At 43.2% G+C, this 238,500-nt stretch overlaps 2 protein-coding genes across 6 annotated transcripts; both read right to left on the reverse strand.

Annotated features, from left to right (window-relative positions):
* Positions 1–19,313: 19,313 nt before the first annotated feature.
* gemin4 (gem (nuclear organelle) associated protein 4) lies at positions 19,314–30,341 on the reverse strand. 4 transcript variants are annotated; one of them, XM_043718345.2, is made up of 3 exons: positions 30,280–30,341; positions 27,245–27,336; positions 19,314–23,348 (listed from the first exon to the last, which is right to left on the reverse strand). In XM_043718345.2, exons 2-3 carry the CDS (start codon positions 27,252–27,254, stop codon positions 20,071–20,073), a joined length of 3,288 nt encoding a protein of 1,095 aa, XP_043574280.2. In that variant the 5' UTR covers positions 27,255–27,336; positions 30,280–30,341; the 3' UTR covers positions 19,314–20,070. The 4 variants fall into 4 exon arrangements, with proteins under 4 accessions (XP_043574280.2, XP_043574282.2, XP_043574283.2 ...); XM_043718347.2 differs by having other exon boundaries at positions 30,312–30,330; XM_043718348.2 differs by lacking the exon at positions 30,280–30,341 and adding an exon at positions 28,165–29,311.
* A 9,633-nt stretch (positions 30,342–39,974) lies between these two features.
* Positions 39,975–210,635, reverse strand: cuedc1b (CUE domain containing 1b). 2 transcript variants are annotated; one of them, XM_043718351.2, is made up of 11 exons: positions 210,331–210,635; positions 93,080–93,687; positions 70,732–70,859; positions 67,440–67,566; positions 61,208–61,379; positions 58,872–58,964; positions 57,459–57,548; positions 54,956–55,049; positions 51,878–51,936; positions 50,971–51,043; positions 39,975–48,425 (listed from the first exon to the last, which is right to left on the reverse strand). In XM_043718351.2, coding segments are annotated over exons 2-11 (1,146 nt in total). In that variant the 5' UTR covers positions 93,389–93,687; positions 210,331–210,635; the 3' UTR covers positions 39,975–48,424. The 2 variants fall into 2 exon arrangements, with proteins under 2 accessions (XP_043574286.2, XP_043574287.2); XM_043718352.2 differs by lacking the exon at positions 210,331–210,635 and adding an exon at positions 134,635–134,880.
* Positions 210,636–238,500: the final 27,865 nt, after the last annotated feature.

Below are 238,500 nucleotides of genomic sequence, written 5' to 3' on the forward strand. Positions count from 1 at the left end.
TGTAACCCTCTGCTCTCAATTTATAACTTATTAATTGGCCTTCTCATCATTTTAATTGCAAGTGATTGGACAACTCACAAGCAGAAAACTACATGGGTTTAAAAGGCAGTCCATCAAGAACTCCAGAAATATGCACAGTGTTACGTAGTGCAATTAGAGACCTCAGAACAGAAAATATATACTTGCCAATTTAGCTCCCATGAACTCATACTGGATGGAAATGCCTTCTCATCCCAAATTATTTTGCCTCTAATTTGAGAGAATGACTTGTACATTACAGTGGCTGTGTTAGAACATAGAACATAGAACATAGAAGAATACAGCGCAGTACAGGCCCTTGGGCCCTCGATGTTGCGCCGATCCAAGCCCACCTAAACTACACTAACCCACTATCCTCCATATACCTATCCAATGCCCTCTTAAATGCCCATAAAGAGGGAGAGTCCACCACTGTTACTGGCAGGGCATTCCATGAACTAACGACTCGCTGAGTGAAGAACCTACCCCTAACATCAGTCCTATATCTACCCCCCCTTAATTTAAAGCTATGCCCCCTTGTAATACCCGACTCAATACGCGGGAAAAGGTTCATACTGTCGACCCTATCTAACCCCCTAATCATCTTGTACACCTCAATCAAGTCACCCCTAAACCTTCTTTTCTCTAGTGAAAACAGCCCCAAGTGCCTCAGTCTTTCCTCATACGATTTTCCTTCCATACCAGGCAACATCCTGGTAAACCTCCTCTGCACCCGTTCCAATGCCTCCACATCCTTCCTATAGTATGGCGACCAAAACTGCACACAATATTCCAGATGCGGCCGTACCAGAGTCTTATACAACTGCATCATGACCTCAGGACTCCGGAACTCAATTCCTCTACCAATAAAAGCCAGTACGCCATATGCCTTCCTCACCGCACTATTTACCTGGGTGGCAACTTTCAGAGATCTGTGTACATGGACACCAAGATCCCTCTGCTCATCCACACTACCAAGTATCCGACCATTAGCCCAGTACCCCATCTTTTTGTTATTCTTCCCAAAGTGAATCACCTCGCACTTAGCTACATTGAATTCCATCTGCCACCTTTCTGCCCAGCTCTGCAGCTTCTCTATATCCTGCTGTAACCTGCTACATGCTTCCTCACTGTCAACAACACCTCCGACTTTCGTATCATCCGCAAACTTGCTCACCCAACCTTCTAACCCCTCTTCCAGGTCATTTATAAAAATGACAAACAACAATGGTCCCAAAACAGATCCTTGCGGAACACCGCTAGTGACGGCACTCCATGAAGAAACTTTGCCATCAACTACTACCCTCTGTCTTCTTCCATCCAGCCAATTCCTAATCCAAACCTCCAACTCACCCTCAATGCCATATCTCCGTATTTTCTGCAGTAGCCTACCATGGGGAACCTTATCAAACGCCTTACTAAAATCCATATATACCACATCTACCGCTTTCCCCTCATCAACCTCCTTCGTCACCTTTTCAAAGAATTCAATAAGGTTTGTGAGGCACGACTTGCCCTTCACAAAACCATGCTGACTATCCTTGATCACATTATTCCTATCTAGATGTGCATAAATCCTATCCCTTACAATTCTCTCTAAGACTTTGACCACAACAGAAGTGAGACTCACCGGCCTATAGTTACTAGGGCTATCCCTACTCCCCTTTTTGAACAAGGGAACCACATTTGCTATCCTCCAGTCTTCTGGGACTACTCCTGTAGACAAAGAGGACATAAAAATCAAGGCCAATGGCTCTGCAATCTCCTCCCTTGCTTCCCAGAGAATCCTAGGATAAATGCCATCAGGCCCAGGGGACTTATCTATTTTCACCTTTTCCAGGATTTCCAACACCTCTTCTCTACATACCTCAAAGCCATCCATTCTACTTATTTGTGCCTCAGTATTCTCATCGACAACAATGCCCTGTTCCTGAGTGAATACTGAAGAAAAGTATTCATTCAGTGTCTCCCCAATCTCTTCCGCCTCCACATGCAACTTCCCCCTACTATCCTTGACTGGACCTATTCCTACCCTAGTCATTCTTTTATTCCTAACATACCTATAGAAAGCCTTAGGGTTTTCCCTAATCCTATCTACTAAGGACCTTTCATGTCCCCTCCTTGCTGCTTTTAGCTCTCTCTTCAGGTCCTTCCTGGCTACCCTATAACACTCAATCGCCCCAATTGAACCTTCACGTCTCATCTTGAGATAGGCCGCCCTCTTCCATTTAACAAGGGATTCCAATTCCTTATTAAACCACGGCTCCCTCGCACGACCCTTTCCTTCCTGCCTGACAGGTACATAATTATCAAGGACACTCAATAGTTGCCCCTTGAACAAGTTCCACATATCATTTACACTCTTGCCTTGGAGTCTACTTTTCCAAGCCACACATCCTAAGTCATGCCTCACCGCATCATAATTTCCCTTACCCCAGCTATAATTCTTGCCCTGTAGTGCACACTTATCCCTCTCCATCACGAGTGTAAAAATCACCGAATTATGGTCACTATCCCCAAAGTGCTCACCTACCTCTAATTCTAGAGGTTGGGTGCTGTCAGTTCATTTATCTCTTATAATAATACTGCTCCATTACTGACACGTCTGATTGGTTTACTGCAGGTCAGGTTAACTGTACCGAAAGAGGGAACATCATATTTTTGAAAAGTAAGGGTTTAAAAACGTAAATTTGAAATCCCAGTCACGCAGCTTTACACTTAAGTCCACAATATTTCCAGAAAACCAAAAAAAACTGTGGAAGCTGGAAATCAGAAACAAAACAGAAATACATAACACGTAAGAGGCCAAGATAACACGCACTGGTGTTTTAAAGCCAAAGATTGTCACCATAAGCACAACAGGACCAAAAGTGGAATATAAACAGAAAATGCCGGAAACATTCACCTTGGAGTGATCCAGAATTAATGCTTCAGATCAATGACTTTACACTGGAACCAAAACCAGAGTTGTATTTCCCTCCATTTAAGATAAAGGTTAACAGGCATGGAGATTAAATTCTAAAATGGTGGACTGAGAGTAGAGTGGATTTTGCAGCTGTTCCTGAGTTTGTCTTATTTCTTACAGTTAGTACATTTCAGTGATAGAAGGTTTGATTTTATTCATTTTTGATTATGAGTACATGAATAAGAAATATTTGGAGTAATATGGGCCAAGCGCAAGCAGGTGGGACCAATTTAGTTAGGAATTATGGTCACCATGGACTGGTTGGACCAAAGGGTTTGTTTCTATGCAGTATGGCTAAAACACAGATGTTGTTTGACCTGCTGAGTGTTTCCAGCTTTTTCTACTTGTTTCACATTTCCTACAGTGATTTACATTTTGTCTTTTATGCTTAAAGTAAATTGATAAATTGTTGGTATTCAGTGTTAAAGTGTAACATAGTTGTACAGCTAGCACTCAGACACTTGAGCTGCCCAACTCTGAACAATGTTACTACACGTGCAAAATGCATTATCAATGGGATGGAGGCAATCTTGTACAAAGTAGCGTATTTGAAAATATATTATGGTTTTTGACATGTAGGTCATCTGTAACTTGTTAAAACAGTAAAGGAGCAAAGTTTTGATTAATTGAAAAGCATGAATTGCAGAAAATATTTGCGACATTTGCAGAGACAATGATTAACAATTAGAATCATAGAGATGTATAGCACAGAAACAGACCCTTTGGTCCAACCCGTCCATGCCGACCAGATATCCCATCCCAATATAGTCCTTTCTGCCAGTACCCGGCACATATCCCTCCAAACCCTTCCTATTCAAATACCCATCCAGATGCCTTTTAAATGTTGCAATTGTGCCAGTCTCCACCACTTCCTCTGGCAGCTCATTCCATACACGTATCGCCCGCTGCATGAAAACGTTGCCCCTTAGGTCTCTTTTATATCTTTCTCCTCTCACCCTAAACCAATGCCCTCTAGTTCTGGACTCTCACAACCCAGGGAAGAGACTTTGTCTATTTATCCTATCCATGTCCTTCATGATTTTATAAATCTTTATCAGGTCACCCCTCAGCCTCCGACGCTCCAGGGTAAACAGCCCTAGACTATTTAACCTCTCCCTATAACCCAAATCCTCCAACCCTGTCAACACCCTTGTAAATCTTTTCTGAACCCTTTCAAGTTTCACAACATCTTTCCGACTGGAAGGAAACCAGAATTGCACGCAATATTTCAAAAGTGACCTAACCAATGTCTTGTACAGCCGCAACATGACCTCCCAACTCCAGTACTCAACAGCAATAAAGGAAAGCATACCAAACGCCTTCTTCACTATCCTATCTACCTGTCACTCCACACTCCCTAGGACCTTACCATTAAGTGTATAAGTCCTGCTAAGATTTGCTTTCCCAAAATGCAGCACCTCGCATTTATCTAAATTAAACTCCATCTGCCACTTCTCAGCCCATGGGCCCATCTGATCAAGATTCCGTTGTATTCTGAGGTAACCTTCTTCACTGTCCACTGCACCTCCAATTTTGGTGTCATCTGCAAACTTACTAACTATACCTCTTATGCTCACATCCAAATCATTTATATAAATGACGAAAAGTAGTGAACTCAGCACCGATCCTTGTGGCATTCCACTGGTCACAGGCCTCCAGTCTGAAAAACAACCCTCCACCACCACCCTCTGTCTTCTACCTTTGAGCCAGTTCTGTGTCCAAATGGCTAGTTCTCCCTCTGTTCCGTGAGATCTAATCTTGCTAACCAGTCTCCCATGGGGAACCTTGTCGAACACCTTACTGAAGTCCATATAGATCACATCTACTGCTCTACCCTCATCAATCCTTTTTTTGTTACTTCTTCAAAAAACTCAATCAAGTTTGTGAGATATGATTTCCCATGCATAAAGCCATGTTGACCATCCCTAATCATTCCTTGCCTTTCCAAATACATGCACAGCCTGTCCCTCAGCATTCCCTCCAACAACTTGCCCACCACCGATGTCAGGCTCACTGGTCTATAGTTCCCTGGCTCGTCCTTACCACCCTTCTTAAATAGTGGCACCATGTTAGCCAAACTCCAGTCTTCCGGCACCTCACCTGTGACTATTGATGATACAAATATCTCAGCAAGAGGCCCAACAATCACTTCCCTAGCTTCCCACAGAGTTCTCGGGTACACCTGATCAGGTCCTGGGGATTTATCCCCTTTTATGCACTTCTTCCTCTGTAATATGGACATTTTTCAAGGTGTCATCATCTATTTCCCTACAGTCTATATCTTCCATATCCTTTTCCACAGTAAATACTGATGCAAAATACTCGTTTAGTTTCTCCCCCATCTCTTGCAGTTCCACACAAGGCTGCCTTGCTGATCTTTGAGGGGCCCTATTGTCTCCCTAGTTACCCTTATGTCCATAATATATTTGTAAAAACCCTTAGGATTTTCCTTAATCTATTTGCCAAAGCTATCTCATGTCCCCTTTTGCCCTCCTGATTTCCCTCTTAAGTATACTCCTACTGCCTTTATACTCTTCTAACGATTCACTCGATCTATCCTGTCTATACCTGACATATGCTTCCTTCTTTTTCTTAACCAAACCCTCAATTTCTTTCATCATCCAGCATTCGCTATATTTACCAGCGTTTCCTTTCACCCCAGTAGGAATATACTGTCTCTGGACTCTCATTATCTCATTTCTGAAGGCTTCCCATTTTCCAGCCATCCCTTTACATGCAAACATCTGCCTCCAATCAGCTATTGAAAGTTCTTGCCTAATACCATCAAAATCGGCCTTTCTCCAATATAGAACTTCAACTTTTAGATCTGATTGATTGTTTTCTATCACTATTTTAAATCTAATAGAATTATGGTCACTGGCCCCAAAGTGCTCCCCCACTGACACCTCAGTCACCTGCCCCGACTTATTTCCCAAGAGTAGGTCAAGTTTTGCACCTTCTCTAGTAGGTACATCCACATACTGAATCAGAAAATCTTCTTGGACACACTTAACAAATTTCTCTCCATCTAAACCCTTAACACTATGTTTAGAAAGTTAAAATCCCCTACCATAATCACCCTATTATTCTTAATGATAACTGTGATCTCCTTACAGATTTGTTTCTCAATTTCCCTCTGACTATTAAGGGGTTTATAATACAATCCCAATAAGGTGATCATCCCTTTCTTGTTTCTCAGTTCCCTGGATGTATTTCCGAGAAACTCCTCCCTCAGTACAACTGTAATGCTATCCCTTACCAAAAATGCCATTCTCCCTCCTCTCTTGCCTCCCTTTCTGTCCTTCCTGTAGCATTTGTATCCTGGAACATTAAGCTGCCAGGCCTGTCCATCCATGAGCCATGTTTCTGTAATTGCTATGATATCCCAGTCCCATGTCCCTTACCATGCCCTGAGTTCATTTGCCTTCCCTGTTAAGCCTCTTGCATTGAAATAAATGCAGTTTAATTTATCAGTCCTATCTTGTTCTCTGCTTTGTCCCTGCCTGCCCTGACTGTTTGACTCGCTTCTGTTCTCAGCTGTACCAGTCTCAGATTGATCTCTTTCCTCACTACCTCCCTGGTTGCCCCCCATCCCCTCCCCACTCCCCCATCCCCCTCCCACCTTACTAGTTTACATCCTCCTGAGCAGCTCTAGCAAATCTCCCTGCCAGTATATTAGTCTCCTTCCAATTTAGGTGCAATCCGTCCTTCTTGGACAGGTCACTTCGACCCCAAAAGAGATTCCAATGATCCAAAAATGTGAATTCTTCTCCCATAAACCAGCTCTTCATCCATGCACTCACCGGCTATCCTCCTATTCCTGCCCTCACTAGCTCATAGCACCAGGAGTAATCCAGATATTACTACTCTCAAGGACCTCCTTTTTAAATTCCTGCCTTACTCTCTGTAATCACCCTTCAGAATCTCAACCTTTTCCCTTCCTATGTCGTTGGATCCAATGTGTACAATGACTTCTGCTAGTCCCTCTCCCCCTTGAGAACATTCTGCACTCTGTCTGAGACATCCTTGAGAGCTCCAAATATTTTATTTATTACAAAGATAAAATAAGACTCTTAAATTAGTTTCCTTCATACTGGGTGATAGTTCCAACTTTGCAACACTCGGGTGGCATGGTGGCACAGTGGTTAGCACTGTTGCCTCACAGCTCCAGAGACCTGGGTTCAATTCCCGCCTCAGGCGACTGACTGTGTGGAGTTTGCACGTTCTCCCTGTGTCTGCGTAGGTTTCCTCCGGGTGCTCCGGTTTCCTCCCACAGTCCAAAGATGTGCAGGTCAGGTGAATTGGCCATGCTAAATTGCCTGTAGTGTTAGGTAAAGGGTAAATGTAGGGGGTATGGGTGGGTTGCGCTTCGGCGGGGCGGTGTGGACTTGTTGGGCCGAAGGGCCTGTTTCCACACTGTAAGTAATCTAATCTAATCTAAACATATATCACTTACTTTCAGTCCCTTGACAACCATTTGATTCAATCTGCAATTTATGTTTAAACTCGTACTGGTTTAATTCCCACAGAAGCTGGAATTAACTTGTTTCCTTGCTGGTTGTTACACTCTCGAGGTCTTTAGTTATGCTCAATCTATCAATGTAATTTCTTGCATAAATTCACTGGGAGCTTGAAGAAAATCAGAGTGCCACACTCCCAGTTTGATGTTTACAAGGAACACCTTGGCATTTTGTCTGTCCAGCAATTAGCCATGTTAGTGATTTTTGAGAAGATTTGTAGCTCAGGTTGATGGTAAGTATGTAAGTTAGCTCACTGAGCTAGAAGATTTATTTTCAGATGTTTTGCCAGCATGACTAGGTAACATCATCAGTCAGAGTCTCCAGTGAAGCGCTGCTGGTATGTCCCACCTCTCCATTTATAGGTCTTGGTTTCTTAAGGTGGGTGATGTCATTTACGGTTCTTTTTTATCAAGGGGAGAGAAGATGGGATCTAAGTTGATGTGTTTATTGATGGAGTTCTGGTCATGCCTCTAAGAATTCTCATGAATGTCTTTGTTTCATCTGTCCTAAGATGTGTGTGTTGTCCCAGTCAAAGTGTCTGCATATATGGAAACTAGTGATAGTGGGTCGCGTCTTTTGGTGGCCAGTTGGTGATCATGTATCCTGGTGGCAAGTTTCCTGCTAGTTTGTCCAATTTTAGCATTTTTTTACAGTTCTTGCATGGTATTTTGTAAATGAAGTTAGTTTTACTGGGAGCCCCTAATGGATCCTTTAGGTTCATTAGTCGCTGTTGAAGTGTGTTGGTAGTTTGTGGGCTATCATGATGCCAAGGGGTCTGAGTAGTCTGGAAGTCAAACAAACGTTCTAGCTCAGCGAGCTAACTTACATAATTAACCATGTGTTCACAATGATATATGACTTTCAAAAGGGGAACTTGTGAGCTGTGCTAAGTGACGATTTAACAGTTATGAAAGTTTGAGTCACGGGTAGACAGGGTGGTTAAGGTGCTTAGCATGCTTGATTTCATTGCTCAGATCTTTTGAGTATGGGAGTTGGAACGAAAGTTGAGGTTGTATAGTACATTGGTGAGGCCTTTTCTAGAGTACTGTGTTCAGTTCTGGTCACCCTGCTAGAGGATGAATACTATTAAACTTGGAGAGGGTTTAGAAGAGAATAACCAAGAGGTTGCTGGAAATGGAGGGTTTGAGTTATAAGGAGAGGCTGTTTTTCATGGGAGGTTGAGGGGTGACCTTATAGAGATTTATAAAATCATGAGGGGTATAGATAAGGTGAATGGCAGTTATCTTTTCTCTAGGGTGGGGGGTTTCAAGACCACAGGGCATATTTTAAGATGAGAGGTGAAGGATTTAAAAAGGAAATGAGGGGCAACCTTTTTTTTTGGTTTGAGTGTGGAATGAACTTCCAGAGGAAGTGGTGGATGTAGGTACAGTTATAATATTTAAAATACATCTGAATAAGGACATGAATAAGAAATGTTGGAGGGGTATGGGCCAAGCATAGGCAGAGGAAGGATCACTGGACCTGTAATGTTAACTCTGATTTCTCTTCACAGATGCTACCAGACCTGCTGAGCTTTTCCAGCAATTTCTGTGCTTGATTTTGATTTACAGTATCCACAAGTCTTTCAATTGATATATAGTTCCAAGTTAGGTGGTCTGTGGCTTGGAAGGGAACACAAAGGTGGTGGTTGCTCCTATGCACCTACAGCCTTTGTTCTAGCTGGTAGAAGTCAGGTATCAGGAATGGTCGAACAGAAAGGTAAATGGGGCTATTCTTAACAGAGCAGAGCATTCTCCTCATTGGGCCAATATTTCCAAAAGACCTTAAGACATAGGAGTGGAAGCAAGGCCATTCGGCCCATCCGAGTCCACTCTGCCATTTAATCATGGCTGATGGGCATTTCAATTCCACTTACCTGCACTCTCCCCGTAGCCTTTAATTCCTTGCGAGATCAAGAATTTATCAATCTCTGCCTTGAACACAGCCAACGTCCTGGCCTCCACTGCCCTCTGGGGCAATGAATTCCACAGGCCCACCACTCTCTGGCTGAAGAAATGTCTCCTCATTTCCATTCGAAATTGACCCCCTCTAATTTTAAGGTTGTGCCCACAGGTCCTAGTCTCCCCGCCTAACAGAAACAACTTCCCAGCGTCCACCCTTTCTATGCCATGCATTATCTTGTAAGTTTCCATTAGTACTTCCCTCAACCTTCTAAACTCTAATGAATACAATCCCAGGATCCTCAGCCATTCCTCGTATGTTAGGCCTACCATTCCAGGGATCATCCGTGTGAATCTCCGCTGGACACGCTCCAGTGCCAGTATGTCCCTCCTGAGGTGTGGGGCTCAAAATTGGACACAGTATTCTAAATGCGGCCTAACTAGAGTGTTATAAAGTCTCAGAAGCACATTGCTGCATCTATATTCTAACCCTCTTGAGATAAATGACAACATTACATTTGCTTTCTTAACCATGGACTCGAGCCGCAAATCAACCTTGAGAGAATTCTGGACTTGCACTCCCAGATCCCTTTCTACTTTGGCTTTATGAATTTTCTCACCGTTTAAAAAATAGCACATGTCTGTATTCTTTTTTTCAAAGCGCAAGGCCTTGCACTTGCTCATGCTGAATTTCATCAGCCATTTCTTGAACCAGTCTCCTAAACTGTCTAAATCTTTCTGCAGCCTCCCCACCTCAGTACTACCTGCTTGTCCACCTGAGTTCGTATCATCAGCAAACTTCACCAGATTGCCCCCAGTCCCTTCATCCAGATCATTAATATATAAAGTGAACAGCTGCAGTCCCAACACTGAACCTTGTGGGTCCCCACTTGTCACCAGCTGCCATTCTGAAAATGAACCTTTTATCCCAACTCTCTGCCTTCTGTCAGACAGCCAATCCCCAATCCATGCCAGTGGCTCACCTTGAACACCATGGACCTTCACCTTACTCAGCAGCCTCCCATGAGGCACCTTATCAAAGGCCTTTTGGAAGTCTAGATAGATAACATCCACTGGGTTTCCCTGGTCTAACCAACTTGTTACCACTTCAAAGAATTCTAACAGGTTTGTCAGGCACAACCTCCCCTTACTAAATCCATGCTGACTTGCTCTAATCCAACCCTGCACTACCAAGAATTTAGAAATCTCATCCTTAATGATGGATTCAAGAATTTTACCTACAACTGTATTAGGCTAATCGGCCTATAATTGTCCATCTTTTGTCTTGATCCTTTCTTGAACAAGGGGGTTACAATAGTGATTTTCCAATCATCTGGGACTTTCCCTGACTCCAGTGATTTTTGAAAGATCACAGTCAGCGCCTCTGCTATTTCCTCATCACTAGCCTTACAGCATCAATTTGGGCAAACCTCATGTCTACTTCTGCCTCTCGTTTGTTTCTTATGTATTGAAAGAAACGTTTACTATCATTTCTAATAGTACTGGCTAGCCTACCTTCATATTGGATCCGCTCCTTCCTTATTTCTCTCTTTGTTATCCTCTGTTTATTTTTGTAGTCTTCCCAATCTTCTGATTTCCCATTGCTCTTGGCCACTTTATAGGCTCTCTCTTTTTCTTTGATACATTTCCTGACTTCCTTTGTCAGCCATGGCTGTCTAACCCCTCCCCAGATAATCTTTCTTTTCTTTAGGATGAACCTCTGTACTGTGTCCTCAATTATACCCAGAAACTCCTGCAATTGTTACTCCACTGTCTTCCCCACTCTACTTCCAGTCAATTTTCATCAGTTTCTCTCTCATGCCCCTATAATTACCTTTATTTAATTGTAGCACCATTACATCCGATTTTGCCTTCTCTCTTTCAAACTGCAGACTGAACTCTACCATATTATGATCACTGCCTCCCAAGTGTTCCCTTACTTTGTAAAAGATCTTAAAGTCTGGCTTGTTACATAGAACAAATCCAGAATAGCCTGCTCCCTTGTGGGTTTCATCACAAGCTGTTCCAAATAGCCATCCTGTAAGCATTCCATGAATTCCCTTTCTTTGGATCCACTGGCAACATTATTCACCCAGTCCACCTGAATATTGAAGTCCCCCATGATTATCGTGACCTTGCCTTTCTGACATGCCGTATCTATTTCCTGGTACATCTTGCGCCCCTGGTCCTAACCACTGCTGGGAGGTCTGTACATAACTCCCATCAAGGTTTTTTTACCTTTGTGGTTCCTCAACTCCACACACACAGACTCCACATCATCTGACCCTATATCATTCAGTGCCATAGATTTAATCTCATTCTTGATTAACAAGGCAATCCCACCCCCTCTGGCTATGTTCCTGTCTTTTCAATAAGTTGTAAATCCTTGGCTGTTTAACTGCCAGTCCTGAACCCCCTGCAACCACGTCTCTGTGATGCCTACCACCTCATAATCATTCACGATGATTTGTGCCATTATTTCATCTGCTTTGTTACGAGTACTACGAGCATCTACATAAAGTGCCTTAATGCTAATTTTCTTATCCTCATGATTTCCAACATCTCAAATAATATATCCTAATTTATCCTTCCTTTTTGCTTCATTCCTAGCCTGCCTTGAACTTAACCCTGCACACATGCTATCCTCCTGCTTATCTTTCTACTTGACTCCATACTCCCTGTTGCTTTCCCTTTCCCTTCCGCCTGACTTACAAGTCTAAAGTTCTAGTGACCACCCTATTTATCCTTTTCGTTAGATCAGTTCAGGTGTAGACTGTCCCATCGGTACAAATCCCCCTGGTTCCAACACTGATGCCAATGTCCCATGAAATGGAATCCCTCTTTCCCACATCAATCTCTTAGCCACGTGTTTACTTCCCTAATTTTCTTAACCCTATGCCAATTAGTACATGGCTCGGGCAGTAATCCAGAGATTATGACCCTTGAGGACCTGTTCTTCAATACCTTCCTAGTGCTTGATACTCCCCAAACAGGTCCTCCTTCCTAGCCTTGCCTATGTTGTTAGTGCCAACGAGGACCGCAACAACTGGATCCTCTCCCTCACGCTCCAATATCCTTTCAAACCGGTTGGAGATGTCCTGCACCTTGGCACCAGGCAGGCCATACACCATGCGGGACTCCCGATCCGGCTTGCAAAGGATCCTACCTGTCCCCCTAATTATAGAATCCCCTATAACAACTACTTGTCTTTTTGCTTCCCCCTCTTGAATGGCCTTCTGCACCATGGTGCTGTGGTCAGCTGGCTCATCCTGTCCAGAGCCCTTTTCCTCATCCATACAGGGAGCAAAAATCTCATACCTGTTGGACAAGGTCAAGGGCTGAGGCTCCTTCACTCAGAATCCTGCCTCACTTACAGTCACACCCTGTTGTTGCTGATCATTAACTGAGTTTGAATTACTTAATTTACTGGGTATGACTGCCTCCTGAAACAAAGTGTCCAGGATTCTCATTCCCCCTCCCAGTGTTTGAAGTTCTGATTCCATCTCATCAATTCTGATCCAGAGTTCTTCCAGCCCTCAAATGTTACCAATAGTTCCACTTGTCATTTGAAAACCAGTCACCACGTGCAAACTGGCAGCTGCATTTGCCCACAAACCTTTCGGAGATATTTATTTAGGGACTGTGAAATATAGGCACTTTCCAAGGACGTGAGACGATGCTATATTACTACAAGGTCATTCCTTTCTTTTGCAATCATATGAGATTGTACTGCACAGTGATAGCCTCTTGGAATCACAGAAACCTTACAGTGCTGATAGAGACCATTCAGCCCATCGATTCTGCACCAAACCTCTAAACAGCATCCCTCCCAGACTCACCCTCCCACCCTATCCCCATAATCGCATTTACCATGGCTAATCCATTTAGCCTCCACATCCTTGGACTGTGGGAGGTAACCAGAATATCCACCGGAAACCCACACAGAAACGAGAAGAACCTGCAAATTGCACAGTTACCAGAGGCTGGAATCGAACCTGAGTCCTGACAGTATGTGGCATGGTAACAACTGTGCCATCCCTTATAATGAACAGCTAAATAAGCTCAGCACAGAGAAACAGAACCAGAGGCAGGACAGAGATCAGTTCCATTAGTCTATTCAATATTATGTTTTTTCCTCTTGAAATGTGCCCACATATTCACTTAGGCTATGCTTTGAATTTCAGACTCCAGGTAATCAGTAAGTTTAATTATTAGTTTATTTAATTATCAAATTTCTTTCGGCCTATCAAACTGCAAGGTCATTCCTCTGCCTGTTCAGACCTTTAGGGAAACACAAATTTTAAAAGTACATGTATTGGCTTACATCGAGTAAGGTGGATCAGGTCATTAACATTATTGCTGTAAGGCAGGGTTTTCCAATAAAAAAATACATGTTTCACAGCCAGTTCATCTGAGTAGCCATTTTACCATTTGCAAGCTAAAGTGCATAGTGCTAAATCCAAATAGATGTTATGAATGCACTTTCAGGAAGTGTAATGGAGACATTGGACGATCATTTAAATGAAAACAACATCCAGGATTATGGGCAAAAGACACCCAATTGGCAGTCAGGCAGAATGTTCAGAGATCGATGCATAAAGTGAATAAATATTATGACCCAAATCTTACGACTGCCCAGAACAAGCCCAGCCCTCCCAACCACCACATTCACTTACTGTAGGTCAACTGAACCTGCACATTGCAAACCTATTTCCACACCATTGCTATGGATTTTTAAATTATTTTTAAAATAATTAAAAACTATTATTTTTAATTTTACCCATGTTGAATGGAAGGTTCACCACCTCAATAGCCACCTATTGGAATACCTTTTAAAACTGAAAAAAAAAATTGGCAACTTCCTCCTTCATTGTTCTGATGAAATCCTGAATTCAAACCCTCTCTACAGGCACACAGTTACTTAAGAGAACAGTGGCATAGCAGTAATGTTATTGGACGCATGATCTGGAGTTCGAGGCGAGGGGCATGAGTTCCAATCCAGCAGCTGGGGGAAATTTAAATTCAATTCATTAGCAAATCAGAAATGAAAAAGCTAGTCTCAATAATGATAATTATAAAACTACTGCATTGACTCTAAAATGCATCCAATTAATTAACATCTTTCAGGAAATCGAATTCTGAAGGAACCAATGTAGTTTATTCTTAACTGCCCTCAGAATTGGCCTATCAAGCTAGTTATATCCAATTACTACAGGGAAGTTAGACAAAGATGGACCATGCAGTATTGACTTAGTTGCCTACTGACTCTATTGCCATCCTCGCAATTATCTGGAATCTTATGCCAAAATTGGCAGATGTGTTCTACAGACTAGTCAAGCAAGAGGCATACTCACAGAGGCACTTTCAGCTAATGACAGAATCTCCTTAACTGCCATTCTGGTGTGTGCCCTGCTCCACCACTAGGGGTGGCAGTAGTGGAAAAATAAATGGAGGGGTTGCCCTGGCAATCCTCAATATTGAGGTAAAAACAATGACTGCAGATGCTGGAAACCAGATTCTGGATTAGTGGTGCTGGAAGAGCACAGCAGTTCAGGCAGCATCCAAGGAGCTTAGAAATCGACGTTTCGGGCAAAAGCCCTTCATCAGGCATAATGGCAGTGAGCTGAAGCGTGGAGAGATAAGCTAGAGGGTGGGGATGGGGAGAAAGTAGCATAGAGTACAATGGGTGAGTGGGGGAGGGGATGAAGGTGATAGGTCAGGGAGGAGAGGGTGCAGTGGAATAGGTGGAAAAGGAGATAAGGCAGGTAGGACAAGTCCGGACAAGTCATCGGGACAGTGCTGAGCTGGAAGTTTAGAACTAGGGTGAGGTGGGGGAAGGGGAAATAAGGAAACTGTTGAAGTCCACATTGATGCCCTGGGGTTGAAATGTTCCTAGGCGGAAGATGAGGCATTCTTCCTCCAGGTGTCTGGTGGTGAGGGAGCGGCGGTGAAGGAGGGCCAGGACCTCCATGTCCTCGGCAGAGTGAGAGGGGGAGTTGAAATGTTGGGCCACGGGGCGGTGTGGTTGATTGGTGCGGGTGTCCCGGAGATGTTCCCTAAAGCGCTCTGCTCGGAGGCCCCAGTCTCCCCAATGTAGAGGAGACCACATCGGGAGCAACGGATACAATAAATGATATTAGTGGATATGCAAGTAAAACTTTGATGGATGTGGAAGGCTCCTTTAGGGCCTTGGATAGAGGTGAGGGACGATATGACCAGGGTCTCCAAGCCCTCCGTTTTTTCCTCTCCAGACCTCCCCATCAGTACCCTTCCACCGACACACTCATTCGTTTGGCCGAACTGATCCTCACCCTTAACAATTTCTCTTTTGAATCCTCCCACTTCCTCCAGACCAAAGGGGTAGACATGGGCACACGTATGGGCCCCAGCTATGCCTGTCTCTTTGTTGGCTACGTAGAGCAGTTGATCTTCCATAATTACACCGGCACCACTCCCCTCTTCCTCCGCTACATTGATGACTGCATTGGCGCCAACTTGTGCTCCCGTGAGGAGGTTGAGCAATTCATCAACTTCACTAACACATTCCACCCTGACCTTAAATTTACCTGGACCATCTCTGACACCTCCCTCCCCTTCCTGGACCTCTCCATCTCCATTAATGACGACCGACTTGACACTGACATTTTTTACAAACCCACCGACTCCCACAGCTACCTGGATTACATTTCTTCCCACCCTACCTCTTGCAAAAATGCCATCCCGTATTCCCAATTCCTCCGCCTCCGCCGGATCTGCTCCCAGGAGGACCAGTTCCACCACAGAACACACCAGATGGCCTCCTTTTTTAGAGACCGCAATTTCCCTTCCCACGTGGTTAAAGATGCCCTCCAACGCATCTCGTCTACATCCCGCACCTCCGCCCTCAGACCCCACCCCTCCAACCATAACAAGGGCAGAATGCCCCTGGTGCTCACCTTCCACCCTACCAACCTTCGCATAAACAAAATCATCCGCCGACATTTCCGCCACCTCCAAACAGACCCCACCACCAGGGATATATTTCCCTCCCCACCCCTTTCCGCCTTCCACAAAGACCGTTCCCTCCGTAACTACCTGGTCAGGTCCATGCCCCCCCTACAACCCACCGTCCCATCCTGGCCCTTTCCCCTGCCACCGCAGGAACTGTAAAACCCGCGCCCACACCTCCTCCCTCACCTCTATCCAAGGCCCTAAAGGAGCCTTCCACATCCATTAAAGTTTTACTTGCATATCCACTAATATCATTTATTGTATCTGTTGCTCCCGATGCGGTCTCCTCTACATTGGGGAGACTGGGCGCTTCCTAGCAGAGCGCTTTAGGGAACATCTCCGGGACACCCACACCAATCAACCACACCGCCCCGTGGCCCAACATTTCAACTCCCCCTCCCACTCTGCCGAGGACATGGAGGTCCTGGCCCTCCTTCACCGCTGCTCCCTCACCACCAGACGCCTGGAGGAAGCATGCCTCATCTTCCGCCTCGGAACACTTCAACCCCAGGGCATCAATGTGGACTTCAACAGTTTCCTCATTTCCCCTTCCCCCACCTCACCCTAGTTCTAAACTTCCAGCTCAGCACTGTCCCCATGACTTGTCCGACCTACCTTATCTTCTTTTCCACCTATCCACTCCACCCTCTCCTCCCTGACCTATCACCTTCATCCCCTCCCCCACTCACCCATTGTACTCTATGCTACTTTCTCCCTACCCCCACCCTCCTCTAGCTTATCTCTCCACGCTTCAGGCTCACTGCCTTTATTTCTGATGAAGGGCTTTTGCCCGAAACGTCGATTTCTAAGCTCCTTGGATGCTGCCTGAATTGCTGTGCTCTTCCAGCACCACTAATCCAGAATCCTCAATATTGATTCCAGACTTCATGAAGTTTCATGACATCAGGTCAAGCATGGGCTTGGACATCACCCAGCCCCCCCATCCACCCCAAGCTGTTCACCTACTGCCCTCCCTTCATGGCTGAATCAGTGCTCCTCTATGAATCACAGTCACAGAAGCAACAGGACATGGCTGCCTTCTCTCTTTAAACAAAAAACGTCTGATTACTTTGAAGTTCACAAACAAGGATGAATTAAATATCACAGGGCAGGAGGGAGGAAGAGAATCAAATACGATAAAATTATACAAGAAGGAGATGCTAAAAGTGTTGGTGTTGCTTAAAAGTAAACAAGATATACTTGCTTGCTGAGGCAAGCTTGGGTGGAGATGACAGAATCTTTCAGTCCTCCTTGAATGCTGAAGTTGTACAATTGCACTGTTACACAGATCAGCAGCTGTGAATTCTGTAGTGAGTGCCTCACTTCCTGACTTGACAAGCCTGTCCACCATTTACATCTGAAACACTCCTTTGTGGGAGAGAGACTCTACTTGTTTCTGATGTTAATCAGATCTCCTTCAAACTTCCATAAAAGGGTTTCTAAAATCGAAATTCAATCCTTAATTATTCCAAACTGAAAACAGGCTAATAACCTTCAATAAAAACAAAGAATTGTGGATATTACAAATCTGAAAAACGACAAGGTGAGGGAGAGGCTCAGCATGTCTGGAATGAGAGGAACAGAGTTGGTGTGTTGAATTCAGTGGCTGTTTTTTGGGGAGGAGTCGGAGTGAGTGGAGTAGCTGGTGACAGTGCTCTCTCCCTGGGCACCATCTCCATGTATTCTGTTCACTCTCATTTGTCATCAGGATAAATACCAGCCTTTAATTCAGTTTCAACAACATATCACTGGATTTGAAGCAGTGGTTCTGTTTTTCTCTCTGCAGCTGTGCATCTGTTGAGATTCTCCAGCACTTTCTGTTTTAGTAACGGCCTTCAATGTTTACTCCACCTGGCATAAACTAACCAAGCGTAGACAATTTTCAACGGCTAGTCCAAGTTCATTCTGCAATCTGATGTAACTTGAGACCTGGGAACTGGTTCCAGATCATGTTTGCTGCAGCTCTCGTGTGTGAAATTAAGCTGATGCATTAATCAGTACTCTCTGAATTCATGTACCACTCTGTTTAACAATAATAGAATCAAATCATGAGAGGTGAGGAAAGGAAAAATAAGACAAGGTCTTTTCCCTGGGATGGGAGAATCCAAAACTATAGGTTTAAGGTAAGAGGGGAAAGATTTAACCGGGACCTTGGGGGCAACATTTTGACGCAGAGGATGGTGCATGTGTGGAATGAGCTGCCAGAGAAAGTGATGGAGGCTGGTACAATTATAACATTTAAAAGGCATCTAGAAAGGTATATGAATAGGAAGGTTTAGAGGGTTATGGGCCAATTGTTAGCAAATGGGACTAGATTAATTTCGGATATCTGGTTGGCATGGGCGAGTTGGACTGAAGGGTCTGTTTCTGTGCTGCACTGCACTACAACTCAATGTTCCAGGGTGAAGCAAGTCAATTGATCAGTAGCACATCCATGACTTTAAACACTTGCTACGTACACAACTGACACTCAATGGCAGCAGTGTGTACCAATTCCAAGGTGCACTGCAGCAACTTGCCAAGGCTCCTGAGTCAGCATCCTTAAAATCTGTAATCTCTCTAACTAGATGACCAAGGACAGCAGATACATGGAAACACCACCACCTTCAAGTACTCCCAAAAGTCACACATCCTGATTTGGAATGATATCGCCACTCAATCACTGCCATAAGATTTCCATCATAAGTTACCAGGTCCATTTGGAGCAGGGGAACAGAGTTTTCCATCAAGATTTGTACTTACGTTTTTAGTAGTATTGAGTTGAATTTCTTTCAGATTTCAAAAGAAGCAGCTTGATCTTTTGTTTGTACCACAGTGGATCAACAAAATTAATGCACCAAAATAATTTCCCGTCCTCAATGATAAAAGTGGAATATTTGGTATATAGTAAATAAAATCTCATGACAAGACAAAATTTGAGAAGATTTTTTTAATATTTACAAACCATGGAGGAAAATAAAATCTGGGGGAGAATGATTTTGTTTTAAATCAACTAGGGCAGTACCTTGGCTGCTCAGGGACTCACAAAGCCCTTAAAAAAGGCAAAATAAAGAAATTAACTTTAATAAAAACATTGAGTTGCACTCTCAACATTTACACTGAGACCTTATAATTTCAACTCAGGGTCCGGAGATGGCTATAAACAACTCAGTATTCAGTCTCAATTTAATTGCGCACTGGAACTTTGAGTTTCCTTTGCTTCGCAGGACTTGCACAGGAGTCTTTGAAACAAGATTCAACTTTTCCATACAATAAAACACTCTTGCAAGCCAAATTCCAGCAGCTCATGGACAGCCATAAACTACTCAACAGATTTTAAAAAGGCCATGGATGCTGGAAATCAGAAACAAAAACAGAAATTGCTGGAAAATCTCAGCAGGTCTGGTTGCATTTGTGGAAAGAGATCAGAGTTAACATTTTGGGTCAAGTGATCCTTTCTTCTGAACTGATAGTAGCTAGGAAAAAGGTGGGAAGATAGGGTGGGAAGAATGGTAAGGAGTAAACTTTTACCTCCCTACAGTTCCGCCCCCAACTCTATCTTCTGCATAAAAGCCAATCTTTTCCTAGCTACTATCAGTTCTGGAGAAGGGTCACACAATGCAAAAGAGAAACTGACTCCTCTCCACAGATGCTACCAGTCCTGCTGAAATTTTCCAGCAAATTCTGATTTTGTAACTCAACAGATTTTGCTGATTTTCTGCAGGAGTACAGAACGTTGCTCTTCGCTGGACAGATTCTCGGCAATGGAATAGAGGAAGTGTTTTTCATCGACTTTGCTGAGTAGCCCAGATGTAGTGGAATTGGCCGTCGTCAGGATCTCATACTGGGAAAGCAGCTCCAAGGCTACATAATAGAGGGGCTCAGACGTACCGCTGGGCATCATTACCATAATGTGAATCACGTGGCAAAAGAGCTGCATGACAACAAAAGTGGCTTCCTGACTTCCATCCGGATTCTGAGCTCCGTGCTCTTTGAGTCTGCACCTCAGAGACTCCAAGATGTCTGACATACTACCAGCACACTGTCGTGCTACATACTTCCACCCGGCTGCTGGAAGCCAGTCAGAGCAGCTACAACTGCAGATCAGCTGAAAGGCCCTCAGTAAAAGCTGAGAGAACTGTAGGTGATGGGCAAAAGGTCGGAGGTTGAGCAATGGCATATAGTGAACATATTCCAGGGTATATGGCACATGAAGCAATTCGCGCTGCAGAAGGCTGTTCACAACATGGTTGAGGCGTTTCCATTCACTACAGCTGCACCAAGGCAGCACCTGGATCAGTGCAATTAGAAAACCTTTACTAAACATATTGATCTCCTCAACATTTTTAGCATCAATTGTTAGATGAGACAGCATGCACTCCATCATATTAGTAGAGATACAACAACATTCCACCCATGCCAAAAGTCCAGTGCCTGGACCATACTGTGGAAGGTTGAGTGGTGACCAACCATCATCAGAAAGATCACACACCTCAAACAGTGTGGCAGGTACCTCATATTTGAAATGGTCCCCAAAGATACTTTTTAACCAAAGACGCATAGTCCAGTCCAACTGTTCAGTTTTTCTGTACAACCAACAAACAGATGTAGACCACATATCTGGATTTCCAGAAATGATCTGTCCAACAACATCACAAACTATGTTCAACGTCTCAATCAGGAGACCTTTTGTTTCTATAGAAATGTGATTTGATGTTTTATTGCTGTCCTCCTCCCAGCATAAAATGCATCGGTCCAGAAGTTGAGAAAGAGCAAAAATGAGGGGGAAAGGGCAACAGGCAAGTAGCCAATGTTCTTTGGTCCCGTCATCTGTCAACGGAGTCTTTAGAGCACTGTTAAGGACTTTAAGAGGAAACCCGATACTCGAGTTGCTTTCCATTAGATAAGGAAGGACAAATATCTTTGTAGCATCTGCTGGCTGGAGGAGAGGACTTGGGGATTCTTCATTAATTCCTTCTCCTGGTTCCATAAGAGATGTCAAGAATTCAAGAAATTGATTTTCACCTTTAGTGGTGGCAAAGCTATCCCAAGCAGCTTCCAGGAGACACTTGGCAAAGATATTGAGCCCGTCTGAAGACAGCTTGTCCTTAAAGGTCAGCGCTGGCAAGTTTTTCAGGATCTGGCCAAGTAGCTTATGGGCACCCAGATTCACTGCAGCCAAGTGGCACGCCTTCTGGAGGGTGGCTTCTGGATTTAAAAAAGCAACTCTTGCAATAGCGTTCACTGCTTTATCAAAGTTCTTTGCAGCCTCGCTGTGCGTAATACAGTTAAACACCATGTTCACCTCCTCTTCAAACCAGTCCTTAAAAGCTCCCTCATCTCTACAGAGGCCTTTGCTATCATAAGTTGACAGGATCCCCAACAGAGCTTTATTTTTGTCAGCAACTGACAGTGCAGTCAAGCAATCTAAAATGATATTCATCAGTCGTTTCAGCTTTGACACTTCACTGATCCCACTGGATGAAACTTCTTTAAGCGTTCCAGCTAACCTCAATACTAAATCAGTATCTTGAAAAATGTCCTGGTTTCTTTCAAGACAATCAAGCCAACCATCAGCTGATAAAGCCCAATCAGGACTAGATGCAAATATTTCACATATTTCTGCATATCTTTCCATTCTTCTATCAATTATCGTCAAAACAATGGAAAATTTAACTTTATCTGTAGCAGCAGCATCATCTAAAGGCACGAGCGTGCCAATCTGCTGAACAAAAGTGGCTGAATTCAGCAGGAGATCAGACAGATTTTTTTTGGCATCTTCAGATACCATCTTGGATTTTTGAAGCAGGGGACAGATTTCACGGAAGCGTTTTAAACTTTCTGCTGTTCTATAAATAGCCAAGTGTCTCTTCTGAATTTCAGTGTCATCCTCAGGCTCGCTTTGGAGTTCATTTACCCATGAGTGGAGGAGATCAGCAAGCAACTCAATCCCTACTGTCAGTGCTCCCTCAGGAAGCTGGAATGAAGACTTCTGAGATGTGGCTCTCAGCTCTCTCTCTGTCTCTTTCACATTCCTGATGAATATTTTTGGTACTGGAAACGTTTGGACCTCAGAATTACCTAATGTAATCAGTCTGGCAAATTTCTCTAAATACACCTTAGTAGACACTTCAACAATATTTTCAGAAAGAACTGAATTGCGTATCATGTCTGACAGCTTTGCTAGGGCAGAACACTTATAAATATAAGGATTTATAAGACTTTTCAATCTCTTAAGACCATCTAGTAGCAGAGAAGGAATGGGTAGGTCACTTGAAGTTACAGGCATGCTCACTGAAGGGAACAAAGAAGAAACATCAGGATCTAGTTTGAGTCTCTTAGATGAATGACTAAATTCATCAGCCGCACGTGCCAAGTACTTTTTAGCCTCCTCTCCAAATGTTTGAACAATTCCATCCCTTTGTCCATCATGTTGTTTCATTAATTCCCACCATACATCTAGAAACATGGCCACATCGTCATCACAGGTTCCATCAAGAACATGGTCCACAAAATGAGTCATTTCCAGGCAGCTTGCTTCAGCTGGCAATTCTGAAAGTAACTCAACAAAGACATCGGAGGCCCCCAGTGATTTTACTATCTCAAATAAAACAGTGTGATTTATCTCTGGAATCATGCTTTCCGCTGAAAAGAAGAGGTCTTCCTTCCACCTTCGATCACGTTCAGCATCTGAATCCAATTCCTCCTTAACATTAGACCCAGTTACATTAGAGTTCAGTAGCTTTGCCCAGACAAAAGCAAGTACTTTCCTCTGCCAGTGCTTGGTTTCTGTAGGATCCTCTGCCAAGTCAGTCCTTCCATCACAGATCTCATGTACAGCACAGACAATAGGTTTCCCTAAGGTTGTCCAATCAGATTTTTTCATTTCCAAAAGCATATTGTGCTGGCTTTGCTTCTTGGCTAACAGAAAGCCCCCATGAAGAACTGCCAACTTCTCACAACAAATCCAGGATCCTGCACAGTGCAGAAAAATCAATTAATTCCAAACTCAAAGGTGAAATCCTTAATTTAGAAACTTCCATTACGGCATCAATAAATAAAATACATTTTATTATATAGCACCTTTAATGTTGAGACATAGGATATGTGAGTGAAAACTTGGTCAATGATATAGGTAGAGCAACTTAAAGGAGAAAAGGGATAAGGGCCCTGTCTTCGAAGGCAGAAAGAACATGTACGCAGCCTTTCAATTCAAATAACCGTTCATCTGTTCATTTTTCAAATGCCCTGATTATAGTCAACCATCACAGTTTAAAGTGTAAACATAGCCTGACAGTTAACTGTCAATCATCATTCATGGGTGCATGCTCCATATCTCTACCAAGAAAAGCCAATTATTTTGCACTTTCCTCTCATGCAGTATAAATTTTGATTTTCCGCTTAAAGTGACAGTCCTGATCAGTGCGTGAAGAAAAACTTTGACAAAATATCTTCTCTTTCAGCAATACTCACATGACCTAACTATGCAATGATTAACTTACGTTAGGAACATCTTTTTATTTGACTGTTAGATATTTGTTTTAGGATATTGACTTTAATGAGAAATGCTAATGGAAGGACAGTTGGGAAAGAGTCACTGAACTCAACAGTGCAAGAGAGTAGAATAATTGAAAAATTCTCCAGCACTCAATTCACGCTCTTCCCTCTCCAGCACTCAATTCACGCTCTTCCTTCTCCCAATCAGAATGGGAGCTTCTGATTTCCTTTAGTCAGAAATTTGGAAATCAAAGAAAGAAAAAATCTGATACCAAACACTCAAGTTATTGTTTTGCATGAATCTCGAGGCTTACAGAACAAAATTAAAGGAACCATTAGATCAAATAATAGTTATTTCACAGAACAAAACCATTCAGCATACTGTGTTTTGCTAGTCCTCTGCAAAAGCCAATCAACTGGACCTACTTCCCCATCTTTTCCTCAGAGTACTCTCATTTCTATGTCCTTAGGTAATGATTCAATTGCCTTTTGAAAATCACAACTGAACTCCATCACACTCAGGCAGTGAATTCCAGATCCAAACCAATTGCTGCTTGAAAAATGTCTTTTTTTCCCCTTATTACCACTGCTTTGTTTGCTAATCACCTCAAATTAGTATCCTTTGATTCTTGATTCTTCCATCCGTGGAAATAATTTCTCTACCTACTCAGTCTAAATTCCTCATGTCGTGAACACCTCTGTTAAATCCCCTCACAACCATTTTTCTAAGGAGAACAGCCCAGCTTATCTATGTAACTGAAGCCTCCCATACCTGGAATCATTCCTTTCAGTATTTCCTGAACGTACCTAAAGTCTTCACATCCCTCCTGAAGTATGGTGTCCAGAATCAGACAAAAAGCCTCTAGCTGAGGCTGAACCAATATTTCAGAAACGTTCATCATAACTTTCTTGCTTTGGTGATCTAAGCTACTATTTATAAAGCCTGGGAACCCAAATATCTTTCCCAACTTTCCCTGTTACCTTCAAGGAATTGTGCACATACAACTCCCTGGAGGAGGTCTTGTGGTGACGTGGATAATGTCCCTGTTTCTGAGCCAGAAGCTCCAAACTTGAATTCATTCATTCCTTGATGACCAAGGAGCATGCATTTAAAATGTGTCAAAACAGGTTGACTATCAACCTATAAATCCTTCCAACACACAAGCAAGCAGTAAGAGATTCCTGATAAAATAAGAGATGGAAAAAAGACATGAGGGCACCTACCTTCAGCATCCATTCCTCTGAAGTACAACATGCCTCTCTACCTCTCTTTCCTCCTTTAAGACCCACTTAAAAGGGTACCTCTTTGACTGAGCTATTGGCAGTTTTACACAATATCTGATGTAGTTTTAGACCTAGTTTTACAATGTTTTGGTGTGCTGCTTTGGGGAGCTTCATTAATTTATACATAAAGTTGTTGTTGAGAGCTGTGTTGCCTGGGCAAGAGTTAACATACGCCAGCTAGCACAGAGTGAACAAGGCTGGATGCAAATTAGGTTGTACGAACCCTGAGTTTTGAATATACACAAGTTTGCATAAAGTGGAAAATGGGCAGGTGGCCAAGTTTTGGAGTAGTAAATGCAAGATGTGACAAAGGCACAGATAAGGAGTGGTGACATCAGATAATATTCTGATAGTGGAAGTAGACAGGTTTGGTGATAGAATTGTGGCTGAAGTACGGTTCACAGTTAATACAGTACAGTCATAGAGTCATATTGGGATCTAACAAGCATGTCAATGATATAGGAGAACAGGGTGCTTATAGAGGAGATCATTTGAAAGAAATTTGGAGGTGAAGTCAGTGGATTAGCAATCAAGTATTCTTGGCTCAGAATAATATTCTAGGGACATGGGTATATGAAATAGAATATAAGTCTCAGTAGTACATACATACAACTGGTATTTCTTCGAGGAAATTTTCTAGATCATTAGTGACGTTATTTTCTTAATCCCACTCATCAGTATTCTCATTAATTTCTTTTATGGGCTGCACAGCGACTCAGTGGTTAGCACTACTGCCTCACAGCACCAGGGACCAGGTTCGATTCTAACCTCAGGTGACTGTCTTTGTGAATGCACGTTCTCCCTGCATCTGCAAGAGTTTTTTCTGGGTGCTCCGGTTCCCTCCCACAGTCCAAAGTGATACAGGTTCAGTGGGTTGGCAGTGCTAAGTTGTCCTGTAGTGTCCAGGGATGCACAGGCTAGGTGGGTTGGCCATGGTAAATGGTGAGGGTTTGCTTCGGGGTTGGATGCTCTTGGATTGTCAGTGCAGGCTCAGTGGGCTGAATGACTTCTTTCGTACTGTAGTGATTCTAGTTACCATTAAACCATTGTTGACTGCCATTAAAAAAGCAACCAGTTTCACTAATGGTCTAAAAGGAATGAAATCTGACATTCTTATCTGGTCTGGCCTACACTCAATTTCAAACCCTTAAGTGCCCTCAGAAATGGCCTATCAAACCATTCAGTTCAAGAGCAATTAGAGTTGCAAAGAAAAAAATGCCAGTGATGAACACATCCCCAAGGGAAAAAAAAAAGCAAGGTCACAAAGCAATTTCAAAGTGAGGGTCTGTATAAGATTTTGTTTGATAATACTTGCATGAAAGATCTTATTTTAATTGGAAGGTTCCATATAAATTCAAATTGGTATTGCTGTTACTGCAAGGGTCATCACACTGACAAGGCATCAATACCTCTATACTGTAACTATACCCAGGAAAAGAACAGCTTTGTGAAAGAAGAACTGGAATAGATTTCAATGAAGTAACCCTAACATTTGCAAGAGCAGAGCAACTTCCATTATTGTCCTTAATGTATCGCTCAAAACGTGCAGGTCAGAAAACCATTAAAGCTTTCCACTGAACCTGCAGCAGTAACACGACCACATAATCTCAAAGTCGATCCTTAGTCTGATTCAAGTTGGCTGACGTCCTAACATAATCAGAATTCACATGACGTCAGGTTATAGTCCCACAGGTTTATTTGAAATCCCAAGCTTTCAGAGTGCTGCTCCTTTGTCAGCTGACCTCCTGACATGGTGAGGATCGTGCGACTACATATTTCTGTTCTTTCTCTCGATTTCTTCAAGTACCAGACAAAAATTCATTAACCAACATATTTTTAAGTCAAATTGTCCTTTCAAAATAAAAGCAACAATGTTCAGCAAGCTTCCTGCAGTAATCAGCCAAGGGAAGCATTTGAACAGCAAGTTCACTTGAGAGTGTTGTTGCTTTCTGCACAAGAACATAACTACACTCAAATTTCTTTCTGCAATTTAGCAAATCTTGCACTGCAGAAGCTGCACCTCATGCTCAAGTTATGCTGTACAGAGATATAACACAAAATATGGTCTTTAAAACAAAAAGGGAACTTACCCTGCTCCATTTTGAGAGATTACGTTCCCATACACTGTGCAATCCTTGATGGCTTGATTATACAATCGGAAACTCCTCCAAACCTGTGAATTCTTCGAAAAAAATTGAACTTTTTAAACAAATTCTTTAAAAATCAATTTGTAAAGAATATCACCCCACAAAAAAGACCGTTTTCTTGTTTAAAAAACTCGGCAGCAATTGAAAGATGTAGTTATCCTGCCTCCTATATCAAACTGTTTTCAGTAGGTTATGAATATAATAATGGCAGCATGACTGAAATGTCAATTCTCAATGAAATACTGCTTTGTGACAGATCATTGCTAGACAAAACAACTTATTTTCGCCTCACAGTAAAGGCTTATGCCCGAAACGTCGATTCTCCTGTTCCTTGGATGCTGCCTGACCTGCTGCGCTTTTCCAGCAACACATTTTCAGCTCTGATCTCCAGCATCTGCAGTCCTCACTTTCTCCTCACAGTAACTGCAGCCTAGTCAAAATGCAGACACCTGGACAAAATAAAGTCTCTTTTGTTTTTCAACATCATCAAGTCTCTGCATTCAATTGACCAATGTATGCTATCCCAAATGTGACTCCACAATCAGTGCACCTTACTTTCACTTTCAGTATTCCAAAGGGAATTGTCCAGTCTGCAACCCCAGATTCACTCTTCAAATTATTCCCAACACCTTCAGTTCTTGCACAGGCATTCTCCCAGCTAAGTGCAAAAGACTATATCTACCTTAGAGAATGTTGGAGAAACTCAGCAGGTCATAGAGTCATAGAGATGTACAGCATGGAAACAGATCCTTCGGTCCAACCTGTCCATGCCGACCAGACATTCCAACCCTCTCTAGTCCCATCTGCCAGCACCCGGCCCATATCTCTCCAAACCTTTCTTATTCATATACCCATCCAAATACCTTTTAAATGTTGCAATTGTACCAGCCCCCACCACTTCTTCTGGCAGCTCATTCCATACATGTACCACCCTCTGTATGAAACTGTTGCCCCTTAGGTCTCTTTTATATCTTTCTCTGGCAGCATCTGTGGTTAAAGAAAGAAAATTAGTGTTTTGAGTCCAATATGACTCTTCTTAAGAACCATCTTTTTGCATCCTCACTGACCAAGATGCCAAACTCATTTATGCCAAGTCACGGAATGATTGAATTGTACTTCTTTCAATCTAGATCACTGCATTCACTGCACAGTGTGGTCTGCTCTACACCAGGAAGAGCAAAAGTAAATTGGGTGACTGCCTTACAGAACACCATGCTGTCCATGTGACCCCAAAATTCTGGCTACCTATTCACCAACCCATTTTCAATGATCGTTGGTTTCCTGCAGCTGTTCAATGAAGTTGAAGACCAGTACTTTTCTTCCAAGTAGGTGCTTTACAGTCTTCTGGATTCAACATCGAGTTTAACTTCAGACTATAAATGTTTCCCACTCTGTTTCAGATTGCAGCTATTGACAATGGTCCTACAATTCCCATTTATAACTCTAGATATGTCTTTGGTTTTTTTATTCTAATCCCTGCATCTGTACTCAAATGAAACCCCATTACATCGCTAATATTTTTCACTTCTAGCAAAAGGTCATGAACATAAAACATTACATCTGTTCTTCTCTCTGCAGATGCAGGAGTACATACTGAGTATCTCTAGCATTTTTCCATTGTTTTATCCGAAATATGGAGAGCTTGGTAATAATTGCACCTTGCAGTGAGAGTCAAATAAAATGTGTGCTGGTTTGTCAACATCTGCAGAGATAGAAACACAGTTAACACTGCAAATCCAATGTCTACTCTTCTTTCAGACCTCCAATATCCAGTATTTTGTTTGAGATTCTAAAACTAATGGACAAACGAAGCGTAAGACACTACAGCCAGCAGATAACAACATGACTGCAAGTTTGGCCTCTTGAACACTGAAGTACAGCAACTGCTCCAAAAGATTTTATAAACACACCCATTTCCTATTATATTGATTAGATTTTAAAAAAAACCTGCAGTTGCAGGAGTAATTGGACAAACAGGAGGCTGGAAGAACACAGCAAGCCTGGCAGCATCAGGAGGTGAAGAAGTGAACATTTCATGTATTTTAGAATCCCTACAATGTTGAAACAGGCCATTTGGCCCAAAGAGTCCACACCGACCCTCTGAAGAGTAACCCACCCAGATACATTCCCCTACCCTATTATTCTACATTTACCCCTAACTAATGAACCTAACCTACACACGTTTGGACTGTGGGAGGAAACCGGAGCACCTGGAGGAAACCCACACAGACACTGGGAGAACATGCAAACTTCACACAGTCACCCAAGACTGGAATCAAACCCAGGTTCCTGTGAGGCAGCACGGCTAACCACCAAGCCGCTCCATCTTCAGTACTATCCCCACAACCATTGCTGGAGTGTTCTTCCAGTCTCTTATTATACTGAAGACGTGATGAGGAGGTGCCAGTGTTGGACCAGGGTGTACAAAGTTAAAAATCACCGAACACAGGTTATAGTCCAACAGGTTTACTTGGAAGCAGTAGCTTTCAGAGCGCACCGAAAGCTGGTGCTATTATATTGAACATGATTTGGAGACCTGATGAAGGTCCAGCGCTCCAAAAGTTCGTGTGCTTCCAATTAAACCTGTTGAACTATAACCTGGTGTGATTTTTAACTATTATATTGAAGACATTGTGTGCATGTTTCATGCTGAAATGTGGTTTCTCCATACCATAATCAATACAACTAAACTAAAATCATATATTTTAACTGCATTCAAACCACAGCAGGCAAACTTAACGTTCTGAAGAAATCAAACGCCCTCCTGAAGATGATTTAACCCAAAGATAAAAGAACAGGGAGCGGTGTACACTTGGGATAAAGTTGTAGGTAGGCCCGAGGCCCTTGAGGGGGATGCGTAGCCTCCGGGACTACCTCAGGCTTCCCCGCCCCCACCTTAATCCCAATCCCCATCCCCAAAACCCAGGCCGCCCCCCCGCATACAGAACCAAAACCTCCTCCCTCCAACTCTCACTCACTCATTCATTCATTCTCTGCCTCCATCACTCACTCACTCCCTCCGCCGAGCTGGACGTCCGCCCAGCAACACGAGAGGAAAGCCGAGCGCCAGCGCTGCTGCCCCCTACGCTGGATGAGTCGCTCCACTGCATTGCAGCTGCCCCCTGCCCAGAGGCATCAGCATTTCTGAGCCAGGATTCCCAGGCTCATGTTTCTAAGGGCGTGTCATGACACCTCTGAACAGTTTGGTCCAGAACCCTATGTGATGAAAGTTGCTAACATATTATTTTTAAAAGGAACCTTTGTGTCGCTGAGCCAGGAGGCTGCCCCAGAGGTGTGTTATAACATCTCTGAACAGGTTGGTTAGAAAATATCTACTTTATTCATTTGGCGATGCAAGTTGCAAACAGTTTTTTTTAAAGAGTTCTGTGGCACAGTCATAGTGTCTGTACCTCTGAGCCGGGAGACTCAGGGGTTGATGTCCTGTATGTTCCAGAAGTGTGTTAGGGATGTTGGAATCCAAGGTAGACAAGCAGGAGGGTGGAAGAACACAGCAAGCCAGGCAGCATCAGGAGATGGAGAAGTCAATGTTTCAGATGTAACGCTTGAAATGTGTGGTTGAACAGGTTGATGAGAAAAAAATATCTATTTGACTCTCTTGGAGATGGAAATTGCAAAGGTTTTTTTTTTAATAGGTTCGGTGGCACAGTGGTAATATCCTGACCTCCGAGCTAAGAGAACCTGGTTCAAGTTGCATCTGTTCCAGCGATGTATTGTTGTAACATCTTTGAACATGCTGATTGAATAGATCTATTCTCACAACAGAAGAAACATACCCAGAGAAAGTTCTAGAGAAACTCAACAAGTCTGGCAGCGTCTGTGGAGAGAGAATAGACTTAACATTTTAAATCCACTCTGACACTTATTTTTCAGACTGTATTCATTTTAGATTTTCAATATTTGCAGCATTTTTGCTTTTATTACAAGAAATACGCCACAAAAGTTTTAAAAAAATGAAAGCCCAAAAACCCCGCAAGATATTTCCACTCCTCTAATTTAAAAAAATGAAAGCCCAAAAACCCCGCAAGATATTTCCACTCCTCTAATTCTGGCCTCAGATTTTAATTGCTCCCATGATTGGTGCCCACTCGCATCATCAGCTTTAGACTCTAAAACCCGTGCCTACATGTTTGCACATTACACCATTGAGATACTTAGAAAAGCTTACTTTGACTAAGTTTGTCATCATATGATCTAATACTTGGTTTTTGTAATTTTAAATGCATATATGGGATGTGAGCATCACTGGCTGGGCCAGCATTTGATTTAGATTTAGATTTGATTACAGTGTGGAAACAGGTCCTTCAGCCCAACAAGTCCACACCAACCTGCCGAAGTGCAACCCACCCAGACCCATTCCCCTACACCTAACACTATGGGCAATTTAGCATGGCCAATTCACCTAACCTGCACATTTTTGGATTGTGGGAGGAAACCAGAGCACCCGGAGGAAACCCACGCAGACACGGGAAAATGTGCAAACTCCACACAGAGAGTCGCCTGAGGCGGGAATTGAACTGGGTCTCTGGCGCTGAGAGGCTGCAGTGCTAACCACTGTGCCACCGTGCCGCCCATTTATTGCCCATCCTTAATTGCTTTGGATACGAGTAGGTTGATAAACCATTTTTAGAGGGCAGTTAAGAATAAACCCCATAGCCATGGGTCTGGAATCACCTCTAGGCCAGACCAGACAAAGGTAGCAGATTTCCTTCCCTAACCTAAAGGACATTAGTAAGATGTTGCCATGGATCACACTTTTTACTGTACTTTAAAGGCACTATGTAAATGTAGGTTTTGTGTTAAAAAAATGACTATATGCTTTTATTCCACAGGTTTTGGTATGTCAAATTCAAGATGGCTGACAAAATAGAAGCAGAGAGAAGAGATTTTGACCTCAAGAGCCTCCCCCTTCTCCAGTTGACCCCCCCATGACCCTACTCAATGAGCCACTCTTGACAACACCCACCTTTCTAAGGGCAGTGCTTGTCACTGGCCACTCGGGTGTTTTCTTATCTTCCTGGTGGTGGAAATTGAATAAAGATTCGTGCACCTTGTGTCTCACACCTGCACACACACCATGGGTGCTGGGGAAAAAATAAGCACTACCGCGGTTAGGCGGTAGTGTGGGGGGAAAAAAAACACCCACCTTTCTTGCAGAATCACTGCTTGATCCTGAGACTCAGATCTGCCAGCAGATGGCACAACCTCCTTTTCTGTGGTGCAACTGAGTGATGGAACTCCTGGCTAGGTGACTGCAGACAGGTTGCCATTCTCCTGGGTTCTCAGTCAGGAGGAAGACCTGTTGGTGTCCACTTAAATGCCTGACGGGCTGAAGATCCTTCTAAGAGTCAGTGACTCTCCACCCAATGTGAGACAATGAGAGAGAGAATTAAGAGGGGGAGACAAAATGGAAACTTAAAATTTACAAAAAAAATGCTGAGACTCTATGGCTTAAATTTTCAGACCAGCAAGGTTGAGTTTCATATTAGACCTATAATCACATCACCAACAGTATCCTTATGACATTAACTACAAGAACTCAATGAGATCCATTCATATTCACAGCACAAGTCCAGCAATTTCTTGATGCTCACAGAGAGTTTCATCTCAAGCTTTAGTTTTATGAGGATAAATAGCAATCAGCAATTTATGACAATTCACATTTTGTGGCGTAGCCCTTCTGATATCATGAATTGCCAGATTATGTATACATCAATATTGGCAACCACAGTAATCTTATCTTTATTAATAATGGCAGGTGCCATAAACTCACGGTTGCTTTGGTTAGGGTACAATTAGAACAGTGTATACAGTTCTGATCACCAGATTCTAAGAAGGCTAGGGTCCTGGTTTGGCTGCAGATCCAGTGAAACTTTGGCACAGTGGTTCTAGGGATGATGGATTTTGGCTGCAGGGTTGGTTCAAAGGCGCTGGGGTTGTTTCCTTGATGCCGGAGAGATTTGATATATGTATGGAATGAGCTGCCAGAGGAAGTGGTGGAGGCTGGTACAATTACAACTTTTAAAAGGCATTTGGATGGGTATATGGATGGGAAGGGTCTGAAGGGGTTTGGGCTGGGTGCTGGCAGGTGGGACTAGATTGGGTGAAGCCTGAGAACTCATTGCCAGTATGGGACTGGGAGGTCAGATGGGGAGGGATCTCAAAAAGGAAATTAAGTGAATGTTTGTGGAAAGTAAAGTTGCAGGATGATGGGGATAGAGTTGGTGGGGGGAATTGGACTGACTGGATTGCTCTACTCAGAGTCAACATGGACATGATGGGCTGGATGGCCTCCTGCTGTAATGTCTTTGCAGAACACTGTGAACTCACCATTACGCTGCCAGTAATTTCTGGCCCCTATATTCCTTTTATTAGAGCCCCACATAGTGATGGAAACTGGTCAGTACAACTCTTAAAAGATGTGATTGCATCCTCCAGTTCAGTGAGTCTGGAACAGCCAGGCTAATTTGGGAGAGTGTGGAGTGTGGTCTGTGTGGAGTTTGCATGTTTTATGAACTGACTTGGGGACAGGGAATGGAAAGATTTGCAAAATTGCAGTAGCTCCTAAAACGTGTGATGATGAAAAGTGGCCACACCACATTCAAACACTTATTAACATAGGTTAGTCATTGTTTGAAAATGGGATGGAATTCTGATGAGCTACCTGACTGAGACTGAGGAATTGGTGGTGAGCAGGTTAGTTGATAAACAGCAGAATCTAGATAGGATATGAAATTGGAACAGCAAAGTGTGATGAAGGCTAGCTAGGTTAGCCATGGTAAGTATGGGTTTATGGGAATGAGGATTTCTCTTATTAGACATGCAAGAATTTGCAGAGATAAGCTCCTGTGAGAATTTTGATACTATTTCTCGTGGGTATCTGATTTAATTTCGCCAAATACTTGTTTCAGACCGGAAACCAAGTACCACGGCTTGGACAATACAGTAGGTAGAAACCCCAAGCCTGAACTGATTCTCCTGCTCTATGCTTGTAGAAGCGAGGTCAGTAATTGAACTTAATCCTGGAAGTTTTATCACAGGATAGCTAGGACTGAGGCACATTATTTGCATCTGGAATCACCCGTCTTCCCTCTGCTCCTAATCTTCTCCTAAAGTTGGTAATCTGAAATCAAGTTATGTGGCCATTCTTTAAGTGAAAGCCTAGTTCATTAGTTGCTGTCAAGACAGGGGTATCATGGGCAACCCAATATTGTTCTCACTGATATTCTCTGGGGTGGAGTTTTTGGATAGCAATCAGGGGACTTAACTTGCTCCATCTAATAGACATTATTGGTACTTTAAAAAATAAAATTGTTATTTGATATCAAATCCCAGGCTTTCAAACTTATGACTCAAAGTAAATTATTTTGACATGTTAATACTCAGAATTGAGAAAATTTATTTCCCCTTGCTCTGTTAATTGATCATTAAATAGTAATTACTGCATAAATTTACTCCATCCCACAGATTCATTAATGCTCCTGTCAAAGCCATGAAAACAGTCCAGTTGTTGTGATGAGTGGAGCAGGGAAAACACTAAGCCACATAAGAAACCTTTCAGTAAATTCTGCAGAGAGGCTAACACATCATACAGCACAGAAACAGACTCTTCACTCCAACTGGTTCTTGCTGAATAGTGGATAGTTTGAAACAGAACAAGAAGCTATTTCCCTTGACTGCAGATGGAATATTCTACATTCCCCCATTGCTAAAACCATCTTCAGGATGCTTATTTTTGTTTCTTTCCCATGGGGTAAACCATCCTTCTCTCAGTTGTGCTCGACTGGCTAGATTTCTCAACACTGAGACAGAAATTTCCAAATACACAGCAGAACTTGAGCACAATAACCTTGGCTGACACTCCAGTGTCCATTGAACACTACACTCAATGTCTTGACCAATATTTATCCCTCAATCAACATCACAGTAACAGATCACTTGGTCACTGTGACAGTATTGCTTGTTGGAGGTTGCAGCGCACAATTTGGCTGACATTTTCTACAGCAATGACTACACCTCTAAAACACTTTATATCGGCAGTGAAGCATTTTGGTCATGCAGTGGTTGTGAAAGGTGCTATGTAAATGTACATTTTATTTTCCTTCACAAATTCCTAATCTTTACTGCATCTTGACTGTGCTGAACTGCATTTTGTTGACATTTCCTTCATCGGATTCAATTCTTTCCTAGTATTTTAAAAGATGTGCCATTCTTCAAACTCTCCTTCATGGGGTCACACAAAACAGGAGGCCACCCTACCCATCATGGTGGTTCTTTGATTGAGTATTCAATTATTTCAACTCCACGAGTCTTTAGTCTTACAAATGGAACAAAGCTGGGGTGGGGATGGGGAAAGTGATCCACTGCAAGATTGGAGTGATTGAAATTCAAGTCACAGATCCAGCCGATGAGAGCACGTGAAAAGACAATTTCTGTGTTCATAAAACAGCAATACTTGTACATGTAACCACATGAGGTTTTAAGTACTCTCACATGCATGATAAATATTTTTGTTAAACATTTTTCAAACAATATATGGTATTTTCTTAAAGTTAGAATTTGTAGTCCATTTTAAAACCAGGGGAATGTGAGATGAATACTAATTCCAATGATTTCCCATAATAGTTGCTTACACAGCATCTAAACAAATTAATCTGCCTCATTTGGATTCATGCAACAAGACCATAATGAGGCTGAACTAGCTATGCATTTTATTGTTAAAAGATGTAAAGAAGAAGTTGTTTGATTCGAACAGCAGTGAGAAAAGAATTAACTGTACTGTGCCAATAATACACATTACCAAGACCATTCCAATCAAAGAAAGCTTTATTCACAAAGTAATTTTACTATTTTGTTATTAAGAGAAAATGTGGGACATGCACAGCATGGCACTCATTATTTGAATAATCAGCTCTGGTTGGTGTATTATAGTATTACACTATAAATAAACCATACATAGTTGCTAGTGTATGCTGAAGAGAACCTCACTGTAACAATACAATGTGGTACCATGCTAGCTCAATATCTGGTGCTAACAAGAGGAAGCTTTATTGTAATCATTTGGTTCTTTTCGAATCTCCAAAAGCTGTATCATTGCTACTTTGCAGAAACACTGATGACCGACAAGAATTTTGCCAGGAAACGTTTCCAGTATTAATTTCTAAAAAAAATTATGATTCAGAGATGCCGGTGTTGGACTGGGGTGTACAAAGTTAAAAATCACACAACACCAGGTTATAGTCCAACAGGTTTAATTGGAAGCACACTAGCTTTCGGAGCGACGCTCCTTCATCAGGTGACAATCACCTGATGAAGGAGCGTCGCTCCGAAAGCTAGTGTGCTTCCAATTAAACCTGTTGGACTATAACCTGGTGTTGTGTGATTTTTAAAAAAAATTAACCTCTTTTTCTAATCAACCTGTCCAGATATGTTATTACACACTTCAGGAGCAGGTAGGACTGAGAAGCCAGGCCTCCTGTTCCAAGGGTAGGGACACTACCACTGCGCTACAAGAGGGTCCTTCTGTTTCCTCATCCGGTTATTTGTGCACTCATCTTTTACTTTCCCTGGTGTTTGGAATAAAATGAAGAACCACTGATGTTGGAGATCTGAAACAAGGAAGAGTCTGATGAAGTGTCACTGGACTCAATGTTAACTCTGCTTTCTTCCCACAGATGCTGCTAGGCGTGGTGAGTTTCACCAACAATTTCTGAATGTGTTTCAACCCTGGTGTTGCCCTATGGGTTGGGTCCTTCACCTCAATTATTAAATGCTGTTATTGAAACTTGAATGCCGACTCCATGGGTGTAGTGTGTAACATGAACTAGAAGATCCAGTCTACACCGAACTAATCTTAAATATGGGTGGCAGATTAGTGAAGCTGAGTAGGGATAGGAAATATTTTAAAGGGTTACTGTCCTTGAAATTCAGTTATGCTTGTTAGAAAGAAAAGTGGAGTAAATGTACCTGATTGAATACTGTGAAGGGCCTGGAAACAATGATTCCTACAGTCAAGTAACCTAGAAGCTCATAGATTTGAGTCATACAGGTCAAGATGGTACAATTGTTTACACAAGCATGGGAAGGCAATGGCCTCATGGTATTAATCCAGAAACTCTGATGATGTTCTGGGGACCTGGGTTTGACTCCCAACACAGCAGATGGTGGAATGTGAACTCAAATTAAAAACAAAAATTGGAATTAAGAATCTACTGATGACTATGTAACCATTGCCAATTGTCGGAAAAACCCATCTGGCCTTCAAGGAAGCAAATCTGCCATCCTGACCTGGTCTGGCTGTGTGATTCCAGACCCACAGCAATGTGGTTGACATTCAACTGCTCTCTCAAATAGCCTAGCAAGCCGCTCAGTTGCATCAATTGCTATGAAGCTGCAATCAAGAAATGAAACTGGATGGACCACCTGGTGTTGATCTAGGCATTGGAAAAGATATTGGTAAAAACAGGCCTATCAACTGTGTAAAGACCTCCTCCCTATCATTTGGGGAGTTAGTGCCAAATTTGGGAGAGTTGTCTCATAGACTAGTCAAGCAACAGTCGATATAGTCATCCTCGTGGATTCAACCCTTAAGGACAATTTCCCATCCCTTCCCTCACCATCCCTGGATATGTGCTATCCCATTGGCAGGAGAGACCCAGCCCACGTGGCAGCACAGTGGTATCATGTTGGAGGGAAATTGCTCTGGGAGTTCTCAACATTGACTCCAGACCCCATGAGATCTCATGCCTTCAGGTTAAACATGGGCAAGGAAACCTCCTGCTGGTTACCATATACCATCCTCTCTTGGTTGATGGATCAATATTCCTCCATGGAGAACAACACTTGGTGGAAGCACTAAGGGTGAAAAGGGTACAAAGTGCACTCTGGATGTGGGATTTCAAAGTCCACCATCAAGAGTAGCACGTTAGCACCACTACTGATCGAGTGGGTCGGGTCCTAAAGGACAGTGCTGCTGGACTGGGTCTGCACAGTTGGTGAGGTAACTAAGAGGGAAATCATACTTAACCTCATTCTTAATAAACTGCCTGCTGCAGATGCATCTGTCCATGACAGTACTGGTAAGAGTGCTCATCGCATCGTCCTTGGGGAGTCAAAGCCCCACCTTCATATTGAGGATATCCTCTGTCATGTTGTGTGATACTATCACCATGCTAAATGAGACAGACTTCAAACAGATCTAGCAACTCAAGACTAGACATCCACGAGGCACAGTGGGCCATCAACAGCCCTTGACATCCAGGCTGCATTTGACAAAGTGTGGCATCAAAGAGCCCTAGCAAAGCTGGAATCAATGGGAATCAAAGAACAAACTCTTCGCTGGTTAGAGTCATACCTGGCACATAGGAAGATGGTTGTGGTCATTGGAGGTTAGTCATCTCGGCTCTAGTACATCTCTGGAGTTCCTCAGATTAGAGCCCTCGGCCTAACCATCTTCTGCTGCTTCATGAACGACCTTCCCTCCATCATAAGGTCAGAAGTAGAGATGTTCACCAATGAGTGCATCATGTTCAGCACCATTTGCGACTCCTCAGACAACGAAGCAGTCTGTGTCGAAGAGTTTATGCCCGAAACGTTGACTCTTCTGCTCCTCAGATGCTGCCTGACTGGCCATGCTTTTCCAGCAACACACTCTTCGACTATGTTCCAATGCAACAAGATCTGGACAATATCCAGTCTTGGGCTGACCAAGTAACAAGAAAGATTCATACCACACAAATGCCAACTCCAATTAGATATGATTAACCACTGCCCCTTGTGTTGTTACCGTTGCTGAAACCCCCACTAGCAACATCTGGGGGAGTTACCATTAACCCAAAATCCCAACTGGACTCACCATATAAATACTGTGGCTACAAGAGCAGGTCAGAGGATAGGAATGTCGTAGCAAGTAACTCACCACCTGACTCCCCAAAGCTTGTCCACCCCTTCTGAAGAAGGGTCACTGGTGCCAATATGTTAACTCTGCTTTCTTTCCACAGATGCTGCCAGATCTGCTGAGTTTTTCCAGCAATTTCTGGTTTTGTTTCTGTCCACCATTTACAACACACCGGTCATGATGGAATACTCTCCACTTTTCTGGATGGGTGCAGCTGTGGCAACACTCAAAAAGCTTGACATCATCCAGGATAGAGCAGCCTGCTTGATTGGGCCCACATCCAAAAGTGGTGCATCTATAATATGCACTGCAGAAATTCAAAGATCCTGAGACAGCACCTTCCAAATCCATGATTACTTTTATCTAGAAGGACAAAGCAGCAGGTACATGGGACTACCAAAACCTGCAGGTTCCCATTCAAGTCACTCTCCTGCCTAGGGAAAATATTGCTGTTCCTTCAACGTTCTGGGTCCAATCCTGGAATTCCCTCCCTAACAGCATTATGTGTCTACCTCCAGCACATGGATTGCAGTGGTTCAAGAAGGCAGCTCACCACCACCTTCTCAAGGGCAACTACAATGGGCAATAAATGCTGGACAGCCAGTCTTGAATGAATAAAAATAAGCAAGCATCCAGAGTATTGAATCACAGCAATGATCTTCAGAAAACGAGATTAAAGCTGCATCTAGAATGGAATCATTTCACTTTAGTGGGACCCTGAATATTGAAAAACAAAAAACTGTTGTTGAACAAAAGGCGTGGATAATACAACACAAGTTTATTATAATTGAAGGTCACTATTAACAAACAAAACAGCATTAAGTTTATTAAGAAAAAAAATCAGATATGGAAATATACTCAGTTACCAAAATCACAAACTCAATCATTTTAAAAGCTCTTTGTACTTCACATAATTTTTTGTACATTAACGTAGGAGCAACAGGCATATATATGGTCATAGGTTCACATTTTCCATCTACATTCGAACATTCAAATACAATCTTAAGATATTTTTTGTTATCTCACTGTTAAAACATTTTCCTTTACTCTTACGACTCTTAACAGAAGCTAATTACAACTCCGGCTGCATACTTAGGATATCATTTATTATAAAAAAATTAATCCAAGAAATACTCATGACTAGGAGAATAAAATTTGATCAACATTGGACTATTTAACCCAATTTGAATTCTGTTTCTCTGAAGGACATCTGTACGCAAATCATAAATCATTGTAACTTCAAATGCAAAACACTGCCAGAAAATATAATTAATAAAAGAATCAGAGTTGCAATGGTAACTAAGTCAGAGCATTATGGCATTCACAACAAACCTCAAATGATGAGCATCTGAAGAGTTATTTATTGGATGAGAAAGAGAATGCTATCAAACATAATCCAGGAAAGCAGGGAATGACACAGTTGAAGTGAGGTTTTTACAAGGCTTCAGGAAGACTCTCTCTCTCTCTCTCTCTCACATGGGCTGCAGAGTGGTTTCGAACACTGGGGGCTAGCCTATGATGAGGTGGAAGGAATAGGCAAAAAGCAGTAAAATATAGATACTGAACATGCCATTGCAACAAAGCGAAGTCACCCCTTCAATCCACAGGCAAGAACCTTTATCGCAAGATTTAAGTTCTTTATCTATGCCTGTATGGAAAGCTCATGTTCTTCCAACGTGAAACGTGGGGTGCACATGTTAAGATTAGGAAGGTGGGGGAGGGGGGGGGGGGGGGGGGGGCAGGTGGTGTGTCATGTGAATGCACATGTGTGTATGTCTGGTTGAGAGAAAGAAAGAGATACTGGGTAGCCCATGTGGAAAACGGTGCCTGAATGGAGACTGGAGCAATATTTAAAGAAGAAACATATAAGCCATTAGTCATGTTCCACAGAGCTCTCAGAGATGTGAATGCTCAGGGGATTTGTATTGTTAGACATGGGGCCCAATACACGATTATTAGTTTACTTTTACAATAATTTATGCTTCAATAAATTATTGGTTTTATCCATTAGTCAAGTTTCAGGTTTAGCTTTCTCTTAAATGTTCATTCAGCACAGCTTTCAATAGCTCAATTTAAAAACACCATTACCAGAAAATAACCTCCACAAAATCAGACATTTTTTTCCACAAAATTCCTGAATAATACAGCTTCACAAAACAAACATGTTTGAAGAGAGTCACCAGGATATCCCTGAGTGAGGTATAGCTCTGAATACATTAGCCTCAAATTAGAACCCACACTTAGGTTTTAACATTGTGCTGCCAAGGCTCAGAGAACCTATGCCAAGCTATGAATACAACGCCTCCAGGATGATATGGAGCTGTGCACAAAATTAAATGCAATTAATATTTAATTCTACATCAGATAGAGTGCTTCCAAATTGTCACAGTGCTTTTTACTGGATATGAATACAATCATTCCATAAAGGAATAACCCTGTATCTAGAATCACACCTGGAAGTTATGATATGAATCGGTTATGTAGCTTGAAGATATTATTGTGTTAGTAAAAATTCCTGAATTAATGGCCATCCCAGTCACAGAATCTGACTGATCGAGAGTTTTCTGCAACTGGAGTTATATCCGTTGAGTACATGACACAACTGAAACAATATCCCACACTAAGGCAACAATGGAGCCAACTGGCTCTGCACACTCACCAAATCCAATAATTAATCAACGTCAGATTCCTTTATAGAAACACAATAGATTTTCCTGCACCCAAGGTGCAAAAAACAGCAATGGGACAGAAGAGATCAGTTTTTGTGTAACAAATCATTGTTATTGTAATATGTTGCAATTGGTGCTCCCAATGGGGAACACAACCATCCCAGAGCATGCATCTAAATCTTGCGCTATGTGCAGTCATCGACGAATATTGTGAATGATTAGACAACAGGGAAAACATACAGATGGATCTCTGAGCTGAAAACTTGGCAAGTAAGACTCCCAATTGTAAGGGCCAGGTTGGAAAATTGCCTCTTAATTGTCTGTATACCTGGAATTCCCTCCCTGAAACTCTCCAGCCCACTTTTACAGGATCCTTTTAAAAACCTCGGTCTTTAATCAAGATTTTAACTGGCATTTCTGATATCTCCTGCTATGGCTTGGTATCAAAATAATTTTGCTGCAAACAAAAGAGATTCATTTGAGTCTTGCGCATTTTTTTCAATTATCCAGAAGTTAGGGACTCAAAGTTACTTGTTACACTCTCAATTGCAATACCTCGGCCAATCAGAGTCAATTTGACAACCTTTTTCCCTGCTGTATTTGGCATTCCGGATGAGTGCAAGTCAAAAAGCTTCACCAACATGTCTCTCCTTTGCACAATGAAGAAGTTCTGTACAACCAAATAACTAGACACATACTTCACCCAGCATGTCCTAATGGCACAAGCCATTATCAAGCACCTCCAGACAAGTTTAATTCCATAGTAAAACCTAAAAAAAAGTTTGATATCTGAACATAAGGTACTACATCTATATTCCGTCTTGTTGGGAAATCAATAAAAGCCTTCTCTTCGTGACTAATAAATACATAGTCCAAAGATTGTGAAGCCACTCTCTTTAAAGATACAATTGCACAGTAAAGTGGAGAGAGGCCTGTTCAGTCCCTCCCTTGACAAAATTAGAATTGACAGGAAGGGACAATTGCTCATTAATCAATTTGCCAGTGAACAAGTTGCACTTGATTAGTTTGGCAAATGACTGATATTTTTAATGTCCTAGAATATATAGATTTTTAAACAAGCAATGAATGTGCCTGTGTTGATTAAGAATTAAGTCAGGTCATAACGGGGTGTCAAACAAGAGATTACAGAGTCCACCATGTTTGTGCGGGTTTAAAGGTTGTTGTCAGACTTGGGAAGAATATGAAATGTCTTTTAAAAAAAATCCTGCCAGTGTTTTTATAATTTATTTCTAGCAGGGGCACTTGTGTAAAATCACCTTCTCCCTATGGTTTGTGCTTTTAGCCTTTTACCTTTGTCTCTTGCTGGACAGCAAGCTTCCTTGCCTGCACCAGTCCTTTGCCAATTCTGCCACTATTTAGCTCCCAGTTATGATCAATGCTCCACCTTAAGACTGCACGTACTTAGAAATTACAAGATTAGAGTTTTAAATCTTCATTCATTCATTCTCAAAGAATGCAGCAAACAGCGAGCTCACAGGATGTCACCACAGCCCAAATGGCTTCCATTTGACAGCTTTTCAAAATATAGCACACAGGAACCAGCCAAAGATACCTTTCTTCATTACCAACCCTGCAGTTCCAGGTGTCTCCTGGAATTCAAGATTTAATGTCCAGGGGACATCTGTCAGTAAACATTGGAAAAATCAATCAAAGGAGATCTTAAACATAATGTGTATTTTCTTCATTTTCTTTCAACAGCTTAGTGGAGGTTCTGTGAATTCTTACCCTAACAATAACACTTTATCCATTCTTCTACTAATTAATTCACCTGTTCCAAACGACCTACTACAGCAATGCTCCAGTGTAGTTAAAAATGATTCATTTATAAATTTATTCCAATGATAACTTAGCATCACAGTTAAAACAGAACATTCTTTTACCAATCCCTATACAAATAATGGCTCTGGATGAATAGTCTAATATTTATGAAAGGTAATCTTATCTAGAAACACCTGAACTCAGACCTACAGAAACATGCATAGTCACTGGAGACCATCCCACTATTATAAATTACAGGAAAATGTTACAGTAACCTTAATTCTCAGAATTTTCAGACAAACATTTGATTATTCATTGATGGCTCTGTTGGCACAGATGCACACTACATCAGGCTGGGCACTATCTCCCATGGGACAGAAAGGAATCTGGAATGTGAGTCAATGAATGGCACAATGGGTCAGGTGAGCAGTCAGAAACAGAGCTCGCAGGTTGATGTGAAAAAAAAGAAAATGCCTTTCTAAAGCAGGATAAGTCAGTTACCAAACTATTCAACAGGCACCTCCCTAGAAAAAAAAGCTTCAAATATACCTTCTCAGAACCCAACACTGTACCAAAAACACCTCAACAAGTGGAGTGATGGAGTTGGACAACATTCAATAACACACAGTTTGTAACAGGGCTGCTACAAATAATTAGTTCAGGGAACATGAGGTGCATCATGGTCAATTTGAATCAAACATTCTTCAAAGACTAACAGATTCAAACATTCTTCTGAGCGTCTTCAAGTGATGCAGCAGCATACTCTTTTACGGATCTGTCAAGCCTGCAACATTTCTACTCCGAGCTTTCCATATTCTCCATATTCTTTTCTCCGGTGCTCTCTGTCCTGCAGCATGTGACTCTCGCTAGCCTTGCCTAATAACGAGAAATTCAAAACACTGCGCACAATTTTATCTTGTTCATTCTAATCACTTCACTCCAACATTAAGACCTCAGTTGGACTTCCTTTTCCCCAATTCCATTGATTCTCACAGGCAGGGCCTCTGAAGATTCCAAAAATGGGAAGAGAGAGTGAGAGAGTTATCTTGGCCACCCTTTAAAATGGTAATAGGGCAAAAAAAAAAGCAATAGTCATCCCGTTTCCAATCACCAGCTTTTTTTTTATCATTCTTCCTGGTTTGATTGAAAAGTATGTGCCCAGTTTCTGGGACAGACACCCCGGGAGTTAGCCACACTCTCTATACACATAATTGCATATGATAATTAAAAAGAAAACCTTGTTGCACTGAAGTTGGGTCCATCATCGAGTGACATGCATTTCCATTTACTACTTCTCATTACATTTGAAGTTTTTGATCCTCATGCCCCCACTTCATATTCTTGTGAGGTACTTGGTGACCAAAGGTATTGCCATGGCCTCCAGCCATACTGTCCTTTGGTCAGTCACTAAGTTCTAGTGCAGCATAAAAACCCAAGGTGGAATTCTCTTTGACCAATTTGGCAGTCATCTTGGTGGCTAACACTAACAACTCAGAACCTTCCTAATCTGAGAGGAGCTTGTCTCGACACAAGAGTTAAATCTAGCAGCAAAACCTCAGATTCCAAATCTGTGGTGCTACATTATAATACGTTACATCATTAGGCACCAGAATCCTTACATTTAAGTGAATGAACAGCTCTTCCAATACCGGCACAGGGAATCCTACAATTTAAAAAATTAACTCACAGTCAACTACAATATGTTTTATCTCACAAAAGTCAGCAAAGTTTGTGGACTGTAATCCATCTATAAGTTTACTAGTTGTAAAGACATTTTTGACAGTGGTGCTGATTGATTTTATACCTCACCATATATCCTGAATGAGCTGTAACAGATTCCATGCTGTGACTTTACACCAGGTACAACTTCTGTCGATTACATATCTATTAAAGAACACCTTTTGACTGCAAAACATTTCCCCTCAATTTCTACTTGTTGCACTTGAGTAGCAATGATGATACATTAGATCCAGGCCCTATTGGGCCTGGTAAGTATACAGTACTGTCAAATTCAGCATTTGATGCGATGGAAAAATACAGTAGGGTGTAACTTAGAGGTAGAAGATGGGTCATGTCCTAAGAAGGAAACTCCAGGCTTTGCCCGATTTCTTTCAGGTTCTTGCACGTGCGTTTTATTTGGCAAAACAAGCGGCTCTTTATTCTTTTCCTCCAATTATCACTACTAATTCTGGATGCTTCAGAAATAAGCCTGGCAGAAGCCAGTTCAGTGTCATGTTGGCACTAGATTGTGTGGTTGGTCTACAACTGTGGCTCCCTTACATCCACCCCAAGGTCAGACATTGGAAGCTATCCTACATTCAGTTATCTGAAGGGCCTTCAGGAACATCCGTCACTGTCCAGGCTTTCCCTGTAGTGCAGGTGACCCCAGCTTTGGAAGAAAGTTGCGACATCAGCAAATGGTCTGCATTCATAATCACAAGTGAATGCTCCCTTCCAACAGTGGAGTTATTTTCTTTCCTAGCGTTGCTCACTGTTCACATCAGAACAAATCATTTACAATGATTCGCTCACTCGCACTGGCCCATCCTAAATGAGTGGCTATTTTAATATTAAGGTCGCTCTGAATGGGTTCAACTCCTGAAGAGGTCAGAGACAGAAACTTGACACATTGTCCAGGTCAGGCACTGTGTTTAACTGGTACACATCCCATTTACACATGCTTCATTGCATTTGACCTAAGTTGTCCGTCCTCGTTTTAATGTTCTACAGCAGTCTTATTCATTTTCTTTCCCAATTTTACATGTACAACAGCTGCAACCTGTTGTAGCAGCCATTCCCACCCCTTCCAGCCACCTTCTTTCTGATCTACATGGGAATCAGCAGAATTGACAGGTATTAGATATGAAGATAGAAAAAAATGATTCCTGTGAATTTTCTCGAGAGATTGTAAATGATTTAAAATAAAATATTAAATTTGCCTCCAGTCTTCCAAATTAATGTATCAATCTCTGAATAGTTTCTTTCCTCAGAGTATGTTAGATGAGAGGTTGGCCGAGGATTTCAAACTGTTCCACTTGAGAGATGCCCACCAGATTATTTAATTCACTCTCTCACCAGATGTTTAACCAGATAGTCAGTATAGCACAAGTGATACGTTGGTTAAAAAAAGGTGACTTACAATGAATTCTATCCAAAGCAGGGTCTTGGGGTCTAGATATGTAGATATCTTTCATGTGCTTTCTATAATTTTCTCAAAGTGTGCTGTAATATTCATGCATACAATCTTACAAAACAGCAACCTTGGGGAAAAAAAGGTTTATTTCTCACAAGTGTAACCCTTTTGCCACCACTGAATTCCAATTTTAAAAAAAATTAAAGCTGGGCAGGTCACCCTGTAAATTTCTTTGCAACGTTTTTGCTAGCAATCTCAAGCAAGTGAACTTTACACAGCAACCAGACAATTTCATACCTCAGCATTTTAATTTCTTTTCCTCCTGTTCTTTTTTAAAATGGTGAAAAGGCAGATAAATGATCCATTGTCAAATTATTACTTAAACTGTAAGCAGCTGCAAGGAGATATCTAAAAGTTCTTTTTTTATAGTGGCTGTTTGAGGCTCAAGTCCCCCTCAAAGGCCGACCTGTGTGCAAGCCTGGCCAGAATGCTTTTGGTTCAATTGCCATGGTTACACATCTGTCTCCCCGCTATACGACTGAAGGAAGTGAAGAAATGGGTGACATTCAACTGGAATATAAACAAAGGTGAACAACCTGACAAAGCCAATACTTAAGGGAGGAACAGAACCAATTGGATTTTCTGCCATATTTTTTGATTTTCCATAGCTCAGGCTAGCTGAGGTGAAAGGGTTGAACAGAATTTTGAAAGCATTAGAAAATTCCTCATCAGTTTGAATTGTGTGTTCCTCACATCACACATGTCCACGCAGTAATAGGGCACTTTAAACTGTGGTTCATATGCTGTATAGTCTCTTTCACTTTGAGCTGCAGTGATCTGTTTTAATACTTGTATCAGACAAGACATCCTGCTGACAAATGATCATTCTGGCTGAGTGTCCAACTGATGTTTTTGTGGTGGGGTGGGATTGCGATTCGATGTTACAAAGGCCCCAGAAACTCCATATCCATCGATGTTTACCATAACAATCAAATGGCTATTCATATCAGTCCATCCTGTTGCACTACAATCTAGAATTTCTTTAAAAAAAAGGAAAATAACAAACTGGCCCAGTAATTACAACAGAAACATTTACATAATCGTTCTGGCTTAATGAATGGGCTTGTTAATTAATACAATATATCATTAGGCACACAACAACCAATAAGGACATCATTTGACAGTGAGCTAAGGAATTATGCTGCCTAGTTGAATCAAACAGCAGCTCAAATGGAATACACTTCAATGCCTGCAGTCGGCCTGTTCTATCAAAAAATATTGTAATACATATAGTTTAAAAACTAGGCTCGGCCCTCTACCAGTTGCTCTTAACCATTGTGAGTCAGGGTTAGGACTATGGCAAGGTCTAGATAGAAAAATCTGGACATCTATAATTTGATGAGTTAAACAGATAATTAAAGATAAAAATGTGAATATACCCAAACCCTGCACTTCCAACGGTGGCGGATGGGTATCTCTTGATTTTTTTTTCCATTTAATTATGCCTTATTCATTACAGAAATTATTAAAAAGCAGATGAAGAGATGTCATGAACTTCATCTGTGAAGAATAATAGTCCTTTTGCCTAATCACTGAAAACAGCTCCTTCAGCAGAAAAGGTGTCAGGATCTGTAGGAAAAGAGCATCCGAAAATATGGTTAAATGTTAAGCCAAGTTATGATAATAATTCACTTCATATATTGACTTTTAAACAAGAGATAGCAGCAGACTGAGCAAAGAAATTAATTTTTGAGAACTTAATAATGCTGGTTAAAACTCAGATTTCACAAATTACTAGTTTTCTCCTGTTGTGCAAAAACAATTGCGTAACACTGAACTGCAGCTCCTCACCTGACCTGGATTAATTACCTGGAAAACAGGATAGGGCTCCAACAGGAGCTGAGGGAGAGACAAAGAATGGCAACTGAATATTATTATTTGAGTAGTTAAATTTAATATTTTTTTCAGAAACTCAGGCTTCCAGCTCAGCATAGCAGACATCGCCAGTATGACTGGAAAAACAGATAATCAATAACCAATCTATAGTTGGCCCACATCAAACATTAGTTATAAATGTCTTTGGAATTGTGAAAGAATAATAAGACTGACCCAGAAAATGCCCGGTTTTGAGATATCAATAAACAATGATTGTCTGAAGCATCCAACACTTGATGATGGTACAATAAGCATTCGGGAAAGCCAGCGAAAAGAAATCGTATCATCTCCGAATGAAAATAAAATCACAAGGTGCTCCTACAGGTCATGAGCTGGAGAGGTGCTCGCATACCCAACCCTTTCAGCCTCTGCCAGAATTAGGTTCTGGGCACCCCAGGGCTGTCACCATACCACTGAGGGCATCAGCCGCCAATTAAAAATCATGTAATAGCTTTAGGTTGTCACTACTATTGCGTGCTATTCTGGTCTCCTTCCTATCGGAAAGATGTTGTGAAACTTGAAAGGGTTCAGAAAAAATTTACAAGAGTGTTACCAGGATTGGAGGATTTGAGCTATAAAAAGGTGCTGAACAGGCTGGGGCTGTTTTCCCTGGAGCGTCGGAGGCTGAGGGGTGACCTTATAGAGGTTTACAAAATTTTGAGGGGCATGGATAGGGTAAATAAGCAAAGTCTTTTCCCTGGGGTCAGGGAGTCCAGAACTAGAGGGGATAGGTTTAGGGTGAGAAGGGAAAGATATAAAAAAGAGATCTAAGGGGCAACTTTTTCACACAGAGGGTGGTACGTGTGTGGAATGAGCTGCCAGAGGAAATGGTGGAGGCTGGTACAATTGCAACATTTAAGAGGCATTTGGATGGGTATTTGAATAGGAAGGGTTTGGAGGGATATGGGCCGGGTGCTGGCAGGTGGGACTAGATTGGGTTGGGATAGCTGATCGGCATGGACGGGTTGGACCGAAAGGTCTGATTCCATACTGTACATCTCTATGACTCTACTGGGATTAACCCTGGACCATTCACAACAGCTGCCAACCTGTGGGCAGCTTGTCATCCTCATGGGTTGGGGAGGCATGTGGGGCTCCACCAAAGTGCCTGGTGAACGACTATATTTGGTAGTTAGCAAAGCGAGTTGTGAAGTGGAATTAAGGAGCCTGCAAAGGAATACAGAAGGTTAAGCGAGTGGATGAAGATTAGGCAATTGGAGTACAATGTAGGAAAATGGGTAATTGTCCATTTTAGCAGAAAGAATAAAAAAAGCAGCATATTATCCAAATGGTGAGAGGATGCAGAGAGCCCTGGGTGTCCTAATGCATGAATCACAGAAAATTGGCATGCAAGTACAGCAATTAATCAGGAAAGCTAATTGAATGTTATGGTTTATTGCGAGGAAAATTCACTGCAAGTGTAGGGAGGTTTTCCTTCAGTTACACAAGACATTGGTGAGACCACATCTGGACTGCCGTGTACAATGCTGGTCACTATACTTAGGGAAGGATGTTAATACGTTGGAAGCAGTTCAGAAGTTTACTAGACTAATATCTGGAATGAGTAGATTGACTTATGACAAAAGGCTAGACAGGCTAGGAGTTTAGAAGAGTCAGAGATAACTCAACTGAAACATATAACATCCTGAGGGGATCTGACTGGAACAATAGCAAAAGGGTATTTTCTCATGAGGAAGAAATGAGATCTTGAGGTCTTTGTTTAAAAATAAGGGGTTGCCCATTTAAGACAGAGATGAGGAAACACTATTTTCTCCAAGAGAGTTCAGACTTTTTGCAGTTTCCTTCTTCAAAGGGCAGTGGAGGCAGAATTTTAAGGCAGAGGGAGATAAATTCTTGACTACCCAAGGGAATGAAATATTGTCGTGGATGGGCAGTAATACAGAGTTGAGGTTAAAATCAGATCGGCCGTGATTTTTTTTTGAATAGCAGAGGAGGAACAAAAGGCCAAGTGGCCTGTTCTTCTTCATATGTCTGTAACCACAACAGCCACAATAAATACCTACCATATGCATTCAGCTAAATATAAATAACATACCATTCGCAACTCCCTCACCCAGATATGTGAATGATTTGCTGAAATTGTGACAGCTAATGGTTTTTGCATATTATCTCAAGAGGTTTTGATGTCCAGAGATCTACATAGTGATTGGTCCTTTATCCCACTCCACACTCCTGTCAGGAAGTTGATATTGAAACAGATCCACTTCTTTAAACTCACCATGACTGTCCATCCTTATCTTCTTCATCTTCCTCCTGTAAGGGCTGCTGCTTCCTGAATTGGATATCTTCATCTGAAAGAGAAACACCAATACATAGCATAGTAGGGCAGCCTTGAGGGGACAAATGTGTTAATCTTGCTCCTATTTCTTATGTTCCTACAAACTAGTGTAATTATTAATGGCTAAACTGTTAGCCAAGCCCTATAGGAACCATTCAAATAAAAGCAAAATACTGCAGATGCTGTAAGTCTGAAACAAACAGAACAATGCTGGAGAAACTCAACAAGTCTGGCAGCAGCATATCTGGAGATAGAAAGAGAATTAACGTTTCAACAGAGTTAATGTTTCAAGTCCAGTTGGAGTCTTCTTCACAAGTTTGAAAGAATCATCTTACTGGACTTGAAACTTTAACCCTCTTTCTCTCTCCACACATACTGCCAGCCTTACTGAGTTTCTCCAGCATTTCCTGTGTTTGCTCCTCACTAAATACCTCGTCTGCCTGGGCTCTTGTTCGAACTTTAAATGTGAAAATTTTGCTAAAATTAGCATTTTTATCTACTTAATCCACAGTTAAGCTGAACTGTTCCTCCTGCCTCTGCTTCTAATTTTAACACTCATCAACTGCCTTTTGACGGCAATATGGTTCCCAGATGGTCCCAACCTCGCTCGCGCTTTGGTTTCCTGCCTGCTTAAAGTCTGTGCCATAACACATCCCCTTGCTGCAGGCCAAAGATCACAGCAGATCTCCATCCTGCTGTTAGCTGAAAAGGTAAAAACAGCTTCCACGTGCATCATTCCCAACAGCAGAGCGCTACTCTAGAGAATTGGAAAGACCCCCTATGGCTCTCCTTGACAATTCCATGCCCTGCTGACACATGAAAAGATTATAACATGCAAATGAATTACCACAAGAATTCCCTTCTACATCGTCGAGGAGGTTTGCTGTGGAGGCTGCTGTTCCGAGACTGTATAGCCGGACGAGTGAAGGAAAATTGTTAAAATAGAGTACTTCACTGACTTCTACATAATGGCAATTTCAGTTACTCCTGTACAACACCAGCCTGTCTCTATCCAGCTCACTGCACTGTAAAGTATCATTATTTATAAAGTTTATTGCATTGTGTTGTTTACGTCTCCTGCAAATGATCAGGCTCTGACACAGAATGCTTCTAACCAGCTTACTATTGCAAGTAGGGGCCTCAATACAGATATTTTTAAGCAACCCATTCAGACATGTTACAACACACCTCCAGAGCAGATAGGACTTGAACCTCGGCATCCTGGCTCAGAGGTAGAGCACTACCACTGCAATGCAGGAGTCCTACGTGTGCATGAATATATATTGCTTCCTCTTGGTCTAGCTATGTTGGAATTGATGGCTCATTGTGGATGTAGGATGTCGGTTCTCAAAACTCGTTGATGGCTCATTCTCATGACTTCTTTCCCCCTTGTAACAGGGCTCTCTTTCCCCCGTCACGTAAATTGCAGAAGATTAGAGGCAGGGCAGGGGCTAGAAGCCAAAAATACTTTGGGGGGAGGTGTAGATGATACTTTTACTGGGGAGGGGATGGGATCAGAGTTTTATTTGACACAGTCCAAGTGGGCGGCAAGGTGGCACAGTGGTTAGCACTGCTGCCTCACAGCGTCAGAGAGCCGGGTTCAATTCCCGCCTCAGGTGACTCTGTGTGTGGAGTTTGCACATTCTGCCCATCTGCGTGGGTTTCCTCCAGGTGCTCCGGTTTCCTGCCACAATCCAAAAATGTGCAGGTTAGCTGAAGTGGCCATGCTAAATTGCCCATAGTGTTAGGTGAAGGGGTAAATGTAGGGGAATGTGTCTGGGTGGGTTGCGCTTTGGTGGGTCGGTGTGGACTTGCTGGGCCAAAGGGCCTGTTTCCACACTAAGTAATCTAATCTAGTGAAGGATGCCTAAATCATTAGGATGCCAGGTCTGCTTAAGTAGGTGTGGCACTTTGTCTCTTGAGAGAACAAAGGTGGAGATCATAACTAGGGGACTAGGCGGGGAGGGGGAGGGTGAGTGAGAGAGAGAGAGAGAGAGAGAGAGAGAGAGAGAGAGAGAGAGAGAGAGAGAGAGAGAGAGAGAGAGAGAGAGAGAGAGATTGCGCAAACTGACAACTGCTGGAGCATCATGGGAGATGGAAGGCCCGAGTCTAGACAAGTTGATACTTCAGGCCCAGAAATCAACGGATGCCGAAGTGAACCTCATGAGCTTGAGAGTAGGTCCAACTCCTGTGCAGACTGGGTACGACCACCCTACTGCTGGACTGGTATAACCTGTGTCCATTCTACATCTGAAATCATCCACAACATATACCAATTTCTACATGTCCCTTGTGGCTCCATCTAATGATGATAATCATATTTCTGTCCTTAGATGAATCACACACACTTTCAAAGCTCAGGTGCCCTGTTATTTACCAAAATACTTATTCCTCATCAGAATTCTGTACCTGCTTTATAAACACAACCTGTTCAACACTAGAATACTACACTCATATTTGGCCAGGGTCTACCAACACCACCTTCTAAACAAGGAAAAGCTGGCTGTTTGGCACTTAATCTATAATCTCCAACTGTTGCAACTTTGCTCATTTCTTTCTATATATTCTATGCTATGAAACTCATTGTTGCTTTGAATTCACTTCTGATTATTCTGCCTAATACACCATCCTTCTCCTCTTCATTACTGAATCGAGTCTGATTAAAATCTCCTTTTCCAGCTCAGGCTTACTGGGAATGGTACTGAGTGCGGACCCTCAAGACAGGCTTACTGGGAATGGTACTGAGTGCGGACCCTCAAGACAGGCTTACTGGGCATGGCACTGAGTGCGGACCCTCAAGACAGGCTTACTGGGCATGGCACTGATTGCGGACCCTCAAGACAGGCTTACTGGGAATGGTACTGAGTGCGGACCCTCAAGACAGGCTTACTGGGAATGGTACTGAGTGCAGACCCTCAGGTAGGCTTACTGGGAATGGTACTGAGTGCAGACCCTCAGACAGGCTTACTGGGAATGGCACTGAGTGCGGACCCTGAGACAGGCTTACTGGGAATGGTACTGAGTACGGACCCTCAGACTGGCTTACTGGGAATGGTACTGAGTACGGACCCTCAGACTGGCTTACTGGGAATGGTACTGAGTACGGACCCTCAGACTGGCTTACTGGGAATGGTACTGAGTACGGTCCCTCAGACTGGCTTACTGGGAATGTTGGTTGGAAGCAGTTCAAAAAGGATTCACTGGAGTGATATCCGGAATGAGGGAGATGTCTTATGAGCAAAGTCTGGGCAGGGTATATTTGTGTCTGGTGCAGTTTAGAACAGTAAGAGGTGACTTGTTTGAAACATGCAAGGTCCTGAAAGGTCTTGTCATGTCGATATGTAAAGGATGTTTCCTTTTGTTGGAGAATCTAGAACAAGGGGTCACTGTTTTAAAAGGAATAGGCTCTCATTTAAGAGATGAGAGTTGTGTTTTCTCACGGCTGGTCAGGAGTCTTTGGAACTCTCTTCCACAAAAGGAAGCAGTCACAGGATCTTTGAATATTGGTAAGTTAGAGGAAGATAGACTCTTGAGAAGCAAGGAAGTGATAAGTTGCTGTGAGATGGAGTAATCAAAGCAGTCATGAGCTTATTGAATGACAGAGCAGCCTCAAGGGGTTGAGTAAGTCTATTCCTGCTCCTAATTTGTACTTTTGTACTAACTGAGTAACTCACCGCAAGAAGTTGCACTGGCAAATAATGGCTTCCAATGCTGAATGATCTCTGCTACTGTCCTCTACTGTGAGATTTGGGCCGAATGTTTCGTTTTCCAATAAGAAACACATACAATCAAGAGGAGTTATCTCCAAACAGGAATCCTGATTTTCCAAGGCACATCTATCAGTTACATAGGTATGGCTGCTGACTCAGACTGGGCCTTGACCCATCACTTTTTACCATCAAAAAAGAGAATGATTAAAGGATACGTGTGATGTTTTAAGGAGTGCTTTCGCTTCAACTTCCTCATTTTTGTCTTCTCAGAGAAAGCTCGGGCCAGCTCGAAAAGTTTCTTCCTCGTCGCTGAAAAATACAGGCATTGGGTCAGCTCTCTCTTGAGTTTGAGATCATTATGGTTTTATGATTATCATTATGCATCCAAACATCCACAGCTCCTCGCTCTCATCCACTAACAATAACAGCACTTCTAGGCTGCGGGAAATATACAATGGACAGCTAAAAATGAGATTTCAAAGCAGACTCTTCTAAAAGTGTAAGAAAAATATAACCAGGCTTTTTGTTTTCTGTAAGAATGAATCCTACAGAAGACAGACTTGTGGTGCAGTGGTAGCACCTTTACATTTGGGTCAGAAGGTGCAAAGTCCCACATTTGGGGCGACACGGTGACTCTGCGGTTAGCACTGCTGCCTCACAGCACCAGGGACCCAGATTCGATTCCAGCCTTGGGGCGATTGTCTGTTTGGGGTTTGCACATTCTCCCAGTGTCTGTGTGGGTTTCCTCCCACAATCCAAAGATGTTCAGGTTAGGTGAATTGGCCACCCTAATTCACCCATCGTGTTTCCCAGGGCAGAAATGGCTAACCTGAGGGGTCATAGTTTTAAGCTGGTTGGAGGAAAGTATAGAGGGTATGTCAGAGGCGGGTTCTTTACACAGAGTTGTGAGAGCATGGAATGCGTTGCCAGCAGCAGTTGTGGAAGCAAGGTCATTGGGGACATTTAAGAGACTGCTGGACATGCATATGGTCACAGAAATTTGAGGGTGCATACATGAGGATCAATGGTTGTCACAACATCGTGGCTGAAGGGCCTGTTCTGTGTTGTACTGTTCTATGTTCAGGGGACGTGTAGGCTAGCTGGATTAGTCAGGTGTAAATGTGGGGTGGGGCAGTGGGTTGGTGTGGACTTGTTGGGCCAAAGGGCCCACTTCCACTCAGTCGGGATTCTAATTACTTGTTCGCCACAGAAGGAGCAGCTGCGACACAGTTCAAAAGTCTGATAATCAGCAATACTCTTCCCACCACCTCCACACTTTCTCTCATAAGGAAAAAAGTGCACATGCAAAGATACGCTAAAAGAAATTCTTGATGTGTACTTCCACTTTGACAGATTTAGTTTCATGATAAACACGCATGAAAAATTTAGGAATGGTTAAATGTGAAGGTAATGGGGTTTTTAAACAGGGAACAGAGTCCAAAATTATGGCTGAGCAACATCTCTGGCCTGGAAAAGGTGTCAAACTTTCGTGGGGAGGAATTATGATAAAATAAATCCCACTGAAAACTCTCTTTGGAAGCATTTTTTAAACTGACATTTCACCTTCTATCTTAATCCTATATGTATTACCCAAGATTTATCTCACCCAGAGTAAAATGAGTAAACCATGAAGTGCTTTTTACTTCCTGGCTCGGTGTGAGAGAGAATATTTCAAATTGACTGCTTTCTTCTTCTGCTTGTTGACCTTACTGCCGCTGAGTGTGAACATTTGCTTCCAGCATCAGCTCAAGGCAGAGTAACAGTGGGAAAGGGAAATCCACACGAGAGAGACTGCCTGATCTTTTGTCAAGGTCCATTGGTGGATACTGTTAATGTGGCATTCATCACAAAAATCCCAGCAGGAAAAGTGGGAGGATGGGCGAGGTCGTGGACCTGGAGAGCTGTTGAAATAACAGCAGTACAGGTACAAAAGAAATCTTGCATCTTATGGTTCTACTGCTGGCAGCACCTTGGCCTCAACACTTTCCGTTCGGCCACATTGATCCACAATGACAAAATTAAAATTGCGTGCACTTAACGGGTCTTGCAATTGATCCCACATCCATCAATGTGGAGCATGTGCTCTGCAGACCCCACTGCTGCCTTCACATTCAAATTCTGATTGCTTGTCTTATAACCCCACTGGGTCCAACTCTGTTTTTTGGTTTACACTCATAATCTTTAGTTCTGGATTTCCCAATCAACAGAAAGAGTTTTCCCATTGACCCTATTTGTTCCCTTTAATATCTTGAAAACTCTGATCAAATCATCTTGTAGTGATTTGAAATGAGGTCAGCCAGGTGGATCTCATATAATAAGAGTTCCTTGATTGGGGCTGTTATCCTGGTCACACCAGGGAGTCCTAGCTGACAGATATAAACAGGAGTGTCAGAGATTCTGTTCACTCTAAATTAGCTGGGGCAGTGTCATGTACTCTGCAAGTGTAAATAAAGGATGATTTGGTGATGTGATACCAGCTTCTTACCCTTTAAAGTAATACAACCAGGTACCATGTTGAAAACAACACTTTGTCAAAGTAAGGGGAAGCTGAACAAGTGCTTGAAGGAAAAAGTAGTGTGTTGATGCGGTCAGATACACTACGGTAGGAGACGGTGTGGAGCTGTTGCTGGATTGGAATGCCAATCATAGGCTAGTGGTGCTGCAAGGTCTGTTTCTGTGCTAGGATAAATATTAAGTAATGGTTTGAGATGAACTCACATTTTCCCATGTGTTTCAGTTTGTCCCTGAACATGGCATCATCAAATACTAGATTGCTCGATTCTGCAACACCAGAGGCACCAGATTCAACTGCAGCAAATGGGAGACAAAAGGGTTAAGGTTTTGCATCCAGATACTTTCTCATCACATCTTTATGGCTATTCATCCAAATGCAGCTATCCATGGCACCAGCACTGTAGAACAACCATTAAGGAGAATCATTTTATCTCTGTCAATAGGCTGACATTAAATCATTCCATAATGACTGGTCTAGACAGTAATTTAAGTCTTATTTTTATTCATTCAAGGCTAAAGTGAAACAAACTGAAATTAAAATTTTGTAACCTGGAATTTCTCCTTAATTCAGCCCAATTCACTTTTAACTATTTCATTCAGTAAATATTTATTTTAAAATGATATATCATTGCAATAAAGCAAAGAGAGCAAGCAATTTGCACACCTCTAACTTCCCAGAAATAATTCGAGCAAAACTCCTATCAAAGCAACTGTTGGACATCCAAAGGGAAAAGCCAGGCCCTGTTATCTCAACTCTAAAATGGCCACAGTTGTGGAGGAGGATAAAGGCATTCCAAAGCTTTCCTTGATTGGCCAGCATCGATACTTTAGACTAAAGGCAGCTTGTATCAAGTGTTTGAAGTGGCAGCAGTGTGCCTATCAAACTGCCTAAAGTCACAGGAGAGTGGGAATTATTCTCACCACCATTTGGTTGAAACATGTAAGATTGTGAGGGGGCTTGACATATAGAGAGGTTGTTTGCCCTTGTGGGAGAATCTGCGGCCAAGAGAGCACAACCTCACAATTAGGAGCCGTCCATTTAAGAAAGAGGTGAGAATTGTTTTCTCTTGAAAGTGGTGAATCGGTGGAATATTTTACCACGGCTGGCTGTCAAGGACGGGTTGTTAACCATATTCATGGCTGAGATAGGTTTCTAAACGTTAGGAGAATGAAGGATTATGGGAATAACGCCACAAAAAAAAAGAGTTGAGATCAACCACCATTTAGTTTAGAGGACAGCGTTAACCACCGAGTGACAGCTAACGTTCGGAGCAATGACAATATCATTTTGAACTGGAAGAGGTGAAGATCTCTCTGAAAATGGGCAGTCAGAGTTTAAGTCTTGAGCTCCTTCTTTTCTGAAGACAAGACAGACAGCCCACAAGCTCATTCCACCAAGACAGTGGCTTGCTGTTGAATATACTTGTAAATGATCACCAACACTGAACTAAGTGGCTCATCAACATGCAGGGTAATTTATCAAAAGGAGAGAAGAGAGATAAATCATTAAGGCTATATGGATCTCATTAGGCATCCAGCAGTAAATCACTGAAGTCTAACAGAGGCTAATAATAAACCAAATGAATTATGCTGATTGGAAATTAATGGTTTATTTACCTGGAACTGCTGAGGGCAAACTAATGCTGCCAGAGGGCAAAGACTCATTCGCGCTGTTGGACTTTGATTTTTTTGACTCATACTTTAGCCGGTCTGGGAAAAGAAAAACAAGATATAATGTACTCAGCACTCAAGTTGATTTTAATTGCAATTAGTCCCACAGGTAATCTCGATTATAATAACAAATCGTTTTAAATCAGCTGTGAATCCTATATCAACGACAGTATCCAGCTGGTAGCCGATATAGGCTGGATTTCGATATTTACACATATCCACCACACATAAAGGCACAGCAGCATTGTGGGAATGTTATTGGACTATTAATCTACAGTCTTAGAGTAATGCAATCATAAATTCAAATTCCACATGGGAGTTTGAAGTCAATTCAGTAATGAATCTGGAACAAAATGCTTGTATCATTAAAATGACCATGAAGCCACCCAATTAAACCACCCAATTAATGTGAAATCTCAACTGGTGCACTTTAGGGAAGGAAATCTGCCATTCTACTAGAGACTCAAGACTTACAACAATGTAGTTAGTTCTTAACTGCCCTCTGAATGGCCTAACAACCCGCTCATTTCATGGACAATTAAAGAAGGGCAACAATTATGAGCTGGTGAGCAGCATTCGCTGTTCCAAACACAAACATAAAAGCAGGTCAGAAAGTCTCCTGGCCTTAGAGTCTGGTTTGAGGCAAGACATCCACAAGAAGCATATAGAGGAGAAAAGGTCAGCCTAGCTCATCCAACCCAAACTCAACAGTTCCCACAATATAGCAGTCAAGAGGGCAGTGGTTTCCATGACCATTCTACAAACTGGTCAATTATGAAGGTGAGCTTGAACCTGCGTTTCCCTGTCTTGATATTATGGCTTTGTTAGGACATTACAAATGGGCTTGTGAACAAAGGCCCGGAGGCGGGGATTAGCAAGACTCCCGGTCCTAATCACCAAACAACGATAGCTAGGGCCAGAGTAGAGTTGGCTATGAGCCACTCCATGTTCAATTAACCTTGCTGACACTCAACATCCACATGACTGGCCAGTCAACAAAGAGATACCATTAGCCTGTATCTATGGAACCCAGCTTCCAGTATATGAAGGAAAGAGAAAGATAAAAGGATGGTCAGTCAGTTTAGCCTCTCCTACATACAGGTGAAACACTATACTGGGAAATCTTTCTGATCCAGTGTTACATCACAGTGTACTGAAGTAACAACTTGTATACAGTGTTCCCTTGTATCTGCCATACTGAACAATACCTGTAGGTGGAGCTGTAAGAAGGAACCAAGCAGAAAGTTTGTTAGTAGCTACGTTAATAAAGCAACTTTGTATTCTGCTTTGTCTGGAGCCGTTTCCAAATCCCAGGAACTTCACCATGTAGTATACATACTAAAATGTATGGCACTTGAGGTATGGTACAAGGAGAAATGGCAATGCCAATCTCTGTGCCTGAGTTGAATTAGTCATACCCTGGTACCTGTACCAGGTGCAATGTTCCTCCCAAGAATCCCTTAAGGATTGATCATCCTGGTTCAAGTCAAAGCACTTTGTAAAGCTGGCTGGAGATGCTGAAAGACTGAGTGGTCTTCATAGCTGAAATGTGATGATAATGCCAGAGTAAAAATCATTGCCACATGAAACCTGAAAGGCTTTAGGAGGGTGGGACCGAACAGGATTACCAATGTGATTGCATGGTCAAAGTGGAATCTGATTTGAAAGAGATTATTTCAACCCGATCAATTGGAATTCAGTGAAAACTAAAATCAGGCTGAGAATAAATTTGCAGATATCTGAATCTGCCTGTTTTCCACTGGGCAGATTAATGTTAAAATAGTGCAAATAAAAATCAATATTGCCTCAGGAAAATGAGGTAGTCATATTTTTATCCATTTCCTTTCTAGTTAAGGAACACATGACATCTTCCATTTTCAACAAGGGTGGCTATGCCCAGCTCCCACAAAGTAACAGTAGTTAGGCTCCTACTTCCCCTCCATCAGGGGAAGAGCCTCCAGACCCTGTAGGAATTTGCATTTCTCAGTTCAAGAACTGAACAGCTCGGGTGGTTGTTAGACTGTGGTGGCATAGCCAAGTGGATTCCTAACACATACATCCTCACATCCAGATTAAAGGTCAGCCTAAACATTGCTTGGATCCTTACATGGAGAAAGGTCACTTGGGACTAACATACAGAGGTACCTCCCACTGGAACTACAATTTTCTGGCTTCCAGAGTGAGACAGGAAAACAGACAGAAAAGTGTGGAGGTACAATGACAGTCTTCCTACTTCAGCTATCACAAAGCTTCCCTCTCCCATTGTGTGTGGGTTGCCTCACCTTTTTCCAGTGCCTGTAAGAACTCCCGATTCCGCTGCAGCTCCTTCATGAACTCCTCATTCTGCAGGAAGAGCGCAATCCGCTCATCCTCCAGGTACTGCTTCAGTTTTCGCTCCTGCTCGAGTGATCCTTGTGACTCCTGGCCGCTCCCACGATGGGCTTTCTGAGAGTTCTGCAGGGTAGGAGCATACTTTCTCATTAATGATGACAAGTATTACTTCCATGTCAACATACAGACTGTGCCCACGTCATCAAACTCAAGGGCCTGGTGTGTAGTCAGGATTTGCACTGTATGGTACTGCAGGCCGGAGGAGGGCTGACCTGAGTGGCAGCCATAGAGTCATACAGCACGGAAATGGACCCTTCGTTCAATTCGGCCATATTGACCAGGTATCCTAAATTCATCTAATCCCATCTGCTAGGCCCATATCCCTCTAAATTCTTCCTATTTATGTACCCAGCTTTTTAAATGTTGTAATTGTATCAGCCTCCACCACTTCCTCTGGCAGCTCATTCCATACACGCACCACCCTCTGCATGAGATGTTGCCCCTTAGGTCCCTTTTAAATCTTTCCCCTCTCGCCATAAAACTATGCCCTCTAGTTTTAGATTCTTCCGCCCCAAGCAAAGACTTTGTCTATTTATTCTATTCATGCCCCTCATGATTTTATTAACCTCTATAATGTCACCCTTCAGCCTCCGCATATCCAAGGGAAACAGCCCCAGCCTGTTCTGCCTCTCCTAATAGCTCAAACTCTCCAAACCAGGCAATGTCCTTGCAAACCTTTTCTGCACTGTCTCAAGATTAACAACATCCTTACTATAGCAGGGAGACCAGAACTGAACACAGTATTCCAAAAGTGGCCTAACCAATGTCCTGTACAGCCGCAACATGATATCTCAAGTCAGTTGGCTTGCTGATCTCCACAGGAGGTTTTTAATGTAACCTGGAATAAAGGTGTGAACATTTGATTGATAAAAGTACAGCACCTGCAAGCTGTACACCTCTAATTGTTTACCCACAAAATCGGTTTCTATTCCATAGGCTGGTCACTGCACCTTTAGTCTGGGAGGGCTTGAGAATTGGTGTTTGCTTTGAATTGCTCAGCAAGCGCCCCTATAATGCTTTGGTGTACTCTTCTCCCTCCCATCTAGAGAGACAATGATACGTGCTATAAATATATTGCTTGCATTCTGGTTCGGCAATAAGAGGAGAAATCTATATTTGCGTGCGATACACTTTCAGATTGGAGACGGACTATCATTCCATACACACAAAGTAGCCATCCAGGGAGAGAACTAGTGTTCAGCTCCTTCCTGTTAGTATGTTGACTGCTTAGCTGGCCTCTGAAAATGCATTTCTGTGCTCCAGACTCTTGTACACTATGCGTTTTGGTCCACTCCTTTCAACAAGGTAGTTGAAGTCTAATCGTGAATAGGTCATCGACAGAGCGGAATTCACAGAATCACTACAGTGTAATAACAGGACATTTTGGCCCAACAAGTCCACACCGACCCTCCAAAGAGTATCCCACCCAGACCCTACCCTATTACTCGACATTTCCCCTGACTAATGCACTTAAGCCTACGCATCTTTGAACACTATGGGCAATTTAGCGCAGCCAATTCACCTAACCTGCACATTAGTGGGCGGCACGGTGGCACAGTGGTTAGCACTGCTGCCTCACAGCGCCAGAGACCTGGGTTCAATTCCCGACTCAGGCGACTGACTGTGTGGAATTTGCACATTCTCCCCGTGTCTGCGTGGGTTTCCTCCGGGTGCTCCGGTTTCCTCCCACAGTCAGGTGAATTGGCCATGCTAAATTGCCCGTAGTGTTAGGTAAAAGGGGTAAATGTAGGGGAATGGGTGGGTTGCGCTTCGGCGGGTCGATGTAGACTTGTTGGGCCGAAGGGCCTGTTTCCACACTAAGTAATCTAATCTAATCTTTGGACTGTGGGAGGAGACCAGAGCACCCGGAGGAAACCCACGCAGACACGGGGAGAATGTGCAAACTCCACACAGACAGTTGCCAGAGGTTGGAATTGACCCCGGGTCCCTGGCGCTGTGAGGCAGCAGTGCTAACCATTGAGCCATCATGCCACCCATAACCTTGGGACACCTTTGGAATTGTGAGGGTGCCTTTGCTGCCCACAAGAATTGCCAAGTGAAAAGGTCTTAAAGCATTATTGAGAACTTCCTTTGTACAAAGCAAGAAAGGGGCCTAATGTCTAGTTTAGGCAGCCATCGGGAACACCTGAAGACATGAATTAATCCAATACTGGGTCAAGATTTTTAGTGCTTCATTTCCGAAAATAGTACTCCCCAACTCCAATCCCAGCCACCCCATTTTCAGGTGTAGAGGGGTAAAATTTCCTCTCTGATATTCAAACACCAGATTCACTAAAGTGGACAGACAATAGTTTCAGCCAAGATATTATCTCACAAGAGGAGCCCGATTTTACGTTTATGTTCAATCAAGACAGTCAGTAGGCAAATTGTTCTTATAGAGGGCAGAGGTGGGGGGAGGCAAAGTAGATTGAAAGCTCACATTTCAGTCACATACTCATTTGGCTACATGTGCCAAATTGGCATTAAAAGGCATTTAATGTTTGGGGGAGCATAGGAAATTATTCTGACATTGGACAGATGATACAAAACGAAAGTCAGGCCTGTGGAGTGCAGAAGGGGTGATACAGTGTGATACACCTGCTCCTCCAGCCCCAGAAAAACAAAATATCGCTGGGTCTTTTTAGCTCCCTTTCATCACAACTGCGCACGTTCTTCAACACAGACAGTTGCGAGTGGGTGCAGTGATTGCTGTGAACATGACACTCATTTGAACTTCAGAATTCCAACCCAAGTCATAAAGCTACAATTCACCTGAAACAGGCAGGTGCACTGGCCACCCTTTTCAGGGTCCTACCCCAAGATGGCAGTAGTTTGATTACCAAGGTAACTGGAACAGTAAGTGATGCAGCACCACTTTTGAGCCATTGCCTCTGGGTTTGTATCGGTGTTTATAACTTGATCAAAAACATATTTTTTTTAAACATGGTTTCAAGCATGATTGAGTATGGAACAATTTAGTGGGAGAAGATGCACAACACCGGATATTGTTCATATTGAGGTGGCGTCAATTTGTTCACCCAACTCATTCCATAACAGACATTTGTAAAAAGTTCTCTCTCCACTGAGCACCTGTGCATATCTTTAGTCCAATATGGGCCTGATTCATTCTAAAGCAAATAACTTTGCCACGAAAATATAATAAACACTCCAACATGTTACCAATCTCTATTTTTCTCAATTTCTAAAAGTCCAAGCTCAGTTTCTCTTTTTATAAAGACAACAACTACCTGCATGCCAGAAGATAATGTTGCGGCTGTACAGGACTTTGGTTAAGCCACTTTCAGAATATATTGTGCAAGTCTGGTCTCCCTCCTATAGGAAGGATGTTGCGAAATTTGAAAGGGTTCATAAAAGATTTACAAGGATGTTGCCAGAGTTGGAGGATTTGAGCTATAGGGAGAGACTGAACAGGCTAGGGCTGTTTTCCCTGCAGCGTCAGAGGCTGAGGGTGACCTTATAGAGGTTTATAAAATCATGAGGAGCATGGATAGGGTACATAGGCAAGATCTTTCCCTGGGGTGGGGGAGTCCAGAACTAGAGGGCATAGGTTTAGTGTAAGAGTGGAAAGATTTAAAAGGAAGCTAAGGGGCAACTTTCTCACACAGAGGATGATGCATGCATGGAATGACCTGCCACAGGAGGTGGTGGAGGGTGGTACAATTACAACAATTAAAAGGCATCTGGTTGGGTACAGGGCAACTCCCATATCCGTGGAATTGTTTTCTGCGGTTTCAGTTACCCGCGGTTTACCATGGACCGAACATATTATAGGGAACCTTCCAGAACCAGGAACCAGGGGGCTGCTGGGAAGGTAAATCTCTCATTTAAATGAATGGGTTGATTCCTATCTGTGGTTTCAGGCTTCCACAGTAGGTCTTGGAACGTATCCCTGCAGGTATTGGGGGGGGGGGGGGGGGGGGGGGAGGAGACTACTGCATATGAACAGGAAGGGTTTAGAGGGACATGGGCCAAGTGCTGGCAAATGGGACTAGATTAATTTAGGTTACCTGGTCGGCATGGATGAGTTGGTCTGAAGGGTCTGGTTCCATGCTGTACACCTCTATGACTCGAAGCACTTAAATTTATTAGGGGATATACACTTGATGATTCTGTGTTCTTGACACATACTTTGAAGCAGCAGAAACATATACTGAGACCTCAGGTGTAGATGCAATGTGCCTGCCAGGATATTTTTGCCCACTCATTTATGCCAGGAGCTAAAATAATCAAAACAGAAGGGCCAATGTCTTGAGATGAGCAAACTGTCCCCCTGTTGAGAGGGTTATCCAGCATTTCTCAACAGGACTAAAGAAATTGCTTGTTAATGAGTGGCCAGGGTTTCACCTTGCTCTTTGCTGTTCCTTCTTATCTGTCTCTATCTATTACATCACCATCACAGTTCCACTAAGCTCTTCATTAGTCCAATGCTTTCCTGAATGAACTTTCATTCTCCATAAAATTCAGCTCATGCCAAGGTTCTGCTACCCACCAAATCTCACTCAACAGCAACAGGCATTTATCATGAGAATATAAAAATCAACAGCCAAAATAAGGAGGCTCCCTCGACCCTGTTCTGGAGTCAACAAAATCATGGCTTGTGTGACGGTTGCCTCAAATTCCCATTTCCATCTAATTCCAATAACCACTACTGAGCCTCTCACGAGAAACGTTTTCTTTAAGGTCTTTGGCTATGTGCGTGGGCAGCAGCTTCAAGGTTTCGTGTGAGTTGATCAGCGTTGACACACACCAATCAGGGCATTAACTTCTGGTTCTACAGGCTGCTGTCGAGCATGGATCTCGGAGGCCCATTCAGCCAGAAAGAGAAGTAACTCTCTTTGTTAGTCAAAAATCTAACTTCCTCAGCCTGAAAAATATCTAATGACCCCATCTCTACTGCCCTACATTGAAGAAAATTACAAAGTCGTGACCTTCTGACAGAAAAAGATTTCTCCCTATCTCTGTCTTCAATTGGACAGCCCTGAATTTTAGACTCTATCTTCTAGTTTTAGTGTCTCCCAGAAGGGGGAACCATCCTTTCGGCATCCACTCACTTAACTCCTCTCAGGATCATATATCTCAAAGAGATCACCTCTCATTCTTCTAAACTCCATTGGATAATGGCTCAGCCCGCCCAATCTTCTTCATTAGACAATCCCCCTCCAGGTATCAGTAGAGTGAACCTTCTCTGAACTAATTCTAACATACTTACATCCTTTGCTAAATAATGAATCTAAAACTGCACACAATACGCCAGACTGTAGCACTGCCAATGCTTTATTTAACTGCAGCAAAACATTCCAACTTGTATATTCCAGTTCCCTTGCAATAAACAACAATGTCCCATTTGCCTTCTCAATCACTTCTTTCACCTGCATTCCAACTAGTCTCTTTAGAACAATGAAATATCACAAGGTCTCTCTCAGGAACTCTATCAAATAAGATTTGACACTCCTCACATGAGATATTAGGACAGGCTTGGGGGAGGCGTTGGGGTAGTGGCATTATCGCTGGACTGTTAACCCAGAGATCCAGGTCATGTTCTGGGGACCCGGCTCAAATCCTACCACAGCAGATGCTGGAGTTTGAATGTAATAAAAATCTGGAATTAAGAATCTAACGCTGACCATAAATTGATTGTTGGAAAAACCCATTTAGTTCACTAATGTCCTTTAGGGAAGGAAATTGCCATCCTTACCCAGCCACATTGCAAGTTCAGACCTACAGCAATATGGTTGACTCTTACCTGCCCTCTGGGTAATTAAGAATGGGGAATAGATGCTGGTATGGCCAGTAATGCCCTCATCCCATGAACAAATAAGGAAAACAAGAAGTGACCGAAAGACTATCTAAATAATTTAGGTGTTAAGGACAACTGCATTGTAGAAGGGGAAAGAAATACAGAACTTGGGAATGGCCTACAGTGCTCAAGAACCAACCAACTGAAGCAAAATCACTACTTGATAGACATTTCTACAAAGACTATGAGACCCAGATGGTGGCTCTGTCCTTGGGTGGAGTTGAATGCAGCCTTCAGCATTAACTCTTTCAGAACCATTATCTATAAAACAGGCTTCTTTGTGACAGTTACAGAATCATGCTCACCTGCACCACATCAAGCTGTTGAGGTAATATTCGCAGAAAATCGTCAGGCAGGTTACCGAGTAATGGCGGATTCCAATTCCGATAGCGCGCTTTCGAGTGGTTCCCACCAGAGCTTTGTGCGTCAACCCTGGGGTCACAATGGAATAACCAGGAATGTAACTCCAGCTTTGACATGCTGCTTTGTGTACACATCCATGTGATATTGCAAACAATTACAAAATGTCAAAATGAGCGTACATCGGTGGTAAGGAGAAGATTCTTAGGAACAGAATTTCCTCGCATTTGGAAAAGAATGGACTTATTGGGGATAGTCAGCATAGCTTTGCGCAGGGGAGGTCTTGGCTCATAAATTAGATCGAGTTTTCTTTGACGAACTGACAAAGGTGATTGATCAGGGTAGACCAGCTGATGATGTCGCCATGGGCTTTACTAAAGCATTTGACAAGGTCCCTTATGGTAGGCTGGTCCAGAAGATTAAATCACTTGAGATTCATCTGAGTTGGTAAGTTGGATACAATATTGGTTTGGTCAAAGGAGATGGAGGGTAGTTGTGGAGTGGTGTTTTTCTGACTGGGGGTCTGTGACCAGTGGTGTTCTGCAAGGATCAGTTCTGGGACCTCTGTTGTTTGTAACACATATATGAAAATGTAGGTGGTCTGATTAGTAAATTTGCAGACAACACAAAAATTAGCAGCGTTGTGGATAGTAAGGAAGATTGTCAAAAGCAGGATATGGATCAGTTGGAATGTTCTGGGCCGAGGAGTAGAAGATGGAATTTAATCCAGACAAGTGTGAGATGATGCATTTTGGGAGTTCAAAAGTATACAGTAAACGGCAGGATCCTCAGGAACATTGATATACATGGGGATCTTGGGTTAAAAGTCCAAAGCTCCCAGAAAGTGGAAACACAAATAGATAAGATGGGATACTGCATGCTTACTGTCATCGGACAGGGCATTGAGTATGAAAGTTAGCAAGTCAGTTGCAGCTGTATAAAACTTTAGTTTGGCCACATTTGGAGTACTGTGTGCAGTTCTAGTTACCACACTACAGGAAGGATTTGGAGAGGGTGCAAAAGATGTTTACCAGGATGTTGCCTGGATTGGAGTGTATTAACTATAAGAGAGGCTGGACAAACTTGGATTATTTTCACTAGAGCATCGGACACAATGTAGCAACCTGATAGATGTTTGTAAAATTATGAGAGGGATGAATGGATAGTAGGAGTCTTTTTCCCAGGATGGAAATGTCAAATACTAGAGGGCATAGGATTAAGGTAAGAGGGGGCAAGTTTAAAAGGAGATCTGTTTTTGCACAATGCCTGGGGTGGTGGCAGAAGCAGGTACCACAGCAATGTTTAAGAAACAGTTAAATAGACACACGAACAGTCAGAGATTGAGGGAGATGGACTGCATGTAGGCAGATAGGAGGAGTTTAGAATAGTATCATGGTCGGCACAAATGTGATGGACTGAAGGGCCTGTTCCTGTGCTGTATTGTTCTTTGTCAAGCTTAGAAACAGGCCATTCAGGCCAACTAATCCATGCTAGCGTTTATGCTCTATCCAAGTCTCTTCTCATCCCTTTGTCTTTCAGTGCACCAGTGACACTACATCACCTTCCATCAGCTGCAGCTACACGAGCATCAGGCTCTGGTTATGTGACAGGTTTTCATTGATGCTGATTACGCAATCCTGATGTAATAAGCTTAAGGAAAAATCCTATCACCAGGAAGTGAAGTGGTCAACAGGAAATATTGCACAAAGGGACTCCAGAACAAGAGTGGTCTTCAGGTGAAGCAAATTTGCAGGGGTGAATGACAATGCAACACTTGATGAAATTCAGTCCCTAATTTAAAGTAATACATTCTTGCCCTTGTCTTTATGTAGTACTTCATTATTTGTGGCAATGCAGTTAAATAGCAAGGTCTGTTGTAATTTGGTAAAGAGTTGGTTGGAGCTTATAAAATTCTCTTCAGTATAAGCTGAAGAACTGGGAGATACAAAACCAAGAACTAAACGCTACCACTGGCACAACAATATAATTACAGCATGACACACTTATACAGGATTTTTCCATTATACACTGGGACGTAAGGGTTTATAATGAAACAGTGAAACAAAAGTGCGATGACAACATGAAAAAAAAGTAAGTTTTTTTAATAGAAAGTGACTGCGTAAGTAAGAGCTATAATATATTTATAGTTATGAATTTTGCTTTACAACACACTTCTGTTCAAACTGAGACTGCCCTCTGATTGCAGCTTGTGTTTGGAAAGTCTTTGCACATAGGAGCAGGCAACTTAGTTGAAATGAACAGCATTGACCCAATTAAACCAATGCTGGAGAAAGGAATAAAAGGGAAATGCAGATTAACTGAAGTAGGTATGACAAGGTTCATTGTGGAGCATAAACCAATTACAACTCCAATTTAAAGTCTTACACTCTTGCCTTTATTTTTAGACATGGAAATGTGTTGCTGGAAAAGCGCAGCAGGTCAGGCAGCATCTAGGGAACAGGAGAATCGACGTTTCGGGCATTAGCCCTTCTTCAGGACTAATTTTTAGACAACAAATTTATTTTATAGTTAACAGCAAAATTGCTGCGACTTGGAGTTGTTCAAAGCCACTAAGCTTCCTTTCAGTTCAAGCTGAGGAACTTGAAGATGCAAAGCAGAGGACTAGATACCAATGACACACTGGGATGTGGACATCACTGACAAGGCCAGTATTTATTGCCAATCCCTGACTGTTCCAGGGGAAGGTGGTGGTACATTGGATCATTAACTGCTGCAGTCATTGGGATGTCACGCCATCCACAGTGCTATTGGGAAAGGTGTTTCAGGATTTAGACCCAGCAACGCTGCCAGGCTTTGCAACATCATGGCAATTCCTATAACATCCAAACTGTGACTTCTCCACAAGAAAAATAATAAAACGGATTTCAAAATGATGACCAGATACTTCAATGGTATTGGCCACCAGCTACCATAACTATTGCTAGTTATGATTCAAACTGAAGGAGAAGTGACCTCTCCGTTCACCTAGATCAGTAAAGAGGGATCTGACATTGAGGGATTGCTGAATCCAAAGCAATTTAAGAAAATTGTGAGTATTGGTAAATGGTGTAATGTCACTCAAAATCCAGGAGGTGGCCTTGATGCCACTCTGGTGTTGACTGATAGATAGTGTGAATAGACGTTGGGCCATTTTTACAGTTTCAAGCTGGCAAAGTGTCACCCACATCCTAAGCCAAGGCCGAGTGTGTGACTGTTGACGACAATTGTGCTGCTTACCGTCGAGGTGGCAGTGGGGGGAGCTGCGGATAACCCTGGTCAAAAACATGCGTGTCATAGGCAGGAGGAGAGTACACAGGAGGAGGCTCTTCATCAGAACTGTCCGGTTCTAGCGTTCTCTCCAAAATCTGGATGAGGGAAAAGGAGAAAATGCAAGTTAAGCTTATGCAAAATTTTACCAGACTCCACATTAAAACAAACACTGCCTAGTTTCGAACAGCCTTCAGCTGAAATTTGCAAATATCTCTGTGAAAGGGGCATCTCTAGAAATAATACCCCCTTACTTAACAAGCCAAGTTTGAAACATCACTAACAGATCATCCCTCATCTTTTTAAAATACAATGCAAATTTGTGTCTTCATAATTGAAGCCTTTCAAAACCCCAATATCATTTTGGTGAATAAGTACCCTATTCCCACCCTTGGCCAATCTACCCTCTCCATTTGTGGTATCGAAAACTGACCCCAATACTCAAACTGCTGCGTGATCAATGCTTTACACCTGAAGCATATTTCTTTTGCCATTCGTTCCAGGCTCTTTGAAACAAAAGCCAACGGCCTTTTTTATGACCTTCTGTCCCTGGGCCCTGGCTTTTAGTGTTTTGAATATATAGTCTTCCAAACCACATTGCAAACTGCTGGAAGACCAATCTCTTGCTATTTAGAAAATATACTGATACACCATCTCAGAATACCTCACACATTCCTGTATTAAACTCCTTATGCTGTAGATTTGTCTAATCACTACATGCCTTTGCACTTCCTATTCCTACACAGAATCATGACCACCTTAGGGGAAAATAAATTCCCATTTCATTCTCAAAAATGCAACTACCTAGTTTTAACCTTCCATTTGTCACAATACTTCTGCAACCTCCACTAATCTCTTCAATCACATCCACATTTGATATTATGGTGTCCACTAAAATGATTAGTCTCTCTCAATTCAGACATGGCTTCTCTTCTGGCCCTCATCACTCATTACCTTAAAAGTCGAAGGGACATAAGCTTGCAGAGATATGACAGACAAGTGATTTGGCCATTCACCACCAGATCAGATTGGACCACATAAAGCACTATTATATCCTGCTCTCATCAGCTAAAAAAATCATCTGGAATGCAAAGATAACCTCCAAACTTCTTTTCTCTATTGCAAACCACCTTCTCCTAGATCTTGCATTCCTATCCTTAACAGATACAAGGAGATTGTAAAATCTTTTTAGCACCAAGATTGAGAACAACTGATCAGCTGCCTCTACAAATTACACCCATCCATCAGAGCAAACATTCCCTCAGATTCTCTGCATCCTCTCCCAGTTCTCCAAGCTTACTGCATCCAGGTGACCCATCTTTTGTTCTCACGACAGTTTTTGTTCAAGACGTGCCTCAGGTGCTGACCACTTCTGTAGTCACCCTTCCCCCACCCTCAGAAAGACAACCTGAACCCATGTCAACCCATGTCTTCTCTAACGTTGTTGAACAATCTGTCAGTTCTCAAATCTATGCTCACCTCTCCCAGAATTTCATGTTTGGTTCACTTGAATTAGCCTTGCCCCCCCCCCCCCCCCCCCGCCAATGGTACTGAAGTGGTTCTTATCCAAGTCACAAATTGCAGCTCGTGAGACTGTGAAAAAGGTGAACCTCCCTCCCTGGCTAGTCTGCAGTGTTTGATATGATGACCACATCATGAATCTTTCAATGCCTCTCCATTATTGTCCAGGTGGCTGGGACTTGGTCCAGTTCTTGTTTATGCAGTCATAGCCAAAGAATCAATTGCAATGACTTCCTTTTCTGCTCTTGCTCTATTACCACAAGCACCTTCCCGTGGATTGATTCATGGTTCCTGCTAATTCTCGCTGCCCTTCAACAACATAAACCAAAAACGCATCACTCATCACGCACATGCTGAAGAAATCCTTTTGTATCTTACCAGTAACACCTCTCAACTCTGCTGAATGACCTGAAATTATTTGTCTGCGTCTCCAGTATTGAGTGTGGGATATGTAATTTTTTTTCTCCAATTAAATATTGGGAAAACGGAGGCTATTATTTTTGGTCACCATCACAAACTCTGTTACCTACCGACCGCTCCTATCAGAGTTGTTAGCAACAAGGCTATTCTCAACCTTGCTATCATAGTTGTTCCTGCAATTGACTTCTGACCACTTATTTGCATCATCACAAAAACTTCTAAAACCACACAGCAGTGGTTTCCTCTAGCTGTGACTGGTCAAGGTTGTTCCTCCCACATTCTATGATCTGTAAATATTAAATCATTCTTAAACTCTAGAACCTGTGCGTTAACTCTCACCAAGTCTTGTTCATCCCCCACTACTGTACTTGCTAGGACCTCAGCTGGATTCCAGTCGTATAACATGAATTTTAAAATTTTCATTGTTGTTTTCAAATCCTTCCATGACCTCATCCCACTTCATCTCTCGAATCTTCTCCTGTCCTACAACCTTTTGAGATACCTGCACACCTTCAATTCTGGCCTCTTAAGTTTGCCTAATTTTGATCACTTCACCATTGGTGGCTATGCCTGTAGTTGCTTTGACCCTAAAATTTGGGGTTCCCTCCAAATCACTCTTTCCTCCTTTACAATGCTCATCAGAACCAACCTCTGACTAACCTTTTGATTATTTGCCCCAAGATCTCCTTATGTAGTTTGATCTAAACTTTGTGATGTCAAGGCATGTTCAAGTTACTGTGTTAAAGTTGTTGTATAAATAGAAGGTATCATTATCTTCTAACAAGAAATATCTGCAGATTGATCAGTAAATGATGTAAGAACATGGAAACTGGGAAGAGCAGCAGGCCATTCAGCCTGCTTGACATTCAAGTAGATCATGACTGATCTTTGACTTCAACACCTCTTTCCCGCATTATCCTTGTAGAGTGTTACAGTTGAACACAATAGAAACAGACCCTTTGGACCAATTTGTCCATGCTAACCAAATATCTGAAATTAATCTAGTCCCCATTTGCCAGCATTTGGCTCATATGCCTCGAAACCCTTCCTAGTCATCTACCCATCCAGATGCCTTTTAAATGTTGTATTTGTATCAGCCTCTACTATTCCCTCTTGCAGCTCATTCCATACACGCTCCACCCTCTGCGTGAACAAGTTGCCCCTTACGTCCCCTTTATATCTTTCCCTTCTCATCTGAAAGCTATGCTCACTAGTTTTGGACTCCCCTACCCTGGGAAAAGTCTGTGGCTATCCAACCTATCCATGTCCTTCATGACTTTATAAACCTCTATAAAGGTCACCCACTCAGCCTCTGGAGCTCCAGTATCCTCTGATAGCTTTAACATATAGAGATCTACTAATCTCTGATAGGACTATACTCAGCTCTTTGGGATAGAGAATTCCAAAGATTCACCAACCTCTGAATAAAACTATTCCTCCTCATCTCAGTCCTTAATGTTCTCACTCTTACTCTGTTAAGTGTTCCTTGGTTTTAGAACCCTCTCTCCCCGCAGCCAAGGGAGCTATCCTTCTTGTAAGAGCCCTGCAAGAATTGTGCATGCTTCAATGTGATAACCTCTCATTCTTCTAAACTCCAGAGAATAAAGACCCAGTCTGTTCAATCCCACCATCCCAGGGATCAGTCTGGTGAATCTTTGTTGCTCTCCCTTTACTGCAAATATATCATTTCTTAGGTAAGGAGATCAAAACTGCACAAAAATATTCTTGATGTGGCCTCACCAAGGCTTTGAACAATTGCTGCAAGAGTTCTTTACTACGGAGTAACATTACAGGTAAACATACCTGCATGTTACGTTTTCATGTTGAAACATCAGGACCCCAATAGATACCTGGGAAAGACACCTGTTAAATCCTGCTGAAGAGAGATTATTCGCTTTATTGCAGGGCTATCTCAAAAATTACCAACACCTCCCCAGGTTACCTCCAATTCTGTGCACACTTATTTTTCAAATTAATGTCTGCTTGAAATCCTTGGTAATTTGATCATAAAATTTATTACTATTGAGACATATGCATATTAAACATTCCTTTCAAAAGCCCCAGGCTCATTAACTTCAAATCAGAAACCAGAAAATAATTGGGACGTACTTGCCTGGGCCTCTTAACTGCATAGGTTTTAAAAGCTACAATTTATACACTCATCTTAAGGGTTTCCAAAGTTTAGTCCCCATCTCAATCAAGGACATTTCATTCCAGCAGAGCCACCTTTTTAATGAAACTATGAATGCTGAGAATGTGAAATAAGAACAGCAAAATACTGATAACATCCCATAGGTCAGTCAACAGCTCTGTTAAAGAAGGCAAAAGTGAGTACTGCAGATGCTGGAAATCAGAGTCTAGATTAGAGTGGTGCTGGAAAAGCACAGCAGGTCAGGCAGCATCCGAGGAGTAGGAAAAATCGATGTTGCAGGCAAAAGCCCGTCATCACATCGATTTTCCTACTCCTCGGATGCTGCCTGACCTGCTGTGCTTTTCCAGCACCACTAGTCTAAGCTCTGTTAAAGAAACATGGACTATAACATTTGCCAGAACTGATTCATGCCAACTTGTTAACCTGATCTTTCTCCTTACAGTTTCTGATGAGCCCACTGTGTCCTTTCAACAATTTAAAATTTTACCCAGTCCCACACGGTGCTCACTCTTTGCATTAGAACGCTTCCTGGTATCAATCCTAAATCTGTTGTAAACACTTTTAACCCTGAGTATTGCTGAAAAATAGACATGCCATCGGCATTTTACATCTTGCTCTGATCGGGACAATGCATAAATACCAGATTTTAAAGGGAGCAACAAAGTATACTGCATGGAACAAAAGGTGCTGATTGTTTGATTAGTTAACTTGTTTTTCAATTCATTCTGGAGATCTGGTCTGCAGTGGCTGGGCCAGCCTTTATTGTTCATCCTGCGCTGCCCTTGAGGTGGTGATGGTGAGCTGCCTTCTTGAACTGCTGCAGTTCATTTGGTGTCCACAGTGCTGATAGTGAGGGAGTTTCGGGATCCAATGACAATGAAGGAATGGCAGTGTACTTCCAAGGCAGGATGGCATGGAAGGAAACTTGCAGATGGCGGTGTTTCTATTTATTTGCTTCCCTCCTCCTTCTGGATGGTCGTGGTGGTGGGTTTAGAAGGTGGAAGAGTACTGGTTCATTAGCTGAGGTGTAGTGGTAGGTGGGAACCAGTAGAAGGTTGGTCTGCCAAATGTCTGACCTGATGCCAGGAGACTTCATGTAACCTGGAATCAATGTTGAGTGCTTCCAGAGAACTCCCTTCATGTGTAGACCACTATCCTCCAAATTGACTCTTGCATTTACAGAGGGCCTCATTTTGCCAAAAGGTGTCAATTCAGTTAACAAAATGAATGGCTTTGAAACAGTCCCAATTGTTATATAAACATCGATATAAATATATATTTTCATGTGAATAGTTTATAATCCAGAGGTGAACCATAAACATTTCCTCAGGTATTTTCCTGCAATCAGAGCAGTCCATTGACTTTAAAATGGAGCATTCATTAGGTTGATATTTCAGGTTGATAGTTAATGTGTACACACACACTGCAATCTATCAACCTGCCATCAATGGTTTTCCCCAAAAAGACTGTCAGTGTCACGGTCTGTTTGATGTTCAAGGGGAAACCAGTCATTCAGGCCCAGGTTCTGGGGTCGATCCACATTCCAATTAAACCGACCAGGCCGAATGGGAGGTGTGGTACTGGAGTGGTTCTGTGATTAGTCTGGCAATCCAATGGGCTTGACAAGTAGTTCAGGAAACCAGGACAAATCCCAATGGAGTTGTAAAGAACATTGCAGAAGTAGAACCTATATTGGCTGTTGACAAAAGTGACCAACAAACAATAAGGTTGTTGTCAAATATCCAACAGTATCTTTAATGCATGTCAGGCAGGTAACTTTACCACCTGAACTCCAGGACCACAGCTGTCTGAAATGGCCTAGCAAGCTGGTTCTATCAAACCCCCATCTTCTGATGCCAACGCGCAATGGGCAGTACATGCCGGTCTTTGCAGTAACAGTCACACCCAGGAAAGAAGAATGTTGTTTTGAAATTCCGAATGAGTCTGGGAAATTTGACACACTTTGACAATTGAAACTATCCTACAATTACACGTAACGAGAATTATAGCAATCATTTGCATCAGTCTTTCAAAAGAAGGGGATTGCCCAAAGTCCATCGACCAGCACACTCTGGAGGCAGTGATTGTTAATGTCACTCAAGTGAAATACTGAAAGCTTTTTCAGTCGAACGTGTCCTTCCCTCCAGTAGTCCACATGCAGTCTGCAGCATATACATATACAGCAGATCCCCAGTTCACACAGTCTGCAGTAAAGGTCTCCAACTCTACTCTTCCACATGCCTTGGTTCCGTTAATAAATATTTTTGTAAAAGATACTAGAATCAGCTCAACCTGCAGCCATGACCAGTTTAAGTGCTTTTTTAAAAAATCATTCTTGTGAGGTGAGTATTACTAGGCAGGCCAGCATTCATTGCCCATCTCCAATTGCCTTGGCGGTAGTGAGCTTGACCCACTGCGGCCCTTGAGATGTTGATACACCAACACAACTGTTGGTAATGGAGCTCCAGGACTTCGGCCCTGCAATAGGGGAGGCATGACGTTATCATTCCAGCAGACGGTCTGAAACTTGGAGGGGAACCTGCAGATGGGGCTGTTCCCACGTGCCATTAAACTTCTGGGCAGTAGAGGTAGTGGTTTCGAAAAGTGCCAGGCTGAAGCAGGTTTGGTGAGTTACTGCAGTGCATCCTGTAAACAGTACACACTGCTGCCACCATGCATTAGTGGTGAGGGGAGTGAACGTTAAAATGGTGAATAGGTGCCAAATCAAGCAGGCTTTGTCGTGCTCAATGGTGTCAAGTTTCACCAGTGTTGCTGAAGCTGGTGAATGTAAGTAGAGAGTATTCCCTCACACCCCTGTCTTACATCTTGCAGATGTGGACAGGCACCAGGGAGACGGGTCGTATTACTCACCGGAGAATTCTGAGCCTCTGACCTGCACTTATTGCCACACGGCTCATCCAGCTCAGTTTCTGGTCAGTAGTAGTCCCAAAGATAGTCATACTGGAGGATTCAGCAATCATAATAGAATTGAATATTGCAGGACAATGGTTAGCTTTTCTTATTGGAGTTGCTCATTGCCTGGCTCTTGTGTGGCCAAAATGTCACTTGCCACATATCAGCCCAAACCTGGATATTGTCCAGGTCTTGCTGCAAACAGACACAGATTATTTAAGTATCTGAGGAGTTGTGAATGGTGCTGAAAACTGTGCAATCAGAAAACATCCCCACTTTTGATCTTACAAAGGAAGGAAGCCGCTGATGATGTTTGATCTTGGGTACTAACCTGAGAAACTCCCACAGTGACATTCTGGGACTGAGATGGCTGGCCTCCCACAGTCACAACCATCTTCTTGTGCGCTGGTATGACACTAAGCAGTTGGGTATGTTTTCCCGCCAATTCCCACTGACTCCCAGTTTGCGAGGGCAGCTTGAAATCACACTCAGGTCAACTGTTGCCTTAATGTTGAGGAGAGTCACTCTCACCTCACCTGTGTAGTTCAGCTCTTCTGTCCATGTTTGGACCACGACTCTAATAAAATCAGGAGTGGAGCGGTCTCAGCCCGAAGGGATATATGTTAGATATATGAACAGAAGTACCCAAAAGTAGAGTGGAGTCTGAAATAATTAATGGTCTTGGTTAATCTGCAACCAGAACACAACCTTTCCACTTCAGCATTTGCTTTGCAGTTCCTAACAAGTGTGTGCTTGGCTCAGTTGGTGCCCCTCTCACTGCTCAATTAAGGGTTCAGTCCCTTCTTGAGTCTACAATCTAGACTGAAGATTCAGTACAGTAACAGAAGGAATGCTGTCATCCTGGGGGCATCAGATGAGAGGCTGATCAGAGTCCATTCTGATAAAGAGCAAGCAAGTTCACTTGGTATTCTGGCCAATAACCATTCCTCTTAAACACCTCCAAAAACTAGACTCAGGGTCAACTGATTTTGTATTTTGAGAGACCTTAGCCTACGCAAAACGGTGACACAACAACCATAGCTGCATTTCAAAATAATTCACTGTATGTGAAGTATTTTGGGGAGTGTTGGTGAGCTTACTAAGGTGCTGTTTGCAAATTAGCTGCTATGTTTCTGACTGTACAACAGCAATTGCATTTCAAAAGTTAAAATCGCATAACACCAGGTTATAGTCCAAGAGGTTGATTTGGAAGCACTAGCTTTCGGAGCACAGCTCCTTCATCAAATACCTGACAAAGGAGCAGCGCTCTGAAAGCTAGTGCTTCCAAATAAACTTGTTGGACCATAACCTGGTGCTGAGTGATTTTTAACTTTGTCCACCCCAGTCCAACACCGGCTCTTGCATATCACTTCAAAAGTAGTTCATCAGGCGTAAACACTTCCAGTCGTCCCGATTTTCTAAATGGTGCCAAAGAAATATAATGTTTTCTTTTAACTGTAACTTCACTCATGAAACAGCCGGAGCTCAAATTATTATGGATTCGTGATAGTTCTGCTTTTCCCAATTTTAGTTTTATCTGTTGCTCCTTTTTGCAAAAGTCCTTTCTGAGACCCCTCCACAATTTTATCACCAGCAGTGCATCTTCTATCAACCAACAGCCACACAGTTAACTGTTTGACTCAGCCTGCTTCTATGTATTGTGAGGATTCGTGATGACACTATGGCTTTAAGAGACATATTTTGTTCTGGGTTCTTCATGAAGAAAGGTTGAGATCAGAGTTGGTGATCGGTCTGCTTCAAAAAGCATAAAGTTAACAGCTTGTATGGACCTTGGGTTTCTGAGGTTGGAGCAATAGAAACAGCCTAATGAGTGGGTCAAGCTCCCACAGAACTGGGATTTTCAGGTTTAGTTTTCAGTAGCGGTCGCTGGGGTCTTGAAGCTGGGTTTGGAAATTGCAGTACAACTCTCTCGGCTACTCTTCCTCAGAATTCTGTTGAGATGTTTTTTCTCCTGAACTACAGAATTGTCTGAGAGACAATCTATTTTACTGAATTTGCCTTTGTCAAGGGGTGTGGCTATGGAATGTTACTACGTTGGAGCAGTCACTGTTTAGTAGTAAAATAAAGTATCGTTCAGTTAAATTTTCCTAGAGACTTAATTATTCCAGTTTCTTCATTCTTTTGCTGTATTTTACTTACAGTATAGGAATAAAGTGTGTTTTGCTTCAAATCTGATGGATTGACCAATCAAATTGCATTTGAAATGCAATACTTTACACTTAGAACAGTTAGGGTCTAGACAATCTTCTGAATATATTGAGGGGTTTGGTCTGATCCGTAACAGAATGTTTTACTCAAAAAGAATAACTTCCTCTGTAGCCTCAATGCATTCCTTTTTTAAATATTTACTTTGAAGTAATTCACAGAGGACATTGAGACTGCATGGAAGAGTTAGGCCCCAAATCGAGTCTGGGCCTTCCTTAGTTTAGTGAATAATTCCCCGGTTTCTTAAAGTGATTTGAGAGAGGGGGTTGGTCCCAAATCACGTAAAACAGGAACAGGAGGAAGGGAGGAAGAAGAGTTCAACAGAGAACTGTCATCCCTGGGGCCTGGATGTGCAAAAACAAAGTGCTATGAGTTCCTGTGTCTCCCATCAGATGATGGCACAGTTACGGAACTGGAATTTACACTCGCTGGCCCGAGACACTGAGACTGACAGAAACTCAGTCTTTTCAAGACGCCCCTCGAGATAGCTTCAAAAGTATTGCTGTCTCACAAATGGAGATTATGCGATTGAAGCTCTTCCAAAATTCTTACTATAAACATCATGAGGGAGAGGGGTGCTGATATTTCTGTTGTCATTTTTGCTAATCCAAGACAGGTGCTTTGTTCTGTTTGCTCAGTAGAAATTTCCATATTACAAAGAAGGAATGTGTGGCAGCCTCAGGGCTGTTTAAAGGAGAGAACCTCATAATTGGTTACATAGAATCACTACAGTGTGGAAACAGGCCATTCGGCCCAACAAGTCCACACCGACCCTCTGAAGAGTAAGCCACCCAGACCCAATCCCCATTACTCTACATTTACCCCAGACCTACACATCCCTGAACACTATGGGCAATTTAGTACGACCAATTCACCTAACCTGAACATCTTTGGATTGTGGGAGGAAACCGGAGCACCCAGAGGAAACCCACACAGACATGGGGAGAGTGTGCAAACTCCACACAGTCACCCGAGGCTGGAATCGAATCCGATCCCTGGCGCTGTGAGGCAGCAGTGCTAACCACTGAACCACCATTTCATTTTCTTCTGGAGCGGCTGCCTGTTGTTGGAGTTCACTTTCAGAGGCACTGGTTAAGCGTAAGGTGTCATCGCATTCTCAAAAGGCTCCAGGTTCAAATCCCACTTCAGACTTTTAAATATAGAAGCTGGTCACTCTAATGCAACACTGAGGGAGTGCTGCAATGTCAGAGGTGCCATCTTTCAGATCAGCTCTTAAACGGAGGCCCCAACTTACCTACTCACGGGGATAAAAATGATCTTATGCCACCATTTCAAGGAAGTTCTCCTTGATCTCCCCTCCAACATTTATCCACCAATCAACATCACAAAAGAGAAATCACCTGGCCATGATGACATGACCTGTTTGTGTGAATTTGCTGAGAGCTAATTGGGCGCCGTGTTTCAAACTTTACAACAGACACTACACTTCAAAGCTACCTAATTGAGGCAATCAGAGGTCATGAAAGGTTTTCTTTCAGCTTGCCTGTAATCCTAGGCAGTAAAATGGTGGCAGGGCATTCAACCATAAAAGGCAGCCCTCTTAATCTCACTCAACAAACACTTTCCAATCTCCACACCATTAAGTGCAAAGCAACTTTCTGGTCCGTACGATTCACTATCGCACTGGTTAACTGCTGACACAGAGAGGGAATGCTCAGAGAGCTTCTCAGCAGGCCTAGCCCCTCCGTGCAAATGACACTGTCATACAAAGACAGGACGTTCTCCTGGAGATGAACGGGCAAGGACACTGATACATACACAGAGCTCCAGGAAGGAATTTGGACTCCCTTCAATTGTACATACAGTCACAGAGCTGTACAGCACGGAAACAGACCTTTGGTCCAACTCATCCATGCTGACTAAATATCCTAAATTAATCTAATCCCATTTGCCAACATTTGGCCCATATCCTCTAAACCCTCCCTATTCATATACCCATTCGGATGCATTTTAAATGTTGTAATTGTACCAGCCTCCCCCAATTCCTCTGGCAGCTCATTCCATGCACACAAGCTCTGCATTAAAAAGTTGCCCCTTCAGTTCCTTTTAAATCTCTCCCTTCTCACCTTGACCTCTGCCCTCTGGTTTTGCACTCCCAAACTCTGGGAAAAATATCTCACCCTATCCATGCCCCTCATGATTTTATGAACTTCTACAAGGAAAACAGCCCCAGCCTATTCAGCCTCTCCCTATAGCTCAAACCCTCCAATCTCATCAACATCCTTGTAAGTCTTCTCTGCACCCTTTCAAGTTTAACATCTTTCCCATAGCAGGGAGACCAAAATTGAATGTAGTATTCCAAAAGTGGTCTAACCAATGACCTGTACAGTCACAACATGACCTCCCAATTCTTGTACTCAAAGCACTGACCAATAAAGGCTCAAGACAAAATCATTGCATAAATTTCAACACTTGTAACAATAGGCACTAAGCATGTTTGATTAGGAATTCACATGACTGTAATAAGTCACATCTTTTACAATAGATCAGGGGTCTTCGCAACTGAAACCCAGGAATAGGATTAGTATGTTCAGCTGGCACTTGGAGTTAAAGCCTGTGTTAATGGTTAGTTACATTCAAATGTTACTTATGTCTACAAGCAGATGAATAGTGATTAACCTTTCTGCAATCCCCATCACCCACCTTCTGGAACATCTGCAAATACAGAGGTTTTCAGCTCAGCAAGATTAACCCTTAACTGTTGAAGCTGCAGGACACAGAATTATCATTCAGGAGTTGGGAGCAGATGTCCATTCCTGGATACCCCCAAGGTGGTGGTCTTGGCGAACCTTCTCCCTGAACTGCTGCAGTCCATTTGCTGACAATGCTCCCATAATTCATGAAATTCCAGGATAATCCCTCAGCAACGATAAACCAAAGGCAAAATATATGGTCAAGATGGCTTGGAACTCGGAAGTCATCTTTACTCTTGTTGACAATAAAGGTCACATATATGAGAGAGATATAAGTGGTATGGGTTACTATGAGGACTGTAGTTGGGGAGGGGGATGAAATGGATGCACTGTAGATGGAGTCATGGGTGAGTTCCTTCAGGGCAGTCAAGTGTTTTGAAACGTGGAGGATCCCATTTCAACGACACACACGAGTCAGATCCAAGTCTAGCTTTACATGCCAGACAAAGGGAAAACAGTTCCTTTCACCTTTTCCACCAAAAAGTATTAACCAAGTTAAAAATCACACAACACCAGGTTATAGTCCAACAGGTTTAATTGGAAGTACACTAGCTTTCGGAGCGACGCTCCTTCATCAGGTGATATCACCTGATGAAGGAGCGTCGCTCCGAAAGCTAGTGTGCTTCCAATTAATCCTGTTGGACTATAACCTGGTGTTGTGTGATTTTTAACTTTGTACAACCCCAGTCCAACACCGGCATCTCCAAATCATAAGTATTAACCAATGAACAAGAATGGTTAAAATCGTACAAAGGAAATCTTATGCTGTTATTTTATCAGGGAAAGCTCATCAGCCGCACATAATTAACTGTGAATCAAACTTACCCCGGAAAGAGAAACCAAAATGCATTTTGATCAGGGCAGATGAGAAGGCCTGAACAATTGGGTCCTCACTTCTAGCTACGCACTTCCTTCTCCAACAGGTCTTGAAGGAACCTGGCCCTCTGGCTGGGATGTTGGAGATGGAGATACAGTCAGATTTCTTCCCTATCCTCTGATGATCTGAAGAGACGGTGATGGAGCTCCCTTATGTGGAGTTGCTATGACCTGCGATCACCTGTGAGATGTGTGGGGCGGGCATCACCTGGTTACAAGACAAGCAAGGGAAGCACCGATGCCACAACATTAACACGCAGGGACCAGCTCTTTCCTGTAAATCCCACGGTGCTTTCGAGTCTTGGAGGAGTCTTACAGACCTATGCCTGCTGTTCATATACTTCAGTGATTCCAAGTCTACTTATTGCAACCAGACCAAGCGATGGGATCCGGGGAATATGGGAGCTGCTAGCAGAAAAGCAACCAATGTTCATCGAACTTGCCGTGTATCTTTCTAGTCCAGTAGTTTGATGCATCAATAATGGAGTTCTTGATTGATCACAGCAAACAACGTCCAGTAATATAAAAGCGTGATGCAAGTAGAGTCCCAATGATTAAGAGCTTTCAACACCACCTTTGATTCACATTACAGCCCTATTACAGACAACTATCCCGTTCATTGACTCAAACCAAAATTTGACACAGACTCATGTGAGGACGTATAGGGAGGCAAATAACCAGAAACGTGGTCAAAAGTAAGTCTTGAAGAAGGAGAAGGAGGCAGAGAGATTTTGCAAAGGAATTCCTGAGGTGAAGTATGGTCAGTTGTCGTCCATTCACACTGGAGAAATTAGAAGCGGGTAGGCACAAGTGGCCAGAATGAGAATATCACTGTAATCTCAGAGAACTGTACAGAGACATGGAGAACTGAAGCAATGGAGGATCGGCAAACAAGGATGAGATATTTAAAAGTGAAATGTTGTTTGACAGGAATGAGTTTAGTGTAGATCTAAAAGCGCAGGATGAAGGGTAAAATTGAACACAGCCAGCAGAATTTCAGATCGAAGTTTATGCCCCAAGTCACCTTGGAAAATAAGGCACAGCAAGTGACTGTGGTGTTATTGGAGGAGCACTTTGGGACCAGTGACCATATTCTATTTAGTTTCAAAATAGTTGCAGATGAGTCTGGTCCACAAGTTAAAGTTCTAAATTGGGACAAGACCAATTCTGATAGTATTAGACAGAAACTTTCAAAGGTTGATTGGAGGAAAGCTGTTCACAGGTAAAGGGGCAGTCGGCAAGTGGGAGGCTTTCAAAAGTGAAATACTGAGAGTTCAGGGCCAGCATGTTCCTGTTAGTGTGAAGGGAAAGGCTGGTAAGAGTAGGGAACACTAAATGGTTTGAGATATTGAGGCCCTGGTCAAGAAAACGAAGGAGGAAGGAGGAGAAGTATTGACAGCTTGGCTCAAGAGAATCCCTTGAGGTGTATAAGGGGTGGAGGAGTACACTTAAGACGGAAATTAGGACTGCAAAAAGGGGACATGAGATAGTTTTGGCAGAGGAAGAGTAGAGGCATGGACTATTATCTAAATGGGGAGAAAATTCAGAAGTCTGAAGTACAAAGAGACTTGGGAATTCCAGTCCAGGATTGTCTCTAGGTAAACTTGCAGGTTGAGTTAGTAGTTAGGAAGGTAAATGCAATGATGACATTTATTTTGAGAGTACTTGAATATAAAAGCAGGGATGTACTTCTGAGGCTTTATAAGGCTCTGGTCAGACCACATTTGGGGTATTGTGCGCAGTTTTCAGCCCCATATCTGAGGAAGGATGTATTGGCCCTGGAGTGTGTTCAGACGAGGTTGACGAGAATGGTCCCAGTAATGAAAAGCTTAACATACGAGGAATGTTTGAGGACTCTGGGTTTATACTCAATGGAGTTTAGAAGGATGAGGGGGGATCTAATTGAAACATACAGAATACTGAATGGCCTGGACAGAGTAGATGTTGGGAAAATGCTTCCATCGGGAGGAGAGACTTGGACTCGAGGGCACAGCCTTAGAGTAAAGGGAAGTCCTTTTAGAACAGGGGTAAGGAGAAACGTCTTCAGCCAGAGAGTGATGAATCTATGGAATTCATTGCCACAGAAGGCTGTGAAGGCCAGGTCATTGAGTATATTTAAGACTGAGATAAAAAGGTTCTTGAGTATCAATGGGATCAAGGGTTATGGGGAGAAAGTGGGAGAATGGGGTTGGGAAACTTATCAGCCATTATTGAATAATGGAGCAGATTCAATGGACTGAATGGCTTAATTTCTCCTCCTATGTCTTATGGTCTTATAGATAAGATATAGGAGAATCCAAAGAGATTTGACAAGTTTATTAAGGGTAAAAGTGTAACTAAGGAGAGGATAGGGCCCCTTAAAGATCAACGAGGACATCCATGTGTGGAACCACAGGAGATGGATGAGATCCCAGACATATATCTGGGTCCACTGTCATTTAAATAACTATTCATCATTTAAATAAACGATTTGGATAAGAATACAGGAAGAATAGTCAAGTAAGTTTGCAATAACACCAAACTTGGTGGTAGAGTGGACAATGAAGAAGGTTATCTAAGAGTACAACAGGATTTTGATCAACTGGGAAATGGACTGAGCAACAGCAGATGGGAGTCTAATTCAGATAAATGCAAGGTGTTGCGTTTTTGTAAGACAAACCATGGCAGTATTTACACAATTCATGGTTGGACCCTGGGAGTATTGTCGAAGAGATTGTGCTAGGGTGCAGTTTCTTGAAAGCGGTGTCATGGGTAGACAGGGTGAAGGGGGTATTTGGCACACTTGCCTGCACTGAGTCACAGAACTGAGTACAACAATTGGGGCATCATGCTACAGCTGTACAAGACATTTGGAGTACTGCACACAATTCTCGTCATCCTGCTACGGGAAGGATGTTATTAAAGGGAAAGGGTGCAAACAAGAATGTTACAGAGACTGGAAAGTTTCAGTTAAAAGCAGAGGCTGTGACTTATTTCTCTGAAGTGTCAGATGCTGAGGGGTGGTCTTAAAGAGGTTAATAAAATCATGAGGGACATAGGTAAGGTGAATAACAAAGGTTTCTCCCCCAGGTAGGGGAGTCCAAAACTAAGGGCACAGGTTTAATGTGAAAGGGAAAGATTTAAAAGGGATCTAAGGGGCAACTTTTTCACACAGATGGTTGTGCATATATAGAACAAGGCTGCCAGAGGAAGTGGTCAGTACAATTACAACATTTAAAAGACATTTGGATAGATACGTGGATAGAGAAGATTGAGAGGGATATGGGACTAGTTCAGTTTAGGAAACCTGGTTGGCATGGGCCGAAGGGCCTGTCTCCGACTCTGACTCAGTCTGCTTTTACCGAACCTGCTACAGTTGACATATCACATCTCAAACCCCTCCCCTCTCATAATCCAGAATGTGTGAGAGGGAGCCAAAGCTGAGAAATGTCACTATATCTGGAGCAATCAATGACAAAAATTGCATCTTCTGAAAAGCTGAAGATTTACATCTTTTCAGACATTTTGAAAAGGTATATGCCAACAATCAAGCATACACTATCAGAGCATTTCCAATTTCCTAATAATCAATACTAGATATTTACCAGTGTCAAAGCCACAAGCAGGAGCCAAGTCAAAATGATAGAACAAACCACACCTCAAACAGAAAACAGTCCTTTCCATGAATGTTGTGGTGTTGCTGAAGGCTTTGACATTAATGCCATGTAGGATGGAAAGTGGAGAGGAGCAAATAAGGAGAAAGGTGTGGAACATTCTAGACATATTTTGGATATGTGCCACATTACAACAATGGGTCTGGCAGTTTGAGGAACTTGTTGAACATGTTGGTCAGATGGGTAGACATCTTATTAAAGAAATTAATGACATTTTTATAGGACCCTTTGCATCCTCCAAATTATAAACTGGAACCTCTGGCAAAGTGTGGGAGCCAATTTCCAGTTCTCAAAAAACAACCACCAAAATTGATTCAAAACCAAAACTTGCTGGGGGATCGCAGCAGGTCTGGCAACACCTGCAGAGAGAAAGCAGAGTTTAACGAATCAGGCTCAGTAACCCTTCTTCAGAAGGGAACCAGAATAGACCGGATAAACCTGTTCTGTAAGGTGCGTCTCTGGATCCACAGTAATAGGTTTGATTCGTTCCTGCCCTCCGAAGTGGTCCAAGCGAGCCACTCAGTTCAAGGGTAATTTGGTATGGGCAGTAAATGCTAGCCTTGGTAGAGAAGCTCCAACAATGCAGCACTCCCTCTGTGTTACACAAGAAGGTTACACCGCATGTTAAAGCTAGTGGATTGTGAGCTAAAACTTTGTTGATTAAATCTCTCAGTCTCAATGTCCACCGTGGAGCTCCAATAAAGTTCCAACAGTCGTGCTCCCACTCTAACAGACCCTCACTCTTGCAGTTCATACTGAAGGATCACAACAATTCTCAGTTCAGGCTAGATACCAGCATGGACTGGGTCAGAAGACCGATATTCTGAACTTTTTACTTTATTTTCTTAATTTATCCCAATGACCTATAATGCTGGACGATTTATTTCTTTAAGTTACTAATTTTATTTTTGTTTCCTAGAATTTGATCTTAAGTACCTGTATCTGGGTACCCTTGTATGGCACTGTAATGTGGTGACTGTAAACTTTTCACTGTACTGATTTGAGTGCATGTGAATAAAGCTAACTCATTGAGTAATTCAATACTCAAGCCTCGACGTAGGATTATGGCAAGAAAATGTTTGGAAAGCACTATGCTAAAGACTCTGGGATTCTGAAGAAGTGTCACTGGATCTGAAATGTTCACTCTGCCAGACCTGCTGAACTATTTCTGTTCTTGTCCCTGGGGTGTAGCTTGATCTCATGATCCATTTCTTCAGATGTAAGAACCAAATTGGCACTCACTGTTATTTCTCAGTCGATATTAAAAGGATTTAAAACTAAATTGAATGATGATTGGTGATCGATGCTGGCACTGAGGATATTTTAGACCAGCTGCAGTAACTTTACTCAAGCATCACAAGGAAATACTTGAAGGAAAGTGACTTAGATTAGATTAGATTCTGTACAGCGTGGAAACAGGCCCTTCGGCCCAACAAGTCCACACCGGCCCTCCGAAGAGAAACCCACCCAAACCCATTCCCCTATCCTACCCTACATTTAGGAGAAAGTGAGGTCTGCAGATGCTGGAGATCAGAGCTGAAAATGTGTTGCTGGAAAAGCGCAGCAGGTCAGGCAGCATCCAGGGAACAGGAGAATCGACGTTTCGGGCATAAGCCCTTCTTCAGGAATGAGGAAAGTTTGTCAGAAAAATGTCTACCCTACATTTACCCCTGACTAACGCACCTAACACTGTGGGCAATTTAGCATGGCCAACTCACCTGACCTGCACATCTTTGGACTGTGGGAGGAAACTGTAGCACCCGGAGGAAACCCACGCAGACACGGGGAGAATGTGCAAACTCCACACAGACAGGCGGGAATCGAACACAGGACCCTAGTGCTGTGAGGCAGCAGTGCTAACCACTGACCACCGTGCCGCCCATATGTAGATGGTCAGTGTGAAGAAACATGTTTCTATGGTACAATGTTACCATAACCTGATCTATCTTTTAAATTGAAAAGTATTAAATTAATTATAGTGAGTAGAATAAGAGAGGCAACTTGTTTGTCGTGTTTTCAAAGCAATTAAATGCCTTCTTTATAGGGATGACCTCCACTCTATAATAGAGGAGCTATTCAGGTTGTTGGGCTACAACATAACAGTTGTGTTTCTCTGCAACCTCGCACTATAGAAAATCACTACAGAAAATTGCACTGTCGAGGATCACCACAGAAAATTGCTCTAACTGTTCAGTAGAAAGTTTGCTTTATCCAAACAGCGTCCACAATTAGTCAATTGCGTCATAGCCAATTTGTGCTGACGAAACACGAGTTATACCAGAACCACCCGTACACACCAAGACTGCCCGATAGGCGGTGTGGCCTCTAGCTAGCTACTGCCACTACAGTCAACCACACTGAGCAGATCTATAACTCCTCACAGGCTGAGGCCCTGTTGCAAGTCTTTCCCTGTACGTCTGGCTTACGTCACCAGGCAGCAGCACGAAGGCATCACAGCACCAGGTCATTTTGGTTCTCCACTTGCTGATGGAACTTCAGTTATCTACCACACAGGGAAACGGTACAGACTTGGGAAGAGTCGGGCACAGGGAGTATTACAGGAAATGGGAGCCTGTGTTCTTCCAGTAGGAGCCATTCTGCAATGTAACCGGGACAGAGGTACCGTACAAAGTCAAAAAAAGAGGGGCCGGTTAAGATGATCACAGGAACAAGAAGCTGTTTCTGACAAGGCTTGGAACAGACCTTCACACCCATACTTTTAAATGCTGCTGAAGGCTGCAGGAGTTCCTGAGGCTGCAATTCAACCACAGAATCATTCAAGAGGCAACCATAGCTGACAAAGCAAGTCAGGGTCAGCATAAAAGCAAAAGGAAAAGCATCCAATGTGGTGAAGATCAGTGGGAAGCCAGAGGATTGGGAAGTCTTTAAAAACCAGCAAAGGATAACCAAAAAAAAACACAGTAAGGGAGAAAAGATGAAATATGAGACTAAGCTAGCTAGTATAAGACAAGATTGCAAAACTTTTTTTTAAAGGTATCTAAAAGAGAGAGGTAAGAGTGGACATTGGAACCACTGGAAATGAGGCTGGAGATGTAGCAATGGGAAACAAAGAAACAATAGAAGAAGTGAGTGGGTACACTTTACATCAGTTTTCACATCTGAAAGTGGATAAATCCCCCTGACCAGATGGACTACACCCTCGAGTTCTGAAAGAGATAGTTGAGGAGATTGTAGAGGCATTCGTGGTGACCTTTCAGGAACCACTGGTGTCAGGACAGGTCTCAGACGACAAACTGATGAACGTAACACCCCTGTTTAAGAAAGGAGGGAGACAAGCAGGAGGCAGGAAGAACATAGCAAGCCAGGCAGCAGCAGGAGGTGCAGAAGTCAGGTGGAACCCTTCTTCAGGACTGGGGGGTGGGAGTAAGGGGAGCTGCAGATAAAGGAGGGAGGGTGGCGGGATGGTGAGGGAGTGATAGGTGAACTCAGGTAGGGGGTATGGCCTGGTTGGTCGATGGGAAGAATGAATCTGCTTGGTAGCTGCAAGGAAGGATCAATGAGAGGAATGGAAGGGATGGAGAGGGGCTGAGAAGGGAGTCGGGGATGGGAAGAGGTCATTTGAAATTGGAGAACTCAATGTTGAGTCCTCCGGGCTGTAGGCTACCCAGGCGGAGGAGTTCTTCCTCCAATTTGTGGTTTGGTTTGTTGTGGCCAAGGATGGAGGAGGCCATGGATGGCCATGTTGAAGAGGGAATGGGAAGGGGAATTAAAATGGGCGGTGACTGAGAGGTCAGGTCAGCCCCTGTAGGCCCAGCTGAGATGCTCAGCGAAACGTGACTTACTAGGTCGTACCTTCTACCTGTGTTCATTCCTCCCATCAACCAAACCCGAGTTCACTTATCTCTACCTCACCACCCTGCCTCTCTCCCCACCCAAAACCCTCGCCCCTCCTTAATCTGCAGCTCCCCACTACACCTATCCCTAGTCCTGAAGAAGGGTTAAACCCGAAACGTTGAGTTTTCCACCTCCTGACGTTGCCTGGCTTGCTGTGTTCTTCCAGCCTCCTGCTTTTCTACCTTGGACTCCAGCATCTGCAGTTGTTTTGTCTCTAGCTAAGAAGGGAGGGAGACAGAGATCGGAAGCTGGTTAGCCTGACCTTGGTCATTGGAAGATTTGAGAGTCTATTATTAAGGATGAGACTGCGAAGTACTTGGAAGTGCACGGTAAAATAGGGCGGAGTCAGCACGGCTTCGTCATGGGGAGGTCATGTCTGACAAATCTGTCAGAATTCTTTGAGGAGGTAAAAAGCAAGTTAGAGAAAGGAGAGCCAGTAAATGTGATCTAGTTAGATTTCTGGGAGGCCTTTGACAAGGTGGCACACAGGAGGCAACTAAATAAGAGCCCACAGTGTTAGGGGCAAGGTATTTGACATGGGTAGAGGACTGGCTGAGAGAAGGCAAAGAGTGGGATTAAGGGGGGCTTTTTCGGGATGGCAGCTGATAACCTAGTGGAGTTCCGCAGGGGTCCAAGTTGGCACCACAAATATTCACATTATACATTAATGATCTGGATGAGAGAACTGAGGGCATTGTTGCTAAGTTGCAATAGCACAAAGATCGGTGGAAGGACAAGTAGTATTGAGGAAAAATGGAGCCTGCTGGAGAACTTGGACAGGCGAGGAAAGTGGGCAAAGAAGTGGATGGAATAAGATGTGGGAAAGTAAGAGATTATGCACTTTGCTGGGAAGGATATAGGTGTAGACTATTTTCTAAACGGGGAAAGGCTTCAGCTATCCGAAGCACAAAGGGACTTGGAAGTCCTAGTTCGGGAATTTCTTTAGATCAACGTGCAAATTCAGTTGGCAGTTAGGAAGGCAAATGCAATGTCAGAGTTCATTTCGAGAGGGCTAGAATATAAAAGCAGAAATGTACTGCTGGAGCTATATAAGGCTCTGGTCAGACTGCATTTGAATGGAATTTAGAAGAATTCTAAATTCTAAATGTGGGGGGATCTGATTGAAACCGAGAGGCCTAGGTAGAGTGGATGTCAAGAAGACTAGAACCCAAGGGCGGAGCCTCAGAACGGAGACGTGGAAGAATTTCTTCAGCCAGAACATGGTTAACCTGTAGAACTCATTGCTGCAAAGGCCTGCTGAGGCCAAACCATACAGTGTATTTATGACGGAGATAGATAGATTCTTGATTGGTAAAGAGATCAAGGGTCATGGGAGAAGGCTGGAGAAACACATCAGCCATGATGGAATGGCAGAGCAGACTCAATGGGCCCAATGACCTACTTCTCTTCATATGCCTAATGGTCAGTATCAGAACAACAGAAAAAAACCTCCTAAAACAGCAGGAATTAAACAAACTGCACATAACTTGTGCCTCTTTAATGTAATTGGCTTCAGACGAGCTAAAGATATTATATAATAACAAGCTGTTGCTGTGGGGAGCATCACAGCAAAAGCCAGACCTGTCCTCATCCGACATCCACACACTGCTGCTGCCCCCACCTCCTCCCCACCGAAGGCCTCACTGGATAAAGTCTAGGGCCAAATCTCCTTGTTAGCATAGAGGAGTTGATATCAAAGGACAAAATTTCAAATGTTGTATCTTGTGTGTGTTGCATCAATGTACTGCTTGAGGGTGGGTCACAGACTTAGTGACCAGGCCAGCTGTTGGAACTGAATCCAAGAATCTCGGGGTCATCCTGACTCATATCCGCATGCCACTGGCATTTTTTGTCACGTGGCCCTAACTTCACTCAAGGGTGCATCTAAACATGCCCAGCAATCACGGAGGGGGTGAGGGGTTATTCCATTGACAAAGTGTGCCAGTGCCATCCCCACTTCCCTCCAACGTTAAGGCTGTTGTGCTTACCTCTGGGGGAATACTGTCATCAGAGTCCGAGCTATCATCATAGCCATTGTCAAATCCGCAGTCCAGGTTCATCTGCAACAGCTGGTCAATGGTGGCATCCACTGCTCCATTGTTGGCCCTCAAGACACACTCGATCACATCGTAGTCCATGTTTGGAAACATAACCTTGAAGTCCTCCATGGCTTGGTTGAACTCAAGTCTCCGGACCTGTCGGGGCGGCCTGCTGTTGTTGAGCAGCTGTGACGGCGCGTTGGCTGAGCCATTCTTGGAGTTGCCATTGTTATTATTCCGCCGGAAAAGGCTGGTCATTTTCAAGAATGTCTTTCGAAATCTGCTCAGCTTGGAGTGGGAAATGGTGAGGGCTTCTTAAGGCTCACTCGCAAAGCAGCTGCAAAGCCATATCCTGAGTCAACAGAAATAAATCCCAGTGCAAACATTCAAGATACTTTATAGGAAAATGAACAAGGCCTCACAACCATGGGCTTCTGGACACAGTGAAGCACAGCAAGAATCGTCACGTGAAAAATACACCACCAGAGATCCAATCATATCCCAATCCTTATAGGCACCAGAAACTCTCACACCATCACGTCCAGCCAATGACACACCTGTAACAGAGGAACAAAGGTTAGTCATCTGCTTATAGGCTGAGACAGATACATTGAAAAAATAAAAATCTTGGCTTTCAGGAGAAAGGCAGTACTTCTATCTAACAGCCATATTTCTTGATGCCCTGTCGGTGTGGTAAAGGTCTCTCTTTTGTGCAAGTTTTTTTTTCCATCAACCAACTTGGGAGGTGAGGCAATGGCGTAATGGTGGCACAGCAGAGATATCACTGGACTAGCAATCCAGAGGCCTAGGCTAGGAGCATGGATTCAAATCCCCCTTTGGCAGCTGGTGGAATTTAAAACCGCTTAAGAAATCTAGAACTGAAAGCCTATGATCAATCAAAAAAGTATCTGGATGGGTACATAAATAGGAAGGATTTACAGGGATATGGGCCAAGTGCTGGCAAATGGCACTAGATTAATTTAGGATATCTGGTCAGCACATAGGACTGAAGGGTCTGTTTTTGCACTGTACAGCTCTATGACTCTATAATTGCAGTTCTTTTCCTTATTTACATTCATGACCTTGGCATGAAAGGGACAATTCGGTCTGCTGACAATACAAAACCTGGAATTGCTGTAAACTGTGAGCAGGGCAGCGCAGAACTTCAAAAGGATATCAGAATCACTGAATCCCTACAGAGGGGAAACAGGCCATTTTGCCCATTGGATCCATACCAACCCTCCGAAGAGCATTCCATCCTGACTCACCCCTTACCCTATTCCTGTAACCCAGCAATCCACCTGACCTGCACACGTTTGGACCTTTGGGAGGAATCCAGAGCACCTGGAGAAAACCCACGCAGACACGGGGAAAGAACGTGCAAACTCCAAACAGACAGTTGCCCGAGGTTGGAACTGAACCCGGGTCGCCGGTGTGGCAGCAGTGCCAACCACTGGGCCACCGTGCCATGTAATTGACTGGTCGGTGGAGTGGGCAGATGAAGTTCAATGTGGGGAAGTGTGAGGTACTGCAATTTGATAGAAAGAACATGAGGAGATGGTACTGCTCCGAAGGGTGTGCATGAGCAAAGAACTCTGGGTGCATAGGTACATAAATCATTAAAGATGGGAAGAGAGATGGAGAGGCAAAGGAATAAAGCTTACAGTTCTCTACTCTTTATTAATAGTGGCACAGAGTACAAGAACAAAGATGTTGTGCTAAACCCTAATTATAACTAAGCTGGTGTATTATGTTCAGTTCAGAGTGCTACACCTCAGGAAAGGTGTGAATACATTGGAGAACAAGGTTTATGAGAATAGCTGCAGGGATGAGAAACTTTAGTTCTGGGGTTAAATTGGAGAAATTGGGACTGTTTTAGTTGGACAGGAGAAAACTAAGAGGAGCTTTGATGGCAGTTTTCAAACTCATGAGCAGTCTGTACAAAGTGGATGAGGTGTGCTTGTAAAAGGATCCAAAACGAAGGGGAACAGATTTAACATAATTTGCAAGAGAAGAAAATACAACGTGAATAAAGCTTTTTCACATAGCGGCTCATTAGCATCTGGAATATATAGCCTGGAAGGCATTCAAGAGTGTATTTCTATTCAAATAATCATCTAATGTGTAGGGTTACAGGAAGAGGCAGGATCATAGAATCCTTTTAGTGAGGAAGCAGGCCATTCAGCTCAAGTCCACACCAACCCTCCAAAGAGTATCCCATCCCTGCATTTCCCATAGCTAATCCACTTAGCCTGCACATCCCAGTACATTATGGACAATTTAGCATGGTCAATCCACACATCTTTGGACCAAGGGAAGAATCCAGAGCATCTGGAGGAAACCCACACGTACACAGGGAGAATGTCTGAGTAGAGTTTGCACAATCACCCAAAGGTGGAATTGAACCCAGGCCCCTGGTGCTGTGAGGCAGCAGTGCTAATCACTGAGCCACGATGCCGCCCTGTGCTGTGAAGAATGACATTAAGTTATAATACTCACTCAGAGAACCAGATGGGCCTATTATCCCCATTCTGCACTGTAACAATTGTGAGATCACTTCAGCAGGACATTCAAAATCAAACACTTGGAAGACGCAGCAAGTTCTCTTCCCTGAAGGACATTACTGAAAGATCTGGCAACTTCCACGATTATTATTCCTTGCATTCGCTCATAATCAACTTGATGTATTGAATTTAATTTCGCAACTGGTGTGATTTGAACTCACCGTTGATCATTGCTGAATGAAGAATAGCAGATTTATTACGCTATTGGACTGTGAGCAGTCGATTTGAGATTTCAGGTCAAATTAACAACACAATAACATTACCTCTCAGTGCAATAGTATTAGATTGGATATCACATCAGGTGAAGTAGATTGCTATGGTGCCATATAGCTCAAAGATTCCATGTATGATCGTCTGTCTGAGAGTTGTCTGCTCACATTGGAGGGGGCAGTTCAGGTGCATTTTCATAGGCCCCTCTGAACCATGGGCTAAGAGGGCAAGATTTGGGTTTCCTCTGCTATCTAGCAGATGTGTAGAATCTTTGGATAGGACAGGAGCAGAAGCAGCTGGGTGGCAGTAATCTCCTCCCAACTTTGAGGTCTGTTAACTCTCAATGTCTACTGTTGCATTTCATTGATGGACATTCTGGACAAAGAACCATAGGATAATCACTCTGAATTCACATCAAAGCAAGAGTCGATTCCTTCAGAGGCAGTGACAATCTGATGGGTGGGAGCTCGCTGACACTACACACAACGGATAAAGAAAGTTGCCTCTAGATCATGAATTACAAATAGCAAAAATAAATTAACAGACAATTACAAAGTTGGAGACTATGAAAGTGTTGCCATGTGCCTTTTTTAAAATATTCATTCATAGGATGTGGCCATCGCTGGCCAAGCCTGCATCTATGGGCATCGCTGGCCAAGCCTGCATCTGTGGCCAACCCTAGTTGCTCAGAGAACTGTTAAAGAGTTAACCACATTGAAGTCACATGTAGGCCAAACCAGGTAGGACATTAGTGAACCAGATGGGGGTCAGTAAAGGATTCATGGTCATCATTAGGCTCCTAATTGTGGATTTTATTTTTGAATTCAAATTCTATTATCGACTATGGCAGCATTTGAACCCAGGTCCCCAGAATATTACTGGGGTCTCTGGATTAATGGCCCAGTGAGAGCCCTTCACCTCCCCATTTCTCACTACAAACCACATCTCCACTTTCTTTCCTCACCGACTGCAGGTGCTGATTTGTGTTAGGACTACAATAGCTTACCAGTGCCATTTTACTGTACTTTCACAATGGCCCGTTTAATTCTCAGATTCAAACAATTCCCTTTCAACTGAGAGGATTTAACCTTAAGCTATGACAACCTGTTTTATATTAGTCAGCGAGACATAGGACTTTCTGAAGATAGCCTCCTAATCCTGGCTGGGTGTTGTTATACTGTTCTGCTTTCACAGGCAACAGCCCATTGTTGGTTGGCTATAACCAGCAGCAATAGTCAGCCACTGTATTATTAAAGCTGTAAGCTGAGCACGGGCTTTCTATACAGTAGGTCTCTATAATCATGCTTACCTCTATCTCAAGGTGAAGGCCTAGTGGTATTAGCACTGGACTGTTCATCCAAAGACCTGGGTTATGTTCTGGGGACCCTTCTACGAATCCCACCATTACAGATGGTGGAATTTTTAAGTCAATTTTTAAAAATCCAGAATTAAAGGTCTAATGATGACTGGGTCCATTGTTGATTATTGGGGAAACACTCATCTGGTTCACTTTGGGGAAGGAAACTGCCATCCTTACCTGGCCTGGCCTACATCTGAGTCCAGACCCACAGCAATACAGTTGACTCTTAATTGCCCTCTGGGTAATTAGGGATGGGCAATAAATGCTGGCCCAGCCAGTGATGTCCTCATCCCGTGAATGATTAAAAATTACTCCAGTTTCAGCTTTGTTTTTAATTCTTTCACGGGAAGCAGACCAACGTGTCGACCGTTCCTAATATTACTTGAACGGAGTGGCTTGTGCGACCATTATAGAGGACATTTAAGAGTCAAGATGTTAATGTGTATCTGGAGTCACGTGTAGGGCAGACTTTCCTTTCTATTAGGGAGCTAGATGTGTTTTTACAAACATCAATATTGGTTTTCATACTTACCATTACTGTGATTAGCTTTATAATTCCACGTATTTTAATTGAATTTTCTTTCACCAGCTCCTAAACGGAGTCTGAACTCCAAACCCCAGAATGTTTGCTCGTACCTTAGACTACCCAGCCAGTGACTGGTCTTTATATAAAGTCTCTACCACAGTGAGAGACAGCAATACATCGGCACCTGAACTGGAAGCAAGGTGGGACACGACAGGAGTTAGAGCAGACAAGTCTGTTATCTCTGAAAAGGATGCCCACTTTTTAAAAAAAAAAATTCATGTGATACAGAGATTGTTAGATAGCCCAGCATTTGCTGCCCATCCCCCACTGCCTGCAAGAAGCAGAGCCTCCACAAACTACCAGAGACTGAATTCATCAGCAAAACTGCAGCCACCTCTCCAGATTACAGGCAAGATTATTTCTCCAAGAAAATTGCAGTTAGATACATAATACAAATTACGTGGGATAAAACCAACCCCAACCACTTCAAACAAGTATTTTAATCCAGGAACGACTGATAGCCGTACTTTCCCAATCACCATCTTCCTGGCTGGGAGTCCAGCCGTCACATTATGCAGCCTTCTATTAATGAGATTTTGGAATGGAACTTCTCAAACTCCTTGCAGCAGCTAACAGCTAGACTGTATGTCTTTTGAAAGGTGAAGGGATCCCTTTGGAAAAATGAGTGCTAATGTTGTTAAGAAGTTTTTTTTCCCACGTTGATAAAAGTCATGTTGAACTTTAGATACACAATAAAGCAACTCCAGGATTCAGCACGAGGAATCCTTTCCATAAAGGGAAACTGGCCAGTATTCAATGACAAACTCTTTCCTGAGATATGAACTTTGGCTGTATTGTGTATTCCTCTCACCCCACCACCTCGCCCTCCCTTGCCAGTGACAATAAGCTGGAAAATTTTGAGAGCAAGTACTGGGGTGACCAAAAGCATTCTTGATGAAGGGCTTATGCCCGAATTGTCAACTCTCCTGCTCCTCGGATGCTGCCTGACTGGCTGTGTTTTTCCAGCTCCACGCTTTTTGACGAAGCGGCTATTGCTGAATGAGTGGGCAGTTCTGGCAAAGAGAGGGTTCAGTTAGCATTTGAGAGCACCGTGACGGCCAAGGCCCGTCTCTTAGTCTGCAGCGTGCCTTGCACACCTAAAGCGTCACTGGCCATGCCAGCCTCTATTGCCCATCCCTCATTGTCCTTGAACTGCTGCAGTCCACCTGGAGTGACCACAATGCTGTTACGGAGGGACGTCCAGGATTTTGATCCAGCGATACTGAAGGAACAGTGATACAGTCCCATATCAGGATGGTGTGTGGCGCTTGGAGAGGAAGCTGCAGGTTATGGTTTTCCATCAGCTGCTCTTGTCTTTTTGGGCAGTAGAGATCAAGAGCTTGGCAAATGCTGTCAAAGGAGCTGTGGTGAGTTACTACAATGGATCTTCTAGATAATGCAACCTGCTGGTGAAGGAGAGAAAAAGAGTGAATATTTAAATGTGGGTGCCAATCAAGTGGGGCATTTTGTCCAGGATGGTGTTAAGCTGCTTGAGTGTTGCACTCATCCAAGCAAGTTGACAGCTTTCGGTCAAATTCCTGACCAACATTCGCTCTAAGCTGCTGGGAATGTATTGTTCTGCTTCTGATGCGACCTTGGAAGTCCACACAGCAAGAAGAAACATTACAGGGGAACGGATGTTCATGACTCGTGGCTTGTAAAGGGCGGACAGGATTTGGGGAGTCAGGAGATGAGTTCTTTCAGCTCAGGAGAAAGTTCCGCGCCAGCACAGAAGCCCGATGGCATCGAGTTGCTGATCTGATCACAGCACTAGTCATTGCCAGACTAACTCCTGCGTTCATCCGGCCTCCTGATCGCCCCGCGTTCCTCCGGCCTCCTGATCGCCCCGCGTTCCTCCGGCCTCCTGATCGCCCCGCGTTCCTCCGGCCTCCTGATCGCCCCGCGTTCCTCCGGCCTCCTGATCGTCCTGTCTTCACCAATCCCCACCTCAGCAGCCTACCTCTGCCACCCCTTATCTGCAGCTCCCCTTACCCCCACCCCCAGTCCTGAAGAAGGATTACACCCAAAACATCGACATCTCCACCTCCTGATGCTGCCTGGCTTGCTGTGTTCTTCCAGCCTCCTGCTTTTCTACTTTGGATTCCAGCATCTACAGTTTCTTTTTGCCTCAGACTAATTCCAAGCCTGGCTTCGTCAACGTCCCTCTTAACAATTAGTCCTCAATGGGCGAAACACCCAGATGCTTCTTTCTATCTCAATTTCAGATTGGCTCTATCCCTGTTCTAGTCTGTCCACAAGCCAGTACACAGCTACTGGCTTGTGGACAGACAGAATCACTCAGTCTGTGAATGAATTCAGCCTTGCAGAAGGGAAGTGTAGCTGCATTGCGAACAAAGCATTGTGTGTTGCATGTGCCAAATCCACTGCCAACCACTGGATCCAGGAAGTAAGCCACAATATTGTTGACACATCCTTTTCACCCTCTGTGGCCAGAGATCATGTGAATCTTCCCTTGCTTCTGTGCGCTTTGCTTTTGTTTATGACTAAGAATTGTTTTCAACCCAAATTACAAAGTAAAGATTCCAACTGGAATTCATTCAAGTTCATGAACGGACCATCTCTGAGCTTTTGCTGACAACACAAGAGATGGCTTCCTGCTGGCTTTGCAACAAGGCCCTTGCCAAGCTCTCGTCAATTGAGCAAGCGATCATTTATCACTTCAAGAACAGGCCTCTGGAGGCCCGTTAGTGCAAATTGTGTTTGCTGGACAGCAAGTGTCACTGTACTCAATGAGGGCAATGAAGTGGTCAGGAGCAGATAGCCTAAGAGTGAGCCAGTTCACTGTAATATACCCTTAAAACACAGGAGTAGGCCATTTGGCCCCTCGTTGCTGCTCTGCCAGTCAACTAGATCATGGCTAATCTTCAACCTCAACATTTTTCTCCCCATATTACCTCCAAATGTAGAAATTCACCGATCTCTGTCTCGAATTTGCACAGGGAGCAAGAACAGAGGCAATTGGGGGTGTATGCGAGTCAAATCATCGAAAAGGTGACACTGCATTTTGGAAAGCAGCTAGTAGGCTTTCAGAATCCGGAGACCCTACAAGTATAGATACAGACTATAAAAGGAAGGATAATTGGGTGAACCTTCATAAAATAATGGTTTGAGGACAGCACAGTGGTTCAGTGATTAGCACTGCTGCCTCACAGCACCAGGGACCCAGGTTCGATTCCAGTCTCAAGCGACTGTCTGTGTGGAGCTTGCACATTCTCCCAGTGTCTGCACGGGTTTCCTCCACATGCTCCAGTTTCCTCCCACAGATGTGCAGGTTAGGGTGAATTGGCTATGCTAAGTTGCCCCTACTGTTCAGGGATGTGTAGGTAAGGTACATGAGTCAAGGGAAATGTAGAGTAGGTAGGGGAATGGGTCTGGGTGGGTTACTCTTCGGAGGGTCAGTGTGGACTTGTTGGGCCGAATGGCCTGTTTCCACACTCTAGAAATTCTATGGCTTCTATAATTGGAGTACTGTATCCAATTCTGGATACCACTCCGAAGGAAGGACGTCTTAGAAAGAAAAGACAAAGGAAAATGGCTTCAGGAGTGAGGGACCTTGGTTCCATGGGTAGAATGGAGAGGCTGAGGCTGCTTTCCCAGTACAGAACAGAAAATTAGGGAATTTTAAAGGTGTTCAAAATCATCAGGGTTCAGACACAGTGTGATTAGGAGAATCTGTTCTCCTTGGTCATGATTTGGAGGTGCATCTGAGATGGCATTGCACCTACTGTTTAAGTTCACTTGAGAATGTAACTCTTAAAAAAAATAGTTCTACGATTTACGTAAGAAAGAACTGAAACCAATATGGTCATGCTAAAGGATGAGAGACTTAACAAACAATCCAGCTCTTTTTCAATATATAATTTCAGTTGCATCACACTATAAACTTAGGCTATACATTGTGTCTTACAATCTTATTCTCCACAACCGCCTGATGAAGAAGCAGTGCTCCGAAAGCTAGCGCTTCCGAATAAACCTGTTGGACTATAGCCTGGTGTTGTGAGAGTTTTAACGTTCTCACTGGTGGAAGGGTTGAGAATAGTGGAGACCAATTCAAGATGAATGGCAAAAGACAACGTGAGGAATAATTGTTCTCTATAAAAAGTAGCTGAGATCTGGAAAACACTGTCCGAGTGTGTGGTGGAGGCAGAGTCAATTGTGATTTTCAAAAGCAAACTTGATAATTTTCTGAAGAGAAAACTGCAGTTTTTCAAGGCAGGGGGAGTAGGAGTAACTACATGGCTTTTCCAGAGAACTAGCACAGACATAATGGGCTGAATAGACCTCCTTGTGTTCAGATTTAAATCTGAGATTCCATATTTAAGAGAGAAACAGATTGTTGTTGTTCGAAAGGCCCAGAATTTTCCAGAGATATGAAGAGAAGGTGGAGGGAATGTGGCACATCATGAACTGTGCTTCCAGAGCACCAGCACAGTCACAACAGACCAAACTGTCTTGTGTTATCACCATTCTATGTTTCTATATTTTGACCCACTTTACCGGTCATGAAATAGTGTGGTGCTTCGACCTCAGACTAATTCCATGCTTGCACTTAGTCTGCAGCCATAATGGTGTTAAGTAGGGAAATCCTAGATACCTAGGTCCAGGAATGAAGAAGCAACTTTCACTGAGTGGCAGGAGACTCAGCAGTGGTTTTGCGCCACTAAAGATTACAGACAGTCAGAATAGAAGGGGAGGCAACGGCCAAGTGGTATTATCGCTAAACTGACCAGGTAATGTTCTGGGGACCTGGGTTCGAGTCCTGCCATGGCAAATGGTGGAAACTGAACTCAGTAACATCTGGAATGAAGAGTCCAATGAATCCAATGTTGGGGGAAAAGCCATCTAGGTCACTGATGTTCTTGAGGGAAGCAATCTGCCATCCCTATCCAGTCTGGCCTACATGTGACCCCAGACCCACAGCAATGTGGTTGACTCTTAACTGCCCTCTGAGCAATTAGGGATGGGCAACAGATACTGGCCCAGCCAGCGACTCCCTGATCCCCTGCCTCATGCTGCTGTGACCTGCGAGTTAGAAGTAAAAGGCTGAAGATTGTTCAGAACCTGCTGTGTTCAGCAGGGACTGCTTCATGATTAAAGGAATCACGAAGGGAACTGAAGACGAGAGAGTAGACTGCTCGATTACTAATGTTACACAGGAGCGAAGATCATGGATTATGCAAATGAAGTTAGCATGGTTGACAGCACTGCCCTGACACCACAAGTGTGTAATGAGATAAAGGACTGTGGATGATGGAGATCTGAAACAAAAAACAAACAAAAAGTCACCGGACTCAACATTAACTCTACTTTCTTCCCACAGATGCTGCCAGACCTGGTGAGTTTCACCAGCAATCTCCGAATGTGTTTCAACCCTAGTGTTGCCCTATAGGTTTCTGAGAAACTCAGAAGGTCTGGAAGCATCTGTGGAAAGAGAAACAGTTAATGTTTCAAGTCCAATGGCCCTTCTTCAAAACTTTACCTCAAGGGTGCAGCGCTGTATCTGCATGAAATCAGCAAGTGGAACAGTTTTCTTTTGACCTTTACTTATCTCAGTTTTGCAAGGTCTCCTTATCTTATCATCCAGCACGTTTCCATTCCCAGATCCAGTCTGCGTTGTGGTGAAGTTGAGCAGAAACCAAACAATTTTGGTTTATCAATAGAACAGAAGAAAATCCTTTCCATCATTTCCGACATGGCGACTGGTCAGCTTGCGGGACAATACTTTGCCCCTTTGAATTCCTACGGTTTTGTATCTGGGACACGTCTGAGCAATGTCTTGTCACTGCCGGGCAACCCCAAGTGACTGCATTAGCTGGGAGCTGTAGCTGGGATTTTAGTAATGTAGCTGGGATATTAACACCTCCTTGAGCTGCAGCACTATGTCCTTCCCTTGCCATTGAGATGTAGCTGACTAAAGTGGCTGGCCATTGGCAGCGCTGATGGCAAGACCCTCACCTCGGAAAGAGGTCCGGCAGGATTATCCACTTCACACTTTTAGTTGAAGACATCTTCGGCTTTGCCAGAGACACACAGAGAAAAACATGAGGAAGAGAATTTGGATGACGCAAGAGTGAAAGAAGCAGAAAACTGAGAGCTGGATCTTCAGCATCTGCCAAGTCAGGCCACAGTAGTCAAGTACCTCATGAAGAGAGATAACTGTTAGTTGGCTGACTGGGATTTTCCAGGGAATTTCCCTGCGGATGACAAGGGACATGTCATGGCCTTCCAGTCTGCCTGGGAACAGGAGCATGCAGATGGAACAGGAGCATGCAGATGGAACAGCCATCTACAGAATACTTACTACCTTCCCTCAGCAATGGTCTGGCTGCAAGAAACATTCTAGAATTTGTTTGAGGAAGTTGGAGAGAGAGTACCTCCATATTGAACTCGTCCCTTCTTTGCTTACCCCCAACTATGATGTCAGAATGACCCTCCACCTTCACTGGGAATGGAGACCATTAGCAGGTCAATTAAATGGCCCCCCGATGGCCGTCCTTCTTCTCCAAGCCCCTCCCCTCCCCAGTCTTGGGAGGAGTAGTCCTGCTCAGAAGGAGGGAGAGAAAGCACTAGAAAAACAGCAAGGGAATGAGACAGAGCAAGAGTCAAGACTGAGGGAAACCAACAAGAGGGGGAAAAAAGTAACTTACATTTATATGGCGCTATCTTGCGTTACTCAGACATGGCATGTTGCATCATTCATCACGTTTGAAGTGCAGATAATTGTTAGAGGCAACCAGGTCAACCACAAGGTCCCATAAATGACAACTAAAACAACCCCCTTCATCTGTTTTGGATGCCGCTGCTTAAGACAAGTTGGCTGGGACACAAAGGTGAACTCCCTGTTCTCTGTTGCAAGATATTTAATATCTACCTCAACGCAGACTAGTTCCAGAGAATTTCACCTCACTTACATCATGTTCCGATGATGGTACTCCCCCTTCCCGACAGCCGGATTAAATTACTGATGCTCTTTCCCAATTTGAATTCAGGAGCATTAAAGGCAGTTGGGCCTGACCTTAGAAGGAATTCCTGGAATTTGCATCACTGGCAGACCAGCCAGTTGATTGTACGGAAATGAATGCTGTTGGGAATCCTGCATCACCCTTTAGATTAGTTTCCGGAAACTGCAGTGTTACCGACCAGTAAGTGACGATTCACAGGTGTACAAACTCTCATTATTCACCTGTGACTTACGTTAAAAATCACTTCACGTCAAGTATATTCCCAGTGAAGGTGGACTCTAAAGGCTGGAGGGCCATTTTGACGTCACAGTTGGGGGTAAACAAGGGAGGGGCTCCTTCAATATGGAGGGACCCTCTCTCCAACCTCCTTAAACAAATTATAGAATGCTTCTTGCAGCCAGGCCATTGCTGGGGGAAGGCAGTAAGTATTCTTAGATGGCTGTTCCATCTGCATGCTCCTGTTCCCAGGCAGACTGGAAGGCCATAACCTGATACCTGAATTGTCCCTGTCATCCGCAGGGAAGATCCCTGGAAAATCCCAGTCAGCCTCCTTTAAATCAACTAACTTCTCAATTATCTCTTTGTGAACAAATGAATTTATCTGACCTACAAGGAAACCAAGTGTTTGGTGTATTTAAAGACACTATTTCCCACAGTTGTCCCCAAGGAGAAAGATTCTAAGAACAAGTTGCACAGTGTAGCTATTACATCAAGTTTACATCTTACATTTGGGCCATTCAGCCCATCTGCTCACCACACAAGACCCCTCATGTCACCCCATCAACACATCCTTTTGCTTCCCTTCTTTCACCTAGAATGTCAAAATTCTCCTCAAACGTTTCTGTGGTAAAATTCTCATCCTTGTTACCAATTGTTTAGTCCTTCCCAACTCTGCAACTTCAGTTGTCCCACAACCCTGAGAGATCTCTCTGATCCTCCAATTCTGGTCTCTTCCACAACCCTGATTTTAAATGTTCCACCATTGGTAGCCACACCTTTAGCTGTCAAGCTCCTCAACACTACATTCCTTTCCTACATGACCTGCCTCCCAACCTCATATCCAAACCTTTCAAGAATTTTCACCAGGCTTTCAGTCATCTTCCTTAAATTGACCTTACATGGCTCAGTGTTCAAATTTGATATAGTTCTGTGAAACACCTTTGGACTTTTATATAGTCCCTATAATGTGGTAAAATTTAAATTGCTGTTGTTATAGTTGACAAGTGGGGATTAGTAATTCATGATTAGTAATGGTATCCAGAATGCACATGGTATTAGATTTAAATTGAATTTTCTAATGCCATGGGCAATCCTGAGTGGGTATCAATTTGAACATATATCGTTATTGAGAACAGGTGGAGCACAATTAGAAGAAAGTTGGGTGTGCCTACACAGACATTCCCATGGCAACCACACCTAGATGAGCACCTCTGCAATTGTTGTGGTGTTGTATACTCTGGTTCCCTCAAGTATGTTAACTATTTCATCTCTGGCATTTATTTAGTAACTTTTGTTTCCTTTATCCTCTTGAAAGGTTAATGGCGTTAGTTGAGATGCAGCTTGTTCAAATGGTTAATATTCAGTTCTCGTAATTCCCAGTGGGTCTTTTTTCCAATACTGTGAAGTACCACAGCTCCCCATTGTTCGACTCCAGCCTCAGGCAACTGTCTGTGCAGAGTTTGTACATTCTCCCAGTGTCTGCATGGATTTCCTCCGGGTGCTCCAGTTTCCTCCCACAGTCTAAAGATGTGCAGGTTAGGTGAATTGGCCATGATAAATTGCCCGTAGTGTTCAGGGATGTGTAGGTTAGGTGCATTAGTCAGGGATAAACATAGAGTAATAAGGTTGGGGAATGGGTCTGGGTGGGATACTCTTCATGGGGTTGGTGTGGACTTGTTGGGCCAAAAGTCCTGTTTCCACACTAGGGATTCTATGAAACTATTGCCACCATGTGGACAGTCCACTAAATCACAGACTGGGCAGTTGTCTGGAAGAAAAGTCTGGCGAATGTTTCACTTTCTGAGGCCAACTCCAACAACCAGCTAATGTTCCAACCAGAGTTTGGTCTGGCTTAGCCACAGGATTTCTTGCTCCCAAGTTCAAGATGCAAGTCCAATCTCCGTTTATAATTATACAATGCCTTTAAACAGGGTAAAATACCTTCCAGGAAGGATCATCAAACATCATGTTAAGCTTTTCCAAGGCATCCCAATCCCATCAATTCTGACTTGGTCACCTTAATGATAGAAAAGCAAAGTTGGATATTCAGGCACATCCCCACTGGTCTCACCTGCACGTCAGTACTGTACTTGACTATATAGGCCTCGGCCTTGTTGCACCTGCCAGGGAAATCCTTGGCAATTTGATGGGGGGGAGGGGGGAAGCGGGGAAAGCCAGTGTTACACGTTGCTGCCTAGCTTGCTCTTTGTCACACTGGGGATTCATGTTCGTTGTCAGTGCGATGAACAGCAAAGCCCACCCCTACTTTGCACAATGCCAGCTTACTAGTGCCGCTGGAGTACCTAACTCAATTCAAGAAAGCTGCACTGTGACAAAAAGAAGGAGAAGCAAAATAAAGACAGGGATGAGGGATTATGGCTGACCTGTACGCTAACATCATTTACCTGCCTTTGTTTCATAACTCTCAATGTCCACATCTAATGAATGTCTAACTTGAGAGCTCCAGTTGCTCTCTGTGCAAGAGAGACCTCGGGAGTGCGGTGAATAAAAGTGACTTTTAAATTAGAAGGCTGAATGCCATGATCAAACTATTTCATTCCATTAGAAAAGCAGAAGGCAAATTATACACAGGCAGCACAAGTAGAAAGTTGAAGACTCGAGAGACCAAATCGGACATTAATGAGTACAAATGCTAACAAGTAACTTGCCCTGTACACTGTGGATTCAATGGACAGTCAGTCACACAGCAAGAAGCCTGCACTGTGATACAGAACCTAAAACTGAAATAATGGCTTGTACTGACTCTGAAGGCAGCTCCTCACTACAAGTCGAACAGCCAAGTGCCCTGACACATTTTTTTACCTGTGTGAAAGGCTCGTAGTTTGTCTGCACCTCACGGGAGCGAATCAAACTCCAGCTCACCCCAGTGCTTTAGGGCCAATGTTCTTTACTGTGTTGCTGGCCAGGACCCAGGAGAATGGAAAAAAAAACTGAAGTGTCTTGCCAGAAAGCTTGCTTTGCGAAAATATGTTCAAGGAGATCGCTTCCAAGGCAAAGAGGGTGAGACACATAATTCACGAGGTGAGGGGAAACATCAATTTGCAGGGAATGAAGACCCCAGCTGTTGTCCCAGTATCTGCAATGGGACAAACACTGAGCATCAGGTGAGCATACGTACCCTAGGATTCAGTTACCTGTATATGGCAAGGCTGGGGGGGTCACTACTAGGAAGGGAACGGGGCTACTTTCAAAAACTAGTAAAAACACAAGGAAGCCATACTGCATCAGGCCCAAAAGCAGTTAACTGGGGGACTTTCTTTTATTTTTAAGATGCTAAGCTTAAACAGTGCAAGGAAAGTCCTCCCAGTGGTTTCGTGAACTCTGAAGTGTCAATTTCTGAAGAAAAAGGAAGCAACTATATTTGTTCACCTTCACCCAGAGATGACAATGCGGGACCTTTCCTTCAATGCAATTCTTGGTGGAACAGGATCATCGAGTTCCATAAACATCCTGGTTCCCGAGTGGAACATCTACCAACTTTCTGTCGATCCGGCACATCTGCAAACATGGTCGGTCACACTGGTCTTGTTTCTCCCATGCAGATAGGCCTATATCGTTAGGGCTGGGAGAATCTCTTGTTTCTCTGTACCTCCAGGTTGGCAATACAAGCCGACATTGTAAACATCTCCATTTAAAGGCTGTGGTGTAAAAACTTGGGACTGGAGGATGTCATTCTCCATCTCCAAATAGGGTTGATCTGTACTGCATATTTATCTACCTCTGACCTCATTTCCTCCACACCTTGTCTGATGAACACTGATCAACCACAAGTTTGAAAATTTCAATCAATATTTGGCCTTTCCTTCCCCATTTTTGGGGTGGAGGGAAGTGGAGGAGAGAAGAGGATCCAGAGTGAGAACAAAAGCCAAGTGACAATCTGAATTTAGAGCAAGAGAGAGAGAGAGAGAGAGAGAGAGAGAGAGAGAGAGAGAGAGAGAGAGAGGAGGGGGGGGGGTTTGACATGACAGTAGGTCAACATTGACTGAGGTGGAAGGTGATGAAACAGATGTGATACTCAAGTAATGTTTAAGATTGGGAGGTGGGAAAGGGGAGAGAGAGAGAGAGCATGCTGGGTATTATATTTAAAACTAGTAGCATGTAGAACGGAAAGGGACTTGAATGGAGGCCACAGTAGTGTCAATAAATCAGAAAGGTTGTGTCAGAAATAGAAAAGACCGCAAGCCAGAGGCAATAGGGGAATTGGTCATTTGGCAATAGCAGTTGCTGGAGCCTTGCCCGATCACATGAAGAGGAACTTGAAGAATCTTCTCAGCGATAGAACAATAATGACTTATAGGGCAGACGTCAGCTTTCTAGAGTATTATGGGTCGATAAAAGAAAAATTAAAGTGTTTGGCACAAGAGAGGAAACATTGTCTTGGAAGAGACTTTAGCAGAGGAAACATCTGGTTCCAATTTGAGGCCAGGGAGAGAGTAAGCAACATTTTAAGTCACTTAAAACCCCTTCACTCGCACGGAATTAAAATCACACCTAACAAGTTCACTAGCATCCATACAGAATAAATATAGAGCCAAGAGATAGCACAGCCAGAGTTGTAAGAAGATTTGAATGGCTGTGCAGACTCAATCTGCTGAATGGTCTACATTTTTTCCCGATGCCTTATGGACTTATAGGACACACAGTTTTAAAGATTGCAATTTCCATTAAAGGACACAGAGAATGCCAAAAGATGCCAAAATATAGACTCTATAAGGCAAGCAGACTGAATAATGTAAGCACAAGGGGGTGCGACTTGGTTCACTAACACTGAGCTAGCATGCTCGCCAAATAACGAGGCAGAATTCCACGCGTCGATTACTTGTCACTTGTGCTGGAAACTGGATATGTGCAGATGTTGGGACATTGCAAGACTCAACCTGGAGGACTGCCTGTACTTTGTATGGTCCTATATCAAAAGAAGGAGGGAGGAACAGGTGAAATTGGGCAAATTTGATCATATTTACATTAAACAAGTATTATACTACAATCACCTCCCTTTGAGATTCAAAGGCATGATCACTGCAAATCAAAAGACTGGGAATTCGACAGTGAGTAGCTCATCTCCTGACTCCTCAAGGTCTGTCCATCATCTACAAGACATTAGGCAAGTGTGAGATGGAATACTCTCCACTTGCTTGGCTGAGTGAAGGTTCTAACAACATTCAACCTGCCTGATTGACATCACATCCATCATGTTACACATCACCTTTCCTTCACCATGGCAGCAATATGAACCATTGACAGGAAAAAGTGCAAAAACTCATCAAGACTCCTTTGACAATATCTTCCAAACCCATGATCTTTATCACCCAAAAGGACAAGGACAGTGTGGGAACACCACCCTCTGCATGTTCCTCTCCAAGGCACTCACCATCTACATTACTGTTCCTTCATGGTCACTGGGTCAAAATCCTGGAAATTCCTGCGATAACAGCTTAGAAAAGGTGCATACATGGTCATCTGAAGCTGCACACAAGTTTAAGACCAGCAAGACACTCCCCGCACACCATATGATCATTCCAACTTGGTCTTTGATTTTAAGTTGTGGGGTTTAATACTTTAATCACCTCCCTCAAACCTCTCTGAAGGGATTTAGATACCATAAGTTACATGACATAGATGTGGACAACTATTGAACCACATCTATGTCACGTGGGCGGCACGGTGGCACAGTGGTTAGCACTGCTGCCTCGCAGCGCCAGAGACCCGGGTTCAATTCCCGCCTCAGGCGACTGACTGTGTGGAGTTTGCACGTTCTCCCCGTGTCTGCGTGGGTTTCCTCCGGGGGCTCCGGTTTCCTCCCACAGTCCAAAGATGTGCAAGTCAGGTGAATTGGCCATGCTAAATTGCCCGTAGTGTTAGGTAAAGGGGTAAATGTAGGGGTATGGGTGGGTTACGCTTCGGCGGGTCGGTGTGGACTTGTTGGGCCGAAGGGCCTGTTTCCACACTGTAAGTAATCTAATCTAATCTTATACAGTTTCCATCTCAAATAAACAAATGGTCATACAATGAGACTAAAAGAACCTCATGCATTACTGTCACTGATTTTTGCTAACTGTTTTAATAAATTCTTTTTTAAACTTCATACATGCAGACAAAAGCCTTTCTGAGCTTAAAGCACTAGTTCCAAGTTAAAATGAATGTTGTACACTGTCAACTTTGTGGGATTGACGTTAGTCATAGGAGTGATAGAGATGTACAGCATGGAAATAGACCCTTCGGCCCAACTCATCCATGCTGACCAGATATCCTAAATTAATCCAGTCCCATTTGCCAGCATTTGGCCCATATCCCTCTAAACCCTTTCTGTTCATGTATCCATCCTGATGTCTTTTCAATTACACACACACACACACACACACACACTCTCTCTGCATTTTAGGTCCCTTTGAAACCTTTCCCCTTTGAAACCTATATCCCTCTAATTCCGGATTTCCCCCACCCCAGACCTTGTTTATTTATCCTGTCCATGACCCTCATGATTTTATAAACCTCAATAAAGGTCACCCCTCAGCCTCCGATGCTCCAGAGAAAACAGCCCCAGCCTATTTAGCATCTCTCTGTAGCTCAAATCCTCCAACCCTGGCAACATCCTTGTAAGTGTTTTCTGAACCCTTTCATGTTTAACAACATCTTTCCTATAGCAGGGCTGTCTTATTTCCCATTACACAGGAATTGTTAGGTAAGAGATACTTAACAGGGACCATCACCATTTTGTAAAGGAAAAGAATGCAGCTGTCAAGGTGTGGTGAATGACTCAAGTGCCAGGAACCTCAATGGCATTTAAAGACAAATTATTTATCTGCAATGCGTTCAGGCTGCAAAAAGATCTGTCAATAATGTTCCCTTTGAATTTCAAAGCAGGAACAGTATGCTAACAAATTGGCAAAACACAGGTGAATTCAGAGAAACACAACCAGAATCTTAAAATCTGACCAAGACAGCTATAAACTTTGGTGGTCAATTAGAACTCTGTCAGTAACTTGAGACTCATCAAAAAACCACAAGAGGAAGCAACTGATAAAAACATGCTTTTTATATAGACTGCAGGATGCTAGTAGCAGTGGTCCGAGAGGAATTCTTCACCCTTGAAAAGAGATGCTGTAGATACTACATTGTATTTGCATAGCGCCGTATCTTCCAACACACTTCACTGCCAATTAAATATTTGATGAAGTATAGAGTCACTTTTTAACGCAAGATAAAAAGTCTCAAGTCAATGAAGCTGTTTCTAAGTTAATGTTGTTCCATACCAGGTGCTGCTGGCTCCCAGCATATGGTCTCAATATGCCAGCTGTAGACACACCATCTTTGCCAACAGAGGTTGGGGAATGAGTATGTCACAAAGCCAATTGTAAATTGATTGATTAGGATCAGACACTCTTTCCAGCCTGCCTCTCTGCCAGCCAATTCTTTCATTATTAAGCACGTTCCTGTGAAAAGTAGTACCCTCTGCTCTGCTTTAAAATCTTCCAAAACTGCCAGCCTTCGAGACAAAACTTGTGCAGGTCACAGCGCAATGTCTCACAGTGCAGTATTCCAATTTCATCCTTAATTCTGGACATTTGATATTCCAGAGTGCACAGGGACAAAAGAAAGAGGGGGGAAAAGAGTGCATAGAGATTAGCAAAACTGAACTGAAGCATGGAACCACGCGATTTCTGTGGACAAAAGCAAACACCCGCTTCCGCTAACACATGGAAAAGCAGGACAAATGTGAAATTAAACTTTAAAGGAACCGTCATGGCTTTGAAATAAATGAAGCTTAGTTTAACATTCTGATGTTGCCAAAATTTATCAAAACCGGGAACGCGTGACCATGCTCAAAGTTGAATACAGCAATCTGCTCAAAGTGCAAATCTATCACGTTCTATCTGTTCATTTCCCAATGTTCATGCAAACTGTAGTTGGCATAGGATATAGCCACAAGGACATCCCCGCAGCTCATTTATCTTTAACAAGATATTAACTTCTCTTAGCGGATGCTGTGTGACCGCTTGTGTATTTTTAGCTTATTCTGTTTTTAGTTCTGGGTCGAATCTTTCTTTCTCCAGAGCAGCCACAGATGTTGAACTCTGCAGGTCAATCAATCATTCTGTTCCCTCAGAGGAATGAGAAATGGATGGAACAACAAGTCAGATTGCACACGTCAGTGAGGATTCTGCAGTCTTCAAATCAGACTGGAGGATAGCTCCTCAGCTTGGCTCACAAATGGCAGACGCCACTCAAAAAGAACCAAGTGGAAGGTTCTGAGGGAGCAGTGAACTGCCTTTTCGATTATGGTGCAGTTTTTCCTGTCAGCACCCATTTCGCTGCTAATGGAATTTTAACTGCACACGGAATTTCCAGTCGGAAAACCACTGATTTCAGTCTGATCACAGCAGATTGAGGACGTGAAGGCAATTTTAACGCAAACACAAAGGCGAGATGCGGGAAACTGAATTTATTTTTTAAAAGTGCTGGAACTGCTCAGCAGGTTAGGCAGCATCTGGGATGGAAGAAACAGATCAGGTTGATGATGTTAAAACGTTAAAGCTATTTTTCCCTCCACATATGCTGCTTGATCTGCTGGACATTTCCAGCATTTTTTGTTTTCACTGAGGATGTGAACCAGTCTGGAACAAGGGAGGATTAAATATCCCCTCAGGAGGCTAGGAAAAAGACTCCTGTTCCTTCACACAGAAAAATATCATAGCTAGGACGGATACCCTTTACATCTAATCATCTCCTCAGTTGCTTTTACCTGGTGGGAAAGCTCCAGTTAGTTTCCCAGTGCCTGTCCTCACCACATCGACACATTTAAATAAAGATACTGCTGCCCTCAAAAGGCTGTCTTTCTGAACATTGCAAAATAGCAGATTAAAACTTGTGAAAACAAGGCAGGTTATTGGGTGTTAGAAGACCAGATCTGGAAGTCCCGAATAGGTCCCTTATGTCAAACTCCTCCATCAAATGGCAAGGCTTTGAGTTTCCACAGCAAGGCTGACCCTTGCTTAACAGGTTCTGCACTGGGGCCTCTGAAAATGTCTCTCACCCAGTTGTGAAGAAACACAAGCAATATCGCACATCACAGAGAAGTCTCCTCGCTACAGATTACATGGTGGACCAATCACCTTAAACTCAGAAAATAAGGGGCACTCACTTGGTCCAGATATTTGCATGTACTAAAGAAAGAAACAGTTTCTGTCATCGGAGTTTGATTAAAAACTGGCCCCGACATTTATGATGCTAAAGCTGCTCCTATTGATTATGAGATTATTTATTTCCCTCTCTTTATCCAGTCACTCTCTCTTCCCATGCCAGGAGGGGAGGTATACACACAAGTCACCCCAGCAAGCTGTCAATTTCTGCTGGTGCTGTTTTTAACGCCACCGAATCCCATAATCCTGCCTCTCTCAGACAGTGAACAACAAATGACCATTAACCTGCTGAAATTCTTAGAGGGTAGACTAGGAAGAATCATAGAATCCCTGCAGTATAGGAGCAGGCTACTAGGCCCATTGAGTCCACACCGATCCTCCAAAGACATCCCACCCAGACCCACTCCCCCTACCCAATCCCTGTAACCCTGCATTTCAATGGCTAATCCACCCAGCCTACATATCCTTGGACACTACGGGCAATTTAGCATGGCCCAATCCACTTAACCTGCCCATCTTTGAGATGTGGGAGGAAACTGGGGCGTCCAGAGGAAATGTACACAGGCATGAGGAGAATGTGCAAACTCCACACAGTCACCCAAGGGTGGGAACTGAACACGGGTCCCTGGTGCTCTGAGGCAGCAGTGCTAACCACTGAGCCACCGTGCTAACCAATCTGGCTGTTATTTTCCTGGACCACAGCAGCTGATACACAGTGGGCAACTCTTGCACCTCAGAGTCAAAAGTTGTGGGTTCAAATCCCTCTCTAGAGACCTGTGCATTATTGAAAGTCTAGCCTGACATTCCCAGTCAGTACTGAAAGCTGCACTGTCCAAGCTGCCACCTTGCTGACAAAGCATAAAACTAGGGGCCAGAGTTTCAAAATAAAAAGGTCTCCCATTTAAGATGGAGGATAGGAAGAATTTCTTCACTCAGAGGGTTATTAGAATTCTCTGCCCCAGACAGCAGTGGTGGCTGGATCAGCGGAGTCAGACTGCTTTGTGATCAACAATGTAGTCAAGGGTTATGAGGAATAGGGAAGTGGCATTAAGCACACAAACAAATCAGCCATGACCTTGTCGAATTTGGAGGTAAAAACAATGACTGCAGATGCTGGAAACCAGATTCTGGATCAGTTCAGGTAGCATCCAAGGAGCAGACCTGAGGGGCAGAATGGCCTGTGTTTTTTTTCTTAAGCCGAGGTTTGGTCTGCTCTCTCAGAAAATAAATAAACCAATGGCAATGTTCCAAAGAACAGCAGCGGAATGATTCCGATGTACTGGTCAATATTATTACTGAAGATGATTAAAAAGGTTGTTATCACACCTTTGCTTGCAACGCACCGATTCGTTGCCGCATTTTCTACTTTACATCAGTGACTACAGTTCAGAAATTACCTCATTAATTATCAGAGTGCTTACAGCCATTCTAAGACCATCAACAGTAACAAAGAAAAGCAACACTGTTTTAATACAAGTCTCACGCTGTCAAATGGAATTGCTGCACCACAGGCAGTATCTAGGCAGATAACTGCCACGTCGTTATATTACATACCTAAATTGTTGTCACCCTGCCCCTGAAGTTTATGGTTTGGATGCAACAATGTCAATGACTGATGAGACTATGACACAACTACATTGTGCACATAATATGGTCAATGAGTCACAGACCTACTGTATGGACATTTCCTGAGTGTATTATTCACTGATTGCACAACTTAACCTAAGCTCAGCAGATTCTAACCTTATGGTTCTCCAATTACTTCAAAAAATTAATATATAACATCCTGCATTATCATAGTACTCTTTAGAGTAAAGCATCCATAAGCACCACTTGGGGACTGTATCAATGAAGCATCAACACTAATCCACATGAAGATGCTAAGCCATGGACCAAAAGATTAGTCAAAGAGGTACGTTTTAAGGGGTGCTTTCAGAGGAGAACAGGGAACAGGCAGCTATAGGAAGGGAATTCCAGAGCTTAAGGCCTAGGCAGCTGAAGACACAACTGCCAATGGCGGACTGATGTAAATCAGAAATGTGCAAGATGCCACATACCGTTAAGGCAAGCAGGATGGGAATAGGCTTGTCACCTTAAATGATACTCCCTTTCAAAGTACTGTGCTCTCCTCTTAGCGAGCTGGCCGAGGTATAGAGCTCACATATTGAAATCAGCTGTCCCTGAACAACATGAGACTCTGGTTTGAACTCTGGGCCTTGCAAATGGAGTCCAATTATCTCTCCCTCTCAGTTTAATTTCCGGAGCCATTTGACAACAAATGCGATGCTCAGATTTTGTTCTGTGTTCAACTCTTGTCTCCTTGCCCTTGGGTGGTATACAGTACTCCTGATATGTACGAACCTTAGCTTCTTTCATAATTAGAAAGTACCTACAAGGACCCAATGGCTCCATCCCCTTTGAATAATCTAAACTATTTCCAAAACAAAATAATGCCCAAAGACTCTTGCATAAAATCTATGCATTTTAATCATGGAAATCATGCGGCTGTTCTGAAGGTAAGTTGTTTCCATATTTGCACAAAATCAGATTTTATTCCAGAATGGGGGTTAAAGATCAAAAATATAGAAGATAAACAAAGAACACTAAAAGGAAGAGATCAAGCCCCCCCCCCCCCCCCCCCATAATCATAGCTTTCCAGGAAAATAGTTGGAATTTGTTCCTGCTCTCCATGAAGCTTATTCTACCCAGAATACCAGATCTCATGGTTCAAACTCATGCAATACCGAGTGAGGATATTGATAAACGTGGCTCACTGACAGAGGAGACTTACTTCCCAGGACAGTTAACAATCCAACACTGTGATCCAAATGAAAGGAATTGATTTCACACTTGGCCAAATGGGACATCTTTCCTAATCAATTGAAGTCATCAGCAATTACGTTTTTTTATTAAATTTGGACACAATTCAACTTACACTCATCATTGAGATGCGACAGATAGATTCCACATGACATAAAACTCATGGGATACAGCCAACTGATCCAACATCCCTATTAAGGCACCAACAGGTGTCCCGAAATATGTGCCAGGTTCAGTCTGAATATTCAAAACGTGCACTTATTTGGAATTACTGGATTTCTAAACTTGAAATGTTGATTTTGAAGGCTTTTTTCTTGCACAATTCTGAACTCCTCCACCAGAATCGAACAGAGGCCAGAAGCTCACATGGTGTAGGAAACCATCAATGAAATTTTCTCCAGAGTGGCTGATTAATAGCCAGAGGGCAAACTCTCCAAGTTACAGAGTTGTTCAAAGGCTTCCTAGTTCGACAGCACCAGCTGTACCCAACGGAGGATCAAAGAGGCAGAGGGTACTTCAAAACGGGAGCAATCTTTATTTAATTTATCGATGTTTAAATTAAGAAAGGCTTTTGCACACAGGAAAGAAGCGAGTATGTAGGTGAAAGACAGAGGAATGTGAGAAAACGAGAGTTTGAAAGAGAGAGAGAGAGAGAGAGAGAGAGAGAGAGCACGAGAGACTGAGACAGCATGCGATTGAGGCCGAATGGTGGAGTGAGTTAGGTGGAGAGAAATGGATTGACACCAGAGGAAGTGATGGATATGGGCATAGTTACAATGTCGAAAAAACATTTGGATAAGTGCATGAACAAAAAAACGTATGGAGGGAGATGGGCCAAGTGCAAGCAGGTGGGACTAGTTTAGCTTGGGATTATGGTCAGCATGGACTGATTGGGCCGAAGGGTCTGTTTCCGTGCTGTATGACTAAGGTTGAGTGAAGTGGAATGAGTGAGTTGAAGTGGAGGGAGCGAGTCGGATTGAGTAGCCTGCAGGAACACACCCTGCAACACCCCCAACAATGGCTTTGGGGGAGGGGATCATCTCCAGACAGTTAAACTGACCCCAACAACTACAGGAAACTGGAAGCCCACCAGAAAGTCCCAGTTGGTCCTTTTAACTGGCCTTAAGTACCTGTTAACAAGTTCAAACAGCTACCCACTCTTTGGAGGTGGGTGTCCCTGTCAACCCATCCCTCTTCTGTATAAATGGCCTGGGGACAGAGTTACTTTTAGAGCCTGCCTACCTTCAATCCCCTCCCCCTCTAAACTCATATGGATTTAAAAAAAAAACAAGTTTTGGATCAGAATCAGGCACAGGCCTGTAGGATGTGGATTGTAGTGTCTAAAAATAGCAAGATATGACAACTGAACAACTTGTGTTAATGTCATTAACTATATCTGACCACCGCTGGCAATCACATGATTTGCTCTTAGCTGGTTTAAAGTAAAGGTCGCGTCACAGATTAGAAAGGTCAAAAAAACAACAGAAAGCAATCCAAGCACGAGGCTTCGTTTCCAGACAGATAAATGTTGAAAAGAATCAAAGTTGTGCCAAATCTGTTCTGAATCTTGGTGAGACTAGGAATACTGCTTCTGGTTTCAGTCATCATTAAATAAAAAGGTTACAGAGGCACTGGGAAGGTGCAGGGAAGATCCCAGAAATACATAGGTATACAGATCAGGAATGTCAGCTGCATTTCTTTCCATTGGAGAAAGAACTTTGAGGGGCATCCTAACACAGGTCTTTAACATTATAAAGGGTGTGATCGAGTGGATAGAGAAAGAGTGTTTCCTCCTGTAGGCGGTGACTAACTACAGGCTATTAATATAAAATAATCACCAATGTAATCCAATAGGGAAACCAGAAGAACGTTCTTCACTTTGAGAAGGGTAACAATATGGAAATCACTACAACATCGATGTTTCCTGAAGAAGGGCTTATGCCCGAAACATCGATTCTCCTGCTCCTCGGATGCTGCCTGGCCTGCTGTGTTTTTCCAGCACCACATTTTTCAACTCTGTAGTTAAGAAGTGGCAAGACAGCTATATGAGGACATGGAGAAAGGGGAAGAATTGTACATTGCCATGAATTTTGGGGGGGTGGGGTTTGAGTGGAACATAAATACTTGCATGGCCTCCACTGGCCAATCTCCATGAAGAATATCCTATCTGATTTTAATTTGGAAGACTATGTGGGTTTGGGTCTTTTTAATGTGGAAAGCTTTCATATCTCACTGTTATATGGTAGTAGACATCAGTTATCATTGCCAAAGTTGCTATGGTATGCAGCGATATCACTCCAGGCATTTCCAGGTCTGCACAGAATAATGCAATGTACAGCCAAGACACCCAAAACTGTACCTGAGGTGTGTTCTCCTATGCATTACAATATTGGTTTGTTCCACAGTATGTCCAGCTTCATGACCAATTAACATGGGATATGGGTATCACCGACATGGCCAGTATTTACTGCCTATCCTTAACTGCCCTTCAGAGGGTGGTGGTGGTGGTGGTGAGCAGTGTTCCTAAACAGCTGCAGGCTATCATGGAGGGAGGTACACCCATCATACTGTTACTATGGCTGCATTGCACCTTGTCAATGGGACATCACACTGCCATCACACTCTGGAATAGAGTGATTTGGGTCCAGTGGCACTAAGAAGCGGTGATATAGTTCCAAGTCAGGATGGGGTGTGGCTTGAAGGGGAACTTGCAAGCAAGGAATGTTCCTGTGTATTTGTTGTCCTCTTCTTTCTTGTCAATGTTTCTCAACCTGTTCCCTCTGTGCCCACATTTAGATTGTTGAAAACTGGCATGACCCCTCAGTGAGAACTGAAAGAGTGGGAGACAGGCATACAGTGTTTATAAGTTGGTTGGAACCCCAGAGCAGCCAGAGCTTATGGCCCCTGACATCACTTTGGGTAGCTCTGGTTGAGGTAAAGGGTGCAGGTTTGGAAGGTGCTGTCTAAGGCGAGTTTGTTCATCAGACTTGTTCCTGGTAATGGTGGGACTGCCCCATGGAAAGAATTGGCCAAACTAGGCTTGCATTCTCTAAAGTTTTGAAATATGAGAGGTGACCAAATCAAAAGTCCCTTAAAAGGGATAGACAGAGTAGGCGCAGCCTCAGATGTTTCCCAGATTGAGAAGTCTGGAACCACAGGGCACAATTTCAAAATGGGGAGGGGGTGTAGGGGCACTTAGGTCTGCCATGAGGACAATCTCTTTTACTCCAGAGGTTAGGAACCTTTGGAATTCTCTACCAGAAAGCTGTGGAAGTTCAACCTTCTGAGTATGTTCCAGGCAGAAATTGATAGGTTTCTGATTCACAGCGGGATACAGGCTTATTAGGGTGGTGTGGGTAAATAGCATTGAAGTATTTGACCAGCTATGACCATGTCAAATGACAGGGCAGGCTCAATTGGCTGAATGGTCTTCTCTTGTTCCTGTATCCCTATGAGTTGCTACATTGCATCTTGTCAGTGGAACACACAATTGCCATTGTATTCTGTTATAGAGTAAATGAATGTTTAAAAGGTGGTGGATGGGATGCATGAAAATCAAGTGAGCTGCTTTGTTTTGGGTGAAATCAAGTCACTTGAGCGTTATTGGAACTGCACTCACCCAAGGGAGCGGGGAGTATTCCATCAACACTCCTGACTTAGCCTTGTAGATGCTAGACAGTCTTTAGGAATGAGGAAGTGAGGTACACGCAGCATAACGCCCAAGTTTCTGACCTCTCCTTGTTGCCACAGTATGTGCCTGCTCTAGTCTGTTTCTGGGAGAAAGTGAGGACTGCAGATGCTGGAGTACCAGAGTTGAAAAATGTGGTGCTGGAAAAACACAGCAGGCCAGGCAGCATCCGAGGAGCAGGAGAAACGACGTTTCGGACATAATCCCTTCCTCAGGGCACCACATTTTTCAACTCTAGTCTGTTTCTGGTCAATGGAAAAAGCCAAGCTGTTGATACAGGGGGATTCAGCATTGGTAATGCCATTGAATGTCAAGAGTGATGGTTAGATTCTCTCTTGCTGGAGATGATAATTGCCTGATGTAAATATTACTTGCTACTTATCAACTCAAGTTTGAATGCTGTCCAGGTCTTAATTCATATGGACACAGAATGCTTTGGTAACTGAGGAGTTGTGAATTGTGTTGAACAGTGAATATCCCCATTTCCCACCAAATTTTGGAAGGAAGATGATTGAAAACACTGCTAAAAATGGCTGGACCTCAGACACTACCCTGAGGAACTCAAGATGACTGACCTTGCTTTGTACTTGGGATGACTCCAACCATCCTTGTGGAGAGTGGAGAGTTCTCTCCGCGAATCACACTGACTTCAGTTTTGCTGGGGTTCCTTAACACAACAGTAGGTCAGATGCTACCCTGATGTTAAGAGCAGTCACTCTCGAGTTCAGTTCTTTTGTTCATATTTGGCCCATGAGTGAAGTGAGACCAGCAGCTGAGTGTCCTTGGCAGAACCCTGAGCATCAATTAGTGTTGAGTTAAGTGCCACCTGATAGCACTATCAATAAAACCTTCCATCAGAGGAGAAAAAGTGAGGACTGCAGAGACTGGAGATCAGAGCTCTTCACCCACTATTCTCCAGTCCTGCACAATGCACTTAGCATGTGTGAGAATAGGGGTTTCTGCAAACTACTAGTTCACTACTACTAAGAAGGCTGCTTTTCATTTCTCTAAAGATATTGGTCTTGAATTCAGTTAGGCAAGAGTGAGGACTGCAGATGCTGGAGATCAGAGTCAAGATTAGAGTGGTGCTGGGAAAGCATAGCTGGTCAGGCAGCATCCACGGAGCAGGAAAATCCATGTTTCGGGCACAAGCCTAATGAAGGGCACATGCCTGAAACGTCAACTCTCCTGCTCCTCGGATGCTGTCTGACCCGCTGTGCTTTTCCAGCGCCACACTTTTTGACGACTGATGAACAAGAGGAGACTAATAAGATGGTAATTGATTAAGATAAATATTACCTGTTTTTGTGGACAGGTAATAGCTGAACAATTATCGACGTTGCTATAGCTTTACTGGAGCAGCTTGGCTTAGGGCACGGCTAGATCGGGGAGTATGAGTCTACAATTGCTGAAATGTTGCAGCGTCCCATAGACTGTGTCTTCAATGTCTTCCGCCATTTCTTGAATCAAATTGACTGAAGACTGGTATCCATGGTGATGAGGACTTCAGGAAGCGGCTGAGATGGATCTCTCAGTTGGCACTTCAGTCGGAGGATGGTTGCAAATGTTTCAGTCTCACCTTCGGCACAGATGTGGTGAGCTCCCCATTGTTGAGGATGGTTTTATTTGTGGAGCTTTGATCTGAACAAGGCTCCACAAATCCGAAGCACACTTTCCTTTCTTTTATATTTCCAGCTCCCAGAGATAATTGTGAGTGACACTTCAGTGGAAAGCAAGAGCTCAAGGTCTCGAAGAATATCAAAAGGAAAGGCAAAACAAAAGGAGGGAAAAATTCAAAGTAACAAGTAATAACACAGGAAGGAAAAAGCATTAGTAGAGAAAGATCTACAAAGAAGTGGATCAGTGAATAGGAGAGGCTACGCAAGCAACAGTTAAATAATATGGATTATGACATGCATGATTATAGGTTACAGAACAATCCACCTTCAAAAATAACCTGGTAATCTTACAGGTCCTGCAGCACACAATTCCCCAGTCTCAACAACTGAATTAATACCTCTGACAATTTAACTGTCACTCAGTAGACCTGAAAGCAACCACATAAATAATATAACACCGACTATCTCTCAGAACTGGGGTCAACATACACTGACAGCTCAAGATTAACTCAACCGGTGCTCAATCTGGGGAATGATTAAGTTTATCAGATCAGGTATCTTCATGGTCACTGCAACATTACATATGAAACGAAAGCACTGGGGACCACATGCACCAAGCACCGATGGTCACAGGATGTCTCGCTGCATCAAAACATTTAGTCCAAATGTCTACATATAGTCTGGGCCACGAGACGGGGTTATGTAACTTCACGATGAATTTGCATCACAGGTGCAGATTCATTTGCAAATATTTCTTAACCTCATTTTGATTATGCTGAGGATTTCCATGTTCCTGTTTCTCATTCCTGGCATGGCAAGGCAGAGACTAGAGACAAAGTTTATTTATCAAACGTGCCTCAGTCGGTAGTACTCTTGTGTAAGAATCAAAAGGTTGTGGGTACAGTTCACAATCTATATTCTAACAGAAGTTGATTATCCACAGAAGCACTGCTGCACTGAAGAAGGTGCTGTTTTTTACTTGAGAAATTAACCCTAGGTCCTGTTACTCCACCAGGGGGACACAGGAGATTCCAAGGAACTATTGTAAACAGCATGGAAGTTATCCACCAGCTCCTGGCCAATATTTAACCCTTTGTCAATATCACAAAAAGAGATGCTTAGGTCTTTACAAAATTTGTTTTGGTAACTTGCTGTGCATAAATACGTCGTCTTTTTTTATATTACAACTGCATTTCATCCGTTGTAAGGCACTTTGAAACATCTGGTGGTCATTTGGGTGCTACATAAATGCAATTATTTCATTTTTAAGTAATAAAATTGATTAAATTGCAGTAGATGGAGTTTGTTAGGTGTAAATCAATCAATCAATCATTTAATTTCCCTTCACTTATGTTCTTGCTTTAATTTTTAAAACTGAGGCCGTTGATAATCTAACTAGAGCAATCAAAACATTTTAACCACCCCTTGTGTCAGCCAAGAACCAAATCACAACATTCACTATTAAGAGAATCAACTATTGAAAAGCATGGCTTCAGGTTAGTTGTTGAGTCTGGGATATCAATTTCATGGGATTTTTCTACATGTACCTCAATTAACAACAGCAGAATTGGATTCAACAAAATGTCAACTTCTTGGAAAGTAAGAGGGCTGTGTCAGAAACTGCATCAATCACTAATGGGCCTCTCCAACTCAACATCAAACGCAACCACCTCTGTGCCTCAGCAAACATCAGATTCATTAGATTTATGTCAACAAAGGCACATTCATGTCTTTTTATTGCAAGGCTTAATTATAAGCAATTATCAAAAACTGAAGCACAATTTAGAAATAATCCCCAAATGTAAAGATTTTAACTTCATGTTATGTCAGATAAATGCATGACTAGATATTGGAATAAATTGTCCTGAAGGTCAAGAACTAGAGGCTATAACCTTAAAATCAGATGAACTCACTCAGTGGCAATGTTAGAAACACTTACACACAAAGATCAGGAAGTCCCTTCAACAAAAGTGTTGTCAAGACTAATCATCTGAACACTACCAACGCTTTTATTAAAGGGAGATGGAATCAAGGTGGGTAGGTGGAGTTAATTAAATCAAAGCTGAGCTGTAACTTAAGTGCTAGAATAGGCTTGAGGGCACATTGGCCAACTCTTATGCTTCCTTGTCTCCATCTACAAATCTGGCATCAGTCAGCTGTGTGTGGATACTCATTGCAAGCTGCGTTTCCACTAACTACAGGCAAATATGTCCATGGCAGCTGGGAAAAGGGATATATCATTGGTGATGGTGACTGTCCCACAACCAAATAACCTTTCAACAAGCTTTCATCACTGATGTCAGAGTTCTATAGTCAGGGCCATTATCACCATCTCCGAGACCTTGTCTCCAGTTCCATCACCTGATCACTGATATTGTATCACTCTACAGTTTCTCACCCAGCTCCATCCACCTTTAATTTTTTTTCATTCAGTCATGAGATGCCTGGGCCAGCGTTTATTGTCCATCCCTAGTTACCCTTGAGAAGGTGGTGATGAGCTGCCTTCTTGAACCTCCTTGCACTTCAATCCTCTCCCCAGAAGTATAGTTATTCCCAGTCCCCTTTAAAATCTGGGAAATGGTTTCTTTCCCTCCTCCTCTTGATGGTGCTAACCTCTCAATGAGGGGAAATAATCGCCAGATCTCAGGGAATTGCGTCAAGTGGCTATTCTACGTTCGAGTACTTTTAGTCCAGTCACAGCTATTCCACAATTGAGCTCCATTCTGTTCTCACGTCATCATCAATTACCCTCAAAAGGTTCCCAGCAGGAATAATTGCTGCAGGAGGACCAAATACGGGGGAAGTCTGGATAAATTGTCCCCTGTGGAGAGGAGTGACTCCATCATAGGCAACAAACTGAGCCTGCAATCTTTTTGGTCCTGTGAATCAGACGCCATGATAGTCGATTCTTCTCTACCTCAGGCCACCCTTCCGGACCTCATTCCACTCAGGTTCAGTGGATTCTGAGATGGCGGATAAATTCAACATGCGACCTGCAGATCCTTACCACCTGCTGCTTGGAAGGTGAAGTAGTTGGCTTGTTTGGAAGTTTGGAGACAGGCAGAGGCAAAGCCAAGGCATCCTGGGAAGTCCCCAAAGCCTCTCAGTGGCTTCGGTGCCATCCTGAACACGCTCTCTCTGTCTCCTAGGAGTCTGTGAGGGGTGTGCGTGCTCGTTCACCCTCTTCAGGATGTTTCGAGGAATCCCTAAAGAATTTCTGCTGTCTTCCTGGAAGTCCTCTGCCACTTCAGGAGTCTGGATTTAGGCATACAATCGAGAAGTGACCCCCTCCCCCCCAACACCGGTGAACTGGTTTGTAGTAATTATAGTGGTTCATAAAATCATGAGGGGCATGGATAGGGTAAATAGGCAAAGTCTTTTCCCTGGGGTGGGGGAGTCCAGAACTAGAGGGGAAAGATTTACAAGGGACCGAAGGGGCAACTTTTTCACGCAGAGGGTGGTGAGTGTATGGAATGAGCTGCCAGAGGCAGAGGGGACAATTTAAAAGACATCTGGATGGGTAACATGAACAGGTAGGGTTTAGAGGGAAATGGACCAAGCGCTGGCAAAAGGGAGTAGATTACTTTCGTATATCTGGTCGGCATGAACAAGTTGGGCCAAAGAGTCTGTTTCTGTGATGTACATCTCTATGACTCTATAATTAGCAGTTCAATACCCAGCAGGTTAGTTTGGGAATGATGCTGGTCCTCATTTCTCACCCTCGGATCATCTGGGGATTGATTATGTGGCGTACGGCACTTCAGCGCCTCAAGCTCTGATGCTTTGATTTTTGGGTGCCAAGTCCTCTCAGGGGCCAAAGTTCACAGCACTCCATAATACAGGCCCAGAGTGCCTGCAGCACCTGGTGCGCACTGTTCATAGGGTTTAACAAGGCCCTACTTAAAATGTAAATTAGAGGAAATCTCCAGAATACACCTGGAGTTCCAGAACTGAATCAATTGCAAGCTCTGCAATTGGCTTCCCCTCTCTGTCCTCCGTGTGAAATCTCCATTTTCATGCAGGCACTCCTCCCCACCCCCACCCCTCCCTCTCCCCCACCTAACCCGGTCTCCAATCCAGATTGTCTCTCTGCAGAACCACACCGTCTCGAAGGATAGGCTATTGGCACACAGGCCTCATAACCTCAGCACTCTCTCAGGGTGTCACTGCACACTATTCAGCAGCAGGGATAGGCTAACCCCCTCCCCCCACTGCGATGAGGGAAGCTAATAGATGTTTACAGCACAGAAGGCGACCAATTGGCCCACCATATCCACGATGGGCAACAAAGATCTGACAACATTCCATTTTCCAGCTCTCGATCCACAGCCCTGGAGGCCACAAGTGAGTATCCATACATCACTAAAATGTTGAAAGTTTCTGATTTAACCATTTCAGGCAGTGTCCCCTCACCCACTTAGTGAAACAAAATTCTGTTCGACTCCCCTGGTAGCCTTCAGCCTTTTAATCTTAAATCAATGCCCCCAGCTATTGACTGCTCTACCAATGAAAAGCATGCCTCCGTTGTCCGCCCTATCTATACCTCTCAGTCAATCGGGTCCTCTTCACTGTTGGGAAAACAACTCCAGCTTACTCAATCCTCCCTCATATCTCAGGGCCAATTACTACGCAATTCCCTCACTTCGTGAGCAAGAGCCACTACAGAATGAAATCATCCCAAAAAGACAACAAGCTACACAAGCCAATCTCTTGACAAATAGTTTCAGTCTAGTTGCAGGAATTAACCTGGGACTTAACTATTTTTCATCAACTCGTTGGGACACACTATGACACATCTCCGGGGCTACACCTAAATGCGCTGACCTAGAGACAGGGACATTACCAACTGTGCCACAAGACCCCAAAATCTTTTCCACTCAGCTTGTCTGTGCATGTTAATGACACACCCCTAAGCCAGCTGGGACCTGAACCAGAATTTTCTGATCCCAAAGGCAGGGACACTACCATGTTGCCACAAGAAACCCTCATTTCTCCCCCCCCCTTCCCAGTTTGGGATTTAGAATCAGAAGTATAACTGCCTTGTTAATCTACCACTTCTGGCAATTCCTTCAGATTTGGGGGCACGGTGGCTCAGTGGTTAGCACTGCTGCCTCACAGCACCAGGGTCCCAGGGTCGATTCCAGCCTCAGGTGACTGTCTGTGTGGAGTTTGCACATTCTCCCGGTGTCTGTGTGGGTTTTCTCCGGGTGCTCCGGTTTCCTCCCACAGTCCAAGATGTGCAGGTCAGGTGAATTGGCCATGCTAAATTGCCTGTAGAGTTAGGTTCTGGATTAGAGGTGCTGGAAAAGCACAGCAGTTCAGGCAGCATCCGAGGAGCAGTAAAATCGACGTTTCGGGCAAAAGCCCTTCTTCAGGAATAGAGGCAGAGTGCCTGAAGGGTGGAGAGATAACCTATAATCCAGAATCTGGTTTCCAGCATCTGCAGTCATTGTTTTTACTATAGTGTTAGGTGCATTAGTCAGAGGGAAATGGCTCTGGGTGGGTTACTCTTCGGAGGGTCTGTGTGGACTGGTTGGGCCGAAGGGCCTGTTTCCACACTGTAGGGAATCTTTATAAAAAAAATTTTCACTTTAGAAACCCACTTTCTATCAAGACACTGAATGGTTGAATTGTCCATCAGCACTCCAAATATGCTAAATTGGCACAATGAAGCCCAAATAAGATTGAGGGCATCCTTGCTGATTTACAGCAGGAACCTGGCATGGAGGGGTGATGGGGAGCGAGCTGAAAGGGGAAGGAGAGAGAACGTATTAGGCATCCGGCTGAAATCAATGCTGGCCATCTCGTAAATTGAGTTGGCAGCTGCAAGAGAGAGTCTGTAAGCTGCAGTGTGGAGCTCCTCTGCACACAGGGAGCCTCAGGGACACACTGGTTACTGTCAGAAGGATCCGGGAGCTCAAGGCAGCTGTAGCCTGGACAGCAGATGGAATCAATTGGAAGTCAGCAGCAAGAAACATTCCCCACCCCTCCAGCCTTGCTTCAGTCTGCTTTCAACTGTTTCTCCCACTCGCTCTGTACCATCCATCTATTGTGCACTTCAGAATGAACACACTTTACATCCAAAGACAGCCAGAGCATCTAATCACAGTAACAGATTATAAATGCAGCTCGCTCCATGGGAAGGACCAATGGCTTAAGAAATTAGAAAAGTCTTTGGTGAAATCTGACAGTCATGCTGACAACTGGAATAAATCCCATTTTCCACATTTCATCTTTTCCAGTCTTACAGCTCCCAGAATTCTTTGCGTTCCTCCAATTCAGGCATCTTCACAGACGCCAATTTCCTTCGCTTCAGCATTGTCAGTCATGTCTTTAGCTGCCTAACTCTGACGCTCTTGAATTCACTGCCTAAATCTTCACCAGAATCAACCCTGCTTTAAAACTCCCCTGAAAGCCAATCTCTGAGTCACCATACCTCTATTGTCAATTTTTGATGGGTTACAATTCCACGAATTGGCATGGGAATTCTTATTACATTAAAAAGGTGCCATATACACACAAGTTGTTGTTGCTCATCAACCATTCCATTATTAAGTCTTGTAAGGTCTTCTCATTAAATAAAAAGTCACCTTTGTGCAAATCACATGGAGATTGTTACAGATAGGGTTAGCGTATTAATACATGCCGTATGTCTGTGAAATGTTTCCCGTCATGTCAGAGTGACTGTCCTCTGTACATCTAAGAATAAGGAGTAAGCTAATTAGGACTAGGATAAGGAAGAATTTCTTCACTCAAGAGTTGTGAACCTGTGGAATTCTGTACCACAGAAAACTGTTGGGGCCAGTTCATTAGATATATTCAAGAGGGAGCTGGACGCGGCCCTTTCAGGCAAAGGGATCAAGGGATATGGAGAGAAAGCAGGAGTGGGATACTGAAGTTGCATGATCAGCCATGATCATACGGAATAATGGAGCAGGCTCAAAAAGCCAAATGGCCTCCACCTGCACCTATTTTCTATATTTCCACGATCGCCTCCCACCACAACTCACTGAGCAGTACAGATTCTTCAGGCCCAGAAAAATCACAGATTTTAACTGCTAACCATACGGAGTTGACCTCTCTCAGTCAGATCACTAATGGCATGTCACCACTGGCCTCAGTACTCCCAAGTTAGGAAGGTGGAAGTTTGAATGGTCCTTCATTGAATATAACTAAGGCGGAGACAAGACAAATTGTTGACATCTCAGGGAATTGAGGGATATGGGAAATGCGTACCCAAAGTAGAGTTGAAGCCAGAATGTGAGACATCATATTGAATGGTCAACGAATTTGATGGGCTGAATAGTAGACTAATGCAGCTATTTCTTGTATTCTTGTACCTGCTGGTTTCTTTTTAAGGTCAGAAGTCACACGACACCAGGTTACAATCCAACAGGTTTATTTGAAATCACAAGCTTTTGGAGCGCTGTTCCTTCGTCAGGTGAAGTAAAGTGCACAGACACAGAATTTATATGCAGAGAGATCGTACAAATGCTGCGAGTGGAAGTGCACAATCCAACAGCAGCACCTCCGCATCACGGTTTCTTTTTAAATCATAGATTTCTTTATGGAAAGGATTTTGGGAGCAAGTTAGGTTTCATGGAAAAGGATTTCACACAAATGTAAAACAAAATAACCAGACGTTGCAAAGACAGTCGAGATCTGTATTAAAACTAACTTTCTCATGCAGATGAATGGTTACCTCTTCCCATTGTCTGGGGACGAGGTCATTATCACCACACGTTTCTGTCATTGCGCTCCTACCTTTACTCAATTTCCCAAACGAACATCTCTGGACAACCCCAAACATCCCCTCCGCCCTGTGGCTGACCACATCAACTCCCCCTCACACTCCCTCAAGGACATGCAAGTCCTGGGCCTCCTCACCGCCAAATCCAAGCCACCTGCCAACTGGAAGAAGAACACCTTATCGTCCTCCTCAGTGCCCTTCAACAACACAGCATCTACATTGACTTCACCAGTTTCCAAATCTCCCCATCTCATCCCAGATCCAACGCTCCAACTTAGCACCGCTCTCTTGAACTGTCCTACCTGTCCATCTTCCTTCCCACCTATCTGCTCCACCGTCCCCACTGACCTATCACAATTAACCCCCACCTGGATCCACTAATCGCATTCCCACCTACCTCATCCCCAGCCATTCCCCCCACCCTCCAATTTATCTCTCAGCCCCCCCATCCCCCTGCACATTCCTGATGAAGGGCTTATGTCTGACCCATTGACTCTCCTGCTCCTTGGAAGTTGCCTGACCTGCTGTGCTTTTCCAGCGCCACACTTTTCAACTAATACCCAAAGGCCAACTTCAGATGATTGAAGAGTCATAGAATAAGAAAGATGCACAGCATGGAAACAGACCCTTCGGTCCAACTCGTCCATGCCGACCAGATATCCCAAACTAATCTAGTCCCATTTGGCCCATATCCCCCTAAACCCTTCCTGTTCATATACCCCCTAAACCCTTCCTGCTCATATACCCCCTCCAGATGCCTTTTATGATCTTAATATTTGCAGCACCATTTCAGTGGGCACAATTTGGAAGATGGAGCATCAAAAAGCTGGAGGCTGTCAACGGGTAGGGGGAAGCATCTCCTTCCATTGGTCAGTTAATACTGAGGCCTGTAATTTTCTCTTAAGTTATCAGTGAGACCAGTGGCTCTCAGTTATTTATTCACAAATGCTACTGTACCTTCAGCAAGGGGCAGGAACATAATAAAATGTGAATCTGCAAAAGTTTAAATTTGTGTCAGTTTGCCGTTCGTTTTGTAAGAACAGCACCTCACTGTCTCCCTCACCACTGACATGCACTGACAGGAGGGAATTGCACAATTAATACAAACCAAACCTCACTGCAGAAAGTCAGCAGGGCGCACCGGTTCACTCCAACTACCCACTTAAGAAGGTGTTCAGTGTTAGCCACTGAACTTTTTCCTCCTCCAGGAATCGAAATTAGCTCCTTTGGTCCACAAGAAAAACTGACAGGAACCAAGCCATTAAAAATAAATGGGTTGCCATTGACCAACTTCTGGTCACTTGCTCTCCCTGGTCCATAAAGGAACCACTTGTGATTTGCAAGAGAAGACTGACCACAGCCTCAAATCAATCCAAAGTCCAGATGGCTGAGGTCAACTACATTGCTCTGTCTCTTGCCCAGTTCAGATGAGTTGGCATGGCATGGACAAAAGTCTGAATATCGGACATTCCTGCTGCGTTTGGCCCTGCACTAAGGAAGGGACACATCTGCGCGCTGTCATGACAGTCTAGCTTGGTGATGTTCATCCTCCCTCCTGAAGCTGCTGACTCATGCTCTGGCTCAACTACGCATTCCTGAAGCAGCCATTCCACATTCCTGAAGCAGCCATTTTTACCCCTTCGTCATACCCGCTCGGCCAGTGAGGACTGGTGAGCTATTCAGCAGCAGGAAGCATAACGGCTCAACCCAAACACCTCTCTTCATCTGTTTCAGGCATTTACATGGACTAATTGATTGGGTGGGTGGGTGGGAAGGAGGGATGTGGGGAAGCAAAGGGATGTCACTGTATAAAAATTGCAGCTCTCAACAACTGTTCTAACGTTTCTCTTTTCCATCCAGGAGACATCAATTACGGTGTCTCAAATCATCGGCTCCGAGATCAAAGAAGGCTTAATTTTGTCAGGTTGCTGTTCTGAATCTCTCAGCAACACAATTAATGGTATTTTAAACATAAGATCACTGGAGAGGTGATTGTCTGAATTATAGACAGAATAGGTACAGAAGGCAGAAGTGAGTACTGTAGATACTGGAGAATTCCCAATAAAGGGCTTTTGCCCAAAACGCCGATTCTCCTGCTCCTCGGATGCTGTCTGACCTGCTGTGCTTTTCCAGCACCACACTCCAGAATAGGTACAGAAGGCCATTCAGCCTGATCCAGCATTCACTTGATTATCTTTCTCAACAGCACCAATTGGCATTTACTTTGCCTCTCCCACACTGTAAGCAGTCCCAAGCCCCTTTCACAGGACCACATTACAAGTGAATGTCATTTAACCACACACAGCAAAAAAAAACTGTGCATACAGTAAAATCCCACAGGCAACAAGTCGTTGGTTCACTGATTGATCTGCTTTGGGTGTGGTTTCTCTAGACAAGGAATGCTGGCCCCTCCTCACATCTCCAAGGAAGAAACTCTGGCATGAAGGTAAATGTTCTACATACAGAACCTGTAAGGCACTACATGTGGTGGAGAAAAATCAATCCTGGCTTTCCAAAGGGAAACAAACACCTAAAGATTACAAACAAAAACACGAGGCTACAGGGAAAGGGCAAGGAAGTGGGACCATCCCGGTTACTTTTTAACAGACACGTGCAGGTCCGACAGGTCAAATTGCCACAACGATTCTATCAATCCCAAATAGGAAAGTGACACAAGCCTTTCTGACCCCCTGCAGTCTCAATACAGCAAACCTGCTCCCGCCACTTTAATTCTCACCTTCTGTGACATGATGTGGAGGTGCCGGTATTGGACTGGGGGTGAACAAGGTTACAAATCACATGACACTAGGTTATAGTCCAGCAGGTTTAGTTTCTACTTCCAAATGTGTGATTTTTTAACCTTCTGTGACATGACTGTTTCGTGCGGAAATCACCCATTGAGAGGCATTCCCCTTTGGGAAGAGGGGCCATCAGTAACTCACTTATGGCATTGCTGACGGTAAAGTGAAATAACTTCAACTTGTCAACTGTGGGTTCTGCTGAATCCATTTTAAAAGCATGCCAACTGCACCAGCTGTATTCATGGCCAATGACCCATTCTCACAATATGCCAACTATGCATCTATTTCTCTGCCAATCCATCTGTGCAAGGGTAACAACTTTATTCATCATACCAAACCAACCTTCCACAAACACACGCCCCCCTCACCACCATCCATATACCTGTTCTGCCAACTGTCAGTCTGTCACAACAGCTGCAGCGTGGTTGAACTGATGGAACACCGACCAAACTGCTTAGACTTCAGCGATAGTAGCCTTCACGCGGTTTTTCCGATGTCAGAATTACACCCCCTTGGTTAATGAAAGCACCGAGCTGACCACGTGCAGGGAATTAGCAATGACTCAGTAAGCACATCCACATTCCCACGGCAACTGGAAAAAGGAGGAAACAGCTACTCGATGGGCAATTCAGCCAAAACAGATCTTGCCCTCATTTTCCAGCAATGGCCGGCAGACAAGAATCCAAAGTAAGCAGGCTAACTGATATAATGGCGTCTAGTCTGCCACTTTCAAATCCACTGGTGTAGTTCCAGAATCGAGGGAATTTTGGAAGACAGCGCATGCAGTATTTTTACAGCCACCTCCTTTCCAACTCTAAAATGCAGGCAATATAGGGGCATCCTGTACCATACTGTGGTCACTTTGCTCACTTGCACAATTGGCATAAACATTATCTGTCTGACAAGGACAAAGCATGCCATTCCCAGCCTATCTTCCTGCTCATTATCACTAACCAGAACTTCCTCACCCATGATGTCTGACTGTTTTCTAGATCAAAGTGTCCTATGTCCCTGATGCTCCAAAACCTTACACTCAGTTCAAAAGCTCAAAGCTAAAGTTCCTCCATTTTCGAGGAAGGGTCCCTCCTCCCGTGACATAAACAGATTTCTCTCCACAGATGTTGCCAGATCTGCTGAGCTTTTCCAGCAATTTCTGTTTTTGTTCTAGATGCAGATACTTACTGCAAATGTGGTTGTAAGGGAACACAGCACTCTCTTTAGTTAAACGAATTACTTTATCAAGTTGCATTTGCAGGTGAACTAAGTGCCTATTTCCTTGCATACAACATGAATGGTGGAGCCAAAAAGTAGCATTTTTATACCACGTTCCACCTCCCCACCATGACCAAATTCCCAGGTAAAAGCACACCGTGACAGCAGATACTGTTTACTCTTACACACCTTTCTGAACCATATCGAGGTAATGGTGCTTAGCTTACCACTCGTTATAATTAGCCCCTCTCAGACAATCATTCTCCGCTAACTGTCAAAAGCAGCAATTTCTGTTCAGTTCTGAAGTCGTCAGACTGGACTCGAAAGGTTTACTCTGTTTCTCTCTCTCCCCCACCTCCTCACAGATGCTGCCAGACCTGCTGAGTTTCTCCTGCATTTCCTGTTTTGATTTCAGCTTTCCAGTACCACAGTAGTTTGTCTTTATACTCGGTGTTGAATAAACTGCAGATTCTGTGCATTGAACTGAGAAACTAAACAAGTTAAGCGAAACTTCAGTTCGACACTACTCACCCACAGTTCATAGAGAAATCCACCAGCACCAAATTCTCAACATAAAACCTTCTGGTGGGGGGAGGGGAGAGTCTATAGATTCAGTTTGGCAGTGACCACAGCATTCATCGTTCAAGAGATCCGGGAAGTAGAAATGGAGTTTAAATTACTTCAAAATAAATGTACTGAGGGAAGAAAACAACGGTACTTGGACATTTTCTGCATTATTAGTTCTCCCAGGTGGATTCTTTTTTTGAGAAAGAAAAAAGTACAGATAGTTCACCGCCTATAATTAACTACAGACTTCACAGTAAACCACACAACTCCTATCCTCCCAGTAACTCACGATAGCAGATGTCAGTGAGTCCACCCCTACACTGCCTGGTATCAGATTTCATGACGTCCCCAGTGAATTTCCCACACTCGAGCCTCTGCACCTTGAGCAAACTTCAGTCCCCACTCCCGCCAGCCATTCACACCCTCAGAAACCTTTCAGCATCTTACATGCCCACTCCCACAGCCCTGTTCATGTCCATTAGAATTGTCACTCCTGCAAGATTTTCCTGCAATCTCCAAGAATCGAAGATTCATCTCTAGCTCATTCCCAAGAGAAACAAAAACATGGAGGGACATTTTTCCACATTCATCCTTTCAAATACTTTCATGTATTGGTTATGAAAAACACGAGGTGGGGGTGGGGAGAGATGGTGCAAGAATCCCGCTGTGTAATTAACAGGATGAATTCAACGCAGTAACTGGAGACTGTTTCCATTATTCAGCTGCTAATGGGACATCCATTGGAGGGAGCCTTGTAATGAAACCTCCAGGAATTCATCTAACCAGAACTGACAATCCTACACTGTTTAGTTCATCACGTTTGCTGATGCTAATATCAACACCTCTCTGAACGATTGCAAACAAAGGCAACATCTTGCAGTTTGAGGTCCATACAAATTGAGGTCCCATTAAATGTGATTTGAATGCAGCATTATGATAATTGTATGTGAATTGGGTTTAACTGTATGCAAGTGACATATCATCATAAAATCATCACCATCATCGTCATAGAATCCCCACAGTGTGGAAGGAGGCCATTCGGCCCAACAAATCCACACCATTCCTCCAAAAAGCATTCCACCCAAACCCTGTAACCCTGCATTTCCCATGGTTAATCCACCTAAGAGTATTTCAGAGAACATCTCTGGGACACCCACACCCACCAACCCCACCGCCCTGTGGCTGAACACTTCAAATCCCCCTCCCACTCAGTCAAGGACATGCAAGTCCTGGGCCTCCTCCATCGCCAAATCGTTACCACCCAACCCCTGCAGAAAGAACGCCTCAGCTGAACAGAGAGACCTTGGAGTGCAGGTTCATAGCTCCTTGAAAGTGGAGTCGTAGGTAGATAGGATAGTGAAGAAGGCGTTTGGTATGCTTTCTTTTATTGGTCAGAGTATTGAGTACAGGAGTTGGGAGGTCATGTTGTGGCTGTAGAGGACATTGGTTAGGCCACTGTTGGAATATTGGTCTCCTTCCTATTGGAAAGATGTTGTGAGACTTGAAAAGATTTACAGGGATGTTGCCAGGGTTGAGGATTTGAGCTATAGGGAGAGACTGAACAGGCTGGGGCTGTTTTCCCTGGAGCGTCGGAGGCTGAGGGGTAACTTTATAGAGGTTTATAAAATTATGAGGGGCAAAGTCTTTTCCCTGGGGTCAGGGAGTCCAGAACTAGAGGGCATAGGTTTAGGGTGAGGGGAGAAAAGATATAAAAGAGACCTAAAGGGCAACTTTTTCACACAGAGGGTGGTACGTGTATGGAACGAGCTGCCAGAGGAAGAGGTGGAGGCTGGTACAATTACAGTATTTAAAAAGCATCTGGATGGGTATATGAATAGGAAGGGTTTAGAGGGATATAGGCTAAATGCTGGCAGGTAGGTCTAGTTTGGGTTGGGATAGCTGGTCAGCATGGATGGGTTGGACCGAAGGGTCTGTTTCCGTGCTGCACATCTCTATGACTCTATATTTCGCCTTGGGACCCTGCAACCACACGGGATGAATGTGGACAAAGTTAAAAATCACAACACCAGGTTATAGTCCAACAGGTTTAATTGGAAGCACACTAGCTTTCGGAGCGATGCTCCTTCATCAGGTGATTGTGGAGGGCTCGATCGTAACACAGAATTTATTGCAAAAATTTGCAGTGTGATGTAACTGAAATGTGGATTTCAACAGTTTCCTAATTTCCCCTCCCCACCACATTATCCCAGTCCCAAGCCTCCAACTCGGCACCGCCCTCCGGACCTGTCCATCAACTTGCCCATCTATCCACTCCACCCCCCTGACCTATCACCTTCTCCCTCACCTTCATTCACTTATCGCTTTCTCAGCTACCTTACCCTCCAGCCCACCCCCTCCCATTTACCTCTCAGCTCCCCCTGACCCACAGGCCTCATTTCTGATGAAGGGCTTATGCCCGATTGGTTGATTCTCCTGCTCCTTGGATGCTGCCTGACCTGCTGTGCTTTTTCCAGCACCACATTCTTGACTCTGATCTGCAGTCCTCACTTGAACACGATGGGCAATTTAGCATGGCCAATTCACCTAACCTGCACATCTTTGGACTGTGGGAGGTAACCAGAGCACCCGGAGGAAACCCATGCAGACACGGGGAGAGTGTGCAAACCCCACACAGACAGTCGGCTGACGCTGGAATCAAACCCAGATCCCTGGCGCTGTGAGGCAGCAGCGCTAACCACTGAAGGTGGCACGGTGGCTCAGTGGTTAGCACTGCTGCCTCACGGTGCCAAGAATGCAGGTTTGATTCCAGCCTCAGGCAACTGTCCACGTGGAGTTTTCACACTCCCCATACCTGCGTGTGTTTCCTCCGGGTGCTCCGGTTTTCTTCCACAGTCCAAAGACGTGCCAGTTAGGTGAACTGGCCATGCTAAAATGGCCCATACTGTTGAGGGATATGTAGGTGCATTAGTCAGGGGTAAATGTGGAATAATAGGGTAGGGGAATGGATGTAGGTGGAATGCTCTTCAGAGGGTCAGTGTGGATTTGTTGGGCCAAATGGCCTGTTTCCACACTGTAGGGAATGCTATGATTTTATGAATGCATTAATTAAGGTTTCATTTGGATGTATATAATCCCCACCCCGGACCGAAACACCTGGGTTCAAGACCCACCCATTCCTGAGGTGTGTAATAACATCTCTGAACAAGCTGATTCGAAAAATAGGTTGAATATAAATTAGGTTTATATAAAGAGACACTGGCAGTTGAATTTGGGGCCATATTTTCGTAACATTTTACTCTATACACAAAATAAAGACTGTGCAATGATCATCTCCAATACTATCCTTCACCAACATTGGAAAACAACATATCATGGTGAGCTTTTGAACAGCAAACAGGAATCCAGCAATGCAAACGGACAGCTCAGTTTTTCCAGAATCGGGGCATGTTTGCAAAATGGCTTTGACCTACAGAACATGAGTCTTGTCAGTATGAACCCAACATTAAGGGTTAAGAGTACTCAAAAGAACGTACTTTGCATCAGTTTTTACTGTGGAAAAGGATATGGAAGATATATACTGTAGGGAAATAGATGGTGACACCTTGCAAAATGTCCATATTACAGAGGAGAAAGTGCTGGATGTCTTGAAATGCATAAAAGTGGATAAATCCCCAGGACTTGATCAGGTGTACCCAAAAACTCTGTGGGAAGCTAGAAAAGTGACTGCTGGGCCTCTTGCTGAGATATTTGTATCATCGATAGTCACAGGTGAGATGCAGTAAGAGTTTGGCTGACGTGGTGACACTGTTTAAGAAGGGTGGTAAGGACAAGCCAGGGAACTATGGACCGGTGAGCATGACATCGGTGGTGGGCAAGTTGTTGAAGGGAATCCTGAGGGACAGGATATACGTGTATTTGGAAAGGCAAGGACTGATTAGGGATAGTCAACATGGTTTTGTGCATGGGAAATCATATCTCACAAACTTGATTGAGTTTTGTGATGAAGTTACAAAGAAGATTGATGAGGGCAGAGTGGTAGATGTGATCTATATGGACTTCAGTAAGGCGGTCGACAAGGTTCCCCTTGGGAGACTGGCTAGCAAGGTTAGATCTCACAGAATACAGGGAGAACTAGCCATTTGGATATGGAAGTGACTCAAAGGTAGAAGGTGGTGGTGGAGGGTTGTTTTTCAGCCTGGAGGCCTGTGACCAGTGGAGTGCCACAAGGATCGGTGCTGGGTCCTCTACTGTTTGTCATTTACATAAAAGATTTGGATACGAGCATAAGAGGTACAGTTAGTAAGTTTGCAGATGACACCAAAATTGGAGGTGTAGTGTACAGCGAAGATGGATACCTCAGATTACAACAGGATCTTGACCAGATGGGCCAATGGGCTGAGAAATTGCAGATGGAGTTTAATTCAGATAAATGCACAGTGCTGCATTTTGGGAAAGCAAATCTTCGCAGGACTTATACACTTAATGGTAAGGTCCTAGAGAGTGTTGCTGAACAAAGAGACCTTGGAGTACAGGTTCATAGCTCCTTGAAAATAGAGTCACAGGTAGATAGGATAGTGAAGAAGGCATTTGGTATGCTTTCCTTTATTGGTCAGAGTATTGAGTACAGGAGTTGGGAGGTCATGGTGCAGCTGTACAGGATATTGGTTAGGCCACTGTTGGAATATTGCGTGCAATTCTGGTCTCCTTAAAAGGATTCAGAAAAGATTTACAAGGATGTTGCCTGGGTTGGAGGATTTGAGCTATAGGTTGGGGCAGAACAGGCTGAGGCTGTTTTCCCTGGAGCGTTGGAGGCGGAGGGGCGACCTTATAGAGGTTTACACAATTATGAGGGCATGGATAAGGTAAATAGGCAAAATCTTTTCCCTGGGTTCGGGGAGTCCAGAACTAGAGGGCATAGGTTTAGGGTGAGAGGGGAGAGATATAAAAGACATCCACGGGGCAACTTTTTCACACAGAGGGTGGTACGTGTATGGAATGAGCTGCCAGAGGAAGTGGTGGAGGCTGGTACAATTGCAACATTTAAGAGGAATTTGGATGAATGTATGAATAGGAAGGGTTTGGAGGGATATGGGCCGGGTGCTGGCAGGTGGGACTAGATTGGGTTGGAATGTCTGGTCCGCATGGACTGGTTGGACTCAAGGGTCTGTTTCCATGCTGTACATCTCTATGACTCTATATCAGCTTGAGTAAAAGACTTGTGAGACATCCCCTGAACACCAGTTTATGTATGGAACCCTCTCAGTGAAAACTCCAGGGGATTATAACCCATGAATGTGCAACATGAAATGTATATGAGTGCGGTTACAGGAGGGTGTGTGTGTGTGCTATGATGGGAAGTAAATTATTTTCCCATTTTGAACCATCTAGATCTAAGCACTCTGCTTATACCGAAGCAGTGTTGAGCACAAGGTAGGCTCCCTCTGCTTGGGCCTAATTTCAGAACAGCACCCACCTGCATGAACATCTATTTCCTACACTTCTCAGTTTTTGGATCCCTATTAAAACATCAGTTGCTGGCAACAACTTTTCTGTACAAAAAAAACCTAACTCTAATCATGTTTGTTTTTAATATGACATTCCACCTGTCTGGTCTTCCAGGTCCAATTCTCAATTATGGATTGCTGGAGAACTTCCAACTCTGACAAACCAGATGATCTGAGAGAGGAGATTGGCTACATGCATCCTTCTCTGCTGGATAGAAACACACACCTGCCACGTTCCAAAACTAAGAGAGGATGAGAAAAGGAGACTGTAATCCACAATTTCTGATGCACATCAAAAGGTGAACACATCACAGGTAGCTCTAACAATGGGAGAGTGAAGCCAACTTGGAGATGCCGGTGTTGGACAGGGATGTACAAAGTTAAAAATCACACAACACTAGGTTTATTTAGAAGCACTAGTTTTTGGAGCGCTGCTCCTTCATCAGGTGAACAACATTGTTGGATTATAACCTGGTGCTGTGTGATCTTTAACTGGGTAATGAATGACTGAGAAACTTGACAAGAGATCAAGGCTGCCCTGCAAATGAAACAGTCCAGCCCTCCAGCTGTAAATCACACCTATTCTAAGTCACATCCAGACGTGAAGTTTAGAACTTGGAGCTTCAGAAGTTGTTGGAAAACTGAGCTCAAAGATCTTCCATTCATCCAAAGTGGCAAGTCAGATGTAAATGAAGCTCTCTTGATATCGTCACACTGTTAACACAGGCCAATTTACTCTGAAAGCAGTTTACGATGAGAATCCCATCAAACAAGAGCTGTTTCTGGGCTGGGATGGGAGTTCGCTGGGCTTCATAGTCAAATTTGTACAGAACAGAAACAGACCCTTAGGTCCAACTTAAATTAATCTCATCCCATTTGCCAGCATTTGGCCCATAGATCTCTAAACTCTTCCTAATTATACTAGTGGGTGCCATGGCTATGACCTGAAGAAATGCCTAGATTCATATCCACATTTCTGCTGAATTCAAGCAAACTACCACAGATGCTGGAGATCTGAAATAAAAATGAAGTGCTAGCAAAACTCAGCAGCTCTGACGTGATCTATGGAGAGAGAGAGAGAGAGTTAATGTTTCAAGTCCAATAATCCTTCTTCAAAATTATTAGTAGTTAGACAGATGCTGTCACACCTGATGAGTTTCTCCAGCACTTTCTAATTGCATTTCTACTGGATTTGCTTGACATTAGAAATTACAGTTGGATGTATATAATGCAAGGGAGACAATTTATACACCACGACTATAACGACCTCTCTTTTCTTCAGTCCTTGATGGGATATGGGTATCATTACCGAGGCCATGCTGTCCATCTTTATTTGCCCTAATTTGCCCACTCTAGAGCTCAGTGAAGAGTAACTATTATTACTGCAGATGTTAAGATATATGTAGATCAGACTGGGTAAAGAAGGCTGATTTCCTTCCTTGAAAAGGATATTAATAATCCAGATGAATTTTTTATGACAATAATAGCGATCATGGTCAACATTACTGATAGTTCACTTTCAATTCCAAATTTTGTTCACTGAATTCCTCCAGCTGCTAAGATGGGTTTAAACCTATCTTTGTGCTCATGCTGCAGTGGTAGTGTCCCTACCTCTTGACCTGGGTTCAAAGTCCCACCTGTTCTCGAGGTGTATAATAACACCTCTGAGCAGGTTGCATAGAAAATATCTAATTCTTGACTCTTCCATTTTGGGTGCCTCGGAGTTGAGAATGAACCAATAATGATTCAGTGGCAAAAGTGCTCACGTCAACTGCCAATCACCCACTATTCCCCTGAAGGATACATTGATCCAGGTCACTATGTGCCATTCTTTATTATTCAGCAGGGACTGCAGGAAATCTTGATAGCCGAGATCAGCCCATAGCTCAATGGGTATCATTTGCACCTTGGAGGCAGAGATTTGTGGAATTGATGCCTGACCCAAAGGCACAAGCATAAAACACCAGGCTGACACATTACAGCCAGATACACAGGCATTAGATATTAAAGATGCTCAGAGATGCCATATTTTGGATTAAACATTAAACTATAAAGGCTCAAAGTGCCCACTGAGTTGGACATGAAAGATGCACTTGAAGAGCTACTCACTGCTAACCCCTCAAAACAAAAAAGTCACGAAAACAAATGGTCATTGTGTTTATCTTGCTGTGCACAAATGGGCTGCCACATTCGCTACAACTGTGTCTACACTTCAAACGACTGCACTGCTCATTAAGGTGGGTCGATTGGGTGCAGTAAGCCACACAGTATTTGCAAGGTTTTCCCGATAGCCACTTTGAACTGTCTTTCTTGCTCCACTAACAAGCTGAGACTGATGATAGATATTGTAGATTCTATCATATAGGTGAAGTTTTATGCATTTCCATATAAAATGCACATTAGTGTTGCTCTCTTTAATCTTCACTTGCTAATCTTCCAATCATTAAAAAAGCACAGCTGTTCTATTTCAAAGCCTTTTTGAGACACTCTCTGTAGGGATGCTTCAAAAAGGCAGGAGATAAGGCCCTCAATGGAGATGGGAGCAGACAAATGGTTTGAAGCTCTTTACCATTCATTTTGCGCATTCAAAGTCAAAACTAACGACCTCCAATCCAACAGGCTGATCTCTCTGACAAGAGGGAGTGGCAGGTTTGAAATATCACTCATCAGAGTAATGGAGGATAAAAAGCTGACACCCGTTATATTAATCGCTCTTTATCTGTTGACAGGAGTTTCAGAATTCCCAATCAAACAAATTCCAGCCTGAAAAAGTCGCAACACTGCAATAGACTGTCCGGCACAACAGGACAATTCTGTCAGCTAACTCCCTTATCCTGCTTCTAGCTTACCTACAATTACAGAATATGTTACACTGAATGTACAGTCCAGAAACAGGTCATCCAAGATCATAAATCCATTTGTTGTTCATGCTTCACACAAGTTTCCTTGAATGTACAACTTGGGAGCAATAGTGGGTCACTAAACCTCTTGAGTCTGCTCCTCCTACATCATCTCATTTATCCTGCAAATTCCATTCTCTGACACGTGCTTAACTAGATTACCCTAAATGTATCATTGCTTGTTATCACAATCACTTCATCTGGCAGTAAATTCCACATCCTAACCATTTTCTGAGAGAGTTTTCTCTTGACTTCCTTCGTGGATTTGAAGTGACTATCCTACGTTGATGACCTCTGTTGTTTGGATCTCCCTCCTCCACAAATGGGAATGTCATCCCTACACCCAGCCTACCAAAACCCTTCAGAACATTAAAGGCGACAATTCAGTTACAAAACTGCCAAGTATTCACACTAGCCCCTTAAAGGCCGACGGAGGATCCATTACAAAATCTCAAAGAGCCAGCAAGGACAAGAGCTGTAGAATCTACAGAAGCGGTCCACCACAGTTTGGGCAGGATACACAGGCAAAGGAGATGGGGTAGGAAACGTCAACAGGAATGACTTCAGGGGATGAGACACTTTGAATAGAGTGGTGCAGCTGGGACTGTTCTCCTTGCAGGGGGGTTGGAAGGATATTTGATCAAGGTATTCAAGACCGTTAGCAATTAGGGGTGAGGTTCAGAGTGAGAAACTCTGCCCATTTCATATGGGGAACTAGTGGATGCAGATTTAAAGTCATTCACAAACAAACCAGGTGCAATGTTAGGAGAAACCTTCTTTACACAGTGAGGTAGTCAGACCTGGGACGATCTGCCAGAGATTGTGGCAGTGACAGATTCAACTGAAGCTTTCAAGAGAGAATTCAATTTCCTGAAAAGGAAAAATGAGCAGGGCTACACAAGGTGAAGATGCAGGAGTGGCTCTGGGTGAATTGCTCATTCAGACAGTTGGTGCAGGCACCAACAGCTTCCCTCAGTACTGTAACAGCTCTGTGACTGTGAGAGTCTCAGCAGGCTATTCACCCACAAAGTGCCTCACCAGCAATCTGCATTCTATTCTTGTTCAGAGCCTTCTCATGCCTAACAGTGGCTGCAGGAGAAGTGATCTGTTGGGAAAGGTTCTGTGATTTCCTCTTCATTACCCCACACCCCCATCCCATTTACCCTCCCCTCCCCCCACTGGGGACAAAAAATCCAATTGGATCCTCCCGCTCCAGGCAAGCTCCTTGAACAGAGTGGGCTTTTGAATCAGTTGCCACCATGTGTCTATTGTGTAGTTTACAACCTCACCAAAAATTGTCTGTACGCATTCACCCACTTGGGGAAGGGCAGGAAGATGTGATTGCCTGAAGTGGGGTAGGAGATCGAGTGAAGATAGGACGAGGCTGCAATTCAGAACTTTCTCACTTCAAATGCTGCAGAGCAGGGGAACAGTGTTAACGATGCACACCAACCTGGTCAACCTGCTCAGTGCATTCTGGGACCTGCGGTCATGTTTTGATACGCCTGGTATTAATTCACTTGCTTGGCCAGGAAAGCGGAGAGTGATTCTTAAGCATAAGGCTTCTGCGAAGTGTAGGAACTGTCAGATCGTACACTTCCAAATGGCTAATTAGTAGGTCACAGCTGTCAGTCGGGACAAGTGAAAGATTGCAGTGAGCTACAGAGACTTGGCTCAGAGTTTGACAGCTGACCTACACACAGTAAGGAGGACACAAAACACGACAATTGGGTTTCTCTACGCAAAACCGTCCAGGTTACACACCAGTGCATTACTGAGGGAGTGCTGGATTGCTAACAGCTCAGTGGACTGCACACTGAGACTCCATCTGCCTGTTTGGGTGTGTGGTAACCAAATTGAATTGTTTGACCTGGTGACTGCCTACAACATTCTTCACTTGAGCAGTGTGCACAAGTCACTGACAGCTAAAGTAACACACCACACCAGAAAGAGTAATGGAAAATTGTGGAAATGCAACATGGACAGGATAAACACCTCATGGAAGTCAAGAGCTGAACCCACAATAAGGACAGACCTGATGCACCACAATACATTGTCTGTGCCCATGTCGACTAAAACCCTTTACAATACCTCTAGGCAGAGTGTAATTAATTTTAATTATTCACGAGAAAACAATATTTTCTTTTAAACTCATCCATTATCTTTATGTGGTGAGTTGCGGAACTGCTGAATCAACAGAAGGCTGTACTGTGGAGAGCCCAAGAGGAGATCCAGGAATCATGCAAAAACATTTCATTCTTGCAAAGTGGGCAACACAGGCAAGGCGAACATTTATAACACTTGCCTCAAGACACCTGAGAAGGTAGTCGGAGAACTTCTCCTACAACTGGAACTGGCCAAGTGGTGGAAGTGATCCTGCATGGGATGGTGGCTTTGGGGTAACGAGCAATCCATAGACCCAGGCTAATGACCAGGGGGTCATGGGTTGAAATCCTTGGCAGTTGGGGGAAGGGAGATTCTAATTAATTTATACATGCAATTAATTAAAAGAAAGCTGGTGAAATCACGGAGATCGGGAAACAATCAATAAAAACCCATCTGGTTCACAAATTTTCTTTTTGGGAAAACAAAGTTGCCATCCTTACTTGGTTTGGCTTCCAGGTCCATGACGATGTGATTGATTAACCACTCAAATTGGAAACTGGAAAATGATGGTGACACCCATATGCCTTGAATTCATTCAAAACAAAGGGCAGACCCTTGCTATTGGTCAAATTCACCTCCAAAGCCCAAGGGGAAAACTGTACTGGTGCCCCTAGCAGTGATGAAGGAGTCCTGTTCATCTTTGCTGCTACCGCTGAAGGCATTTTCCCAGAAAACACTAATTCAGACAAAGGGCTCATGCCCACTGGATTCTGGGCTGACACTGCCCATGGACCCTCGCAAATCTATCCGAGGAAAGAGGAGCTTCATTTATCTACCATCTGGAACATTCTGCAATCCAGCTCCTTGAGGTTAAAGGTCAGTCTGCCCCTCAAAATGGGTGCAGGGCATATTAGCCAGCAAAAGCTTTGTTATCTGATCAATGGGTTTCATGACAGGGTTGTCATGGAAACAGCGACCAGCTAATGAGGTAAGAATGATGAAAAGACTTAACCAGGATGTTAGGAATCTAGTGTCAAAATAAACCGGGTAAGTGAGAGATGTGACAGCTCCACCATAATGGCAGACATACCAATGACAACCAGTTAAAACAGTGACAATTCCCACCACAGGAATGGTGCAGGAAACAGCTCAAGAACGACCAGCAATTGAAAACTCTCTCACAGCAAAAGAAAACCACTCAGAAGCTTCCTTGTTTTAACTGGCTTTCAGAATAAGCAACAAAAGGTGAAAAATGTGACCGTGCAGCAGATTCCCACAGAACAAACAGCCCCATGCCAGGGACCTAAAGGGGATGGAACTATTGCACTTTCACAACCAGTTCCCCTTTAACCCACTACCCACCATGAGGCCTACATGGCCAGGTCACACACAAAGCAGCTGTCCACTCACTCCGGCTCCTTCACATACAACGGCACTATCCCTGTTGATCCCCCTTGTAACTGAGCACAGTTCATTCACAATAAGGGGTTCAGCCCTTAAGGACTCGGATGAGGAGGCTTGAGAATGTTTGGAATTCTGTACTCCAGAAGACTATAGAGGTTCAGTCACTGAATATATTCAAGATAGAGATTGATGTATTTTTTTTTGGATCCTAAAGGAACGAATGGCTATGAGGACTGAGTGGAAAAGTGAAGGTGAGGTAACTTCATCATGATTTCAACTTATTGCATTATCACTGTAATGGAGGGTCAGCCATGATCTTAGTAAGAGCAGGTCTGGAGGCTCATGAAGCCTCTTAATGCTATTTCCTCTTCTGTCTCGTGCTTTTCCATTCATACACACAGGAAATACTGGCCTGCACAAAAGGTTTTGCAAATGCCCTGCCTTTTCAGCAATAATTGGGCACTTGAGGGACATCTAAAGACGAGCAGATCACCCATCATTCGCCATGAGAGCTTGGTTGCCATGTCACTACCACACATGGCATTCCATCACCTTAGAAATCAAATGCTGCCAACATTAGGTCAGATAAACAAAAACTTGGTCAATGAGGTAGGTTCTGGGAAGTTCTTATAAGCGGAAAAGGAGATGGAGAGGTGGAAAGGTTAATCAAGAGGGAATTCCAGAGCTCCGGTCTCCTGGACCCAAAATATGAACTCTGTTTCTCTCCAGCTCTGCCAGACCGATGAAGTTTCACCAGCACTTTGTTTATATTTCAGATTTCTAGCATTCGCGGTAGTTTGCTTTTATTTCAGATGTCTCAGGGATTGTAGGGCAGGAAGCGATTACAGAGACAGGGGAGGAATGTGAATGCAAGGATTTGCCAAGCTTTGTGACTGCAGCTACAAATAGCTATTACAGTGTGAAAAAATGGAACACAGTCCCGGTACAAAGCCCCCCCCCCCCCCCCCCCCCTCCGACTCGACCACACTGTGTACAGCTGTCTGAGGGTGCTAGGCTAACTCAAACAGCTCAGGCACTCAGCAATTCACAAGGCTAAACACATGGATGTTCAAAAACAAAAATTAAACATAATCATCTGGTGCGTTCTGACTGAGTGATGTTACTCAGCACGGAACGGAAAGATTTTTGTGGTTTCCACTGAACATGCAGAAGAGCTTATCCAGCCAGTAACCAAGGCAAAGGACAGTCCCATTTTTGCATATGGTAGGAGCTGCAACAACTAGGTTTGTCATGTGGGGTTTAGGAAGGAGAATAACTTGGAGAGGTTTCTGTTCTCAATTACTTGTCTGCTGGTGATACACAGATAAGGAAGTTAGGGAAGTGTGCGTGTGTGTGCGCGTGTGTGTAGGGGGTGGAGGTTCAGGAAGTTCTAATAGTCAAACAGTCCAGACGTACTGCCTACAATAGCACACCACTCAGAAGCAAGTTTCACAGGATACTGCTGCTCCAAGAATCATTATTCTTCTTTGCTGGCAAGGCTAACATCTGCGCCTATCCCTAATCACCCTTGACCCTAGTGCCTTATTGGACTATTTCAGAGGCTGGTTAAGAATTAGCCTTGACGTGTCTCAAGATATATGTAGGTCAGACAGCTTAAAGATGGCAGATTTCCTTCTCTGAAAGACATTAGTTGACCAGGTGGTTTTTAATGACAATCAATGATAGCTTCACAGACACAATTATTGAGACTGGTTTTGTTTTTAGAATTCAAAATGTAGTAACGGAATTTAAATTTCACTCACTGCTACTGAGAGCTTTGAACCTATTTCTGTAGGTTGTGAGCCTGACACCCCAACACCACACCTCCCCTGAAACACCCCAACACTCCTCCTCCCCCACCCCCATCCCACCCCAAAGATTAGTAGTCCAGTGACAGTATCACTATATCACTATCCTCTCCTAATGTCCAATAGGGGCCTGGACAAGAACAACAGGGGGAAACAAATTAGATCCAAAGTCAAAGTAATCGAGATTTATGAGTGAGAGACATACCCAGACAGAGATACAGAAAAATATGGATCCATGAATGAAGAAAACAAATCTATAAACGTGAGAAATCAATCTGGCGCATGCATGAGAAAGAGAAATAGGGACGGGTCTGGAAACACTAGAAACAAACAACGCCATAGGGACAACTCTACACAATTACACACATATGCACAGACAAACATAGACACACGTGGACATAGGCACAGACATGCACTGAGCACAATGAGGGAAAGGTCGAGGGAAGGAGGAAAGAATTAACTCACAAAAAGCGGAATGTGAAAGCGCACATTATGGAACTGAGGATCAGCCTTTTAGCACAATGTGAGTGCTGTAACCAAGTAAATTAAACATTGTGTGAACTCTAAAGCAACCATTTGCAATCAGAGTGATAGATCAAGGTGAAAGTTTCACCAAATGTAATGGATTCTTCTTTCACTGTGTGGTTCAGGAAACTTTTAATAAATAAAGATTCCAATTAGTTGCCTCAAATTCAAAACAAACATTTCAACAACTTTTATCAAAATTGGAAGATGGGAATCAAGACCCCAAAATTGCAAAGTCTACTCTCCCATCAACGTTGTGTTGCAGCAGCACACAGTAGGAATTGCACATTCAGGAACATCACCACACACAAGGACCACCCCAAAACCCCACCAATCCAATCAGCCATTGGATACTTTATTCCTCCAATGATATTAGCTTTGGCCCACTTCAAGCGTCACTGCAAGTGAATCCTATACTTAAAAACAGCAAAGTTTTTTATTTGTTCATGGGATAACAAAGTTACTGGCTAGACTAGCATATTTAGAGGCAAAAAAAAATGCAGATGCTGGAATACAAAAGGTAGACAGGCAGGAGGCCGGAAGAACACAGCGAGCCAGACAGCATCAGGTGGAGAAGTCGACGTTTCGAGTATAACCTTTCTTCAAGATCCCGAAGAAGGATGACACCCGAAATGGTCATTTCTCCACCTCCTGATGCTGCCTAGCCTGCTCTGTTCAGACCAGCATATATCGTCAATCTCTAACTGCCCAGAAGGCAGTGAAGAATCAACTACATTGTTGTGAATCTGAAGTCACCTATGGGCCAACCCAGACCTAGATGCAGACTTCCTTAGTGAACCAGATGATTTTTACAGTAATCAACAATAGTTACAAAGTTGTCACTGGGTGAGCGTTTTATTCCAGATTTCACCACCTGCCATGCTGGAGATATGAACACATGTCCCTAGAGTATTAGCCTCAGGTTCTACATCACTAGTCCAATGGTACTGACACTACGACAGATGTAAATACAGGTAGACAAAAAATCTGGTCCCATTAGCTGATGATACAAGGACGAGCAGACCAAAGGTCCTGGTCAAGAGATGGGTGGGGGTGTGCAGGGTGAAAAAGATGTTTTCAAAACCACAGCGAGCAGTGATGTCCTGGTACCTGCTGCTTGAGAGGCTGGTGGAAATTAAGGCAATGAATGATTTCAAAAAGGGGCTTAAGGTGGACACGAAGACCGCAAATTTGCAGGAATAAAAGGAACAGAGTCAGGGACTGAGGATTGGCAGCTTAGTGGATTCCTTTCCATCAACTCTTTTGGGCCAAATGGCCAGCTTTGATTCGACAGTCGCACAGACGAGAACAGACTGCCAGTCAAGAATTTATAGCCATAAATTAGACTCCAGGAGAGAATAGAACAGAGAGCAGGAGAATCCTCAATAAATAGCACTGTGAGGCTGCGGAATTCAAGACGTGAGGCAGACACAATGTTCCCATAATCTAATTGCTTTATCCAATCTAATGGTTAAAGGGAAGCTAAATAAATGTGGTTTAAAAAATTACTGCCCATGTCGACAGTAAATGCCAAACGACTGGTTGGGCCAAATGCCCTATTTCTAGGCAAATATTTATTCATTAAACTCTACCAAAAGGAGGTTTTGCTTTTAATGTGTTGTATGCATCCCCCAATAATACCCTTCTTGGAGAAACTTGCTGTTCAGCAATTTTTTTCAGCCAGGAGAATAAAATAATCGACATAAATGATCCCAATATCACTTCAAATATCCCCTTCACTAACATACTTCAGATTGTAACTCAAGTGTAAGAAAGGCTATAACAGAAATACCTCTATTCAACTACTGGGTGACATTTAACATCAACAGCACAAGTTTAATTTCCCTGCCAACTGAGGTCACCACAAAGATCCCACTCTCTCAATCTCTCCCCTCGCCAGAGATATGCTGACCCTCTGGTTAAATCACCACTGGTTGTCTCTCGCTAATAAGACAGCGGATCTATGATCCTCAGCAACTGTGAGATCTTTTTGCAGCTCAAGTAAGCTAGCTTTTGACTTTGACTCGGTAATGAAACCCCAATGTCAACACTGCTTTAGGCTCTTAGTAATGTGGAGCCAGTCTTAGAACGAAAGAACAAAAGCAAAGTAGTCCCAACACTCTGTCTCGTGAATAGATCCAATTCCCAGGTGTAAAAAAAAACTACTCTCAACTCCTCTCTTCATTTTAAATTTGCTGGATATGTAGACCAAATACCGAGGAACACGATGAGATCCAGGCTGAGCCAATACTGAAGGTTCAAACCAACCGAGCTAGCAATGGTAACGATGTGGTAAACAGCATCTCCATAAATGGCAATGAGTCAGTGAGGGATTATTGGTGCGTCCCAGATCCGTTCACACAAATCAGACTCAAATCTTGAAAAACATCAACTCAGTTTGTCACCAAATGCTCTGCTCTTGGAAGGATTCAGAATTCAATGATGCTAGTACGGTTCCCATAGTTACAGGAAGGTAAGGTTGCTACTTGCGGTTAGATCCAGCACTGAGCAGTAAAAGGATTAGTTTCAATATCAGCAGATTTGAAAGAAGTGGCCTTCATTATCAGCAGCTACTGAGCACTGTCAGCCCAATGAACCTAAAGGAAATATCAGGACTGAGCCCTAATAAAATAGGCCCAAACCCCAATGTTTTTAAACCCTGTACATCCACATCCTAAACCTTTCAAACTGACTTGGTTGATTCTTCATCAAAGACAGACATCCGTAACACAAAAGTGCAAGCGAAACAAAAAACAAAACAAAAATCTTGTCTAAACTTTGATTTCTTTTCCCCCTCAACTTCAATATTTTTAGATTTTATATTTGCAAAATACATTAAAGAGCAGGTGTAACTGTTAAGTCCAACAGCTCCATTCAGTTTTTGACTGCCATGTTAAATGATGGGAAAAACATTCTCTCACTATCTGCACTTTCCAAAAGGCACAACTGCCCAGCTTGATCTCTGACATTACTGCAAAATGCAGCTCTTCCTTTCCGCACATAGGGACCTACTTGCGACCTTTTCATTTCTCCACTTGTACAGTTTCCTCACAAGTGCGTCACCTGCTACCTCTGGAAAATCCCGTTCTATGTCGAGCACACATTACGCTTCTTCTACATGACAAGTACCTGCTCAGTTGATCTGTGCCTGTTCCCTGATGATGCAGAAACTGTAGAATGACTGAAAAATGCGTCAGTGTTAGTGTGTGAGGGGGTGGGGGGGATTGATTGTGCAAATATAAACCACTCAGCAATGTCTGGGGCAGTCAACAACTCGTTGCTTACTTCTGATGCATTGACCATCCAATTCAAAGCAGGATACATAAACAGCTCAGGGGTTACCCCAACTGGTCAAGGCAGAATCATCAAGCTTTCCCAACTACCAAGGTTTGGTCTGTTGTGGAGCCTTTTACCAAATGAAGCATCAGACACGCAGGACATGTGGGATAGCAAAAGGCCATTTGGCCCAACAAGCCCATGCTCTCCAATCAATCATACTCCTGTTTCATTAATTACCCTCTTTTCCCAGATTGTACACGACATTGGTGAGGCCTCTTCTGGAATAGGTCGTACAGGACATTGGTGAGGCCTCTTCTGCAGTCTGGTCAGCCTGGTACAGGAAGGACATTATTAAACTGCAGAGGGTTCAGAAAAGATTTACCCAGAGTGCTGCTGGTAAATGAAATGTAAAAACAGACTGGAAAGACTTCTTCACTGGATGGTATGAGGTTGAAGGGTGAATTTACTGAGGTTTATAAAATCAAGAGGGGCATGGATAAGGTGAATGACAAGAGTCTTTTCCTTAGGGTGAGGGAAATCAAATCTAGGGGACATATTTTTAAGGTGAGAGGAGAAAGATTTCAAAAGCAAATGTAAGGACAACATTTTTTACATAGGGAGTGGTTCGTGTGTGGAATGAACTGCCATAGAAAGTGGTGGATGTAGGTACAACTACAATGTTTAAAAGACATTTGGATAAGTACATGAAAAGGAAAGTTTGGAGACATATAGGCAGAAGAGGGTACTGCAGATGCTGGAGATGCTTGGGCAAAAGTTTCCTGATGAAGAGCTTTTGCCCAAAACGTCAATTTTCCTGATCCTCAATGCTGCCTGACCTGCTGTGCTTTCCCAGCCCCACTCTAATCTTCTATATTAGGACAAATGCAGGGGTTAGTTTAAAATTAAAAATCACACAACACCAGGTTATAGTCCAACAGGTTTAATTGGAAGCACTAGCTTTCAGAGCACCGCTCCTTCACCAGGTAGTTGTTGAGTACACAATTGTAAGAGACAAAACTTATAGGATAAGTTTTACAGTGCTTTTGCTATAAATTCTCTGTCTTACAATTGTGTACTCCACAGCCACCTGATGAAGGAGTAGCGCTCTGAAAGCTTCCAATTAAACCTGTTGGATTATAACCTGGTGTTGTGTGATTTTTAATTTTGTACACCCCAGTCAAACACCGGCATCTCCAAATCGGGGTGAGTTTCGTTTGGGAATATGGCCAGCATGGACCAGTTGGACCAAAGGGTCTGTTTCCATGGTATATGACTCTACAGCTCATCTGGCCTCTCCGAAAATGCACCTATTCTAGACCAGTCACTTCAAACACTATTTGTGATAAGAGATGCTACATCTCACCACTCTCTGGGTGATGTTTATTCTGAATTCCCAATTGGATTTCTGAGTGATCGCTCTTAGGTCGATGGCCTCTCGTTTATGTCCTTCTTCACAAGTGGAAACAATATCTCCTTAAAACATGTTAAAGATTTAGAGCAACAACCACATACAACACTTGCACACAGACAAAGACAAAGGAAGAAGCAGCTACACATCACAGAATAGTCAGTACAACATAAGGAATCTAACATCTGGCTGTGTTGTCCAAATTGGTTTGTTAACCCATTACAGACAGCTGCCCAACATTCCCATTCATAGCAACTTCCTCTTTACAACAGACATTTGGTTAATCAAACTGCTGTCCCCTTCAATTAGAATCATTGAATCCCTACTGTGGGGAAACAGGCCATTTGGTCCAACAAGTCCACACCAACACTCCGAAGAGTAACCCATCCAGACCCATTCCCCTACCCTACTACTCTAAATTTTACCCCTGACTAATGCACCTAACCTCCACATCTCTGAACACTATGGGCAATTTAGCATGGCCAATCCACCTAACCTGCACATGTCTGGATTTTGTTCCATCAAAATTATCAACAAGGCAATATCCTGATATCCAAGCATCACAGATTCTAATTCCTAATGCATCAGTGGAACTTTATTGTGATTCAACTGCCAATAGCATCCATCATAACCATCTGGTTCAACTAACAGAGTTACCGTCAGGTGTCCTTAAATAAAGTTAAAGTTAATGTCTTCCTTACCTCAGCAAACTTTATTAGCAGCCCGACAAAACTAGGAATACTATAAATGACCATTTAATCTGGATTTTTTTTTAGGTGCTTAAAGGCAATAAATTAATCTGGACAACAGATAGTTGGCCCCATGGGATTGTTAACTTCCACGTGATCAGACAAGTAGGAGCCAGTAAATTCCTTCGGGCTCTGTCCCATCTATGATATTTTGTGGCATGGTGAGTAACCTCCCTTCCTCAGAGATAAAAGCACAGGGCTTGATCTACTCTCTAGAACTTGATGGCCAAGAAAGTGCATTCAAAGTCTGGTCAAACTGCCTGTGTATGAACTTGCAAATCCTTCCAGCACACCCCTATCACAGGATGATAAGAATGGGAGAGACTTCTGGTGTAATACTTAGCAAAGACCACCCCAGTTCTAGAAATAGTTGGATAGAGGTTTGGACTTTTAAAATTCTACAGGGTCTGTAAAAGGAGGAAGCCACAAGCAGGTAGTGGTATCACCCAGAGCACCAGGGTTTGGGTATTCCGAATGCAGTCACCAGGAAATATCTGTCCAGCGGGGAACATTTGAGTCAATCGAACATTTTACATTTGCAATTAAAACTTTGCATCTGAGACAATGAACCTGAAACTAAAAAGAATCCAGCCCCTAGCCCGTTTCAAACCTCGGGTCACACAGCCTACACATGATTCCGATCCATGGAGGCTGTGTGCAGCCTAGAGGGCTACTGTAACAATCATCCAGTATTCAAAACCATCCAAAACCCTTAACAACTCTTCTAACCATTGGGAATTCAATTTAACCTATCAAGCCCACAAGGAAATACCAATGAGACAACAGGCCTGGAGACTGGCATGAAGATTTGGGAGGCCCTGTGACCTGTATATCGCCAGGCATTGATCTGGAGTGGGGGAGAGCAGTACTTACTGAAAGTATGGTGAAAGTCAAGAAACATCGCAACCTAGCGCACCAAGAAGAAGCCAAATCTGATAAAATCCAAGGTGATGACAAACCAGACAGACGCTACAAGTCCTCAGGCAAAATGGAGGTGAAGGGCGAGCTCAAAAACCAAGCAGAAGTGAAGAAAACCCAAGTTCTCACCCAGTAAATCCAACATGCATCTGACCACATCATTGGACATCCCCTACCTACCATGTTCAGGGTACAGCGAGCCAGAGCAACCACATCCGGCGAAGCTCAAAACCATGCTCGGCTTACTGAGCATAATCCCCGAGACCCCAGTTATTGGGAGGGAGGTGGATGGTATTGGTGCATTGTCAGTCTGCATAGTAGAGGAAGGGCCAATCGCCATGAAACTTTAACTCTGCTTTCTCTCTACCGATGCTGCAGGACCGACTGAGCTTTTCCAGCAATTTCTGTTTTTGTTTCTGATTTACAGCATCTGCAGTGCTTTCAGGTTTTGTTTGCACAGTGGAGTTGTTGTACATTCCTTTTGCTGTGTATCAATAAATACAGAGATTCTTTTGCCCTCAAACATCTGCCTGCTGCCTTTTCACTGTGTTGTGATTAATAAGTCCCGCGTCCAGAACCAAGGGCTGGGAATGATTCGAACCATTTTGAGGTCAGAGGTAAAACTGACAGGAAACCAAACCCCCTACAGTGGTCGGCCATATCATGACAAAAAGCATGTTGGAACATTGAACATCACGTGTGTAAAACGTGCGCGTTACCACAGTAACCCATACTCGGAATGAACGCTACCACACCACTTGTTATTCCAAATGAGGGATTGTGGATTACCTCACAAGAATTCCAGGCATCCCTTACAGCAGAAAATCTGGAAAGATTCCACAGGTTAATGTTTAGGCTCAGCAAAGAACCCCTCTTAGAGTCTGGCATTCTCTCAGTACAACAGGGAAATCTCGTGATGGTGCTTGAACTCACAACCTTCTGATGCAGAGGCAACAATGCCCCCAACTGAGGCATAATGCCCCCAACTGAGCAATACAAATAAATTGAATGTCTCCAATTTGGGTTTTTTTTTTAAACATAATTATAGACAAGTATAGTCTTCTTTCAATAAGAAGAACCAAACTATACGTTTTCTTAACATTAAGAAGCTTCTTGGATCTGAATCCATCTAACAAGAGCCCAGAGGTCAAAATTCTTATTCCAGCAGAAAAAACGAACACCAAAAGACCAGACAGTTACTCCTACTCGAATGTTTAAAACCAGGCACAAAATGGAGTTGCAATTCTACAAGAAGCAAGGTTACAGGAGATGCCTGTAGTAACTACAGATTTCTACTTTGTTCTTCACTCGACAACATGATACAGTATAGTTGTCCCAAAGCATTCCACTGGAACATTATTAAGCACAATTCAATACTAGGCCACTTAAAGAAAGTGAGAACTACAGATGCTGGAGATCAGAGTCTAAAAGAGTGGTGCTGGAAAAGCACAGCTGATCAAGCTGCATCTGAGGAGCAGGAGAGTCAACGTTTCAGCATAAGCTCTGAAGAACTTATACCCGAGACGTTGACTCTCCTGCTCTTTGGATATGGCCTGACTGGCTGTGCTTTTCCAGCACCACACTTCTTGACACAAAGGGAGATACTAGGATAGATCTCAGGCAGATTTTAGGGAGACTCTCAAAAAAGGAAAGTGAGGTGGAAAAGTTTAGAGAGGAAGTTCCAGAGTGTACAGCCTTGAATAAAATTAGGGATGCTTAAGAAGGTAAAACCAGACAAACACAGGCAGCTCCAAGGCTTATAGGCCTCGGGAGACTAGAGAGATAGGGAGACAAGCGGTCATAGGAGGACTTTAAAACTTAGGGCTTTACCAGAGGCAGGTATCAATGATGGTTATTAAGGGCAATGGTGATTGGTGAACCGAACTCAAGTGCAACTTTGGAAAAAGGCAGGAAGAGTTTTGAATTTCATCAGGATTCAAGATGGTGGAGATGGGAGGTCGGCATTAAACTGTTGAGTGTACATGTGGCAAAGGCAGACTGGGGTTTCAACAGCTCACAGGCAAACATTTTCGATTAATCAGTAAACATCCATCTGGCAACTCAGGTTTTGGTCTGTCCTCCACATTGGTTTATTCAAAATGCCCAGTATAGCAGAAGACGACTTCTCCTCTCCCCAGAATAGCCCGCCTCAAGGAGAAACTGCTTCTTATAAATAATTTTAATCAGTGTGCTTAGATCGGTTGTGACACATCTCAGTGACAGGTGGGATTTGAAACTGGACATTATAGCCCAGAAGGAGGGACACTACCACTACACCAGAAGATCCCAACTGCATTTTTTGTATGAGCCCTGTTCTCTCCCCAATTAGTATCAACAACTCTTAGTCACAACTACAGCACAAAAAATACACACACAACTGACATACCATTTGAAATATTCCACACTACAGGGAGTCTATGGACATTAGATTGTTGAACAACGAGGAAGGAAAAATAATGGACAACTGAGAAGAAAGATTCGAAAAAAAGACAGACTCTGGAAAATGGAAACCAAAAGCAAGGCTCCAAAGGAAGAAACGGGATTGCAACAATTATCCAAAATCACCAGAGACTCTGCAATTTCAAAAATTTACAGAAAATAAGGATGTTGATTCTTTTAAACAGTCAAGCCAGTCTGTATTTAATACAGATAGACAACCCTTTATCCGAAATCCGAAAAGCTCTGAAATCCAAAGATTTTCTCGTGAAGTTTTTTTCTCATTAATAAGTTTGTTTGGCATGCAAACAGTTAACCCAACTCCAAACCCACTCCATGCGTGTCACTCAGATGTGACGTGAGTGGGTGTGGCCCAGCACTGGTAGGCCTCTATTCTGTCTCAGGGCCCGTAGTACTCACAGTGAGTCTGCTGTTCAGTAGGATATTTTAAAATTTCACTGTCAAACTGTCACTTATTCTGAAATTTAAAAAATTCCAAATTCTGAAAACCAGTTGGTCCTGAGTGTTTCAGATAAAGGATCGTGTATCTGTACAACCACCTGAATGTACAGTAAATAATGGTCTTACAGCTTTCTTTATGTGATTCATTTTACTTGCAATTGATGCTAGATGGTCATATAAATAGGTCTAAAATTATGCTTTGTTTTTTTCTGACATGATCCTACACTAAAGGCCAGTTATTAGATTACTGCCAGGATCCCAAACATGACTAAAGACACCATTCCAAACTGAGGAACCTACAGGAAAAACTGAAACAGAAAAGCTGAGGGAATATAACAAATTAAATTGCCAAGTGGAGGGGTTTTTACAGATATGTGCAACACAAGCAGGGACATTAAAGGGGGGGGAAACACAGTATGAATCAAAATGCTTTACAGTCAAATAATTTTTCCAAATGTAATCATTTTTGTAATGTAGTTAAAAACCACACAACATCAGGTTATAGTCCAACAGGTTTAAATGAAAGTACAAGCTTACGACTCCGAAAGCTAGTGCTTCCAAGTAAACCTGTTGGACTATAACCTGGTGTTGTGTGATTTTTAAACTTTGTCCATCCCAGTCCAACACCAACATCTCCAAATCATGTTATAATGTAAGAAACACAACAGGAAATTTGCACACAGTAGGCTTCCAGATACAGTAAGATGATGGTGATCAGGTGATCAGTTTTAATGATGTTGATTGAGGGATAAATACCAGCCAGGACATGGAAAACTTTCTGGTTCTTCTTTGGAATAGTGTCACAGGATTTTTATTTAAACATCCATACAATCTGATGGCTGAGGCTCCGATTTAACATCTCATCTTAAAGGCAGCACTTCCAACAGTGTTGCACTCTCTCAGCAATGCAGTGAAAAGTCCACCTTGATTTTTATCTTTATAACTCAGACAAACCCTACCATCTGAGCCAGGAGGCTTGTCTATTTTGGATTCCAGCATCTGCAGATTATTTCTGTCTCTAACCATCTGAGTCGCACATGACACAGAAAATGGTGGATGAAGCAGCAGAATTCTGACTGCAGCTAAAGACACCTCAGGGTGGATTACACTTCTTCCTTGTTATCTGCTGGGAATAAGGCACAGTTTAACAAAAAAAAGATCCAGCTTCTATGTACCACAACGGACTATGTAATCAGACGGGACCAGTCAATGAGAAAAATAAAGAGGTGGTCTGGGGCCGACCACACGAGTGGATCTGCAGGTAGCAAATCAATGGATAACGAGGATGAAGTTTTGGCTAATTAAAGGAAAGTTGCATCTAACTAACTTACCTCAAGTTAACAGAGAGGGCTGGAGAGAGCAAGGCTATTGATATGATTACATGGACGGCTGAAAGGCATTCACAGAATCATAGAACCCCTATAGTGTGGAACAAGCCATTTGGCCCATAGAGTCCACAGCGACCCAGCAAAGAGTATCCCACCCAGACCCATGCCCCCTACCCTAGCCCTGATACAGTTCCACATGAAAGACTTGTGGGCAAATGTCTAGGTTATGAAAGAAAATGGATAGCAGCAACACGGATACAAAAAGTGGCTGAATGATGGGAAACAGAGTAATAATTCATGGGTATTTATGTGAAATGGAGTTTCTCAGGGATCGGTACTGGGACCCTTGTTATTTTTCCGATATATATAAAAATATATAAATGATCCGATCTTGGTGTGCAGGGACTATTTAAAAATTTGCAAATGACATAAAACTTTATAGTATTATCATCTGAGGAGGACAATGCAAACATCGAAAGGACATAGAGGAGTTGGTGGCCTGGGCAGATAGTTACCAGATGAAGTTCCATGGGGAGAAGTATAAGGTGATATATTTTGGTACAAAGGATATGGAGGGTTATAAAAACAGCAGAAAGTCCTGGGCGTACGTGCAAAAACATCATTAAACATGAAAGGATGGGTCGGAGGAGCTGCTAAAAAGCATACCAGATTCTAGGCTTCATTAACAGGAGCAAGAGTGTGGTGCTGGAAAAGCACAGCAGGTCAGGCAGCATCCGAGGAGCAGGAGAATGCTGATCAGGAATTCCTGATGAAGGGCTTAAACCCGAAACATCAATTCTCTTGCTCCTCAGATGCTGCCTGACCTCTGCTTTTCTAGCACCACACTCTCGACTCTGATCTCCAGTAGCTGCAGTCCTCACTTTCTCCTCCTTCATTAATAGGGGCATAGGGTACACAGCAGGGAATCCCTACTGAACTTATCCAAGACCCTGGTTAGATCACAGCTGGAGTACATGTACAGTCCTTAGCATGATACATCAGGAAGCATTTGAGCACACGGTAGAGAATGCAGAAGAGGTGCAAAGATGAGAAACTTCAGGTGATGAAAATAGGAGGGAGACGTTGGGACTGTTTTCCAAGGAGAGGACAAGGCTCAGAGGAGATTTTACAGAAGTTTTAAAATCACGAGGTGGTGAGGACAGAGGAGACAATGAATCTATTCCTGCTCGTAAAAGGATCGAGAACTGGGGTCAGGGGTGGGGGGGGGGGGGGGGAGGAATTTGACACGTTTTTGCAGAAGAAGCAAAGGCGAGGTTACAGAAATCCTATCACTCATCCACTGACTCCATCCACACTTCTCAGTACAACAGAAAAGTCACCAACATACAAGACCTCCTCCCTCCCCCTTTATAATCTCTTCCAACCTCTTCCATCAGGCACAGGATATAAAAGCTTAACAACAGGTCCAAGAACAGTTTCTTCCCCGCTGTTATCAGACTGCTGAACAGACCTTTCAAATTTCAAATCTAACGTTACTCTTGCTTTGTGTGCACCTTCTCTGCAGCGGTAACTTTGCATTCCTCGCTCTTACGACCTTCGTATGGCCTGTGCTACACGCAAAACAAAAAACTTTGCACTGAACTAGGTACACGTGACAATAAATCAAATTAAATCAGTGAGTAGTTAGAATTTGGAATGCACTGCTTGGAAGTGACGGAAGCAAATTCATTTCAAGCATACGAGGGGGGATTAGACGATTAGCAATGAACAGTGTTACAGGGAAAAGGCAGGAGACAGGCAATAAGTAAAAATGTTCAAAAAAGCCAGTGCAGACAAGACAAGCTGAATGATTCCCTTCTGCATTGGAACAATTCTGAAAATAGTTTCTCCTCCGTCACCCATCCAAGGTTTGAGGTGCTGGTGTGGCTGAGATAGACAAAGAGTGGTAGCCTAATAACTATCCGAGTGGGGGGTACATTAACAGTTCAGTTGTTTGTACCACATGTGGCTGGTAGTAATACAGGCTGCATCTTCCCTACCCTCACCACAAGAAGAAAACCAGAAATAAATCTGGCTGCTCTGTCTTGCTAATGAAGCCTCTGAAGCCTCAGGAACTGTCTTGTCAGATCCAGGAAGATTAAAAAAAATCAGTTCGACAATCGATAAGCAATTCCGTTTTTAAACATTCTGAACTCCCTGGGGTTTTGCAACTGCTTCACATGAATTGGATTCTCCATCACCAGCCGCCTACACACTGGGATCGATAACCTGCCCAGTTTTTTTTTCTGTGTGCAAGTCCTTGTGGGGGTAGAAACCGCAGCCAACTTCAGAAAAAGAAAATTAGCAGGTTGTTACAAGTGAAAAATGCCACTTATTCCTCCAAGAAAAAGATAGTGAAAAGTCAGCTCACAATCTGAATCTCACATTTCATCTGGAGGCAAGCTGCTAACCCATGCCATCACCAGAAGGGCTGCTTTCTCCTCCTTAACATCAATCAGCTTCATCCCTAACTCTGTTAGAGTGCTCCTGAAACCTTCCCTTGTGCCTTCATTATCTCCAGGCTCTACTTCTGGTGTCTCACAAACTATCTTCCAAATCACTGCTGCCTGTGCTTTAGCTGAAACATGCCTATATTGCAAATTCAGAGTCTCTCCCCCTCTGCAATCTCCTCCAGCCCCATAACTCCTCAACATACCTGCACTCCTCAAATATTAACGTCTTGCAGATCCCCAATTGTTATAGCTCTATCTTTGGAAGGTGTTACCTAAGCTGCTAAATTAAGGAATACATCTTGCACTATCACCTTTCAGACAGCCCTTAAAACCTCCCTCTGTAACCTAGCAGTATCTCCTCATGAGGCTTAGTGTTACACTTTGTTTTGTATTCCTGTGAAGCATCCTGGGACATCTTATCACAGGAAAGGTTCTATACAAACAAGTTGTTGCTGTTTTGCTGCTGTTTGTAGTAGAGACAAGTGGCAGAAGGCTGTAGCATATTCAGTAACATTGTGGCAGCAATGTTTCATCTGAATCAGGAGACTAAGTTACTACCCAGAACTCACTGCCTGCTTGCATTTATCTCCTATAAAAAAGGAGTGTGGAGAAAGGGTATGCTTTCACTGATGAGATGCTTTGCCAGCAGTAAGTGGAGATTTAACCCACAGTGTGGAGCACCTAAGGTGGACTGGTCTAACGGTTGACAATAGGGACATTGAGACACCAGCACTAACAGCCAGGACTGAGGAATAGCAGGATTAGATTAGATTACTTACAGTGTGGAAACAGGCCCTTCGGCCCAACAAGTCCACACCGACCCACCGAAGCGTAACTCACCCAGACCCATTCCCCTACATTTACCCCTTCATCTAACACTACGGGCAATTTAGCATGGCCAATTCACCTAACCTGCACATTTTTGAACTGTGGGAGGAAACTGGAGCACCCGGAGGAAACCCACACAGACACGGGGAGAATGTACAAACTCCACACAGAGAGTCGCCTGAGGCGGGAATTGAACCCGGGTCTCTGGCGCTGTGAGGCAGCAGTGCTAACCACTGTGCCGCCCACCATCAGCAGGAAAAACACCATCAGCAGGAACAGCACTGAGGAACCAAAAACTGGCCAGTGGCTAAATGCCAACTGAGGCCTCTCAGAGGGAGAGCGAGTGCGCGAGGAGAGGAAGAGCGCGAGAGGGAAACTGAGTGCCATGAGGTAGTGTGCAAGTTATTTACCATGTAAATTTCTCTGGCGATTTTGAAACAAAAACTGAAATTGCTCGAGAAATACAGCAGGTGTGGAAGCATCTGTGGAGAGAAGGCAGAGACAATGTATCGGCTCCATTAACACTTTTGCAGAACTTGTTTTTTTCATATAGTTTCAGGAAATAAATTTGCAAATTAACCTGTTGGTTCAGTCAAGTTCTATTTTAAGAAATTAAAATGTAAAATGGCACATGTACATAACATGCAATTTGTTTTATTTTAAAGTGGGGAGGGAGTGTAATACGTTGCAATTGCTAAGCAGTTTGATACTCTAGCCTCCTCCTTCCCTCTCTATTGGGGAGGTGTAAATGAAGTTGTTTAATAATGGCTGCCTGCTACTGAGCATGTCACAGAGTCACACAGCACAGAAATAGACCCGTACGTCCAAATCATGCACACCAACCAAGTTTCCCAAACTAAACTAGTCCCACTTGCCTGCGTTTGGCCCATATTCCTCTAAAACTTTCCTATTCGTGTACTTTTTCCAAATGTCTTTTAAAATGTTGTAATTATATCATGTGATGTCTTTTTTTCCTTGGTCAACCAGCACAGGTTAAATTAAGAATATTCTATCATCAATTTACAAATTTGCTTCGGGCACACACCCTCTTCTCTTTTGGCATAAGATTTTTAATCACTTCCCAAATTTACCTGACATACATTCATCATCTTGCACTAGCACATTAAAGGACAAATAGAAACAGAAATATTTATTATTGTCCATCAATCCCACAGCAAACATATAAGAAGCTTTTTCCCATGAGCCTTTGCATCAATTACAAGCACAGTCGTTGAATTGTACATAAATTGGCTTTGTTTAATGAGTAAAAGAACCACATTAGCTGTCTATAAAGTGGTCTAAACTAAAGGAATGATAGAGAAACAGCATTGGAAGTTAATTTGTGAATGCAGAAGCGTATCAAAAAGGAACGTCATGGTCCAGAATCACAATTCCTTCCGATGTCTGCAAACCAAAATGGCAGAAATGTGGTAAGACAAACCAGTTTCCACCACAACCCTCTGAACCCTCACGGGAAAAGCAAACAAATGCCCAGACTCCAGAGCCGTCATGCACAGTGTGCACACGCAATAATGCCAAAAGCCTTTGACAGGCCTAATAATGCACTCACACAACTTTACACCACCTCATTTGCTGGGAATCTTTTTGAATGGGTCCAGAGGGAAATACATTTTCATCATTGGACAATGGCTTGCATTCTGGAGTTCTGAACAGAGCTAGCTCAAAACATCATGGAAAGCCAGTGGTGCTTTCCAATTTTCATTGAAACCCTACAGTGTGGAAGTAGGCCATTCAGGCAGTCCAGACAGGGTACCAGTAACAACCTCTCTGTTCTTCCCTAAACTCATGTCATAGGATCTTTCACTTTCAACCAAGCAGAAAGATGGCACCTGCAGTTTAATGCCTCACCCAAAAGGTGGCATCGCTGACAATGCAGCACAGCAGTAGTTCCAGCCTCGAATTTTGAACTCACAACCTGCAGTGGCACTTGCAAACCCCTGGGGCTCAGATTCAAGATTGCTGTCACCCAGATTGACAGAGAAAGAAGGCAGCTGAAAATGTGTTGCTGGAAAAGCGCAGCAGGTCAGGCAGCATCCAGGGAACAGGAGAATCGACGTTACGGGCATAAGCCCTTCTTCAGGAGGGCCCTGAAGAAGGGCTTATGCCCGAAACGTCGATTCTCCTGTTCCCTGGATGCTGCCTGACCTGCTGCGCTTTTCCAGCAACACATTTTCAGCTCTGATCTCCAGCATCTGCAGACCTCACTTTCTCCCCAGAGAAAGAAGGCAGAGTCACAGGGAGAGACTGAGCACACATTATTTCAATCTCCTTCAGAGAATTCACTCCACATCTTAGGGATCTTATTCTGTGAGATTCAGCTGTACCCAAATTGCCCCATTCTGTTCCTGGGATCTCCACACATTGAGAAACAGCTGGAAAATTCACTTCATTTCTCAAGGCAACTTTAAACATGATTTTTAACAAGTTATTTGAAATTATGAAAATGTAGCTCGAGATATTGATCTGTGCAGAGGGCAGGTAAAGTCAGTCAATGCAGTGATCAGATTAATAGCTTGCTGCTCCATTAACAATCACACTACTGCTTCACATCATCAGGCTCAATACCTCTTCCCATACAGGGTAATAAGGTCACTTCAGTAGTTAAAACCTCAGTCAAATTATTCCTCTTAAACAAAAGTTCAAACAGGGGCACAGTTGGGTGGGGAGGGGGGGTGCTGAGGGGGTATGCTTAAACTAAATTTTTATTAGTTGATTGCTTTTATCTTACTATAGTTCAATAAGATCATGGCACATCAGGTTATGGCCTCCTGTCTAGTCGCCGTTTCCTTTGACTCATTTCTCAATCAAGAATCTGTCTACGGCTGCCTTAAAAATGTTAAATGACCCAAGAAATCAGTAATGGTTCATGCGAACACATAACTCTAGGCCAACTCTACAGCTGCTGAACTCAACACTGAGCTGACAAACCATTACAATAGGGAGCCATGTCTATCGCATTGCTATGACATGCTGCTTTCTGAACCATGTGTGGTGAAAGGGTTAAAATTGTGTCCCAATACATGTGTGAATCTAACCGAAAATGGAAGGTGTCGCTTGGTCCCGTGTGAATCTTGTTATACACCTTCCCGTGTGAATCTTCTTATCTGTATGTAACCAGAATGGAATGTGTTTTTTAGCCTTGCTCTGCTGTTCACATGAATGTTTATATCTGGAAAAGGGTATATCAGCTGGAGAAGTCTCCAGTTCGGTAGAGTCTGCTCCGGGGTTACGTTTAACCGCCGAGCGTGGGTTGTTGGCAACCGCTCTACGAGAACTGACGGCTCCCAGTTTTGGTAACATGTAGAGTGAGTATAAGCCAGACCCGTTGTAAGTACGAGACTGGTTGTGGGGACACTGCGGGGAATAAAACACTTATATTCTAGCAGACTCGCCTCTTGGCTGTTTGTTCTGTGTCAGACTACTTTCCTGCGAGCCTGGTCCTTGACCTTGAGAATTTTTAAAAACATTTTGGCGTAGTCGGCAGGATCAATCGCAATTGAGGAAAGATTTTGATACAGAACAATGTTTTGGAAAAAGGCTAAGAAACCAGAGGAACAAACTGTGGAGGTCCTGACCGTCCCGGGATGGCATGGGCCGTGGCATGGCGTGGCAGTTTGTTTGAGAAATGGTGGGGGGCGACCGGAGGACTGGGAGGCCGAGGGCGTAGGAACCCCAGGGTCGCTGCTGTCCACCCTTGAGAGGATCCCAGTCCTGCCGAAGAACCCATTGCCTGGGGTACAGCGGAGGATGTGGGCCTGTGCGGCGGCTTGTAGACAACAGTCAGACAAGCGCCAAAAAGCTGAAGCAGAATTAGCCCTCCTGAAACATGAGCAGGGACTCAGTTCGGGAGATGCCTCTATGTTGAGGCAGGAAATTATGAAGTTAAAAGCTGAATTGACAGCATTAACTGAACTAGCAGGACGAACTATTATGTATTTGTCTGCTAAGAAACGGAAAGAGAAAAGGAAGGTCCCTCGAACCCCGGACCCGGTACAAGTACGGGCGTTTGTAGCCCAGTTAAATAACGGGGATCGGTGGGATATCGATCATTGGGATGGGAACATTTGGGGAGATTTAGATGATCAGTACGAAGAGGACCCACCCGTACTCCAAGCTAAACCAGTGGTTAGGAGAAAGCAGGTTTAGAGACGTCTCCCAGTGCAACGGGAGGTAATGTTAGATGAGAAAGGAAACCCTATACGGAATGAACAAGGGGAGGCAATTATGCATGAATTACCGCGGGCTCAGCCTCCCGCAGAATTCTCTGAATTAACGGAAGACTTCACTACCGATGAGGTGCTGTTTATCACCCAGAAAACCCGACGTAATCCTGGGGAGCCGTTAGAGCTATGGCTAATTCGGCTCCTCGAGGAAGGGGGGCAACAAGTGCAGGTAGACTATCAGGATGCTCCCAAGTTTGGTGGATTAGCAAAGGATGCTGCCATAGACCTGGGGTACCGCAACCAAGCCAAGGATATGGTAATAGATCGCAGTATGGGGACCCTATTTGGGATGTATGCCAGGGCAGTGGCCGAACAGTATCCCTTCCCGTCCGATTGGCCCCCCTTGGAAGGAACTTGGACAACGATTAAGGAAGGGGTTCAGAGGCTAACCCGTTTGTGTGTGCGGGATGCCCTGTTGCTGGGAGTGCTGGACGAGGTAGATAACACAAATGTTAGTAGACAGACTAGAGACCATCTAGTGAAGACTGCCCCCCCCCCATTATAAACCACTGTTATTAACCATAATGTTGAGTGGACGGGGAGAAACCCTAGGAGATGCCCGTAGTATGATGAGGGAGATGGGTGGTTTGGGGGATTGGGGACCCACAACCCGTGCTTCTCAGGGGGGCACGGAGGGGCGTCGCCCTGAGGCTCGGGCAGGGGGAAAAGTAAACCCTAATCAAGGAAGTAACCAAGGCCCCTCACGGCGTGCTTTGTGGCAAGCTTTGATACGGGCGCAGGTCCCAGCATCGGAGATTGATGGCCTACCTACACCGGAATTAAAAGACTTATGCAGACGAAAGGGACTGAAGGTGTCCCGGGTAGAGACGGAGTCCCGACCCACTATGGAAGACCTAGTGGAATTACTAACACAAAAATGTCAGACACGGGGTCCGGTTGTTAATGAGCCTCGAAGGGGTAGAACTTCCACTTCCCAGCGGTGGGAATCCTCGGAGGACGAGGAGGAGGAGGAGGTACGGCCTCCCCTCCGAGAGTGTTATAAAGTGGATAGGCGTGGCCGGAAACCTAGTAAGAAAGGCAAGAACAAAGAAGGGCGAGGCAAACGTCTTTACCCAGTGCTGTCTGGGGAAGATGAATGGGAGGAACAATAGGAATCGGGCCAAGCCCCAAGGGTTTGCCCACGAACGAGCCAATGGTCAGCAGACGACATTCGACCTCATGTATCATTGACTATCTATTGGCGCAAATCCGTCCAAACCGTTATGGCTCTAGTGGACACAGGGGCGGAGGCCACCTTAATCTATGGGACGCCCCATAAGTTTAAAGGAACCCCAGTCACGCTGGTTGGGCTGGGAGGTAATCTGATTGAAGGAAGAACAGTACAATTGCCCCTAAAGATAGGTACAATGCCCATTAAAACTTATTCAATTATCATTACACCGGTTAGAGAATGGATCCTGGGAATGGACATTCTGGCCGGTTTAACACTTCACCTCCAACAAGGGAAGTTTGAATTTGGAATCACGAAAATGGCTTTGCGCTGTAGGACGGTGTTAGTGGGAAAGGTTAAGATGGACCCCTTCCCCATCCCGATCGCCGATCGCGTAATAAGTCTTAGACAGTATAGGATTCCCGGCGGACATAAAGAAATATCCGCCACAATTAAGGATTATTTGGAAGCGGGAGTGCTTAGGACATGCACCACGGCGTGGAATAACCCCTTATGGCCCGTACATAAAGCCAATGGGTCATGGCGGATGACGGTAGATTATCGGCAACTAAACCGTCACACTCCAGCCTTGACGGCAGCGGTCCCGGATGCCGTCACTATTATAGGACGAATCCAACATCATCCAGGGGTGTGGTACGGAGTAATTGATTTGGCTAATGCCTTCTTCACAATTCCTATTCCCGAAGATAGGCAGGAACAGTTCGCATTCACTTGGGAGGGTAGACAATTCACGTTCACACGACTGCCCCAAGGATATCTGCATAGCCCTACTATCTGCCACCGGATAGTTGCAGAACACTTGGCTGCCTTTAAAGTGCCTGACGAAGTGATGATCTCGCACTATATTGACGATATGATGATACAGGGGACAAGTCAGAAGCAGGTTCAGGAATTGCTGGACCAACTGGTTCAACATATGCGAGGATATGGGTGGGAGATCAACCCAGCCAAAATCCAGGGTCCCTCACAAACGGTAAAATTCTTAGGAATCGTGTGGAACAAGGGGGAAAGGGAAATCACTGCGAAAGCTAAAAATAAGATTCAGGTCTTTGCCGTCCCTCACACCCAGAAGGACGTGCAGCAATTTATTGGGTTATTCGGATTCTGGAGACAGCATATTCCCCATTTAGGACAAATTTTAAAACCTTTGTATCGAGTTACGAGGAAAAAGGCAGCGTTCGAATGGACGGAGGTCCATCAAACTGCATTTGAAATGGCCAAGCAAGCGATACAGCAAGCTGTATCCTTGGGAAAGATACAGTCAGGACCTGTAGAACTGCAAGTCTCAGCACAGGGGGATTATGCCAATTGGAGCTTATGGCAAAAACAGGAAAGGACCCGTAAGCCACTGGGATTTTGGTCCCGAAAATTACCCCCGGCAGGGGAACGGTATACCCCCTTTGAGAAACAGTTATTAGCATGCTACTGGGGCTTGGTGGAAACCGAAGCCCTGACCATTGGACATGAAGTGATCATGAGAACAGCTATCCCTATTCTTCCGTGGGTACTTAGTGACCCCACTACCCACCGAATAGGAACTGCCCAAGAGAGCAGCATCATTAAATGGAAATGGTATGTGTCGGAGAGAGTGCGGACTGGACAGAAAGGAGTGTCAGTCCTACATGAGCAAGTGGCGGAGGCCCCTGAGGAAGGGGAAAAGCGGTTTGAGGTGATTGAATACAAGGAATCACCCGTTAAGATGGGAAAACGGTATGATGAACTGACCCCGGATGAACAAGCCACGGCTTGGTTCGTAGATGGGTCAGCCCAATGGAAAGCGGGACAGCGTAGATGGAAAGCTGCCGCCTTTAACCCAAAACAAGGCACTACCCTAGAAGAATTAGGGGAGGGAAAAAGTAGTCAGTGGGCAGAATTAAAGGCAGTGCATATGGTAGTCATGCAAGCAGGGGTCATGGGAGTTTGTTTGTTCTCTGACTCGTGGTCAGTGGTTAACGGCATGACACAATGGATGCCAACTTGGCAGGCCAATCAGTGGATGATCCAGAATAGGGAAGTGTGGGGTAAACAGTTATGGGAGGATATATGGGAGAAAGCTCAATACCTGGTCATATACATCACCCACGTAGATGCCCATACCTCTCGAAATGATGTGGAAGCTCTACATAACCGATATGTGGATGGTATCGTCCGAACCATGATGGTGCAAAGGGGCACCTCAGTGGACCTAGCTAGATGGGCACACCTTAAGGCTGGGCACTGGGGAGTGCAAGGAACCTTGCACTGGGCTCGAGACCGAGGAATAGATCTTATGGTAGATGATGTTAAGACTGCAGTAAACCAGTGTGAGCAGTGTCAACATCAGCGGCAGGGAGTGCCCCAACACATGATGGGACATATCCATCGGGGGGATGGTCCGGGACAGAGCTGGCAAATGGACTTTGTGGGTCCCTTACCCTCCTCACAAGGATGTAACCACATATGTACAGCTGTGGACACTATGTCTGGGGTTTTGGTAGCCCATCCCTGTCGTCACAACAATCAACAGGCTACCTTGCGATGTTTAGATTTGATTGAACAATTTTATGGATTGCCCATACAGGTCCAGAGTGACAATGGCTCCCATTTCACAGGAAGGGCGGTAAAGCAGTGGGGTCACGATAACCACTTGGAATGGGTTTATCATGTACCCTATCACCCACAAGCTGCGGGACTTATAGAACGAATGAATGGGCTTCTGAAGTCCTCACTACGAAAAGCAGGAGGTTGCAATGACTTAACGGGTTGGAGGAAGCAACTAATTCGGGTGGTGAAACAAATTAATAACCGCCCATTAGGAAATGGGGTAACACCCTTGAATAGGATGATACGAGTATGTGATACCCCAAAGACTCAGCCTATTAAAATGTGGAAGTTCGCTGAGGAAGCTGATATTCCCGTAAGGGCCACGCCGGCTTCGGCTGGACTGGACCTACGAGCACTAACTGCCCAGACTTTGATCCAACAGAAACCTACGGTGATTAAGACCGGGTTAGGGTTGATTTGTCCCCCTGGAACCTATGGGCATATCCTCCCGCGGTCGGGACTGTCACTAAAGGGGATTGATGTGATGGCAGGCGTAATTGACGCAGACTACCAAGGGGAGTTGGGGGTGATCCTGGTCAACATCACCGCTGAACCTTACGTGATACAGAAGGGGGACAGAATAGCGCAATTGGTCATTAAGCCATGTAACCTTACAACGGTGGAAGAGATGGGAGCTCCCGTTACGGTTACTGAGCGTGGGACGGGGGGATTTGGGTCTACTGACACTAAGGGGGCCAAGGTATGGGTGCGCCAGACGACCGGCCCCCCCAGGCCGGCCGAAATCATAGCACAGGGGAAGGACAGTCTGGTCACCATTATGTACCCTGGAGACCCGACCTGGGCAAATGTCCCGGCGAACCAGTGCTACTTACGTGAGACCTAAATAATGTTGTAATTGCTATGCACCCGCAGGCTGACCCTCCGCCTTGAACATGGGGTGGTCATGGGGATTGCGACTCCTATTGGCGATGTTCGCGATCGGATGGCCACTCCAGGGCATCGGTATCACGGCCTGGACGCTGGTACCGGTCGCCCGCCATGAGGTGCGGTGGGAGGCCAGTAGCCAGCGACGGACGCAGGACGACTTTACATGTGAACCCGGTCAGCAGTGCGTTGTTCTGACTCTCACCAGCGACTGTCAATTGTACACGTGTGCACAGTGCTACATGCGCCGGGATGGGGAAAAATATGACATATCGTTCATACCGCCTAATTGCACCCTGGTGGTAAATGCCCAAGTCAAGACGTGTTTGTGGGACCGACGCACCCAGACATGCGGGACAACGGGGACTCATTGGAGCGTCACAGCTCGGGGGGAAGATCTGTGGCTGCGCAATGCCACCGATATTCGGAATCGTCATCGATTCATGTGGTTAATAATGGTACTGCCCTCGACGAACGCCCCGTCTGAGGCGTTATTAAACCCCACGCGGGGCGGGCCAGCACCGAAGAGGGGTGCCACGGGGGGAGTGTGGTCGCATCGAACACAGTTGGCCCCTATTATGTCAACTTGTCAACAGATGGCCCGGGCGGTACTGCACACTGATGTTCATTGGCGGGTACAGTTGCCCCTCATACCCGAGTGTCATACCAAGAGGCGGCGACGAGCGTGGTACGACACCCTGCTGGGAGGCGCAGGAACTGTTATGGGTATCTCGAATGCCATTGACTCTGAGGTAACCCGTACTAAATTATCTAACACGGGACAGGCCACCTCACAAGGACTACATACTATTGGAAGGTGGATGCCATCCGTAATGATGACTCAAGGAGAGACAGCTGAAATAATGATACGATCTCTGCAATGGGAACTGGATGTCTGGGGCGCCACTCAGGAACTGTTTGAGAACATTACGGCTCAGTTAAATTGGACTGCCTGTCATATTCAAATGTTGCATGCTCAAATACAGAAAGAACGCTTTTTGCGTGTGGTAACATCCCCCAATGTACAGGCGTGGAGGGGACTATGGAATGTATCTGAGAAATTGTGGATGATAACCCATCCAGAGCGAACATGGTGTAACGCAACTATGTGTAACGGATACTTTGTTACCATGAATGTAACCCACACTGTTACGGTCTGTCGATATTATGTATTACCAGTGATTACATCTTCTGGATATTATTTTCTGAAGACAAGGGGACAGTGGTTTAGCCCAGATACCAATATTACCTATGATCTGTCCGCTTGTGAACAGACTGATCAGGGGAAAACTTGCCTACTGATGGACAGGTATCGGGACCCTTGCTTGACTAAGGGAACGGCCCTGTGCGAATGGACTGTTGAGACTCCAAGGGACATGATGTGGCAGATTGGGCCACACTCGCTCTGTGTGGCTACCAATAATCCACATCCTATGCTTCCCTCAGCACCGTTCTCGGGATGCCTCTCAAATGTCTATCAGTGGCACTGGCAGAATCACACCTATTTGTTGACCACTTATAGCAGTGCTCGCCACTTTACCAAGGTGCAGTGGAAAGTGCTGAGGAATCCCTGGAACATTTCCCTGGATCGGTTTAAGCGGGCATTGGACCGATCCGAGGAGCTTAAGCAGATATTACGAAAGCATCAAATCAATGTCACCAAGGTTACGGTGTCTACCTTTATACATGGACAGGAGGTAGTACATGCTGCCCGTGTAGTGGACGTGGAGTCAGCTCATCATTGGTGGGACATATTGAGTGGTATGTCCTCCACTGCGGGGACATTCCTGTTCCCACCCTTGTCGATCCTGGTAGCGGTCCTGGTGATTTTAACATGCTGTAATGTCCTGACTTGCTTGTATATTTGGCGTGTACATAGGCGCTTGTTAGAAAGAATACATATGGGCATAATGTAACACATGTATTGGGTCAAGCAGTGGAATGTGGTGTAAAATTATGTCCCAATACATGTGTGAATCATTATGCAACACATGTATTGGGCCAAGCAGTGGAATGTGGTGAAAGGGTTAAAATTGTGTCCCAATACATGTGTGAATCTAACCGAAAATGGAAGGTGTCGCTTGGTCCCGTGTGAATCTTGTTATACACCTTCCCGTGTGAATCTTCTTATCTGTATGTAACCAGAATGGAATGTGTTTTTTAGCCTTGCTCTGCTGTTCACATGAATGTTTATATCTGGAAAAGGGTATATCAGCTGGAGAAGTCTCCAGTTCGGTAGAGTCTGCTCCGGGGTTACGTTTAACCGCCGAGCGTGGGTTGTTGGCAACCGCTCTACGAGAACTGACGGCTCCCAGTTTTGGTAACATGTAGAGTGAGTATAAGCCAGACCCGTTGTAAGTACGAGACTGGTTGTGGGGACACTGCGGGGAATAAAACACTTATATTCTAGCAGACTCGCCTCTTGGCTGTTTGTTCTGTGTCAGACTACTTTCCTGCGAGCCTGGTCCTTGACCTTGAGAATTTTTAAAAACACCATGTTCTCTATAAACCTTGGCACAGTGATGAAGGACTCCTCCTGAGGGGACAACAAGGTTTGTGCAGGGGCAACTAAGCACAAGGCATAGAGACATAGCATCATACAGCATGGAAACAAACACTTCAGTCCAAACCAGTTCACTCCAATCACGTTCCCAAACTAAACTAGGCCCACCTGCCTGTGAAGTCATCCAAATGTCTTAAACACTAACTGTACCTGCATCCATCCTGGGCGTTTATTCCACAAGCAAGTCACTCTCTGTCTTAAATAGTTGTTCCTCATATCATTTGTAAATCTTTCTCCTCTCACCTTAAAAATATGCCCCCTAGATTTGAACTCCCCCCAACCTAGGGAAAAAGATCTTTGATATTCACCTTATCTATGCCCCTCATGATTTTATAAGTCTCTACAAAAGTCACCCCTCAACCTCCTATGCTCTAGTGAAAACTCAGACCTTAAGCAGCGGTTGGTAAAACGACTTGGCTTTGCTTTTAAGCACTCTTCTAACTTCAAGATATCCCAAAGTGCTTTAACATCCAATGAAATACTTTTGAACTGTTGTTATGTATGATGCATGGAAGCTGATTTCAGCACAGCAAGCTCCCACAAACAGTAATCAGATAATGACCAGTTAGTTCCTTTTCATTGGATCAGCATTAAGCAAGTACTGTCCATCAGAGGAGAGAATTTCACTGGACTTTCTTCTAAACATCACCAAAGATCTTTACGTCCATTTGAAAGGCCAACTGAGACCTTGCTTTAGACTCCTTGCCAGGAAAGCGCCATCCCAGACAGTGCAGTACTCCCTCAGTATTGCACTGGAATGTCGGCCCATCATCCCTCTCTGGGATTTGAACTTTCAACCTTCCTTCTCAGAGGCAAAAGAGCTTCCACCTGAGCCCAGCTTCACTCTTAACATTGTGGAGGGCAATCCTTGTCAGATCATGTGAAAAATATGGAGCATGATGGCTCAGTGGTTAGCATTGTTGCCTCACAGTGTTCCCAGGTTTGATTCCAGCCTTGGGCAACTCTCCATCTGGAGTTTGAATGCTCTCCCCGTGTCTGCGTGGATTTCCTCTGGGTACTCCGGTTTCCACCCAAAGATGTGCAGGTGCGTTGGTCAAGCTAAATTGCCCTGTAGCGTCCAAAGATTTGCAGGTTATGTTGGTTAGCTATGAGAAACATGGGGTTACAGAGGTAGAGGACCGGGTCTAGATGGGATATCCTTTGGTGGATTGGTACAGACACAATGGGCCGAATGGTCTGTTTCAACACTATAAGGATTCTATATGGGGAAGATACTAAACGAGTATTTTGCACCAGTATTTACTGTGGAAAAGGATATGGCAGTTATAGAATGTAGGGAAATAGATGGTGACACCTTGCAAAATGTCCAGATTACAGAGGAGGAAGTGCTGGATGTCTTGAAACGCGCAAGACATGGCCAGGTGTATCCTAGAACTTTGTGGGAAGCTAGAGAAATGATTGCTGGGCCTCTTGCTGAGATTTCTGTATCATTGATAGTCACAGATGAGGTGCCGAAAGACTGGAGGTTGGCAAACGTGGTGCCACTGTTTAAGAAGGGTGGTAAGGACAAGCCAGGGAACTATAGACCAGTTGAGCCTGACGTCGGTGGTGGGCAAGCTATTGGAGGCAATCCTGAGGGACAGGATGTATATGTATTTGGAAAGGCAAGGACTGATTAGGAATAGTCAACATGGCTTTGTGCGTGGGAATCCTGTCTCACAAACTTGATTGAGATTTTTGAGGAAGTAAGAAAGAGGATTGATGAGGGCAGAACTGTAGACATGAACTATATGGACTTCAGTAAGGCATTCGACAAGACTCCCCATGGTAGACTGGTTAGCAAGGTTAGATCTCATGGAATACAGAGAGAACTAGCCATTTCGACACAGAACTGACTCAAAGGTAGAAGACAGAGGGTGGTGGTGGAGGGTTGTTTTTCAGACTGGAGGCCTGTGACCAGTGGAGTGCCACAGGATTGGTGCTGGGTCCTCTACTTTTTGTCATTTACATAAATGACTTGTATGCTTACAGTTAGTAAGTTTGCAGATGATATCAAAATTGGATGTGGAGTAGACAGCAAAAAAGGTTACCTCAGGTTACAACAGGATCTTGACCAGATGGGCCAATGGGCTGAGAACTGGCAGATGGAGTTTAATTCAGATAAATGAGAGGTGCTGCATTTTGGGAAAGCAAATCTTAGCAGGACTTATACACTTAATGGTAAGGTCCTAGGGAGTGTTGCTGAACAAAGAGACCTTGGAGTGCAGGTTCATAGCTCCTTGAAAGTGGAGTCGCAGGTAGATAGGATAATGAAGAAGGTGTTTCGTAAGCTTTCTTTTATTGGTCAGAGTACTGAGTACAGGAGTTGAGAGGTCATGTTGCAGCTGTACAGGACATTGGTTAGGCCACTGTTGGAATATTGCATGCAATTCTGGTCTCCTTCCTATGGGAAAGATGTTGTGAAACTTGAAAGGGTTCAGAAAAGATTTACAAGAATGTTGCCAGGGTTGGAGGATTTGAGCGACAGGGAGAGGCTGAACAGGCTGGGGCTTTTTCCCTGGAGCATCGGAGGTTGAGGGGTGACCTTATAGAGGTGTACAAAATTATGAGGGGCATGGATAGGATAAATAGACAAAATCTTTTCCCTGGGGCCAGGGAGTCCAGAGAGTCCAGGGAGTCTAGAGGGCATAGGTTTAGGGTGAGAGGGGAAAGATATAAAAGAGACCTACGGGGCAACTTTTTCACTCAAAGGGTGAAAATGGAATGTGTATGGAATGAGCAGCCAGAGGAAATGGTGGAGGCTGGTACAATTGCAACATTTAAAAGACATTTGGATGGGTATATGAATAGGAAGGGTTTGGACGGGTGCTGGCAGGTGGGACTGGATTGCGTTGGGATATCTGGTCGGCATGGACGGGTTCAACCGAATGGTGTTTCCATGCTGTACATCTCTATGACTCTATAAATATGTAACAAGAGTCCGACTGAACTTTCACACCAGCTGAGCATCAGGAACATCACACTGCTGGACATTTGCCCCATAGCCAGCAACAGGCTGGTGTCTCAACGAGAAAATATTTTCATGTAAAGTCAACAGCAGTTTAAACACACCACCCAAGTGTGTAATTTGTTGTAACCCACTCTCCTTGGATTTCAAAGACCAGTCAGTCTGCCTCACGGTTTCCAAAAAGCTGTTGTAACCTAAAAACCTGCATTTATGCCTGAAATGTGGTTCTATGTTGGCCTAACAAATCACAGAGTTTAATTACAATCCAAACCTGCAAATTACAGATCAGCCCACAACATTCGAAACACAAATACTATTTTCGCCTTTCTAATTATTCAAGAGGAGACAGGCAGGAGACTCGAGATAAATTGAAGTCAATTCTTTATTCCAGGACGCTGTTCAGAACACATTACAAATTTATGTGCTTAGAAATTAAAGAACACGACTCAGGAAAAGGGAAACTAAAATCAGAAATATTTTGCCAAAATCTGAGAGAAAGAGGAAAGAAAACTCATTCCTACCCCTCCCTCACTACCTTCCTTCTCACACAGTTTTTCTTTAATACTATGGTAAATATAGCTCTTCTAAAATCACAAGGGGTTAATTCTAATTTATATGCTAATAAGGCAGCATACATCACAGGAAGTGATGAAATCTGACTATGTGACATGCTAAAGGCCAGTATGGATCAGGGGAAGTGATGACATGTCACATGATTTTGCCTGGTCTCACAGCCTTGTGGCAAGATGAAGCCACAGTAAAATGTTTCTTAAAATAACAAGGTGATGTCTTCCAGCAAACTCTAAGTATTCATCTGTGGCACAACGAGACCAAAAATATCACATCATTGATACAAGGGCCTTCTCTTTCCTCGTGTTATTTATCTTCCCAACTTGGAAAGACCGTGTTTGGAGTTAAAAATCACAACAACTGTGGGTGGCACAGTGGTTAGCACTGCTGCCTTACAGTGCCAGAGACCCGGGTTTAATTCCTGCCTCAGGCAACTGTCTATGTGGGTTTCCTCCAGGTGCTCTGGTTTCCTCCCACAGTCCAAAAGTGTGCAGGTTAGGTGAATTGGCAATGCTAAATTGTGTGTAGTGTTAGGTGAAGGGGTAAATGTAGGGGAATGGGTCTGGGTGGATTGCTCTTTGGAGGGTAGATGTGGACTTGTTGGGCCGAAAGGCCTGTTTCCACACAGTAAGTAATCTAATCTAGTTTACCCCCTGCATTTCAACATTCACTGCAGACACGCTCCTAACTTTTGGTCCATATCTGGGTCCAGCATAGATCTGATACAAGTAAAACTCCCACCTTATTACAACCTTCAGAGGACCATCCTTCACCCACTTCAGTTGGTCTGCCACTTTCAAATTTATTTCACCCAAGAGGGTGGGGAGAGTCTGGAACCGGCTACCAGAGGCAGAGGCAATGGTGGAGGTGAGCACAATTTTTCCATTTAAGGAACATTTGGACAGGTCCATGGATGGGATAGGTATGGAGGGATATAGGTCAAATGCAGGCAAATGGGACCACTTTAATTGCAAAAACTGGGTGGCACTGACAAGTTGGGCCGAAGTGCCTTTTTTCCATGCTGTAAATATCTATGACTCATTATCCAGACAGGTCACTTTTGGGACCAAGTGGTAAGGATCAGTACAAAAAGCATTGAGTTTCATCTGATTAGTCCAAACTGAACAAAAACAGGTCCCAGGAGTATTTCAATTGCAATGCTGTGACAGAGGGATGGACGTCAAGAGTTGAGTAACAAGTGAGGGTTGAGTTTGTGCCCCAGGGACAATAGGCAAATCTGGTACCAAAGTGCTCACTTTGAAAAACTTGTTAAACTTGAGTTACCAGCTCAAACATTTTTTTTAAAGTGTTGATTGTGTGTGAGCATTGTTGGCTATTGCCTGGAAACAGAGTGGCTTGCTCGACCATTTCAAAGGACAGTTATTGCTGTGGTATAGAGTCACCCACGTGTTCTGGAGTCAAGTGTGGGCCAGATTGGGTAAGGATGGCAGATTTCCTACCCTAATGGATATTAGTGAATCAGATAGGTACATACAACAATTGAGTGGTTACATGGTCATCATTAAACCAGCTGTTTTAATCGCAGATATTTTTTGATTGAATTGAATCCTACCATCTGCTAAGGTGGGATTTAAACTCATGGCCCCAGAACTTAAGTTTGAGACTCTGGGTTAATAGTCTAGTGACATTACCACTACAGCACAGTATCCCATACAGACTCTGCCGTGGATCTGTGTAATGGAAACATTTCAACCTGTAAATTTCGGAAAAATGTTTGCTTTTTTTTAAACAAAGTCATTGTTGGATTTAAGTGTGGTAAGTTGATAAAGATTGATTTATTCAACTGACAACAGGTTGGATTACAAAACAAAATGTTTAAATTGTATTACCAATCCATCACCTACGGTTAACTCAATTTTAAAATCTCTGAAAATTACATTTAGAATAATACACAACTAATTTCCAGATTAGATTCGAGTACAGTAGTGAATCTTCAGTAAATTTTGTAGCAATTTATTTTAAATCAGAAACCTATCAAAGCCTACTGATTCATGTCCTTAGGCTCAAATGTTTCAGCTTAATATTTGGAGCATCACCTAAAGCCCCAAGACTGCACAACATGGCGATTGGTTCCATCTGGGATAAAGCTGGTTCAGTGGGTAAACACAGCTTTTTTTCCCCCCCAAATTTACATAAAGACTCATGGAAACCTGAGTGAGTTGAGTGCAATTGAACAGAAACTGCAGGCAGAGAAATTTCATCCAACATTCCTTCCCCCCCACCACAAAAATTGAGGTGTGTAAATTATTAAGCAACTGACAAGGTTCTGGGTTCAAATCCCACAGCAGCACAAAAATAAGGTTAACCCTCTAGTGCAGTACTTGAGAGACTGCTGCACTGCCAGAGGTGCTGTTTTCCAGATGAATTGAAGGCCCCAGCTGCCTGATTGGGTGAATGTAAAAGATCCCACAATACTAAATCAATAAAGGACAAAGGGGAGTCAGTCCTGGTGTTGTGGCCAATATTTATTCCTCAAACTGGAGGAGAAAGTGAGGTCTGCAGATGCTGGAGATCAAAGTTGAAACTTTATTGCTGGAACAGCACAGCAGGTCAGGCAGCATCCAGGGAACAGGAGATTCGATGTTTCGGGCACAGGCCCTTCTTCAGGAATCTCCTGTTCCCTGGATGCTGCCTGACCTGCTGTGCTGTTCCAGCAATAAAGTTTCAACTTATTCCTCAAACTAACAGTAAAAACTAAAACTGTCTCATAATTATTTCATTGCCAGTTTTTGGGGAGCTTCCTCTGAGTAAATCGGCTGCCGTGTCTCCCTCATTAAAGCACTGACTACATTTCAAAAACTACCTCACTGACTGTCAAGTGCTTTGTTTTAACATCTCAATTTGGTACCCTGATTTAGCAATGTATCCACCACTGAGTCAGCAAATATTGTCCTTTCTAAGCCATCAGATGCAAGAAATTCAAAAACGGTAAATTAAATGTAGGGGTATGGGTGGGTTTCGCTTCGGTGGGTCAGTGTGGACTTGTTGGGCCGAAGGGCCTGTTTCCATACTGAAATGTAATGTAACAAAAATGTAATACACACAAGTACAACCAGATTTCTGTAGCCTGAGCTTCATGGAGCAGTTACTTGCCACAGTTTGTCAGGCATTTTGTTGAGAGACAAGCACAACTCAATGCCAGGTCCCCTTCCAGGTTTGACCAAGGTAATCAGGCAGCAATGAAGAGATCCCCCCTCACCACCACCCCCAACTAAACAACCTGGATGGGAGGTCAAAAATTCAAAGATAGGAACTTCTTGGAAAAAAAAGGAATGAAATTACTGGGAAACATTTCTTTTTGTAGGCTGTTTTCAGTTCAAATATAAATGGACATGTCCTTATGGCTGAATTTCAAATTAACCTCCTGAGCACCTTACCTAACTCTGAAACCACTGGCTGACTTTAGAATTATACAGCTCTGGAGGAGACTATTCAGTCCACTGCACCTGTGCCAGATTAGATTCCCTATAGGGTGGAAACAGGCCATTCGGCCCAACAAGTCCACACCAACCTTCCAAAGAGTAACCCACCCAGACCCATTTCCCTCTGACTAATGCACCTAGCACTATGGGCAATTTAGTATGGCCAATTCACCTGACCTGCATACATCTTTGGACTGTGGGAGAAAACCGGAGCATCCGGAGGAAACCCAGGCAGTCACGGGGAGAATGTGCAAACTCCACACAGAGTCACCGGAGGCTGGAATCGAACCCGGGACCCTGGTACTGTGAGGCAGCAGTGCTAATCACTGAGCCACTGTGCCACCCCAGATCTTTGAAAGAGTCTCAGTCACTAGTGTCTCTTTCCCATAGTATATTCACAGGGACTGTGGGAAGAGCTTGTCTCTCATGTGATCAGGGACAAGCATCAGACAAAGGATTGGGATGTGACTCTTGGCCAAGTATAGCCAGCAGAGTAAAGTTAAAATCGGAAAGATGTGAAACTTGAATGGGTTCAGAAAAGATTTACAAGGATGTTGCCAGGTTTGGAGGGTTTGAGCTATAGGGAGAGGCTGAATAGACTAGGGATATTTTCCCTGGAGCATCAGAGGCTGAAGGGTGACCTTATAAAATCATGAGGGGCATGGATAGGGTGAACAGACAAGGTCTTTCCCCAAGGTTGGGGAATCCAAAACTAGAGGGCATAGGTTTAAGGTGAATGGGGAACGTTTAAAAAGGACCGTAGGAGCAAGTTTATTTTACACAGTGGGTGGTGCTTGTGTGGAACCAGCTGCCAGAGGAGGTGGGTATAATTACAACGTTTAAAAAGCATCTGAATGGGTACATGAATAGGAAGCGTTTACAGGGATATGGCCCCAGTGCTAGCAAATGAGACTAGGTCAGATTGGGATGTTTGGTCAGCATGGATAAGTTGGACTGAAGGGTCTATTTCTGTGCTTTATAACTCTGAGACTATAAAATCAACAGAGACTGTGTAGAATTTGACCAAAATAACTTGACTACAGTCAGACAGTGTAGTAACATGAACAATGACAACAATCTCATCATAAATCACAGAACACTAATGTTTCAATTTCTTTTGGAAAGGTGTGTGGGAAGTAAACACAAAGCAGCCAACTACAAATTATTAGAAGCAGGTTTCATGGAAAGTTTACATCCAACAAAAATCAAGTGCATGAAGAGCACCAATTTCATTTTGTGTCCAGAATGTGTATATTTCACGTAAAGGTATTACTTTGGTGAAGAATTGTACAAACTCTCAATCTTCACAAGAATGGACAGCAGCTCAAACCAACATAGAAAATGGTTGTAAGAAAAATATCCAAAAAAATCAATTCAAATGTTCAAAATAAACTACTGATAAAAACACCATGGAATTCTTTTCCCAGCAATATATATATATATATATATATATATATATAAATAAGCACAAATAGCAAGCACCACTTTAAACTAAATCAAACAAAAAAAAATCAAGAACTGCTTACAGTAAACTGAAGACGGAGCAAAGAAGGAGCCTTGCCAAAGGTTGGAACTTCTCATAGTCATAGAATCATAGAGCTGTACTATACAGAAACAGACCCTTCAGTCGAACTCATCCATGCTGACCAGATATCCTAAATTTACCTAGTCTCATTTGCCAGCACTTTGAAGAAAATATTTCTTAAGGGACAAGATTCCCAGGTATTTGTCATCTCAAGGACTGTGGGCATGTTTGCTGTGCATGACGCATAGTCAGTGATCAAATACTAATCTTCAGCACACCTTAAGCCTGTTTAATCCCTATTGTCTCACTAGTTTTGATAACTGTAGAGGGATGTGGCCAGGAGCAGGCAGGTGGGACCAGTTCAGTTTGGGATTATGTTCAGCATGGATTGGAGGGTCTGTTTCCGTGGTGTATGACTCTCACACTTACTTGAAAACCTCTTGCCATGGTTTGTTAGCTCCAGATTAATTCAGAAGACTGTCAATTTGAACCTGAGCTTAGCTACTGGAACCGCTTTCTGTTCCTCTATGGAGTCACTGAAATATTTGCACTTCCCTTCCAGCAGCTTCAGACGTGTCACAGCTCAGTGCAAACATTCACCACATGATGTGGAACTAAACCATATTAAACAGGAAGGCTCAATTTCCGAATCTATGTTGAGTTAGTTGGTCACGTTAGAATGGTAGTAGTAAAGAGTGTGAAAATTGGCCTCAGCGATCCACTAGCTGAGAGGTGGAGGTGGTTAGAGAGTGAGGATTGAGTGAATCAGTTAGAGTTCCTACACAGAGCCTGCTAAAGAGTATACCTGTGAACAAAATTCACTCGACCAGTGCTCACATGTGAAAAACGACCACTTAAGAATGTGATGGTGCCCTTTAACACGGGGCCAATACAGGTCCAATGTGAAAAAATTTCAAAAAGCCTCTGAGCAAACCCTCCTCTCCCACTGTAAATTTCTCCCTTAATGTATGAGAGAAACCACTGCCTCAACTGAATAACTTTAGTAAGATCAGGAACTCAGAGTTTGTTTACTACTCCACATGGCTGACGGACACAAGCATTGCAACTGTCTTATTGCCCACACATTAAGATTGTGAATCTGTACAATTCTTCACTAAAGTAACAACTTTAGATTAAATGCATTCTTGACACAAAAAGGTGATACTCTTCACGCACTTAGTTTTCTGTTGGAAGCAAACTCTGCATGAAATCTGCTTCCAATAATTTGTAGTTGGCTCCTTTGTGTTTTTTACCCTATTCTAAAATAAATTGGCTTTCATGGTCTGTGATCCACAGTGCAATTGTTTCAGTTGTTCGTGTGACTGCACCGCCCAACTGTAGTCAAGTTCTTTAAATCACATTATATACACTCCCCTTTATTCCAACTTCCTGACAAAAGGGTTATTATTAAATTAAAAATAATAAATTGACAATAGCAGAATGGTTTTGATTAGATTAGATTACTTACAGTGTGGAAACAGGCCCTTCGGCCCAACAAGTCCACACCGACCCGCCGAAGCGTAACCCACCCATACCCCTACATTTACCCCTTTACCTAACACTACGGGCAATTTAGCATGGCCAATTCACCTGACCTGCACATCTTTGGACTGTGGGAGGAAACCGGAGCCCCCGGAGGAAACCCACGCAGACACGGGGAGAACGTGCAAACTCCACACAGTCAGTCACCTGAGTCGGGAATTGAACCCGCGTCTCTGGCGCTGCGAGGCAGCAGTGCTAACCACTGTGCCACCATGCCGCCCACTATGGTGTTCAAACCATTTATTAACAGGGAGTTAAATGGGTTTTGATGCAAGAGCAACATTAAAACTTGACGAAGCCATTTGGTACGGAGTCAAAGACCCAAGAAGATCCCATAATCAATGTCTCTGCTGTATACAGGATGACAACAGGAGAGGTTGGAGAGTAGAGACAAATGCAATAGCTGTAGCAATATACGGACTCTGAGAAAAAGTTTCATAAAGTACTATGATGCAGAATTTGCCGGAGAAGATCTGGTATTTGAGGGAGATTGGCAAATTGAAATAAAAGCTGATTGACAGGCAGAAAGCAGATGGTAAGAGTTTGTTCAGCGACTGACCTTTAGTAGTCGTGTCACTCAGGATTCTGGATCTAACGTCTGTTGAGTGTGCATGAAATGATTTAACTATCAGGCTAGAGGAAGTAGCTGCAAATTTTCTGGGATACCAAAATAGAAACTTTATAGTTCATATTTACAAGGTCAATCTGCAAGAGGATATCAATAAGTTGGATCAGAGCTTAGACAATGGAATCAATATGGGCTTTAAAACACTCACTTCTGCATCACACTGGCAGCCCTCTCAACTCGGAATCAGCGGTTGAGAGATCATACTCACTCTAGGATAATATCTAGGCTGACATTTCTGTGCAGCAATGAGAGAGTAAGGTTACGAAATATGACTCTGAAGAATGATAGCATGGGTCAGCTGAAGAGCTACAGAGCTGTTCACAGGCAAATAGAAGGTGAAAGATTGTTAGAGAATATCATCAAGATTGGAAATGGCCAAATTCTAAGATGCGAGAACTTACATAAGGAATTGATTGAAGTAAGGTCAGAGGGATATAGATCAGGGGGTAGAAAGAGAGAGGTGTTAGACAAATTGGAATTTAAAATAAGAGTTGCCTATTAGCAACGGAACAGGATAGCACAAGTGTGAAGGAATGGTCAGAGGACCAGCCATTAGTTAATCACCATGACCAATGAGGGAGCACTGGCCTGTCAGAAAGGTGACCCTAAACTAAACAGTCGAGGCCCTGGTTGCCTGCTTGGGGTCAGGGCAATGTGACAGAGGCCTATGGTACCATTTAAACAAAAGTAGGGGAGTTCTGTCCCAGCCAGACTTCGTCTGTCAGCGAACAGCATTATACACAAATTCACTGGCCAATCATTCCAGCTGTTGTTCGTGGTACTTTGTCATAGACAAACCAGCTGTTGCCCATACAGCAATAGTGACTGCACCTCAAAATCATCCAATGACCTTAAAGCACTTTTGGACTTCACCAGAAATTAACTGAAGAACAGCAAATGTTTATTTTCCTTTAACCACAGATATTTTCCGAGCCTGGATTCCAGTGCAGACAATCACAATAAGAGACTCTTGTGACCATCAGTTTTGTTGTGCCAAGGTGGCAGGTGCCAATAAGCCCGAGAGCTGCTCCCAGAGTACAGGATGTACAGAGAGTGAATTCAGCAACACCAGCAGACAGCCATCAGTCATGAGCTCGGCAGGAAATTTGAAGCAAGGCTGTTGTAAAGGCAGCATTTTATCCTAAGTGTGACATATTTTGAGTCTAAAGCTATATTTACTGGATGAAAGAGTGCATACATTCAATCACAGCTGTGTTTACTAGAGCCTTAGCAAGCAGCCAAGATCTTGCTTCCTCCTGCACTCCGATCTGTGTGGTGTCTGCGAGGACACTGAGGTAACACTCTCATTGCTCCAGTCAGACAGCCATGTATTCAAGTCCCATATTGGAGACCTGAGCACAATAACACTGAAAGTGGCACTCAGTACTGAGGGCATGTGGCCCTGTTGGAGGCAACATCATGCAGAGGAGACATTAAATCAAGGTCTCGTTTACCGTCTCAGGAGAGAAAGAGCCCACTCAATACTTTTAGACAAGACCAAAAGATGGTTTCTCACTGGTGTCATGGTCAATGTTCTTCTCTTGAAGTGTGCAAGCACCGAGCAACAGTCCACAGGCAAGTAACTGGGTGAAACTGATGGCACTCAATAGTGACTCATCAGAATAGTGACTATCACCATGAGTAAGTACTATTCATTGGTCAGAGAGCTAGACATTTGGCTAGATTGAACATCGCATGGCCAACATCTAACAAAGCCCTGGATAGAAACAATGAGCAACAGTGGCTTGGTGTCTACTCACGTCCAGAGAGAGACAATATCAGACTCTCAAACACCACACAACCAAACCACAAACTCCGAATGTCACACACTATCAGAAAGAATGATATAAGTCAACCAGGAACCAATCTTATCTCCCTTGCATAATTCTGAAACGATGCCATGTCACAACAGGTTCACAGTGTTTGAATACATACAAGCTCTTGGGTGGCATGGTGGCCCAGTGGTTAGCACTGCTGCCTCACAGTGCCTGAGATCCAGGTTCAATTCCAGCCTCGGGTGACTGTCTGTGTGGAGTTTGCGCAATCTCCCTAGTGTCTGCATGGGTTTCCTCTGGGTGCTCAGTTTCCTCCCACAATCCAAAGATAGGTAGGTTAGGTGGATTGGCCATGGCAGATGCAGAGTTACAGGGTGGTTCTGGGTGGGATGCTCTTTGGAGGATTGGTGCAGGCTCGATGGGCCAAATTACCTGTTTCTGCACTGGAGGGATCATACAACACATTACATGCAAAACTTAACTCTCCCTACCCTCTCACGGAGCTGTATCAGGCATGGAAACCAGTGAGGTAGGTTGTGAACATCCTTTGCCATTCTCAGCATGTTTCATATATATTTGAATGATTGGTTTGTATGGAAACGTGATGGGGTAAGGGTAATGTCACCAGACTAATAATCCAGAATCCCAAACTCATGTTCTGCAGACTTGGGTACAAATCATACAATTTGATTGTGAAATTCAAATTTAATTGAAATCGGAAATTACAAAATAAGCTGCTCTAAGAGGTATCATTGTCAATTGGTGAGAACCCATTTGGTTCATTAGTGTCTTTTTAACTATGCCGTCCTCATCAGGTCTGGCCAACATGTGACTCCAGGCCCATAACAATGTGGTTCATTCTTTAACTGCTCTCTGAAATAGCTCAGCAAGTCACTCAGTTTAAGGACAGTTCGAATTGCACAATAAATGCTGTCCCAACCAGCAATGCCCACATCCTACGAAAGAATATTTTTCTTTAAATGTTAGTTATCTGTAATCAGAGAGACAGCCACAGTGAAATTAAATTCTCTCTCATTATTAATCCCGTAAGTCTATCACTTGGAAGTCACATAAAAATTGTTTTAAACTGAATTGATATTCGATTTGAACGTCATCGGGATCTTGTTACACTCAAATTTGTATTCTAACACCTCTCTGAAAATATTAGATAAAGGTTCCTCACTGCGTTTTATTCACATCTTTCTCTAGCAGTGATCTCTGAACTGCTTTTAAAACAGGGTGAATACTAAAACACAACTCAGCTATGTCCTAACTGCTGAGGAGTGTCGTTGGTTTGATTACAAGTGGAATAGCAGTCATGCTAGCCACACATAAGCCTCTTTTCACAGGTGGGTACGTGATATTAAATATGATAGATATTGGATTAAATAATATACAGAATGTTAAACTGCTGTGGTCACCTAAACCTCGAGAGGATGGCAAGGAGGCAGAGGTTTAAAGTACTGACAGGTACGTTTTGAATTGGTTCCTCACTTACACAATAATTAAAATAAACATCTAAGAGCAACATGGAGGTTAATAGTAACTGGAAATACTGCTGCTGTTCCTGGATGAATAACTGAAAATGGGCATCCATGTCTCACAATGACTCTTCCAAACCCTGGTATATCCGTACTCTGGTCTTCCTCAGATACAAGTCTTTTCTTTTAATTCACTCACAGCTGGCTAGGCCAACATTTATTGCCCATCCCCAAGAGTCAACCACATTGCTGTGGGTCTGGTGTCACATATAGGCCAGACCAGGTAAGGATGGCAGTTTCCTTCCCTAAAGGGGATTTGGGAACCAGATGGTTTTTCTTGACAATCGGCAATGGATTCCGGATCATCAGACTCTCAATTCCAGATTTTTAATTAAATTCAATATCCCACCATCTTCGATGGCAGGATTTGAACCCAGGTCCCCAGTCTCTGGATTGGTAGTCCAGTGATAATACCACTAGGCCATGACCTCCCCACAAGGGAGGTCCCTGGCACTTAGTAAAAGCTCTGCCCAGGAAGGAATTGAGCCTCAGGAGAGGGTGGAAGCAACAATAGCCTCCCAACAAACTACTGAAAAGGTGGAACAAATAAAAACCTCAGAACAGTAACAGCACAAAAGGACAGTATTCAAGGTGTCATGTCTGTATCAGCAACTCATTCAGAAACATGACTTCAAGCCTGTGATTGCTATAAGAGTGGTGAGTGTGTAAGTCAATCTTTGACATCTCAAAAAGAAATGAAAATAGATGCCAACATATATGGAGTTCACAAAAGTGAATCTCTGTGTGGGTGGCCACCATTTTGAAATGACATCACATCCAACCGTGGGGCTGGGCATATCTTCAACTGCCTATTGCTTGCTGGATGCCTTGCATACAGTTAGTTAAAACATGGCATTTTGAGGAATGAGAAAGGACAGGCTGACTTGACGACTAATGGGAGTGCAGGATATGAAAAGGGAGGAACTGACTGAAAAGATGCAAGAATGGGACGGAGGGGCTGGAGAAAAGATTGGGTGGTCTTCTGTGTGCCCAGATTTGTGGTACTTGTAGCAGGGTTGAGTAGAAGCCTGGGCCCCAGTGGTTCTTGGAATGTCCTTCGCAGTCAAGATGCAGGGTTAATGGGAGTGAAGATGGACAAAGAAAAAGCGGCCTCGCGGGTGGATACTCATCGAACAGGCCTCCAGCAACAGCTCAACGCCTCCTGAAGATGCACAGGAGGAATGGAAATCCCTTCAGAAGGACCAAAGGGATCACCATGTTGGGGAATGAGGGAGAACATGGGAGAGGAGAAAAAACAAAATCATCACCCGACCGGGGCTCCCTCATCTCATGACACAAAGGTCAGCAGCAGGAGATCCATAGAGATATGGCACCAATGTCATCATCACCCCCCCCAATCCCCCAGTCTCCAGTTTGGCGGGAGATAGAATTCAGAAGGGCCAGAGGGTCAGGGAAAACAGGAAAGTAGTGGGGAAGTGGACGGAGTTTGGAACAAATGGGCAGGGGAAGAAAAAGGGAGGGAGGGCATGAAATTCCACCCCCCCCCCACTGGACATTACGTAAAAAAGTGTACCATGGCACAGAGGTAGGCCATTCAGCCCATCATACCTGCTCTGGTTGTACTGAGCGGTGGGGAGTGAGGAGGAGGGAAATAACTGGGCTGGGTAGGACAGGGGGCTGCTATACCAGACTGTGGGCATGGGGGCAAATGGATGGCGATTTTCTTCATTAAAATCAGCGGGTCTCCAACAGGAAACCAGTCAGTCCTCTCGGGTAACAGAGCATCAAACGGGGAGGTAGAAGTATCGAGGAAAGAAAGAAACACATAATAATGCAACCAAAGCAGAAATTGCTGGAAAAACTCGGTAGTTCTGGCAGCATCGGAGGAGAAAATTTTATTTAATTGAAAAGGCAGTCTCCATTCAGGGCACTCCCATTCTGGGACTGGCTGACACCCCCAGCCCACAAGGAACCAAGCCTGACCATTTGGGCAGCACATTATCAGTCAACTCCACTCAGTGACCAACGTTAACAGTGCACTTTGTTCAGAGAAGCAGAATTCAGTCGTTGGAGATTTATTAATGAACATAACCAATTTCTTTCTAACGTGTTGATGGGCTACTCAGTTCTTGCTGTACAAACTTCAAGGCTTACAGGGTGGTTAAGCAGCAAGATTATAATCAATATTTCCACACAAGGCTGGCCAGAAAACACACAAAGCAATAAATTCTTCAGAAAGATACAACAGCTTCACCAGTGAAGAGATTTATCAGAGCCCAATCCTGGCCAACAGAGAGTTTCACTTTGTATTCCACATGCTTATTATGTTATTGTATGCAACACCTCAGTGTTTGCAGCGCTAGTTAAGATGTTTCTCTTCTGCAATGGTGTAAAAATGCCTGGTGCTACAACTCATCCTAAAGGCAAACTGATAATGTTGCAGCGAGGGCAACAGAGTTAGCTGTCTACCTTAACCAAACAAATTTAAGGATTGAGAAGGTTGAGGAATGACAGTGAAGGAAGGGAAATTCAAGTCAAATCAGATCCACAAAGAAAACTAGACAAATAAAGGTTAAGATTGACAGAATGGAAATGTAAGAGCATGTAAAAATGTACTATTCTGAAGATCTGTAACAATTGACAACATGCAAGAATAAACCTCAGCACTTTACACTGTCTTTTCTCTGGGCCACAGAATTAACACTGCATTAACAATATCAATTTGCTAACAAGATACTTCTGTTAATTATGATGAGCCCCAACATCATGCAGTTAGTTTTAAATGGCAATTAATGAGCAGATCTTTAAAAATAACAGGGAGGTTCAACCCGAGATCCCTGTTAAATCACAACCTCTCTCTTTGTTCTCAAAATGTGCCGGCCAAATTGCCCATTAATTACATCAGGTATTGTCAACACATTACTAAGCAGATTTAGTTTCTGATTGTTAGGTTGGCCCAGTCTGTTACACAGACAAAGAAAAATGGAGGTATTTTAATCAACCTGTTCAGGCATGCTACAAACACACCTTTGGAGCAGGTGGGACTTGAACCCAGGCAAAAGGACACTACCACAAGAGCCCTAAGGAAGAATGTTATAGTTACTGACACAACCAATGACTGATTCCAGTCAAAAAACAAATCCCAATCTGAGAAACAAGTCACCAAACACATTTAATGAATTACTTTCCCAACAGTCTATAAGAGTCTATTCTGTTGGCAGTGTTTCTCAGAGTTCCAATTAATGGTTGTCCAAAATCTAGCACAGAAACCACTGTAACTTGTAATTTCGATACCATGCAATGAAAGATCAGGCACCAAATTCTGCTCAAATGACATATTTTTACATTCACTAATAGATAAAGTAGTGATCTACTGCACCATTGGAGTGAACTTTAGTAATGGGGTGGCACGGTGGCTCAGTGTTTAGCACTGCTGCCTCACAGCGCCAGGGACCTGGGTTCAATTCCTGCCTCGGGCAACAGTCTGGGTGGTGTTTGCACATTCTCCCTGTGTCTGCGTGGGTTTCCTCCGGGTGCTCCAGTTTCCTCCCACAGTCCGAAGATGTGCAGGTTACGTGAATTTCCCATGCTAAATTGCCAGTAGTGTTAGGTGCATTATTCAGGGGTAAACGTAGGGGAATGGGTCGAGGTGGGTTGCTCTTCGGAGGGTCAGTGTGGACTTGTTGGGCCGAAGGGCCTGTTTCCATACTGTAGGGAATCTAATCTGTTGGTGTTTTGTCCAGGAAAGTTACAGGTTATAGTAAGTGAATCATTTGGCACAAACTCTTATCCACTGTATTTTTCCCCTTTGCTATTTTATAGAACGTGGGCATCATTGAGATGTACAGAATGGAAACAGACCCTTCGGTCCAACCTGTCCATGCCGACCAGATATCCTAACCCAATCTAGCCCCACCTGCAGCACCCAGCCCATATCCCTCCAAACCCTTCCTATTCATATACCCATCCATATGCCTCTTAAATGTTACAATTGTACCAGCCTCCACCACTTCCTCTGGCAGCTCATTCCATGCACGTACCACCCTCTGTGTGAAAAAGTTGCCCCTTAGGTCTCTTTTATATCTTTCCTCTCTCACCCTAAACCTATGCTCTCTAGTTCTGGACTCCCCAACCCCAGGGAAAAGACTTTGCCTATTTACCCTATCCATACCCCTCATAATTTTGTAAACCTCTATAAGGTCACCCCTCAGCTTCCAACGCTCCAGGGAAAACAGCCCCAGCCTGTTCATCCTCTCCCTATTGCCCAAATCCTCCAACCCTGGCAACATCCTTGTAAATCTCATTGTCAAGGCCAGCATTTGTTGCCCATTGCCCCAGGTGGCTTGGTCAGCCATTTCAGAGGGAGGTTAAGAGTCAAACACGTTGCCATTGGGTTGGCAGCACAAGTAGGCAAGACCTGGTAAGGATGGCAAATTTCCTTCCCTCAAAAGAGCCTTAATGAGCCAAATGGGATTCCACAACAATGAATGATAATTCCATAGAAATTGCTGGAAAAGCTCAGCAGATCTGGCAGCTTCTGTGGAAAGAAATCAGAGTTTACAGAGTGACCCGAGGAAGGTTAAATCTGATTTCTTTCCAAAGATGCTGCCAGACCTGCTGAGCTTTTCCAGTAATCTCTATTTTTGTTTCTGATTTACATCATCCAGAGTTTTTAATGATAGTTTCACAGTCACTATTACTGACACCAGTTTTCAATTCCATGTTTTATTAACTGAGTTCAATTCCAGTTCCCCCAGCTGCCATGGTAGGACTTAAACCTATGTCCCCAGAACATTAACAACACACAGAAATTGCTGCAGGAACCCAGATGTGGAAAGGGAAACACAGTTAACATTTCAAGTCTGATAGAAGTCTTCTGAAGAAGACTATCTCCCTGATTATATCACAGTTTCCTTCTCCGGTAGCATAATATTGCAAGGTTTGCTAGGTAATGATTCAGAGGTAGATCCAAATGATCCTTTGTTTGCCCTATATTGTATCATATTTTATCATAAAGAGGAATAGAGATGCTGTTGATTACAGTTTTCACAAGGATGAAGACCCTAGTGTGATATAATGGGAAAGAATATCTTCTCAGATTTCTGCATTATTCTGATGATGATCCCAAAGGGGTATTTCACAGACTGCCATCATTCTATAAATGCATAAGGCAACTGGAGATTTATTCAGATAGTTTCTTCTGCTCAGGCAACTGACAAAGCACTTTTAGACTATTAAACTGCCCCAAGTATCACTTCATAAAACCACAAGCACAGAAAGCAGCCTTCAGCCTATAAACACCTGTGCTGACTCTTTGAAAACCCCTGCAAATTGTTTCTTGTGCTTATCTACAATATACTAACTTCCCTTTTGAAGAATGCTGCACCAACAGGTTTATTTGGAGTAATAGCTTTCGGAGCGCTGCTCCTTCATCAGGTAGCTAGCGCTCCAAATGCTTGTACTTGCAGATAAACCTGTTGGATGATAATCTGGTGTTGTGTGACTTTTAACTTTGTCCACCCCAGCCCAACACCGGCAAGTCCACATCTTTTGAAGAATCTCCATCCACAGCCTTATGGATATTGCACGCTAGACAGCTCCAGGGATAGGTCCTATTTAATCTTCCCTGCTCCGGAGCTCATTACTGATATGAGGTCCTACTGTCAGTGACTACACTCCAACACCTCACAGTTTGTGCAGCCACCTAGATGGTACGTTTTGGTGAGGTTTCAACGGCTGGGGTTTCACAGCTGTCAATAATTCAATCCTTGATGATCCAAAACATGCAATGGAAAAATGATAAGCAACGCGAAGCCATTCCAATCTTCATGTCCAAGGGGGAGTGAGACTAACTACACCACGTGAATGTAGCCCCTGAGGCACTGAATCCAAAAGCTAGCAAAGTCACTATTATTGTTGGTTATTACTGTCCCTAAATGGGACTTTATCTTACTGCAAGGCTGCAACAGGGTATGATCATGTCATGTAATGTGATATCACTTCCTGTGATGACAGAAAATGTCTAGTTTGCACATCACTGTAACCCCTTTAACTACAATCATCATCTTGAGCTCATGTCAATTCAGTCATAGAGTGGTACAGCACGGAACAGATCCTTCGGTCCAACCCGTCCATACCGAACAAATATCCTAAATTAATCTAGTCTCATATGCTAGCATTTGGCCCATATTCCTCTAAACCATTCCTATTCATATAACCATCCAGATACCTTTTAAATGCTTTAATTGTACCAACCTCCGCCACTTCCTGGCAGCTCATTCCGTACACACACCTTCCTCTGCGTGAAAAATTAGCCCCGTAGGTCCCTTTTAAATCTTACCCCTTTTACCTTAAACCTATGCCCTCTAGTTTTGGACATCGCCACCCTGGGGAAAAGACCTTGTCTATTTAGCCCATCCATATGCCTCATGATTTTATAAACCTCTATAAGTTCACCCCTCAGCCTCTGACGCTCTAGGGAAAACAGCCCCAGCCTATTCAGCCTCACCCTAGAGCTCATATCCTCCAACTCTGGTAATGTCTTTGTAAATCTTTTCTGAACCCTTTCAAGTTTCACAACCCTTCAGCACCGAGACCAGAATTAAATGCAGTATTCCAAAAGCAACTTAACCAATGTCCTGTACACAAGTGCAACATGACCTCCCAACCCCTATACTCAACACTCTGACCAATAAAGGAAAGCATACCAAACGCCTTCTTCACTATCCTATCTACCTGCGACTCCACTTTCAAGGAACTTTGAACCCATACTCCAAGGTCTCTCTTTGCAGCAGCACTCCTCAGGACCTTAGCATTAAGTGTATAAATCCTGTCCTGATTTGCCTTTCCAAAATGCAGCGCCTCGCATTTATCTAAATTAAACTCCAACAGCCACCTTCGGCCCATTGGCCCATCTGATCAAGATCCCATTGTACTCTGAGGTAACCTTCTTCACTGTCCATTACACCTCCAATTTTGGTGTCATCTGCACGTTTATTAACTATAACTCCTATGTTCACACCTAAATCATTTATATAAATGATGAAAAGCAGCGGGCCCAGGATGGTAAAAGCTAAACATGTCTCTCTGTGAGCAAAAGCATATGAATGAGTTTTCAATCTCCCTTTTACTAAAGACCATAAATTCTTTACAAAATGATAATGTCTGCAAGACAAATGGAAATAAATCCAAAGATATTTACTGAGACTTAGCATCACAAAGAAATGTGGAAAGAGTGGGATTTGTCCAGAGACACTTGTTGCTGATTTGCTTGTGGATGTAATGTGAGTAAATGCTAAAGGGAGTGTATGTGCAAAATTAAGTGAATCTTTGGGAACCACAAGAGGTGTACTAGAGTTATACTCATCGCCCTCTCCCTCAGGGAGGAAGAAGCAAAAGGAATATTTGAAAACAAAATGCTGTGCAGAGTTCCTGCTGTCACCAATTGCTTAGTTGTTTGGTGTGGTGAGAGATCAGGTTCTGCCATTATCCTAACCCTCCTCACCCCTGCAGACAATCAATTTACCAATCCACCATTTGGACCAGGTTTCGGAGAGATGGAAATGCCTACAGAGCTGTAACCAGAAAAGTTGTGTTTTTAAGGAATGGAAGGTGCAAAGGAGACTATAAAAGATTTGCCAAAATTATCCTCCTGTAAGAATATGCAGTGCACTAGCAAATATTGTCGAACAACACAATGGCAATCTATGCAGTTAGTCGATAGTGTTATTTTATAGAGCACTTTTAAGAAAATGGGAACATTCACGGGTTGCTGACCTTGTTCAATTTGACAGGCTAATCCATAATATTATTTCGCAGCAATTTTGAAATTAACTCCAAAGTGAAACAGCAGTGGGCTGATGTGAAGGGATGGTCATGGCTGGACTTTCATATCTGATGGCAAGTGAAGTTATCCAGAAATAATAACACATCCTGGGCTTCCAGTGGGGCCACAGCTTACACTGACTGATCAGTAAAAGTAATAAATGACTGTCCAATTGGGAGGAACGTAGTCCAAATCAGAGTCTCATATGGTTGCGATAAATTCAAAGAAAATTATTTCTTTTCAAACAAACATGTAAGCGTTCCCATTGTTCATTACACAGAAACCTGAATATTGGATGCACTCCAAGTACTATACATTCCCAAAAAAAACCTGAAGCTAATCATTGGGCTAGATCCTCAGAAGTTCTTTGTAACAAAATCAGAACGGAGAGTCATTATTTGAAGTTAGGAAAGCCTTAAGATCAACATAACTACTGCTACCTGAATACAGCTGAAAAGAGAGACGTGTGGGAAAAGCTTTTCATCTTGCATTCATCAGGACAAACGCAAGAATGCCAAATTTCAAAATATCACAGCAAGTTACACCACAGATGAAAAGGCTGCTGATTGGTTGTCAAGTCAACTCTGAGAACAAACTGCCACCTTTCATGAGTGCAGCTGGGGTATACTATTTCAGAACTGACCGGACACCTTTCTCAGTTTAACAGGGCGCTGAGCGTGACAACCGTTGAGGCAACAGCTTAGATCAAAGCTACAATTGTTCACCAAGGTGAATATAATGGATTGCATAGCCCCTAGGACAAGAGTAGGAGGAATGGTTTTGGGGATGGCCCAAACGCTATAAGTATGACAGATCATCTGATTGTCCATTTGCTGTATGTAGGACTCTACGGTGTACAAATTGACATCTTGTTCTCTTCCTACAGTCGGTCAAAATTAACTCGCTGGCTGTAAATTGCTTTGGGACTTGAGGATGTATTAAAGAGCTACATAAATGCAATTACTTTGTTCTCTTTCTTTCTTTCTTTCTAACTGTAGAGTCACGTGAGCTTTTCTTCATTTCTCCCACCTTCACATATTCTTTTGGCTTTTGGAGCCAAGTTTATATTTTGCTTGTTTGTTTATGATTTTTACATTTTACTACTTCCTTACAAAAGACCAAAGAATCAAAGAGCCCCTACAGTGTAGAAGCAGGCTGTTTGGCCCATCGAGTTCACAGTGACCCTCCAAAGAGCATCCCACCCTGATCCATGCCCCCTACTCTATCCCTATTCCCACGTCCAATCCACCTAACCTCCACATCTCTGGACTGAGACAAAACCAGAGGAAACCCACGCAGACACAGGGAGAATGTGTAAACTCCGCACAGACAGTCACCAGAGGCTGGAATCGAACCCGGTCCCTGGTGCTATGAGGCAGCAGTGCTATTCATGGAACCACAGTGCTGCCCTCAAAGAGTCTCAGATTTATTATATTACTTTTAAAGCTCCTGTCATTAGTTATAGAGAGATAGAGTCATAGAACTGTCCAGCATGGAAACAGATCCTTCAGTACAACCTGTCCACCCTGACCAGATATCCTAACCTAATCTAGTCCCATATCCCAGCACTTGGCCCATATCCCTCTAAATCCTTCCTATTCATATAGCCATCCAGATGCCTTTTCAATGTTGTAATTGCACCAGCCTCCACTACTTCCTCTGGCAGCACATTCCAGACACACACCATCTTCTGTGTGAAAACGTTGCCCCTTGGGTCCCTTTTAAACCTTTCTCTTCTCATCCAAAACCTATGCCCTCCAGTTTTGGACACCCCTATCCTGGGGAAAAGATCTTGGCTATTCACCCTATCCATGCCCCTCACAATCTTACAAACCTCTCAAAACCTCAGCCTCCGACCCGTCAGGGAACACGGCCCCGTCTATTCAGCCTCTCCCTGTGGCTCAAACTCTCCAACATGCTTGTACATCTGGAAAATTTAATCAGGCTATTTCCACACACCAGGATTCACCAAATATTTGGAATGAATGAGCAATTAGTCTGTTTTTTTTTTGTAGTATCAAAGCTTCCTGGCTTTGTTAAATAGTGGCATGGGGTACAGCCACCTAAACGCGAAGACGTTTACCAACTGTGCTTTTTGGTCATTCGCATAGCTGCAAAATTCCTCTTGATAGGAGTGAGATTAGTGATTTTAATTGTCAATAAAAAGCTCATGTCATCCCCTTGCAATCAATCCCCAAAGTCTATCCCATGTTGGAGCACTTTCTAACCTCTGTTCAATATTTAGCTTTTTCTTATTTTGAATGCTATTGCTCCCACTTAACTTTTTATGGCCTTTACCATCTTCTGCACTCATGCAAAGGTTCCCCCCCCTTACTGGAGGACACCTTTATTATTAATTGAATGTTTATTATTCCCCCTATAATCCATACACAGAAAGAGCATCAGACTAACACCTCAAGTTAACTAGCCATATCTATATTTATGAGGTTTGAAGCAAAATAGTGACTCACTGCAGAACAGGTTCGTGTGTTAGAATCATCCAAAACCTGTGGAAAAACTAGGATGCCTTACATTCTAACGTGCTATCAACATTTGGCTTCCAGGCAATAAGATCCTGGTCACTGGTTTGGTAGTCTGCCTAGTTGTAAGCCAAAATTCCTCACCCAGTGTTACAAAGGCAAAGAAGATTTAGCAACGTCATGTAACACTAACACTCGGTTAGAACTCCACAACAGACATCATTGCTTTGGAACTCATGACCCCATTATTTCAGATCAGGACCCCTCCAGAATTTTAGAACATAGAACATAGAACAATACAGCACAGAACAGGCCCTTCAGCCCACGATGTTGTGCCGAACATTTGTTCTAGCTTAAGCACCCATCCATGTACCTATCCAATTGCCGCTTAAAGGTCACCAAAGATTCTGACTCTACCACTCCCACAGGCAGCGCATTCCATGCCCCCACCACTCTCTGGGTAAAGAACCCACCCCTGACATCTCCCCTATACCTTCCACCCTTCACCTTAATTTATGTCCCCTTGTAACACTCTGTTGTACCCGGGAAAAAGTTTCTGACTGTCTACTCTATCTATTCCTCTGATCATCTTATAAACCTCTATCAAGTCACCCCTCATCCTTTGCCGTTCCAACGAGAAAAGGCCTAGCACTCTCAACCTATCCTCGTACGACCTATTCTCCATTCCAGGCAACATCCTGGTAAATCTTCTCTGCACCCTCTCCAAAGCTTCCACATCTTTCCTAAAGTGAGGTGACCAGAACTGCACACAGTACACCAAATGTGGCCTAACCAAAGTCCTGTACAGTTGCAACATCACTTCACGACTCTTGAATTCAATCCCTCTGCTAATGAACGCTAATACACCATAGGCCTTCTTACAAACTCTATCCACCTGAGTGGCAACTTTCAAAGATCTAAGAACATAGACCCCAAGATCCCTCTGTTCCTCCACCTCACTAAGAACCCTACCGTTAACCCTGTATTCCGCATTCTTATTTGTCTTTCCAAAATGGACAACCTCACACTTGGCAGGGTTGAACTCCATCTGCCACTCCTCAGCCCAGCTCTGCATCATATCTAAGTCCCTTTGCAGCCGACAACAGCCCTCCTCACTATCCACAACTCCACCAATCTTCGTATCATCTGCAAATTTACTGGCCCACCCTTCGACTCCCTCATCCAAGTCATTAATAAAAATTACAAACAGCAGAAGACCCAGAACTGATCCGTGCGGAACTCCACTTGTAACTGGGCTCCAGGCTGAATATTTACCATCTACCACCACTCTCTGAGTTCGACCAGTTAGCCAGTTTTCTATCCAATTGGCCAAATTTCCCTCTATCCCATGCCTCCTGACTTTCCGCATAAGCCTACCATGGGGAACCTTTTCAAATGCCTTACTAAAATCCATGTATACTACATCCACTGCTCTACCCTCATCCACATGCTTGGTCACCTCCTCAAAGAATTCAATAAGACTTGTAAGGCAAGACCTACCCTTCACAAATCCGTGCTGGCTGTCCAATTTTGGAGTAGGGTAGGGGAGGTTTCAACTCAAAATTTAAGAAGACCCCATCTTAAAGAATCCTGTGATGAGAGTTCATTGTTTAGATGCATGCAGGCGGAGTTTGAATAGTGGAGCTGGGAGAATAGACAAATATTCTTGATTCCGTTTAGCGCGTCTGAGGAGCAGAGCATTTCTGTGGAGGTTAAATACTCCACAATAGGCCACAAAATATGTACAATAGGTTTAATGACCTGAATGGTCTCTATGCTTTCTTACTTCCCAGAAGGGAGTCTCTCCCCTCAGAACAGTTTGCTGCTTTACTGCTGTGGCCACACAATATCATTTGGGTTACTCAGAATCCTGAAACGTTTAAAATACAAATGCATCCATTTCCAATTATCTAAAGCTCTCAAAGAAGCAAAATATCCCGAAGCATTTCACACCATGATCGTTAAACAAAATTTAAAACCAAGAAAGATTTGGTCAATGACAGAGGTTTCCTGGTGCTTTCCAATGGGAGAGGTTGAGTATTTTGAGGTGATTTCAATGTGTGGGGTTAATGAAATGGTGGGTACATGGAAGTGACCCAGATTTGAGAAGTGCACAGGTCCTGGAGAGAGAGGTTGGGCTGGAGGAGATTACAGGTTTAGGGAAGGGCGAGGCCGTGCAGGGACTTGAAAACAAACACGAGAATTTGAAGACGGGCTCTCAGCCCATTATGGCCTCAATACAAGTCACTGAGCACTAGGGTAACAGGCAGGGGGGGGTAGAGTCAGGAAATATCTTTCCTCTTTCCAGACAACGGCAGGTTCCCTGGTGATAATTCTCCAAATCACAGCAACATCCCTTGGCTTTTTACTTTGGGTAAGGAATGGAGGCAGGCTTCGAGTCAACTTTAACGGAAGCAGGTTAAAAATCACACAACACCAGGTTATAGTCCAACAGGTTTATTTGGAAGCACTAGCTTTCAGAGTGCTGCTCCTTCATCAGGTGACTTACATATAAAAGAACAGAAACCAGCATATCCCATTATAAAAGATGAAAGTTTTAAGCTAAGATGTATCAAATCTCCATGACACTGGACTCCTTTGGCTATAAGAGCTGAAAATGTGTTGCTGGAAAAGCGCAGCAGGTCAGGCAGCATCCAGGGAACAGGAGAATTGACGTTTCGGGCATAAGCCTGAAGAAGGGCTTATGCCCGAAACGTCAATTCTCCTGTTCCCTGGATGCTGCCTGACCTGCTGCGCTTTTCCAGCAACACATTTTCAGCTCTGATCTCCAGCATCTGCAGACCTCACTTTCTCCTTTGGCTAAAAATTCTGTGAGCATGATCTTAACCTCCACAACTACCTGATGAAGGAGCGATGCTCCAAAAGCTATTGCTTCCAAGTAAATCTGTTGGACTATAACCTGGTGTTGTGTGATTTTTAACTTTGTCCACCCCAGTCCAACACCAGCAACTCCAAATTAATGACAGTAAGTATTGGACTCTTTCCTCGTGGTGTTCATCTGATCCACATCCTACCGTCTAGTCAACCACAGGCACTTTTACAGGAATGGAAATACATTATCTACATTATGGAGAGGAAAAGGGTATTATTATAGAGACGGATTTTACAGTGATGGAGAGGATATGGGATCAGAGACCCAATGAGCTGCAATGGCAAAGCTGACACATTAAATTTAGGCAAAGATCAGAGGGGGGATGTCCCATCATACTTAAATTATACAACAACTATAGTTCATAGAACATAGAACTTAGAACATAGAAGAATACAGCGCAGTACAGGCCCTTCGGCCCTCGATGTTGCGCCGATCCAAGCCCACCTAACCTACACTAGCCCACTATCCTCCATATGCCTATCCAATGCCCGCTTAAATGCCCATAATGAGGGAGAGTCCACCACTGCTACTGGGAGGGCATTCCACGAACTCACAACTCGCTGAGTAAAGAACCTACCCTAACATCTGTCCTATACCTACCACCCCTTAATTTAAAGCTATGCCCCCTTGTAATAGCTGACTCCATACGTGGCAAAATATTCCTACTGTCGACCCATCTAAACCTCTAATCATCTTGTATAACTCTATCAAGTCACCCCTAAACCTTCTTTTCTCCAATGAAAACAACCCCAAGTGCCTCAGCCTTTCCTCATACGATCTTTCTACCATACCAGGCAACATCCTGGTAAACCACCTCTGCACCCGTTACAGTGCCTCCACATCCTTCCTATAGTATGGCGACCAAAACTGCACACAATACTCCAGATGTGGCCACACCAGTGTCTTATACAACTGCAACATGACCTCAGTACTCCGGAACTCAATTCCTCTACCAATAAAAGCCAGTACGCCATATGCCTTCTTCACCGCACTATTTACCTGGGTGGCAACTTTCAAAGATTTGTGTACATGGACACCAAGATCCCTCTGCTCATCCACACTACCAAGTATCCGACCATTAGCCCAGTACCCCATCTTTTTGTTACTCTTACCAAAGTGAATCACCTCACACTTAGCTACATTGAACTCCATTTGCCACCTTTCTGCCCAGTTCTGCAGCTTATCTATATCCCGCTGTAACCTGCCACGTCCTTCCTCACTGTCTACAACTCCTCCGACTTTCATATCATCTGCAAACTTGCTCACCCAACCTTCTAACCCCTCCTCCAGGTCATTTATAAAAATGACAAACAGCAATGGTCCCAAAACAGATCCCTGCGGAACACCGCTAGTGACGGCACTCCAAGATGAACCTTTGCCATCAACTACTACCCTCTGTCTTCTTCCGGCCAGCCAACTCCTAATCCAAACCTCCAACTCACCCTCAATGCCATACCTCCGTATTTTTTGAAGTAGCCTACCAAGGGGAACCTTATCAAACGCCTTACTAAAATCCATATACACCACATCTACCGCTTTCCCCTTGTCCACCTCCTTAGTCACCTTCTCAAAGAATTCAATAAGGTTTGTGAGGCACGACCTGCCCTTCACAAAACCATGCTGACTATCCTTGATCACATTATTCCTATCCAGATGTTCATAAATCCTATCCCTTACAATTCTCTCTAAGACTTTGCCCACAACAGAAGTGAGACTCACCGGCCTATAGTTACTAGGGTTATCCCTACTCCCCTTTGCAACTTCGTCTCACCTTTCAAAATGTGAAGTTTTTACTTAAGCATAGTGTAATTTAGGAATGATTTTTAGGTATTTCATCAATATGCTCCCCACTATCAGAAGGTCAGGGTATGGACTGACAGACAATGCCACAATCTACAACTCTATTCACAATCCTCTGATAATAAAGTAATTCATGCCAATCTACAGCAGGACCCGAACAACATCGAATTCAGGGCTTAGAAATGGCAGCTATCATTTATTCCTGATTTGGAGGTGCCAGTGTTGGACTGGGGTGTACAAAGTTAGAAATCATATAACACCAGGTTATAGTCCAACAGGTTTAATTGGAAGCACTAACATTTGGAGTGCTGCTCCTTCATCAGGTGGTTGTACATTTACTCCAGTAGCCACCAAGTAACAACCCAAGTTGAACATGAGAAAGACTCCACTTGCTGCAAAGATCAGTCCAGAAGTCAGATAGACTATTCCCCATCAATCTGGATTGGTCCAGCTACTAAAGTATACAAGAAGCTTGAGGGCATCCACGACAGAGCAGTTCTCTCAATTAGTGCCATTGAATACAATGTTCCACAATCTATCACCAGTACACTCTGGCTGCTATATGTATGATCTTTCAGACAGCAATAATCTAGCTAGGTTACTTGAACACCTCCTGAACCTGCACTTTACCAGTCATAGAGATGTACAGCATGGAAACAGACCCTTCGGTCCAACCCGTCCATGCCGACCAGATATCCCAACCCAATCTAGCCCCACCTGCCAACGCCCAGCCCATATCCCTCCAAACCCTTCCTATTCATATAACCATCCAAATGCCTCTTAAATGTTGCAATTGTAACAGCCTCCACCACATCCTCTGGCAGCTCATTCCATACACGTACCACCCTCTGCGTGAAAATTTTGCCCCTTAGGTCTCTTTTATATTTTTCTCCTCTCACCCTAAAACTATGCCCTCTAGTTCTGGTCTCCCCGTCCCAGGGAAAAGACTTTGTCTATTTATCCTATCCATGCCCCTCATAAATTTATAAACCTCTATAAGGTCACCCCCCAGCCTCCGACGCTCCAGGGAAAACAGCCCCAGCCTGTTCAGCATCTCCCTGTAGCTCAGACCCTCCAATCCTGACAACATCCTTGTAAATCTTTTCTGAACTCTTTCAAGTTTCACAACATCTTTCTGATAGGAAGGAGACCAGAATTGCATGCAATATTCCAACAGTGGCCTAACTAATGTCCTGTACAGCCACAACATGACCTCCAAACTCCTGTACTCAATACTCTGACCAATAAAGGAAAGTATACCAAACGCCTTCTTCACTATCCTACCTACCTGCGACTCCACTTTCAAGGAGCTATGAACCTGCACTCCAAGGTCTCTTTGTTCAGCAACACTCCCTAGGACCTTACCATTAAGTGTATAAGTCCTGCTAAGTTTGCTTTCCCAAAATGCAGCACCTCGCTTTTATCTGAACCAGTCAAGAACAGAAAATGGCATGTGAACTTCATTACCTGCGATTCACATATCATCCCATCTTGGATGTCATTCTGTAATGTCTATTAATTCACCAAAGCTGGATCATAATCGATGTTCATAGACTATTGAGGTTCATAGAATCCCTACAGTGTGGAAGCAGGCCATTTGAACCTTCGAGTACACACCAACCCTCCAAAGAGCATCTCACCAAGTCCCATAACCTCACATTCCCAATGGCTGACCCACCTAACCTGTACGTTTTTGGACTGTGGGAAGAAACCAGAGCACCCAGAGGAAACCCACACAGACACGGGGAGAATGTGCAAACTCCACACAGACGGTAGCCAGAGGTTGGAATCGAAACCGAGTACCTAGTGCTGTGAGGCAACAGTGCTAACCACTGAACCACCTGCAATTCCTGACTCCATGCAACACTGCAAGACCACGGTGGTTCAAAGGGTAGGCTATGGTAGATAGAACAAGTCAGAAGAGCATTAGAGAGGATTAGCTCAAGGCAACCAAGAATGGTTAAAATTACATAAATGTGTCTCATGAACAGCATCAGCATTCTGAGAATTAAATAAAAATTACAAAGTTATTTCTCCTGAAGTTTACTCTGAGCTTTAGCCTGTGAGCTAGGTGTGTGTTCCTACCCTCTGTTACTGAGCCAAAGTTACCCAATCCAACCCGTGTTTTGGAAGTAACCCAGAATCCAGTAACCAAGGTGTGTCAGTACCAGTAAACGTAAACCATGAAAACGAAAAGAAATACAGATTTAAACTTTGTATGTAGCCATCAAATCTGCGATAGCCACAAACTTAATAAGAAAAAAAACTTTCCAATAGATATTGTGAAATGGACTTTGCTTTCACAAAAAACCGTGTTCTCCCACGACATTATAGTTGTTGTTCCATTGTTCAACAACTTCTGTGCAACTAGAGAGCAGGTAATAAACAAGGTCGTATTTTGCTTTATTCGAGACAACTGAAGATAAGTTGGGCCATTCAGATTATCTTAGTTTCCAATCCTTACAAGTCCCTCCCTTCCAGCATTCAACGAATCTTTAACGATTCCTGGGTTTAGCACCATTGAAAAGTTACAGCACTGAAAGGAGGCATATCATGTGTGTGCCAACTGAACAAACCAGGCACTCATTCTGATCCCACTTTCCAACACCCAATCCATAGCCTTGCAAGTTACCGCATTTCAGGTGTAGACCCAAATTCCTTTAAATGATTTGAGGGTTTCCACCTCAATCACCAAACTGAGTTTATACCTATTGGATCGGTCTATCCATTCCAAGAATCTATCGATCTTTATGTTGGTATATGAAGCAAAGATTTGCCTTTTAAACTTGCAAGCCCTTATCCTACTCTTTATAATGTAATTTTCCGGATTGAATTTACCCATTTGATTAGGTGTATTCTATTCCTGAAGTTCAAAATAGTATAGCAACTGGTATTAAGGCTAACAAAATACAAACAAAAAGAATATGAAATTCAAATGCAAGTTATTCCATAGAACACATAAAGGATGGCAGAACAGGTGATGTGTCACAGCTGCAGCATGTGGGAGTCCCTGGTTGACATTTTGGTCCAGAACAAACTTGTGTGCAGTAGGTTGGAGGAGGTACCGCTCAGAGTTTAGGAGCTGGAGACTGAACTACACTTGCTGCAGCGCTTCAAAGTGAAGGCACGTTATTTGGCTTCTTTGCACCAGAAGGCAGTCACACCTCTTCAAGCTAGGTCATCTGATTTGGTCAGTGTTCAGGGACAGCCAATGAGGCAGGTGGAGGCACCCACAGGGCAAGAGCTTTAGCCTATGAAACTCTCCAATAGGTCTGAGGTTCTTTCAGCTTGTCTGGATGACAGTGAGGGTTGTTAGGATGGAGTTATCTGACCATGGCACTAAGGTACAGGAAGCCACTCAAGGGCCGGCGGGGAATAAGAAGGAATGTGGTGGTTGCAGCAGACAGTACAGTGAAGGAAATAGGCCCTTCAGCCCAACAACTGCACAATGACACTCCGAAGAGTAACCCACCCAGACCCATTCCCCTACCCTATTACGCTACATTTACCCCTGACTGATTGACACCGCTCTCTGCAGCAAAGAGTGAGAGTTCAGACAGCTGTGTTTCCTGCCTGATACCATAGTTCAGGATAAGTCGTCAGTGCTAGAGAGGAGCTGGAGAGAATCCAGTTGTTTTGGTTCCGTATAGATACCAATAACATAGGCAGGACAAAGAGGAATTTCTTCATAGTCAGTAGTCATGATATAGGCGTCAAATTAAAAAGTCAAAGATCATGATCACTGCATTAATTCCTGATTACGTGCAAATTGACATAAGACAAGTCAGATTAGAAAAATCAATGCAGAGTACAAAGACTGGTGTGGGTTCTGGTTCATGGATACCAGCAGCAGTACAGGGCAAAGTAGCATCTGTACCTTTAGGAGGATCTTCAGCTAAACCATGCTGGGGCTGGTCTTCCTGTCACCTGCATAACTAGGGAAATAGAGAGGATTTTGAACTCAATAGTGGGGGCAAGGAATCAAACTTGGGAAGATGAGGTGAAACGTAAGGCCAAAGTGAAATGTGTTAATAAGGGAAACAATAAACAGACCCTAACAGGAAGTGATGGAAAGTACAATACTAAGAATCAGTCAGCAGATCAGATTATAATTTACAAAGACAGTAAACAGATAAAACTGAAGACTCTAAATCAGAATGTCTGTAGCATTCAACATGAAACAGAAAATAATAACTACAGTCTGATATCCATCGTAGAGACATGGATTAAGAATTGAATCTCGAATGATAAAAGATATTTAAATATATCAGGAAATTAGGAAAAGGTGGAGGGATGGCTCTGTTAATTCACAATTATATTAGCACAATGGAGAGGGATTATCTAAATTTAGGAAATCAAGCTGCTCAAACAATTTGGGCAGGAATGAGTAATGACAAAGGCAAGAAGTCAGTCGAGGGATTGAATGACAGGCCTTCCAACAGTAACCAGGCGGTATGGTGGAACATAAAGGAAGAAATAATGAGGTGTTATCAGCAAGTTAAAACAATAATAATCATGGAAAGATCACCAACTGGAAAGATCAGATTGGCAAAGTTAAAAATCACACAACACGAGGTTATAGTCCAACAGGTTTAATTGGAAGCACACTAGCTTTCGGAGCGACGGTCCTTCAGAGCGATAGTCTATCACCTGATGAAGGAGCGTCGCTCCGAAAGCTAGTGTGCTTCCAATTAAACCTGTTGGACTATAACCTGGTGTTGTGTGATTTTTAACTTTGTACAACCCAGTCCAACACCGGCATCTCCAAATCAAGATTGGCAAAGGCAGCCTAAATGAGGAGTCCATAGAATGTTTTCAGGATAATTTCTTAGAACAACATGTTCAAGGGCCAACCAGAGAGTTAGCTTTACCGGACCTGGTCTTGTGCAACAAATACGATTAATTAATGATCTTATAGTGAAAGTGCCCCTAAGTAACACTGGCAATAATATGGTTGAATTTTACACTCAGTTTGAGGGAGAGAAAAGTGGGTTTGGGTTTTTGTAAAAATGTAAATAAGAGAAATTATGAAGGTTGAAAGTTGAACTGGCTGAAGGTCTTGGTAAATTAGGTGAAAGGTAATACCAAACCAAAATAACAAGCCTGCAATTGTACAAAGACAGGTGGCAGGTTAGAATATTGGATGAAATGTAAAAAACTGCAAAGGGGAAATCAGTGAACGTACTGTATTTAGATTTTCAGAAGGCATTTGACAGGGCGCCACATCAAAAGTTATTGTGGAATGTAAAAGCTTCTGGTGTACGGGATAGCAAATTGGCTGACTAAGAGGAAGCAGTGTTGATGGTTGGCAATGTTTAAGAAGCAGTGTGCCACAGATATCAGTGCTGGTACATCAACTGTTTACAATTTATATAAAGAACTTAGATGAAGGGAGACAAGAACAGTTACCAGAGTTGCAGATGACACAAAGACAGGCAGACAGGCAGGAAAGCTAAGTTGTAAGGAGAATATAAGAATAGGATATAAGAGTAGAAAATATAAATAGAAGAAGCTCTGGTAGCATATTGTTAGATTAAGTGAGTGGGCAAAATGGACAATATTGTGGAAAAATGTGAAATTCTCTGGTTTAACAGGAAAAATATTTCTTAAACTGATCTAAATGGCAAATGATTGCAGAGCTCAGAGATGCAGAGATCTGGGTGCCCTTGTGCATGAATAGCAAAAGGTTGGTACAGAGGTACAGCAAGTCATCAGGTAAACAAAATGGAACGTTATCATTTGGCAAGACTTTAACACAAAAGTTAAGAGGTTGTGCTTCAGTTATCCAGACAGACCACATCTGGAATACCGTGCAGAGTACTGAACACCTCACTTAAGGATGTAAATGGGTTGAGGCAGTTCAAGAAAGGTTCATTCAACTGACATCTGCAACCAGATGTGTGCTTGGTGGATAGTGCAAGGCCGTATCCACTGGAATTCAGAAGAATAAGAGAAAATTTGATTGAAATATAAAAGATCTTGTGAGGTACTTAAAAGGTAAATAGGAAGAGGATGTTTGCTCTCACGTGAGGAGCTGTTTAAAAATCAGGAGTCACCCATTTAAAACTGAGATCAGGTAGAAAACAATTCTTAGGCGTGAGAGTCTTTGCAACTCTCATTCTGAAAAGTAAGCACAACATTTTTAAGGCAGAGCTAAATTCTTGATCAGTAAGGGGGTGACCGGTTATCAGAGATAAGTGGGAATGTGAATTTGAGGTTACACTCAGATCAGCCATGGGAAAGTGAGGACCGCAGATGCTGGAGACCAGAGTCAAGATTAGAGTGGTGCTGGATAAGCACAACAGGTCAGGCAGCATCCGAGGAGCAGGAAAATCGACATTCCGGGCAGGAGCCCTTCATAAGGAATGGGGGACTAGGTTGGAGGGACTGAATGGATGACTTTCCCTACTTCCTATGCTCCTATTTAACAAACTTTAAATGGGGGGGGGCAAAGGAATTATAGAGAAGAGTAAAAGGGAAGGGGAAGATAGACAATAACTGAACCACGGTGGTCAGTGCTCCCTTACATGTACAATACTTGGATTTGCCTCATGTTTAAACAGTGGTTTCAGAACCTGAGAGGAAAACAGAAGAACATGAGAAAACGAGGCATGGGGGAGGGGTAAGTGGCAACAGGAAGCAGGTAACACCACGATGAATTATTTTCACAGGCAAAACCCCGATCCTCTTACTTGGGAGCAAGTTAAACAACTGTTTGGAAAGTGGCCGCTGACAGGAAGCGAAATGAACTTTAATTTTGAAGGGAGCATTCAAAAATTCCTTCGCGCGACTGATACAATCCAACACATGTTTCCGGCTGGAGGAATGCTCTTTCGATGTTTTTTTTTATTGTTTAAGAAGCTTGCTCAGATCTTGACAAAAGTGTCCTCCCCGCGACTGATTTGATTTTACCCAGTCCCTGCAAATCCCCCCACTCCCTCCTCCCCAGTGCAGCAGCAGCCGCCAAGACAGAACGGAGAAGGCCGACTTTTTTTTACAAAGAAAGAACATACACACATCCACATAAATACAAATCCAACCCAATGCAAGCCATGCCGAGGTGGGAGGTGGTTAAACCTCCCCGGATCCCATTGCAAGGGGACCCCCCCCCTTGACCAAACGCTAATTGCCCCCCCCCATCCTCCAGCGCCCAGGATCCCCGGGGCCACTCACCGGCAAAGCAGAGGCTCGAACCAGGCACCCCCTTCACTCTCGGTCCCCTCTCCTCCTGTCCGCAGGTCGGGCCAGCTGAGCCCCTCTTCCACCCACCCCCCCCCCCCCCCCGGGCTCCTTCCGTCAAGCGGTCTCTCGCAGCCGAGTCACTCTGGTCAACTTTGGCAGAGGTTGGGCTGGGCTGAGGGGCGGCTTGTCATGTCCCTCTCTCCCTCCCTTGTCTTCTTCAGCGCGTCGAGGTCAACAGATGGAAATGGAGATGGAGAGGGTTCTGGCACAATCACAGAGGGAGAGGGAGATGGAGAGAGAGCAATGCAGCTTCCTAGTGGAGATCCTGGAGAAATGCAACTCCTGCTCCAGATCACTTCACCAGGCGGAATGAGCAAAACCCTCCGCTGTATTAAGAACCGCAAAGCTCTTGGTTTCTATTGAAAGACTCTGATTTATGAAACGTTAAGCAAGATTGGTTTATTAAGCGCCGCGAAACTCCGATTTATTAAACGCTGTGACAGACTCTGGTTTATTTATTAGTACAAAACTGCTTTATTAAACGCTGCAAAACTCGGTGTGATGAAGAAGTGCAAAACATACTCTGGTTTGTTATGCCCGACATACGCTTTATTAAGCCCCCTGCAAAACACTGCTTTGTTAAACACAGCAAAATCGCCACTTTATAGTACTGCAGTAGTCTGGTTTATTTGCAGTAGTTTGTAACCCCTGTAAAAGCTCTTGTGAAGTCAGCGCTATTTGAAATACCAATTCTTTTGTTGCAGTGTGATTTATCAATCGTCATATTGTACCAATACAATTGACCGCATTTGATTTGTTTCTTACACACTGAAGAAATTACGTAAATGCATCTTTTCGTGTTTAGCATTTGTTTATACCGTTTAAAAATCCCAAGACGAAATGTGAGGTTTTCTTTGATTGGGGAAGGACTACAATTATTGCTTTCTCCAAGCTGTCCTGAGAAGAAATGGAGGTGAAAGGTCACTGGTCTGAAACGTTAGTTCTGCTTGTTTTCATCCATAGATGCTGCCTGATCTCCCGGGCATTGAGAGACAAACAGCATGAAAACAGACCCTTCAGCCCAACTCTTCTACACAGACGAAGTTTCCCAAACTAGTCCCATTTGCTTGCATTTGACCCATATCCCTCTAAATCTTTCCTATTCATGTCTCTGTCCAAATGTCTTCTAAATGTTGTACCCGTATCTGACACTTTCTCTGGCATTTAATTCCTCTTAGAGTCATAGAGATGTACAGCATGGAAACAGACCCTTCGGTCCAAACCGTCCATGCCGAACAGATATCCCAACCCAATCTAGTCTCACCTACCAGCACCCGGCCCATATCCATCCAAACCCTTCCTATTCATATATCCATCCAAATGCCTTTTAAATGTTGTAATTGTACCAGCCTCCACCACTTCCTCTGGCAGCTCATTCCATACACGTACCACCCTCTGTGTGAAAAAGTTGCCCCTTAGGTCTCTTTTATATCTTTCCCCTCTCACCCTAAACCTATGCCCTCTAGTTCTGGACTCCCTGACCCCAGGGAAAAGACTTTGTCTATTTACCCACAGCGCCAGAGACCCGGGTTCAATTCCCGCCTCAGGCGACTGACTGTGTGGAGTTTGCACGTTCTCCCCGTGTGTGCGTGGGTTTCCTCCGGGTGCTCCGGTTTCCTCCCACAGTCCAAAGATGTGCAGGTCAGGTGAATTGGCCATGCTAAATTGTCCATAGTGTTAGGTAAGGGGTAAATGTAGGGGTATGGGTGGGTTACGCTTCGGCGGGGCGGTGTGGACTTGTTGGGCCGAAGGGCCGGTTTCCATACTGTAAGTAATCTAATCTAATCTAATCTAATCTAATCTAAAACCCTATCCATACCCCTCATAATTTTGTAAACATCTATAGGTCACCCCTCAGCCTCCGAAGTCCCTATTCAGCCTCTCCCTATAGCTCAAATCCTCCAACCTTGGCAACATCCTTGTAAACCTTTTCTGAACCCTTTCGGGTCTCACAACATCTTTCTGATAGGAAGGAAACTAGAATTGCATGCAATATTCCAACAGTGGCCTAACCAATGTCCTGTACAGCCGCAACATGACCTCCCAACTCCTGTACTCATTATTCTGACCAACAAAGGAAAGTATACCAAACGCCTTCTTCACTATCCTATTTACCTGCAACTCCACTTTCAAGGAGCTATGAACCTGCACTCCAAGATCTCTTTGTTCAGCAACACTCCCTAGGACCTTACCATCAGGTGTATACGTCCTGATAAGATTTGCTTTCCCAAAATGCAGCACCTCACATTTATCTGAATTAAACTCCATCTGCTACTTCTCAGCCCATTGGCCCATCTGGTCAAGATCCTGTTGTAATCTGAGGTAACCTTCTTTGCTGTGCACCTCCAAATTTGGTGTCATCTGCAAACTTACTAAATATACCTCTTATGTTCCCATCCAAATCATTTATATTAATGACAAAAAGTAGAGGACCCAGCACCGATCCTTGTGGCACTCCACTGGTCACAGGCCTCCAGTCTGAAAACAACCCTCCACCACCACCCTCTGTCTTCTACCTTTGAGCCAGTTATTCCGTGAAATCTAACCTTGCTAACCAGTCTCTCATGGGGAACCTTGTCAAACGCCTTACTGAAGTCCATATAGATCACATCTACCGCTCTGCCCTCATCAATCCTCTTTGTTACTTCTTCAAAAAGCTCAATCAAGTTTGTGAGACATGATTTCCCACGCACTAAGCCATGTTGACTATCCCTAATCAGTCCTTGCCTTTCCAAATATATGTACATCCTGTCCCTCAGGATTCCCTCCAACAACTTGTCCACCACCGACGTCAGGCTCACTGGTCTATAGTTCCCTGGCTTGTCCTTACCACCCTTCTTAAACACCGTCCTCTTTTCAGAGCACTGCATTTAGTTATAAATGAAGATATTAAATTCATCAACCTGCTCTAGATTTGATCCTCAGCATGGGCTAAGATAGTTATTCACTGGTGATTGCTTCATTTTAAACTTGCAATTTAATTATGTCTTCTACACAGTAAGAAACAACTCAAAACCAGCAGCTTCATTTTTTTTTAAATATGTATCAGGTTTCCAGGAACCATAGTATTTTGCTTTTGCATTATTTGCTCTGAGAAGGTAGGGTTGGACCTTCTGTTTAAATCACTGTGCTGTGTTCCCACCATTCTGTTGGATTGGATTTTGGAGGATTCCAGCTTAATAACAAAAGATAAATAGTGATTGCACATCTTAAATGATTGAGAGGGAGAAGTTGAGTCCATATGAAAAAAGAACAATTCCAAAAGGGGAGCGGGGGGAACCTGTGGCAGGACATAGACAAATCATTGGAGCTGGTTGGAATGAGCTGCCAGAGGATGTGGTGGAGACTGGTACAATTGCAACATTTGAGAGGCATTTGGATGGGTATATGAATAGGAAGGGTTTGGAGCGATATGGGCCGGGTGCTGGCAGGTGGGACTAGATTGGGTTGGGATATCTGATCAGTATGGACGGGTTGGACCGAAGGGTCTGTTTCCATGCTGTACCTCTCTATGACTCTATGACTACGATTCAAGGAAGTGCCTATGACTAGGTGCATTAGTCAGAGGGGAATGGGTCTGGGTGGGTTACTCTTTAGAGGGTCGGTGTGGACTTGTCAGGCCAAATGGTCTGTTTCCACACTGTAGGGAGTCTAAACTACCTTGTCAAGGGCAGTAAATGTACTGACCTAGTGAACAACACCCAGATCCCCGAATTAATTTTTAAGAAATTGAGTTTCTCTCTGATTTTATTCCTACTTGTTCCATTCAGTAGTTCCTACTTTCAAAGCAGCTTGGATCTGCAGTTCACTGCACCAAGAAATACAGGATAAGACATGCCCTACCATACTTATTTCATTATACCATTAGTATTGCTGCTGGAAAATTGTTGCCACATTTTCTACATAACCCACTGGAGGTGATTTCACCACTTTCTTAAATTCAGAAACTAAGCATTACACTGGACACATTTTCACATTAAATCCAACACTTTTATTGAGAATTTTAAAGTCAATAGTTTAAAGAAAATGATACCCTGTATGATTTCTGTTCAGCTCACTGAGAGTTTTCTTGCCAATATGTATCTTCCTTCTGGAATGCTCCTGTGTGTGACCTTTTCAGGGGCTTACATACAAAATACAGTTTGTGAATGAGGCCATGCTCATCTGGGCATGGATTGGGTCATTAGAAGCATGATCAGCTACTGGTTGGTTAGCAAGTTGTCTTCCATCCGTTCAGCCATATAAGGGCCGAATGCGATTGTTTGTCTGATCTCAGTGAGTTTTTTTTTAAAAGTGTATTCACAGGATGTGGGTGCTGGCTAGACCAGCATTTAATGCAATCTCTAATTATCCTGAGTGGCTTGCTCGGTGATTTCAGAGGGCAGTTAACAGTCAACCACATTGCTGTGGTTTAGAGACATGTCACTTTTAAATTGAACCAGATGGGTGCTTTTTCTTTGAAAACAACAATTGACAGTGGTTACATAGTCACCATTAGGCGAGCATTTCATTCCAATTTTGTCGAATTCAAATTTTACCATCTGCCATGGGGGAAATTGAGCCCACACCCCGCCGGCCATTAGTCTGGGTCTCAAGATTATCACTACATTAGCACTTCTCCAGTTTATTGACATGAGTAATTTTAGTACAGTTCAAATTGCTTTGGTCAAGTCAGTAGGATGCACCCCAGATAGTTTAATATTATGACATTATAACAGACAGTTTTCTGAGCTCATAGCCAGCCCATTACCCTTGTCCTTACAGTCAAAACTGTGGCTGCACATATAAAACTTGTTTTAAGGCAGATTCTAAGATTAATATCATGCCACACTCCTTGTTCTTATCTCAGTGTCTACCATGCCAGATTCTGGACTTCCCAAAGATAGAAATAATTGGAGGGGGTTGTTGATCCTGTGATGATGTTAAAACAATACATTATCTCTGTGCAAAAGCGCTGGCTAAGTATGGTTCTGGAGTGGGGAGGGAGGTTTAACATCATGTTGGGTACTTTCCCTCTATACATAGGCACAACCAAAATAGCTTGTTAGCCCAATTTCTTTTTGCAATAAAGGCTCTCAATACATCAAGTGCTTTTCATATTGCATATCTCAAAGAGCCTCATAGACAGTGAAATACTTCTGAATTCTAGTCAGGTTGTAATGTAGGAAATATAATAGCCAATTTAAGCACAGCAAACTCCCACAAGCAGTGAGGTGATAATGACCAGATACACAGTTATTGTGATATGGTCTCAGTTTAACATTTCATCCAGAATACACATTTCTTAGAACTTAGCTCCTCTCCTCAGCACTGAAGTGTTCCAGTCTCCAGAGTCAAGCTCCAACTTAATGACTTTCTGGTTCATCTGCAAAACATATCCTACTGAGCCAAGACTGATACCTTGCACCTAACCTGTTTCACATGCATTCATGGAAATGTGAGTATCGCTAGCTATGTCAGCATTTATTTAAAAATCACACAACACCAGGTTATAGTCCAACAGATTTAGTTGGAAGCACGCTAGCTTTCACCTGATAAAGGAGCATCGCTCCAAAAGCTAGTGTGCTTCCAATTAAACCTGTTGGACTATAACCTGGTGTTGTGTGATTTTTAACTTTGTTCACCCCAGTCCAACACTGGCATCTCCAAATCAGCATTTATTGTTCTTGATAACATCTGGATTAAGGGAAATTGGAAGTGAAATATATGGAAACACAATGCTGGGGAAGTTCTGTAAATCAGTCAGCATCTGTGGCCTAAGAAACAGTTAACTTTGAGTTCTGTGACTCAGACATTCTTATAACTTCTTTGAAACTGTAGTGTTAAGTGGATATTTTACTGAAACAGAAATCTGCTCCATTCACTCCCACTTTTTCAGATCCAGCTTTGCGATTGACTCTTCAGTCAATAATCATGCTTTTGATACTCAATCCTAATGAAAAATGTTGGAGATCACAGTGGGACAGGCAGCATCCATGGAGAGAGATGAAGCTAACGTCTCGACGCTAGATGATTCTTCAGCAGAGCTGACTCAAAACATTAGCTTGTTCTTAGATTAGATTAGATTAGATTAGATTACTTACAGCGTGGAAACAGGCCCTTCGGCCCAACAAGTCCACACCGACCCGCCGAAGCGCAACCCACCCACACCCCTACCCTTACCCCTTTAACCTATCACTAGGGGCAACTTAGCATGGCCAATTCACCTGACCCGCACATCTTTGGACTGTGGGAGGAAACCGGAGCACCCGGAGGAAACCCACGCAGACACGGGGAGAATGTGCAAACTCCACACAGTCAGTCGCCTGAGTCGGGAATTGAACCCGGGTCTACAGGCGCTGTGAGGCAGCAGTGCTAACCACTGGGCCACGTTCTCTCTCCATGGATGCTGCCTGACCCACTGTGATCTCCAACACCTTTTTTTGCTTTTTGGTATAGATCCCAGTATCTGCAGTAATTTGCTCCTAACTGACAATGGTTCCTTTCTCTCCACTTGTCCAGTCGACACAGATATTTTTTAAAAATTCATTCATGGGATGTGGGCATTGCTGACCAGGCCAGAATTTATTACCCATTTCTAAGTTTCCAAAAGGTAGTTAAGAGTCAATCACATTGCTGTGGGTCTGGAGTCACATGCAAGCCACTCAAAGTAAAGACAAATGTTTCCTTCTCTTAAGGACATTAGTGAACCAGTTGGGTATTTCTTGACATTCAACAACGGATTCAGCATCATCATTAGATTCATTCCAGAATTTTATTAAATTCAAATTCCACCATCTGTTGTGGCAGGTTTGAACTCAGACCTTTACCTGAGTTTATTGATTAATAGCTCAGTAATAACATCGTGCTTTGTTGTTACTGACTTCAAAGAAGCATTTACTCATAACTCAACAATTCCCTGCTCTCCCCCCACCCCTCTACCCGTCTCTCTCTCTCTCTCTCTCTCTTGGTTGTTACTTTAGCACTTTCAGTCACTTGCTATTCACAATCACAAATCTAATCATCCAGGGAAAGCTTTTAATTGTTTTAGTTGTCAAGAAACATCACAACATCTGGGACCTCCCAATACCCCTCAGTTTTGCAAACTGTGTTTTATCTGATTTGCTTTCAACATAAATTTATGAAAATGGTCAAACTTCTAAATAGGAGGGAAGCTTTTTGTCAGGTAAGGATTTTAAAGGATGGACAAACCCAGGCAGGATTTTACACCCAATGATGTACTTTCAAGGCATAGTCACTGCTGTAATGCAAGGAGAAACTGCAGCCAATTTACACATAGAAGAATGGAGTAAGCCATTCAACCCCTTGACCCTACTCTGCCATTCAATATGATTATGGTTGATCACAGAGATCAATACCTTGATCCCTTTAGCCACAAGATCTACATCTACCTCCTTCTTGAAAACCTAATACTTTGGCCTCAACCCCTTCATGATAAGAACTTTCCACGTATGGGCAGCATGGCGGTTAGCACTGCTGACTCACAGCACCAGAGAACCGGGTTCAATTCCTGCCTCAGGCGACTGACTGTATGGAGTTTGCACATTCTCTGCGTGGGTTTCCTCCGGGTGCTCCAGTTTCCTCCCACAATCCAAAGATGTGCAGGTCAGGTGAATCGGCATGCTAACTTGCCCGTAGTGTTAGGTGAAGGGGTAAATGTAGAGGAATGGATCTGGGTCAGTTGCGCTTCGGTGGGTCGGTGTGGACTTGTTGGGCCGAAGGGCCTGTTTCCACACTGTAAGTAATCTAATCTCCCTTAAACCTTTCCCCTCTCATCTTGAACTTGTAACCCCTAGTAATTGAGTCCCCCACTCTGGGGAAAAAACTTCTTGCTACCCACCTTGTCAAACCTCTCATGATTTTGTAGACATCAATCAGGTCCCCCCTCAACCTCCATCTTTCTAATGAAAATGTGAAGAAGGTGTTTGGTATGCTTTCCTTTGTTGGTCAGAGTATTGAGTACAGGAGTTGGGAGGTCATGTTGCAGCTGTACAGGACATTGGTTAGGCCACTGTTGGAATATTGCATGCAATTCTGGTCTCCTTCCTATCAGAAAGATGTTGCGAAACTTGAAAGGGTTCAGAAAAGATTTGCAAGGATGTTGGCAGGGTTGGAGGATTTGAGCTATAGGGAGAGGCCGAACATGCTGGGGCTGTTTTCCCTGGAGTGTCGGAGGCTAGGGGGTGACTTTGTAGAGGTTTATAAAATCATGAAGGGCATGGATAGGATAAACAGACAAAGTCTTTTCCCTGGGTTGGGGGAGTCCAGAACTGGAGGGCATAGGTTTAGGGTGAGAGGGAAAAGATATAAAAGGGACCTAAGAGGCAACTTTTTCACGCAGAGGGTGGAACGTGTATGGAATGAGCTGCCAGAGGAAGTGGTGGAGGCTGGTACAATTGCAACATTTAAAAGGCATCTGGATGGGTATATGAATAGAAAGGGTTTGGATGGACCGGGTGCTGGCAGTTGGGACTAGATTGGGTTTGGATATCTGGTTGGCATGGATGAGTTAGACCGAAAGGTCTGTTTCCGTGCTGTATTTGTCTATGACTCTACGACTCTATAATAGTGAATTCCACAGGCTCAACACTGAGTGAAGAAATTTCTCTTTCACCTCAATTCATGCACAGCAAATTCCCAGTTTGTTTTTGTGACAGATGTCGATTGGCCAAATCAGCACAACTATCTCCTCTGCTCTTTACTGTCCCCCAGGATATTTTGCATCCATTAGAGAAAGCAGCAAGGGGGCCTCAGTTAAATATTCCTGTGACAGAGGGATTCGGACTCCCTTGAATAATGCACTGTGTGCCAACCTTGTTTTTTGTCCTTTAAGTCCTGGAGACGTCTGACTCAGAGGTGAGAGTGCTACCCCGCTCAGCCATGGTGAACTTGACACCATTTGATGGTCATCTCCTAAGCCTCCAACCCTGCAACCAATGTAAGGCAACCACCAAATTATCCACAGAGCTGACTAACAGGCTTTCAAGAACTGTTCTGGCTCTACCTCCCATTGTTCTGACAATCATATTTGAAATACCATTGGGCAGATTCCATTCCCAAAATTAAAAACAGAAAAAAAGCAAAACTCATTTTATAAAAATTCCAATTTTTCTAAACAAACTTTCTCACTGTTGGAACAGCGCTCCAATGTAACATAGCTAATGCAAGCCCAATTGACCAGTGTTGTCCTTATTTGCTTAATGGGCAGCGCAGTGGTTAGCACTGCTGCCTCACAGAGCCCAAGGACCCAGGTTCAATTCCAGCCTCAGGTGATTGTCTATGTGGCGTTTGCACATTTCCCCCCATGTCTGCGTGGATTTCCTCTGGGAGCACTGATTTCCTTTCACAGTCCAAAGGTGTTCAGGATAGGTGGATGGACCATGCTAAATTGTCCTTTTGTTTCCAGGGATGTGCCAGCTGAGTAGATTTGCCAAGGGAAATGCAGGTATATGGGGATAGAGTGGGGGCTAGGTCTGAGTGCACACACTTCAGGGGTTGGTACAGACTCGCTGTGCCAAATGGCCTCTGCCTGCACTGTAGGGATTCTATGACAACGTCATCAAATGCAGCCATTGAACACACTTCATGACCTTCGTTTATTCAATTATTTTTGTTCTTCATGATCATTGAAATATTATTTCAGTATGAAAAGTTTAAGCAAATATTTTCAAAGTTTCATGCAACTTGAAACAGATTGCAACCTCGTACTGAAATGTTTCTTATTCAGAGGGGGTGCAGAGGCAGAAACATTAACAATACATGACTAAAATTGAAAACCTGGTATTGTGCTGTGTACTGTATTTTAACTGAAATCCCAAGTCCCTGAACACTTGAAGCACAAATAAGTGAACTTGTTTGAATGCTAAATGTTTCTTGCCCAGTGCCTCGGAGCTTCTTTTCTCATTAAAACGAACAACTGGGATTGAGCAGAATGCTCAAGGGAAATTAAAAAAAACTTTATTACCGGATAGGCTAAAATATATTAGTGTGGAACCTGTTGTGGATGCCTATTAACAGCCTTGTTTAAAGATGACAGTGTTTCTCTAGGGTCCTGGATGTCGGCCCAATGGAGGAAGAAATGATCAGCTGGGGTTTCTCTTCCTGAACTTTTTATATTCTGTGACTCCTATTGGATAGTGATAGTCATATAAACATTCACCTTAGCAGAAGTAGGCCATTCAGCCCTTCAAGCCTATTCTGCCATTCAATAGACTCATGGTTAATTAGTGTATGCTCCGAATTCCAGATTCCTATTTATCCCTGATAGCCTTTGACTCCCTTGCCTTATGAGAACCAGTAAATTTAAATGTAGTGAGGGTGGGGCCAGGAATGGCATGTCAGTATAGCATCAATGGGCAAGCCATTGGGACATTGTCCAGGGTAAGTTCTGAATGATGGCCCCTGAGGGTCAGTGGTTCTCAAATCTGTTCATCAACTGAGTAAGTAGACAGGGCAAAATACTTAATGGGCCACCTCCTAGCTCTACAGCACTTATTATCACTTGATGTTGCTAAAACTAATCATTAGAGTTAATGGAAACTACTGATTTTTAAAAATGAATCCCTACAATGCGGAAACAGGCCATTCAGCCTAACAAATCCACAACGACTGCCTGGAGAGTAACCCACCCAGACCCATTCCTCTACATTTACCCTTGATTAATGCACCTAATCTACACATCCCTGAACACTTATCGGCAATTTAGTATAACCAAATCACCAAACTTACATATCTTTAGTTTGTGGGAGGAACCTGGAGCACCCGGAGGAAACCCATGCAGACACGGGTGAATGTGTAAACTCCACACAGTCATCTGAGGCTGGAATTGAACCCAAGTTCCTGGCGCTGAGGCAGCAGTGCTAACCACTGAGCCACCATATATCAATATATTTAATTACAAATGCACCAATTTAAGTGAATTATCAATTCATGTTAAAACAAAAACAAATAGCAGTAGACAAAATAGAAATTCAAATTTGTGAAAAATACTCCAACTTTATTGTAATATTTCTTTAAATGTGCAGTTTTGGCTGCCTTACATACTACAGATTCCAATCGTAAATTAATCCTCTTGGTCTCTCCTTTGTAAATGTTAATCTGTTAATTGTTCACTTAAATAGGTCAGTCTAACACGTCATTAGTCACTAAAATCTAGGCTGACATTTCTAAGTACGTGTATTGCATTATCAGACATATTGTCCTTTGGGTGCAACATTAAAATGAAACCTCGAGGGTCAGGTAAATGTCTAAAATCCCACAGCTTGACTTGAAGAAACAGAATGCAATGTTGTTATTGTGCCATTGCCAGCATTCATAGTTCACTAAATACCAAGAAATATAGAATAATGGTCATAATCTCATCCTTTGAGAGACTTTGCTATGTGCAAAATGACTGTTATTTGTTAAAATAAAGTCACATCCCAGAGTGTTCTCTGGTGATATCACAACAAAATACATATGTGAATATTAAAATTGAACTTAATTGTTTCAATCAATATTTCCTAAATAAGGAGGTACAGTTAGTAAGTGTGCAGATGACACCAAAATTGGAGGTGTAGTGGACAGCGAAGATTACCTCAGAATACAACAGGATCTTGATCAGGTGGGCCAATTGACTGAGGAGTGGCAGATGGAGTTTAATTTAGATAAATGTGAGGTGCTGCATTTTGGGAAAGCAAATTAGAACAGGATCTATACACTTAATGGTAAGGTCCTAGGGAGCGTTGCTGAACAAAGAGACCTTGGAGTGCAAGTTCATAGCTCCTTGAAAGTGGAATCGCAGGTAGATAGGATAGTGAAGATGGCGTTTGGTACGCTTTCCTTTATTGGTCAGAGTATTGAGTACAGGAGTCGGGAGGTCATGTTGCGGCTGTACAGGACATTGGTTAGGCCACTGTTGGAATATTGCGTGCAATTCTGGTCTCCTTCCTATCGGAAAGATGTTGTGAAACTTGAAAGGTGTTGCCAGGGTTGGAGGATTTGAGCTATCGGGTGGTACTGAATAGGCTGGGGCTGTTTTCCCTGGAGCGTTGGAGAGTGAGGGGTGACCTTATAGAGGTGTATAAAATCATGAGGGTCATGGATAAGATAAATAGACAAAGTCTTTTCCCTGGTGTGTGTGTGCGTGTGTGTGTGTTCGGGGGGGGGAGGGTCGGTTTCAGAACTAGAAGGTATAGGTTTAGAGTGAGGGGGGAATAGACTTAAGAGGGACCTAAAGGGCAACTTTTTCACATGGTGTTGTGTGCATGCAATAAGCTGCCAGAGAAAGTGGTGGAGGCTGATACAATTGCAACATTTAAAAGGCATCTGGATGGGTATACGAATAAGAGTTTGGAGGGATATGGGCCAAATGCTAGCAAATGGGATTAGATTAGTTTAGGATATCTGGTTGGCATGGACAAGTTGGAAAACGGGTCTCTTTCGGTGCTGTACATCTCTATGACTAAATCTCTACTGCATCACACATATTTTTCATCTTTGTGCTGGGTTTGGAGGAGCACTTGCTTTTGACAACCATAGGACATTCCAATTTGCCTTACAAATAATGACGCAGTCTTGAAGAGTCACGGCTGCAATAGGAAAACTGCAGCCAATTTGTACACAGCAAGGTCCTGAACAACAATGAGATAAATGACCAACAACTTGCTTTAGGCTTTGGTTGAAGGGTGAATGTGGCCAGACACCAGGGAACTGAACTGAATTAGCTTTATTTACATGGACTCACATGAGTGCAGTGAGAAATTTACAAGTTGCCACTTACAGAGCCACCATAGGTACAAAAGGCACAGATTCTTCAGTACAAATTCTTAGGGGAAAACATAGAAAAATAAAGAAATAAAAACAGTCCAGCAGAACAGATCATAGGAAAAAAATAGACAAACAAAAAGTTCAGTGTAACAGTCCTTCCAACCCAATCCACACTGGCACCTAGCCTCCTATGACTGGTCTTGCTGCCAGCTGTGCTGGACCCACCAATGTAAGAGAACATGCTGCTCTTTCCCAAATAGTGTGCTTGGATTTCATGTCATGGAGGAGCTGGAGTTGGACGGGGTGGACAAAGTTAAACATCACACAACACCATGTTATAGTCCAACAGGTTTATTTGAAAGCACTAGCTTTCAGAGTGCTGCTCCTTCATCAGGTGGTTGTGGAGTATAAGATCATAAGACACAGAATTTATAGCAAAAGATTACTGTATCATGCAACTAAAGTGATGTATTGAACAAACCTGGATTGTTAAGTCTTTCTTCTTTTAGAATAGGTTGCAGGTTTCGGTTCATTAATATGCAAATCCCAGAATTTATTTTAAGTCACCTTCCTGAGATAACTTAAGGTTTTATAACAAATGGTGACATCTCAGCCCAGACAATGCATTAAAGGTGTGAGGTCAGAATCTGCCTGTATTCCAATCTTGAGTCAGACTGGTACAATTTCCAAAGTGGAATTTATGAAATATTACATGGACCGCCTGCAGATTGTGCTTATTTTGAGCAAAGTAGAATGCATCTGCAATTATAAATTTACCCTGGGGGGGGGGGGGGGGGGAAGAAGAGAGAGAATGAGCATGAGTGTGCACCTGAAGGCAGAAGGGGTCCTGTTTCAATCACTCATTCAAAAGGCTACACTCTCAGAATTCCCTCTTTACTGCAAAACAGTGCAAACTCTTGTGTATGTGCTCATCTCAGGAGCGGACTTGAAACCTGCATTTTTCAGATTCAGAGATAACACCCAGCTAATTACAGATGTGAAAAATAGCTCTCCATATAGTATGCTTAAACATTACCTCAATGTGTGTGCCTTCGGTATATCACTCCTGCTTCTGCCCCAAGTTGGTGCCTACAGAGCATTGCTACAAGACCCAGACCAACTTCCCTCAAATATGACAATGGAGGCCAAAAAGCAGAATGACAGACATTTGTACAGCCAAATTTTAACAAAGAAGCAGAACATTAGTACTCTTCTAAAAGAAGTCAGTGTTTAAAAAAAAGTCACAATTACTTTTCCCAGATTGCAACAATTTCTAACCTCAATAACATTGTTCCAAAATATATCTATGACTGATGGTGAACCAGTAAGGTTAACAATAAATTCTGTCAGGAAGGTTTTTTATTTTATTACAAATTCTATTTCTGAACATTAAAAATAATGGAACTTTGAATGAGGACTACATTGCAATCTATTGAATCTGATCTTCCCAGGAAACCAACTTATCCCAATGCTTCAACTTCATTGAGGTCAGTGAGTTGAAAGGTTGAAAGCTTTAGGGAGAGGCTGAATAGGCTGGGGCAGTTTTCTCTGGAGCATCAGAGGCTGAGGGGTGACCTAATAGGAGGTTTATAAAATTATGAGTGGCATAGACAGAGTAAATAGACAAGGTCTATTCTCAGGGGTGGGGGAATCCAGAACTAGAGGACACAGGTTTAGGGTAAGGGGGGAAAGATACAAAAGGGGCAACGTTTTCACGCAGACGGTGGTGCAGGTATGAAATGAGCTGCCAGAGGAAGTGGTGAAGGCTGGTACATTTGCAACATTTAAAAGACATCTGGATAGGTATATGAATAGGAAGGGCTGACTAATGGGACAAGAATAATTTAGGATATCTGGTTGGCATGGATGTGTCGGACTGAAGGGTATGTTCCAATGCTGTACATCTCTATAACTGTAAATGCTTCCATTGAATACAATTTTCAGCATTAAAAATCACTTGCTCGAATTATTGCCTTAATGCCCCTTCCTCTATAACCCAATCAGGAAATAAGGCTGGGCAGGTGACTGACGTGTCAGTGGAGGAGCACTTTGGGGCCAGCGACCATAATTCCATTAGATTTAAAATAGTGATGGAAGAGGATAGACCAGATCTAAAAGTTGAAGTTCTAAATTGGAGAAAGGCATGGATGGTATTGATGGTATTAGGCAAGAACTTTCAAAAGCTGATTGGAGGCAGAAGTTTGCAGGTAAAGGGATGGCTAGAAAATGGGAAGCCTTCAGGAAAGACAGAGGGTGGTGGTGGAGCGTTATTTTTCAGACTGGAGGCCTGTGACCAGTGGAGTGCCACAAGGATCGGTGCTGGGTCCTCTACTTTTTGTTATTTACATAAATGATTTGGATGCAAGCAGAAGAGGTACAATTAGTAAGTTTGCAGATGACACCAAAATTGGAGGTGAAGTGGACAGCAAAGAGGGTACCTTCAGATTACAACAGGATCTGGACCAGATGGGCCAATGGGCTGAGAAGTGGCAGATGGAGTTTAATTCAGATAAATGTGAGGTGCTGCATTTTGAGAAGGCAAATCTTATCAGGACTTATACACTTAATAGTAAGGTCCTGGGGAGTGTTGCTGAACAAAGAGACCTTGGAGTGCAAGTTCATAGCTTCTTGAAACTGGAGTTGCAGGTAGATAGGATAGTGAAGAAGGTGTTTGGTATGCTTTCCTTTATTGTGTACAGGAGTTGTGAGGTCATGTTGTAGCTGTACAGGACATTGGTTAGGCCTCTGTGGGAATATTGTGTGCAATTCTGGTTTCCTTCCTATCGGAAGGATGTTGTGAAACGGTTCAGAAAAGATTTACAAGGATGTTGCCAGGGTTGGAGGATTTGAGCTATAGGGAGAGGCTGAATAGGCTGGGAGCTTTTTTCCCTAGCGTTGGAGGTTGAGGGATGACCTTATAGAGGTTTATGAAATTATGAGGTGCATGGATAGGGTAAATAGGCAAAGTCTTTTCCCTGGGATCGGGGAGTCCAGAACGAGAGGGCATAGGTTTAGGGTGAGAGGGGAAAGGTATAAAAGAGACCTAAGGGGCAACTTTTTCACACAGAGGGTGGTAACGTGTATGGAATGAGTTGCCAGAGGAAGTGATTGAGGCTGGTACAATTGCAACATTTAAAGACATTTGGTTGGGTATATGAATAGGAAGGGTTTGGAGGGAAATGGGCCGGGTGCTGGCAGGTGGGACTAGATTGGGTTGGGATATCTGTTCGGCATGGACAGGTCTGTTTCCATGCTGTACATTTCTATGACTCTATGAATGAGATAATGAGAATCCAGAGAAAGTATATTACTGTTAGGGTGAAAGGAAAGGCCGATTGGTGTAGGGAATGCTGAATGACTAAAGAAATTGAGGCTTTGGTTAAGAAAAAGAAGGAAACATATGTCAGGTATAGACAGGATATATTGAGTGAATCCTTATAAGAGTATAAAGACAGCAGGAGAGTACAGGGAAATCAGGAGGGCAAAAAGGGGTCATGAGATAGCTTTGGCAAATAGAATTAAGGAGAATCCAAAGGACTTTTGCAAATACATTAAGGACAAAAGGGTAACTAAGAAGAGAATAGGGACCCTCAAAGATCAGCAAGGCTGCCTTTGTGTGAAGCCGCAGAAAATGGGGGAGATACTAAGCAAGTATTTTGCATCAGTATTTACTGTGGAAAAGGATATGGAAGGTATAGAATGTAGGGAAATAGATGGTGACACCTTGAAAAACACCCATATTAAAGAGGAGGAAGTGCTGGATGTCTTGAAACACAAAGGTGGATAAATCCCCAGGACCTGATCAGGTGTACCCGAGAACTCTGTGGGAAGCTAGAGAAGTGATTGCTGGGCCTCTTGCTGAGATATTTGTATCTTCAATAGTCACAGGTGAGGTGCTGGAAAACTGGAGGTTGGCTAATGTGGTGCCACTGTTTAAGAAGGGTGGTAAGGACAAGCCAGGGAACTATAGACCAGTGAGCCTGACATCCGTGGTGGGCATGTTGTTGGAGGGAATCCTGAGGGACAGGATATACATGTATTTGGACAGACAAGGACGATTAGGGATAGTCAATATGGCTTTGTGCATGGGAAATCATGTCTCACAAACTTGATTGAGTTTTTTGAAGAAGTAACAAAGAGGATTGATGAGGCCAGAGCAGTAGATGTGATCTATATAGACTTCAGCAAGGCGTTCGACAAGATTTCCCATGGGAGACTGGTTAGCAAGGTTAGATCTCATGGAATACAGGGAGCACTAGCCATTTGGATACAGAACTGGCTCAAAGGTAGAAGACAGAGGATGGTGATGGAGGGTCATTTTTCAAACTGGAGGCCTGTGACCAGTGGTGTACCACAAGGATCGGTGCTGGGTCCACTACCTTTTGTCATTTACATAAATGATTTGGATGTGAACATAAGAGGTATAGTTAGTAAGTTTACAGATGACACCAAAATTGGAGGTGTAGTGGACAGCAAAGAAGGTTACCTCAGATTATAACAGGATCTTGACCAGATGGGCCAATGGGCTGAGAAGTGACAGATGGAGTTTAATTCAGATAAATGCAAGGTGCTGCATTTTGGGAAAGCAAATCTTCGCAGGACTTATACACTTAATGGTAAGGTCCTAGGGAGTGTTGCTGAACAATGAGACCTTGGAGTACAGATTCATAACTCCTTGAAAGTGGAGTCGCAGGTAGATAGGATAGTGAAGAAGGCGTTTGGTACACTTTCCTTTATTGGTCAGAGTATTGAGTACAAGAGTTGGGAGGTCATGTTGCGGCTGTACAGGACATTGGTTAGTCCACTGTTGGAATATTGTGTGCAATTCTAGTCTCCTTCCTATGGGAAAGATGTTGTAAAACTTGAAAGGGTGCTGCCAGATTTGGAGGATTTGAGCTGTAGGGAGAGGCTGAACAGGCTGGGGATGTTTTCCCTGGAAAACACAGCAAGCCAAGCAGCATCAGGAGGTGCAGAAGTCAATGGTTCAGGTGTGACCCTTCTTCAGTGGGATGTGAGGGGAGCTGCAGATAAAGGAGAAGGTGAGGGCAGGGTTGCGAAGTGGGGATAGGCGAAGACAGCTAGAGGATATGTCGTGGTTCTTCTCTCTGAAATCTCTCCTGCCTGTTCGAAGCTGTGATGGAATGTACCTTTTGCCAAGGGGTGTGTTCATGGGATGGTGTGGGAATTGAAACAATTTGGTTAAGTTGCAATATTGTGTTGGTTAAGTTATTCAAAATTCTGTTTTCTTTTGTTCATGTTTCATCGATAGTGTTTAAATAAATTATTTTGTTTAAAGCTAAGTGGTTTGATCGGCTGCATCACTCCTGGAATATCCTTTTAAATAAAGCAATTAGTTCGGGTCTGGGCTACCTCAAGATATTTTGAGGGAGTCTGGTCTGGTCCATAACTGTGCAACTGCAACATCTCCAATTTTGGTGTCATCTGCAAACTTACTAACTGTACGTCTTATACTCGCATCCAAATCATTTATGTAAATGATGAGAAGTAGAGGACCCAGCACCAATCCTTGTGGCATTCTACTGGTCACAGGCCTCCAGTCTGAAAAACAACCCTCCACCATCACCCTCTGTCTTCTACCTTCGAGTCAGTTCTGTATCCAAATGGCTAGTTCTCCCTGTATTCCGTGAGATCTAACCTTGCTAACCAGTCTCTCATGGGGAACCTTGTCAAACGCCTTACTGAAGTCCATCTAGATCACATCTACCACTCTGCCCTCTTCAATCCTCTTTGTTACTTCTTCAAAAAACTCAATCAATCAAGTTTGTGAGACCGGATTTCCTACGCACAAAGCCATGTTGACTATCCCTAATCAGTCCTTACCTTTTCAAATACATGTACATCCTGTCCCTCAGGATTACCTCCAACAACTTGCCCACCACCGATATTAGGGTCACTGGTCTATAGTTCCCTGCCTTGTCCTTACTACCCTTCTTAAAGAGTGGCACCGTGTTGGCCAACCTCCAGTCTTCCGGCATCTCACTGGTGACTATCGATGATACAAATATTTCAGCAAGAGGCCCAGCAATCACTTCTCTACCTTCCCACAGTTTCCTCTCTGTTTCAGTCTGAAGAGCTGTAAAACCTCTTCTGTAAATAGTTACACAACTGGCACTTAGGCTTTTCACATTCTTTACATTTCCAACCAAACACTCAAGTCTGGTGGCTTCACAACTCATACTCTTTCATGGACATAATCTGTTTTCTTACTTGAACCATCTCCTTTGCCTCAAACATATTTCTGGTAGATTTCAGCTAGGCATTCTTCCAAATGCCCAAAACTTCCTAATCTCTGGAGTTTATGAAACTAAAAAGCAAGTTTTGATTACTCTAAAACAGCAACCTTTTCTCTCCCCTCTTGTAAACACCCACAAAATAAATACATTTCTATTAACACTCCAAAAGGCCGTTGAATCATCTGCTCTCTGGCATACACTAGTTTAAAGTTAGGGTTACAGAAAGACTGATCTAGTTACTTTTTAAATCCATTTCACAAACCAAAAACAGATCAACACACTAGATTGATATCCAAATTCTATTTTAAAAAATCTCTAAATCTCAAACTTGCCATCACAGCTCTCCCTCCTGCCCTACAAAAGAATAATGAGGGTGTACCATGGAGGAATTTTCATTTCCCATCAGAAATAGGATTGAAATGATTGGTCATGTTAACAGTAGTAACGTATTGACATTAAACATACAATGAGTTTCATGGCATCCATATTTTACATAAGTCCACATGTGGAAAACAGTGCAGTGAAATAAATACGCTGTTGTTAAAGTGACCACTTCATAATTTTAATTTCCAGGCATATGAAGGACCTTTTAATAATTATTTGACAGGAGGACTAAGCAAGATCAAAAGAACCATAGATTCTTGCCCCAACATCACAAGAAGTAAGTAACAATTTCTTCCACATTGTTGATGTATATTTCAAAATTATGTAGCGCCAACACAAGGTTCAACTTCTCTTTCTCAACCATCAAATATTTCTATGGACATGTGATTAGTTTCTTTAACTCTTGATCTTGTCATCCTGTAGTAAAGTAGCACCCACACCAATGTTGCTGGCATTGACAGCCAGTTTAAATCGTGTCTCATAATTCAAGGCTGTTAAAACGGTGCTGTTGTCAGCAAAATTGAAGTTGTTAAAGGCACTTGACCTTTTTGCATCCATTCAAATATTCTGCTTTCAAAAGGCATTATGACAGTGCTGAAGCTTGAAATAAATTTCCAATCAAACCCACTTATGTCAACAGAATGCAAAAAGTAGCATTTGATGCCAGACATGAAAAAATTGCAAAACAGCCTTTACTATCACTTCTTTTGGTGCTGCTTAATCTTGTCCCACTGTGTGGCCCACAAGTATTTTTTGTTTTGGTAAACTCCACACAGACAGTTGTCAGAGATTGGAATTGAGCTCAGGTCCCGGGCACTGAGAGGTAGCAGTGCTAACCACTGCGCCACCATGCCCCTCTTGATCAGCCAAGACCTAGCACACAAATCATTTCATGATTCTGTAACAGACTGACTCACTTCAATAGTCTGCTGGAAGATTGCATATTTTACCTAACCTTTTAAGCACATCTATTATCCAATCTCATTGCTGGCAGAGCAACTCCTGAATTTTTAATTTCTGATTTATTCTCCAGTTATTCTTATGTTTCTGTTTCATTCCTTTTTTTCCAAGACCATGAATACACTTTCTCCCTATCACCATATATATTTAAAATATTCACATGACATACTCAGAATCTCATTCAAATCTGAAGTATTTACTCCACAATTTATTTGGAGTTTCTTTTTGATTTGACCACGTCCAGTGAAACTTGCTGGTAATGGTTCCCTAGAGACAGGTAGCAGTACTAAAACTGTTTCCAGCAACAAAATTCCAAACTTTGGCCTTTTTGATCTACTTTCGCTTACATTGTTTGTTCAGCACTCTTCAAATCCTTCTCAGTTAGCTCTCAAGCTTTGTTGAGGTTTCCTCAAACTCAAAACTCAGTGGGAAATAAAGTCTCTGAGCTTAACTTGATCCATTTTTCTTTAATGATTTTAGGTAGTCTCCTTAAACCCAAATATCAGTTTAGAAAGACTGAATCCTGTGGATTGATTAGGAACATCCCTAAACACAAACCATAAAGGAATCCCTTTATTCCAATTATTGAGTCATTCCTGACAATATGTTTTATTTATGCTTTTCAAGGTTTGATGTCAAATTTTCAAAGCACCTTCAGACTGAGTGATAAGATGATGTATAGCATTTTATTCTCAAACTGTTCATCATGGTTTTTGAATATTTGCAACATAAAATGAGAACCTTGATCTGATTGTACTACAATCCATATCCCATTTTCAAAAAAAACCTCTTCAACTGCTAAAACATACTGGTTTAAAATCATGTCACTGGAAACTAGACCTAGTTAATACATAAATCCTTTCATAAAAGTAAACCATATGCCACTAATTTCAAATCTTATTTAACTCTTAAAAAGATATACACAACTATTAAAGCTTTCATCACATATGCTACAAATATATGGATTGTTTTAAACAGCATTAACCTTTAGCAACATAATTGGGATCCATAAAAGATAGCATAAAATAATTAAAACACTATTAAGCATGCAAGATTATCAAATGGACAACTTTACACTTTTCCTATTAGCAATGAATTGTTACCAACAGAAATTATGGGTCAGTAAAATTAATAGTGAATATATAATCAAATCAATGAGTGAATCAATGATAAATGGACTCCTTATATTAAATAGGAAAAAAAATCTCAGTTGTGAAGGTAGGGGATGATGATTTAAGGGGCTTCAACCAATACCCCCTGCCACAAAAAAAGCACCCAATCTCTAATCAGTAGAGATTATTGTGACTAAACAAGTATTGCTTCAAGGAATTCAATACATCTTCAGTTCTGCCACACCGCTACCAGGATTTTGTGGTCATTAAAACAGTCAGGGCAAAAATACTGGAGATACACGCAACTGGAATAAAAAAAAAGGTAGTGATAAACCTTGGCAAGAATTGGTATGCCATCAGCTGTCAAGATCCGATGCTCTGAAATTTCCTTCCAAAACCTGTCCTCCCCTACCCCTCCTTCCATTCTTAAGACGGACCTTTAAGTACTATCTCTGATCAAGCCCCAACGGGCTTCACACCTGTGGAGTGACCGGAGCTTTTAACAACATTCAAGGCACAAGTGCTCAATATAAGCTGCAACAGCCTTGGATATCCAGTGTTATTGACATACATGCAACGATCTTGCTTCCAAATTACTGGTAAATGTGACCTGAAACACTCAATTCTAATAGTGCAGAAGGACAACGTTTGGTCCATCACATCTGCACCTGCTCTTGAAATGAGTTTTATCTAGTGCCAACCTCCTGCCTTATTTCTCCCAGACACTTGCACATTATTTCAATTCAAATTCTATTCTAATCTGCCAATATTTTCTTGAATGCCCCAATTGAACCTGCCTCTACCACATTTCAGATTCTTCATATGTTGTACAGAGTCAACTGTACCCCATTTGCATCAAGTTTTCTGAGACTGCCAGAAAATGATCCCATCTTCATCAGCAATACAGGAACGAGAAAATAATGGAGATAAATAGCATTACTGACTAGTCTCTCACACCACCTAGTGGTTACTGAGAAAGTGTCTTATGACAAAATAACACACAGGAATTGAGAAAGCATAGAAATGTTTGACAGAGGAAGCAATGATAAAAATGCCTAATATTTTAACTTGGTGCCACTAGTTACCAGTTACAGCAGGTTTAAAAAAAAATTCTGAGGCTTCTGCTTGCATGAATTCTTGATGAGGAGATGCCGGTGTTGGACTGGGGTGGACAAAGTAAAAACTCTCAACACCAGGTTATAGTCCAACAGGTTTATTTGGAAGCAACAGCTTTCAGAGCGCTGCTCCTTCATCAGGTAGCTAAGTGGGGCAGGATCATAGGACACAGAATTTATAGCAAAAGATCAAAGTGTCATACAACTGATACAAATCTAAATTGCTGGTATGTCTTTAATTACTTAGATGCACGTTTTGATTCATTAATATGCAAATCCTAAAACTTCTTTCAAGTCACATTCCCAAGATAAATTAAGGTTTTAATAAAAGAAAAGTGACATCTCAGCTTAGACAATGCATTAAAGGTGTGAGGTTAGGGTCTGTCTATATCCCAAACTTGAGTCAGACTGCTTCTATTCTTGATAGTTGTGAAACTAAGCAGATATATGTCTGGACTTTTCCAATGATAGCATAACTGATAGCCACGATGTGCATATCAGAGTAATTTAATTCCAGTAACTCATACTCAGTAATTGCATCAAGTAGTCCTGAATTAGATGGTTTAGTTAATTGGTAAAAAAACTGTATATAGTAATTCAGGTTCCAAAAACAATTCTCAAAGAATTGGCCAAAAGCCTACCCAGAAAGAACTCACCAATATTCCAATTAATTCATTTGAATAGAAAAAGTGAGTCATATCTCATAACAAAAAAAATTTATTCAAAGTTTCAATAATACATACTGAACAGGTTATCTACAAATCTATGGTCAGGTATCATTTTCTTCCTGCTAAAAGTTACACTGAATATACAGCACAAGATATATAAAAAGCCAAAGTTATCAGAACACAAGAATAGAACAGGAATTTTTTTCTTTTAATCTTGACACAATTTTGTACTATATGCAAATACTAGGCAGAGCAGTAGACATAAAAGGTAGTTGTAAGAATTTAACACAAGCAGACTGAAGGTATGGCAGCAGGTGTCTTCACTGCACAAGACATGACTTCAAGCAGTTAGCAAAACAAATGCAGTATTTTTGCAAAAACCTGATCATTAAAAAAACTTATAAAATCATAAGCAAAATCTGAAAAAGCACTGAATACCAGGGCTAACAATCCAACAGTGTCCAGTGCATCGCAACAACGGTCATCGCTGGAAATTCTAATGAGAATCTTACTGCAAATATATGTTGGATGAAATCACATTCAATCCCACCCACCCCAATCCCTGCAGTCCAGGCAAGGGTCTAAAATAAAGAGAGAATGATGAACATCTTGGAGTGATTTATGAAGGATGTGGTCTGATCAGGAAGGTTGCAGGGCAATTAATTGCAAAAGTTAGCTCTTGAAATCACTTTCAGGAATCTATTAATTTTTTTTTTTTTACAGCATACATCTTATGTTTTAGTTATTTTTATTTTTAAAAAAATTGTTGTTTGGGAAGCTACACAGTCTTAGCACTGGCACTCCTAGATCTTTTCAGACATTACTGTAGTATAGCTAAAAATTCTATATAGATTCTATAAACCGTGCAAATATTACATCTTTATTATAAATCATATTGAGAATTGTTTAAGTAAATTCTGCTTTGATATGCAACAATTTTATTTGTACAGATTAAATTGCACATTGTCTGTTTCTTAAACTCCATGGTGTAGAGTACATAATCCTTTACTTTGTATCCTATGGTTTCATGTTCACACAAAAGGCTTTCTGTTGCGTACTGAAATGAAAGTGATGTTGTACATACTCATTACTACATGATGAACTCTGTACCGAGTGCTATTTGGTAAAATTCTTAGGAAATTTAAAAAACACAAACCTAGTTTTCCATAATAGCTGCTGCATATTTCCCAAATGTATTTCAGAGGATTTCAGTACAATGCTTTAAAATAATGCTTTCAACATATCTTGATATACGTGTTGGTACAAACCCATAGTAGTTAAGATACAATTTCTGGTTGAATTGGTCTTGGCATTACTCATGAATGTGACCAGAAGAGGATATGAAATAGCAAAGAGAATCACCTACCATTGAATAAAAATTCTAGTTGATTGTGGATATGAACAAACACAAAGGATTTACTAAGATTTATAATCTTAGTAATTTACTAAGATTTGGTACGGGCTGATCATAATTTCTGGCTCACCAAGAGAAAAAAAACCTGGTGCCAGATAATGGGAACTGAATCTTTCCTGAAAACAGGTTCAAAAGCAGATCCTTTAGTGATCATGATTCTTTTAATAAAAACCAGAAAGTGACTTTTCTTCATGATTAATAATCTACAATACAATATCCCATGCTCATGGAGAAAATATCAGGCAATTGGCAACTTTCCTTCAAAGAGACATTTCAGGCTCATTCAAATCCGAAGCAAGAATCAAAGTGCTGTATGACAATGTTGCTTAGCAACTCAGCTCCTGCAGCACTACCTAGAATACAGCATTACCGCATATGGAGATTACTTCCAGACCTATTTAAAGTCAGCTCCCTATTTAGAGAATTCACAGCAGGAAGAGGCCATTCTCCCGACCAAGTCTGTTTCCTCATGTAATCTTAGCTGATCATTTTCCTTGGTTACATTTTGTCACCCTATTCCAAAATCTCAATTCTCTACACCAAAAATTCTGTCAATTTGTCTTGAACATGCCAATTTCTTTGTGCAGAGAATTAACAATTTAAGGTCTTTTGAGTTGAAATAATTCTCATGGCCCTTACTCAAACTGTAATCTCTGGTTCCACACTCCCTGCACAGTGAGCACAGCAGGCCAGGCAGCATCTGAGGAATTTCTTCCTGACCTGCTGCGCTTTTCCAGCAACACATTTTCGGCTCTGATCTCCAGCATCTGCAGCCCTCACTTTCTCCTAAAAAAGGGAAAAGGCCAAGTTACAGATTACTTCCATAAGTGAAAGGCCAAGTTACACCAAAAGCAGAAAGTTGAACAGGGAATATGTCATGATATTACAACTTTGCTAACTAACAGACATCCCAAAAGTTTTATACTCACTTTATTTTTAAATAAAATCTCTCCCACCTCCCATTTATCAAAAGGGAATTTAATTGTACAAAAGTAATTTCAATGTTTTCCCTTGGACTTGTATCCCAACAGGATAAGTATTTTTAGCAGAGATTGGTCAATAGAGGGGTGTAAGGTTAAAATGCTCCACTGTTCCATATTTACTAACTGGGAAAGGTGAATGAAATGCAAACTACAGCTCACCAAAACATAATTCCACTTCTGACCATTCTTTACCTAACTCAACAAATATTGGTCTTTTGTTGCTATTTAGTCTCCCTCTTTATATATTTAAAATACTGGATAATGAGCACTGCATGCTGGCTGTCTCATAGATCATACTTGATCTGTACCTCAACTCCTTCGCCCTGGAAATCCATACCCTACAAACAGCTACCAATTTTAGCTTTGAAGCGGTCTCAGCCATTCGCTGAAAGGTAATTTCCGATTTCTACTATATTCTGATTTCATTCCTAAATGATCGAGCTAGCCCCAACTTTATACTCTATTATAGCACTTAGTGAGTGTTGCATCTTCACCAAAAGCATTAAAAAAGGGAAAGACAATTTTATCAGTGCAAATTAGGTTTAATCAATGTTAACCATTTATAAACAGACACTTTAATTTTCAAAACTGAAACTATGGGAAGCCCACTTTGCACATGTAAATTAAATTGCCAGATGCAAAACCACCTCATCCTTCTGAATTTCAAAAATGTATTTCCACTTTCAATTTCAGAACATCACTTTTACAGCCCATAAAATGCTTATTAGCAGACAGAATATAATGTCGATTTGAATTCATAAAGGTGCTGACAACACTTCAGTTGGCTTGAGCTAGTGACAAATATCTGACAACTTATTTTCCATTTCCCTAAAAGCCCTTGCATGTTTGCATTTCCTTTCTCAATCCGAGGATTGCAAGCAAGGCAATGATGTATTACTCATCCCCAAATTGCTGAGGGCATTAAGAGTCAACCCGGTAAAAGGGGCTGGAGTAAACTGAATTTAGAAGGGGTGGGAAGTTTCTTGAAGAATTTAAGTGGAACAGATGATATATTGTTAATTCAACATCTTTGGTAGTTTTCTGATGCTAGTCCACTAATTAAAATTTTCAAATGCATTCAAATTGCCAAGGTGAGCTGTGAACTCCCAACTTCTAAACTGCTCATCTAGTATAGAATCGCTAGGCTATCATGTCCAATAATCTCCCTTACTTTTCCTTCCTTACCAAAAGTAGGACCACATCAATTTTACCATGAACATAGGCAGGCAATTAGTGACTAGCCGTAAGATAAGGAGTTTTAAAAACTATTCTATCAGGCAGGGGCTAATCCAGGTTGGTTGAGGGAGCAAGATGATTAAGGGATGGAATAGTTCTATATACCTCCTGGCAGCTGCCCATTCTCTTTGGTGGACCAAGAGAGGAGGAAATAAAACAAGGAACCAAAGTTGAAAATATAGTTGAAAATTTTGACGACACTGGCTTTTCACATTTCAACAATAACTTCTATTTACTATCAGTTTAAAAAGAATTACAGCACAAGACTCAAAGCAATTTTAAATGTAGAAAGAGTCATGTTAGGTAGATATAACCTCATGTTTCCACTTCTGTGAACTCCAGAGATGATAACACTACAGTCAAGAACGACATCAAAACTCCCAATTTTGCACTGTATTGATCTAACATCACCTACATTAATTTTTATTTTACACAAAAATGAAATAAAATGCATTCCCACTGCATTTATGCTTCAACCTGAACATGTCAAAATGTACCTACAATGGACAACATTTTGGTTTAGAATGTTAAAATCCTAATGCACTGTTATTGTCAATAGGATTGTGCGTTTAGGCCTGCAACACTACATACATTAAGTTCTAAAATTTATCTTCAGTACATTAGCTGATGAGGTACTGAACTGATACCAAGAACGTTCCACATTGTGGGTGATGAACAAGTGGTGGGATACATGAGGCTAGTTTTGATCAGCTTTTAAGTCTGTTACTGAGCAGCAGCAGTACAGAGGTTGAAGCAGATCAACATTCTGTGAATTGTTCGTTGCACAGGGGAACAAAAAAAAGAGTGCTTCTGTGTCTTTCAAAGAAAAGCCAAACCTTTATTGGGAAGCCTTTTATAGTTGTCACTGTTACACATAAATCCGTTGTTTTTCTTCTACTATCAATAGTGTATCAAGTTTTATTATTTTTTAAAACCTCATTCATTCACCAGAGAAGGATAACACCACTAAGGCCAGCATTGATTTCTCATTCCCAATTGTCTGCAAGGAGATGACTGTAAGCTGCCTCCTTTACAATACAGTGGGTTGCTGGGCCATTTCAGAACGCAGTTAACTGTGTAATAGGTCTGGAGTCACATCAGGCCAGTCCAGTTAAAGGTGACAAGGCTTTTTTCTTTAAAAAAAGATCATTAATGAATTGGGTGAGCTGTAAAAAGGTTCATCTAGCAGCTTCATCTTCACAATTACTGATTGTTTTATTTAATTCAT

The sequence above is a fragment of the Chiloscyllium plagiosum genome, unplaced genomic scaffold (assembly GCF_037043375.1).
Source record: "Chiloscyllium plagiosum isolate Xiang-an unplaced genomic scaffold, Cpla_swu_hap1 HiC_scaffold_31, whole genome shotgun sequence".
Taxonomy (NCBI): domain Eukaryota; kingdom Metazoa; phylum Chordata; class Chondrichthyes; order Orectolobiformes; family Hemiscylliidae; genus Chiloscyllium; species Chiloscyllium plagiosum.

Excerpts from the sequence above, each read along its gene's own strand:
- cuedc1b (XM_043718351.2), bottom strand. The coding sequence starts at position 93,388 with ATGACCAGCCTTTTCCGGCGGAATAATAACAATGGCAACTCCAAGAAT. Across the intron at positions 70,860-93,079 it reads ATGACAGTATTCCCCCAGAG|ATTTTGGAGAGAACGCTAGA; the intron begins GTAAGCACAACA and ends TCCCTCATCCAG. Across the intron at positions 67,567-70,731 it reads CCCCCACTGCCACCTCGACG|GGTTGACGCACAAAGCTCTG; the intron begins GTAAGCAGCACA and ends TTGTGACCCCAG.